Consider the following 288358-nt stretch of genomic DNA (forward strand, 5'->3'; position numbering starts at 1 on the left):
TATTTCTTAACATTGGACGTGATCGTCTCTTACTAGGTTGCTAGCTACCGCTGCAACCCGGAAATATAACTGTACTAGCCTACACTATAGTTAAGTGGCCTATAAAATTTAGTAGAGGCAAGAGGTCGTTGTTTATTATAAAAACTTAAAGAATCAGGCAGCTAACTAAGTCCAATATAAGCAATTGTTTGTTTTTCTAATGATCATCTTTTAATTTGAAGTTTCTTACTAGGTTGCTAGCTACCACTTAAACCCGGATTGTGTAATAGGTTGCTAACTACCGCTGCAACCTAGATATTCTTATTTCTTCTACTATGGGCTAAGGTTCGTTCTTTCATGTAAAACTAGCAAAACATTTTTTAAGTCTGATGAAGATTTAACTAATGTGTCAAAAGTAAGGTTGCAAGTCGACGATTTTGTTTTGGCCTTATTATAATTGGTATGGTGAAATAATAATATGCATATGGCTCTTAAATCATACTTCTTAATGGTCCCATATGGTTTAGTGCCTAGGATAGTTAACTTTCACTTAACAGGCCAGGGTTCGATTCCCGGTGTGGGAAAATTTTTAACTCTATAATCTTCGAACATTTGAACCTTTTATAATTTATAATGATGTATAATATAAATACTGTAATCTTAACTATAGTGAAGTTGCCTATGCAAGTTAGTATAGGGAAGAGTTCGATCTTTATTATAATTTTTTAAGAACTATGGGTTTTTATATTTCTTAACATTGGACGTGATCGTCTCTTACTAGGTTGCTAGCTACTGCTGCAACCCGGATACCGCTGGTATACGATTATGTTTGAAAGACTGCAGTGTGAAAAGACATCAAAATGCAGTTTTTGGTGGAAAAATTTATTCTCTTTTAGAAATAATTTATTTTAGTTACTATAGATTTTTAACCCAATTAATTTCCTTTAAAATGAGCTATTGAACAACCCTCTACGATGTTCCAGTGCCAAGCTATCTCTGGATACAAAAAAAGAAAAAAAAAGAAAAAAAGGAAAAATATCCCGTTTAGGCAGAATGTTGTAGTAGCTGCCACTTTTCTTGATTTTCAAGCCAATATATTTCCCTTGCTGTTCAAGCCAAGGGACAGAAATTTTACTATGCAGGGGTTTCGGACAAGGCGGTTCTAATGGTGTACTTTTTGTTTTGATCTGACTCTTTTTTTAAGAACTATGGGTTTTTATATTTCTTAACATTGGACGTGATCGTCTCTTACTAGGTTGCTAGCTACCGCTGCAACCCCGATTAATTTTTTTTAAATGGGCCATTGCACAACTCTCTACGATGTTCCAGTGCCAAGCTATCTGTGGAATTACTAACCAATACTATGATTAAGTGGCGTATAAAATTTGTAATAGGCAAGAGGTCGTTCTTTATTATATGCTGCAACCCGGATTCACATATATAGTTATGAAAGGCAGTCTGGCGGAGAGGTCCCAAGGCGCTGGTGTTAGCCACCGGTCTCTTCGGGGGCGTGGGTTCAAATCTTACCGCTGGTATACGATTATGAGATATGTACAAAAATCAAACATCTTTGAAGAGACTACAGCAGCAAATGACATTGAAAATGTCGTTTCTAGTCGAAAAATTTATTCTCTTTTACAAATACTTTATTTTAGTCACTTAACATATTTAACCCAATTAATTTCCTTTAAAATGAGCTATTGAACAACTCTCTACGATGTTCCAGTGCCAAGCTATCTGTGGCAAAAAAAGAAAAAAAGAATAAAAAAATATGCCGTTTGTGGAGAATAACGTGGTTAAAGTCAATTTTCTTGATTTTCAAGCCAATATATTTCCCTTGCTGTTCAAGCCAAATGACAGAAAGTTTTCTATATAGGGGTTTTAGACAAGGGGTTGTTTTGATCTGACTCCTTTCTTAGGAGCTATGGGTTTTTATATTTCTTAACATTGGACGTGATCGTCTCTTACTAGGTTGCTAGCTACCGCTGCAAACCAGATTAGGAGTTATAGTTTTTTGTATTTCTTAACATTGGAAGTGATTGTCTCTTACTAGGTTGCTAGCTACTACTGCAACCCGGATTATTTTCCAGTTAATATTGGCTAGATGTCGTTCTTTACTATAATTTAATTACAAAAAGTTTTTAACCCCATTAATTTCCTTTAAAATATGCCATTGAACAACTCTCTACGATGTTCAAGTGCCAAGCTATCTGTGGAATTACTAATCTATACTATATTAATTGGCGTATAAAATTTTTTATGAGCAAGAGGTTGTTCTTTATTATAACTTTCTACTTGATTACAAACAGGAAAAAGCCTACGGCTTTTTCTTCTTTGAAATAGTAAGAGACTAGCCTCAAACAATCAAGTAGCTAACTAAATCAAATGTATGTATTGGGTTTTTATTCCAATGACCGTCTTTTATTGGAAAATTTTAATATATTGACCTTAAATATAATAACTGTACTAACCTATACTATAGTTAAGTGGCCTATAAAATTTAGTATAGGCAAGAGGTCGTTCTTTATTATAACCCTTTAATGTAACCTCCTTTTACACTACCTGAAAGTTGCAACTCTATTTTTCGGGCTGTTCCCGAGATATTACAGATATTATATTTTGTAAACTTCGATGCACCCAGTGTCTTCGGATATAGTTTTATCTTCTATCTTAAGTCACAGTTTGATGTCTACTGCATCCTCCCCCAACACTCCCTGAGACTTACAGTCTGATCACCAAAGTCATACCCAGGATATTATTTATCTCGCTACTTAATCCTTGAATAGATTTTAGGTGCCATAGATGTTTTTTTGTGCAAAAACATTTAGGGGGAATGAAGAAACATCAGTGTAATACCCCCTCCTTGCTCTACTTGGGGCCTTAGCACCCCCTGAAAGTTCCTACTCGATGCACCTTAGCATTTTAGTCATATTAAAAATACGCTATTTTGGTAGTCTGGCTCTTAACTGTGATTTATGATGAATCATATCGATCCTTTATGTAACTTTAAATATAACTGTACTAGCCTATACTATAGTTAAGTGGCCTATAAAATTTAGCATAGACAAGAGGTCGTTCTTTACTATAACTAGATCTAGAGATTTCCTTTAAAATGAGTCATTGAACAACTCTCTACGATGTTCCAGTGCCAAGCTATCTCTGGAAACAAAAGAAAGAAAAAAATATCCCGTTTGTGCAGAATAACGTGGTTAAAGTCAATTTTCTTTATTTTCAAGCCAATATATTTTCTTTGTTATTCAAGCCAAAGGGTGGTAAGTTTCCTTTATAGGGGTTTTGGACAAGGCGGTTCTAATGGTGTACTTTTTGTTTTGATCTGACTATTTTTCTAGGAGTTAGGGGTTTTTATATTTCTTAACATTGGACGTGATCGTCTCTTACTAGGTTGCTAGCTACCGGTGCAACCCCGATTATAAGACAATAATATGGCTTACGGGTTACAAACCAAAAAAAGTTTGGTTCCAGAATACAATAATAACTTTGAACTGAGATGAAAAAAAATTTTCTTCCAGGAGACAAAAAGTAAAACTAATTATAAAATTTCATGTATTTTTGTTGTTTAAATTAAGAACTTACTATTACTGATTAGGCATCATAAATATTTTTGCAGTTTACATAATAATTTTAGCGATTAAGCCAAAAAAGAAAATTTTGGTTCCAGGAGTTTCGGTTACTATTCAGACAAGTAGCTATTATTACTATAGAGTTCATAATCATGAACTGTTTGATTGCTTCAAAATTCAAATATCTTTGACAAGACTTCAGTATGAAAATACATCAATAATGCAGTTTTTTTTGACAAAATTGATTCTACTTAAAAAAGTATTTTATTTTTAATTAAAAAAGTGACTAGATGTTGCAATTTCCTTTAAAATGAGCTATTATACAGCTCTCTATGATTTTCCAGTGCCCAGCTAGCTGAGCAGGAAAAAAAAAGCGGAAAGAAAAAACATCCCGTTTGTGGAGAATAACATGGTAAAAGTCAATTTTCTTGATTTTCAAGCCAATATATTTTCTTTGTTATTCAAGCCAAAGGGCGGTAAGTTTCCTTTTTAGGGGTTTCAGACAGGGCGGTTCTAATGGTGTACTTTTGTTTTGATCTGACTCTTTTTTTAGGAGTTGGGGGGTTTTATATTTCTTAACATTGGAGGTGATCGTCTCTTACTAGGTTGCTAGCTACCGCTGCAACCCGGATTATGTTTGAAAGACTGCAGTGTGAAAAGACATCGAAAATGCAGTTTTTGGTGGAAAAATTTATTCTCTTTTAGAAATAATTTATTTTAGTTAAAAAAGGTTTTTAACCCAATTAATTTCCTTTAAAATGAGCTATTGAACAACCCTCTACAATGTTCCAGTGCCAAGCTATCTCTGGATACAAAAAAAAGAAAAGAGAAAAAAATATCCCGTTTGGGGAGAATAACGTGGTTAAAGTCAATTTTCTTGATTTTCAAGCCAATATATTTCCCTTGCTGTTCAAGCCAAGGGACAGAAAGTTTCCTATACAGGGGTTTCGGACAAGGCGGTTCTAATGGTGTACTTTTTGTTTTGATCTGACTCCTTTTTTAGGAACTATGGGTTTTTATATTTCTTAAGATTGGACGTGATCGTCTCTTACTAGGTTGCTAGCTACCGCTGCAACCCGGATTAAAGGTAGAACTCTTTCTAATTGATTACAAACAGGAAAAAGCCTACGGCTTTTTCTTCTTTGAAATAGTAAGAGACTAGCCTCAAACAATCAAGTAGCTAACTAAATCAAATGTATGTTTTGGGTTTTTATTCCAATGACCGTCTTTTAGTGGAAAATTTTAATATATTGACCTTAAATATAATAACTGTACTAGCCTATACTATAGTTAAGTGGCCTAAAAAATTTAGTATAGGCAAGAGGTCGTTCTTTATTATAACCACCATATATCAGTTAGTAAGGGAGAGAGATCGTTCTTTACTGTAACTAATTCTTCTCCGAAATGGTAAGAGACGAACCTCAAACAATCAAGCAGCTAACTAAGTCGAATGTATGCAATGGTTTATCATTCTAATGATCGTCTTTTAATGTAACTATAAACTTCGAATATTTGAACCTTTTATAATTTATAATGATGTATAATATAAATACTGTAATCTTAACTATAGTGAAGTTGCGTATGCAAGTTAGTATAGGGAAGAGTTCGATCTTTATTATAATTTGGACTTGAGTTCGTTTTTTCACTATAAATACAAACAGGAAAAAGCCTACGGCTTTTTCTTCTTTTAAATAGTAAGAGACGAAACTCAAACAATCAAGTAGCTAACTAAGTCCAATGTATGGAATGGTTTGTTATTTCAGTGATCGTCTTTTAATGTAATTCTTTACTGCAAAACTAGCAAAACAATTTTTAAGTCTGATGAAGATTTAACTGATGTGTCAAAAGTAAGGTTGCAATTCGACGATTTTGTATTGGCCTTATTATAATTGGTATGGTGAAATAATAATATGCATATGGTTCTTAAATCATACTTGATTATGGTCCCATTTGGTCTAGTGGCTAGGATAGTTAACTTTCACTTAGGAGAACCGGGTTCGATTCCCGGTGTGGGAAAGTTTTTAACTCTATAATCTTCGAACATTCGAACCTTTTATAATTTATAATGATGTATAATATAAATACTGTAATCTTCACTATAGTGAAGTTGCCTATGCAAGTTAGTATAGGGAAGAGTTCGATCTTTATTATAAGTTTTTGGTGGAAAAATTTATTCTCTTTTAGAAATAATTTATTTTAGTTACTATAGATTTTTAACCCAATTAATTTCCTTTAAAATGAGCTATTGAACAACCCTCTACGATGTTCCAGTGCCAAGCTATCTGTGGATACAAAAAAAGAAAAAAAAAGAAAAAAAGAAAAAAATATCCCGTTTAGGCAGAATGTTGTAGTAGCTGCCACTTTTCTTGATTTTCAAGCCAATATATTTCCCTTGCTGTTCAAGCCAAGGGACAGAAATTTTACTATGCAGGGGTTTCGGACAAGGCGGTTCTAATGGTGTACTTTTTGTTTTGATCTGACTCTTTTTTTAAGAACTATGGGTTTTTATATTTCTTAACATTGGACGTGATCGTCTCTTACTAGGTTGCTAGCTACCTCTACAACCCGGATACTTTATTATGAAATAAATTACAAACAGGAAAAAGCCTACGGCTTTTTCTTCTTTGGAATAGTAAGAGACGATCCTCAAATAATCAGGCAGCTAACTAGGATTATAATTTGTTCTTTAACATAAACTTCATTAATCAGATATTTTAATATATCCTATATGGTCTAGAGGTTGGGATAGCTCTCACCCAGTAGGCTTGAGTTCAATTTCTGTTTGGGAAATTTTTATTTATGATGATTTCTTAAGGAACATAATTAAAATTTCTTAATGTAATAAAAACAATTTGTTTTAATTACAAAAGGTTTTTAACCCCATTAATTTCCTTTAAAATGAGCCATTGAACAACTCTTTACGATGTTCCAGTGCCATGCTATCTGTTGAAGTACTAACCTATACTATAATTAAGTGGCGTATAAAATTTAGTATAGGCAAGAGGTCGTTCTTTATTATAACAACGCGGATATCATAAAACATTTAATTAGCTTTTTACACATATCTCATATGGTCTAGTGGTTTAGGATAGTTGGCTTTCAACCAATTGGCTTGGGTTCGAATCCCGGTGTGGGAATTATTTTTAAAACAAAATCAGGTGAAATTAATTAGCTAATTTGACAAGACATAGGTAACTAAGGGCAAGAGTTCGTTCTTTACTATAAAACAGGCTCGGGTTCGATTCCCGGTGGGTGTGGGAAAATTTTTAACTCTATAATCTTCGAATATTTGAACCTTTTATAATTTATAATGATGTATAATATAAATACTGTAATCTTAACTATATTAACTATAGTGAAGTTGCTTATGCAAGTTAGTATAGGGAAGAGTTCGATCTTTATTATAATTTCAAGCCAATATATTTCCCTTGCTGTTCAAGCCAAGGGACAGAAATTTTACTATGCAGGGGTTTCGGACAAGGCGGTTCTAATGGTGTACTTTTTGTTTTGATCTGACTCTTTTTTTAAGAACTATGGGTTTTTATATTTCTTAACATTGGACGTGATCGTCTCTTACTAGGTTGCTAGCTACCGCTGCAACCCGGACTCTATTCACGTCATAACTCTAATATAAAACTATGATGACGTTCATTATTTATCTAGTAGGGTTTCAGACAAGGTATTTCTAATGATGTACTTTTGTTTTGATCTGACTCTATTTTTAGGAGTTTTGGGTTTTTATATTTCTTAGCATTGGACTGATCGTCTATTACTAGGTTGCTAGCTACTGCTGCAACCCAAATTCACATATATATTTATTTATGAGAGGCAGCCTGGCCGAGTGGTCCAAGGCACTGGTGTTAGCCACCAGTCTCTTCAGAGGCGTGGGTTCAATTCTTACCGCTGGTATACGATTATGTTTGAAAGACTGCAGTGTGAAAAGACATCAAAATGCAGTTTTTGGTGGAAAAATTTATTCTCTTTTAGAAATAATTTATTTTAGTTACTATAGATTTTTAACCCAATTAATTTCCTTTAAAATGAGCTATTGAACAACCCTCCACGATGTTCCAGTGCCAAGCTATCTCTGGATACAAAAAAAAAAAAAAAGAAAAAAAAAAAAAAAATATCCCGTTTAGGCAGAATGTTGTAGTAGCTGCCACTTTTCTTGATTTTCAAGCCAATATATTTCCCTTGCTGTTCAAGCCAAGGGACAGAAATTTTACTATGCAGGGGTTTCGGACAAGGCGGTTCTAATGGTGTACTTTTTGTTTTGATCTGACTCTTTTTTTAAGAACTATGGGTTTTTATATTTCTTAACATTGGACGTGATCGTCTCTTACTAGGTTGCTAGCTACCGCTGCAACCCGGATCACTTATTAGGTCACATATTGTTATCTTTTAATGTATTATTACAAACAGGAAAAAGCCTACGGCTTTTTCTTCTTTGGAATAGTAAGAGACGAACCTCAAAGAATCAGGCAGCTAACTAAGTCCAATATAAGCAATGGTTTGTTCTTCTAATGATCATCTTTTAATTTGGCGTTTCTTACTAGGTTGCTAGCTACCACTGCAACCTAGATATTCTTATTTCTGCTACTATGGGCTAAGGCTCGTTCTTTACTGTATTAACATTGGATGTGATCGTCTCTTACTAGGTTGCTAGCTACCGCTGCAACCCGGACTAGCATAACATTTTTTAAGTCTGATGAAGATTTAGCTAATGTGTCAAAAGTAAGGTTGTAACTCGACGATTTTGTTTTGGCCATATTATAATTGGTATGGTGAAATAATAATATGCATATGGTTCTTAAATCATACTTCTTTATGGTCGCAAATGGTCTAGTGGCTAGGATAGTTAACTTTCACTTAACAGGAACGGGTTCGATTCCCGGTGTGGGAAAATTTTTAACTCTATTATCTCCGAACATTCGAACCTTTTATAATTTATAATGATGTATAATATAAATACTGTAATCTTAACTATAGTGAAGTTGTCTATGCAAGTTAGTATAGGGAAGATTTCGATCTTTATTATAAATTTCCTATACATGGGTTTCGGACAAGGCGGTTCTAATGGTGTACTTTTTGTTTTGATCTGACTCCTTTTTTAGGAACTATGAGTTTTTATATTTCTTAACAAGGACGTGATCGTCTCTTACTAGGTTGCTAGCTACCGCTGCAACCCACACTAGGTTGCTAGCTACCGCTGCAACCCGGATAACTGAAAAACAACATTTATGATGAGCTATATTTGCCCTTTATGTAACTACAACTGGAACCACCAAATATCAGTTAGTATGGGAGAGAGATCGTTCTTTACTGTAATCATTGTGATAACTATCCTTGAACTTTTGTTTGGCTGTCTCAATTTTTGCATGTCTATAATCTTCATCATTGAGATAACACATCTTGCTGTTTTGTTTTGCTCTCTCAATTATTACTTCTCGATACGCCTGGTCAGTTGAATACCTTTGCTTTTTTCTTTTCAAGTTACTATCTCTGTTGTTTGTGTAGTACTATTTTTTTCAACTTGTGTATAGCTTGCTTGATTGAAACCATTATGTAATTATGAATGAGAACATTTACAGTTCTGACGCTTCTTATATAGTAATTATGACGTCACGGCGTAATGATTTTATTGACGTCATAGCGCAATGATATTATTTCATGACGTCTTCAGAAACAACAATATATTTTCGTGTTTTTCTATTCACGTCATAGCTCTAATATAAAACTATGACGACATTCAATATTTATCTAGTAGGGTTTCAGACAAGGTAATTCTAATGATGTACTTTTGTTTTGATTTGACTCTATTTTTAGGAGTTTCGTTATATTTCTTAGCATTGGACTGATCGTCTCTTACTAGAATGCTAGCTACTGCCGCAACCCAGATTCACATATATATTTATTTATGAGAGGCAACCTGACCGAGTGGTCCAAGGCACTGGTGTTAGCCACCAGTCTCTTCGGAGGCGTGGGTTCAAATCTTACCGCTGGTATGCGATTATGTTTGAAAGACTGCAGTGTGAAAAGACATCGAAAATGCAGTTTTTGGTGGAAAAATTTATTCTCTTTTAGAAATAATTTATTTTAGTTACAAAAGGTTTTTAACCCAATTAATTTCCTTGAAAATGAGCTATTGAACAACCCTCTACGATGTTCCAGTGCCAAGCTATCTCTGGATACAAAAGAAAAGAGAAAAAATATCCCGTTTGTGGAGAATAACGTGGTAAAAGTCAATTCGCTTGATTTTCAAGCCAATATATTTTCTTTGTTATTCAAGCCAAAGGGCGGTAAGTATCCTTTATAGAGGTTTCGGACAAGGCGGTTCTAATGGTGTACTTTTTGTTTTGATCTGACTCCTCTGTTAGGAACTATGGGTTTTTATATTTCTTAACATTGGACGTGATCGTCTCTTACTAGGTTGCTAGCTACCGCTGCAACCCGGAACATAGTTTTAAAATTCTTTTATATATGAATGTTTCTTGGTGTAGTGGTTAGCACTTAGGACTTTGAATCCTGCGATGTGAGTTCAAATCTCAGTAGAGCTTTTTTATAAATTATAGCTTACTTATACACCTATTTAGGTTCCTGTCGTGATTCCATCTTTTCAAAATTAAATTAGTTACTATGGCCTACAGTTCGTTCTTTACCTTATGATTTATTAAGGAATATAATTAAAATAAGAATGTATATAAGGAATCCTTTTATTACTTCAGTTACTGGGGGCTACAGTTCGTTCCTTAATGAAACCAACGTTCGTCTTTTATTGTAATTTTATTACTTCAGTTACTGTGGGCTACAGTTCGTTCCTTAATGTAAAAAACTAACTCAGTCCAATATATGCAATGGTGTGCTTTTCTAATGATCGTCCTTTAATATAAACTATGGACTAAAGTTCGTTCTTTAATGTAAAAATTCGATGATCGAGCCTTTATGTAACCCGGATTAAAAAATTATTATCACATCTTATATGTAACTTTTATTTTACAAGTCTTCGATAGTCTAATGGTAAGTATGCCCACTTGTTACCTGGAAGAAGGGGGTTCGATTCCCCGTCGGGGAGAACTTTTAATATGTTAAATTAAAAGCACTATCTTTTCAATTTAAAATTTAAAAAAGAAACTTGTTTATTTACATTCTAGCTAAAATAATGAAGATAATATGAATGAACCACAGTGTTCAGTTTCTTTGGACTTGAGTTCGTTTTTTAACTATAAATACAAACAGGAAAAAGCCTACGGCTTTTTCTTCTTTTAAATAGTAAGAGACGAAACTCAAACAATCAAGTAGCTAACTAAGTCCAATGTATGGAATGGTTTGTTATTTCAGTGATCGTTTTTTAATGTAAAAATATAAATACTGTAATCTTAACTATAGTGAAGTTGCGTATGCAAGTTAGTAAAGGGAAGAGTTTGATCTTTATTATACCTGGCCGAGTGATCTAAGGCACTGGTGTTAGCCACCAGTCTCTTCGGAGGCGTGGGTTCAAATCTTACCGCTGGTATACGATTATGTTTGAAAGACTGCAGTGTGAAAAGACATCAAAAATGCAGTTTTTGGTGGAAAAATTTATTCTCTTTTAGAAATAATTTATTTTAGTTACAAAAGGTTTTTAACCCAATTAATTTCCTTTAAAATGAGCTATTGAACAACCCTCTACGATGTTCCAGTGCCAAGCTATCTCTGGATACAAAAGAAAAAAAAAGAAAAAAATATCCCGTTTAGGCAGAATGTTGTAGTAGCTACCACTTTTCTTGATTTTCAAGCCAATATATTTCCATTGCTGTTCAAGCTAAGGGACAGAAAGTTTACTATACAGGGGTTTCGGACAAGGCGGTTCTAATGGTGTACTTTTGAATTTGATCTGACCCCTTTTTTAGGAACTATGGGTTTTTATATTTCTTAACATTGGACGTGATCGTCTCTTACTAGGTTGCTAGCTACCGCTGCAACCCGGATCCAGTGCAAAGCTATCTGTGGAAAAGAAAAAAATAAAAAAAAATATCCCGTTTAGGCAGAATGTTGTAGTAGCTGCCACTTTTCTTGTTTTTCAAGCCAATATATTTCCCTTAATATTCAAGCCAAGGGACTTTTACTATACAGGGGTTTCGGACAAGGCGGTTCTAATGGTGTACTTTTTGTTTTGATCTGACTCTTTTTTTAGGAGTTAGGGGTTTTTATATTTCTTAGCATTAGACGTGATCGTCTCTTACTAGGTTGCTAGCTACCGCTGCAACCCGGACTATCCCTGGATCCACCATATATACGTTACTATGGGCGAGAGATCGTTCGCCTGGTCGGTTGAATACCTTTGTTTTGCTCTCTCAATTATTACTTCTCGATACGCCTGGTCGGTTGAATACCTTTGTTTTGCTCTCTCAATTATTACTTCTCGATACGCCTGGTCGGTTGAATACCTTTGCTTTTTTCTTTTCAAGTTACTATCTCTGTTGTTTTTGTAGTACTGTTTTTTCAACTTGCGTATAGCTTGCTTTAATCTAACCATTATCTAATCCAGAATGAGAGAATTTACATCTTTGTCGTTCTTAAGTAGTAATTTTGACGTCACGGCGTAATGATTTTATTGACGTCATGGCGCAATGATATTATTTCATGACGTCGTCAGAAACAACAATATAATTTCGTGTTTTTCTATTCACGTCATAGCTCTAATATAAAACTATGATGACATTCATTATTTATCTAGTAGGGTTTCAGACAAGGTAATTCTAATGATGTACTTTTGTTTGGATCTGACTCTATTTTTAGGAGTTTTGTTATATTTCTTAGCATTGGACTGATCGTCTCTTACTAGGTTGCTAGCGACTGCTGCGACCCAAATTCACATATATATTTATTTATGAGAGGCAGCCTGGCCGGGTGGTCCAAGGCACTGGTGTTAGCCACCAGTCTCTTCGGAGGCGTGGGTTCAAATCTTACCACTGGTATACGATTATGTTTGAAAGACTGCAGTGTGAAAAGACATCGAAAATGCAGTTTTTGGTGGAAAAATTTATTCTCTTTTAGAAATAATTTATTTTAGTTACAAAAGGTTTTTAACCCAATTAATTTCCTTTAAAATGAGCTATTGAACAACCCTCTACAATGTTCCAGTGCCAAGCTATCTCTGGATACAAAAGAAAAAAAAAGAAAAAAAATATCCCGTTTAGGCAGAATGTTGTAGTAGCTGCCACTTTTCTTGATTTTCAAGCCAATATATTTCCCTTGCTGTTCAAGCCAAGGGACAGAAAGTTTACTATACAGGGGTTTCGGACAAGGCGGTTCTAATGGTGTACTTTTGAATTTGATCTGACTCCTTTTTTAGGAACTATGGGTTTTTATATTTCTTAACATTGGACGTGATCGTCTCTTACTAGGTTGCTAGCTACCGCTGCAACCCGGATCCAGTGCAAAGCTATCTGTGGAAAAAAAAAGAAAAAAAAATATCCTGTTTAGGCAGAATGTTGTAGTAGCTGCCACTTTTCTTGTTTTTCAAGCCAATATATTTCCCTTAATATTCAAGCCAAGGGACTTTTACTATACAGGGGTTTCGGACAAGGCGGTTCTAATGGTGTACTTTTTGTTTTGATCTGACTCTTTTTTTAGGAGTTAGGGGTTTTTATATTTCTTAGCATTGGACGTGATCGTCTCTTACTAGGCTGCTAGCTACCGCTGCAACCCGGACTATCCCTGGATCCACCATATATACGTTACTATGGGCGAGAGATCGTTCGCCTGGTCGGTTGAATACCTTTGTTTTGCTCTCTCAATTATTACTTCTCGATACGCCTGGTCGGTTGAATACCTTTGTTTTGCTCTCTCAATTATTACTTCTCGATACGCCTGGTCGGTTGAATACCTTTGCTTTTTTATTTTCAAGTTACTATCTCTGTTGTTTGTGTAGTACTGTTTTTTCAACTTGCGTATAGCTTGCTTTAATCTAACCATTATCTAATCCAGAATGAGAGTATTTACATCTTTGTCGTTCTTAAGTAGTAAAAATGAGCCATTGAACAACTCTCTACAATGTTCCATTGCCATGGTATCTGTTGAATTACTAACCTATACTATAATTAAGTGACGTATAAAATTTAGTATAGGTAAGAGGTCGTTCTTTCTTAAAATTCTTTACTCTAATAATAATTGACAAACACCATTTATGATAAGTTATATCGGTCCTTTATGTAATACTGCTGTAACCCTGATAACAAACAGGAAAATATTACAAACAGGAAAAAGCCTACGGCTTTTTCTTCTTTGAAATAGTAAGAGACGAACCTCAAACGATCAAGTAGCTAACTAAGTCCAATGCATGCAAGAACTTTTTATTCCAATGATCGTCTTTTAATGTAACATCTTACTAGGTTGCTAGCTATCGTTCTTTACTGTAATTTGTGTAGTACTGTTTTTTCAACTTGCGTATAGCTTGCTTGATTGAAACCATTATGTAATTATGAATGAGAACATTTACAGTTCTGACGCTTCTTATATAGTAATTATGACGTCACGGCGTAATGATTTTATTGACGTCATAGCGCAATGATATTATTTCATGACGTCTTCAGAAACAACAATATATTTTCGTGTTTTTCTATTCACGTCATAGCTCTAATATAAAACTATGACGACATTCAATATTTATCTAGTAGGGTGTCAGACAAGGTAATTCTAATGATGTACTTTTGTTTTGATTTGACTCTATTTATAGGAGTTTTGTTATATTTCTTAGCATTGGACTGATCGTCTCTTTCTAGATTGCTAGCTACTGCCGCAACCCAGATTCACATATATATTTATTTATGAGAGGCAACCTGACTGAGTGGTCCAAGGCACTGGTGTTAGCCACCAGTCTCTTCGGAGGCGTGGGTTCAAATCTTACCGCTGGTATACGATTATGTTTGAAAGACTGCAGTGTGAAAAGACATCGAAAATGCAGTTTTTGGTGGAAAAATTTATTCTCTTTTAGAAATAATTTATTTTAGTTACAAAAGGTTATTAACCCAATTAATTTCCTTTAAAATGAGCTATTGAACAACCCTCTACGATGTTCCAGTGCCAAGCTATCTCTGGATACAAAAGAAAAGAGAAAAAATATCCCGTTTGTGGAGAATAACGTGGTAAAAGTCAATTCGCTTGATTTTCAAGCCAATATATTTTCTTTGTTATTCAAGCCAAAGGGCGGTAAGTATCCTTTATAGAGGTTTCGGACAAGGCGGTTCTAATGGTGTACTTTTTGTTTTGATCTGACTCCTCTGTTAGGAACTATGGGTTTTTATATTTCTTAACATTGGACGTGATCGTCTCTTACTAGGTTGCTAGCTACCGCTGCAACCCGGATTAAAGGTAGAACTCTTTCTAATTGATTACAAACAGGAAAAGCCTACGGCTTTTTCTTCTTTGAAATAGTAAGAGACTAGCTTCAAACAATCAAGTAGCTAACTAAATCAAATGTATGTATTGGGTTTTTATTACAATGACCGTCTTTTAGTGGAAAATTTTAATATATTGACCTTAAATATAATAACTGTACTAGCCTATACTATAGTTAAGTGGCCTATAAAATTTAGTATAGGCAAGAGGTCGTTCTTTATTATAAAATTTTTGTCACTATACGTGATATACACATAGTTATCCGAGGCAGCTTGGCCGAGAGGTCTAAGGCATTGGTTTTAGCCACCCGTATCTTTCGAAGTGTGGATTCAAATCCCAACGCTGCCAGTATTTCATACAAAAGCAAACAAAGTACTCGTTTTAGTCTTAAATTTATAATCTTACTTTAGTTACTATGGGCTGAAGTTCGTTCTTTACTGTAAGGTTGCTAGCTACTGCTGCAACCCAAATTTACATATATATTTATTTATGAGAGGCAGCCTGGCCGAGTGGTCCAAGGCACTGGTGTTAGCCACCAGTCTCTTCAGAGGCGTGGGTTCAATTCTTACCGCTGGTATACGATTATGTTTGAAAGACTGCAGTGTGAAAAGACATCAAAAATGCAGTTTTTGGTGGAAAAATTTATTCTCTTTTAGAAATAATTTATTTTAGTTACTATAGATTTTTAACCCAATTAATTTCCTTGAAAATGCGCTATTGAACAACCCTTTACGATGTTCCAGTGCCAAGCTATCTGTGGAAAAGAAAAAAGAAAAAAAAAGAAAAAAAAAGAAAAAAATATCCCGTTTAGGCAGAATGTTGTAGTAGCTGCCACTTTTCTTGATTTTCAAGCCAATATATTTCCCTTGCTGTTCAAGCCAAGGGACAGAAATTTTACTATGCAGGGGTTTCGGACAAGGCGGTTCTAATGGTGTACTTTTTGTTTTGATCTGACTCTTTTTTTAAGAACTATGGGTTTTTATATTTCTTAACATTGGACGTGATCGTCTCTTACTAGGTTGCTAGCTACCGCTGCAACCCGGAATAATGCAACCCGGAAAGTGGCGTATAAAATTTAGTATAGGCAAGAGGTCGTTCTTTATTATAACAACCCGGAAAAACTCAAACAATCAAGTAGCTAACTAAGTCCAATGTATGGAATGGTTTGTTATTTCAGTGATCGTCTTTTAATGTAAAACCCGCAAACCTCGAATCATGAGGCACACTTTCATCCATTGTGCTGTAGTAAGGTATTCATTGATTTGATTTTTCCACAAAACTTTGTATATACGGATAAATAGATTTTGATAAACTAATTCTTATGGCTATACTAACTTGACTATTCAAGTTAGTATAGCCAAGAGTTATTTTATAATTATAATGACGTCATATACACCACATACCTCTTTTTCTTTTCTCTGTTGCATCAGTTACTATGAGATAGACTTCGTTCCTTACTGTAATTATGTAATTTCTTCTTTTAAATAGTAAGAGACGAAACTTAAACAATCAAGTAGCAAACTAAGTCTAACGTATGGAATGGTTTGTTATTTAAGGGATCGTCTTTTAATGTAAACTGTAATCTTCACTATAGTGAAGTTGCCTATGCAAGTTAGTATAGGGAAGAGTTCGATCTTTATTATAATTACTATGGGAGAAAGATCGTTCTTTAGTGTAACATTGGACTGATCGTCTATTACTAGGTTGCTAGCTACTGCTGCAACCCAAATTCACATATATATTTATTTATGAGAGGCAGCATGGCCGAGTGGTCCAAGGCACTGGTGTTAGCCACCAGTCTCTTCAGAGGCATGGGTTCAATTCTTACCGCTGGTATACGATTATGTTTGAAAGACTGCAGGGTGAAAAGACATCAAAATGCAGTTTTTGGTGGAAAAATTTATTCTCTTTTAGAAATAATTTATTTTAGTTACTATAGATTTTTAACCCAATTAATTTCCTTTAAAATGAGCTATTGAACAACCCTCTACGATGTTCCAGTGCCAAGCTATCTCTGGATACAAAAAAAGAAAAAAAAAGAAAAAAAGAAAAAAATATCCCGTTTAGGCAGAATGTTGTAGTAGCTGCCACTTTTCTTGATTTTCAAGCCAATATATTTCCCTTGCTGTTCAAGCCAAGGGACAGAAATTTTACTATGCAGGGGTTTCGGACAAGGCGGTTCTAATGGTGTACTTTTTGTTTTGATCTGACTCTTTTTTTAAGAACTATGGGTTTTTATATTTCTTAACATTGGACGTGATCGTCTCTTACTAGGTTGCTAGCTACCGCTGCAACCCGGATAAAATTATTATCATATCTTATATGTAACTTTCTCTATATAAGTCTTCGATAGTCTAATGGTAAGCACTGCGAACTTGTTACATGGGAGAACGGGGTTCGATTCCCCGTTGGGGAGAACTTTTAATGTGTTGAATTAAAATCACTATCCTTTAAATTTAAAATTTAAAAAAGAAACTTATTTATTTACATCCTAGCTAAAATAATGGAGATAATATGAATGAACCACAGGGTTCAGTTTCTTTGGGCTTGAATTCGTTTTTTAACTGTAAATACACCAGTAACTGTAAATACGGCTTTTTCTTCTTTTAAATAGTAAGAGACGAAACTCAAACAATCAAGTAGCTAAATCCAATGTATGGAATGGTTTGCTATTTCAGTGATCGTCTTTTAATGTAATCTTACTACACAGTTCGTTACCTTTTCAGTATCGATCCCTTATGTATGATCTCCTAATGATCGTCTTTTAATATAATTTTACCCTAAACAAGATTTTAATTTATGTCTAATATTAATCATTAAGGAAAATTCAAAATCTATATAATGATTTCTCTCTACAATGAGTTTGACAAGAATTGTATTTACTAAAAAATCCCTTTGCAAGAATAAGAGAATGAATAAAGATTAAGTTAGGGTATGGGGATCGGTCCTACGACTCCAGACAGAGCTAATTCTCTTACAACGCCATACCTAATTTAGTATAGCCAAGAGGTCGTTCTTTATTATAATTAGAAATAATTTATTTTAGTTACTATAGATTTTTAACCCAATTAATTTCCTTTAAAATGAGCTATTGAACAACCCTCTACGATGTTCCAGTGCCAAGCTATCTCTGGATACAAAAGAAAAAAAAAAGAAAAAAAGAAAAAAATATCCCGTTTAGGCAGAATGTTGTAGTAGCTACCACTTTTCTTGATTTTCAAGCCAATATATTTCCCTTGCTGTTCAAGCCAAGGGACATAAATTTTACTATGCAGGGGTTTCGGACAAGGCGGTTCTAATGGTGTACTTTTTGTTTTGATCTGACTCTTTTTTTAAGAACTATGGGTTTTTATATTTCTTAACATTGGACGTGATCGTCTCTTACTAGGTTGCTAGCTACCGCTGCAACCCGGATACTGTAAAAATAAAATATATATTAAAAAATGGAATTTTTTGGTCTGAAACCACATAGTCAATCCCACATGGGGTAGTTAGAACCTAACCAAAAATAAAACTAATTTTAACATTTTAAGGTATTTTTCTAGCTTGAATTGAAATATTCGAACTGTTGCTCGGATACCATGGATATTTTTGCAGTTTACACAAGCTGCAAAGAACGCACAGGCTGATCTTTGTAAATTGAGAAAAATTTAACGAATGTTTTACCGGGATTACGAAAAATATTCAAAATTAAAGATTAAAATTATCTCTGAAAGAATAGATTTTGTTGAAAAGTCAGCTAGAGATGCTTTCGCAAAACTTCATAGTAATATCCAAAAGAAATGTTGCATGTTTAGTGAAAAGCTTCCAAGGTATGGACCGGCAGCTGTGGAACAGTTTACAGATGTAATGGGAAATCTTATAAATCACTGTGAATATATGGAGGCATAATTGTCCTTTACTTAGTTTCAGCTTAAATTTGATGATCGAACCTTCATGTAATACTAACTACATCCAGCGACTATGACGTCATTGATCAATATTGTATATAAAAAATTAAGTTTTTCGTAAAAATTAATTAATAAAAAAAAAAAAATTAAGTGCAAAAGGCGCTAGATCTAGATATTTCCTTTAAAATGAGCTATTGAACAACTCTCTACGATGTTCCAGTGCCAAGCTATCTCTGGAAACAAAAGAAAAAAATATGCCATTGGTGGAGAATAACGTGGTTAAAGTTAATTTTCTTGATTTTCAAGCCAATATATTTCCCTTGTTCTTCAAGATAAATGACAGAAAGTTTCCTATGTAGGGGTTTCGGACAAGGCGGTTCTAATGGTGTACTTTTTGTTTTGATCTGACTGCCTTTTTAGGAGCTATGGGTTTTTTTATTTCTTAACATTGGACGTGATCGTCTCTTACTAGGTTGCTAGCTACGGCTGCAACCCGGATATAGTTAAGTGGCATTATCAAGAAAATAATCAAGCAATCAAGTAGCTACCTAAGTCCAATGTATGCAGTGGTATGTTATTCCAATGATCGTCTTTTAATGTAATCCCGTTTAGGCAGAATGTTGTAGTAGCTGCCACTTTTCTTGATTTTCAAGCCAATATATTTCCCTTGCTGTTCAAGCCAAGGGACAGAAATTTTACTATGCAGGGGTTTCGGACAAGGCGGTTCTAATGGTGTACTTTTTGTTTTGATCTGACTCTTTTTTTAAGAACTATGGGTTTTTATATTTCTTAACATTGGACGTGATCGTCTCTTACTAGGTTGCTAGCTACCGCTGCAACCCGGAACCATTGAACAGCTCTTTACGATGTTTCAGTGCCAAGCTATCTGTGGAATTACTAACCTATACTATAATAAAGTGGCGTATAAAATTAAGTTTAGGCAAGAGGTCGTTCTTTATTATAACTTTTAATGTAACCATTGAACAACTCGCTACGATGTGCCAGTGCCAAGCTATCAGTGGTATTACTAATATATACTATAATTAAGTGGTGCATAAAATTTAGTTTAGGCAAGAGGTCGTTCTTTATTATAACATCAGTTACTATGAGATAGACTTCGGTCCTTACTGTAAATTTTATATTTCTTAACATTGGACGTGATCGTCTCTTACTAGGTTGCTAGCTACCGCTGCAACCCGGATATTCAAACTATTGCTCGGATACCAAGGATATTTTTGCAGTTTACACAAGCTGCAAAGAACGCACAGGCTGATCTTTGTTAATTGAGAAAAATTTTACGAATGTTTTACCGGGATTACGAAAAATATTCAAAATTAAAGATTAAAATTATCTCTTAAAGAATAGATTTTGTTTAAAAGTCAGCTAGAGATGCTTTCGCAAAACTTCATAGTAATATCCAAAAGAAATGTTGCGTGTTTAGTGAAAAGCTTCCAAGGTATGGACCGGCAACTGTGGAACAGTTTACAGATGTAATGGGAAATCTTATACATCACTGTGAATATATGGAGGCATAATTGTCCTTTACTTAGTTTCAGCTTAAACTTGATGATCGAGCCTTTATGTAATACTAACTACATCCAGAGAATATGACGTCATTGATCAATATTGTATATAAAAAATTAAGTTTTTCGTAAGAAATAATTAATAAAAAAAATTAAGTGCAAAAGGCGCTAGATCTAGAGATTTCCTTTAAAATGAGCTATTGAAAAACTATCTACGATGTTCCGGTGCCAAGCTATCTCTGGAAACAAAAGAAAAAAAAATATATCCCGTTTGTGGAGAATAACGGGGTTAAAGTCAATTTTCTTGATTTTCAAGCCAATATATTTTCTTTGTTATTCAAGCCAAAGGGCAGTAAGTTTCCTTTATAGGGGTTTCGGATAAGGCAGTTCTAATGGTGTACTTTTTGTTTTGATCTAACTCCTTTTTTAGGAGCTATGGGTTTTATATTTCTTAACATTGGACGTGATCGTCTCTTACTAGGTTGCTAGCTACCGCTGCAACCCGGAAACAGAAAGTTTCCTATACAGGGGTTTCGGACGGTTCTAATGGTGCACTTTTTGTTCTGATCTGACTCCTCTTTTAGGAACTATTGGTTTTTATATTTCTTAACATTGGACATGATCGTCTCTTCCTAGGTTGCTAGCAACCGCTGCAACCCGGATTGCTAGCTACCGCTGCAACCCGGATACTGATGGAAATTACATAACCCCTATTTATGTTACAGTTAACATGGGCTAGGTGTCTTTGGTTATTGTAAAATTACTGCTCAGATATCATAAATATTTTTGCAGTTTACATAATAACTTTAGCGATTCTAAACTGAAAAATAAGATATATAAAAAAAATTGAATTTTTCGGTCTGGAAATACATATTAAATTTCACGTCGGGTAGTTATTATGTACTAACTACATCCAACGACTATGACGTCATTGATCAATATTGTACATAAAAAATTAAGTTTTCCGTAAAAAATTGATTCGATTTAAAAAAAAAATTAAGTAAAAATGGCACTAGATCTAGAGATTTCCTTTAAAATGAGCCATTGAACAATACTATACGATGTTCCAGTGCCAAGCTATCGGTGGAAAAGAATCTTTAATATTAATTATAATCTTTTTCTTTACTGTAATATTATACAAGGAAGAGGTCGTTCTTTATTATAGCAACTCGGATTGACAACCCAGATTATGTAAACCCTGATTACAAACAGAAAAAAGCCTACGGCTTTTTCTTCTTTGGAGTAGTAAGAGACGACTCTCAAAGAATAAGGGAGCTAACTAAGTCCAATGTATGCAATAGTTTGTTCTTCTAATGATCGTCTTTTAATATAATATTTTTACAAAATAATTAAATAAAATTATTTAATTTAAAATTTTCAGGAATTAATATAGTTTCATTTGACAAAAAAAAACATATTTTACAAGGAATCAGGCAGCTAACAAAGTCCAATATATGCAATAGTTTGCTCTCTGAATTATCGTCCTTTAATGTAAGTAAATCACCCCTGGTAAAATATAAACTGTTTGACAACCCATATTATGTAAACCCTGATTACAAACAGTAGTAAGAGACGACTCTCAAAGAATCAGGCAGCTAACTAAGTCCAAGTTATGTAATGGTTTGTCTTTCTAATGATCATCTTTTAATATAATTCTTTATTATAAAATATTCGAGGTGTTTTTTATTATAAAATATTCATAGTTATGCGAGGCAGCGTGGACGAGTGGTTTAAGGCGCTGGTGTTAGCCACCCGTCACTTCGGAGGCATGGGTTCGAATCCCATCGCTGACAGTATTTTAGACCAAAGAAAACAAATTACTTGTTTGAGTCATAAATTTTAATCTTATTTTATTTACTATGGGCTAAAGTTCGTTCTTTACTGTGAACATCTCTAAGCCATGATACTGATGGAAATTACATAGTCCCTATTTATGTTTCAGTTAACATGGGCTAGGTGTCGTTCTTTATTGTAATTTACGTCACGTCGCTCATTAAGTCATATATGGTTATTAGTACACAATAGGTTTTAGATATTACGTCATGTCACTTATTACGTCATATATGGTTATTAGTAGATAATTGGTAAATAATAGAGTTCGTTCTTTATTATAATAAAAAATTAAGTTTTCCGTAAAAAATAATTAATTTTAAAAAAAATTAAGTAGAAATGGCACTAGATCTAGAGATTTCCTTTAAAATGAGCCATTGAACAACTCTCTACAATGTTCCAGGGCCAAGCTATCTGTGGAAAAGAAGAAGAAGAAGAAGAAAGAAAAAATATCCTGGTTGTCGGATATTTTTCTTGACCGAGTGGTCCAAGATGATGGTGTTAGTCACCAGTATCTTTGGATGTGTGGGTTTAAATCCTACCACTGGTATATGATTATGATGTCATTGATCAATCTTTAATATGACATATGCAATTTTTTCGTTCAAAATCGATTCTATTTCAAAAATAAATTGTCTCACTTATAAAAATTTTCTAACATCATTAATCACCTTCAACATGAGCCATTGAACAACTCTCTACGATGTTCCAGTCCCAAGCTATCTGTGGAAAAGAAGAAGAAAGAAAAAAATATCCCGTTCTTGAAGAATAATGTTGTAAAAGTCAATTTTCTTGATTTTCAAGCCAATATATTTTCTTTGTTATTCAAGCCAAAGGGCGGTAAGTTTCCCTTATAGGAATTTCGGACAAGGCGATTCTAATGGTGTACTTTTTGGTTTGATCTGACTCTTTTTTTTAGGAGTAATGGATTTTTATATTTCTTAACATTGGACGTGATCGTCTCTTACTAGGTTGCTAGCTACCGCTGCAACCCGGATTTCACTCCAATATATTTTCTTTGTTATTCAAGCCAAAGGGCAATAAGTTTCCTTTATAAGGGTTTCGGTCAAGGCGGTTCTAATGGTGTACTTTTTGTTTTGATCTGACTCTTTTTTTAGGAGTTAGGGGTTTTTATATTTCTAAACATTGGACGTGATCGTCTCTTACTAGGTTGCTAGCTACCGCTGCAACCCGGAATGCTAGCTACCGCTGCAACCTGGATATGAAAAGACAATGGATAAAAGTATCATGTGTATCATATTGTTAATTTTAAAACTTTAATCAATGACGTCATAGTACAAGTGGCAAGCGCGATCGGCTTTTAACCAAAAGGTTGGTGGTTCAAAGCCACACGGGATCATTATTATATCATTAACGAGTATAGGCTTATTTAGTATAGGAAAGAGTTCGTTCTTTATTATAAAAATAAAATAAAAATTTAATTTTTTTCAATTTTTATGTCAAGTTACTAATTATGTCATGTGTGGTTATTAGTACACAATCGGTGTTAGATATTATGTCATGTCACTTATTACGTCATATATGGTTATTAGTAAACAATCGGTAGAGAATTCGTTCCTTATTATAAAATTAAATGTAACTAGGTTTCAGCCATCTCTACAGCCATGATACTGATGGAAATTACTTAATCCCTATTTTTGTTTCAGTTAACATGGGCTAGGTGTCGTTCTTTATTGTAATGACTCTTTTTTTAAGAACTATGGGTTTTTATATTTCTTAACATTGGACGTGATCGTCTCTTACTAGGTTGCTAGCTACCGCTGCAACCCGGATGCGGCATAATTTTAGGTGAGGAATTTTTAAATTATTAAATGAATTACGGGTTGTTTGATCCCAATTAATTTTAAAATTCGGGAAGTAATCCATCACCTCTTTGTAAAAATTTTCAAAAAAAAAGTTTTATTTTATTACATTTATAATGATTTTGTAAATTATTCACAAATTTACATGAATCAAAAGACCTTCCTTAACGTGGTAGCTTTTTACTGGAATTTTAAGGAATTCTTTTTTGAACTTGCGAAATGAATCAACTGTAAGTTTGTCTTTCATTAGTCTTTTGATGCAGCTAAAGTGTCCCCTTTTATGCTCTCTTGGATTATTTATCCAATCAAGTTTATTTATCTCGAACAATACAATTGCAGAAAATTCCTCTTCGTACATCTCTTCTAACTTTTGTTTGAGGATGTACAGGAGTTTCTGCTTTTTAAATTTTTGCACTTTCATTGAATTCTCAGGTAGAGTACTAGGAGGCAGAAACTTCTGTGTTAAATTTTCTTCTGCATCTGTACAAAGCATCTTCAGAATGTCATTAGTCAGAATGTGCTGATTTACTTCTTTTTTCTCTTGGTTTTCCTCATTATTAGAATTGGATGAACTCTTACTGCCAGAATGAGAAATGGTGTCTTCTTTCCTCTCATTTGAAGCCTTTTTTACTGGAATAGTGTCGCCCCTTTACTGAAATCCTTACTGTATTACAAACAGGAAAAAGCCAATGGCTTTTTCTTAATTGGAATAGTAAGAGACGACCTGGCTAAAACCTACGATTATGATCAATCTTTAATCTTATTTTAGTTGTAAATACCTTGGAAGCTTTTCATTAAACTGACAACATTTCTTTTGGATATTACTATGAAGCTTTGCGAAAGCATTTCTAGCCGACTTTTCAACAGCATCCGCTCTTTCAAAGAGAATTTTAATCTGTAATTATGAATACTTTTCGTGATCCTGGTAAAACATGCGTAAAATGTTTCTCAATTTACGAAGATCAGCCTGCATTTTTGCCATCTTCTTGTATTTCTGAATGTAATTTTTCCCTTTGTCCTTATGCGTTCTTCGGTACAACCTCGCAGAGAATTTCATTTTTTCATTATAGCTTTTGTCACCCCAGTATCTACCCATTATTCTGGTAGCAACTTTTTTCTTATATATTTTTTGGTAATCTTCATCATTGTGATAACACTCCTTGATCTTTTGTCTAGCCTGCTCAATTGTTGCTTCTTTATAAAGTTTATCATTGTGATAACGCTCCTTGATCTTTTGTCTAGCCTGCTCAATTCTTGCTTCTCTGTAATCTTTATCATTATCATACCGTTCCTTGATCTTTTGTCTAGCCTGCTTAATTCTTGCTTCTCTGTAATATTCATCATTACCATACCGTTCCTTGATCTTTTGTTTGGCTGTCTCAATTTTTGCATGTCTATAATCTTCATCATTGTGATAACACATCTTGCTGTTTTGTTTTGCTCTCTCAATTATTACTTCTCTGTTTTTTCAACTTGCGTATAGCTTGCTTTGATCTAACCATTATCTAATCAAGGATGAGACCATTTACAGTTTTGAGTTTCTTATATAGTAATTATGACGTCACGGCGTAATGATTTTATTTCATGACGTCATGGCGCAATGGTATTATTTCATGACGTCTTCAGAAACAACAATATAATTTCGTGTTTTTCTATTCACGTCATAGCTCTAATATAAAACTATGATGACATTCATTATTTATCTAGTAGGGTTTCAGACAAGGTAGTTCTAATGATGTACTTTTGTTTTGATCTGACTCTATTTTTAGGAGTTCTGGGTTTTTATATTTCTTAGCATTGGACTGATCGTCTCTTACTAGGTTGCTCGCTACTGCTGCAACCCAAATTCACATATATATTTATTTATGAGAGGCAGCCAGACCGAGTGGTCCAAGGCACTGGTGTTAGCCACCAGTCTCTTCGGAGGCGGGGGTTCAAATCTTACCGCTGGTATCCGAGTATGTTTGAAAGACTGCTGTGTGAAAAGACATCAAAAATGCAGTTTTTGGTGGAAAAATTTATTCTCTTTTAGAAATAATTTATTTTAGTTACTATAGATTTTTAACCCAATTAATTTCCTTTAAAATGAGCTATTGAACAACCCTCTACGATGTTCCAGTGCCAAGCTATCTCTGGATACAAAAGATAAAAAGAAAAAAAAAATATCCCGTTTAGGCAGAATGTTGTAGTAGCTGCCACTTTTCTTGATTTTCAAGCCAATATATTTCCCTTGCTGTTCAAGCCAAGGGACAGAAAGTTTCCTATACAGGGGTTTCGGACAAGGCGGTTCTAATGGTGTAGTTTTTGTTTTGATCTGGCTCCTTTGTTAGGAACTATGGGTTTTTATATTTCTTAACATTGGACGTGATCGTCTCTTACTAGGTTGCTAGCTACCGCTGCAACCCGGATAATGACAGATGCAATGTCTCAGGAACGGAATGGGGTATAAAGTTGAAAGTTTCAGGGAATGTTAATAGGGATGTAAAATATAATCAAAAAATATTTTGTGTATACAGACTGTCAAAAAGGCATATGTGTAATACCCCAAGAACATTGTAACTTTTAGGGCATGTTGTTAGGATATTAAACGGAATAAAAAAATAACACCATGTACATATCAGGTTGTCAAAAAGGCGTTTCTTCAGTATCTCAAGAATACTAAGGGTATTAAATTGAAACTTTCAGGGCATGTTGAGTTATAATGATAATTTGAGCTTATTATTATTATTAAATTTATTATTTTATAACTAGATTTATTTAGTCTAAGGAAAAGTATAAGTCCTTAGTTGGATCCTCAGAAATCATAATCTTGTTTTAGACAATGGTGTGGCATTATTCATTGTTTTGTATAAGAGGCAATGTAAAATTCTTTTTTTCTGGGATGGGGGGGGGGGCAGTTATGGTGTATATTTTCCAAAAGTCATTGCATAGTAAAAAGTGCAGGGGTTTAACATGTCAAAATGCATATAGCTAAGCCACAGTTTCATCTGTAGACAAAAAGTTACATAGCTAACCTTTCTTCATAAAACTTTCCGATTACTTTTACACCCCACCGGTCTGTAGTAATTTCTATAGTAACTAACTGTGGGGTAGTGGCACTCCAACCATTCCTGCTGAGAGCTAGTTACACTGATTAAATAATTCCGGTGGGGAATATACTGCTGCTTAGGACTTACGAAGGGAATTTGGGGAGGGGGGTGTGCTCCCGATGAAATACCTGACTTCTCGAGAACAAACAAGGATGCCACCAAATAAACTTACGAGCTTAGCGAGAAGACTCCAGGGTCGCCAAAGTCTAAAGGGTCGACAACGCCCCGACGAAAAATGATTAAAAGCGGTATCTTTCAAAATCCTACTTGCCAGCAATTTGATACTTCAAAAAATAACATCTTTCACAGCTCATGTAGTCTTCAGCATCCCCTCCTAAAAAACCAAGAAGAGGCAAAACAAATCTTGTGTACTTCGTGAGCGGTAACAGCTCTAGGCCTAAATTATTTTAGGCCATTGAAAAAATGAAAGCATTCGGACCACCTTTCATCCGAATGCCACGACTAATACTTACACTTCTTCACCACAAAATGGCTGGATGAAGGCTCTCAAAAATGAGACTCTTAAGACTGGAAGTAAAACCCTTTGATTATAGAACTTATAATTCAGAAGGCCTACTAACTTATTAACCTAAAATTAACCTTTGAAACCTAACAACCTTATAGTACAATAACATCAATTCACAGTCATGTTTTTCAACGATTTTTCATCCTATTTCATTTTAGTCAGCAACTTCTCACACCCAAATATGCCTCTTAAATCCTTCAGTGCTTCGCTCTCACACCTCAAATAAAACACATTTTCGTTCACACACCCACGCACCTGCTGTGAATACAGACCTTTTTTCCTAACACACTGAATTACTCCTTATATCTCTTCTCATCTTTACTTCTTTTTTTTCATACTGTAGGCAACTTATTAAATAATCAAGCTTAATCTACTGATTAAAACCTAAAAGCACCTAAACATATATTGAATACTACTAAAGTTTAAACCTACACAAAGGGATGGGATTTCCATTCCTGAGAACGTTCCGAAGCCCCCCCCCCCTCTTTCACGAAGATATTGAGAAAAATGCCTCCAAATGAGCAAAGGTCTAAAAATCATTTTTTGGATTTTACAACTTTATGCTAAAGAAGCTACTAATCCTAGTAAAGACCCCCCGCTCTTTTGACTCCCAAGAGTATCCCACCAAGCAGATTCTGAGCTATATTTTCGACAACTCCTTAAATTAGGTATTCTGAGCCACTAAACAACAATGGGACAATAACCACATAGTTCAAATTTGAAATTTATTTACGAATTCCATATAAATGACTTGTATACGGCCGTATTGACCAATTAAAATCTGCAGTACCAAACAAGGAAACAACATTGGTAAAAAAAAGAAAGAAAAAACTATATACAAGTTATACACAACACTACAAAGCCCGTATAAAATAATGCTTTGCATTTAAAAATATAGAATCAATTTCAATAAACTAAAAAAGAACGAAAAACAAAAGAAAATGTATAGTCTTTCCGTGGACTATTCTGTTTTTCTAACAGAGAATAGCCATTAAAGCAATTCAACCCATAAAATCTGGGTCACTGTCACGATCACTTCCTTCACTATCACTCACATATTTCTTCTTCTTTTTCTTCTTCTTATGTTTTCGTTCACTTCGTTCTGAATATTCACTTTTTTCTTTTTTATCATTTCTATCATGTCTTTTTGATTTATGATGTCTGTCTCTTTCTCGGCTTCGATCCGACTCACGTCTTGTCTCTTTCTCACTTTCAATACGAGTTGATTTTGAGCCGAGTGATATTGTGATCTTCGGTATTTTTGTTATGCATGAGCTGTCGTTTAAAGATACCTGCAATCAAAGTTCAGTTATATATAGGTTAGCCCAGGGCTGCCAATTAATCTCGTTTTGTCTCGTGATTTTTAGCCTTTTATTTGTTATTATTCTCATAATCGTGAACAACGGGAAAATTCAAATTCAAATTAAAAAAAAAAAAAAAATCAAACAGGCGCTTGATTCAGAATAAGATTACATAGCCAGGATTTTTGCTCAGCGGGGGATATATATATATATATATATATATATATATATATATATATATATATATATATATATATATATATATATATATATATATATATATATATATATATATATATATATATATATATATATATATATATATATATATATATATATATATATATATATATATATATATATATATATATATATATATATATATATATATATATATATATATATATATATATATATATATATATATATATATAATATATATATATATCAAATGAAACTCAGAGAGGAGAGAAAGTAATAAAATGAAAAATAAAATCCAAAAGGGTGAAAAAACGAGAATTTTTTAAACCAGTGGCGAATCATGAAGATGACAAAATATAAGCAGATGTTTTGACAAGGACCTCCACCAAATCGTCCTCAGTGCTAAACAAAAAAGAAAGAAAAAAAAAATCTAAACTTTCGAAGTTTACTTTACAAAGACAGAACAGACACTGAATAAAAAACAGGCAGGAATCAATGAAAATTAATTTACAAAGATGATTGAGCAAGGATCTTTTTCCTTGCAATCGTTTGAGCTGGTCTACAATTTCGGTTTTCATTAGATATGCAAATAGGTTCTTTTAAGTTATACCGGGTAAAAATATTGATTGGGTCCTTCAAGATTAAACTATTGTAAATTGGGCCTAATGAAATATCTCCAGTATGTCTATTTATTGCTAAATTTTGAACCAAAATATAGCATAATTCAAAAATATAATAATAAGTAAATAGTAAAAATAATAAAGCATGCCTTACTACAAATCAAAACTCTTTCACTGACAGACTTTTTTCCGTTATATCAAAGAACACTTTTCCCAGTCACTTTTAACTTTTAAAACTGGCACTAGAACTTCCAATTTCCAATTGCAGGACCACATTCCTATATATCTACAACTATCCCTTCTTAACAAAGCCGTCAGAAAAAAAAAAACGAACACATAGAGACAACATCGTTCTTTACTCACTGCCCCCTACTGAAGACACTTGATTGTGATATAAACAACGTCCATATGTACCTTAAGCACAACAAATTCTACAATATCAACATCCCCTTATTTTCTCAAGAAAAAGGAGAAACAAACGCTAAAAGGTCCATCAGTCGAACTAGTCAAGACATGTCGTTTACAAAAGGTTCAATAACAAACAGGACATCCATTAGTTGGGAAAAGCATTGTCAGGGAAAAAGCATGTTTTTCCTGATAAGAAGTATCAAACAGTTCATGGTAACGAACTGTAAGTAAGGAATGACCCTGCTCGATAGTAACCGAAACTCTAAAAAAAGAAATTTTGATACCAATAGATGCATCAAAAGAATCAAATTTTTATGCTGATTTCAAATATATAAGTTTCATCAAGTTCAGTCTTACCTATCAGAAGTTACTAACCTGAGAAAAATTGCCTTATCTTCGAAAAAAGGGCGAAAGACACCCTAAAAGTCATAGAATCCTAATGAAAATCACAACACCAGAGACAGCGTATTAGAAAGCCCTGCAGTAGAGGTTTCAATCTTGGATGGTTCAATCCAAGAAAGATCATGGATGTGTGTTTTTTTTTTGTTTTTTTTTCAGGGGTGATCGTAACGACCCAGTGGTCCTAGAATATCGCGGGGGGGCTCAGTCAAACGGAAATTAAAAGTTCTAGTGCCCTTTTTAGGTGAACCAAAACAATGGAGGGCAACTAGGCCCCTCCCACTCTCATTTTTTCCCCAAGGTCACCCGATAAAAATTTTGAGATAGCCATTTTGTTCAGCATGGTCGAAAATTATAATAACTATGTCTTTGAGGATGACTGAATCCCCCCAAGTCCCCGGGGGAAGGGCTGTAAGTTATGAACTTTGCCCAATGTTTATATATAGTATTGGTTATTGGGAAGTATACAGACGTTTTCAGGGGAGAATTTTTCTTGTAGTGGGGGGGGGGGGTGGATCAGGAGTTACGTTGGAGGATCTATCCATGGAAGAAGGGACATTGCTATGAAGGGGGCGCCGGATTTCCCAGCATTATTTAAAAAAAACGGTCAGAAATTAAATAAGAAAAAACAAGTTTTCAACTGAAAACTTTTCAAACATCAAAATTTAAAACGAACAGAAACTATTATGTATATGATCGGGTTCATCTCCTAGTCAATACCTCGCTCTTTACGCTAATTTTTTTTTTTTAGTAGCTTCATAAGAGCTATTTGTTCTAATTAACTGTCTTTGTGATTAAGGGGTTATTTTTAAAGAATTGGAAAAAAAATTGAAATTTAGCGTAAGAAAGAGGTATTGACTAAGGGGCGAACCCCCCTAATATACGTAATAAAAATATACGAATATAGAAGTTCGTTGCGTAAGTTAATTCGTAAGTTACGTATATTTATTGTTAATAAAAACGTTCATAAATAAAATTAAACAACTTTTGAGAAAGCCATTTAACCAAAAAAAAGTAAAATTAATATGCAAATTTTGTTTTAATTATTCATGTACGGTGAGGCAAAATCAAAACATGCATTAATTTAAAAACGTTCAGAAATTAAATTTAAAAAAACAAGTTGTTTTTTTTTACTGAAAGTAAGGAGCAACGTTAAAACTTAAAACGAACAGAATTTATTCCGTATATGAAACGGGCTGTCCACTCCTCCACGCCTCGTTCTTTAGGCTAAAGTTTGACTCTTTCTCACAACTCTATTTTTTAAAACAATAAAAAAAACTAAACCACATATGGAGGTGTTTTGATTGCCAATTATAGTCCCTATTTTTCCTTGTTTTTCATTCAAAGTCTTTCAATCAAAGTCATTTGTTTTCATTCAAATCAAAGTTTCAATCAAAGTTTTTCATTCAAAGTCATTCAAGGTCTAGGGGGGGGGGCTGCCCCCCCCCCTAGACCTTCAAATTTATATTAGATATGGCTGAAAAAGAAGATGGTTGGAAAAGCAGTTGATAAAAGGTCCTCCATCACACTATCCGTATTCCGTATATGAAACGGGCTGTCCACTCCTCCACGCCTCGTTCTTTAGGCTAAAGTTTGACTCTTTCTCACAACTCTATTTTTTAAAACAATAAAAAAAAACTAAACCACATATGGAGGTGTTTTGATTGCCGATTATAGTCCCTATTTTTCCTTGTTTTTTAAAGACATATATGTTTGTGCAAGTTTTCACCAAACAAATTAAAAAAATAGTATCCATTTTCACTGTCCTTTTTACTTCACGTTTGTACTTTTGTCCTTTGTACCTCAAGAAATAAATCTAGAGAAAACAACGGGTCTAGGGGGAGTAAGAGGGAAAAGAAAATGAAACAATCACCCGAATATTTCGCCTGCATAAAACTAGGCGTCTTCAGCGTTAAGAGGGGAAAAAAACTTTAAATCCCGAAGGAATAAATATAAAACGAACAGATCAATATATATGCACTTGCTACTTTAGGTTGGAATTCCTATGATTTCAGCTGGATTTCAAGCAGCATCAGGGTCTTTTATTAATTAGTGATGGTCCTTTAGACCCGTCTCGTTGAGTGGGGGTATAATGTACAAGGACGAAGATTGAAGTCTGTTAGGCTAAAGGTGATAAAGGCACTTACACATGAATTTATTTTGAGGGGGAGCATAAAAAAAAAGAATTAGATTAAAAATGTAATAAATTACATTACAAATTACAAATGTAATAAATTACTGAATTTCTGGACAATCCTTATTAAAATTATAAAACTTTTTTTTATTCTTTGGCTCTAGGTTTTGAAAACACAATTCCTATTATCTCAGCTGGATTTTAGGCCATATCAGGAATATCAAGATTGGGGAGGATCCTTCCGACCCATTAAGACTTCCCTTCAAAACTTTACACAAATAAAATTTGCTTTATACCAAGGACATCTCTTCTGTCCTCTGGAGTCATTTTAGGCATATTAGTTCCTCAAAATCGCGATTTTCAACATTTTCCTTTTGGTTCTTCAAAAATAATGAATTTTTAGGGCAGCATTACATTTTCAGAATTGTTGCCATTTTTACCAGGGAAAATAAATAAGAAAAACTAATTCATCAAATGTTACAGCTTCAAAGAAAAGCTAAAATTTCTTAAACAGTTTGGTCCCAAATGATTTTATCTCCTTTTTTGCTGGTATTTAACCATGTTCCCTTTTTTCAATTTAACTTCCGCCAGAAGCTAACTCCTTTAACTGTATTTGCGGATCTTTTTCATTAAAAACTGAAGTCCCAATTTTTTCTTATATTGTAAGGCATAATTGGCTGTGCAAGTTTTTACGTAATTAATTCAAAAGATCAGATCCAATATAACTTTCCTTTATATTTTGAACTAACTCCACGCGTTACTTTTATAACATTTTAAAAAAGGAAAAAGCAATAAAATGTCAAAGTATGAAGTTTGCAAATGGCTCAACAACAAACAGAGCATCCATTAGTAGGAAAAAACATTGCCATAGAGATGATACGTTTCCCTGACAAGAAGTTTCTGCGTCATACAATACGAAACGACAAATTGATTGGAACTATAATTCAAAGTCTAATACCTGTGAATTAACCGAACTTGCTTTAAAGATATATATATATATATATATATATATATATATATATATATATATATATATATATATATATATATATATATATATATATATACATAAATATATATATATAAATATATAAAAATATTTCTGACATAAGCTTCAGAATCAGCATGATCGGCCTGCGAAAATACGCCACAACAATAACAAAAAAAAAATAGAATTAAAGCACACTTAATAACACGGAAGTATGGAACCAATCATAATGAAAAAGGCCCGCTTATCACACGAATTTGGCAATTATTTTGGCAACCATTTAACCTTGTTAAAAGCACAATATATAAGAATTTGTTGCCACATAATAAAACTAAAATTACGGCAATACTTACCATTATAATTTAACCTTACTCAAACACAATATTTACTATCAAAGTTACCACAGGTTGAAATTAGAATTACCACAATATTTGCCATTATAGTTTTCAGCTCAAACCAGCAGCCTCAAACTGTAATAGCTCGAAACTTCCCTTTATATTTAAAAGAATTTTAATTTGATACGGTCTAGATGATCAAAATCCCAGAGACTATTTGCAGTGGAGGAGGGGGAAGCTTATGAAGGCTGGTTTTAGCAAAGAATTGATAATCTCAGACGTTAGCCAGGCATTTGGAGAGGAGGAGGAGTCTCATATTTTGTAAGGGTGCCATTTCAAGAACAGAACAAAAAACAAACGATTTATATGAAACCTTGTCAAGAGAATTATCAAATTCAAAATATTTTGATGGATTAAGGCTCAAATATCCTCGTGCCCTCCCCCCCCCCCCTCTATATTTCCTTCAAAACGATCTTTCAGATAAACATAAAATTAATGAAGCTGTGAATACAGGTTGTTTCAGGTACCATTTTATTTTATGTAATCATAGGCAGCGGTAAGAAAAGAACGATGTTGGCACAATGTATTTTTGGTTTGTTTTAGACCAGGGCACTTTGTATCAAGGAGTTGTCATAGAAACTTCGCCCTTTTTAATAGCCGCAAGTTACTGGAAGGTAACTAACACCCCTTCCACGCCCACCATTTCCCCAGACACAACCAATCAAAATTTTGAGACAGCCATTTTGTTTAACGTAATTGAAAGATCAGGAAATTTTGTCTTTGAGGAGGACACTTCCCCCAAATCCCTCAGGGCAAGGGTTGTAAGTTGTGCCCTGGGGGCATATATGGTTTTCACAAAAAGCGTTGCCGTAGACACTTCAAAAAGTGCTCATTCGATTGTAAATTGACAGGGCTAGTGCTCTTTTTAATATTTGAAAGTGATTTAAGGGCAACTAACCCCCCTCTCACGCTCACCGTTTCTCTAAACACGTCCAATCAAAATTTTGAGATATCTATTTTGTTGAATATAGTTGAAAGTTCTGGAAATTAGGTATTTGAGGATGATAGCCCCCTCAGAACCCTCAGGGCAAGGGTTGTAAGTTATGCTCTGGGGATATATAAGGTTTTTATAGAAAGCGTCGTCGTAGAAACTTCAAAAAGGGCTCATTTGATTGAAAATTATAAAGGCTAGTGCCCTTTCTAATAGTCAAAAGTGATTGGAGAGAAACTGACCCCCCTCTCACACCCACCGTTTCTCCAAACACATCCAATTAAAATTGAGATAGCCATTTGGTTGAAAGTAGTTGAAAGTTCTGGAAATTATGTTTTTGAGGATGATAAACCCCCCACACCCCTTAAGGCAAGAGTTATAAGTTATGCCCTTGGGGCATATAAGGTTTTATAGAAATGGTTGTCGTAGAAACTTCAAAAGGGGCTCATTCGAATAGAAATTGAAAGGGTTTATTTTTCGCCCCGAAACGTTCAAATCATTTCTTTTTTCTTTTTTTTAGTTCTTAGACCCCGCTAGGACTCGAAAGGTCAATTTCTAGTGTCCTTTTTGATAGCAAAGTGATAGAGGGCAACTAAACCCCCTGTCACGCCCACCATTTCCCCAAACACATTCAATCAAAAATTTGAGATACACATTTTGTTCAACGTAGTTGAAAGGTCCAGAAATTATGTCTTTGAAGATGACAAACCCCCTACAATCCCCAGGGCAAAGGTTGTAAGTTATGCCCTGGGGGCATATAAAGTTTTTTATAGAAGGCGTTGTCGTAGAAACTTCAAGAAGGGTCCATTCACTTGGGAATTGAGAGGGCTAGTGACCTTATTAATAGTCAAAAGTGATCGGAGGGCGAATGTCTCCTCCCATGCCCATCATTTCCTCAAACACTTCCGATCAACCAGCCATATTGTTGAACGTAGTTGAAGGGTCCGGAAACTATGTCTTTAAGTATGACAACCTCCCCCCCCCCCCTACAGCCGTCAGGGCAAGGGTTGTAAGTTATGCCCTGGGGGCATAAAAGGTTTTTTATAGAAAGCGTTGTCGTAAAAACTTCAAAAGGGCTCGTTCAATTGGAAATTGAGAGGGTTTTTGCCTTTTTTAATAGTCGAAAGTAATCGGAGGGAGAATCCCCCCCCCATAGCCCTCAGGACAAGGGCTGTAAGCTTCGTCCTGGCCTGTAAGGTTTTTATTGAAATTTTTGTCGTTTAAGCTTGAAAAATGGCTCATTTGATTGGACAGTTAAAGGAATAATGCCTTTTTTATTAGTCGAAAGTGATCAGAGGGCAAATGCCCCCCCCACGCACATCATTTCCCCAAACACTTCCAATCAAAATTTTGAGATAGCCATTTTGTTCAACGTATTTGAAAGGTATGGAAATTATGCCTTTGAGGATAACAAACCCCCCAGCCCTCAGGGCAAGGGTTGTAAGTTATGCCCTGGGGGCATATAAGGTTTTTATAGAAAGTGTGGTCATACAAACTTCGGAGGGGGGTCATTGGATGGGTAAACAGACGCTCTAGTGCTCTTTTCAAGAGTCAAAATGATCGTAGGGCAGCTACCCCCTCCCCCCACACACACAAGTCGTATTGTCCCGAAATACATCTAACAGAAATTTTGAGATAGCCATTTTATTCAAAATAGTCTAAACATAATACATCAAGGCTTTAGGGGTTGAAACAAACCCCAGAGATTTCGGGGCAAGGGTTGTAAGTTATGCACAATGAGTATTTAAGGTTTTTGTGGAAGGGATGGCTGTTTAACTTTAAAAGAGGCTCAGTCTTTTTCTCTGAAAAAGACTATGTCAACATAAAACGAACAGAAATTAATTAAAAAAAACTTTTTCCACAAAATAAAGCCAGAATATAATATGTACTTTACTGAAAAAAAATTATTTTAAGTGATTTAATTTTTATAACTTTAAGAAAACAAAATTGATGAATATTTTAAGTAATGAATATCACCACGTGTGTATCAAGCTGAAAATGGCCATTTTTTTCAGTAAATTCATATGAATTTTTTCATTCGTATTCTATTCTTTCTTTTTAAGAACATGGGGGTTTTGAACCCTACTCAAATTAATATCTGTTCGTTTTGAGTTTGAGTCTGTTTTATTTTATTTCAATTTCTGTTTGTTTTTGGTTTTGTTCATTTATTGATACTGATTTGTGGTAGTCGTATGCTTGGTAGATTGCTTGATTCTATTTTTGTTCATTTTTGGTTTAATGGAGTTCTTTAGTTTTTTCTGAAAAATTTATTTTGTGGAAAAAGTTTTCTTAATTAATCCTAATTTAACAACAGATGGAGATCGGGATCAGAGGCTAACGACACTTTAGATTTTAAAATTGCATTTCGTCAAAAGTATTAATTTTCACAAACTAATGAAATACAAAAGAAACATTTTTTTCTCTCTGCTGCAACTGACACTCCCAAACAGGCTAAATTAATCCACAAATGAAAGAATCCCATTATTCTATGTTGACCAAACAAAATCTATTTATTCTATACAAGTGAAAGGAAAAAATAAATCCACAGGAGAACTTCCTAAATAAAGAAAAAGCCGTAATCAGCAAATACAAAAGCAATCCCCAAGATGAAGGGCAATATTCCTAAAAACATTTCAAAGTAGTGACCCTTCTGTCAATTACACTCCTGTCTCACTGCGGGAAATGATCAAGATTAATTGAACAGAAACTCAATGACTTTGTTTGAACTTATGATTTGACATTTCACGTCTCCGACAAAACCTTAAGTGATCAAAAATTGTCATTTAACAATTATAACCAAAAACGAGCAGAAACTACTATGAGTGATTAAATAAAACTCATGACGGACATACACGGACATAATAATGTGAGGTTCCTACCCCACTCAAGAATCCTCAGATGGGAGAGAAGCATGTAGAACCCCCCAAACCCCACTCTTAGAGCCACGTTATTATAACTGGATATAAGAAATATTTCATTCGCTGTTTTCTATAGAAGAAACAGTAAAAAAATTTACATTTTCCATGACAACTTTTTCTAATACGGCTGGAAATTATTGTAACACTCTTTAGAATTTAAAGGCGGAGTTCAAATCAGGCAATAATCCTAAAAAAAAAAGTTATTTGATAAATTGAATACGAAGTGCCAAGAAATTCGAGAAAATTTAATATTTTGGAGGGGGACGGGCGTCGAGCCTCCAAAGTCTTTGATTCTAATTGTCGATTTTCGTCAAGGAGTATTTACTTGATGGGTTTAAAAAAATATAATAAAATAAAAAAAACACATATCAAAAATTTGTTTATGTTAACTTTGGTTACTTTTTTTCATGAGTCGAATAAAAATTTCAGGTCAAGGGGTTCAAAACCGGTAGAACTCCCCCCCCCCCCATACCTCCAATAGATATGGCTTTGTATTCATATACTAAAATTTCAACATCAAAACTAAGGTTTCTAAACAATTTCTTATTCTGATCACTATTATACCCCAAAATGTACCCCCCCCTGATGTCATGAATATTGGAAGGAGCGTAAATAGACTTATTTCAAGAGGGGGGGGGAGAGACAAAGAGCAAACAGAGCCAAAATACAAGTACAGTTTAAGAAATCCGGAAGGGAAATAGTAAATATCGAAATATTTCACTGCAGATGGGGGTAGGGGATGGGAGGCCTCCTTCTTGTGTGTAATCCTCATTATTAGGGCATGCTAGAGAAAAATCTATTAATTTGTAGTTTTTACTAAATCTTTAATTTTTTCTTGATTCTTATCCCCTTCATATGCATCGGTAATCCACTGAAAACAAAGACTACAGCCAAAAAAAAAGAACACAAAACATGATTTTCCAAAGAAAACATTTTTAACCAAAAACAGTGTAAAAAAAAACAATAACAGAACAACTCTTACACACAATCAAAACGTTAGCGAATATATAACCCCCAGTTACTAAATATACTTTAAAAGTTCGACTTACTTTAGCTTTCATTGGCGTTTCTCCTGCTTTCACTGGCGTGGCAGCTGTGCTTTGATCAGCCTGCTCGGCAGGTTCTGCTTTCAATGGTGTGGCTGGATCCGTTTTCATAGGTGTAATTGGTGTCACAGGAGGAGGGGCCCCGCGTTCCTTTTTCACTGGAGTTTGAGCAAAAGACGGATCTTCATCATCATCAATGTCATCAGGGTCTATTCGAAGCATAAGTTGCTTGAACTTCAAAGAAATTAGTTTTTCAAAATTTACAGTATAATTATATTATTAAAACAGTTAGACTTATTCTTTGTTTGCAAATACTCCTCTCCCAATCAAAAAAAAAAAAAATTTTTAAACAAGAAAAACGGGTTTTAATTTTCTATAAAGCAGTGAAATACAAAACAATTAATTATACACAGATACTCCGAATGTTTCGGCCCCACGTCCGGGAGCCTTTCTCAACGGAAAAAAAAAATATAAAATAAAACAAAAAAAAAATTTCTTTTAAAAAAAACAACTTACATCAGAATAAAACATACTAAACACATAAAGAGAAAGAAAAAAACAAAAAAAAAATATAAATAAATAAGAAACAAAACTCACATTAAATAAACACTTCCATGCACTGAATGTCAATAATGATTCAACTCTCCCAATCAGTTTTTAAAAATTCAGGCCCCACGCCCTGTAATGTAATATCTATATATTTATACATTTAATGTAAATATAATGTAATAATATATCTCTGACTCTAAAATTGAAATTAGTTATAAAAATGCAGGCAAAAATAACATTTCCACCTGCCCCTCCCCAAAAAAGAAACATTCATTCAACTCTATATTATCTTAAAAATAAAATAAAAAATACCCCCCCCCCTCCCCGATAAAAATCATTTTTTTGTTTTGTTGAAGTTAAAATTACCATGGGATTAGAGACTTCCAACAACGTAAAACTTTTCCTCGAATTTATTTCATTATTGGAAATCCTTCCTGATCCCCCGATCCCCTTTTTAAGAGCTCTTAAAAGAGTTCATGATACAATAAGTTTTCTCATCTTGTAAGTTTATTGAAACAAAAGTTGCCAAGGAATACAAAATGAAGGATAAGTGTCACTACGGTAACATGTTTCTGCCTTTGAAGATTACAAGGGAACACCACGCTTCAAAAAACATCTTATTTCAAGCAAGGGGAATATGGTACAACAGAGGGTGCTTAGTCACTGATAAATTCATTTGGCAAGATAGAGAAAGTGCGCTCACTATCCTACACTTCTATGCTCAAAAGCGCGCTTTCTCTCCATTGGTAAGGCCGCCTATTTAAGAAAACTTAGAGGGGAGGGCAAGATTTTTTTTTATTAAAAAAAACGGGAATTTTTTAATATCTAGGGGCGGGGCCATTTTCTATTTATTAATTTTTTTAATCTAGCGGGCCAATTGTCTCTGACCAAAAAGAGATATTACTATCTTATACTTCCATGTTAAAAATTAATCTTTATTCATTGGTTTATTTGTGTGTCGTATTTTCGCAAGCCTATCACATAGCTCCATTTTACTGGAGATCAAAATAGCCCCGCCTATTCATAACGCTTCAGTATAAATATATTGAGCGACAAATTTACACAGACAAGGAAACACAATTACTAAAAAGTGCCCTTTGATAACCATTGGTTCTTTTTTGTGATCGAGTTTTTTTTTTGCTTCTGTATATGAAGTGTAAGAAAAATCAATGAAGAATACAGACAAATTATAAGTTTTGGCTTTTATCGAAAGGTATGACTGTAATGCGGGTTGGGCATTAGTCTTTGAGATAAGAAAAATAATTTAAAATACAAAAGGAAGACAGTGTTGCCATGTCAGTAAATCAAACTTCCAATCAAAAAATTAAATTCGAAGAAAGTAACTAGTATTTAAGGAATAGATTTATAAACAAAAGGAGTTACAAAAAATAAACCTAACATCCTGGAGGTTCTAGAAGTTAACGCTTGCTCCAAGTCCATGACCACACAAAAATAAATGAATTAAGTTTTACATAGATATAAAACGAAACATAAATAAACATAATAAGACTCGTAAAAAAAAGAAAAACAAAGATAAAAAAGGAAAAAAATAAAAATAAATCATTTGTTTACAGCCCAACGGCTTCAATTCACTTGGTTTATTTTTCGACAGACACCATAACGCTAATAATAAATTATAGATTTTTAAACACCACCATTACTGCTACTAACAACTTACCGCAACACTAAGCAGCCTGAGGCCAAAACATCTGCGCATGCTCCTCCTCCCCTCCCCAGAAATGTTTGCCCGGCTCGTAAAAAATAACAAAAATACATATAAACAAAAAAAAATTATTTACACTGAAAACAAGGAGTAAAGCATCGCAGAAAATTTGATTTTATTCCAAAGCCTTTTTTTTCTTCTTAAGAAAAAAGTGGTACTGGTACGTTATATGGTCACTTTTATATATTTTACAAGGAAACCAGTCACGAAATACCTGCCAGACGTGTTAATTGCAAGATACCGCTATAGAGAAATGCAAAGCAAAGCGTGGTTTTCATTGCGTTTACGATATTTAAACTTGTTTTTTGGGGTTTCGGGGGGGGGAGGTACCTAGGTTACGTATATAATATATGCTATGCTTTAATTTATTTTTCGACAGACATCATAACGCTAATAATAAACTGTACCCTCTAGATTTTTGTTTCCCACTCCCCCTTTATATCTTGAAATTATCGTTTTTGGTATTTTCATTAAAAAAATTGAAAAAGACATCAAAATTGTCCTCCAACCTGCAGTTTTTTAAAATGCACTTGTCCTCCCCCCTAAACCTTTTCTATATCTTCAAACCTCAAAATGAATAATAGAAGAATAACCATGACATAGTTGTCACATCCCAAACATTTTTTAAGCAATAAATCTGCCCTGAAGAAAAAAAAAACTCAATCAGTTATTTATGCTCTAAAAGTTTCAGTTCATTCAGTTTACCCTTCTGACAGAAAACCTGACGCAATACTGAATTGTAGATAACCAAATATTGACATTTCACTTTACTGACAGCTTTCCCTTAGAACAGTGCAACTGAATATTTCCCCGTTCAAGGAAAAGATTCATTAAATTGCATTGATTTGAAAATCAATGGCTCTCATCTAAGAATATTGGACTTAGAGAGCCCTATCAAGGGCTATTACATACAGCTAATTTGTACTTGCTGTAAATATTTGAATTGAAGAGAGAATGACAATTAGAAGGGAGTAGTTAAGATGGTCAAGAACATACATGCACACAGGTCTGTCCCTGCGACTTTCCTGTGTTTCCCCCCTACTAGACATTTTTCTAGGGGGGGGGGGAGGAGGTGACCTTATAAGAGCCCATGTTACTATAACCGGATTTATTTAGGTTTATTGTTGTATACTTCGGATCAAATGAAAGAGAACTCCTAAACCCTCTATTCACCTATGGTCAAGAATCTTCTTTTAGATTCAAGTAATTAGGGGGAAAAATTGAAAAAAAAATTGTTACCACAACAGAAAAAAGACGAAGGAGGGCTTGTATATGACCTATAATCCTGCATAGTCACAAGCTATTATCCTGTAATTCATGTATGTATCAGTGTTTACATACAAAAAAAGGGGGGAAAACGAGAAAAAAAAATAAGAAAAAGACAAAATCAAACAAAAATAATTTTCAGCTAGCAAAAAAAAAAGCAGATATTTCGACAAAGAAGTCCACAAAGTCGTCTCCAATACTTAAAAAAAAGGTACGTAAAATATACTATAAAAGAAAAATATATATATTATATATATATATATATATATATATATATATATATATATATATATATATATATATATATATATATATATATATATATATATATATATATATATATATATATATATATATGATCGGTTTTGTCTTTTCTTTAATGTTTGTTTCGTTCTTCTTTTTCAGTCGAAAGAGCTTGAGGAAGATCGAAGGTCTGCGATGGTCCGACTTCGTCAGCCATGAGAAGCTGTTGCAGTTCACTAAACAGTCTTGGTTTCCCACCGAAGCGGCCGAGCGCAGCTTACGATGGTTTGGACACCTGCTTCGAATGCTGCCACATCTACCCACAGAGGAGATCTACCACTTCAACCCTGCCAAAGCTGACTGGAAGCGGCGCAACAACCGACCAAAGAAGCGATGGTCTTACAACCTGTCTGAGTTCCTGGCGATGGCAAATTTCAGACTGCACGAAAAACACGCTTGCCATAGACTGAAATGGATGGAAGCGGCAGACGTTACTCTCTACACCGAGCACTGTCCAACACGAAATATAAGTCAATTAAGTTCGTTTTTTCGTGCGTCATATATAGCTAGTGTGGTCTCAGAAAGTATCTATTTGTATCAGATTTTGTTTTTTTCTAGTTGTTTTGAACAGCAATACTCGCTCCAGTTATATGACACTTAAACAAAACTTTCCTTTATTCAGACACCGGCTTCGTTCTATGCTGTCCACCTGTTATACATATAAAAAAAAAGAAGAAAAAAGTTATCTATCACATAGACCTCGTATGGAAACCAAGCACGGAAAAGGGAAGAATAAAAATTAGATAAGTCACCTACCTCAAGGTACTCTTCAATGAGGGCCCTCTTTTCAATGGGATCCAATTCGGATCCCGGTCGCTCTCTGGTAAGGGCTTGAAGTGTAATTTTAGGATTGAATAGAGACACAGATTTTCGTGTCACGGCCCTTTCATAAACTTTTCCAGGCTCTGACGGTAGATACTGATTCAATTTCCTAAACAATGGGAACTTAGATTAAGACAAATCCACATATAGAGAAAACAGATGAAAAGGAGAATTAGGAGAAAGAAAATAGTGCAAGTGGACACCACGAGGCAAACACGTACAAAGGAATTTATTTCCAGGGGAAGGGGGATTTGGAAAGGCTCAAATTCAAAAAGAGAGCTAGACATAGGCGAATCAAGCAAGACTAAGGGAAAACTAAGGAGAGGAGAACACAAAAAATCGTTGAATTTGCCCCTCCTCCTTGTAATCACCTGCATTGAGGCACGTTTCCTAACATTTTTGGAGGGGCAGGGTCTCTGATCCTTAAAGAACATTGGGTTTCAGACAAATATTTAAATTTGTAATTATTTTAATATATTCTCCTCCTTTTTATGGGGAAGGAACATCTTAGTACTAACCTTGGCAGGGTTCATATCGGGGTATACACCCTGTGTACAGGGCGTATACATTTTTTTGGTATTTTTTTAAATGTCCTTTTCGCTATTTTCATTTAAAAAATAAAAAACAAAATTGCCCCCCCCCCCCTAGACTTCATGCTTTTTTAAGTGTTTTATATGAATAAATCAAAAACGCCCCTTTCCTAGATTCTGAAAGTTATTTCAGAAACGTCTAGATTACTCATAAGAAATTTGATGTTCCATCTACTGAGTTTTATCAGTATTTTATAAAATATAAAATTTAAATGATACAAACTCATTATCGTGAAGGTCATCATCTCGTGCAACAATCCCAACATACAACATATTTGCCAATTAATTTCTGCCAATTAATTATGCCAATTAATTTCTTTTCTTAATTTTAGAAATGAATTTCATGTTGAAAACAAAGAAAAAAATACTCAACAGTTTGAGCCCAATCCTGAGGGAACTTTTTTAAAAGGGGAGTATATTCCGTTGAATAAGTTTTTATTAGTAATTTACAAGCTTTATGATACTATCTTAATAATTAAAGCTCATTATTGAGAAGACAACACTCTTTGCTATCCATAGAAATTCCCTTCCGGGATGACGGTCTCAACATACAAAATATCTCATATTACTACTTGTGCGAATTATTTTTTTTTTTTTTTTTTTTTAGTTAGAACCTCGTTTCTTCTTGGTAAATATTAAAAATGCCAGAGTTAGAGTCAAGCCCCTAAGGGAAAATTTTTAAAGGGGAATATATTATATCGACAGGGTTTTATCAATATTTTATGAGATTTGAGATATTCATAGTACAATCTCATTTTGAAGGAGCCGCTTTGGGATAACGATTCCAACAAATACAGTATCTTCTATTTCCTTTTATATGCTTGTCTAAGCTCTAACATGACAAAAAATCATTCAATTTCCTAAACAATAGGATCAAACTTTCAAAAAATGTCTATCGCTCTCGACAAACAAAAGAACCGACAGGGAAATATGCTGTAAAAGAAAATAGAAAAAAAACGGTGTCTGTTCCTTTTAGATAAAGTTTTAATTAGTAATCATTCGAACTCTCGTAATCAAAGGCGTACCCAAGATTTTTCTTCGGGGGAGGTTTTTTTTTAGGGGAAGGGGGTACAAAAAAAAGTTTGCGTAAAAATTTTTTTTTTACGTATTTCTGTTTACTTTTTTTTGAGTCGGGCACAATTTCGGAATGGGGTTTCTAACCCTGTAGCTCCTTTCCCCTTGGATACGGAGTTGCTGGTATTAAACCTTAACTTTAAATTTACAACCATTGTCAAATTCACTATCCTTTGACAATTGTTACCAATCACATCCCTACCGACTAGTACGGCTTGGTTTGTGGGTTTTACAACCTTCTGAAAAACAAACTTTAAATTCACAACCATTGTTAAATTCACGATCCTTTGACAAGTCTTACCAATCAAACATCTTACCAACTAGTAGGACTTGGTTTGGGAGTTTTACAACTTGGCTGTATTTACGCGTAAACATATACAGATTTCCTATAAATGGGTTTTCTCTCAATTTTACGGAGATTATTACATAATTTATATTACATAATTATTACACATTTACATAATTATTACATAATTGATAAAATTATGTTACGAAATAGTAAAATAATTTTACAGGAGTTATATATAATAATAATTTTACGGAAGTTATTATACGAATTCATTTAAGTTTTTATTTTCTTAAATTCATACCAGATAGATATTGTATAAAATCGAATACATAGTTAGTTTTTTTTTGTTTTTTTTTCAGTATACAGGGTTTATTTAATCACTTGTTCTATATACGTAGTTTCAGCTCAGTTTATTTGTACTCTTTCTTTGTTGAGTTTTATATTTTTGATACATTTTCGATTGTTTTTAAACAAATCCTTCAAGTTTCTACCATATTATCATATTACCATTATCTTTTAATTAAATACGGGTCCTTGCATATTCGAATCACTTTTTTAAATAGAAAATCTTGTTTCGTGATAATTTTTTGAGTTAATCATACTCTGAGTCTATTTTAAAATTTATTCTAAAATCTTCGAACAGATTAAAAAATTTAAACTGATAAGTTAGGATCACTTACGTAATTAAACATTATAGAGAAATATTCATTCGGCCATACATGTTTTCTAATTGGATTTTGGTCCTTTTGTGCCACTAGTTCCTCATATCGGTTTTATTTTCGTTTTTAAATATGATTTAAATTTATTATTTGGATTAATTAACTAATTAGAGTTACGTAATTTAGTTACTTGAATTCAATTTGTTAATTTTGATTGGAATTGAATTCGCATTATGAATGGGATCATTCCCAGTGGAATCGTTTCATTTAATTAATTAGAAGTAGCTAAATAATTAAGCTAAGTGATTGGAACTTTAAACGAGTTTTTTAATTTTTCAAAGCCTTCAGCTACTACATATACAACACTGCAAACAGTTTCCTTTAGTCACATGCATAGTTATGGCATTTTTTGTTACAAACCTTATCATGGGCACCCATGAGCTGAATCCCAGGGCGGGGGGGGGCTTACCTGGTCTAATTGGCACTTTTAATTCTATATAATAGAAATCTCAGCCAGGAGGGGTAGTTTTGGGTTATTACATATATTATATTACACATAATTGTCATAAATCGCAAGCATATACGTAGACATGTTTCATAACCATCCCAAAGGACTTCTTGATAGCGTGATCCCCTACCCCTTAATAGTTACGTATGTCACTAGTATCGTGCCGAAATGCTGTAAGTTAAAAAGAGGGGGACCCAGGCTCGGGGCCTGAGTCCTTCGAGATTATAAATTCTTCCGAATTTCTGTGCACGTTTTAATTAAATAATAAATCAACTGTTTTTTCCTTCCCCTCCCCCCCCCCACACAAAAAAAATCTGCACACGTGCCTAAGTCACCCCATTATTCCTAGATTAAGCTGACATAAATAATTATTGTTTCTATTGAGTTCACTTTTACATATTGGAAAATTGATTCAGCATTTATCCAGAAACCGATTGTTTACCCTATATTTTGGTAAACTAGGTTTTTGCAAAAGGAAGGTAGAATATAATAGGGAATAGCCCAGGTTTTAAATGATAGTGCTTTCGAATACAGGTGACCTAATTGTCAGGGGATACTAATGCAATCCCTGAGTAAATAAAAAATTACTTTTCTTTCCCAGATGGACCTTGTTAGTGATTATTCTATGTCCGAAAAGGATCTTGACCTAACTAAGGAAGATGGACATTGCCAGGTGAATATCGAGGGAGACTTCAAGATGGTGCAACATACAAAAATTATTACCATGATTGTCGTGGTAATCAAATACACATTAAGCAAAAATTAAAGGAAAATGGGGAAAAGAGAATTTGAGTTTTCCCCCTTGTATCCCTGGCCATGGAGCCTTTCGAGGGGGATTAGGAGTGTTGTGATTGAATTGTATGTATTGATTGGATTATTCAATGTAGGCCTATTTTAATGTTTTTCTATTCATTTAGTGTTTGATTTAAAGGGTATGTATTCCTCCTCTATTACAGGCCTAGGAGCCTTTGGGGGATTAGCACAATGTATTTTCTTGTATGATTAATTGATTATGAATAAATCTTATCTTATCTATCTAGATAAAAATAAAATTATGACAATTTTATGAGGCCAGGTCTCTTAAAACTTACGGCCTAACATTTCCAATAGCCAATCATTAACATGGGTTTTATTCCTAGAGTCGTGTCTGGTGAAATTCCTGATGATAGGGACAATCGGCCTATGGACATCCATCCGATGAAAATCTCAAAAGTGTCAAGCAACATCCCTTTCAAAAATTCTATTTGATATACGATAAGTTACATCATAATTGCATTCGAGTTGAGCAAAACCTTAAACTCTTTCGAGCATCATCGCTTTCAGAAATTCTGTTCTATATACGATAAGATACTTACGAGTTGCACTCGAGTTAAATGCAACTTGAATGAATAGAAAGCTTAAATGAGATAAATGAAAAGCTCAATGAAAACTTTAAGTTTCGAGTAGCATCCATCTCAAAAATTCCGTTCGGAATACGATAAGATACTTACGAATTCCGCTCGAGTAAAAGGCAACCTGAATAAAAAGAAAGCTAAAATAAAATAAATGAGAGGCTTCATGAAAACCTTAGTCTTTCGATAATCACCACTTCCGAAAACTACCTTCGATATGAGATAAGATACTTACGCATCAGTGACACTGAACGACTCCTTCAAAAACTGTTTCAAACATAATAGAAGCAGACATCCACGAGATGAATTAATACAATCCAATAATGGGGTTGGGTCAGGAGGTATCAACTCTATGAGACTATCTACATCGTCCCCTTCATCATCATCTTCATCAAGAGGGTCAATTATATCTGGACGGTGAGAACTAGGAAGTAAGCTCTGTAAAAAAGAGAGCTAATTTATTACAAAATATTATAAATTTATTATTATCATTTCATTAATATATATATATATATATATATATATATATATATATATATATATATATATATATATATATATATATATATATATATATTACAATTATACACTATTTTATTATAATTACAGTTATTATAAGCAATCCATTTTTATTATAATTATAATTTATTGTTATTATAATTAATATATACTTATTGTTATTATAGCCTATTAACTTGGTACCAAAGATCCTAACTACGTGAAAAATATAGGCCTAATATCGAAGGAGAACTCCTTACAAAAAACTACTTTTTTCTATGGAGTGGAATAGAAAATCCACCCTTTTGACGTGTTCACAAATTAAAATCCAAATAGCACAAAAGAAAGATTTATAAATTACGAGCCTGGTCCAAATTCTTCTTATACATGGGGACGGGGCCCAAAAGTAGGTATAAAGCAGTATCATATTAGCGAATATGCAACTTAACTGTGGATCCAAATCTCATTTTATAGGGAATAATTTTAAGAAAATAGTTTGCGAAGTAGCAGTAGATGTCTTAATGGGTAGAGTTACAATTCCAGCAATATTAGCGGAAACGCGTTACGCTGTTACAGGAAAACTGTTCTGGAGATAGCAACTACTGTTCGAGATTTTTCTGCTATAACCGCGACAAGCGATAGGCGGGACGCGTCGTCACCATAGGTTTTCTACTCAAGATACTATCACTATTTAATTTCAGAGGGAGTTCTCACTTTCAAAAATCATGTACATCAGGCGCCACACGCCACGGCTGGCAGAAATGACACAGTGTACCATGCATGGCAGAAATTTGCCACTCGTGGTGAAACAAATAGTGTCCTAGACGTGTACCAGGTACTGCAGTAGCTAATCCCTCGTCATATTCCCATGTATCCTCTAATAGCCAGTAATTCATTCTTAGTGATGAAAAAGCAATCGTTTGAAATTCCAGAGCTAAATACTTGGTTAATTCTTCGTGGTCAAATTTATCATAGCAAGAAACGCCTTTATTCCAAATGAATTGACACCCTCCCACCCTGATTACAAAGTTTTCAGTTCACCGATCAATTCATCGTATTTTCTTCGCATGATTCAATCTTTTCAAATTTGAGGATTGAAGATATTCTAGGTGTGCCCAATGTTTCGAGACATAGAAACATCGATTTTATTTACAACACATCGTAACGATACAACTTCCTATAAGGACTGTTAAAAGAGAATTGAAATTTCCTTGCCATACACAAGATACATAAGTACATACTGTGTACATTACAGTATTTTGAGTATATTACAACAAAAATTAGCATTTGGATATCAGGATATACCTCTGGTTTTCGCTATAATTGCTTAAATTGTTTCATATAATTCAGGTATTTTCTGAGTTTATTTCAGATTTGCGTTCTCACCTCCAGAAATACTCTCACACGCATGTCTCTGGTTCCAGAATGCCTTACGATGATCAGAAATCAGGGAAAATAAATTAGCTCCAATTTCGACATGTGAAAAATCTCCCAAAATACATATTCCTCTGGAGATTCAGGGGACTATAAATCACATTAAAAACATAAATAACATTATAAAATAAGAAACCATAATAAATAATATTGAAAAGGAGCCCGAGCTCGGCCTGTAAAGTTTGGAGTCGACGTTACACTTGAAAAATTTAAGCAAACTCGATTCTCCAATGAACCTAAGAATGAGTGTCGAAAGGTAAAGTCTAAACAAAACGCCTCAGAGCAATTGCAGTTTGAAGTTTATAGGTTACATAAAAAGAAAGATATACATTATATTGAATTTTGAAAGAGGGACATATCAAACAGGAGATGTCTAGGAGTCTCTTAAACTCCGCCAATCAATACGGGAGGGCAAATAGTAATAAAATGTACCATAGTATTTACATATAATTACCCTTGTTTTAGTATTGGCTTAGGATGTTTTTTAAATTTTTGCAAAAATTTATGACGGGTGGTAAAAAAAAACTGGGGAGCGATAACTATTTTGAATACCCAAAAATTTAAAAATTGTGTTACTCTAGTTGGCCGAACACTTTTCTCTTTTCTATATACACCTCACTAAATTAAAAACTTTTTTTTAATATATTATACCTCCTTTTCCAAAAATGTAAAAATACTTGATACCTTGTACTTCAGAGTCGCATTATTTCAATTAAGCTTAATGATTAAAGTTCGTTCCGAAAAAAATTTGTGGGAATTTCGGAAAATAGTCCGAAACCCCGCAAAATGATGTCAGATCGGAATAAAAACCGCACCATTGGGATCACCATATCCTAAAATCCCATTTAGGAGAATGGTATTCCTCCATTTTAAACAACAAGGAAAATCACTTTTTTTGCACTGACTTCTTACTTTTGACACAAATTAAACATTAATTTAATTAAATAAATAAGAATTAATTAATTAAAGTTAGTTAGTTAATTAAATTATTTAAATACTAATTCAAATACTAAGATTGAGAACTGACTTCAAACTTTCGACACCATTTTCTTCTGAGGTTCTTGAAGATATCGTGATTTCTTAACGATTTGTCTATTTTGTAGACAAATCATTATGGACCATATTCACCCCTTCCTAAATAACTAAGAAGAGAAGATCAGGTTCTTAATGTGGAAACAACTTGGGCCTACAACAAAAGATCATGCTCTTTCCTGTATAGTGGTGGGAGGGCGGCCATCTTATATACATATATATATATATATATATATATATATATATATATATATATATATATATATATATATATATATAAAAGGAACATAACCAAGGAACTTTCTGTAACTCTACTTTCCATAAAGTGTGAAATGTCCACAGCTGAATAGAATACTGGAGGAAGAAATTTCAAAAACTATGTCGTGTCTTACCTCTCGAAACGACTGTAACAGATTAGAGCCATTGACGGAGACAATGATGTCAATGTGATGAATAACGAACAATGGCTCATCAGCAACGACGTAGGGGAAATAAGCAAAATTGTCGGCCAAGTACAATAGTTGCTCAAGAGGAACTCGCTGAAATTATAGAGGAGAAAAAAACATAAGATAAGTGAAAATAACAAAATAAAACGAACAGATACAAAGTGACATTAGCAAAGACGTTGATATATACACTTTTATATGACGTTTCAATAAAACATGATATTTTTGTAAAATATAAGCCATCGTATTTAGCTACCCATTGTGTTTTTTACAGATTTTTTACAGCTTAAATTCAGGAACAAAAGTGTTTCAGTCAAAAGCTTATAAGTCCTATTTCTGCCATGAATTAAAACTATGACGTTGTTATGGAATCTCTTTCTCTGTCTGTATTATAAATGACGTATACTCTTTTATGAAGATTGAAGAACGGTTTATCCCCAGCATAAAATTCGAGTTCATCTGTATTATATATAGGTATGTCTATTTATACTTTCATATATACTCATTTACAAGCCATGAAGTCTTTGTGGGGATCAGAACATGGAACATTCACCCACACGTAAAATTTAGTAGCCAAAAAGGAAGTACTTAATAGGTACCTAAAAATGTCAATCAGATGTCCTAAGGGGTAACAAAAAGGACCAGATAGGAAAGACAGTTTTAGGCCAGGGGCTGGTTCATCTCCAATCGCTTTTGACTTATAAAAAAGGACTAGAACTCTCAATTCCGATCCAATGAGCATCCTCCGAAGCTTCTACGACCACGAGGAGGATATTGGGCATAAGAAAGGGACAGCCCCTTCCCATACAGAATGAATTCTGCTAATTTTGGGGAATAATGTTACTCTTTACTTTTATAACAACAGCGTAGACCAGAAATATTCCCAGAAATAAAAAATATCAGTTCCTAACTCCTCCCCCCACCTCTTCCTTAGAAAACAGCGAAAAGGGCGTGGGAGGGGGTGGTTGTCCTCGAATTACTTTTGAATCTTAAAAAGAGCACTGAAACTTTCGATTTCCAATTGAATTAACCCTCTCCAAAGTTCATACGGCCACCCTTACCATAAAAACCTTATATTTTAACAATGGGAAACTTCTACAGCTTACATCCCTTACATATGAAGTACATCTGGGAAAAAACAAATAAATAAATAATACAATGAACCCTTATGGCTCTTTACTATAGGCAACGCTATAGCATTGCCTCTGACTTAAACAGAAGAGTAGAATTTTCAATTTTTCTTCAAATGATTATCTGAAATTATCTAGGGGAATATGGGGGTGGGAATTATCAGGAGGGAGATTTTCCGGGGGGAAACCTAGACCCCTACCATCGAACCCCACTGCACTTCACACTTGGCTTTCCACCATTACTGCATACACACATATCAATGGGTTATCTCTAGCGTTAACGATACTGTGAATTATATTTAGTATATTAATTTTGAAACACATTTAATCCTTAAAGTGTGAATATAATTCCCACTTTTTTTTCTCCCGATAGAATTACCGTAAAAAATATTGTTCGTGTTATGTCCAGAATCGTATACATTTCCCAAACTGGTAAGCGCAACAGCTGCTTAAGGACAACTTTCTGAAATTATGGAAAGGACGATAAAGGATAAACAACAAAATAAAACGAAGAGATACAATACAAAATAAGAATGGTTTCACACTACTTATACCAAAGACGTCATCTTCACCAGAGCTTGGGGGAACAGAGCCACCTCCCAAACGCTCGAAGGGGGAGGGGGCATTTTTACCATATATAATCCTTGAGCGATCTATAAAGCTTCTATAATTGTTCACTTGTAGCGCACCGAAGGCAGATTAGACTCAATAATAAAGCCCCAGCGCCCTCCAAAAATGAAAACTTTGCGTCCGTGCTATGTCACTATTTTAAAAATCAAATTTATTTATGACCTAAGATATTATTCCTTGAAAAAGGAAAGAAAAGTAAAGTTTTCTAGTTTATTCAATCCTCCAAACTTTCCTGGAAATATTTACAAAAGTTCAAAACAGTGTCAACCGTGTGAAATAGTCAGGAGATAAATGGATAAAACTAAGCTCTTATTTCAGACTCCAAATTAAACGAAAAAAAAAGAAAGAAAACCGATAAAACACAAGTTAAGAATATTAGCAAAAGTTATAAATATAAGTAAATATTATTATATAACTTAAACCTAACTATAAATATAACTGTAAATATTATTAGATAAATATTAAATATAGATATATCTGAAAAACTGGTTATCAATATTAGCTTGATCTTTTTAACTCGTTTTCCTAAACTTACCGACTTTTTTCATTTATGCATTTATAGCTTACATCAATTTTATATCTATGTTATGTAATTCCCAATCTATTTTGCACCTCTCGTTTTCACTTTTATTCATAGATTCTCGAGAAAAGAATCATTTTCTACTTTTTAGTCCGTTTTGAAGCCGAGTTTCAAAGAAAAACAATTTTCATTTATTATTTTTATATATTAGTCATGGCGCCATGCTTAACTATCTCGCTTATTTCAAGACGGGGGTTGCGACGGAACGGGGTTATTATGAAACATACCAAAAGATAAGCCTAAAAAACGCTGATACCGAAAATAAAAACGGCACTTTAAAACAAGGGAGTGGAGTCTATTAAATTTGAATTTGAACTTCAGATTTCCCGGAAAGTGTCATCTAGCAAACAAAAGACGTAAGCACAGGTTTCAGACGTCATTTTCCGTCGTCCTTTAGAAGAAAAAAGCAAGATTGATGTTGTTTTTAATTTGGTTAATTTAGTGGAGGTTGCATAGCATGTGATGTTATTTGGTAGTAAGGCCTTTTTTTATGTCATCACTTGGTATCATTGTGTAATTTCTCTATTAACCAAAAAGTCCTGAGTGAAAGAACATTCCTCCGAAGCCAATATTAGAGTTCTCTATGTTTAAGGCCCATAGCATGTAAGTTTGCTTTGGCTCTTTTGATCAATGTCCAAACCATTTTGATTGGCAAACCAATAGTTGTATTTTTGGCACTTGCTTGCCAGGCATCAGAACTGACACAAAGTTGGTCAAAAATCTCAGTGAAAAAGATTTTCCTATGCATTGCATGGATTGCATCCAGTCAGGCCATAATAAGATAGATATTCATAAACAGATCATGTGATTCATAATTTAATCCTGTATCAGAATACAACAATCATTCCACATAATTCAGAAAATTCTGGAATCTTCATTCGTATCCCCAAAAAGCCTGATCTAGAGGATGTACCGAGTCCCACCAGTGACATATCTTCTAAATTTGGTACAGGTGCAGTTAGGTCCCCCTGATAAAAACATTTTTTTTTTTTTTAAGTATATTATTCAGTCAATTGGGCAATAATCATTCTGTTAATAATCAGATACTGTCTAATAAAAATAGAATACAAACAAACAACTTCTTACTATACATTCTGGTTCTATCAGTAGGGCTTCTGCATCCTATACCACAAGAGGAACTAATAATCTCCAACTATATCCTAAATTCCTTAAAGGAATTTCCAGAGGAAATGATTGTTATATTTAGATATAGTATTGAATTCTGAATTAAACCGTATGTTTATTTCTTAGCTATCTCATCAGGGTCCTTTATTCCAAATTAACCAAATTGCGAGCAGACATATCATTGACAAATACAATTGTGGGTGATTTGGTGGTAGTGCCCAGTGATGCAAATGTAAGCTAAGCTTTTTTAGCTAAGCTTTGATATTTGATAGTTTGTAAGATATACTATGTGGAATATAGCTACACAGGTAGTAATTGTTTACAGTTATACAAAGGACTGTATTGTTTTGTCTAGATTCTGCTAGATGGCTTCTTTTATTTATTTTTTCCATGGAGTTTAGAGTTTCCAGTCTAAATAGTTTCCCATTCTCTTGGCCAACATCCATCTTCCAACTAAATTGCTATATGTGATGATATTCCACAAATTAAGCATGTAATCCTGCAAGGGTTTTCTTGTACCCTAATGAAATTCCATTCCCACAGTGCCAGCTCTGGGAAGATTGAGTGGACAGTCTTTAGGGACAATGAACTCCTACTGCCAACTAATGGGTGGTGGTGGTGGGAGCAGCAGTATCCCGGGGGTGGGAAGGGGTGTGTTACCCCTAACTTTTTTACCGTTTAGTAAATTTTTCGTCAGGTTGCTATATATTTGTAATTTATTTTCGTCTATTTCCAAATTTGGTGATTTAGCATGTTGATTTGGTTCCTGTTAATAGCCAAATTTAGTAGATCTTGTAGTCCCATCAAATTTGGTTGTGATTTAACATGTTTATTTGGCTAATCATTTTGTAATATCAGGCTAATTGAAGCTCTCGTAATCACAAAAAATGTATGAAAAAGAAGACCCAAAGGGAAAAAGATACTTCGTAATGCTAAACTAAAAAAATCTGCTGCTTCGTGGCATACCATGCCACCCCTAATATTTTGGTTTGCTTGCGGGACAAAGTCATTTCGATCAATTAAATTACAAATAGACTCCCACCGTCTCTAGTGAATTCAATTGCATTTTTGCACTGTTTGACCGGTTGTCATACTGCGAGCTTCATTTTCTCGAAAGAAAAAATACTATCCTTAGAGCAGCTGTGCCGTGGTTACCTCGAATGTTTGGTCTTGTTTAATAGATTTTGGAATAAATCAACCAAATAACTAAATTTCAGGACGATGTTATTAAATTATGTTGCGAGATTTTGATCATTTCATACAGAAAATGAGGGGGACCCTCGTGTTTGAATGACCTCCAGGCTCACTTTCTCCATCATCGAAAAGAGTTGATGAATCTGTATTCAACCAACGATTCCCCTGCTCTCTTATATGAAAAGGTGCATTTACCAGCGGTAAATCATGCTGCAGGCCCTTATACCTCGCCCTTCGTACCTTTCTCCGCTTGATTTTGGATGGGAGATGAAGGACAGATGCATAGTACCTATTAAATCAACCCTTCCTGCTTGGCAGGAAGCCTATCCACTATTCAGAAAACTTCGCCATAATACAAGTGTAATCTTGTGGACAAAAATGTCCATGTGCAGATAGTGGTTGCGATATTTTGTGCTCTTGTTGTGGAAAGTGCTGCGAGGCCGAGGCTGATTCAGACGAGGAATAATTGTGCGTGACTTGAAATGGAAGCATACTAGGAAGAAAATCGTAATGAATCTGGGAATGTGAGCATTAAATAAATAGTGTTAATTCTGACTTTTTTTAGTTTCTTGCTGCTCTTTTTTCCAACTAATCGTGTTAGTTTGTTATAAAGACATTCTATGGCCTCTAGGCATTTCTATCACGTATTTGAGCGGATATATATATATATATATATATATATATATATATATATATATATATATATATATATATATATATATATATATATATATATATATATATATATATATATATATATATATATATATATATATATATATATATATATATATATATATATATATATATATATATATATATATATATATATATATATATATATATATATATATATATATATATATATATATATATATATATATATATATATATATATATATATATATATATATATATATATATATATATATATATATATATATATATATATATATATATATATATATATATATATATATATATATATATATATATATATATATATATATATATATATATATATATATATATATGTATATATTAAATTTTTTTCTTTAAATGAGAACCATTGTAGCAGCAGAAACAGCAAAACAGACCCACACGCAGGAATTTTTTGAGGAACAAGAGAGAGTATAAATTAGAAAAAAAATTGGTAAATTCTATAAATCTGTAGCTTGGACCTGAATATCCAAGGATTTTTGGGCGAAAATCCTTAATTATTTTGACAAAGAACTTTTTCACCGCATTCCTCTTAGTCATAGCACTGAATTGTGTCCTCAATAAAAAAAAAGAGGGTCAATGTCAAATGAAAACGAAAGCTGGACAAGCCTTTCAATAAGAAACAGCTGTTCCCCCTTAATAGGACTAGATTTGCCTTCTTGTCCGTTCATTTCTTTTAGGACTTATCTTTCATTTGGACAAAATATTCCTTGTAGCTATTAAGAGGGAGGACACGGAAATCGTGTTGATTGATTCAACCTTACCCAACTTCCCTATTCTCCATAAAGAGACCTTTCTTGTTACCTTTTCAAAATCTTTAAAAAATTGCATATAGTACAGAAAGAGAGCAGCAATTTTTCCACATTCTACCGATGGTATCTATCTGGGCCTAAATGTTAAAAATTAAAAAATAACTTTGCTCAAAAGTGACTTAGACGTTAATATATATAAAAATGCTACTAATCACAGTTGAGGCCCAGAGAGGGGGGGGGGGTGACTACGGAAAGATGGAAATCCAGATTGGGTCTCAAAAAGAAGCTTCGAAAATAATCTTCGGGTCTAATGACAAATGCTAAGGGTATAATTGTGTCTCTCTTTTTAAGAAATAATGACGATGACTGAAATCTTCAAGTTAGAGATTACTAAGGTTCTTAGAGGAACAGTAGGGGTTGGGGGGGGGGGGACTATTGAGAATTAGAAAACTCGCCGTCTGATATATCCTAGCCAATTTTTTCCGTATCTGAAGAACAAATGTACACTTTTCTCGTCTTCAGTAGCCAAGGGTTGCCCTTCTAAACTAGCTACCAAAACAAAATATTTTTACTTAACTCACTATTTAATTGACTTTATATTCATTTTTATTTCACTTGCAAAGGGACTAGAAACTTCTGTTCCTGGGTTATCGACTATGCTGGAATCGACCGTGTGATATCAATCAAGATTATTCCCTTTTTTAGGTGTTACGTGATATGTTGACCTTACTATTATTAGTCGAAATATTCGCTTTAGGAAAATTGGCCGGTTGAGTTCATCCTTTAAAGTTGGAGCATTATAGAAAGACATCTAATTTTTACAGCTATTACCTTCCAACCAGATTTTGTTTTTACCTATTATTAATTAATTTTACCCTTTTTTATCAAATAACAAATCTGTTTATCAATTCTACTGCTTTTTTTTATCAAATCAAGAAAACCATTAATGGTCTATGCTAGTCATACAGGATCTAGAAAAAACTAAAACCACTTCCATGCTTTAATATCCCCAAGAATTATGGCAATATTGTCAAAAGCAAAGCTATATACAAGACTCTTTGAGGTAAACCCTCAAACATATATTCTCAGATAGTTATTCAATACGTTTACATCTGTCTTCCAATAATCGGGAACCTACGCAGGAAATTATTTTTCCAATCATAAAAAATGATTGTTTCAACAAGACAAGATTGTTTCAATTGTCAGAAGTTAAGAAAAATCTAGGGACTCAAGGGGCGGCCGAACCCTAAGGCTCCCATCCCCCTATGTACATCCCTGCCGAGAATATACAAAAAAAATATATTAGACCTAGATAGATGCTTTACCTAGAAAAAGTAGGCATTTGATTTTATATAGTTATTTTAGATAGGTATCTAAATAAGAAACCCAACTGTACTTTTTTTTGTCAGCGCATAAACCCTTATTGATTTTAAACACACAAAATAGAATAAAAGGTAGGAAAATAAAAGTTAGATTTTGTACAGAACCGAAGTAAACATCGAAAAATAAGAATTGCATGACTGACTGTCATTTAGCTTGAGTTTTTAGAAAATGGGGAATAAGAAGAAGGAAATTAAGCTGTCTCGTCTCAAAGGATATATTACTGGTAAGTTGAAATGGATGGAGAAGACAGAAATTTAAATGTAAGGTAATTGATTGATTGATTTTAATTGATTGGGTTGAGGAAAAAATATAGCAAACGAGACAATGGTTTTTTTTCTAAGATTATAGTGAATTTGCTAATCTATCTGTGGCCAAACGAAAAGCAATTTGTCCCCGAATGGGAAGGGACGAGGTCATAAGGAACAATTTAAAGGTAATTGGAACTTTATGGCATGGTAATGAGTGAAACTTTGAATAGATTTGGGCGGAGGAGGAACGTGCACAGCTGTTTTCTCAGGCGGCTTCGTGCGGCAGTAGGTTATTATTATTATTAGTAGCAGTAGTAGTAGTAGTGTATAAAGAATGGTAAACCAATAATTTGATTTTTTTTTTAAAGGTGTTTTAAGTAGTACAGCATGGTAGTAAATATTTAAAAAGTAAAAATGAGATGACGTTGTCTACTTACTGCGTGCAATATGGTGTAAAGACGTTGGATGAATTTTGGGTCTGAGTGAGAGAAATTTGAGGAAGTGTATATAAGGTAAACAGATTATTATGGAACAAAAAAGCGTTTTTTTTTTTTGTTTTTTTTTTTTTAACTGTTTTCCCTCGATGGAAGGAATTCCTTACGTCAGAAGAAAACCCTACAAAACGGCCAGGCAGATAATGTATTCTACTATTTGGTATTAGAATGCCCCAATATTATATCTGCTCAAATTTAATATTTTTGTGATATGGTAACTACATTAATACAGTTATTTGTTTTGGAAGGTAAAGAATATACTTCAACTGAGATGACATTAAAGTATCCCATCGGAGAAACAAAATTTTCAACCGCTATTTGAAAGAGAAACAAAGGGAATAGTAGTCCAAGTGAATGAATGTATTGTTGCTGAGTGTTAACAGTGAATTGTTGGCTTTATTGATGTGCAAGATGGTATAAAGAGGGTGTATTGTGCTTGTGTGATTGTGCAAAGATGGTGTGTTTGCCCAAGTAAATAGTGAATGAATGCATTATTGCTGAGTGTTAACAGTGAATTGTTGGCTTTATTGATGTGCAAGATGGTATAAAGAGGGTGTATTGTGCTTGTGTGATTGTGCAAAGATGGTGTGTTTGCCCAAGTAAATAGTGAATGAATGCATTATTGCTGAGTCTCAATAGTGAATTGTTGAGTGTATTGTTGTGCAAGAGGGTATGAGGACGGGTTTTATTATTTGGGCGAATTTGAATAACGACGAGTAATTCAACAGACGAGTAAAATTTGAGGAAGGGAATATTATAGAAGAATTATTGAGCGTAAAAAGCGTTTGTTGGTTTGATTGTAATTTTCTTTCCTCGATGGAAGGAGTCCCTTACGTCAGAAGAGCACCCTACAAAACAGCTAGGCAGATTCTGTATTTGGACATTTGGTAGGGTATATACCCAAAATATCTGCAAGTATTAACTGCTTAAATTTAAGATTTTTTGGATAGGGTAACTACATTAATGTATCTATTTGTTTTGGAGCATAAAGACGTTACTGCCAAAGAGAGCACACTAAAAAAACAAAAAATAAATAAATAAATAGACAAAAAATATACATTCGGAAAAGCGAAATTTTCAACCCTGATTTGAAAAAGAAGTAAACCAAACATTCGTCCAAGTGAATAATTTTTTTCACCGGGTGAAGTAAAATATGGCTGTCGAATGAAAAAACGGATTCCTTCCCAACGCTTTTCAGGCCTAAGATTTAGTATCCTAATCGATTTATCCGAATTAAATACTCAAAAGTACACCCTATTTTTTTAATTTTTTATATACCCTAGTACCATTAAACTGTAATTGATCAAAACTTGCTATACAATCGAACTTCTATTTCTTTCTTTTTTTAAAGTTCAAAACTCTCTGGAATTAGAAATGATAATTTCGAGTTACCCTCCCCCCATTAGTGCCCCTGTTAACATGAAACAGTAATCGGTCAAAATTTGCTATTTGGCACAAAATGTGCTTTGGTCGTAGATTGAAATTCACTTACCGAATTTTCTTCAAACTGCTTCAGTAGAGATTGCGCAATAGCTCTTCGCTGAGTTTTTGTCTGCCTTACTATCGAATACAGGTACCCACACAATGCCGATGGGAGCTCACCCTCCTTGGGTCTATACCCACGAGTAATCTTGCTTAAGTCAGCTTTCAGGCCTTTTGGAGGTGGGACTTGCAATGGAGTATGTTTTTGAATCACTTTCTGCAGTTCGTAGGACAGTCTAATACCCTGAAAATTAATGATTTAAATTGAAATCTCTGTGTATTTACCTTTGGGTGGAGGGAGGCGTCAGATATTTTTCTTATATGTTTTTCTTATTTTACCTTATGATCAAGCGAAATAAAAATATTAAAAAAAAAGTAAAATCTTTTAAAAAGACAGTGAAAAATAACTTTCTCTTTACCAATCAAACAGTTCGTGGTAACGAACTGTAAGTAAGGAGCAACCCGGCTCAATGGTAACCGAAACTCTAGAAAACGGTATTTTGGTACAAATAGATACATCAAAAGAATAAAATTTTAGTGCTGATTTCAAATATATAAGTTGAATCAAGTTTAGTCTTACCTATCAAAAGTAACGTGCATGAGAAAATGTGGATGATTTACGAAAAAGGGGGGAAAGACCCCCTAAAAGTTATAGATCTTTAATTAAAATCACACTCTCATAATTCGTGTATCCTAGAACCAGGCTGTAGTTTTTTAACGCTCCCCTATAAAAAAATTCTTATTCTGTCCGTTTTTTCCGGTATAAAGATAACGGGTGCGTGTTTATTTTTTTGTTTGTTTTTTTGTTTTTTTTTTTTTTTTTTTTTTTTTCAGCGGTGATCGTATTGACCCAGTGGTCCTAGAATATCGTGGGAGGGCTCATTGGAATGGAAATTAAAAGCTCTAGTACCCTTTTTAAGTGACCAAAAAAATGGAGGGCAACTAGGCCCCCTCCCATGCTCATTTTTTTCCCAAAGTCACCTGATCAAAATTTTGAGATAGCCATTTCGTTCAGCATGGTCGAAAATATTATAAATATGTCTTTTAGGATGACTTAATCCTCCGAAGTTCCCGGAAGGAGGGCTGAAAGTTATGAACGTTACCCAATGTTAACATATAGTATTGGTTTTACAATATAGTATTGGGAAGTATACAGACGTTTTCAGGGGAGATTTTTCCTGGTAGTGGGGGGGGGCGTCAGGGGTTATGTGGGAGGATCTTTCCATGAAGGAGGTTTTCATGGGGGAAGGGAAATTGCTATGAAGGGGACGCCGGACTTCCCAGCATTATTTAAAAAAAGGTCAGAAATAATATATAAAAAAACAAGTTTTTCAATTGCAATAGCAGAAACATCAAAACTTTAAACGAACCGAAAATATAACATATATGATTGGGTTCACCCCCTAGTCAATACATCACTCTTTAATCCAGGGATTTTTTAGTACTTTCATAAGAGCTATTTATTCCAATTAACGGCCTTTGTGATTAGGCGGTCATTTTTAAAGAATTGGAATAAAATTCGAACTTTAGCTTAAAGAGCAAGGTATTAACTAGGGGGTGAACCCCCTAATATACGTATCAAAACTATATGAATATAGAAGTTCGATACGTAAGTTAATTCGTAAGTTACGTATATTTATTACTAATAAAAACGGCTGTCCCCTCCTCAACGCCTCGCTCTTTACGCTAAAGTTTGACTTTCTCACAGTTCTATTTTTGTTAAACAATAAAAAACTTTAGCGTAAAGAGCGAGGCGCTGAGGAGGGGACAGCCCCTTTCATATACGGAGTAATTTTTGTTCGTTTTAAGTTTTAATGTCGCTCCTTACTTTCAGTTAAAAAAACTTGTTTTTTTATTTAATAATAATAAAAGCCCACATATCTTGGCTTCACATCCGAAAGCCTTCGGATGTGATAGATAGTTAAAACTTGGCCAAAACAAACTTACAAAAAAACGTGAAAGAAAAAAAATAGAAAAGCAAGAACACTGTACAAAACAAAATGAAAAAGGAAAGAAAATTCATATTTGATAACGGAAAAACGAAAACAAAATAAATATTCGGACTTCTATTATTATAGGTACATTTGTTCATTATTATTGTGTTTTTTTTACCATCTTATAAAAAAGAAAATCATTTTTCAATGTTTTCATTTCGTTTCAATTGTAAACGGAAAGGCGGTGTGGCCCTAGAAATTATTTTCTATATTTATATTCGGGAGGGGGGGGGTTGACGAAAGTCACAAAGAACAACTTATACGGTAACTCCAAATCTCACAGAAAGCATTTTGGTCTTATGAAATTAACATGACAATTATGACAATAACATTTAATGCTGGATTTAGATATATATCCACTATACGTTTAGTCAATAACAAAATTACGATTTTACAGAACTTTTGGGCGAAAATTTTCTCTGAACGGAGAATATGTCTTTAATAATTACCATATTCAATGATACAATATATATATATATATAAGTGTGTGTGTGCGTGTGTGTTCCTAAATGAATCTAAGTTGTTTTTATGTTGGCTTTCAATTTAACTGCAAATGGACTTGATGCTTGTGTACTGAAGTTTTGATGCTAACAGCGACTGGGTAATTTTCTTGACGATGATCCCTTTCTTGGGGTGATATGCTACAGGATACTGTTTTTATATTAGCTTTCATATTTAAAGGCAAATCGGCTTGACACTTCTGTTCCTGGAATCTCAGGTACGTCGAAATCAACTGCGTAATTTTTTCAAGATGATTCCTTTTTCAGGCGTGTTACAGCAGAAAATAACGTTATTATATTCGCTTTCAATTTAAATACAAGGGCTTGAAACATCTGTTCCTTGGTTCTCATGCATGTTGACATCGAATTTTTTTAATTTTTATCAAGATGATTAATTTTTCAGGCGTGTTACATTGAGAATAACGTTTCTATATTCGCTTTCAATTTAAATACAAAGGGACTTGACATATCTGTTCCTGGATTCTCAGGCATGCTGAAATCGACTGTATAGTTTTATCAACATTTCTTTTTTTGGGTACACGATACTGTTTTATTCACTTTCAACTTAAGGCAATGAGACTTGAAAAAAAATTTTTATGGATTTTCAAGCACGCTGGAATCGACAGCGTAATTTCCATCTAGGTCATTTCCCATACTGGTGCTATAGTATTAGATTCTGTTATTATATTCGCTTTCAACTTAAATGTTAAGAAGCTTAAAACTTCTATTTCCAGATTCTCCGGCATACTGAAATCAACCCTGTAATTTTTATCAAGATGGCTCCCCTTTTTGAAGGTCATGTTCAATTTCAATTTAAAGAAAATTGGACTTGAAGCTTATGTTCCTGGATTGTCTGGGATACTGAAATCAACTATGTATTCGTCATCAAGGTTATTCCCTTTTCTGAAGAAATAATACGGGATACGGGATACCGCTTCATATTCAATTTCAATTTAAAGAAAATTGGACTTGAAACTTATGTTCCTGGATTGTCTGGGATACTGAAATCAACTATGTATTCGTCATCAAGGTTATTCCCTTTTCTGAAGAAATATAGCACAAGATTCTGTTTTTTAATTCGCTTTCAATTTAAATTAAAAGAACTTTTTTAAAACTTTTCTTTGTTTAAACTTTTCTTTATCAAATATGAGATAGATAAAAAATCATCACAAATATACTTGAGATATACTAGTTTATCCCATTTTCTCATAAATGGTTCTTCAATCATCTGCCTAACAGAAAAAAAAAGTAAAAAAAAATGACTGAACATTTCAAACTAATGCTTTTATCTGAGTTTTTAAAATTAGCTTTTTTGGGTTTGCTGGGTAATGCTAAATGAACGATTGTTCTTCTCTAGTTATTTATCGTACTCTTCTTTTACAAAAGGTGTTTAGACACACTAAACTTGCTATTTTACAAGGATTAGTGGCATGAACCATGAAGATGATGTGTCACTAATCTTGGCAGTAATAAATTTGAAACGATTCAAGGTCTTCTGAATGGAGTTTCAAGATGGCCTTCTGCTTCTTATTTATAATGGGAATTTCTTCCATCTGTCAACTGACTGACAAAAGAATATTTTTAACCAAAATTCTTCCCCTGAAAGTTTACGAAGACAATTATTTATTTACATTCGGTGCAGTAACTTCTCAGACATCCTGAATATAATAATCAAACCCTTAATTTGTTTTAAACTGAATATGAGAAAACATCCCAATTTGTCGCTAGATTCGTAAATAAAATAAGTTGGCTTAAACCACTTAAGATCTAATTCCGTGGTCGATTCACAGGGGAGGGGAGTGCACGTGATCCCTCAGATGGTCAAAAACTGCACCAATTAGAGAGTCGAGGGCATACCAATGGAGGAGCTCAAGTTTCGTTGGTACCCCCGACATAAATTCTGTATCTGCCCTGTCTACTTCGTACTGACAAACGCCCAATTACTCTACTTCAAAATAAGAAAAAATACACAATGAATATTCCAGAAACCAATCCAAACAGATGACCCTAATCCAATCAGTATAAATAACAAGAGAACAGCGAAGGGGAAGATTCTAGAATAAATAAAAAGCTCTCTTACTTGCAAAGCTTTCATGTGTACGAAGCCCTGGTACTTCTTGTCAATATCTTGGAGTTGTTTGTCTGCAGCGTGGGCCAGGACCTGCTCCTTCTCAGTTCCCAGGCATATCAGGTACGGTACAATCTAGGGAATAAATACTCGTATTATCTAGGGAACAAAATCTAGGGAATAAATATTGAATATTAGGCCATAGACAATAGGGTAAGATTTATTCATAATATTTTAAACATACAATAAACACATGGCACTAATCCCAACAGAGGCTCCTTAGCCTGTAAAGGAGGGGAGAAAACGGATGAAATGCATTTAAATATGATTTATAGTGGGAAGAAGATAATACTAATTAGTTTTATATAAGGCAGAAGACAGGGGAACTCTATAGTGCTGAGGGAGGTCACCATGAAGAGAAAAAAGTGAAAACAGTAAAACAAGAATTTAAAAAATACAGAATGAATCATACAGTTCGTGGTAACAAACTGTGAGTAAGGAACGACTCGGGTCAATAGTAACCGAAACTCTAAAAAACAGAATTTTGATAGCAATCAATAAATTAAACGAATTGACTTTTTATACTGATTCCATACATATGATGTTACTCAGCATAATGTTACTCAGTTACTGAGAACAATGTTACCCACCAGAAACTACGAGCCTGAGAAACCATGCCTGATTTTTAAAAAAGAGGGGAAACACCCCCAAAAAGGTAAGCGACCTTAATACAAACCACACCATTAAGTTCAGCATATCAGAGAACCCTACTGTAGAGGTTTTAAGTAACTAATAATAGGCCGTAGACAAGATTTGTTCATAATATATCAAACATACAAGAAACACAAGGCACTAATCCACGCAAAAGGCTCCTTGGCCTCTAAAAGAGGGAGAAGACACAGGAGTCAACTGAACACTATAAACACTAACTAAGACAGACAAAAATAGGAACAAACTCTAGGAACAAAAATAGGAACAAAATTTTCAAAAATTTTTTTGAACAAGCTAAATGAGTGACGACTTCGAGCTGTTTCGGGCATCCTATTTCATACAATATGAATCGCCTTCACAGGATTGAAGTCTGAACTTACGGATGTAGAAAAACAAACTTGAATGTGATTTACGTGATGAAAGTGATAATAATTAGTTTGATTAGAGATAAAAGACGGTGAAATTCTAAAGGGATGAGAGAATAAAATGGCTAAAAAAGGGGGCTAGAGGGTACCATGAAGCGAATAAAAAATAAACAAATGAATTTGAAAAAATATAAAGTGAATCAATATCAAGTAACAGGATAACTCCGAGACGATTAAATTTCTGAATGAGGCTTCTAGCTTTACTATACGCCTTAGAAATGGTTTTTAAAAAAGACTAGAGAAGTATACATCCATGTTATTGGACAGTAAGACACATAAAATCGGATCAAGCACGAATGCATGGTAAACTTGTAAACGCGTCATACAAAGAATTTGAATGATCAAATAGTGAATAAATTAGGTCTCTTGCTACCTTCCGAAAATAAAACAACACCCAAACCGAGTTTGAAAAGGAACAAAGCAAAATAACATATTCATTCAGGAATGTACGGATCAGGTCCAGAATATGGATTTCATCAGCGGCTTTTGAGAACTCCCTGCACGCGGGCTACTAATTTCTATTAACAAGGCTTACTTCCCCCCGCCTCCCTCGCTCTCTTTCTTCCTCTCTTGGACTACTTTTGGACAGACTAGTTCATGAGCGACTCTAAGCCTCCCTCACCCTCTCTTTCTGCCTTTATTTTTCTCTCTATCTCTTTCCCCCTCTGAATATATCTCTCTTTAGTTAATTTGTTCTGTTTTTCTTTTTTATTTTTGGTTTTATTTCGGATTTCAACAAATATTTTTTCCATTTAGATACTCGTTTTACATTTTATTCATAATACTGACAAAATAAGATTTAATGTTCAGTTTCTGAAGACCAAAAGTTTTCAGTAAAACTATTTCCCAATTCCCCCATGCTAGAACAATTTTTTTTTTTTGCAATGGACAATATTGTAACATATTGAACATAGTATACATTACTTACACGACGGATAAGAGATAAATCTAAAATAGGTGGACACATCTTTCTTTTATCATCTAAGATAAATTTTCTGTTTCTTGTCAGACTGAGGCTTAGAATAATATTTACAAACGGAAACTTAGAACTAATGCAAGGGAATTTCCCAACGGAGCAAAAAATCCTCAGAAACATTCCATCGCTCTTGGCGAAAGTTATTTCTTTTTATAAAGCGGATCTTTTACCTGAATGAACAGTAACATATCGAGTAGGGTGAGAGGGATCGACCAGTACATTGCTAAACTCCATATAAATGTGTTCTTTTGAATACATATTGCAATTATTACAATTAGACCCTGTTTCATTTGACATAATAAAAAAAAATTTGGATCCCCCTCCAAAATGAAATCTTGGTTACGATTCAGATCTTGCGCAAATTGAAAAAAAAAGAGATTCAAAGTCACCTCAACAGAGATCACCCCATAAAAAAATCTTTCTCACGATATACTTTTTATACATCCGAACCACTGTAAATAGATATAAGACGGTATGATAATTCACAATCTCAACCATTATACAAACCCGGACCGAAATGCAAGTACTCCAGAGAACATTTAAACAACTATAAACATAAGCAACATTCGATTTTTTGACGGGTAGACAATTTAGATTTCTCTTGAACGAGAAACTTGGCTTCACCTTTGTAACACCAACTTTTAAAGAATCTAATTTTAAATTAATTTATTCCGACACATATATAAAATCGGTAATTAGTAGTGCAATTTTATTATTAGATGTTTTTAGAAATTACAAGTAGGTTGCAAAGTCTCGAGTTGTTTTTTTTTTTTCAATTTTTCAATTAAATTCAAATTATTAAATACTACAATAAATAAATAAATACACTTAAGCGCTAGAGGTCCCAAGAAGCATAGCTTGTAGAGGACCTCCTATCAATCACAAAATCCATTAAAAAAAAATCAGGGAAGGAAAAAAAATACAACTATATCTAAAAAATATAAACACAATGCGAGAAAAATCAACAAAAAACAAACAACTGCTACAAAATAACCTTTGACTTAATTTTATCCGAACTGAAAATGTCCTGTAATTTATTAAATCTCCAAACCATTAATAATATTATTAAACAGCGGGGTTCGAATCTCATTCAACATAATGAGAGAGGAGAAAAGAAAAAAAAATATATAAAGTAAAGCGGAATAAATAGATAAAGCAAAATGAATAAAGAAATAAAGAAAAAAAACGAAATTACTTCAAGCCTTAGAGAATATTTTTCATCAAAGGGAAGAAGAGTTTTTGATAAGAGAAAGTTCACTGGGAATAGAGTTCCAAAGAGCAATTGCTCTATAAATTGGTGACCTCTGAGCTGCTGAGGATACCCTTTTAGACAGTCGAAATTGGTGAACAGAGATACTAAGCAAAGTGTGGAACTTACGTGTTGTTGCTAGATCAAAGTAGGATAAGACATTTGGAGTAAGTGATAAATTGAAGGCTCGATGAGCTAGTTTTAGGTTCTGCTTCTTGATAACCACATCTAAGGCATCTAGACCTGTATCACTGTAAAGATCAGCTGTAGGATAGAAGCGGGGTAGGCGAAAAGTTGCCTTCACCGCTCTATTCTGTGCTGTTCGGAGTCGCCGAAGGGAAGAATAATTAGTATTGCCCCATACAGTGCAACAATAAGAAAGATAAGGAAGGACAAATGCATAGTAAAGAGAAAGCATTACATCGGGAGGAAGAAATTGATTGGCACGATGAAGCATACACTTGACGAGAAATTATAGAATGTGTATAGGAAATATGAGTTTTGAAAGAAAGAAAACAATCAACATGCACACCAAGAAGTCTAACACAAGAGCACTGGGGAAGTATATCAGTACCGTAAAAAACGAAGATTGTTGGGGAAGGTTCAGACATGTGGTATGGGGTTCGAAAATGAATAATGCTACTCTTAGAGCTATTCAACAGCATCCCGTTCTGCTCACACCAATCACGCACATGGTTAAACAGAAGCTGAGCCTTAGCAGCAACAGAAAGTAGATCATTGGAAACCACGAAAAAATTACTATTGTCTGCAAACACAACAGTGTGGGTGTCAAGGTTAGGAGATGGAGGAAGGTCATTAATATAAATAAGAAAGAGGAGTGGTCCCAAAACTGAGCCTTGAGGTACCCCTTTGGAAACTGAAGCTAGATCAGAACATTTCCCATCATAACACACAAACTGAGATCTATTAGACAGGTAAGATTTAAACCAATCAAAGGCAATTCCCCGAACTCCAAGTAGAGACAGCTTTCCCAGGAAGACAAAATGATCTACCATGTTGAAAGCCTTATAAAAATCAAGAAATAGTCCTAGAACGCAACGACCCTTGTCTTGTTTCAAAGGCATTTTGAGAAAGTTTCTGCCAAAATACGTGTTCCAGGGTACGTGTCCGCTGATGGCAGATCAAATGAGAGGAGCTGTTTGTACGCGCCGTATATATATATATATATATATATATATATATATATATATATATATATATATATATATATATATATATATATATATATATATATATATATATATATATATATATATATATATATATATATATATATATATATATATATATATATATATATATATATATATATATATATATATATATATATATATATATATATATATATATATATATATATAATAGTCCAAGAAATAGTCCTAGAACGCAACGACCCTTGTCTTGTTTCAAAGGCATTTTGAGAAAGTTTCTGCCAAAATACGTGTTCCAGGGTACGTGTCCGCTGATGGCAGATCAAATGAGAGGAGCTGTTTGTACGCACCGATATATATATATATATATATATATATATATATATATATATATATATATATATATTATATATATATATATATATATATATATATATATATATATATATATATATATATATATATATATATATATATATATATATATATATATATTACAAAAATATATATATATATATATACATATATATTCCAAAAATTATATGAAAAATAATTTTTTTTAAAGAAAAGTAAGGCCATATTAGTAAAGTTTAAGAAATAGCTTAGAAAATGTGCCGTAAAAGGTCTAAGATCGTACAGACTCAGCGGTAAGAAATGCCATTTTATTTATTTTCTGGTAAACAAACTGGAAGAATATTTTATAACAGGAACTTTTCTAGCGTAAAGCCCCGTAAAAATTTGGATCTGCCACTAAAATGACTGATGTCCTTCAATTTTCTGAAAACTCACGAAAAACAATTTTCTTCAATTTTCTGAAGAATTTCACGAAAAACACTTCTTAACAGACGTTTGGTATTTTCTCGGATAGGGCTAATCCACCAGTTGTTAGAAGAAAAACAAAGATCCTATTTAAATTTCGAATGACATTTTTACGGCCCAAAAAAGAGCATAAATGAGGAAAAATTAAATGAAATTAATATTAATAGGAAAATAAAATTAAATGGAAATTAAAGGGAAGGTTTTTCCTTACCAATAAAAAAAAAACAATAAGAAAAAGTTTTGACGCTTCATGGCGCAATATTACTGTCTAAAACCACAGACTATTGTGAAACCTAATAGATGATTTGTGCTAAAACTGTTAGGTTGCCCCTTTGTGGTAAAACTTTTGCGGCAAATTTCAAATAGTCCCGCCACTTCGTGAATCCATCTCCACTATGAAATTCCTGCTATTTCCCTGTATATGTATATAATCAACCCCCCTTTTTAGAAATCCTACATAAGCAAACCACTTCGCCGGCTCACCACGTTTCTTTCTGCTTTTGCAATTACGAATAATACAGTCACAAAATTATTCAGTGACTGACAAATTTACACTGACCCGCTGATGACAGAGTAAATGGGATGAGCTGTTTGTACGCTCTTAGGATGTAGTGCCAACGGTGTTCGAATTGCAACACAGTGTAACATATTATATTTAGTAAGTTATCTTGAAAAAACAGTCCAATGGGACTTTTTAAATTAGACATAACCAAATGACTTGGACCCTCCTCGAAAATAGATTCCTGTCTACAGCTCTGTTCTTCTGGAGATAAACAAAATTAATTAAAACACATTATAATAGATTATAATGAGTAAATTCTGCGTTTTTTTTAACAAAGTTGTTCTAATGGAGGTAAAGAGCGATTTGAATCTTAAAACGAACATCAGATATTGTTTCGCAACATATGCAGCACGTGTCTATAAAAATGGTCCACACTATTAGACCTAACACTAATGTCAAAATACTCATTTTGTTACATAACGGTTTACTGAGTCACAAAACAATAAATGAATTTGTGAGGTAGAACATCAAGTGCTTTAAGAGTTTTTTTCTATGGTGGAATAGTAAGGTATCCCAGGGTGTTTTCATATAATTAAAATCGCAGAATTTGCTACGACTAGCATATTTTAATTTTGTAGACAAATCCAAAATGAAAGTGTCCATGTGAGAGCCATATAAACTAGCCTGTTATTTATCCAGGCTATTTAAAGACTTTTCTGTAGCAAAAAAAAAACACCCTGTATTTTTTGGCATGGGTTTTACGTTTCAGTAAAGCGCTAGTTCTTTTTCAAATTCTACAAATATAAGGAATATCGGTACTTAAGTATTAAACGTACTCTTTTATATAACGCAAAGAAAACAGTCACGAAAACCCGCTAAAGACGGAGTAATTCAAGAGACCGCTATAGTCATGCAATACGTTTACGATATGCGTTTTCATTGCGTTTACGATATTTAAACTGTGTTTTTAGGGTTTAGGGGGGGGGAGGGACCTAGGTTAGGTTAGGTTACATATTTAATATATGGCATGCTTTACCTCCCACCCCACCCCCTAATGTGCAAATATATAGCCCAAATTTGTTTCTAAACTATTATATATTCATCCTTTTTTATTTTAATTCATTAGCATTAACCAAACTTGACTTCTTTAGCAGTATACAAAAGAGTATGTTTAATAATCACGTACCGGAATATCATTAGTAGATAATTTAAGTAGCTTTATAGATATATGGTGCAGAGATAGCGATTGAACAATAATAAATATTAAGATAAGAAATAATATACATAGATATAAAACAAAGATAATTTTTGTTTGTAGCAAGTTTCAATTTCCTTCTTTAGTTCCATTAGAAAAATACTTTTTACCAAAACTGATCTAGAATCCCCTACGGGACCGCGGTACCCAGTTTAGAAACCGCTATTCTAACTGATCATAAATTTGTGTGTCCTGAGATCTCTCCACTGAGAGACTCCCTCTCCGAAAATAAACGAAATACGTTGTCAATTTCCTAAGAAACTGTTTTTTCTAAGAACTGAAGGTCAGTCTATCTGGTAACGGGTAATAAAATAGAATTCTGGGTTGATAATGTACAACTCAAACAGGAAGTTGCGAGACTATCTATAGGCCTACATTATCCTGTTGGATAATCTATTGATTATTTATTATCACTAATACGTCGAATCAGATAGAAAAAAATATATATAATTCAAAGGTCTTTTCAAATATCACTGCCGTTGCAATTGTTCTTTTTCTTTCTTTCCTCCTTTTTTTAAGTGCAAATGGCGAGTTTACATATTCAATGCTCTTTCCAAACATAACTATCATGGTTGTAGCAATTGATGTTCATATATTTATTTCACATTAACAAAATTTACATACAAAAATCAATATGATTCACCCAAAACCAAACGGTTTTGGTTTTGGGTTGCTATTACAAAATTGCTATTACAATTTTATCTTTTCCAGTGCAAAAGTCAAAATCATATATCCGATTCTCTCTTTTTCCCTCAAGCTGTTTGCCGAGGCTATAAAGTTTGATTAACAAAAATTACAACACAAAAGTCAGGAAATACTAAATAAAGTCAAAGTGACCAAAACTGTTCTGGGATACCCTACGGAATTAAGGTACCAAGTTTAGAAACCACTGTTCTAATTGATCATTGAAATTTTCATGCCCCGAAAACACTCCATTAAGAGATTCCCTCTCCAAATATAAACCAAAATACATTGTTAAATTCCTACGACACTGTTCTTAGAAAAGAAAGTCGCTCTATATGCTATCGGCTATTCAAATAAAATTTCAGGTAAATAAACAAAAACTGAAACACAAAGTTGCCAGATTATCTATACATTACCTCGTCTATATAGATCATATTCTATATTAAAAATTGTGAAGGAAAATTCAAATGTACAATTTCTAAATTTTGTGCACCAGATGTGAAAGTGGAAGGAAAATGGAATGAAAATGGAAATGGAACGCATCAAATAGATAAAAATAGAAGAATAGAAATTAAAGCTTGGGATGGAAAGTTAATACGAACAATCGTATTTAAAATTAAAGAGTTTGATTAAATTTACTCACTGCTTGATTAATTAAATCCGTCTTAAATTTTTAATAGAGAAGCAGTGTGGTCTAAGAAATTATCTAAAACCGTATTTTAATAGCCGTAACATGATATATTTCTTTCTTCTTTGAAAAACTGCATAGTTGCGCAGAAACACCTATATATCACTGAACAAATACACCCCCCAAAAAAATAGCAAAATAAAAATGAAGCAAAACAAAAGAAAATAAAATACAAACAAGAAATGGCGAAGAAAATAAAAAACCTATAAGCTTAACACCAGTAAAACAACATTGCACCGCTGGGCAAACTTATTATATTTGTAATACGAGTCATAACGTGAGTAATATGAGTCGCTGATAGACTCGGTGCAAAACCAAGTTAAGTCCTCATTCAGTGCAAAAGCGAGCCATGCCTTGACACGGTGCAAAGACTAGCTAAGTCCTGATACGATGCAAAAACGACCTAATTGCAGATCTAGCACGAAAACGAAGTCCTAATTCAGAGCAAACATGACCTAGATCCTGAATGTGCACTATTAAGCTCATATGACCACAATATGAGCAAAAATCACCTATTTTAAGGCCACAAGAACTCAATTGTTTAAAAAAAATCCAATTCTTTGGGTTTTTGCAACACTGCAAACACTGGCAAGCTCGTTTAGTCCAAGCTGGTGACTGACGTTCTCGGCATCAAAAAGATGCTTATATAATGTGAAGAACTGAGAACAGATCCGTCGCGAGTTCTAAATTCGCCCAAACTCTGTCTACATACATGTTGTGCCTCTTCCGAACCCATGATTGTGCCATCATTGATTGGTCTACGTTGCTTTCTTCGGAAGTAAAGCTGTCACTGATAATGAATTACGATAAGTTAAAAACCTCGTTGGTGGAAAGCCCGGTGAAGTCTTGCCACACACTATCTTGCATTGAAATATATATGATATAATATAGCTTCTATAATATACAATATATCTAGTATAGGAAAAGTTGGATTTCAAACTATTAGCCTCCTTCTTCTGCTTTTTTAACATCCTTCATCCTGCCTCAATGAAAAAAAGAAAAAAAGAAAAGGCTAAATCCTGACTCGATACAAATTCTAAAAGCGAGCTAAGTCTCGAGTCCTGTAAAAGCAAATCGAATACAAGCTGCATAGCCTGATTCAACTGACTTATATAATAAATCATATAATACGAGGTTTAGAGAAAATCCCAAAATTAAATAAATAAGGTCCTATTCTTATCCACTTAATATTTTGCTGGTTCTACGCTTTTACTACGTAATTACAGAAAAAATTAAAATAAATTACCTAAAAAAAACTATAAATCTCATAAATCCTTTAAAAAATCTTAGAACTTAAAATTTTAAAAATCGCCTGATTTCTAAATTCCTTGTCCGTCTTTTGAAAAACGAGAATATCTATCTCCCCTCGACATTGATAATTTAAAAATTATTAGCAAATTTCTAAGAGACTGTCTCCATATTTCAAAAGACTACAGTAAAAATTCAAGCTTATATACTTAGAATGGTCAACTTTAAAAATCATCCCCGATTATTCTAAGCAAAAAGATATATAACAATTCTCTAAATCATCAATTATATATATTTAATTATATTTAATACCAAATATGTAATAAAATTATATATATTTTATAGAGCTATTTCTATATAATTAATTTTTACATAAATATAATTTAAACTAATTTATAAATTGTAAATTAAAATATATCATACAATATATATATATTTAATATTTAAATTCTCTATAATAATTCTATCAACAAAAAACCCAAATTTTTCGATCTAATATATTACTCTGTGATAAAGCAGAAATTATAGAATAAGTATGCTTATTAATGACCCCCATGCGATGAAAAATAGTGGAGTAAAAAAAGGAAAGAAATGGAATTCACTACAAAAAAATAAATAACTATACGGATATCAAAGAGTATAAAGCAACGGGATTAGGCAGTAATTAGGGCCCAGCCTTAAGCTTCATAAGAAGTAATTTCATATTGATGATGGTGCAGAATAAGCACAATACCAGTAGTACTAAACCGAGCGATTATTTGTATATTTCGGTAAGAACGTGGCAAACAAAGAAGAAACTACCGGAAATAATAAACGCGGATTAACTCAGATCATTTTCACGAAGTAAAGAGTAACGACCAGACACAAAGACTATACAATGATCACAAAAAGGCAAATAAACATTTCTCGAGGCCGGCCTATTATAACCACTACGATTAGCAACTATCTTAGTATGACCCAGTTTTAATTTATCTTTAATGTCTGATACAGTTTCCATCTCAGAGCTGAAACTAAATCGTATGCCGAAATCCCAAGCCATCTGAGACTCGTAACACGGGGAACGCCAAAAGGAATACAACTTAAGAAACACGTACCTAACGCTTCATTAAACTACAAATGGTCCCATTTAGCGATGTTTAGCGATTATAAACCAATTTTATCGAAAGAGGAACGTAACATACTGAAACCCTCTGCTAAACCAACTTTAGACCGACTAAGGTGTTTGTCAATAAATAGTGTTTGAATACCATGTGTATCTTGCCCCTCTTTTTGGAGACGTAGAGTCCGTTTGCAAGGGTCAGTGCCTTGCATTTGTTGTATGCCTTTTTATGAATATTTTATCATAGTACAGCAACGTTTCTTATCTTTTCAGTGTCGTGACCCTCCTCCCCCCCCCATTACTCCTAGAGAGGTCCAGATGAAAGTCAGTAATCTTTCTGTCAGTAGAGCTTATTCACCTCATTTGCGCTGCATGCTTTTTTCCTTTCTTTTTTTGATTGTACTATCGAAAGTAAACTATTAATTAATCAATAAAGCACATCTTTAGTACAAAAAACATTAAATATGTTAAGACGGATTAAAGTAACCATATCCGATTCACACGTTTCGTAACTCGCATATTTATGAATAATTTCACGTTTCGTTATAATTCCGCATAAATTAAGTTAGCTGAATGAGGGGTAGCGTTTCTTATTTGTATTTTTATAGTTACCACCATGTTCTGCAAGAATTTAGGCTAGGTACATTTGTGTAACAAAAATAATTGGTAAACGCTACTACTACTAGCCTTTACTCCCTCTTATGAAGAGTATACTTCCTTTACATCTTTTCTTATGCCCTCTTTTTACCCCGTTTGATGACATTCTGCTTTTCGTTTGACTCCAGCTGGACTGCCAAAAAGGAATTATTTCCAGCAGGGGCAGCACCAATTTGAGAAAGGAGATGTTTTGAAAATAATACATTTATTGATATTGCATTTAAAAAAATTGGAAAAATGCCCCTTTACCTTCCCCTGCTACAATTAAAAAAAAAAAACACTTTTCTGTATCTTCCCTAAAAAAGATCGAAAAATACCTGCTCCTCCCCTGCATTTTGGCGAATTGGCACCCCACAACGCTTTCAGAGCCAACGTTTCAGAGTCATAAGTAACCACTATCATAACAGGGGCTTATGGATATGGGGATATGGGGCTTAGACCCCTAACTAATCGCTCCGAACAGGGCCACCCCAACCTCAGGGATGCGGCTGGAGCCCAGCCCAAGGTTTCTTAATCAGAGCTCAGGCCTAGGGACGGCTGGGCTTGCGACCCTTTACCTGAAAATAATTGCAATGAAAGGAAATATTACTCAAGCCTCGAATCTTATTGGTTTTAATTTATTAAGACCTCGGCACGCCCCCGGACATCGTTTGAACCTTGCTGACCAAGGTGGGTTGAGAAAAGCCACCTGGAATGTTTTAACCATGAATAAGCCGGGATCCAAAGACCTTCTAAGGCTGGAGATGTTAAGATTTGGGATTGACATACTAGGAATGACAGAAACACATTTGACGGGATCAGGCAATGAAGAAATCGCCAGTACAGGTCACAGGATGAATTGGTCAGATCAAACCTCCAGTAGAAGCAGCGGTGTAGGCCTGCTCCTAAACAAGAAGCCAAAGAAATGCCTCATATCCCACAACCCAATATCAGATAGACTATTCACTGCCCGTTTCAACCAGAAGCATGGGAAGATGTCGATTATTGTGTGGTACCCACCAACGAATGTCTCCCCAGAGGACGAAAAAGACAAGTTCTACTCAGCTCTGACATCTGCTCCATCCCGGATTTCCCCTCATGATGTTTTGGCCGTGATGGGCGATTTCAATGCAACTTTATCTAATCTCGGCGGAGGTTTTAAGTCTGTAATTGGACCGATTACCCCTGACTCTTGAATGAAAATGGGACTTGACTACTTCAGTTGCGGGCTGTGCAACAATTGGTCATTGCCAACACCCTGTTTCACAGGAAAGACATCTATAAGCCAAAATGATATAGCACTGACGGGCGAATGCAGGAGATGATTGACTATATCATAGTCAACCAAAGATGGCGCACATCTCTTACGAACTGTAGAAAATATCGTGGCGCTGAGATAGGAAATACAGACCATCGGTTAGTTGCCACGAACTTCTGCCTGCGTCCTAAAGCCCAGCCTTCAAAACGGCGCCAGCCAAAGTTAGACACCCAGAAACTAAAAATTGAGGAATTCCACCAAAAGTACCCAGTTGAAATTCAGAATAGGTTTGAATGCTACCATCGGTCGTATCATGCATTCAAAGAAGCCCTGGCTATCGCAAGAAGCACTGCAAATCATTGAACAGTGCCAGAAAGCGCGGTTGGCCGGAGATATGCCCTCCTACAGACGGCTAAACGGGATTAGAACAATATTATTCACGTAAACAACAATTTGTTGATAAAAAAGCTGAAGAGCTAGAAGATGGGGCACGAAAAGGTAACGTCATGTCGCTTTTCAAGCATGTCGGAGACCTTAGCGATGGGAAACACCAAAGATAGGCACAGTTAAATCCTTCTCTGGCGAAATGCTAGAAGATGCAAACGCGCAACTTGATCTACGGAGGGAGCGCTTCGCAAAGCTTTTAAACGCCGAAAGAATCAACGCTGACCCCAACCTAACTGCATCCACTCAGCAAACAAAATATAAAAATCTACCAGAACCTGATCCTCCCTCGGTAAAAGAGATATAAAATGCCCTGCGGAGAATGAAGAAAAACAAGGAACCAGGAGCCTGCGGGATCACGGTCGAGCTGCTAAAGTTCGGAAGACTGGCAATACTACTTTGGCTGCATATGCTGTTCTCCCTCGTCTGGTCAACTGAATTGATGCCTGAACAATGGAAGGAAGGAATAATCCTTCCTCTATGGAAGCGGAAAGGTAGCCGTAAAGATTGCTCGAATTACAGAGGAATCACCCTCCTGTCAGTACCTGGCAAAATATTCACCGGGACGTTGCTTGATAAGAGTATCCAGTTCATTCGTAAGTGCCGCCGGATTCAGCAAGCAGGTTTCATGCCCAACAGATACACGACCGAGCAGATGTACACTATTCGACAGGTCATCGAGAATGCCCGTGAGTTCCAGCGTACAGCATATATTACTTTTGTTGACTTTAAAGCAGCGTTCGAATCGATCGACAGTGAGTCTTTTTGGCTGATACTAAAACGAACGGGTTTCCCTGATTAATATTGCCGCCTGTTCAAGGCGCTCTACACTGGTACAAAAAGCTTTGTCCAGGTTAATGGTCGCCGAAGCCGAAGCCAGGTTAATGGTCGCCAAAAAGCTCTGTCCAGGTTAAGGTCGCCAATTCGAAATAGATACTGGTATAAGGCAAGGCTATGTTGCTGCTCCTGAACTTTTCAACGCAGTGGTTGATTATGTCATGGATCGAACCACGAATCGGTTCAAATTCGGACTGAAATATGGCGATAGAGTTCTAGCCGATTGCGACTTTGCAGATGATATTGCCCTGATATGCAGTTTTGCAGCTGAATTCGAGGCAGCTCTCAATACACTGTCACTTGAAGCCCTGAAAGTGGGACTAAATATTAGTTGGCAGAAAACAAAAATAATGATCATCGACCAGGCAGGAAATTCCGCCAACTCACCATCATTCAACGTATCAGGGCACACTATCGAAGTTGTCAACTCTTTTACTTACCTTGGATCTACCGTCTCGATAACGGCTCAATTAAAATGGAAGTCCAGTCGCGCATCGCAAAAGCCGCGTTTATTATGGCTCGATTATGTCGTTCCTTGTGGTCAAAGTCCAACATTAGCCGAAAAACAAAAATGCGGATCTACAACACGACCGAATCGCAAGTCCTTCTCTACGGTGTTGAAACTTGGCCGGCAGCTGCTTCTGTTCGTGATGCCATATATGCGGCCCAAACAAACTTACTAAGACGAATCGAAGGGATCAAGAGGTGTAATTTTGTCTCGAGCAACCGACTGTTGACATTAACAGATAAGACCCCCCCTTTTCTTCAGCTCATCTTAAGAATCCTACGGTGGTTTGGCTACTTAATTCGCATGCCAGAAAAAGCACTCGCCAGCACACTTTTCAATTTTGATCCCCCTCAACATGGCTGGAAACACCCCCGTGGAAGACCCCGGTTCAGACAGAGGAACAGCCTTACCCAGTACCTTTCCATGGTCGGTACTGATCTCCAAGAAGCAGTCACGCTTGCACATGACCGTTCGGAATGGAGGCGAAGAGTCACATCTCTTTCTATAAAGGACCACCAGCAGGAGCTTAAGTCAAGTAAGTCAAGTCAATCTTAGTTCCTAATCTTAGTTTTAAGAATTATCTCTCCATTCTTCTAAATTTTCTTCGCCAGCTTATAAAAAAAAAAAAAAACTTTGCCTCTGCTATTCCAGTTCTTACATATTCGCTGTATCCATCATCCATACTAGCAAAAGTTTTGGTAAATTAATTACAATAAGCAATTCAGCTCGACAAAACAGTAGCTTATGCAATAAAAACTTGAATAAACTAAACAGATTTGACGAAGGATGTTCAATCATCTTTTACAGTAAAAAGGTATCTTTATTAATTTGTCTCTTTTGTTCTGAAGCACACACTGCTTTTGATTTTGTTGCGAATATAATCGGCTCAGCGGCGACAACTTGTGAAAATTTAGGGGGTGGGGATTTGTCATTTTTTCCTATTTTTCAATAAAAAAAAAATACGAATCTTCAAAACAGAAGTATCCGAAATTTTATGAAATACGGAGCCTAATACTGACATATCGATGAAAAATACCCTACGGGCACTGGTCCAAATATTCCCTCCCCAGGAAAAATTAGATCTAACAGTACATTTGAGACAATCACCCAACCCCCAAAATTCTCCTATGTAATGAACTTGTGTGCGCCTATGGAAATGTGTTATTTCAACCAATCCTTTTTTTTTATAAAAGAAGAAAAGAAACAAAATGCTTCTCGCAGTTGGAAACAGTTTGGAAGAATGGGAAGATGAATCGGCCAGCTAATATTACAAAATTGGAAGCCAGGACAATGACAGTGGTCAAGTATGGTTCTGAAACACTGGCTTTCCAAAAGACGGAAAAAAGATTTATTAGATGTTTTCCAAGGTTGTAAGAACTCGTTAGACTGGCCTTATAAAAAAAAACGAAGGGTTTTTCGTCCTCAAATGAGGTCAGAAGTTTTCATTCAAAAAGATTTAGAGGAAATTGGACCTTCATAGGAGGGGATAAAGAGTGAAACTTTGAATAGATTGGAGTGGAGGAGGAGTGTCTACAGTTATGTTGCCTTCAGGCGGGTTGGTGCTGTAGTGAGTTTATAGTAGTAGATTTTTTAGACTTAATATAATTGTGCTTGTTGTTATTCTTCTTTTTTTATTGCCAGATAAAAAGTAATTAGGTTAAATGCCATTTACCAGATACAAGTTCCTTGAAATTTTAAAGAAAGTAGTTCAGCTATGTGAATGATACTTTCAAAATCATCCTAAAATATTTTGAAAACCCTAAAAATGTTATTCATGTAGCTGAATGATTTTCTTTAGAATGTAAAAAGTTTATTCCTATTGTAAACAAACATTCCTAATAACCAAATTTATTCTAAATTTGGAACTAAATTTAACTAATGTCATTAAAGCAGAATTTACCTTACATTTAATAGACCTTGCTGTAATTAGTTTTCGTATTTTATTCAGTTGAAAAGGCCTCTGATTGGTTGAAAATTATTACAGGGCATTGCTGTTAACCAATCAGCTTTTCCATTGGCAAACCTACGGAAATTAATCACAGTAAGATCTATTTTGCGTAGGGTTAATCAACTATCAAGTTTCTCAGAAACTGTAAAGAAGTTGAACACTCAACATGAAAAAAAAAAATATAATTCACCTGAACAGGATAAAACGACCCATGAAAAAAAAAACAACTGTCAGCGTCATCAAATTCACGAAAATTAAGGGGGGAATCAAAAATGTAATTTTAACATTCCAGGGGAGGGGGGTAATTTTGCCGTTTTGAAAATGCAAACATAAATATGTCGATGAAAATACCAAAAAAGGTATTTTCAAAATCTGAGGGGGGGGGGGCAATGGTCTCCCTTTCCAATTGACACCACTGCAAGATGTCTATCTTGAAATGCTTTAAAGGCAAATTAAATTGTCAACTAATGGGTTACAGATAATCGCAAGAAAGATGTTTCAAAATTGGTTAATTTTTATTATTTATTTTATTATTTTGTTACTTTGATTTTTGTCTTTTACTATTATTTGACTATTCTTCAAACAATCCCCATACAGTTTAAAACTACCTAAAATGTTCGTCTTCTTCTGATCTGTTTTCTTCTTTTTTTACATCGAACTTAATCTTTATTCACATTTTTATTTACTCTTTTCCCTGTTTGTTTCCCCTGTTTACCTATATAATTGGCTACTTTTTCCAACTTTCTGTTCTGAAGACAAGCGTGTGACGTTATACCCCTGGTACCTGAAGTCATTTTTCCACGCAAGTTCTCATTATACAGTCAATAGGTTTCCAATATTCACAAAAAGGTATATGCTGCGTTTTTTTAATTTATTTGTTTTTTATATAATTTATTATTATATGTGCCTCTCAAAACGTTCCCTTTTTCTTTCTTTTTTCTTTTTGATAAAGTAGAATATTCTAATTGAAATGTTTATTTTTTGGTATTTTCCTAAAAAAATTGTAACTCCCATAGTCCATCCCCCACTCAATATTCCAGCTACAAAATATGAAGGTGACTTACTTGAACAGGATGAACTAATCCTTGTTGAAGAACAAGCTGTACAACTTTGAACGCCCCAAATCGAATGGTCGGATGAATATGTATAAAGCAATTCAAAACGGATTTCAGGTACAATTGAATTACGGAGGAAGCCATACCAGACGATACGTCACACATCTCTTTCAGATCATCTTGCTTATTTGATGATGAATTCCCTGAAAAAAGATGGCCATAAAATTAATCAACAAAAAGACCCGCATATAATCCAATAATTCAATGAGACCCTCCCCAGAACATAAACTCTCTCTCTCTCTCTCTCTCTCTCTCTCTCTCTCTCTCTCTCTCTCTCTCTCTCTCTCTCTCTCTCTCTCTCTCTCTCTCTCTCTCTCTCTCTCTCTCTCTCTCTCTCTCTCTCTCTCTCTCTCTCTCTCTCTCTCTCTCTCTCTCTCTCTCTCTCTCTCTCTCTCTCTCTCTCTCTCTCTCTCTCTCTCTCTCTCTCTCTCTCTCTCTCTCTCTCTCTCTCTCTCTCTCTCTCTCTCTCTCTCTCTCTCTCTCTCTCTCTCTCTCTCTCTCTCTCTCTCTCTCTCTCTCTCTCTCTCTCTCTCTCTCTCTCTCTCTCTCTCTCTCTTTTTTTTTTTTTGCTACGTTTATAGGCAAGATTTGCCATCAATGACTGTCTTCTACAAGCACATACACGTTTTCTGTTTGAGTTACTCATACTAATAACTAGTTCGGTTGCATTCGTATAAAGCCATTCAAAACAGAATTGAGCCACAATTCAATATAGTAACCCGGGGGAGGCTTCCTAAAAAGAAATTCCGAGTACCACGTGTTTCGTTGTTAGGCCACATTTCGCACAGAGCCAGCAACTCCTGGTACAATTTCATCAATTTTGACACAAGTCACCTCGTATGCAATCCTGTTATCTCCAACATCCCCCCCCTATTCAACACCTTACATTTAGGTCGAGGATCATATATAGAATTAAAAACACGGTTAGGAACTAATACCCATATTGTATCTTTAAAATGCCCATTCTTTTCTTTAAAGATGAGCTCAAGTTAAAATGTCACAAGATCAAAATCCGAAATTCATTAGTACTTGTCACTAATGAAATGTCAAATTGATTTGTACTTGTGCTTCATTAGTACAAAAAAAACATGTCAGTGAGTTATGCGACTCCTCGAACACTACCCCTATTCAACACAGCTACCTTTAAGCCAAGACTCAGATCTACAAATACAAGCAGGTTAGAAATATGATGCCCGTTTTGCACCGTTACTTGACTGTTCTGTAGAAGAGGTCTCAAGTTGAAATATTTTAGAAGAAGAATGCATGTTGATGGGAATGCATGGAAAAGTCGTTCAGAGACGCATCTAGGGACATTCCCGTCCCCAATAAAAACACGTATTTACTGTCTACTGCATTTTTTGAAATTTCCGCATAAATTGATCATTCGCCTAATTTTTTAAACGGATGCATCCGACATAAATTTGTGGGTGATATCGTCTCAAGACGACATTTGGGGGCGTATATGGAAACACTCCTCACAATATTCCACATTAATTAGTCATACTGTATGACTAATTAATGTGGAATCTTGTGAGGAGTGTTTCCATATACGCCCCCAAATGTCGTCTTGAGACGATATCACCCACAAATTTATGTCGGATGCATCCGTTTAAAAAATTAGGCGAATGATCAATTTATGCGGAAATTTCAAAAAATGCAGTAGACAGTAGTGTTGGGCGATATTTTGATTAGACGATATATCGATATTTTTAATTTCGATATTCAATAATCGATATATCTATTTCGACATTTCTGATAAGTTTTTTGCTCAGATTAACTTTAGGGTTTGGCGAAATTCAATAACGAAATTTGCAATTAAAGAGTATTTTGCACCTTTTTTTCCAAATTTTGAATAAAATAAAGACTTCCATTAGATGAATGAACACTACAAAAACCCTGATTTGGAATTACTCGGGTGCAGGATAAAGAAAAATAAGCTACTGGCTATTTTCGGCTATTCATATCAGCGACATGTCAATATTTTCCCCTGAGAATTGGTTCAGCTTTTCTGTGATTAAATAAAACAAATCATTTTTTTCAACTGAAAACAAGGAGCAACATTAAAACTTAAAAGAGCATAAATTTTCCCGTATATAAACCCCTCCTCAATGCCTCGCTCTTCATACCAAAGTTTCTTTTGTATTTCAAAAATCTCCTGACTCTATTAAACGGCTATTGTGTTTCAGGAGTTGTTTTTAAATAATTGGGACAAAAAGTTAAAATTAGCCTAAAGAGTGAGGTAATGAGGAGGGGAATCTACCCTCATATACGGAATAATTTCTGCTTGTTTTAATGCTGCTCATTACTCTTAGTTGAAAAAATAGTTTGTTTTTTTTATTTAATTTCTTATCGTTTTTCAAATAACACCGGAGAAGTCACCTTTATAGATACCTTTTCTCTCCATGGATAATCTCCTTCCAAGAAAATTCCTCCTTGGAAAGTTTCTCCCGTGTTAGATACTCCTTCCCCCCAGGCAATTCTATTCTTGCTATAAAAAAAAAATTCCCATAAAAAACCTTTTACGGACAATCCCGAAAGGGAAATTATTTTTAGCCTATTTTCGTTTGAAAAAAAAAAGACTTGAGTTGTTTTCCTTTCAATTTTTAATCGTTTTTCAAATCATGCCGAAATCTACCCCTTCTCGAATGTCTCAACGGAAGGTTTCTCCCGCGAGAAGTTCCCCTATGGAGAACATCCCCTGCGGAAAATCACCCCCCTCCCACCACCGCAATATCTACCTGACAACATCAACTCCTTAGAAAATTTTACCTGGGTTGTTTCTCGGGAATATCTTCAAATGTTGAATAGACAAAAGAAAGCAGGTAAAATAAAATGAATTCTGTATAAGAATTCCGATACATTCCCTTGAGTATAGTTTCCCTTTGAAAGTTCTTCCCTGGAAACTCCCCCCCCCCCACGGTAAATTATCCCGTTGGAAAATCCTCCTCTCCCCCCGCAGAGAATTTTCTCCACAGAAAAATCCCCCTCCCCCAAAAATGTCTTTTTACTTCCAATAATAAACACTATACGTAAACACAGGACAAATTTCAAAACTTACAACTCGTTCCCCAGGGACACGCAGGGTCGTGTCCTCCCCAGAGGCATGATTACTTTGCCTTTTAAATATGCTGATCAAAATCGCTATCTAAAATTTTAAATCGGATGACTTTGGGAAAAAGGAGCGTGGGAGGGAGGGGGGAATCTAGTTACCCTCCGATCGTTTTGGTCACAAAGTGGGGATCTAGAACTTTTATTTCCATTCGAGAAATCCCTTTCCCGATCTTATACGACCATTGGTTCGATACAGTCACCCTTATAAAAAAAAAAAAAAAAAAAAAAACTAAAAAACACGAATCCGTGATCTTTCTTCTGGCAAAAATTGCAAAATTTCAAATTTTTGAAGACGAAAGTTAGAAACCCTTACAGTATGATTTTCTGATATGCCGAATCTGATGGTGCGACTTTTATTAATTTATACAATGCTGCGATTTTATACACATTTTCATACAAACTTTCTCAGGCTCCTAGCTTTTGATGGGTACATGAAACTTGATGAATTTTATATATCTGGAGTCGGTATAAAAAGTCAATTCATTTGCTGTATCTACTGTTATCAAAATTCTGTGTTTTAAAGCTTCGGTTATTACTGGGCTGAATTACTCCTTACTTGCAGTTTGTTACCTCGAACTATTTAATTAACAGATCAGGCTTGGAATCCAATTTCAGAAAGGGCATTGGTGGCGGGCATAGGCATTAATTTTACGACAAGTTCGTATAGGTATTTCTGAGACCCATATAATAAGACTTCCACGACTTGAATGGATTCGTTTTCTTGGAACTAAAGACTCCCTACTGAAAATCTGGAAAGCCGTGGCAGATGCAGCTACTGACGAAGCTTGCCTTGCATTGACTCCTGAAACTCCGTCATGTGATCCCCCAAAAATGGCTTGATTCTGTAATGGTTGAATCACAGGAACTTGATTCGGCACCTGCATCTGTTGACACAGATTCCAATAAGGCCCAATCCATGTATCTTGATATTTTACTCTCAACTTGGAGATAATAATTTCTAGAAAAGCAGATTGAGGTATGTGACAATCGTGACAGATGTCATCTAAGCAAGGCCTATAAGCTTAGAAGATATTTTATCTAGCCAAGCCTTTCGCAGGTTCTCAGCAAGATTTGAGAGTCCACCCTCACTAAACATAGTTTGAAAACAGGCTATGCCAACTAATGGATACAGTTGAACATGCTGTGTATCAGCATATACGTATAAGTTAGGGGATTGAATATTGTTCTTCCTCCTGGCCATTTGCGAAATAGTTGTCTATGTTCCATTTTTCTTGTTGGACGTTCACCGAAAGCCAAAATGCCAAAATAGCCAAAATAAGCCAAAATAATACCGTTTTCAATATCGATATTTTACTTTCGATATCCGATATCGATATTTGGTCCAACATATCGATATCTAATATAGCCCAACACTACTCGTACTTGCGTCACTCTATTAACAATAAGTAAATGATTAAAAAGTACTTGGTTCCTTACTTTTAGAATTGCATTTACCTAAACTATACGTACTAGAATTGTTATTTTTAAATTAGGCACTACTATCTCCCCCCCCCTCACCCCTATACAACAATGTCCTTCAAAGTTTACAGCTATTTTCTATTGTTATGTAAAACCCACTTTACATCTTTTCCTTCCCAACATGGTCGCCACTCATTGAAATTTCCTTATAACTAAATCTATCATGATGGCAGCGGTAGCTAAAGAAGGAACAAAGGCCCATAGTAATCAAAAATTAAAAAAAAAGCGTTTAAATAAAAACTGATATACTATAGAAGCGAAGATAACAGGGAAACAGGATAAGAGAACGCACTCACAAATTTTGGAAACGATCTTTGCAAAGCTTTCTCCAGCAAAGAAATATATTTTAAAAAATAAAAGAGAAGAAAGAGAAAAAAGAAGAAAAAAGAAGAGAAGAAGAGAAAAGGAAATCAAAAAGAAAATGTTCCTCATTTCTGTTATTTGCTTTATTCACTATTTACTGACGCACACACATAAAAAAAAAAAAAAACTATCTTCCGTTACAATTCTAAAATGACGGAATTTTAAGGGTCTTCTACTAGTTTTTCGTAAATAAAAAAACATCTTCTCTTGGAGATTACAAATCGACACCATTTTATGGGTATGCCTGCGGGTATTCTATGGGTATTCTGTGAATATTATTACCCTGCGTTATTCTTATTATCTCACCCATGATGGTTATTACTAAGTCGAGTTAGTGTTGCCTTAGAATATATTTATTTAACAAACACACACAAACAGACAAAAAAAATAATAATGAGACTATTCATTAATATAGAGTATTAATATAGACTATTCTGTGGGTAATCTATCATATGGGTATGGGTATTCTATGGTTATACTCAGAATATATAGAATATTCTAATATTATATAGAATATTCTATGGGTATTCTATTACATGGGTATGAGTATTCTATGGGTATTCTACGAATATTCTTTCCATATGATATTCTTGATATGCCTAGCTTAATATATCAATCACGATTATTAGTATTATGTATAGTAAGTCTTGCCTTAGAACGTATTCATGAAGTGGCACGCAGAAAGAGACACAAAAATGATCTTAGCTAGGAAATTCTAAAATCTTAAGATTCTTTGGGTATTCTATGAGCGTTCTATGGGTATTCTTTCTATATGAAATTCTTAAGTTACCTCTGAGGGGTAGCTTAGTACAAGGCGAATGAATATTTATCTCCAATCCCAAGAAAAGTATTAGATACTGATCCACATAAGGGGGGGGGGTAAGATAACCCCAACATGACTTACGCCAGTCCGTTATTTTAACTATGTCTTTTTATTCCTATCTTTTCTTTAATTGTTTCAAGAGTTAAATGGATTTTTTGTCATGACTTCAATACATTAGGCTAGTTATTTCCTAAAGACGGGGGTGTGTGCATTCCGGGGATTACACAAAGGATGGGTGATTTTTAGAAAAGATTTATGCAAGATTATGGCGCATATTCAACCATATGGTGCACACTGAACTCGCTCATTTCAGAAAAAAAAAACATGCAACATATTTAAGGTGATGTGGTAGCTTGGTACCTCACCCTATTTTGGTGAGGTGATTGTGGTACCTAACCTGAATATCTCTGTATCAGGCCCAAATTGAAAGAAATTAAATGGTTTTTCTAAGATATCCGGTGTCGGCTTTTAGTTTTCTCTCGCTTATTTATATCTTTTATCTAAGTTCTACAAGTTATACCAATGCCACCAACATAATTGTAAATAGTTTGGCCACACAAACTAAAAACGTTTATAATGGAAGATATGGTACATTAAAGACTGGCCCTGGGCAATGGGATTGAGGAGACACTGTGCATAAGATGAAAAGAGAAACAAATTTGTAAAAGAGACGGAAACCCTCTGATGAAGAATATTATATTTTCTCCAGTTTTATCTTTATATTTTATTTTACGTTTTCTTAAACATTCTACCTATTTTATATTCAATATTTATATTATGTTTTATATTTTATATATCTTATATTTTCTACCAATCTTAAAAACGTTCTATTTTTGCACATAACCAGGGTTGACAGACCTGACAATAGACCACAGATAAAACATGAAAATTGGCGCTGAAACGTCAATGGCCAGCTCGCCCTGAATTTTCACTAGCGTCAAGAAATGCAACGAATTTTTCTTAACATAACGCTCCAGAAAAATCATTTTTACCATTAGTTTACATATGCTTCGATTTGCCGAAAGGCAAAATTCGCCAAAACACAGTTATTTTCCCGAAAAAAGCAAGAAAATAAATGCAAAATCGCAGAAGTCATGTCAAAAATCCCGGTTACCTTTACCTTATATTAAAAAAATTGGTTCAATCCAGTTGCTGCCGTTGCACTTCTATTCTTACTACGAAGAAGTAAAAGAATGATAATTTATAGATTATAGCATATAAATAGATGGTAGAATAGCATATAGATTATGGATTATAGAGTATATAGATTTTCGATTATAGTATAAAAACAATTGAACCATCAGTTATTCATTTGACTCCTGTGCGTGTTTTCTCGCATGTCCAGGGGCGGATACAGAATTAATGGTTGTTTTTTTTGGGGGGGGGGATAAAAATTTGGCTACCGCATCGGTATTTTTCACCCCCTCCAACTCTGCAATTAGTTCAACTTTCAACTTTCGGGGGGGGGGGGCACGTGTCCCTGAAACCACCCCCTGGATAAGCTCCTGCGCATATGTTGAAAAATTATAACGCAAACGGATTTGCGATTTTCTTAAAAAAGACTGGCGAAAAACTTCCAAGTCAACAAAACCACTGCGGTTGCAAAACGCGGTAAGTGGGGTTACAACAACAACAACAAAAAAGCGCAAAGGGGCTAATAATGAAAGCCAATTTTTGTCAATGGTTCATTAACATGGGTCCTCTTAGATCTAAAGCTGATGATTATACGCTTTTATAAAATATTTTAAGGGCCCAAAAAAAAGGTCCATAGGCCCATTTATTGCAAATTTCCAGATTTTTGATTACTTACATTCTTGGTCTTGCCGAATTAGTTTAGCTTCTTCTTCTTCTAAATAATTTTGAATATTATGCAATGCCTGAAAGTAATAGAAAACATCATACAAAACGAAAGGAATATACATGAAAAGTTTTTTTCAACACAGCAGACTAAGGACCATTGAGATAGCATCGATATTAGTCTCACCGAAGTACTAGTTAGGATGTTACATATATATTCTTTTTACGAGGCTGAATTTTCTCTAACTTGAACACAAATATGTTGAAGAGCTTGACCAATTTTTGCATGCTTTCCCTGATTCTGATTACATAGTATCTGTAATGTCTGTTGCTGATGCTATTATGCGCCTTAAACCAAAGCAGTCACCAGGCATAGATGGAATTCACGGTCTACATATCAAATGTAGTGGTCCTGCGCTTTTAGACTTTATTACTGCAAAGGATTTTTGCTCAAGGTTTGGTTCCGTCAACATTCTGTGTGGGAAATCTTTATCCTATTCCGAAAAAAGGAAAAACCTCCAGTCAATGTACATCTTTCAGACCCATAACTATACCAGCCCGCTTATGCAAACCTTATGAACTATTGCTTATAAAAGAGCTAGAAGAAAAATGTGACACTCCTTCTCATTCATTTTGATTTCAACATGATTTGTGCGGTCGCCCTTGTGATTCTTGCTAATGTAGTGATTCATACTTCTCTCGCACACACTTCTTTTGCACCGATTAGTCACGATGTTCCCCGCACTTTTAACTCCCTGACCCAACCCCTTGTTGTCCTAAGGACTGCCAAAAGAGGAGTAAGTCCGGCTACTATCAGACCTCAAAGGGATATGTATACCAAGCTAAAAGTCCGACTTAAAATCGCCCTTGAGAAAGATGAAATGGCAAAGCCACAGGATAGAACTGTGCCAGTTAAGAAAGGGGCAAGGCAAGGTGCCATTGCCTCACCTTGTTATTTCGCTAACTACGTCCTCGAGGCTCAAGATCAGGGTCAGATGTCCTGCGTTCTTTCTGGTCATAATATCTCCTTAGTCACTTATGCTGATGACATTTTTAACCTTAGCTGAACTCTAGACAAAATTCCTGAAACATATCAAAAACTGCAAACCGAGTGTTTAAAATCTGGCCTTGAATTTAACGCTGAAAAAACTGACGTAATCCTTTATATCTGGAAAGGCTCACTTTCTGATAAAATTGTTTTTGGAAATTCAAAAATCCGCCCGTCCGACCCAATCGTCCATCTTAGCATTACCATTGGAAATATAATTTCTCACACTCGTCATCTTTTAACAGAACACATCAAATGCCGCATATCAGCTTCATACGCTTCCATAGTCTCTGCTAAGCTTCGTTTTAATCGCAGTTATCTGTCGACCTTATACAACACTGTTGCTCTCCCCTATAACCTCTGTATTGCACCCTTCTGGAAGGTTCTTACACACACTGATAAACTGAAAATCCGTTCAACCTTCTTCCGTTTCACGAAATCTTTACTGAGATATCCAATTTGGACACGCAATTCAAAGCTCATCAATAGACTTCACTTAGCAGACCCTACTATAGCTGTTGTTAAGTTCATAGAAAAACATAACCAAAAGATTTCAAATCACGCTTGGAAACAACTCCTTTTACACTATCCACATCTATATACATTGTCATAGCTCATTTTCTTCATTTTCTTCATTCTTGTTACAAGTGCCTGTCTTCTTCATTGTTTATCTGTTCTTTAATTGTCTCTAATCCTAGAAAGTTTAGTGCCCTTCTGTTGTGCTCCGTCATTTTTTTGGTTAAAACATGATTGGAACCAACCCCTTCTACACAACTTACATTGTAATAGTTGCATAGTGATCTTTTGCTTTTTCTTTCTTTCTTTTTTTATAGTGCTCTGTCATTTTTTTTTTGTAATAAGACAGGTTTTCAATAAATAATAATATTAATAATAGCACTAAAAAAAAATTGTCAATCACATCTAGACTACAACAGAGAAAAGTATACATACATGTTCTATATTTTAAAACTACAGTGGATCTAAATCTACAGCATTCTGTGACATAGACAGAAATTTCAAACCATTTTTTAGTGTGTATATCAATGCATTGTGTGTGTGTGAGAGATAGTGAGAAAGCGAGAGGGAGAAAGAAAGTGAGAAAAAAAAGAGAAAGAGACTTCTAAGAATACCCACCAATCTCGATGAATAAAACCAATTTTATTAAGGTCGGTCATTGATTAGGAAACAAAATAATATCATTTCCCAATAAAAACTTTTCTTATCGATAAACCAAATTTTTAAACTGAACTTAATAATAAATGTCATAGGAAACCTTGTTTTTACTCCCGTATAGCTTCTGTCTCTCTCAAATTTCCAATTGAACAAGCCACTTAAAGTTGAACTATTTCTAAGAAAGAACATTTCTTTGAAAAAATGAAATCTTCTTGGGAAGAAAATTTCTCGTTTTAAGAGTTCTTTGTTATGGTCAAAATTATATTCAGAATGGGAAAAGATTCAACGTTTGTCGTTCCACTTATCTGTATTATAAAAATTCAGGAAAGAAAACGAAAACAAAAGTCCAAAGAAAACATACATAATAATCCAAAGAATACGGACCACTTATAAGAGTAAAGACTAGTGCTAGTGCAGGGAAAAAGAAACTATTAACACTATCTAGCGTTTGGCCATACTTGGCATTTTTTCAAACTTTGTAATCGTTTTTCTATTAGAAACTGAGATCACACACTTATTACCACACTAATTTTAACAACTGCAAAAATTAAATTAATTATTCTTATTATTCCACTTAAAAAAAAAAATGTCGCCAAACGCTAGATGGCGTCGACTTTTTTTGTCGACACTAGCACCAGTTTCCAATCTTGTATGTTACCCATACTTTTTGAAATAGTCTCAATAAGAAAAAAAAGAAAAAAAGGGAAAACCGCCTTTTATCAGGATTTTCAATCATCTGAGGTTTTTAAATATTTTTGGGCATACAAATTCTTGGTACTACGAGATGCTATTCAATAGTTAAGATTTTGAATGTCAACTTATCTTAATTTTAGATATCCTAGAAAAAAAAATCCAAAGGAAACTTATAAAATAGTCCACAAACGCAACTAATCAAAACATGATGAATACAGGAAAACACTATTGATCAGGATTCTCATTCATTTTTTGGCGGGCATACTAATTTTTAGTAAATGGAGGCAATATTTTATCCTGGTTATATTTATGGGGCGCAGGCCCCACCGTGGGGCATGGAAATATTTTGGTGGCTCATGCGCAGGACGTGAACCCTTCGGCTGACTATACTTTAGACTCTTAATTTCGAAAAAAGAACATTTTTCACATGAATGACGTCACATTCAAATGCATTTAAAGAGCAAAAAACATGCATGACAGTATTGCAATTACCTTAGGTTATTTTTCCAATTATGTTACACGTTTTACAAAATGTGCTGGATTCAGACAAAATTCTTTATTAGGCACCACCTTTTAAGCTTCCTTCAAATGTATACACGTAAAATTCTGAATAATAAAATTTAAATTTTACCAGGGGGGTTTTAGAAATGCCTAGGTGGGATATGGCTCGAAATTGGTTGGGAACCACTGCTCTAGTCGAATAGTACAGGCAGATTTCTACTCGTTTAAAATTTGAACCTCGCCTTAGTAGATCATGAATTAGAAACTAACACAAATATTTATCTTTAAGATGGAAATACGATAAGCCCTTTGCCTTGTCGAAAAATATTATAGTATGACAAAATTTTGCAATACTGCTATAATTCTTAGATATATTAACTACACGAGTAACATTAAATGGAACAAGACCCTAAATGGAATCTCTTAAGTAAGTTCCAGTTCAAATTGTTATTTTTTCATTAAGAAACAAGTAAATAAAATCAGCACTTGATCGCTGGAAAGAAACCTATGAGAGCTAGCGGGATCGCAAAAGTCCACAAACAATATCTAACCTATTAAACAAAATATTTAATTAGATCTATTATAAAAAATGAAAATAATTAAATTAAAAATAATAATACGTAAATAAAAATATAAAGGAAAAAATTATATTAACAAATCCAGTCTCCATTGGTCATCAGCATAAAACTCCCCCGTTACCCGTCCTGTCCTTCTAACCCCACGTATACACAGTTAATATACTATGAATGACTGAATTAACTGAAAAATATGTTCTACTTGGTCGTTGTCCTTGTTTTTTTTTTTTTTTTTTTGCTTGTTTTTACAACTTGGATTCACTTGAGGATTAATCTCGATTTGAAAACTTGAAAATAAAAAAATGGATTGAAGATTTTCAAATAACTTCAGAATATAATAATAAATATAATTTGATAGCATTTATAAGTAAAGAAAGGCAACGGCTTATTCTGATCTAACCAGATTAGTAGGATTTGATTTCTGCTAGAAAAGCAAGAAAGGGAAATTTGCGACTTTGCTCGATAATTTTCAAATCCCTGAGTCCTTCAAACACATGTTTATTTCAGAGGGGGGGGGGGCTAAAATCCACAAAAACACAAACAAACTATAAAAAAGGAAAATAGGGGAAAAACTCTAGTTTTAATAATTAACTATAAGTAGTTATTAATTATAATTATTAATAACAACAATTATTAATCTACTTATTTATTCATTAATTAATAATTATTATCATTGCCGATAATTAACTCCGATTTCATCGGAGTAACTCTCGACCATTATTTCTTAACAGCAACCTAGGAAAAAGAAAATAAAGTAAAAAACAGGAACAAGGAAATTTTTTTTTATGATCCCAAGTGATTTTAGATTTCTAACCAGATCCTGACGCTATATTTATAGCGAGAATTGACTGTAGATTTTGGAACTACTTCTCTAGATTAAAAAATACTTTCTTTTGTATTTCAATAATAAAAAAATCACCACCACCCCCCTCATGCATTTTGAAAAATATAAGTTTTTAGTTCCCATTAAAAAAAAATCGAAAGAAATCCCTGCCCCCCCCCAAAAAAAAAGAGCAGAATCTTGCCCATACCATATTGAGTGATATGATTTGTGTTCGCTTCGAGTTTGAACCTCACCTTTGCAGGAACTGGAAGAAACTTCACTCCTTTCTTATTCAATTTTCAAATAGGATAAGTTCTTCAAGTTTTCAAGCTAATCAAGTTTTTGGAACAACTTTCAAATATAATTATAAATAGAAGTTAATCAAATATGTGAACATAAAAAAAAGCGGCAAGACTTTTAAGTGGCTCTAAGTGATCAAACTTAATGTCCTGGTACTCCCCTAACTTTCTAAATAAAAAAAAATTTAAGCTACCTCAACTTTTTTTTTATATTTCATCACCATAGAAGATGCCTTTAACGAAAAAGGAACAACTATGAATTATACTAATGAATGAGACAGAATGTAGTCGCTTGGCCGCAGTGTATCTTAACAGAAAACATGAAGCGAACATTGTAACAAAATGACGCAACACAGTAGAAGTTACTTGTAAGTTCTGCAACACTGAAAACGGTTCAAGGCGTGAGGCCGCCGGTGAAGATTTAATATTTATGAGCCTTATAGCCCTTACGCAGAGTCACAGAAAAAGTATACGACATTTATTATCTACCAATCATAATTTGCTTCGCAATTATAAGCATCCCCGATTGGTCCAAAGCGATAATGGCTAAGAATTGACATCTAGTTAAGCATAAGCGTGAACGAGCTTATATCAAGTTTGAGGGGTGTATCTGCAAGCTAATAAACAACCTCTATACAAGTAGTATAGGCTAGATCAGTTTGATCTAACCTGACTTACATAGACTGATATAACCCTGTAAATATGGTTTAGCCAAAGTCGGTGAGGATGCAAACCTCTCTGCCATAGAGTACCAGAGAGATTACTTCAAATAAGTCTTGTGATCCAGAAACTTTTTGATCCTTCGACGGACAAACCAATCAAGTTCTATAAGGCGGATCTGTTTGAAAGTTAAAATGGAGGGATTAGAACTCCCTTTCTAAAATTCATTTCACAAATAAAATGACCGCCTTACATATACACGTCACAAAAGCGGAACCAATTAAATTAAGGAACTTTTTTACTGCCCTACTGCAGGAAACTGATCTTTCTGATCATGTTTTAGAACTATCATTTTGTTTCTTGATGAAGCTAATTTTTAACGTGGATTGAGAGGTCAGTCGGTAAAATAGATATTTTTTAAGTACCGATAACCTTAATATACCAAGAACATCAGAACAAAAGTGTTTTTTGCCCTTTTGGATCCGTCTTAGTCAAAGTGTTTCTTGCCTTTTGGATCCATGTTAGGTCTATTTATATCTGAAAATCATGATTTCTAATATTTTTCCTTTAGTTGTGTCAAAATTAATAAGCGTTAAGAACAGTACCACAGTTCCGTCAGTGTTGTCATGTGCAGCTGTGAAAACAAATAAACACAACTAATCGGTCAAATTTGACTATGTTGCACGTCTGTAAAAATTCAAGCATTAGCAAACAATTTATTCCCGAAGACACCTACCTCTTCAAAGGAAAGCCAGAACTTCTTAAGTTTTCTGGTGATATATATTTTTAGGGTATTTTTTCTGATGTTTTACCGATATTTCGTTACTTTAGATTTGGCAGCCGATACTACCGAGATGAGCACATATGCATATGGAGGTCTTTCATTGAAAATCGAATGCCCCATTTTTTTCAAGCTCTAAAAGATCAGATTCAACCAATTCAACCAATTCAAACCAATTAAAACATAAAATAAAATATCAGAAGAAACTTTAGATTACGAATAAATAATAGAATATCAGTAATTTATAATTAATAAAAAAAATTAAATAATGATTTTTAAAATTAAGTATGAACAGGCTTTTTTTTGTTTTTTTGTTTTTTTTTAAGAATCTAATATGTAAAGATTTGGTGGTCTAAATAGAAGGGGTGCCAATCCAAAAAAAGTAAGAGGAGTAAGGACTTTTTGTTGTTAAAGGCTAGAATTGGGGCTGTTGAGACGGAAATATGTTAAAAATGATTCTTACTTCATAATACGCAGAATAATTTTTGTTAGCACACTTTAACTGCGATTACACTATATTTCACCCCCCCTCCCCTTTAATGTAGAAATATATAGCATAAATCATATATGTCCCATGTGTTTTCCGTTTCTTGATGTCGTCAGCATTGATTCAATTTACGGGTAAACGGGTTGAAACGAGTGACGTATGGCAAATGCATGGGAAATATCTAATTTTAGCTATATATGTGTACATTAAGGGGTGAAGAGGCGGGGAAAAACATAGTGGAGTCACTTTCGAAATTTGTGAACTACAATTTTTCTGCATAATATGAACTAAGAATTGTTTTCTTTGTTTCTTTCTCAACAGCCCACTTCTAGGCTTATGCCTTTTCTTCAATGAAAAAAATTCAAAATCTAGCGGTGGGGGGGGGGCAATTCGACTTTTTCTTTCAATCGCATGTCAAAAAGGTACCTGTCAAAAGCTGGGGACCCTCTGCCCGCCCCCCGATTGGCGCCCTGCTAAATTGATGAAGTTAAATAAAAGCGTTTAAAATATTTTCGTATTGTCAATATTATGCCAGCTTCAAGTTATATGGTGTTACCTAACATTTTTATTTCAGTTTCAATTTGAACAAAGCTGAAAGTCAGGTCTAAAAATTTGTGAGTACGAGCAATGTTGGCCTGCCTTAAAAGGGATGTAAGTGTGAGTCGGTACTTTCTCAAAGTATCCAAAATTTAAAGAACTTTATGCAGTATACCATTACTTAACAGCAGCAGTCAGAATTCGACAGTAAAATATTTGCGAGTCAGAATTAGCACCCCATAAATTTAAATACTGGGGATAAGGGGCTTAGGGCATATTAAAAACAATTATTCCTAACAATTTATTGTTAGCTTGCGAAAAACATAAGCGTTAACTAAAAAAAAAAATGTTATGAGCAATTCGCAGATGGCTAGTAGCCAAGCGATTTCTTTTCTGTCTGTTTTTTCAGATTTAGAACGGCGATTTAAAGTTCAAAACAAGCACAAAGGTTCAATTCAAAGCAGTAGTATCCACAGATATCTCTTAGAGGATGAAATTTGCAGATTTCATTACTATTTTTCCAATTGTTTGAATTTCAAACTCAAGATCCGTTACCAATTGTCAGTAACAATTTCCTGTCTACACGAGGAGACGCAATCGTTACTAAAATAATAACTCCTGTTATAATGGAGGAAAACAGAACTTTGATGTACCAACACAGTCCCAGAAGATAGAAATGGGCAGAAGAGATAAAGAAGGAATGAGGAGAAGGGGTAGCTTAAATAGATATTCAAGTTTATTCTTTTGGAAAGGGAAAATATCTTGTTGTTCCTGATGTGCTTATCTCCCACAATGAAGATTTTTTTCACGTTTTGAAACATTTTTGGATTTATTTAGCCTCGAATGTAGACATAACCCATATGATCACCCCAGAAGAGACAAGAGAAGGTGAAAAAAAAAAATAATGAAATCAACTGGAAGTACCTAATCTCTTAAAAACCAGGACGTCTCTAATGAAGAAATGTCCAATGTGTCTTTGTCAAAGTGAAATATATAACTGACAACAGAAGTTATTAGGATTCTCGTTCTGAAACGAAAAAGAATCATTCGACCAAATGAAAAAGAGTTCTGTTCTTTTGGGTGTTGGCCGACGCCAGGAAAGGAGAAAAATCATATCTTTCATGACTATTAATACATATATTGATCCATCCCGACGCATGTTGCACTTAAATTAAAAATAAAACAATTATTACACAGAAGACAGGGGGAAAGAGACCTTCAAAAAGAGGTTCTAGTGACCCCCCCACCAAAAAAAAAAAATCCAAAATCAAAACGGGAAATTATCTTCGAGCTAGCTTAATATTGCTTATAGGGCAGAAATCAGATAGAAAAAAAAGAAAACGTTCCATACTCTTTTGGGGCCCTCCTGCGCCACGAAGGGGGCAAAAATGAGTTTTTAAAATCTAGGGGGGGGCAATGAAGATACCCAAAACAGGCTATTTTTAAATGAATACATTAAAAAATATATTTTCAAAATCTAGGGGGGGGAACACCCCCTCCCAATGGACATCATTGTATCTAAAGCTAGGTTCTAAAACTTCCACAAGAGTGACCGGTTTTCACGTTGCATATTTTAAAAAAAAAATGCTGGAATTGGTAAAAAAAAAAATACATTTGCTCCTATTCCGGATCAGAGTTGAAAAATGCATTCTTGTTATTTTGGGCTAAAATAAAAGCCACCTGTGTATGCACTGACAGAAATTTATTTACAGTATTTTCCAGGCATTTGAAGCTTTCAAGATTCTATTCTTTCTTTCTAATTCTATTCTTAAGGAATTTCACTTTGAACTAGACAAAACCGCCGATTGTCGAACAGCGACGTGGCTTGGTCGCTTTCACGACACAAAATTTATCAGAAGGCAATGGTCCTATTAAAAGCTCATAATCAGTCGCTATGCATTCTCAAAATTTTGGAATTGGGAAGGTAGTCCAAGAGTCAATCAGCCTTATTCCTCATTGGAGAAGTTAAATTTGATATACAGATGGCATAAAACAATAAATGAAACTGTCGGTGATAATCTAAGTAAAGAGCGACTCGGGTCATTAGTGACCGAGACTCTACCAAGGAATTGTGATAACATTACTTTCAACAGGATCTGTTTTACCAATAGAAAAAATTAGCCTCCAAACACAGGAGCATGGTGAAAAGATTGAACTTGAATTAAGAAACTTCTTACTTGATAATTAGCAAACTTTTGTTTTACTTTCTAAACCAAATACACCTTTGTTGATGAACCTTTCTTCTCAAAGCATTCTTACACAAAAGTTAAACTTTAGCACAAAGAGTGGAAGCTTGAGATAGGGAAACCCCCATATACAGCCAAATTATCCTCTATTTGATTATAATACGAACAGATATCAAATAAAATTGGGCTTTTTTTAATGAAGATAAAGAGCGGCATTAAAACTTAAAACAAACAAAAACTATCTTTACTATGAGGGAGGGGGGGGGGGGGGTGCCACTACCACTTCAGCCACTCATTTTTAATAAAATCTCATTAATGGAAAATATTCGCTTGTAAATATAGAACCATTGGGAAAATGTTAAAATTCCATAAAAAAAAATTCTTACTTTCTTAACAAACTTATATTTTACTGTGTAAACCCGTAAGTTCCAACGTGGGTTGCAGGCCCCACCAGTGGGATGCGGCAATATTTCGCCGGGTCATGGACTGGACGTGCACCATTTGCTGACTATACTTTAGAGCCTTAACTAAGAAAGGAAAAAAAACATTTTTCATCTCACTGACGTGAAACTCGTATGCATTTAAATAGAAAATACATACATGATAGCATGCAATAACGTCTTGCTTTGTATAATAGATATTTTATACAATATTTTACATTGGCGCAAAATATATCTAGAAAAGAGCACACCAAATTAATGGCCTTTTAGGTTCCTTCAGGTCAATACACGCAAAACTTTTAATAACAAAAGTAAGAATCACGAAGGGGCATCAGGATTTTAAAAATAACTTGGTGGGGCATGGCCCAGAAATCGGTTGGGAACTACTGCTGTAAACCAAATACACCAAGAGCAGCCTTTGTTCTCGAAGCACTGTTATGCAGAAGCTAAAAGTTATCAGAAAGAGTGTGAGTTCGAAAAGAGAAGTTCTCCTGCCCCCCCCCCCCCACAAACAGTTACTACTACTACTACTAACAACTCACCGCAGCACCAAGCCGCCTGAGGCCAACACAGTTACGCACACTCCTCCTCCCCCCAATCTACTCAAAGCCTCCCTTTTTACACCCGCCCAAGAACTTCCCATTTCCTTTAAATATTTCTTTATGACGTCCTCCCACTCCTGATAGGGACAACCTGCTGTCCGTTTAGCTTTAAACGGTTGGCCAAAAATAACAACCTTAGGAAATCTGTCATTCTTTATCCTTAAAATGTGCCTTGGCCATCTCAATCTTTCTTTCATTATAGACATAGAGGGCGGTCTTGAACCACATTTTTCGTATAGCCTATTGTTTTAAATACGAACAGTTAGGTTACCTTGTATTTGATTTTAACATGAAAAGGTTTCAAATATAACAAAAATTCAAATGAAGTAGTTGAAATAAACCGAATTTTTTCAGACAAAACAGAAGCAATAAACAGTTTTTTCTTTTTAATGAAGATAAAGAGCAACATTAAACTTTAAACAAACAAAAATTATCTCATAAATGAGGCGCAACCACTCATCTCTAAGCTAAGTCTCTTTTTTTAATGCTCCAAGAATGAATACCTTTACACACGAGAAATGTGATAGAGCATGTTAAAAAAAATTACACTTTTTGTATTTGGATTGTATTTATTTGCATCTGCTTTGAATAATTCAATTTTCCGGGCAAATAATTATAAGGCTGTGGATAAACAAACAGTTGAAGCAGCCAACTTGCTCTGTTCTTGTCTTTTAAAATACTTTCAGGCAGTATTGATCCAGCTTTTATATGAAAACGGAGGTTGAAGCGGTGGTAGCCCTCATCATTCATAGGATAATTTCTATTCTTTAAGTGATAATGCGAGAACCAACATCCGAACTGAAGACCTTTTTCCTCCTTCTCATAATCCTGAACGTAAACCTCTCCCAAGAGAGGCAAAAAATCCCATCCCATTCTAGAGCCTGTAAAAACTAAAACAAAAAGATATTTAGATAGCTTTATACCAACCTTCATTAAAATCCTTAACTTCTCCAATACCTCTTAATGAATCCTTTTTTTAAGTCTTTTGACACTCTTGTTTTTTTTTTTTTTTTTTTTTTTTTTTTTTTTTTATGATTTATTTTATTGTATGCCGTTTCATGACTAAATTTTTACCTTTAATGGAGGACCTGTTTGATATGACATTATTCTAGTTACTTTAATATTTTTCTTAATTGTTTAATTTCTATTTGTCTGTGTTTTGTCGGTTTATATTTCTTAATATTTTGTTGTCCCTGAACCTAATTTCATTGAAGTGCTTGTGATGGTTGTTGTTTTCTTTATTTTCTTGACACGAACTTATATTCGGAGATATATCGCTTGTGAAAAGTTTTAAAAATAAAGCATTATTCTATTCTATTCGTTGCGAGTTTTAATGTATCTTTAATTTCATTTGGGAAAAAAGTCATGTTGGATTAATCAACAAAATGATATGTATTTGCAAAGAGTATAAGACGAGAGTCAAAAAAGACATTCATTGGCAAAACATGGGATTCTTCAAATATGCATTTTATGCTTCGTAATGCGTAAATAACCAATGTTAGGAAAATTTAGCATATTATTTTGTTTCATTATTATTATTATTATTATAAATGACAAGTAAAACGAGTGGCTGAAACTGCAACCCGGGTATTAGCTGAAAAATACACGAATTGTGTTCTATCATTTTTATTGAAAAAAAGCTAACAATTAAGAAAAGCTTCATAACAACATTCAAAGGATATAGATGACCATAAGTTGAACTATGTGAGAAAAAAAAAAATGAGACTGTTATGAATAGTTATTATTCTCGTAAAGGAGATCGGCTTCGCAAAAAGTTGTAATCCAGTTATCCTACAGCCGATATGAGTTTCAGGAGTGGTTCTACGGCCCAAATTAAAGCCCGGGAAGATTTTCACCCAACTACATGATTTCTTCCAAACGCACAAGGATTGAAAGATTTTAAGATGACACGACTGTACAAACCTTTATGGACTGCCAGAAACAGAAAAGAAAAAGTTTCACATAGCGTATTTGTTTTAAGTCGTATCCTTTGGAAGGATTTTCACACAAAGTTGGAACTTTTCCCTTCTTTTTTCAAAGTCGAGATAAATAACGCAGAGACTAGTCTTAACAGAATTTGGCCTCGTATGGTAGTAAAGGGCCGAGGTAGGTTAACAAGACACCTTTCCAATTAATGCGGATTGTAGGTGACTTCTCAAAACTTCTTTAATATAGCATATAAACTTTCTGAGCTTAAAAACTGCCACGGGCTTGTAGGGACATAAAGGGGAAGGCAAAATTTTCAAAGCCTTTCTTAAGCATCAATGTCAAAGTAAAGAATGGTAAACAGATATGATTTTTTGAGAAATATGGGGGTACAGCCCAATTCTTGTTTGGCCGCATATTAAAACCCTTTAACTCTGCCTTTAAATTTCATTTTTTTAAAGAAGGCAAAAATGTGTAGTTTTATACATTGTATATCGAAGGTTATTTATGGTGTACTACTGTTCTTCGTTCAGCTAATGCTATTGTTCAAGTTGAAACAGATAATGCACAGACACGTCTTAACGGAATCGGACCTTTTAAAATGGTAAAGGGCCGAGGAATAAAACATGAGAGGAGAATCAAAGAAATAAATACAAGTTTGACTAAACTGTACAGAGAAGCCGCTCTTCCCTGCTTTAACATAAATAGTTACCTTTCATTTAAGAATAAGAGGTACCAAAGTAGAATGAAGGAAATACAATTAAATCCAACTAAATTGTGAATTTGTCAACAAGAAGCTATTGAAGAAGATAAAGAGGAAAAAAGAGAAGGAAGGGAAAAAAAGAAGAAAAAAAGAAAAGGAAAAGAAAGAGAGAAAAAAAAGTTTTTGTAAGAAATTTTAATTAGAAATTGAATTGTTGTTATTTAAAAAAGGAATAAAAGAATGATAAAGAAATAAGTATTGAAAGTAGGATAAAGATAAAGTTTTAAAGGGATTTGAGAAGTTTTAAAAGTAGGATAAAGATAAAGTTTAAAGAGAATTGAGCAGCCAAAGGGGAAAGGTAAGATGAGTAATAAAGTTAAAGGAAATGAAGTAAAGGGATAATGAGACATTCTACCTATTAGTATTTTTTTGTAAAGGTAGAGTTTTTCATTTCTTTCTCTTTTTTTTGGGGGGGGGGGGATGGGGTTAAAAGTAAATTATATATCGGGGGAAATAGAGGTTGATGAAAAAGGATTTGAAAAGTGTAATTTAAGGTCACGATGGAAGGGGTGCCCTAAGGGGGAAGGGCAGCCTGAGATATCGGATGAACCTAAAAGGTATATGAAATTTGAAATGTAGTATACCTCTATTTTTATAACCTGATATATTTTGGAATGCTCAATTTTATATAAATTTAATATATGGATTCTTTTGAAGAAGTTTTTTTTTTAAGAAAAGAGTAGGTGACATTAAATAAATTATGAGATATTGTTAAAGAAAATTTGAAAGTCACCGAGAGAAGAGGAGGTGGGAATTATATATAAAAAAAAAAAAAAAAAAAAAAGAAGCTATTCAGTTTCTCAATCCAGTTTTTTTTTTCTAAATTCAGTCTGCCAGTTTAATTCAGTCTTCAATTTCTCAGTTTAACTAAATTTCAATTTCCAAGAGGCAAACTAATTTGCCAGAAGAAATAATGCAAATTCCTACTCTGTTGTAAAAAGAATTACTTACTTGCTTTTCAGAGTATGAGACGCTAGCGGAAAACCTACAAAAAACAAATAAATCCGACTGAATTATAAAAAGAAGACACCCTTCTCTACTGAAACTAAGACTCACCTGTCTTTTAAGAATAAGAGGTGCCAACGGAGAATCAAGAAAATACAAATAAATTCGACTAAACTGCGATGTCATCATCACATCCGCATGCCGAAGACAAACTGTCCCAAAAGCCTGAAGTGTATAAAGCTGAACATCAGCATCCTCCAGCGACAGAAAAAACATTAGCTTTTCTATTACTTCATCTTTGATCTCCGGCTGCAATAACAGATGTTTATTCAAAGTAGTTATTCGCTATGTCAAGCTTCGACGGAAGAAGTTGTGAAAATTTATGGTAAACTCTTAAAAATGAATTTATTTGGTTTGAAAACATAAGGTACCACCAGTGGCGTCAATTAGGGGGAGGGGCAGATTTTACTATGTCATATTTTGAAGAATATCTTTTTTGGGGGTATTTTCTTTGAAAATTAACTTTTTGGGGTAATTTCATTGGACAATTTAAAAGAGACAAATTTGCTCCTCCCCCAGATACTGAAAATGCACCCCCTTCCCAAGAAAAAGTCTGAAGTTAATGCCATTGGGTACATCACATTCACAACCTGTAACAGGGGCCTATACAGGAGGAGTGATACCGGGTTCGACCACCCCATCCCCCCAAAAAAAAATCCGACTTGTAGAAATACAAGTAAGAAATCCTTAGACCCCTTGGATAAGACATCCAAACGTATGACAGAAAACCAAAAGACGACATCAGTTTCCCAGAAATCTTAGAAAGACCATTTAACTTCTCCAATTTTGAGCCGGATACAGATAGGCCTATTCAATTTTAATGAAAATTATGTCATCAAGTTGATTGTTTTTTCGGTTAAACAGAGCAAAATTTTTCTTTTTACGGCTGAAGAAAGGCAGTAACTAAAAATGTTTTAGAATCCCTGCAAGGAAACCGTTAAAATTCAGCTCAAAGGAATTATCATTTGAGCAAATTAGCCGGTTTTGGAACTTCTTGTGGTGTCACCCTCTTTGACTGACTAGCTCACCGACAAAAAAGACGTTTAAGTTTCACTGTCTTTTCAGTCAAATTACAAATCCTAATCAACTCTCGATAATGGCAAGTCCCTGGAAAATTCACTAATGGGCTCTTCGTCTTCGTTACGGTCGGCCGACGCGGAAGCTCGACAAATGACCAATAAGGTACGGTATCACCTTAACTAATTTAAACAATCAGATTCTCTTTTCACTATCCTTAAAGGTAATTTAACACTTCAGCTGAGAAATTAAGGATGGAGGCGAATAAATCTGCGGCCAACTTTCCAAGAAAAATAATTGAATTATCTTTGATCTATATTTTCCAAGCTCTCTTTATCTTAGTAAACTAATCTTCAAGGTACTATTTGCCATACGACAGCTAATTAGATTGAAGGTCTTCGAATAGGGGAACCTTTCCACAAATCCCGTATTCAAATTTTATTATGAAAATTATATTTGCAAAAGGAGTGAATATTATGTATATACTTCATGAGTACAAAGAATATGCTTGAATATTTTTTGCTGATTAAATTAATGAAAGGTCTTTAGAAATGAAAATGTTGGTCTTTCATTGCTAATACTTCCTCTAATTTATAAGTGAATTCCCAGCTTGTACTTAGCCACTGAGCCATATTATATTTTGGAACAGTATTCACCGTCCATTCTCAGCGCTGAAAAAAGAAAGGGGAGGGGGAAGGAAAAAAGAGGAATTGGGATACCAACATAAAAAATGGCAAAAAAGGGGGTAAAACTAAACAAACCCGAAAAGAAGACTTTCAAATTGGAAAAACGTACTCTTAATAGTTTACATTCAATACCCTTACTTGTAAATAACATACTTCAGGCGCACGTAAAAACGGAAAATGAAGGAAGCAATAAAATACAAGAAATACAATAAAATAAACGAAACAAAGTCGATGTTAAATTTATGTTTCGGTTTGCGCAGCGCAGGTACCGATCTCTTGATTTTCTGCCTCCGGCCGAGAGTGCAATACATAATTGGGGACAAATCATTCAACGTTTCTCGTGCATTTTCCCCTGATTACTCCGGGTACCCATCTAGAGCTGGGTCGACTGTGGCTAAGTTTACTGAGTCAAACCACGAACACCCTTTCAAAACCAAATAACCAGTGACACCGGGACTCGAACTCGGTGCAGCAGCCCAGTGCAGGCACTATTTTCCAAATCTCTATTTTGCTATATCATTATGGTTTCAAGTCTAAAGCACCAACCACTCGGCTAGAACTGCCGAATATAAATAGGAGGATATAAAATGTAAAACGGAATATAATAAGTATGAAAAGGGAAAATGAGGGAAAAGAATAGTAAATAAAAATTAAATAGTGAAAGTATGCTTACAGTAAGATCTCCTCTGATTTCCGGTTTAGTCAAGTCAAAGTGTTGGACAATGAGTCCAATAATAAACAAGGCACGGCGAAAGGAAGGTTTTTGGCTGATAAGCGATTGATCATCAATCCGAGACTCGTAGAAAGCTTTGAAATCATTCAGTTTGGCTGTTGAAAAAGAAAATCTAAAGTAAATATCCGATTATTCGGTATTTTTTATTTAGACGGTTCGCTAACCACCTCGATTAAAAAAACCTATTCAAAAAATTTTAATTTCTGTTTCTGCACTCTGGCGCGCAATCCCGAAGCAGGGGTGAAACTTGCTTGCTAAAAATTGTGGTTGGTTGTCCTCAGAGGGGCTAATTAAGGAGGGGGAACGAAACTTGAAAATTTATCACCATCAATATTGGCGAAATCAGTATTAATGTTTTTATACTTCCTTGGAAGTATATCCACGGGGAGGGGGATATTTGCATGGCATAGTTACATCAGTGTTTTGATGAAATGAAAACCCAGATTGGAAATTTTTCTTTAGAATATAGATCGATATGCTGAATAAAGGATTTACTGCAGGATTCCGGAAAATCTATGAAGTGCTTTGCGAAAATTGATGCTGAAGTTCTTTTGCAATAGATTTCTAGTGATCTAGTGAACTCAATCATTTTTGGGCGTATTTCTGCACAGATATTTGTAGGGTTCACACCCAGCATAAACCCCAAAAAGCACAACTAGGATACTTGTTTTTAATCTAAACAAAGTTTGGTTGAGTCTGATGACTACTTCTGTGACTAGTTCTAATGACGAGTATTTAAAAACCATCAAAACTTTCTATCAACAATAGAAGTTGTGTTGTGATATGCAAAAGGCACAACCAGAATATTGGGTATTACTTCCCGTGAAGTTTCATCGAGACCAACCGTTCTTTTAGCCGTTCTGACGACAAGAATTTGTCCACCTTTCCCCCTCTAGAAAAGATCTTATTAGGAAAATGCGATGACAGCAGTGTTGGTCCACAAAATCTATTACAGCAGGATAAGCAAAGCGTTTTCAAGCTAAAAACTCCGTAATTAATAAATACGGTGAAGTTTTTGGCCAACTTCTGGCCTAGGCCTTTCTTATATATTAAAGCCTATATTTTACGCTTCTAGAAATCAAATTTGACTAGGTCAATCATCAGTTGCAAGACAACTAATGCGAAAACAATAGCCAATTAAGCAAAATTTCTTCTAAAATAATGAAGATAGAAATTTTTGATCAAAAAGAAAAAAAAAGTGGTAGCAGTAGTGTTGCTCAACAACATTTATTAGGACGTGATAAGCACAGCATTTTTCATAACAAAAGTGGCCTTATTCAATAAACACGTGAAATTTTCGGGAAGCTCTCGACCTAGACCTTACTTCTAGATTAACGCCGTTTTTTTACGGTTCCTTAGTTAAGTTTGAGATTTTGACCAAACTGAATATTTCCAATACAATACTTGAGGAATAATTTGTCTAGCCCTTAATATAAGTATTTTAGGTCATAAATTAGGCCGTTTTTTTCACATATTAATCATATGTTAAAAACCTGGTGAAATAGAAATAGAAAGTCACTAGAAAGCCAACATTTTGGTTCTTGCACATTTTGCTTTTGCCATTTTTTTCTGAAAATTAACATACCAACATTTTCTTATGTGAAAACACGATCTGGATAGGCCATAACTTTAGGGAAATTTGTTTCCCCATCCCAGTAATCATGCCACTACAATTCTATTCTTATACTACTATACTACTGTCACTACTATACTACTACTACTCTTAAACGTTCCAGTCTCGGTTAATTTTGGCATTGTGTTTAATCATCGGAAGTTCAAGAGCGCTTTTTAAGAGAAAAAAAAGCGTTAAGAGGGCAACCAGCTCTTTCTCTGCCCTTGGAGGTAATTCGAGGTAATTGGAGGTATGGTGGAGCCAATTCGCGTTAACCGTGAAGCCAAATAATAGAAAGAAGTGATTTTCAAGAATCGTAAATAGAACACTGTTCAGATAATTTTTCCTGGTTTATTTTTCATAACATTAGGGAAATTTGTTTCCCCATTCCAGTAATCATGTCACTACTATTCTTAAACGTTCCAGTCTCGGTTAATTTTTGCATTGTGTTTAATCTCGTATTTGAATCAAATTCGTCTGCAGCGTTTGCCTAATTAACAAACCGCCTTGCAGCTTAACTGAACTTTGCAGATTTAAAGGACAGGTCAACTGAACTATGAGAGTGATCTTAGCAAGATATTCAACAAAAGATTTTTGGATTTTAAGTAAAGAAAGTTTATTTTTCCTTTATATAGTTTTGGCACAAAAAATTCATGAGCTAACAAGGCCAAAACTTAGTAACTAAATGTAACTAAGTCTAGCAAAATTATATGAAAAGGTTTTTTCTTGTGTGACTCAGGACAAGGGGATCGCATTTTCTCGGGGGGAGGGGGGGGGTCAACATAGGAGGTAAATTCACCAGACACACTTTCGTGTGTAAACTTGCTTCACTATGCGAAGCTTGGTCCCCTGGGATTATAGATATAGGTCAAACAGACGATAAGACAACACTTAAACCAACAAAAGAATTTTAAGCCATGCAAAAAAAAACTTTTTTTTTGCAATGAACAGGGGCTAGTCTCAACCACAGTTTATATAATTATCCAGTATGATCTTTCCCTATCTCACCCATTATAAAAACCCGGACCAAGGTGCGAGTGCTCCAGAGAACGTTTTTGCAGATAGAAACATAGGCGGCATCAGATCTTTTCACGGGTAGACAAGTCAGACTGTGATCTAATCGGAAACAAGTGGAAACCCGCTTTACGAATAATGCACTTTGTTAGAAACAATCGGAAACAGACTAACCCGCTAATGCAGAAAGAAGTGGGAGGAGCTTTTTGTTCGCACCGAGAACGAAGACCAGAAATGATCTGCGATAAGCTTACTGGATAATTATATGAACTGTGGTCTCAACCGAGATATTCGAATTTTTCTTCCTTTTTGAAGTGACTGTAACCTACTTCTTTTTTTGCTCCGTTTTCCGACGTATTCTTGTTTAGTAATTTCATTATTACAAAACGTAAAGGAAATCGATGAATAAAAAGTACTCACCATAGCACCTTCGGAACAAGTCCTGGATAAGCTTGTAATTTTTCGTCATTCGATTTGTGACCGAGTCGAGGCACTTCATGCATGGAGTCGCCATGTCTGGTCCATGGAGACAAATGATTTTAATACAATCGGACTCCAACTGAGACAAAAAACTTTCACTTGGATGCTCCATCAGTGGAATTATTAGTGCTAGAGTTTTGGCAACGGCGCCAACCACAAGTTGATCACCTTGGGTCTAAAGAAAATACCATATCACGAATTTGAAAAAGAAAAAATATGATCTTACAATAATGAATCTGAACAAGCACAAAAGTTCGTGGAAGATCAGGCTTGTCACCACTGCTTATACAAAACATCTCTATTACTACAACTAGAGGTATAACTTGTGGTTTTTGAAGGATGTTTTATATTTTCATAAAATGGCGCTACTTGATAAATCCCCCCCTCCCCGGAACAGATCTCTGCATACATGCCAGTAATTGTTGAAATGAATCAATTATCTCCCAAACAGCAATCACTAGAATTTTTTCGTCATCTCTGAGGCACTGAAAAATATTAGGAAACATATAGGGTAGACTGTGGATGGGGGGATGAATAAGTTTCTCGAAATTCAGAGGGAGGAAGTTTTTGCTTCTTTTCGTTGAAAATAGCAAAAAAAAAAACTTTCTATAACTAGGGTGATCCTCAATTGGCGCTACTGCCCTGAGGTGCAAAAAAATGGTAAAACAAATGTTGAGCTTTTTTTTATTTTTCCTTGACTATAACATCAGTTAACTAAAAACATTACCACTAGACGGACGCCCGCAGGCAATCCAAATTCGGAGCCATAATTTTGCTTGATTTTTAATTTTCTTTAGCTCAGGGTTAATGTTCCACATAGGTTTATGAGTACGGCAACGAATGGAACGCTAGATGTCGATAGATCGGCTGAGCAGATACAATGGTCAAGGCTAGAGCAAGAACCAGTATTATAAATATATGTGTATAGCAGATCTATTCATAATCCGAAAGCCGGGGGTAGGGCCATTTAAGAGGGTTTCGGATCGGGGAGACGTCGAATTTACACCACAATTCAAATTACCAATTAATAACCAATCGTATCCATCCGCACAGATCCCAGCGATTAGATTTTTTAGCTTGAAACAGGCAGTATAAGAAAGCATATTATTCTCGTTATGCGGCAGGTAAACGTTAATTAAAACAATATTGCCACATCTGATCGCGAGATAATGATCATCAGAACCCTAACACTTAGGGGAAAATAGCAGAGTTGACGCTTGATGATACACACCAGACCTCCTGAAGGTCGACCACGTGTACACCGTGCATTCGTGGTAAATACGATATGATCTGGACTTCTACGGAAAAAATTAAGACTGGCACCTGTCAATAAATGTTCTTGAAGTAAGACTACATCAAAAGAGCTCAACAGACTGTCATTGCATATATCTTTGTCCTTGGTTCCATTAATATTAAAAGAGCATATACTAGTAGATTTTTGATTCATTTCCGATCAGATTTTGCAACAATTAAGCTTAGGACATTTAAGGCTATAAGATACATGATCGCCAGCACAATTCGCACATTTGGGGGGCAGGTTGCAAGGCGAGTCTTTAGTTGATTCGTGAGGACCCGAACATCTCGTACATTTCAGAATAGGCCTCTGGCAGGTAGCTACAAAGTGGTCAGGAGACCGGCACTTGTGGCAGCAATGAGGAATAGCTTGGAACTCAACAACACGTAGAAATTCATAATTAATTTTCAATCCAATTCTAAGCGAATATTTAAGTGCTGCGTTGTCCCGAAAAGTGAGCTTAACCGTCTTAGCATTGCCAACTCTAGTGGCATCAGTGACTCCATCACAATCCAATATATTCGATAAATCATAATCATGCTCAATTCCTCTAAGGAGACCATAGAACTTTTTTTCAATCAATTTGCCTTCGAATTATTAAGAACAGACGAAACGGATTTGCAGAAGTCTTTTGCAGCCAAATCTTCAATTTTCACAACTAGTTTATCATCCACAGATCGTAAGTTGACAACAAATTCATGTCCATAATTTCATCGATCAATTCTTTACGTTTAGCTGGATTATTCACATTTGGAGGCATGTTTTGAGATAATAACGGTGGCGAAACCATCAGGGGCGTCACTAGCAGGAGCAATTTGTGGGAAATTAAGCTCATAAGGTGTTAACTTTCCATTTATAACTTCCAAGATTTTGTTGAATTTTATTTACCTTAGTAGCTAAACGGGAATAAGCTATTGCTGGCATAACAGGAACTTCAGTAGGTATGCAAATTATGTAAGCAGGAGCGTGTAATCAATCAGAATAACATTTTCGGAAAAGCTCAATAATATCCTTGAGATGGTTAACTAAAGCTTTTTGGCCTGTACGTTTCGGGCAAGACTCAGGCGGAGAAACAGAGGCATAGAGAGATTTTTTAGCAGCAAAAACACAGGAAATGTCCAAAAAGTCAGCAGCATGTTTTATAACTATTTCATCCTCAATGCCTGCTTCAACGTTTACTTGAATAAAGTTCAAAACAGGTGAATACATATATTGCTTCTCATCAGACGAGAACTCTCTCGATATATCAGACACAATTCCAGATATGAACTGGTTAATCTTTTAATAGCGTGACATCACACATATATAAACGAGTCAATCCGTTAATTAGTTTAAATCAGGTAGTGAGGATGTGCTAGGCATTTCACTGGGAATCCTAATCCTTTGACAAATAATGGGAAATGTAAAGTAGCCTTACCTTACCTTACCTTACTGGGATGAGAATTTACTGAAAAGTTTACTGGTTAATCAAATATCCAAATTAATATAAATACCTTCACTTTAGACTCTGAATCAATATTAATTATTAATGAACTCAGGTTTTTACGGGAATATTAACTAATCAACTGTATTCTTTATAAGGAGCATACTACATTCATAATTAATTTATATTCTCATGCAGAGCAACATTACCCAACTTATCGACTCAAATCCAAAATTTCAAAAAAAAAATAAAAAGACTGATTTAAAAAAAGTTACCTGGCATCTTATACTCAGGTACGGTTGGAGCGTAATCCCATGTTTCACAACCAAAGAAGGACGGATCTTAGCAAACATATAAAGTGTCCTCAAACAGGCCACTAATCGAACACTAGAACCTCTGGACTGGCTCTCATCAGCATTTTGATTATCTCTACAACCTTCCAATCGCAGGACATGGTCCACAAGGCAGTCAACTATTTGAGTACTGGCAGTTAACAAGGACTTGGGTGGCTCTGTTGCCACTTTGGTTGAGTCTTCTTTGTCCTCCTTTGGTTTGAAGAGCTAAAACAGATTTGATAGGATGACGAATAAGTACCAGGGGACCGAGTATTATTAGCAGCACTAGGGGACAGAGCAATAGCAGTAGTTATGGTAGTAGTAGTAGTACTAGTAGTATTAATAGTAGCACCAGAGGACAGAGCTTTGCTCGGTGAATAGAAAAGACCTTCTTTTTTTAGTCCCTTTCACAAAATAACTTTTATTTTATTCGGCAAACCTTTTTGCACATTTATTCAGACAAATTATTATATACTATCGACAATAAAATTAAATTGTAATGTACTTGTAAAGTATTTAGCACATACTTTTGTTTTATTTTAGCACTGGTATCTAGCACTCATCTTCAGGATGATGCCAGGGTGCCAGTTTGCCTGACATATCCCGCCAAGAATCAAACAAAATGATTTCACCCAAAAAAAGTCCTGCGAATAATTTTTGAAGAAGCTAAGGCTCCATAATCTTATCTTCTTAAAAAAAAGTCAGATTGGAAACACTTGAGCACATGAATTTCGCTTTGTCTCGGTCTGGCGTCCAATAGGGTTTCCAAAATGGACCCCCCCCCCCCCAACCATAGTCCGGGCACCTTTGATTGTTTCTGAACTCATTCTTATCTTGTTCCCCATTCACATCTTTACCTCCAGATACATGTATCCCTTCATTACGGAAAAAAATTTGCAAAATATCCCATTAGTTTGTTTTATTTTTTTTTATTTTGTCTTGGTGTTGCCCAAGTTTTTTATTTTGTTCGCTTGTTTTGTAACTCCCTCCCTTTTTTTTGTATATTTGCCCCTTTAATTGATATATTATATATTTTTTTTTAGCTTTATCTTCTTTTTTTTATCTTTTTAACTGACATTGCTTTTTTTATGACTCCTAAGTTCAAATTTGGCCCTTCAAGGCTTGTGATAGTAATTTTTCTGAATAAACGTCTTATCTTACAGAAAAATTTATTAAAACTATTCAAAGTATTTGTGAAGGTATTCATATGAATAATGTTTTTTTCCAAAAATAAGAGTCAAAACGACCTTCACCCAAGTCGTGACCTAGATTATTTGGTAAATTTTTCTATTAACTGACTATTGAAATAGTTAAGAAACAGACATACCTTTAGAAACCGAATTTCATATATATAGCCTGAATTATACACATTCACTGAATTTTACATACGTCACTATTTTCTCCAAAATGATTTAACAGTTTAACAAAACAATGGGGAAATTCATTACATACATCAAACAGTTCGTGGTAACGAACTGTTTGTAAAAAGCGACCCAGCTCAATAATAACCGAAACTCTAAAAAACAGAATTTTGATATTAGTAGATACATCAAAAGAATCGGATTTTTATGCTGATTTCAAATATATAAGTTTTATCAAATCTTGTCTAACCCATCAAAAGTTACGATCCTGAAAAAATTTGCCTTATTTTCGAAAAAAGAAGGAAACACCCCTAAAAGTGATAGAATCTTAATGAAAATCAAACCATCATATTCAGCGTAACAGAAATCACTACTGTAGATGTTTCAAGCTCCTATCTGCAAAAATGTAGATTTTTTTTGCCAGAAGAAAGATCACGGATGCGTGTTTTTTTGTGTTTTTTTTTAGGGGTGATCGTATCGATCCAGTAGTCCTAGAATATCGCGAGAGGGCTCATTCGAACGGAAATTAAAAGTTCTAGTGCCCTTTTTAAGTGACGAAAAAAAATGGAGGGCAACTTGGCCCCCTCCCACGCTCATTTTTTTCCAAAGTCGCACAATCAAAAGTTTGAGATAGACATTTTGTTCAGAATAGTCGAAAATTCAATTAAGGGTTGCAAGTTATGAACTTTGCCCATTGTTTACATATAGTATTGGTTACCGGGAAGTATACTCACGCTTACAGGAGAGATTTTTCTGGTGGAGGGCAGAGGGTCGGAGGAGGGGATTACAGGGGAAGATATTTCCCATAGAACATTTTTCCTTGGGGGAAGGGACATATCTATGAAGGGGGCGCCGGATTTCCCAGCATTATTTAAAAAACGATTAGAAATTAAATAAAAAAAGCAAGTTTTTTCAACTGAAAGTAAGGAGCAACATTAAAACTTAAAACAAATAGAAATTATTACTTAAATGAGGAGATTCGCCCCATCGTCAGTAACTCGTTCTTTACGCTAAAGTTTTTTTTGTAATTTCAAAAAAGCTATCTATTCTAATTAAACGGCCTTTGTGATTCAGGGATTTGTGATTTGAACAAAATTCGAACTTTAGCGTTAAGAGCGAGGTATTGGGCGAACCCCCTAATATACGTAATAATTTCTCTTTTAAGCTCCTTACTTTCAGTTGAAAAAACTTGTTGTTTTTTTTTTTTGTTTTTTTTTAATGAAATCCAGGCTACACATTTGACCATTAATGAAATTAAAATAAACGTTAATAAAAAAAAATTCACCAAAACAGTAATAAAATTCAAAATATGTAAAATTGCATTCAGAATGAAATAGGCTTTCAAAAACTTCCAAGAAACACTTTAAAATTGGAACCCTGAGCCTACAAAGAAATATGGTTAGCATATGTTACCAAGCGCCTTGCCTGAGCCTGTCTTCAAACTAAATGTATCATCACACATGGGTATGGGCAAAATACCTTATACGTTCATGGAGATAAAGGGAATAGACAAGAAAACAAAATATTGAAAAATGCCTCAATAATTATAAAAAAGAAATACGTGAAAACTTGAAACGATTTGATACTTAAAGGGTCACCCTATCTCGTCTATTTTGACTTAGATAGGAACAGGGCAATAATTAGAAAGGGAAGAGTTAAAGAGAGATGGTTGGAACATTTTGAGAATGCACTGAACCATGATAGAGTTAAAGGAAAAGATATAGAGAGGAATGAACAAGTTTGTGACACTTTAGAAGTGAAGGAAGATTTATTTTATAGAGAAGAATTAGTGATAGTTCTAAGAGATCCTAAAACAATAAGGCCCCGGGTGCTGATAGTGTGGTAAATGAGCTTTTTAGATTATCGGGGTTATGAGGCTAGAAAGAAGTTACACAAGAATATGAATATGATTTTTTTTTTTTTTCAGGGGAATTACCTAGCGATTTTAGGAAAACTCTAATTAAATCCTCTATAAGAAAAGAAATAAGAGTGAGTATGGAAATTACAGACATTAGCTTGGTTCCTATAGCCATAGGAAGCAAATTACTTAACATGATGATACTTTTTAGATTTGTAGATGTCGTAAATAAAGTTTTAAGGGAAGAATAACACGGTTTTAGGAAGGGTAGAGGATGTGTCAACAAAATTTTTACTCTTAGATTATTAATTGAGATGTGCCTGAGTCCTAAGACAAGGAGTCCTCAGTTTTATAGATTATGAACAAAAGTTTGATTCAGCAAAGGTCTTACCCTTGTACAATACATCAGACAAATACATTAAAGTGATTAGTGAGAATAACACTTGCTATTCACACAGTGTTGTTCTCTTTGTAAGAGAATAACACTGATGCGGTTAAGGTAGGAAATGAAGTTAGAACATGGTTTTTTTTATTATATCAGGAGTTAAGCAGGGTTGTATCCCCATTTATATTGATAATTTTGATGGAAGAAGTACAGGAAAGGCAATGAGAAAAACGGTATCCAATGGAGAAGAACAACTTCCCTGGACTTATATTATGCTGATGATTTAAGCATCATAAATGAAAGTGTGAGCAAAATGAATGAAAATTTAGAGGTTTTGCGAATTCAGGGTCCAACAATAGGTTTGAAAACTAATGTTAAGAACGAGTCGCTAAGACTAGGAAACAAGTGAAGACGAAAGGGTGATGCAGGGTAACGAGAAGATTGACCAAGTGGACGGCTTCACTGACCTAGGTAAATTCAGTGTATGTAGTGAAGATAGGGTATTTTTTCCCAATTGAAAAAAAAATTGTAATAAATAAGCTTACAAACCAAGACTAGAACATTGGAAGCTACAGTGATGACAGTGGTCAAGGTCTGAAGCGTGGGTGCTTCGCAAAACGGAGAAGGATCTGCTAGATGTTTTTCAGAGGAATTGCCTATGGATTATTTCGGGTACCCGACTGATTAACTGTATCTCAAACTGTACGCTGCAGGGAAAGCACGGTTAAACCCTGCTTTCTAGGACTTACAATGAGAGAAAGATTGAGATGGCTAGGACACGTTCTGCAGATGAAGGATCACAGATTGCTAAAGATTTTCCTTTTCGGCTAGCCGTCTAAGGTTAAACAGAAAGCAGGTCGTCCGCGGCTGAAATGGGAGGATGTCGTAAAGAAAGATTTAAGGAAAATGGGTACTTCCCGGGAGGGTGTAAAGAGGGAAGCTTTGAATAGATTGGGATGGATGAGGAGCGTGCGTGTCGGATCTGTGTCGGCCTCGCGCAAGTAGTGCTGCAGTAATTGTTAGTAGTAGTAGTAATAAAACTTGCATCATTAGAAACGATGAATCATTAGAAAGTTCTTTTTAATCTTCAGGAAAGGGCAATCCCTAAAGGTATTCTAGCATAACTGCATTGAAAACATTCAAAGTCATCTCAAAGGAAGTGCCATTAAATAATTTGACACCTTAGGGAGCTCACTGTTCTGCTACCCGCCTTGAATGAAAACCTTGCGACACAGGGTACATATTGTTTATGTCGTATATACATTGAATATACAGCACTAAAGAATTAGCAAGAGACAACATGTCTCCTTTATTTTAAACTAGCCTCTCGTTAGCTTTTCCATCAGCTGGCACATTTAAGCCCCTGTCAATTTTTACCAAAATTACTTTGGTTCTTTCTTGTGCTACTGGGTAGATTTACCCAAGGCTCCTTTGTCTTGAGACGTCCAACAAAGCCTTAAGAGAAAAATTATTTTAAGGTATTGAACACCTTAATAAATGCTAATGAATAATTATCCATTGCTAAAATTAGATCAATTAAAAATAAAGAGTAATGAAAAATTTAAAAAGAAATAGCAACAAATTTACAAATGCTTACAGAATCTAAAAGGCTTTCAAAAAATTCTGTGCCAACATCCTGAGACGCGGCAACGACATCTGTGATGTTTGAAACTTTTCTTTGGAGGCTTTCTATATCTAAACTGGGCTTCTCTTTAACAGGAGTGAACCACAGATTGTGGAATGTTTCCATAACTAGCTTCTTCACAGCAACTGCAAATAAAACGAAATAATAATTCAATGCATAATAACCTGAAGTTAAGCAACATACCCCCCCCCCATTCAAAGGGGATAATCCAGGATTTTTATTCAGGGGGAGGAGGGCATATTTTTTTTAATGTGCAACAAAAGTTTGTGCATACGCATTATCGTTACGTTTTTATAAGTCAAACAAAAATGTCGAGGGGGGGTTAAACCCGGTAGCCCCCCTCCCCTTCCCCGGGATATGGCTTTGATACCAGCTACAGGCTGACAAAATCATGATTTTGGTTTTAAATAAACATATATTGAGCTCTAGTCCGAAAAATTCAAGATGTATATACCACTGCACAGTGCACAGAATACAGATTTTAAAAATTTGACATTGCCTTAGAAATAATGTTTTCGTCTAATAATAAATGGCCCTAATTATTTTAATTAATAATATCGTTAATGAACCGACTATGAGCATCCCCCAGAAAGCAGCAACACTTCGAAACTGTCCGTCATGAGTCAAACCAAAAATCTCGATCATCCCTTAATTCTACGGATATCTACCCTAGTTCTAGCCTAGGATGGATGGATTATAGACAATATCTAACAACAAGTGAAAATGACATCATTTTTTCAAAGTCATTCTCGTTTTGCATGGGTAGCATTGATGTGTCCTCTGTTTTTTCTTTTCTTTTTTTTTCTCGCCGCTACCAGAATTCTGGAAAATCATAGAGAGCTGTTAAACGACTCGTTTGAAAGGAATTGCAATATCTTATAAAATGAGTAATAATTTTATATATGGCATATATTTGGATAGGTTTTTTTTTTTAATGGCGCATTTTTATTTCCTGGCAATTTACTGTCATTATAAGGTGTAAAAAAAAGATCTATAACTGGTAAAATTAAGGAAGTTGTAAGTTTAATAAATATCGGATCTCTGTTCCTTAAACAAAATTATTACAGAGCTTGAAAAGGTGCGAAGCTTCGCTAAACGCTAGATGGAGTTGAATTTCTAGTTCCCGGCACTAGTACTGGGAACTGGCACTAGGGCCAGTTCCCGCTCTTATGAGTTACCCCTACTCTTTGGCTGCTAAGTAAATTAAGAAGCATATAACAACTTAATTTGATTGTCCATAGTGTAATGATTTCTCGCTATGAATATGCAAAAGGTTGGCCGAATAAAATAAATTGAATTAAAGTTGTTTTGCAAAAGACGTTTAAACAACTATCTTCCTTTTCACTGAGCGTGAACCCTGGTACTGCGCTTTAAATAAATTAATTTGAAAACACCCTGGGCATAAAAAATATATAATAGATAAACATGTATTAATATAATAAATAAATATACATATATATACGTATATATATATATATATATATATATATATATATATATATATATATATATATATATATATATATATATATATTATATTTATAAAATGTAATTGTGCAAAGTACTTACTCTCTTCATCATTTACCCTTCGAATCATCTTAACACACATCTCTGGTATTTTTGGAAAGTCGGGAGTTTCTATACAAATATCCTTCAGTATTTTTATCACCCGTTTTCGAACGCTCACGCCACAATCCTAAAATTAAAAACCAACAGCTATAGCAAATCAAAAACAGGAAAAGAAATCAACCAGTATAGTAGCTTGTAATTTTACAAGAGCTAACTTTCAATGCAAGGTTAAGACAGTAGACATAGTGGCGGCTCTGGCCTCTCTTACGCCAGGACAAAACGTTACTTAGCCGCCCCCCTCCCCCTGTCTCCCATAAAATTTTAGGCCGAGTTTTAACAATATTTTTATTTATTAACGAAATTATTTTCAATTTATTAATTAATTGATAATTTATCTTTTATTTTTCAATTTATTATTTAAATTAATTATTGATATAATTATTATTAATTTTGTTAATTCAATTATTTTAATTATTATTAAATTGTTTATTTTTATTTTATCAGCTAATTAATTATTTTATTAATTAGTTTCATTCATTAATTACGTCCTCTACCTTACTTTAATAAAAATAAATTTGAAAAGTTACAAAATGATTGCAACCGTTAGATTATTTACTTGAAATTTTGCACCCCTAAAATTTCTGTTCCTAGGGCAAGCACCCCCTCTGTTCATCCCTTAAAACCGCCTCTGAGCAGACAAGAGTCGAAGTAGTCATCAACACACCGCACTACAGTGACAAATAAACAGCACATTTGTTAGACAAAGAAGGTTTTATAAGGAATTCGAGATGCGACAGAAAATTGATATACAAAATTTCAACTATTCCAGCATTTATTATTACAATTTATTGCCTATTATTACAGGATTTAAGGAAAGAATTATTTTTTGATAATGTGGGGACAAGTGAGTGGTTGGTTTCAGTAATGGGATCAAAAAATTATGGGACAATAAGAATGATAGCAAAATATATAAAATTGGGTATGTCACATAAAGATAGATTTTTGTTAATGGGGTGTGTTGAGTGTTGAAATTATTGTTGTGTCTGTGTAAGTTGATTTCTTGTTTGTTATTTTTTGTAGTCATGGCCCTTGATAGATGTAACATACATCTATCTATGTATGTTAGTTTAATGGTATTATGTGCTGTATTAGGTTTTTGTTTTGTTTTGTAATTCTGCGTTGTTATTGTTATGTAGGCTACTATACTTTGCTATGAGTGTTATTATTATGTGCTATTATTTTGTGTGATTTTCCTTTTTTTTTGCCATGGCCCAAAGCGGCTTTTATTGCAATAAATATCTATCTATATATATATATATATATATCTATATTTTTTATCATTACATACGTCGACGGACTCTTCGAGTTTATATCCCTTCTCTTTTGCCAAGGTAAATGAATGTGGGTAATAAAAAAAGCGATGTTTTCGGAATATGCAATGTCCAGCGAATTAGCATACGACTTCACATATATCCACACCTCCGCCAAATCTAGGCGCTACAACAACAAACAAGAATTGCAGTACATACAATAAAATCTTTGGGAATTACAACGAATTTTTTAGAAGATTTTACAAATCGAGATTTTCAAATTATGATTTTTTCTTTCTTTTTGGCTCCGCCTCCTTCCTGGCATTTTCTTAGAGTAAAAGAGGACAGAGTTACAATCAAACATCCATGTACAGACAGACAGCAAAATTGATAATAAAAAAAACTTGGCCAATTCCTTTTTGCCAGGGATGTGAATAGTTGGTTCAAATATTTCGTACAGCAACTAAACAGTTAAGTTCTACTTACTGAGGCTAGATCTAGACGTTTTCGCTTTAGCTGATAGTGAACGAAAAATAAAACTATACAGTGTGTCTTAGAAGTCACGTACCACTGGAATTGATAAGACAAAACAAAAAACCTGCTAGCTTAAACAAAATACTGATAACCATACTAAGCTAGAGCAGTTAATATTTTATAATCGAAATTTAGTACTATGTATTTTGAAATTCCTAATTACAAGTCTGATCAATAATGTAAACAGGGCTCACGAAGATGCGGAATTTATAATACATATTTTATCAGATCTTGATATTTTGAAATTCTAGTAAATAATATGTCTTTAAAGCTACTGATTCAAGGTGTGTTACCTTATAGGATCTGGACTGAAACTTGTTCTTTAAGCATGCACTGTGCTAGGCTCTTGTACATCATAGTTTTTATTTTATTTTTAGCAAAAAGTTGAATAAAATTAGTAAATTTTGGGTGATAAATGAGGTTATGGTAAAAAATAAGAAATAAATAAAACCTGGAATATATGGAAATTAAAACTTTTATCGAAAATATGGAAATTAAAACTTTGACAACCCAAAAATTTCGAAAATTTTAGGAATTATCTTATGAACGAAACTTATCCCTCCTTGGGTCAAATTCCAAATGACCCCATTTATCAATACAATGACAGCATGAAAACGGAAAGTTGGTATATCAATATAAACAATAAACAGTTTCAGGATGTAAAACATACTATTAAAAACTTAATCAATATGCTTAAGTTATTGCTATAGATATTATATTATCTGTATGTAATTATTCTTATAAAAAATTAATAATTAAATAATATGTGTGAATATTCTAATAGTAATTTTTATTTTAAAATAATTACTATTCTTGGTACTACTCCCATCCTTTTACGCTTTACTCCCTTTTACTCCCTCACAATTCATGTTTTTATCCTTTTACTCCCTCACAATTGCTTCCGACCATTCTACTGCGTGCAAATACACACACTTCCTCCCCAATCTTGCACTCTATCGTATCAGCCAAAAATCGGATTTCGAATTTATCCACTTTAAATATAGCAAAAAAACAAGTTTAGGCTCATGTAGACATATTCAGCTTTTTCACAATACTTTTACAAAAAAAATACTCATTAGTGAAAAAGAATTGTCAACAGTAAAATGTTATTTCATGAAAAATTAAAAATTATGTACTTATTTGATGATCTATTAAATACTTTTCCAGAGCTCTTTAACTTTTGTTGTTTTTTAATTTTTGTTACACGTATCTTTTCATCTTCACTCCGTACTTGAGCTAAAAAAAGCCCTTGGCCTTTGGTTTTCGGCCTATGTAAAAACCTTCGGCCTTTTCTCGTCTGGGACTTAGTAATTGGCAAACCAATTTTTTGAAGTTATTGCAAATTAAACTAAAATAATCTACTATTTTTTTAATTATTTTTTGAATAATTTTTTGAAGGGTGATTTTCTTTGTTTTTAAAGACATGGATGGGAATCAAGAGTTTTGTGGATTGGTTCCAAGTTCAGAAGGAGTTATAAAAGTCGAAATTATTTTGAGATTTATCTAATTTTTTGAAGTTATTGCAAATTAAACTAAAATTATCTACTCAAATTAACTATAATAGAGCATTTTAGCATGGTGTCATTGCGCCGTCCATGTAGTCATATAGATAACGACACACAAAAAGCGCGTTTTTTTTTGTCAAAGATTATTTAGTGTTATCAAGATGAATGTATTAAAGGTTTGAAGATATGAGCAGTAATTTTAAAATGAGCTTTTACGCACTTCTGTACAACCTTGGGGTAGCCTGGTAGACTTGACGAAAAATATTTTTAAGGAGGTATATCACTGCTGCCTATCGAAGGAAAGGGTGATTTTCTTTGTTTTTAAAGACATGGATGGGAATCAAGGGTTTTGTGGATTGGTTCCAAGTTCAGAAGGAGTTATAAAAGTCGAAATTATTTTGAGATTTATCCAATTTTTCGAATAATGAGGAATTCTTAATCAAATCACCTTTAAGAGCTACTAATTCTGGGAATAAGGCTTAATTACATAATAAATGGAATTTGAACTAAATTACTATAAAAGTTCTTAGCTAAATTACCAGAATTCGTTGACTGATGGTTTCATAATAAGCATCAATGAGATCAGGTCTTGAGACGACAAACTTCCCAAGGAGGTCGACAGCCGCTTCTCGGACTTGAGTCGAGGTGTCCGAAATAGATTTTTTCACGCCCAACTGCATATCTTCCAAGGCAAGGACACCAGCATCGCATTCAACAATCTGGGATAAACACTTCATTGCCTTGGTTCGAATGGCAATCGCATTCTCGAACAAGGCTTGTACTATCTTAAAAGAAAACAAATAAATTACGATAAAAATAACAGGATGTACTTTTTGACATAAAAAATGGGGACGGGGGTCACACCCACCACTGGTTAATAGGCAAACCTTCAAAAAATAAATGGAACTAAAAAAAATACATCTATCGTAATTTCAATCCCTATTCCCTGCAAAAAAATACCCTGACCCCCCCCCCCCAAGATTTAGAGTTGTGTGCAACATTGAAGAACAGATAACAATGCCACATGAGCCGTTAAAGAGTTCATAGTGTTGTATTGTTGTGACGTTTAAAAAGTCTAGGTACAAAAGAAAGTAAACTTTTTAGAACTAGTTAACAAAAAAAAGAATTAGTCAACACACTGAACAAAAAGAATATAACCACTTTTAGTAAATTCTAAATTTTAAAATTAAATTTAGAACATTCCAACAATACCTTATTCTCACAAGTGTGATAAATGTGCTAATTTATTAAAAACAAATCGACGAAAGACCACACCTCGTCACTCAAATTTCTGGTAAAAATCACATTCCGCGGGCTTTCTGGTGGCCCTAGCTTCACTCGGGCGGATCAGGTCATATATCACAAATGAATCATTTTCTAGGGAATTAAAAAAAAATTCTTACTTCTTTGTTTACAAAAAAAAAGGAATCAGCCCATTGTTCTTACGAGTCTAACAACAGTATGAGAGCAAAACTATTCTGTTTCGTGAGAAATCAAAATTTTGAGATTCAATTCAGAATTTCGATCCATCAATTCTTCTTGTACTTTCGGATGATCAATGTGGGAACTCTGTTGCTCAGCAACAGAGAATTCTATACTATCCAAATCGACTTGTCAGTTCTTTTCCTGAAAGTGAAACTATTCTGCAAGCGAAACTATCCTATCACACTTAATTGCTTTCACAACTATTAACGCTCGAAGGCAAATTTAGGGAAATATAAAGTTTACTAACTGGAGTATAGTGTTCCAAATCGCACTTCTACTCGGAATGTAATTCGAAGTGAGCACAAAGTTTGCCCACTAGGCCAAAAATTTGACCAATAGCCCCCCAATTGGCCGGTTTCGAAATTCCATTGGTCTTGACGTTATTCACTCTCCAATATGGTTGACATTCCCGGTTACAGTGCATATCATAAGAGCAATGAGGGTGGAAAAAAGTATCTTTAAAACCAAATACTTGGCCACTAAAAATGCCATTGTTTACTCTAAATTTGTATTATTATTAAGTGAAATAAATTAAATAAGTACAGCGGGTCATTTCGGGCACCTCTAAGAGTTTATACCACAAAGGTCTCTTTGAAGATAAATACTTGCCCACTATTAAAGCCACTTGGGCACTATCAAGTTGGAACTAATTTACGAGTTCAGTTAAATGGGTCAAACGCCCGTTTAGGTGACTCAAAGTTCATAGAGAAACATTTCTTTGCGGCTAAATACTTAGCCACTATAAAAGCCACTTGGCCACAATCAATTTGCAACTATTATAAGCAATATATTGAATAGCTCAAACTATCCTGTTTCGGTAAATCTCAAAGCTCATAGAAAAGAATAACTTTTAAGCTAATCACTTTGCCACTATAAAAACCAATTGGCCACTATCAATTTGTAACTATTACAAGTTTACAAAATAAATTAAATAGGTTAAACTCACCCGTTTCAGGTACCTCTCAAAGCTCATTGAGAAAGGTCTCTTTGAAGCTAAATACTTGGCCACTATAAATGCACTATCACTGTCCAATATCGTCCGACACTTTTTCGGCAAAATAATCTTAGTCAATAGGAATCTCCTCCGGTGATTCACCAGAAGGGTCACCTCTGGCCCCGCTTGGTCTATTGCACTCTGCCCACCCACATTTTGAGTCCGACTCTCAGATCGTGAGTTTTTTTCTCCCTCACTTTCATCACTTTCACTATCCTCTTCATCACTTGAACCTGAAAAACGACAGTTATGATAGTATGTTTACTAAAAGACGATTATCATGCTTTGAAAATAGCAGAAAATCACACAGCAGAAACATATTCTAGGAGATAATATTTACAATGACCGATTATAGCAGATAATTACCAATTGCAGATGGTTACCGATAATTACCGACTCAAAAAAGACGATCATCATGTTCTGCGAGTAACAAAAATTGAATAGCAGAAACATATTCAAGCAGAGAATATTACAACTACCAATTATTCCGGATAATTACCTATTGACATTGGAAGCACAGGGGTGATTCCAAGATAGAGTTGGGAACACGCATAGCCAGCTCAGCATTCAAGAAACTTATACCAGTTTGGAGGTCAACCAGATACTCCAGCTGAGATTACGTGTGTTTCGTAGTTTATCGATTCTAACATACCCAGTTGAGTGCCTAAAACGTACAGTTTATCACGAAAAATCCCTCTTTGTGTACGAAAGCAACTTTCAGCGAAGGATATTAAATGGCCGAACAGAATAACCAAAATGAAAATTCGTCCAACAAGTTAAACAGACGTATCTATTGTGACCAGACTTCGAAGACAGAGGTACTTCATGTAATACCCATGCCAAAATCAAAAGGAACCAACACGCTTATTCCACGGTAACCAGAGGGTACAAGACGGAGGGTCACCAAAGGGTCAGAGATGTGGTTAGATAATGAAGATGGCGGTACGCAAATCATACAATTTGCATTCCAGCAACAGACTGCCCAAGATAATTCTCCAGTGGCAACCGCTTTGGAGGACATACAAACGAAAGAGGATCATAAATGTGGTTAGACATGATCAACGAACATGGCGATACGTAGGTGATCTATTCCACATGCCAAGTGGCAACCCCTTGGCACAAAAGGACACGGAAAGCCAAAAACACGCGTCGAAGGACACACGAACGAGAAAGGTCCACAAATGTAATTAGACGTGATCAACGAAAATGGCGGTAAGTAAATTATGTAATTCATATACTAGCACCTAACCGTCCAAAACACTTCCCCAGTGGCAGCTGGGATGACACTGAAGGCCGATTGAAACTTTTCACTGCCGCACCGAATGCCTCTTAAAGAACAGGCGGGGGTAAGTTACGTTGAGGATCGATAAAATCACAAATAAATTTCATCAGGCAAAGTCGAAAGGATTATAAAAAAGTGTAAATCAAAAACAGCAAATTATATAGTGGAAAAAATTATTTGACAGAATAAATGGGAAACAGCAGGTTTCACAAGATTTTGAAAACAGAATAATGCTCTGACTGTTTCTTCAAATGACAATTTAGTAAGCAAAGTTTTGACTCAGGGCGTACCTTTGCCTGACTATAAGAGTACATCAATAGCCAAAACTCAACCAAATACCCCAAAATCAACCCTATATTAACCCAACAAAATAGCCAATGGCACACCAGGTCGTAATGAGTAAGCACCATTCCATCTGGAAAACTAATATAACACCACAACCAACAGAATATTCCATTCAAAAAGACATGAGTAAAATCAGTAAAATATGAACAGATTGTTAAAAAAACAAATAAAATAAATAGATGTTTGTCTTTTATAAAGCAGGGCTCAACAAAAGAATATAAAATTTTACATTGGTTGGGTTATAATAAGGTTACAGTATATCGTTGCAGTTACATATATGCCCCTGCCCTACCCAAATTGACGCCACTGTATTCCAGCAATCTCTTCTTTTTTGTTTTTCTTTATATGTTTTAATTTTGTTAAATGGACATTCGAAATTTACACTCCAAAATAATTTCCTTTCCTTTATGTTGAAATTAGTAACGAATACTTGGCTGGAAAATCGTCAATGATTAAAAATAGATAGTCTCAGAATTTGTCATATAACAACAATGTCCAACTTTTAGCTTTTGAATTAAATTTATTGAAATTTTTCTGGTTTGATGTTATACTCCAACAATTAAGTCATATATAAAATGCGGATAAAATCTAAATTAGGTAACTTGTTTTATAGATTAATTTTAAAAAAAAACTTTTTCTACAAAATAAGTTTTTTAAAGAAAAGTAAAGAACTCCATTTAACCAAAAATTAGCAAAAATAAAATCAAATAATCTACCAAGCGAGAAACTACCACAAATCAGCATCGACAAATAAATGAAATCCAAAACGAACAGAAATTAAAACAAATAACCGAGTCAAACTCAAAACAAGCAGAAATTAACATGAGTTGGGCTCAAATCCCCTATGCCTTCCCAAGGCCATAACATAATTTGCACTTTACAAAAAAAAATGTTTTTACTCTTATAACTTTAATAAATCAAAATATATTAACATTTTAATAACTAAATATCAGTATATGTATATTAAACTAACAATGCACATTCATTTGTATTTTTTTCAGTAAAGTGCAAATTATGTTCTGGCCTTGGGAAGGCATAGAAATTTTGATTGGATGTTTTTGGGGGAATGATGGGCGTGGGAGGGGGCTAGTTCCGCTCCAATCACTTTTGACTATTAAAAAGGGCACTAGAACTCAATTTCCAATCGAATGAGCCCCTTTTGAAGTTCCTACGACAACCCCTTCCATATGAAGTGCTCTGCTCTAGAGGATAAAAATAATAATTAGTACATTGTACCAACATTGTTCTTATATTACATCAGGGCAACATCAGGGCATAACTTAAAATTCTTGCCCCGAGGATTGTGGGGGAGTGTCCTCCTTAAAACATATTTTCTATCTGGAAATCAACTACGCTGAACAAAATGGCTATCTCAAAATTTGTCTTGGATTTTTTTGGAGTAATGATGGGCGTGGGGGGCTAGTTGCCCTCCAATCACTTTCGACTAACAAAAGGGAGTTTCCTCCTCAAAAACATTTTTTCTATATGGAAATCAACTACGCTGAACAAAATGATTATCTCAAAATTTTGATTAGATGTGTTTGGGGGAATGATGGGCGTGGGGGGGGGGGGAGGCTTGTTGCCCCCAAGTCACTTACGACTATTAAAAAGGGTACTAGCCCTTCAAATTTCCAAACGAATGAGCCTGTTTTGAAGTTTCCACGACAACGCCTTCTATATAAACCTTATATGCCCCCCGGGCATAACTTAAAATCCTTGCCCTAAGCGTTGTGGGGGAGTGTCCTCCTCAAAACATATTTTCTATCTGGAAATCAACCACGCTGAACAAAAGGGCTATCTCAAAATTTTGATTAGATGTGTTCTGGGGAATGATGGGCGTGAGGGGGGGGGGGCTAGTTGCCCTCCAATCACTTTCGACTATTAAAAAGGGCACTAGAATTCTCAATTTCCAATCGAATGAGCCCCTTTTGAAGTTTCTACGACAACCACTTCCATATGAAGTGCCCAGCTCTAAAGGAAAAAATAACAAAATAGTACAATGTGCCAACATCGTTCTTATAAGCCCTCAGGGCATAATTTAATACCCTTGCCCCGAGCGTTGTGGGGGAGTGTCCTCCTCAAAAAAATATTTCCTAATTGGAAATCCCTCCAATCACTTTCGACTATTAAAAAGGGCACTAGCCACCACAATTTCCAATCGAATGAGCCCTTTTCGAAGTTTCTACGACAACTCCTTCGATACGAAGTGCCTGTCGGAGAAAAAAAAACACATTGTGGCCACATCGTTCTTTACTTAGGCAGCGCTAGCACGCTGCCAATGATAAGTATATAAGTAAGTTGAATGTTTTTTTGTGAAAACCAATGACACTTAAGGCCGCGTAGTCATTCAACCGTGAACTAATTGCATCTGACAATTTTCCCTACATTTATATCAGTGGTGGTAATTCAAAAGGTATTACGTGAGATTTTGGGGCAAACTGGGATTTTAGACTCATCTGATTTAAAGAGATATACTTTATAAATCGGTTCAGTTTCTTTCCCCACATCTCATTTAGTTTCAAAAATAAGCAGAAGTTTGTGTGGGTTTTTTTTCAACACGTGTTATATCTCTTTTGATCAAACGCAGAAATAGTTCGAATTTGGAGCTTTTGATACAAAAATTGCTTTTCTCTTATCTCGCCATCCTCGTAACCCACCCAATTTATTCAGTTATAAATAGGTTCTTTACCCTTTGCACGAACGTGACATAATCAACGGGTCTAAGAGTGAGTTTAAGAACAATATTATATGCGTAAAATAGCCGTTGCAATGACAAAAAAACGCAGACGGTCTGTGTAGCGCAGGTATTGATCTCCTGATTTTCTGCCTTCGGCCAGGAGTACAATGCGTAGCTGGGGGAAAATCATCCATCGCTTCCCATGTTTTCCCCCAGATATATCCAGGTATGCAATTAGAGCTGGGTCGACTCTGGCTGAGTTTAGAGAGCCGGACCATTGACACCCGTTCCAAACCAAATAACCAGCGAGAGCAGGACTGGAACCCCCGTCCTCAGGATTTCAAGACATCAGCCATCTTTCCTCAACAAATGTTGCAAGGGGGTGGTGATTTCGGACTTCTATCACCCCTCACTCTCTCCCAAAATATCTCCTGTGATTTTTCCAATGATTTCCACACAATTTGTCTATTTTTGGCACCTGTTAAAGTTTATGTCCTCTCCCTTCCCGAAAAGTAAATTTTCCGTTTCCTTTAGCCCCTATAGCACAAATGCCCGGTAACGATCACTAAACTTACACTTCTAAGAACACGATAGTTTACAAGAAATAAAAAAATGTTGTTGATTATAATTTTGTTGAGATATATTATTCATGGACAGAATTATTGTTCCTGTAAGGAGTTACTTAGGTTGAATTCTGGGTAAGTTGAATTGTCAGGGTTGAGTTGCACTTGGATATAGTAAGAAGAAAACCGACGATATCGATTCACCAATAAGGATATGTAAAACCTCACGTCTCAAACATTTGTTGATTGTCTGGCCCTCACGGGCCAGACGATCAAAAAAATAACAACTACGTAAATTGAAGCAAGTAATTAAGTAGATAAAATAAAAGCAAAATAAATAAAAATATCAATAATAGTGGAGCCAAAAATACCTTTTCTCTTTTTCTTCTTCCGCCGTTTTTCCTTCTTCTCCTTCTTAGGCGTTTGCTGTAAATCACTCGGCTGAGGCTTTAACTGACCATTCATTATAATCGAACACGTAACTTCTAGTGCTGCGTCCTTATACCACTGAGCTAAGTAAAATTGTCTAGCGTTTAATAGAGCCGGGTCGTCCTTACAACCAACAGCAAGGTAATCAAGAAGAAGACATTCGAGGATCTCAGTTCTACGCTCCTCCTTTTCAAGCTCAGTTGTTCCCTCCTTAAAGTAGAGATTTCTTTTTACTTTTTGAAATGCTTCCCATGTTCTCTGGCAATATCATCATACAAACACCAGCCAAGGCAGTAGCGTTGATTTAACAGAAAGTGTTGATTATCTTTATTACTAATTCTCCTTCATTCATTTAGAAGCATCTCCAGGATGGAAATTTGGTAAACGCTGTTTTTACGAGTGTCATCCCCCCCCCCCAGTAAAAATATTTTTATAAAATGCCAATGTTTTTACTTATTCTTTTCTCAGGGTGGAGGGGATAAAGCAATATTCTATCTTCTACCCCGTGGGGATCTAATACAGCCGGATCTTTTCGTCCTGCAGTAAGGTAATCAAGAGTGGAGCACCCGGGAATCTTAGTTTTACGCGTTAAAGGAAATTGGAATTTATGAGAAGGTGCAAAGAAGGAAGCTTTGAAGAGGTATGGATGGAGCAGCGTGTACAGCTGCATCGGCTGCTCGGGTGGCTTGGTACTGCAGTGACTGGTTAGAAAAAGTAGCAGGGGCATAAATAAATAAAACAAATGAATAGAATTCATCTGATTTATTATAGAAATGACAAACAAATATAAATAAACAATGCAAAATATAAATAAATTAAAATCCTCATAAGTTAAAGTCAATAAACGAAAGCATAAAGGATAGTGGACCCAGGTAGACCTAAAGGAAAAGCAGGACTTCCTCGAAAACTGTGCCAAGAGTCCATAAAGGAAATTTAAAAGAGGTATGATCTTCGAGGTAAGGAGTAAAACTCCTTACCATAATAATTAGTTAGAGGAAGTTGTACTGACCTCAGATGGCTTGGGGCTCCGCTGAGTTGTTAGTAGTACAACAAATAAAAGTTCGATTCGCTGAGGCCCTTACACAGTTTACATTAACTTTACGTAGTTGGGTTTAATCAAAGCAAAAATAAAAAGTAAATATATGATAATAATCCTTTACCATTTTTTTTTCCTTTTTTAGCAAAGGGTCTATATTTCAAATCAAGAATGTGTAACATTCTATTTCATAATTAGAATTTTCACTCAACATAAGGATTTAAATTCTTTTCGTATTTCTTTTAACGCTCACATACGGTAAATTTCTCTGGTCCAAGTTGGAATCAACCTTTCACCTTTCAGTCATTATAGCCCAAGAAAGAGGGATCCATACTAAATTTATCAGTCAACTGAAACTTCAAACACAATTCGAAAGCTAAATTCTTCAATAAAATTAAAAGCTCAACTTAAAAAAAGAACACCACAGGACAACAAAGAGAACTCCTGTATTTTACGCATACCTTTAAATACTTCAAGACGTCATTCTCCGACTCTTCCCAGTCAGTGATGGCGTCTTTGATTATGTCATCAATGAGATCATTCTTCTTATGAGATGTGACAGCGTCTTTTCGTAGTTTGGCAGCAACAACACCCAAATAATCCAAAGAGGCAACACGCAGACTCATTTCAACAGTTTTTGTCACGAAATTGTTGACCTAAAAAATAGGCACTCTAAACTACCAAATTGTAATTGAAACAAAAATATATTAGAAGTTTTTTTAGAAAATATTTACTATCAAATTATATATAGATACACTGATATTGTATCCATATTTTTTTTTTTGTTTTACATATTTTACAGGTAAACCCATTAACTCCCTTCTGAGGCACCATTTGTCAAACGGCGAGGCAATACAAAATACAATATTGGACTTGAGCGTCTGTCAGGCTAGCAGACATACAGTCGGCCATAAGATAGGCACGTAAAACTGCTACTCGTTTAATTACCTAAAATAAAATTACCACGACAGACATTATAACTTTTTCACCCCTAAAACTTTTATTAATTTTACCTTATGACAGTGAAGGTTTTAGGGGGAGGGGACAGAGGGGGTATTAACCCCGGCATAAATGTCAAATAAATAAACTAATGGTTATAATCATTTTGCAATTTAAAAATATTTTTACAAAGCGCGCAGTTAATATATGAAACTAAATAATAAATTATTAATTAATTAAGAAACTTAAAAATAAATTCAAACATTAAATAAATTGAATTATCATTAAATTAACATAATGATAATTGAAAAATAAATCATCAATTAATTAAGAAAATAAAAATAAATAAAAAATTATTAGACAATTAAGTTAATCAAATTATTTGATTTTTTTTGGTTTGATGGATTGATGATGGGAGGTACCAAATGATTTTTTATTTGATTTCTTTTGTCGTTTCTTGTTTTGTTTTTGGTGTTTAGATATCGTTATCTTTCTCAAGTTGATTTATATATAGGCCTAGTGGGGCAATTATTTAACTAAAAAAGCTTTGCTTCAGGTTGTAATGTTTATTGTTAATGAATAAACGCTTTCTTTCTTCAAAAATAATAATAATAATCATAATTAAATTAAGATAATAATTATTAAGAAATAAATTATCAATTCATTAATAAATTGAAGATAATTTTGTTAATAAATGACAATTTTGTTAAAATTTGGTTTGAAAATTTAATGGGGTGCTAATCAAGATTTGGCCATGGCGCAAGATAGGCCAGAATCATCACTGTCATATGTGCTCGACTTAAACTAAAAGATGTTCAACATATCTATACAGTTAAGATTTATTGTCCAAGAGACTAATAACATATCGGCTATTCTTCATTAATACTCCTTAATGAAGCTGTGGAGTGTTCATGTGAGTCAACGTGGAGTGGGCTCCATAATACGTCTGAAATATCATTACAGAAATTCAATAAAACGTTTTACCTCTTATTGTTCCTGTTGGATTAATTGGATACGCTCATGCATAATCTCTATGACCTTTTGGCAGCTGAGACCGACCTCCGAAGATCGACCAAGCAGAGATCAATCCATTTTTGCCACCAAAAGGTTGCGTTTTACCGCGTTCTTTTATCGAAGATATTTTTTTAATCAGGCAGCTTTTCGCAGTTTCTTTGTTTCAGTGCTTAGTTTTCTTATTATTGGTTTCTTAGTCTGCCTCTTAGTTTAGTTTTCTTCTTAGTTTAATTTTCCTCTTAGTTAATTTTCTTCTTATTCATTTTTCTTCCTTCTTCTTATTTTAGTTTTCTTCTTAATGTAATTTTGTTCTTATTCGTTTCTTTGTTTAGCCTTTTGTTTCACTGTCATTTTACTGAAACAATCAAACAATTCTCAAAATTCTTCGAATTTATTCTTACTATGTTTATCAAGCTACTAGTTTCACATATAAATATTTCAATAATGTACTTTCCTCTTCTTTTGAAAAATGTGTTTTCCATCGATAGTGATCTCCATAGTCATGATACATGAGGAGCATCGAATCCAACATCCACCATGACTGCAGCAGTAGCTGCAACCTAGTGAAGATCAAATCTACCATGGCGAAAAATCATGTGCTATAAAAAAAAACTTTCAAGTGAGAAAAAGTTGTCATTTGCAGCTGATTTAGGAATAATAACAACGATTTCGATTAATAGCAATAGTAAAATTTTGTTGCGAACATGTATTTATCGGAATTCCGAGAAAAAAGCCTGAAATCCCTCAAAAATAACGTCGGATCGAAACAAATAGTACGCCATCAGAAATAGAAACGCCATGGCGAAATACTGCACAGAAAACTTGGTCGCTTCTTCGCATTGGTGGTACTAATGTTTCATTTTTATTTTTACCCTTTTTTTCACCGCTAGCGAGGCATTGTAGCATCATGTTTTGTAAAGGTCTTCTTTTTTCACCGCTAGCAGGACATCAGAACGTCAAAGGGAGATATTTAAAAACTCATTTGAAAGGAAATTACTATAAATGCATCTTTTTGTAAGTTCCAAAACATACGACAAAAACAAAAATAATTCATATAGAAGATGAGGTCATGTTGGGTATAATGTAATAATGGAGTTAGAAATATGACTAGAGCTTCTTTTGTAATTGGAGATTTGCCCCTGTGTATGGGATACAACTCCAGTTGAAATAAAAAATTCAATTCATCTGGCATCCTTCAAGACTACAGATTATTTTAAAAAGTTAAAGGAAACCGTCTTTAGAAAATATCCCATTAACTTCTCATAATTTCTTTGATTGACAAGCAGTGTGGTCTTAGTCATTATTGACTTGAATTTCTTAGGAACTGACTTGTACTTACTAGGAGTTGACCAAGAAGACTCAATAAAAGTTCGGAAGAGGGCCATTCCGGTTTGTTAACAGTAACAAGCAAATCTTGAACAAAATTTTCAAAGAGAGGTCGATAGTCGATTTCCTCGCTTTTTGAGGCACATTTCCCCAGGAACGCAGACAGGAAATTGGCAGCTGTTGCTATCGCCATTTCACACTTCTTGCATATATACGATTCTTTGTCAACCTAGAAATTAGTCGAAATTAGATATTTTGTCCCAATGAGAAGAGGAAAACGCATTCCCTTTAGAGGAAAACACGTGAAACAATAATGGAGGAAACACAAGAACACTTGACTTGGGTTTAAAAGGGGAATCCATACGTGCAACTGCATCACAGCGTCACCCTACAGGATTAGGAAGATTTAAAATTTTAAACTTGAACTCAAGGTCTTTTATTTGGAGCCAACCATAAATTCTCTGAAAGCCAACAAGTTCTTTCCATTTTCTAAAAGCCAACAAATTCTATTAATTTTCTAAACGTCAACAAATGCTTTTCTTTTTCTAATTAAAAATAGAATACTATGCCTGTTATGTAAATTAGTTAAAAATAACATTTATGATTTTTCTGGATAATTCTACATGGCATTGGTTACCCTGAAGAATATATAAAAATGAGAACAAGCGTAACTATAACTTAAAAATTTTGGGATTTCAATTGAAGGTCTGTTTGTTAAAAACCAACCAGAAATTTTCTGAAAATATATATATATTTTTTTTCCTAACTGTTTGGAATTAATTGAGTGTCTTACCATAACTTGTAGAGTTTGAGTAAGAGATCTGAATAAATGAAGTGTTTCCAAACAATTTGTCCCTGAAGAGCAAAGTTGTGGGGCAAATCTGAGGCCCTGACGCCCCACAAAACTCAGAACTTGCTAATTTTAAACAGAAATATTCACTAAACGTGAAATCAAAAAAGAAGTAACACACAATGCTTGTCACATAATTCCTGTTGTTTTTCGAATTTGGATCAGTCATACTTCGATACTTCGATACTTGCTAATGTACCAACTTCGAGACGTTCACGTTGGTGACGTCTATGATTTTTCAGGGTAATGCTAGGGCATCGGTTCTTTTTCTCATAGATGAACTTGAGTTGCATTTCCTATGAAATAAAGCGTTTCAAAAACAATTTGTCCCTGAAGAGTAAAGTTGTCGAGGAAATCTAGGCCCTGATGTCCCAAAAAATTCAGAGCTCGTTAATTTGGAATTTGAAAACAAGTTTCACAAAACGTGAAGTTGAAAAAATAAAAATAAAGTTCGAATTGTTTTTCGGGTTTATGCTAGATAAAAAGATACTTTCTAATGTGCCTACTGCCCCATCCCCCTCTATTTTTGCACAGCAAATCCACTTCCCCACTGTTCCAGATCAGGTTCAATCTTTAAATTTCAGACCAAAAATATTTTTGGCGAAAACTTACTTCGAAGCTCAAAAGGTATTAGCTGTAAAAATTCCTCGCATTCAGTCATTAAGTCTCAGGACTAAGATAAAGTCGAACGCACGCTTTTTAGCGGTTTAGCAAGCTTTCACAATCCTTCAGACAACCTTCTTACTACGTTTTTTCTTGCTTTGAACTTCCTCCCCTTCCTTCCTTATTCACTTTTAACGAACGAGCTCTACAAAAATAAAGTTAAAATATTATTCTTGATTTGCCTCAAGGCTCGCTTTCCGATTCTTTATTCCTCTCACTATCTCCTTTTAGCTGTTTTAGCTCTTTCTATTCTGCCACCCTGCTTTGAGCATCTCTTCTTGCTTACTTCTTACTTTCTTTTAACTTCCACCCTTTCCTTGTTTCTTTATTCTTTTTACTATCCCTTTTAGGAAAAATTAAGCAAGAAAACGGAAAAACAGTGTGGTCTAAGAAATTATTTATCCCTTTTAGCTGTTACCATTATTCCGCCTCACTTTCAACAACCCTTTTTATTAGGTTCACTTTCTTTTAACTTCCTCCCTTTCCTTTTTGGTTCTCTTTCTAGGAAAATCTTTCAGTTGATTTGGCCACGAACTCAATTTCGTCTTCTTTTTTCTTCTCACTATCCCCATTTAGTTGTTTCTATTTTGCCCCCACATATCAGAAAACCCTTCTCATAACTTTTTTTTCGCTTAGCTTCCTCGTTTTCCTCGTTTGTTTTATTGTCAAGGCAGAGCATTATAAAAAGAAACATTAATTTTGATTTGCCTCTAGGCTCACCTTTCTTTTTTTCTTTTTTTCTCATTATCCCCTTTTAGCTATTTCTAATTTGTCACTTCACTTTCAACAACCTTTTGCACGAGGTTCAGGCTTTCTTTTAGCTTCTTCTCTTTCCTTGTTTGCTTTAATTTCAAGGTAGAGCATTATAAAAAGAAACATTGATTTTGATTTGCTTCTAGGCTCACTTTTCTCTTTTTCGTTTTTCTCATTATCCCCTGTTAGCTATTTCTAATATGTCGCTTCACTTTCAACAGCCTTTTGTATGAGGTTCAGGCTTTCTTTTAGCCTCCTCGCTTTCTTTCTTAATTTTATTTTCAATGAAGTTGTAGCTATTAAAAAAAAAAAATAATAATAAAAACTTAAAATATTACTTTTGATTTTCCTCTAGGCTCACTTTCCTCGTCCTTTTTCTTCTCACTATCCCCTTTCGGTGCTAACCAATCTGGAAGGACAACTACACACTGGATCAACTGCAATACCAACGCTGTCAACATTTGAACGTTTTCGTCTGCAGAAACACGAAAAGTTCGTAAACTTCGTTTGGACGACGGAAGACGAGCGATCGAGGCTAAGATATCGTCAAGAACTAAACGTCGATGCATTTCATACCGCGAAAATAACTGAAATGACAATGCATAAGAAAAAACATAAATCTATGTACAGTAAGACCTTCAAGTTCTAAAACTTCCTGGGTGAAGGCTAAACAAGTATAAACGGGAGGTTTATTTGTAACTTAATTTAACCTTTATGAAATTGAAAGTAGATACGGATACAATTTAAATAATTTCTAAATATCATTTTGACATTAGTTTGCTTTTTACATGTTATTTTGTAATTTTATTTTCCAATTTTCCACTTGATATTTAGTTTTGACATGTAATCGATGAACTGGTTATTTTTTAACATTAGTTCGGGATGTAACATGTAATGACATGTAAAGCACTAGCGATGACTTACATCAAATTAATGTGTCTCTTTTTTCTTTTTTTTTAAATATACTAAACTTGACCTCAGTATAGGGCAATAGTAAAGTTCAATTAGTCCTTAAAAAAAACGTTATTTACAAATCTATAACCAACTGTATTTCCATGACCTGAAATGAATTCGCACAAAAAATGGAGATTTATTTATCTATTGTTGAAAACGTTATTGCAGAAAAGTTAATGGAATTAGAGCACAAAAACTAAAAATAAAAGCACTGAATCTCTTTAATGAAGAAATAGCTATGGGCAGCTTTTGTTTCACAATTTTGTATCACATTTTTATACTTGTTATGAACTCCGAAATCCTATTTTAATCCCTATTTACATTTGAACGTCCTATTTTAAGTTTTATTTTGCTGTAGACTGAATTCCCAAGAAGCGCGGACGATATATTTTCGTCAGTTAGAAAATCTATTTTCACGAACTAACAAAAAATTGTTAGCAACAACTGGAGCGGCAGAAACTGGCCCTAGGAGGGGTTTTAAGCTATTTGCGCTATTTATTGTCTGTCTTATCATTCTACTCCTCGTAACTTACCTCTACTTCTTGTAATGATTATAAAGTCAAATATCGTCATCAGGGTAAATGCTAAACATAAAAGCAAAACAAGAAAAATGCCTGAAAATTAATATATAATTTTGAGTTAGACTGAATAACGCTAAAGTTGGCTAAGTTGGACTAAATTTCGACTGAATAGAATGAACTAAACAATAATTGCTTAATATTCATCCTTTGCCACAGAGGAAGCTAGGCTTTGTCTTTTAGAATGAATTAAGTTTCATAAATAATTTCAAATTTCTTTTGCTTTTATATTTTGAATCTGGATATATGTTATTGCCCACTATTATGTGTAGATTCTGAAAAGATTTCCAAAGAATACAAAATGTTCCTAGCGGACATTTTGAATGCTTTACACATACCATCATACACTATTTCCATTATGTACGGCTTTTGAGGAGATTTCTGAAAAACCTTGAACTGCCCGTAGCTAGTGCCACAAAATGGCGACACTGTGATTGCTGCGATGGCTTAGCTGAACAGATCATACCCCAATCTATAATATTTTAGAAAAATAATAGTTTTTTTATTATTATTATTTTATTATATATTTTATTTTTCAGGAGGGTTCAGCCACAGTATCCTCTGTGATGGAAACCAGAAAATCAGAATTTTATTGATTTTGGCCATCTTTATTTTCCTCTACAAAGAAACTAATTTCACAGAGGATGTTTCAGTTGCCTGAGTATTCTAAAATAATGATTTTTATTTGAGCTCTTAAGAAGTCAATCTGAATAAGTCTATTTGTTATGTTTTTTTTTAGATTTTAGCTTTAAAGTACTTTATCACTTTTAACTTTATGAATAGCAAATATTATTCTTTCGAAATAAGGTCAACACAAAAAAGCCAAGAATAACTGTTTTACCATTCAGTTGCGTCAATTCACAAAAACTAGGCAGATGGAAAGGGACAAAATGTCTATCAAAATCTAGAAGGCCCACTTTTCTTGTTACTTTAAACTTTATTTTAATGAAAATACAAAAAAGGCATTTTTCAATGAAAAATACCAAAAAAGGGATTGTCAAAAGCTAGGCAGGATGGGGGGATTCCAAAAGATCCCACAATTGAGCACATAAGCAACACGAAAAGACTACAATTTTTTAAGTGATTGATGAAATAAAGTCAAATCTAGAAATAAATATATGGCCTCTGAACGGCTAAAATTGAAAACGTCTATATACATGTTTCCCATTTAAGAATAATCTAGCTTCTGTGAGCTATTTACCGAGAACAGAATTTTCTTTTTTTTTTTTTTTCTTCAGATAATGGAAAGCACAATAAAAATATAAAAAGGTTTATGATTTGCAAAATCTTATAAATCCATCAATATCGCTGAAGCAAATAAAAAAAAGGGTCATAGGTAAACACAAATCCAATGTATAGGGGGAAGAGGTATGTATTAAAAGGATTTACAAGGAAAGGCTATAAATATATCCGAATACGTATTTTCATAACTGAATTTTTTTCTATAGTAAGAATGACTATTGGAAAACCCTGTTCCTAACAATGCGGACAAAGAGTAAAGCTTAGAATAGATTGGGGCTAAGGAGGAATGCGTAGATGTGTTGGCCACAGACAGCTTGGGGCTTTTAGTGGTGGTATATTTCTAATAGTTCTAGATGATCATTCATAATGATATTGGGAGGCATCATCATCCTAATTTCTCCTCCCTTTATAAAAATAAATATTAACAATAATTTAACGCAAAAAAAAAAAAAAAAAACAGGCGCAAGCCTCTTAAAAATCTCTAAGAAATGAGAAACTAGAAAACATTCCAAGTCCATGAAAATTGTCAAGTTCTTTCTTAACTGAATTAACATAAGTTATCAATTATAGAAGAGGACAGACTATTCCTCTTGCTGATGACCCGGTTGGAGAAGGCCCATCTTCTGGTGCCCTTGAAGAAGCGTCTACCTTGCAGTTTAAAATGATGGCTATGTAGACTTAATGTACTGAACAGTAGAATGTCGATGGATACATTTTTATCATAAAAGGTTCCTTTGCAGATCTTGTAAGTTTCAATCATGTCGCCACGACAAAATTATTAAATCAAGGTCAGTAATTGAAGCTTCTGAGGCCGTTCTTCACAATGGAGGTGAGAAAGTTAAGCAGAATTTTGGCATTCTACGATATACGCGTTCAACCGAGTCAGCGTCCTTATAACAGCAAGGCTGATGGCACAATGTCCATACTCCAGGATTGGTCTTAACGATGCCTTGTAGAGTCTACATAGTATTTCCTCGTCGAGAAACTTGAATGATCTACGGGGGATTCTAACTAGAGTTAAAACCTTCTTAATGATTACCATACTGCTGCTCAAGAAACTCAGCTTGGCATCAACAATTAAGCCCAAGTCACACTCTTAAAAGCTAGGCGTAAGTTTCTCCAAAGAGTTTTTAAGTTACGTTTACTCTTGCAGGGCCTATTTGAATGTGGCATTAATTTTCATCAACCAAGTTGCCATCCACTCTCAACTTTCTCCAGGTCCTTCTGTAGATTACTCTAATTTTCCGGTATGGAAATAACCCAAAATAGCTTTCTGTTATCCCCTCCCCCAAAGTTCCAAGGGGTTAGCACGCAGTTATGTGTCTACATTTGTCAGTGTTTTGTCCGCACATTCTTTGTCCCCCCCCCCACCCAAAATCCTAGCTTCGCCCCTGCCCCCACGCTTTACTCTTAAAACTATAAACAGCTTATGTCACAATTTTGTTTCAATATGGAAAACATATTCCACCAAGAAAAATATAGAAAACAGGAAAAAAGTTACCCGAAGTAGATCTACTATATAATTAGAGAAAAAAGTATCATAGAAAAAAAATGAGCATTAAACGGTAAAATGATAGTACATACCGTGGTTACTAATCTCAGCGCCGCGAGTTGAAGCTCAGAGACATTTTCAACAAAGAAGGGTGCCACTCCCATCACAGATAATTGTAATACTGCTGTATCAGTAAGTGTTTGAATATTTAAAAGTTCAGATAGCATCACAACAATGTCACAAGACTTATTATACAGCACTATAACAGACTTGTCCCGCACTTCACGAGCGTGCGCTCGCTTCTTCTTTGCACTCCCCAAGAAAGATTCTGAAAAAATAAAATATGCTTATCAGTAGCTATAGTAGTCACTAAAATATCAAGGTCATTGGAAATGATATCGCATTTTTTGAATAAGTCAAACGTAAATTTACTCAACACGCGTTACCTGCGATCTGAAAAGAAAGTTCAACCATTCAACCCAGAATTCACCCAACCCCGAACCCCCCCCCCCCCCTGCGAAAAAATCCTTCGTGGAAAATAACCTCCACCCCCGCAGGGCGAAAAATTCTCCGGCCCAGTGGAAAATTCTCCCTAGAAAAATTTTACCCACAGGTGAAATAACGATCGTATTTCCAAATTTAAAAACATTTGAAAAAATAAGTTAGCATTATTAACCTACTCGTCGGGCATTGTTGGACGATTAATATGCTGAAAATGTGAATAATTTGAACGGAAGCAATTGTCAAGAATTTGGGGCTAGGGGGTCTCACATTTCAGTCAGTGCGAAAAGCATTAAGAAGGCCTTTAGGGGGGGGGGAATTAAACCTAAACCCTTCGCAAGAGTGTACTCAACAACTTCTTAAAAATTCCTCGCAATCAGATGAATAGTGGTAGTAATGCATACAGGACACACATTAGGATAAACACATTCGAATATATATATATATATATATATATATATATATATATATATATATATATATATATATATATATATATATATATATATATATATATATATATATATATATATATATATATATATATATATATATATATATATATATATATATATATATATATATTATTAGAGAAAATTTGGAATTTAATTTTTCAAGAAACATAACTCCATATGCTGCTATGAGTTTCGCATCCTGAAAAGAGGGTTTGACTTTAGGATTGACTAGATTTTAGACATGGCTTTAGATTTGACACTTAAATTTGGCTTTGGTATTGGCAGGTAGAATTGTGAAATAGCAAATGATGTTGCAGAAAAGAGAGTCAGGATAATGGCAAGGAATACCAATGAAACGGCTTTAAGCTTTCTAGAACAGAAAGGGTTTTGTATCAAAACTCACGAATCAAAGATTAGGAGGAAAGTAGGAAGAATAACTGTAATCGCATATTTGAAAGTTGTCGAAAATGGCTCACAAACTTAACAAATATATGTTACGAAAGTACAAACAAGTGAGTGAGTTGAGGAAAACAAATTAAAAACTGAAACGCCTCTCAATTGAAGGAATTCAATTTAATTATTAAATGTACTATCAAGCGTTAAAAGCGTGACTAAAACAAACTCTAAGGGAAAATTAAAATACGTTTTTTCCGAAACAATCACATCTCGTAAAAAAAATACTTTACAAATTAAAGCCTAAAAGTTGCATACACGTTTTCTTTTTCTTTAAGCTTTTTTTATAAATAGAGGGAATTCTAAACTTTACAACAACAATTTTAATTATTGAATAAATAAAACGAATATAAATAAAAATAAATATAATAAATAAATAATATTAATAATAAACCATTTGAATAGAACCAATATAATAATCAATATGATACCTTTGGTTTTCCTCTCTTCGGCATAAACTGGGTCATAGGACGGAAAAATCGTATTGGTTATCTGCCATTTTGCAAAAGAGATTATCCTATCGATGCACTCTTCCTGATAAACTTTTTTAGACATCTTAGACGAGGTCATAATATACAAACAGGTCAAACTAGCATCAGCTGCTCGGTGAATTCGCTCAAACGCTAGATCGGCCCATAGCTGACGCTCATCTTCGTCCTCATCCTAAAACGAGACGCAAGACCGTTTATAAAATTTTGGGATGGAGAGGAGCGTGCGTAGCAGTTTTGGCCTCAGGAGGTTTGGTGCTGCAGTGAGTTATTATCGTAAGATCCTAATAAAAGACGGTAGTACTTCTATCTTTTTATAAAAGAAGGTAATACTGGGTTCCAACAAAAGTAGAAATTCGGTTCGGCAGCAGGATTTTACGTCGGCCGATAAGAAAGAAACATTTTTTGCGGACAGCAATCTAAGGCAGTAGCAGTTTTGTATCTTGAATATTCATATTAACCCTTATACTATGAACAGGATTGCCAAAACCTTTGCCGGACCAAAGTGTCAAAATTAGCAAATATTAGTGTCCCTCCAAAAAAACTTGAGGCTCTAAAAATACTGCTGATAAGACATTATCTCAATCTATACGAACAATTATAACATTTTGTGCAAAAAATATGTGATCTTAATTCCATAACTAGATAGAGCACGTGCGTAGAAGAGGCACAAAGTTCCTAATCCCTCCTCAAAATAAATAAAATTAAAAAATTTCCTCATTTTTGAAGCGCCATTTAATACGGCAATGTTTGTTATTTTGTCAGTAGTGTTGGTTCTGGCCTCTCTTGCACCCGGGGCAAAATCTTGATTAGTGCCCCCCCCCTTGTCTCCCAAAAATTTTCAGGCCAAGTTTCAACAAAATTTTCGTTTACAGTATTAACCAAAAAAAATTGCATTAACAAATTAGTTGATTTATTTAAATCTAACTTTTCTTATTTTATATGGGAAAAGATATGGGGAAATGAAAATTTCGGATTCAGTTTGCTTATACCTGCTGCCAACTGCGCCCTCTACTTTATTTTAATAAAAATAAATTACAAAAATGACAAAATGAATATAAATGTTACATTATTTATTTGAAATGTTACGCCCCGGGGCAAGTCCCCCTCCCCTCAAACCGCCTTTGTTTTTCAGCCGCCACTACTACCCCTAACCAAAATAAATCCCTGCGTAGGGAAGTATATTCATTATACATGTAAACAACTTAGGACGTTAAGCAAAGTTTATTGATGTACTCTTATATGTAACTGAAATACATAAATCTAAACTGAATCATAACTGTATTATGTGTTATTATTATTGCAGTAATATTATAAATTATAATCACTATTTTCAATTTAATATACTATTTATCATATTATATTATGTTTTATATTACAGATTTATAATACATTATTTACTATGTTTTATATTATTTATTAATCACTTAGTTAATAATATTATTATTATAATAATAACACATTGTTCTTATACATTAGTAAATTATTAAAAAAGATAAATAAATAATTCATTTAGTTTACCTAAGCTACCTAAGGAACATTTATCCTTGTCTACCTGCCTAGTCGACCTAATAGAACACTTAAACAGTATACTTAATATAAAAAATTTGGGTGTTTAGTCTTAAGAGACTCAGGTAAAGTAAATAATTAATGAAGTCTTTTATTATTACGTTTTAAGTGGTCTACGTGATTTATTATTTCCCCATTTCATATTGTCCTTGTTTCCTAACTCAAACAAGCAGATTCCATTTTCACTGTCCTTGGTATTCCTTAATAAGACGCATATCACCCTGGAGATGTGCACCTTTTGAGCTTAGTGTAATGGTGAATCCTTTCCCTCACAGAAAGGTTGTAACTGAGTTTATTTTCCTTCCCGTTTTTTGTTGATTTCTGAATATGGCAACTACAAATCTTTAAGCAAAACTGCAGTACACTTTAGGATCATTTCAAATAATCTTTTTTTTGTAATTCATTTATTATTTTTATCAGAGCTACGAAAAAAAACTAACATTATTGTTTTTATAAACTAACTATAATTTATGAAATTTTTAGTCTTATTCATATTATTTTATATTAGTATTATTAAGGCTACAAAAAATAGAAAAAAGAAATCTTACTGGATCTGCAATTGGTGAAATTTTGCAACCATCTCGAATGTTCCTTTCCAGTATAGTCATGAGCTTGACTAGACGACCACTGGAAACAACATGTGTTGCATTCATGCTTTTCAACTTAGCAGCCTCTGAACACAAATCAGTCAATTGGGACTTGGACAGTAGAGCCTCAGCTGGAACTTGTGCATCATCTTCTGCCATTCAAAAATAAAATATCAAAAACAAATATAGAAATAAAAGAAAGGGAAACTATAAAATACAGGGAAACAATGGGAAAAAAGGAAATAGGGAAGCAATAAAAAGAAAGGATAAATAATTTCCTCGAAGAGAAGTAAAACCAAAGCATGTTTAAAGTACTAAGGACATCAAAATCAAAACATTTTTTGCCCCTTGGATCCTATTTATGAATGTAAATCGCGATTTTCTTAAGTTTTTCTTTTATGTATTTCAAAATTTTGAATATTTTAGGGCAGTGCCATGTTTTTGTCAGAATTGCCATACTGTGAACCGGGAACCGTGAAAATAAATAAGCGAAGCTAATTAGTTAAATTTGATAATGATTTTCATACATAGAAATTCAGACATGAACAATTTTCTAAAGACAACTATTCCTTCAAAGGGTATAGACAACTATACCTCCAAAGCTAAACGAAAGAAGAAAAAAACATCAAGGCCACAAAAATTAAAGAAGTAAAACAGATCAAAGCCATGAAAACAAAGCAGAAGTATCAAACAATTTAGCCACAAAAATAAGGCTGGAAAAAGTAAAAGTATATTGAAGTAAGGAAAACGAAAAAAAGTAATACATATCCAAGACACAAAAATAAAGCTGAAAAGTGTAAAAATAAAAAAGATTGTCTGTCTTCCGAACGTGAAATCTATGTCTTCCATATATTCAAAAAAAAAGTAAAAACAGATATCGAGGCCACTAAATAAGAGAATTGAAAAAAAGATCAAAGCCACAAAAATAAAGCTGAAAGAAGATAAACTAATAAAGGCACAAAAATAAAGCTGCCAAAAAAAAAAATCAAAGCTACAAGAATAAAAAAAAGTAAAAAATACCAAATCCACAGAAACAAAGGGAAAAAGAAGCAAAAAAATTAAGAAATACAACTATACCTTCTTTCATTGCTTTGAAATCTATGTCTTCCATAGATTCAAAAACAGCATCAAGGGCTCGGCTAAATTTTTGGAACGTTCCAGTTTCCATAAGCTCCTCACTAGTCAAAGCCTGCTCAGCCGATGCAGGTGCTTCTCGGGATTTGCGCATGCGCCTTCGAACGCTAAGAGATTCGTCTTCTGAATGGTCATCTTTTTCGTCTATAGACTTCTTATGTCTTTTTTGTGGACTTGATTCAACACTCTCTTCTCGTCTTCTTTTCCTCTCTTCTCGATCTAAAGAGAGGAACTATGTTAAATAATTGTGCAAATAATTGTCACTTATCGCTAAAAAGAGTAGGCTAATCTTCTTTTTAACATACATTGACATTATATGACAGAAGATGCAAAAGGAATCATGGGATCAAGGGAGAGGAGATTCCACTTATCTGTCACTCCTAAGATCAATCCAAAGCCCCCCCCCCCCAAGGGTATGGGTAACTTAAAAGAGTGGGTACTGGCCCTTATATAAAAAAAATAACACCATCTAGTGTTTATATATATATATATATATATATATATATATATATATATATATATATATATATATATATATATATATATATATATATATATATATATATATATATATATATATATATATATATATATATATATATATATATATATATATATATATATATATATATATATATACTGACGTTTAGTATAAATATACAGTTTTCGCAATCACCCATCGCGCAGTTTATTCGCTTCAATCCAAACTGAAAGCCAAAACTTAGCAGAAAAGCAAGCATTTCGCAAATTATAATTAGTTGACCAGCCGGGCTCTTCAGTTCCAACTTTTACTCGCCTAATAGGTACTGCCGATTTTTCTGCTCGGGCATCAGTAAGTTCACCACAATAAATATTAAGCCTAGCTCGAGAATCATGCATATTCTTTCTTGAACTCTGCATCAACAAATGAAACGGTATAGAAAATTTCGCGAGAACATCATTGTACGTCTTCTGGAAAAGGGATCATAAACTGCGGGGATCACGTGGAACGGGGACTGACGCTCCCCTTGTTTATTGGGTTTCATCCCGTGATGCTGCCAGATAGACTAGTACAGAATGATAAGCTGAACTTTGCCTTAAAGGCAAAATAAAAAAAAAATGCCAACACCGATATCATTAAAACTGGTTGCGATTTTTTCGCAGAAGGTATGGTAAACGAAGCGAAAAAAAATTATTTGGTCTATGACAAGGTATGCTACTCGGCAAACCGAGAGGCAGAAAGTTGCTGACACTTTTACGGACATTTGGAATGTTCTTGACTATTGTGATAAGAATTCAGCAGCCCTTCCAAAGTTCGTTATATATGAACCAGACGAAGTCCCTACAATTGTTGGTGAGGCAAGCGCTACGCTAACCCGAAAGGTAGACGATTTATGCCTAGCATTCAAGAACTTTATGTCTACGAATAAAGCGCGGAGCCTATGCTGTCCCTCGACGAGTAGAGTCCCGGGCCTTTTTAATCCAGTAGCTATCAATCCCCGGCCATCTTCTGCCGTTGATCTCAAAATACCAAAATCTCTCGATAACCCCAATGCTCGTAAGCAGTTTATGGACAGCGTTTGTCTCGACTCAGCGGAAATAAGTGAGCCAAGAAAGTTGAAACAGGACTAGGAGCTGTGCGTCAAATCTAAATCAAAATCTACTGAGAAAATTGTGGAGAAAATGAAAGCTAGTAAGCCTGAGGTTGCTGCCATGCTCAAAGAGAAACTGTTTATTGCCGTCCTGAAGCAGGTTCCACCTAACGTGACTCACACTGATGTAGAATCCCTTGTTCCAAGTGCATCAAGGGCAATAGAAATCGGTAACTTTGAGCGTTCAAATTGATCGATATAATTCATCTGTCAAGACCCACCCATGGTCCAATGTTTTACAGCAGTAGTCGGCATCTGTTTATGATTGTTTTGTATGTGTCAGATGAATTTGTTTGTGTCAGATGAATGTCTCATGCTTTATTTTGTTTTGTTTTTCTTTTTTGTGCTCCATCTGTTTTTCCACTGATGGGCATAAAATACATTCATTCATATATGTATATAAATATATTATATATTATATATTATATATATATATATATATATATATATATATATATATATATATATATATATATATATATATATATATATATATATATATATATATATATATATATATATATATATATATATATATATATATATATATATATATATATATATATATATATATATATATATATATATATATATATATATATATATATATATATATATATATATATATATATATATATATATATATATATATATATATATATATATATATATATATATATATATATATATATATATATATATATATATATATATATATATATATATATATATATATATATATATATATATATATATATATATATATATATATATATATATATATATATACAGAGTCCCGTGTTCATATGGGAAGTGTTTCATTGACAGGACCCGTCAAAAGCTGGGGGAACGACATCATGAACACAAGATTTCAATAGGTAAATCCTTGACTTCTGGAAATAAAAATAAAAATTACAATTTTGATTCTGCTTTGGCCCTCCAAGTTTTTGAAAATCCAGATCATTTAGTTCTTATTGAGGAGGCAACTTTAATATCCACATCTAATGGCTTACCACAATCTTTTAGAGTGGCAATTGAGATTAAAAAAGTATAAAAATAGAGACCTTGCTATAAATAGAGATGCTAGAGATATTTCCATAAGCCCAATTTACAATAACTTAATATAAAAACATCAAATAACATTTCACCTCAGTTTAAAGTAAAACCACCTGTCCGCATTTTTAATGAAAATCTAGTCTGTACACAAGCTAAAGGTATTTCTAAGCAAAGAATTTTTGCACAATCCAATTGGTAAATGATTTTTCATTTATCCTGCACTGTTTCACTTAGTGTGAATTCTGCTCTTGTGGGGTTTACTTCAAAAGGTTAGATTTTGTTTTGATTTATTTAGTTTTTTATTATTTTGTCTGAACACTGAAGACGACTTGGCGGAGGTCCTTGTCGAAATATCTGCTTATTTTCGTTTCATATTTTTCAACTGGCTGACACTACCCTCGGTTTTCTCGGACATATGATTTTATTTTATTTTTTATTATTTTTTCTTCTTTGCTTCATAAATCATTTATAGCCAGTGTGGTCTTAGGATGTATTCACGTCAAGCTATTCCATTTTTAACATCTTCACGGCACCCCCCATCTTTACTAATAGTACTACCAAGGTAAGTGAAGCTGTCTACTTGATCAATCTTTTCGTTACCCAACGTCACCTTTTCCTCTTCACTTATTCCTAGCTTTAGCGGCTTAGTCTTCTTAACATTAGTTTTCAAACCTATTCTATTACCTTAAACTCGCAAAACTTCTAAAAGCCATTCATTTTTCCCACACTTTCATCTAGGATGCTTAAATCATCAGCCTAACCTAAGTCCAGCAAAATTTTCCTTCCCCATTTGAGTCTGTGTTCTCCCATTGCATTTCCCGTGCTCCTTAAGAAAAAGTTCGTCAAATGATCCATATAAATGGGGATAGAACCCTGCTTAACTCCTCATTTGATACGAAACCAGCTAATAGCCTAATTTCCTACCTTTAATGTATGTTCACTTTGATGTATTTGTCTGGTATACCATAGGTATATCAGACAAATAGAGCTTTAGCAAAGACAAAGAGCTTTAGCGAAGGATAAGACATTCGCTAAAGCTCTTCTATCAGCTGAATCAGTTCAAAATCTATAAAACTGAGGACTAAAGGTGTTTGATGACTCAGGTACTTCTCAATTATTAACCAAAAAGTGAAAATTTGAACGACACGTCCTCTACACTTCCTAAAACCGCACTCTTCTTCTCTTAAAACCTTGTCCTCACCATTTTTAAATCTAAAAAGTATCACCATACTAAGTAATTTGCTACTTATAGAAACCAAGCTAATTCCTCTATACTCACTCTGATCACATTCCTTAAACAGGAGTTAGTTAGGGTTTTCCTAAAATCGCTAGGTACTTCAACTTTTTCAAAAACCCTGTTCATAATCTTCAATGACTTATTTCTAACCTCATAAACATATTTAAGAAACTCATTTACTAAACTATCAGCACCTGAGGCCTAATTGTTTTTTAATCTTTTAGTACTGTCACTAACTTTTTCATTTGCCCCTATATCTTTCCCTGCAACTCTATCCCAGTTGAGCAGATTCTCAAAATGTTCTGCCCATTTCTCTTCAACTCTTTCCTTGTCACTAATTGTGGCCCTTTTCCTATTTTCAACTGAGACAAGTCCAAATTGACTATTCCCTCTCAATTTATTGACATGCCAGTACAATATTTTACTATTATGCCATCTAGCTGCATCTTTCAGATCCTCGGCAATTTTATCCATGGTCTCTGGTTCACACCTCCTTAGTTTATGCTTAAATGCTTTCTCCACTTTCTTTACATTCCTTTTACTCTCATATGATCTATCAATCAGATAATTCTTATAAAAACTACTTCTCCTCTCTATTAAACATAAATGATTTTCTTCTTCTATTTAACAGCAGGGCTTTTCAGTAATACTATTTAGCCCTTTTCCTTTTGCTTCACTCTGTGGGCTACAGAGCTACTGGCTTGATTGCCTCATATTTATTAGATATTATTTTTTCATTAATATTCCTAGCTGCGTTCCCGACTTTCTTTCTTAAGACACCATCGGCAACTTCATAAATTATTTTCCTAAAATTATTCTATCCATCTTCTACATTATCAAATTTTAACTCTCCAATTTAATACTCAACTGTTTCTGGAAAGTTTCTCTCAAGTTCTCATCCTGGAGTCTACCAGCGTCATAGCTTCCCGGAAGGTAGTTACCCTTCCGAATTTTCAGTTTTAAATTAACACTAGACACTACTAGATGGTGACCTTTACTTCTAAAATCAATAATAGCACTCATATATATATCCTAGTATCTTACACACAATAACACAATCAATAATACACACAATAACACAATCAATAAGGTTAGCTCACTTACCATCAAATCAATACCATATTAACTTATGGGCCATTTTATGACCAAAAACCGCATTGCTTTTAGTTGATTGTTATACCAACAAAATTGCAGCAGTCTGTAGCCATTACTGTTTTCTTTTCATACACAAAATTTACTTAGGCTAATATACCATCTGTCACAATTTTTATTGGCCTCTGCATTAAAGTCTCCTAATGAAAACACTATATTTCTACATGGGACCCTGTCTATTTGTTCTTCTAACTGTTAGAAAATTCATCTGAGTCACTACTATCTCCATCAGCAGGTTCTACAGCGGTATATATTACTATGATTGATACCCTCCACTTTTTCGTCATAAAATGAGCAATTAGCGTTCTATTATTAATACCTTCCCAACCCAAACAAGACTTAAAACACCTTCCTTATTCATCATGAGCCCTACTAAAAATAAATTCTATATCACCTGATTTCATGTTTCCTGCCCCTGGGATTTGAGTCTCTCAAACTCATATTAAGTCCAGTTCAAAGCATCTGAATTTTTCAGTCAAAATGTCGATATGATAGTTATTTGCTAATGGCACAACATTCCAAGTTGCAATTTCATATTCTTTAAATCATTGAAATTATTTTTGCCTCAGGATATGTAACAGTCCTAGAAGCAGTTCAGGACAGGGATCAACACATCTTCTCCAATCTATGCCAAAGCGCTTAAGCCAGCTTAGAATTATACAGCAAGAGGTCTCTGGGACCTCCAGTTGAATGAAGGTTTTGTGCAATCCTGGGCCCATCTTATTCACACCATGGTTTTTCCACACTTGGTGATGCTATTTATCAACAAGAGTTGTAATACTGCATAAACAATCTCACGCCAATTATCTCCAACTCATTATATATTCATGCCTACAAGTATTATGCTACTAATTTCACAGTGATCCAAGCATAAATTTGTCTTACTCTACCCCCCCATTTTTCACCTCTTGAAAAAAATCTTCTACCCCAAAAAATTTAGACTCATCTAAATATATAATAGAATGTACATACTTTCTTAGTCTCTTTTTCCTTGTCTTTCTTAGCCTATTTTACTTGTGGCGGTATTAATTTAGAGTCATACGAGTACTAAAGTTAGGTTGATATTAGAAAGGCTCAAATATACTTTTTGGGTGTCTTGAGCTAAAATAGGCCTAAGAATATTTAAAGACAAGATAAGAAAAAAACATGAAGCTGATGGGGTACCTTTGTCTCTAGACTTGTCCTTTTCTCTTTCTCTCCTTTTTCTCTCTTCTTCTCGCCCCTTGTCTTTTGATTTGAAAAACTTGCTTTCACTTTTATCTCTTTCCAAGTCCTCCCTTCCTTTAATGGATGTTCTGTGGTATTTGGGACTGTCAAATTTGATCCCATATTTTAATGCTTTTTCTGGGTCCTTGGCTGCAAATTCCTTCAGACTTTTTTGCATCAGCTTTTCATCCTAAAATTAATGCTAATCAAAATCTGAAACATCAAAACATAAGTGTAAAGACACTTATATTGACAGTTTCAATATGTTACATTTCAAGGGGGTGTGGAATGATGCACTGGCATAGAAGCGTCTCTTTCCAAGATGTATCTCATGGACCTCTCTTCTCCCCCTTCCCATCCGAATATTTGTAGTAGATACTTCAACTATAAAGATTTACTGTTTTGGACTTTATACCACCTCAAGGCTGTATCCAGGAGGGGCGTGTTTGATCCTCCCCCCCCCCCAAAAAAAATTGTCCGAGTCATAAAAAAGTAATAAAAATACATTTAACAAATTTTTGATGCGTTTTTTTTATAGTTTTGGTACCCCTACCCCCCCCCCGTCCCCCCTAAAAAAATCCTGGATAAACCCTTGTGCCATACACCTGAACTTGTACCTAGATAATTTTGAAGACCATACTGCCTTTCTATGACAGTAAATGAAAGTTCGAATAGGGAAAAATCCTTTTATTAGACAGGGATAATTCACGAAATATACAGTATTTTTGTGAATTATCACTGTTTAATAAAAGGATTTTTTCCTATACGAACTTTTATTTATGGCCTTGTACCTGAATCGGCCGTACTCCTTAAAAATAATACCCCCCCCCCCAAAAAAAAAAAAAAAAATATATATATATATATATATATATATATATATATATATATATATATATATATATATATATATATATATATATATATATATATATATATATATATATATATATATATATATATATATATATATATATATATATATATTGTTGTTTGCACCTATAGAAAGAATACATAAACTACTTTCAAACAGTTTGTGGTAACGAACTGTAGGTGAGGATATGCTGGTACAATTTATTCTGAAAAAAGAAATATAAATAAGCACCAAAAAAGGTAAATAAGGTAGAGTCTGCAAAAAATGTTCCACGAGTATCTATTTGAGCTTAATTGCCAGTTTGAACCGCACTGATTTTTTGGTTTCAGTTATATATTTCAATGACTGAATGTATTTCTATTAATTTGAATCATACTGTTGTTTTGCACTGTTGCAATCATAAAATACACATTGGGTTGTTATGACTGGAAGTTTGTAGACCACAAGATTTTAATTACAACCTTAATTTAAATAGTGCAGTTACTAGGCACTATTACGTAAGGCTATTACAGCCATTAAATACAGATGATTTGGGCTGATACAACTGTACAACATTGTAACACCCCAAGATCATACGTCATGAAATCTCTTCGGATTGATTGGTGGAAATATGTAAGAGCTATGCAGTTCATGCAAGTAACGAAATGAACTCGTCAAAACTTTCTAGTTGTGAAACTAATTTACATCAAGTAAAAACATAACATATATTAACATGGATCAAAGTTATGAATTAGGAATATCTTTTTATTGTGACAGTGAGATTTGTAAAGGCCATTACCCTGACTTCAACAATTCATATGAGGGTAATGCAGCAAATTTAGAAATCGTGGAAAATGAAATAGAAGAGGACAATCTGGAAGAATGAGAAGAAAAATCTTGGATGAAATGGAGAGAAAATTACAAAGGGCATGCTCGTCAGGTTCTGCAGCAGAAGAGAGTGACCAGTATCACAAGAAACAATACAAACAAAGGACACCCTCTCCATTTCAAGGAAGATCAGGAGCACAAGGAAGGTCTCGCAAAAGGAGGTTTGATATGGCAGAAAAGGAAGACTAAAAGAAGAAACATAGAGAAGATGGATATCTCTACAGGGATAGCTCACAGTCTTCAAGAAATAGTAGAGAAGACAGCTATGAAAGAGCTAGGAAATACAGGGCTCCAAAATCCTTCTGGAGGAGCTCATAGGTTTTACAAGACTTTTCTGTTTTAGATGCTGATATGCTTATAAGAAACAATATTTTTTCAACTTCAAAGAAATCTACAATATTGCACTTTGGAAATTCTCGTTTTCTGAATATTAAAATTACTTATTTCCTTAAGCTAGTTTTAATTTTTTGTAGGTTGATTTTTGAGAATGTTTGTCATTTATAAAAATTTTCTTTTGGCCTAGCTTTGGATACACAGAGAAAAAGAACATTTTTCACAATCTTTTCTGGAACAGAAAATGTAATTTTAGCTTAAGATAAATTTATGTAGCCTATTCTTAGTCATATTCAAATTTTTTGCATATATGTATTCTTATCTTAAACTACCTAATAGCTCTTTTCAAAGCTAACAGACTCAGACTAATGCTTGGAACTTGCAGAAAATACTCTTCTTTTAAATTCAGATTAAATGAACCCTTTCCCAGTTTTTTAGGATTACCAGTTCAATACAATCATCCCTGAAGGGGAAAAAACAACAAACTAGTAGCAGCTATTTTTTTGCTCAACTAGTAGCATTTCTAATACAAACTTGATTAGATCATGTGGCTACCTAAAGTCTTACAATTCTTATAAAAACTATAAAAAATATAAATATTATTGAAATCAGGAATCATATTAGAATTGAGACATTCAGTTGAATTGAATCTGTCTCCTCTTGTATTCTAATTTATAATTTCCAATACAATTAGTTTATACTTGAAATCAATTACAGTTGTCCAAAAAAATAAAATTTATGAGGAAATTAGAAAGGTTAGTAAAAGAACAAAGAGGAGGTAAATGATTCATCTCCCGTAAAGTTTTATACCCCCCCCCTTCCAATTAAAAAAAAATTAAATGAGGAAATTAAAAAGGTTAATAAAAACAAAAAGGGGATAAACAAAAACTAATGTTTGTTTATAAGCTCCTGATAACAAGCTTTAAACAAACTTTTGTTGATCAGCTTTAAACCATACCATGGTTTGTTAGATCAGCTCCTTTGCAAATTTGCCGAATGGAATGTGACTAAGCACTGAGCTTTTCAAGTCTTATAGTAAAAAAAAAGGGCATTTATGAAAAAGGTTGATCTAACATCCTGGGATATGGGAAAGTTCTGAGAAGGGCCCCCCCCAAATATAAAAAGTTACAAGGAAATTAGAGAGATTAATAAAAGAACAAAGAGTGAGTAAGTGAAATCTGATGGTTTATCCTGCACCCCCTATTGGAGGATGGGGGGGGAACCATCCCAGCTGGTTACTGAGAAATCCAAATATGATAAAAACCATGGTATACACATCATTCTCTTGAATGAGAATTGAGACACTATAATAAGAATTGGAACTAAAAACAATTAATCAAGTGACCAAAACTGATAATAATTAATTTTCACTATTTTAAACATTAAATCCAGTTAAATTGTAGTTGAATTGTATTAACAATTGTGTTACAACACTAAATCCTTGGTTATGATCACTGGGTCTCTTATAGATTTCGTTGAAGAATAAAGTCAATATTTTTATTTATACTGTAAGATTTTAGCTCCCAACATGCAGCCAGAATCAAATAAGCTAGAACAGAATGATTTGGAAGACAGTTTAATAGGATAGAATCTCTCTCCATTTTACTGCCTATATCCATAGTTGTGTTTAATAGGCTTTAACTAGATACGTTTACAAAGTCTATTTCTAACTAAATTCTTTAAATGCTTTTGCCTCCTACATTACCAAAAACTCTCTTCCTTGTTATTTATACCATTTACCTAATCCAGCCCCTCTTTGTGTTATTATTAACTGGTTTAATTTCTTTATAAATTCTACTAGTTTTTTCATATGTGTCTAATGTTTCTGACATGTCAAATTATGAATCTGTCTTTTTTTCTTTTTTTTTATCAATATAACCATATTTCCGTTTTTTTGTTGTGTTTGTTTTGACTTTCTTGGAAATAAGTCTTATCTAAGTCAACACATACCAGGAGCATCCCTTCATGAAACTATAAAGAGGGGGGACAAATAGTGCTTCTTAAAATCTAGGGGGTAATTTAGTTGTTTTTTCGATTTTGTGTAATAAAAATGCCAAAAAAACACATTTTTCACTGAAAACACCAAAACAAGGTATTTTCAAACTCTAGATGGGCCACCCCCCCCCTACCAATAGATGTGTCTATAACAGATCCATCTTGGGGAGTGTAGAGGGGTGTATCTGAGACAAAGGCACAAACAAGATACTTTGAATTGCAATATTTAGTAATTTGAGGAAAGCAATCCCATTTGTTTTGAGGGGGGATCTAATTTGTCAATAAAAGAAAAAAAAGTTGTTTTCTGAAAAGTGTGAGGAAATTTGCCAGAATCTCCTCCTTGGTGATTGAATCTCAGATATTTGTCTCAAAACGTATGTGTTGTCTTTGGGAGGAAGGTTCTTTAGATTAACCAGATTCAAAGGGGGGGGGGTAACAAGTCTAGGTATATCCTAACAAAAGAAAATTTTGAAGCATTACAGTTTAACCTAGACAAACCTAATTATCTTGACTTTGTTTGTTTATGATTAGGCCTATAGTTTACTATATTGTATAAGTGTTAAACAATGATTAAGCATTGCATATTTACTTTTTTGGTGGAAATAAATAAATAAAGTAATATGAAGGATAACAAAATAATATGTAAAATAATATAAATAAAATTTATAGTATTATATATATATATATATATATATATATATATATATATATATATGTATATATATATTTATATAAACAATATAATAATAAATTAATATAAAAAGTTCAATAAAAGAGTGATACAGTAATTAAAGATAAATAAACAAAGTAAAAACTACTAATAAAACTAAAAAAATTACCTCAGGCGATAGTTTGCTGAGCTTGATCATTGGCTTCATCATTCCAATATCCTTAAAGCCTTTTGGCAGCTTAATCCCATTATCATTTTTTATACTCTTTACACTAGATTTTTCATTCTCTACAATTTTCACAACTTTATCACCATCAACAACTACTTTATCAGATTTCTCTATCAGGTTTTCTTCAACCAAAACAGAACCACTACTTACACCAACTACATTTTTTTCATGGTGTTTATCCTTTGTCCTTTGGAATTTTGTTTTTTGGTGTTATTCATGAGGCTCTTTATCAGGTGTTTTTGTGCCATTTAAAATTGGGATTTGCTCACAAGCACTGTTCACAACAGGTATTTTAACTTCTTCGACTTTGTTCTCCTTATTCACTACAACACTCAAAGATATTTTAGAATTACATTCAACAGAAGGAGGTTGGGGGAGCACCTGTTCAACAGGAGGTTCACTGTTGTTAAAGTCTGTGACTTTAACAACATTCACTGCTTCATTCACTGTTGTTAAAGTCTGTGACTGAGGTACATAACCATCCATTTTATTGACATTTACCTTCTGACAATTGGCATTTTGCATTTTCACATTGTTTTGTACCACCTGCACTGGTGAGCCAACACTACTTGTATTTACAATTGGAGGATATTTGTGTGAAATCTGCTCGTGCATCTGTACTGGGAGCGTTGGAGTCTGAGGTGAATGAATAGGAGTTTGTGAAATTGGACTTTGCTTTGAACTCCCAACACTCAAAGTAAAAGAGGCAGGAGTTAGCGGCGAAGGCCCTGGAGACTGCATTGGGGCATAAGAGCTCACTTGCTGCATTATCTGAAAGTTCAAGTTAAATAATTCAAAATAAAAATAAAGAAAAAGAAGGAACAAATAATTTCTAACAAAGAAACAAAACAAAAATTAGCTTCATTTGACGTGGCACTTCGATCTAGAATGATCTTCCTTGGGTAGTTATCCCTATAAGTTTTTCTGTTGACTCTTTCATAAGAAGGTTCAATAGTCACCTAAAACCTTGATAAAGGACTAGTGGTAAATGAGATATCTAATTATACCAAGCACCACGAATTTAGGAATTAAAAAATATATACTCTACATCGTAAAATCAAACAACACAAGAGATATTAACACTATTAAAAGAAAAGTTGTGCAAAATACTTTTACTGATATAAGAGCTGGATATAGTGTATTTCAAACTAAAATCAGCCGTATTTATTCAACAATAAAAATGAAGTTACAAGCTTTCAATGACAATACCAAAAAAAAAGGCAACTTTCAATTAAGATCTGTATGTCTAAAGGTGGTGATTTCGAATAAGCCCTTGTAGTCTAATAAAACATAAACATCCAAAGATATCATAACTGAATAAAGAAAATCGAGATTTTCAACAATTTCCAATCCACAAAAATGTAAAAAAAGGAATCCAGCATCGAAGAAAAAACTACAGTGTAGTAAATAGATGATTTATAGTCCAATTTCAGAATTATTTTAAGAGCTAGGTTACAGTACGCCATTGTTTGATAAATCAAAATTGTTTGAAAATTTGCAAATTGAAATGTAACTAAGCATTAAGCTTCCCGAGTCTTGTAGTGGGAAAAAAAGGACATTTACGAGGATGGCAGATACACCACCCTAGGCAGATACACCACTGTTCTATGGGAAGGTCATCCCCCACCCCCTCGGATTTTTTACTCCCCTCCCATATTTAAAAAAAACATTTTTTTGACTTTTCATTGGAAAAAAAACGAAAAATAGACAAATTGACCCCCTCCCCCAGATTTTGAAAAATAAATTTTCTCCCTTTTTCCCCAACATTTTGGCGCCAATGGCTGGAATTGGCGCCAATGACTGGAATACAAGGATAGTGGTTTATACAAGGACGAGTGTTCTACAAATGACCCTCTTTGCCCCAAAGTCAACCACATTTTCTCAAGCCACTAATGGGCTATGGGTCTTCATTATCTTCAAACAATGATCAGAATTCTTGTTACCAGCCTACTTTCTGCTAATGCTGAAGCGGTTACCTTTTCATAGATTTCTTGAATAGGATCTCGTATGCATATAGCAAGATGTCGTTGCAATCAGGTTTTGAGAATTTCCAGGATAAGCTAAGCCGGTTAAACAAAGTTTTTATTTAGACACTCTGAAGTAAAAAAATTATCTTAGAACGCTTGTAGTCTAAAAAAACCTAACCGGTATACTATCTATATTGTCATAATTGAATGAAAAATGAGACTTCTTACGATTTCCACTCAACGAATACATATAATATGCTAAAGTTTGTTGTTTACCTCTTTTGCAAGTTCGCCAAATTATGATGTAACTAAGCATCGAGGTTTCCGAGTATTATAGTCACAAAAAAAGGATAAGAACACTTATGGACAGTGGCGTTCTTCAACAACTATCTCCTAGATTGTAAGTCAAATTGTACAACTGAATTACAATTGGACTGATTTAGAAATTAGATCTTACTGGGTAGTGCGAAGGTGACTGATGACCAATTGTCAAAGGAGTGGGCGGCGAGACATGAGGAAGCTGATTTGTAATGTGAGATGGAAGAGCACCAGATATGGGCTGTGCATACATTGAGCGTGTCTGAGACTGCACCATCGGCTGGATACTATTCCTTGATGGTGTTCCTCTTTGCATCATCTGATAGGAGGGCTGTACCATTGGTGTTTGAATTTGAGCATTTCCACCACCTAGAAATATCAATTATAATTGATACTTATTTTAAAATAAATGTCTCCAAATAATTATTTACTTATTAAAAACCCATGATAACAAAAAAAAACTGAAACAAAGATCAGTCAATACCTTCATTGACAGAAGACGGGATGAAGGATTACCCACAATTTTGGAAAGGGCAACTTTGAGTTGCCCTTACACTGTTGTTTGGAGAGGGCCTTTTTTAATTCAGTGTTTGTTTTTTAGATTTGTTTTGTTTTAATTTGCCCTTGGAAGTTTCATTGGTATGTTTTTTTACTCTTTATTTACTTTTGTGCACTGAGGACGGTCAAGCAAAGGTCTCGACCGAAATATCTGCAAATTCATCCTTCCTTTATTCACTAGCTGGAATTATTCTCATTTTTTTTCTCCTTTGAAATTTTTTGTTTTCATTTTGTCCAGAATAGCTAGAGCGGTCTTAGAATTTATTTATCATTGTAGTACTAAGGTTAATAGGCTAGAGCTATCCCACCCAAGTGGATGGGTGGACTTGCAATCCTATGTCCTTGAGGATGAGGGTTCGATTACCGGCGCTGGCAATCTCGATTCCTGGTTTGGGACGAGCTGGTGTGACCCTGCAAGCCCAGCCATCAGGAATGTGAAGGCAGTGGGTTTTTAAGGCCTGAGCCTTGATATGAGTCCGCCCCGCCAATAATTACACAAAACAACGTCAATGGGCGATACAGAGACAGTAATTCACTTGACACAATTAATTCACTTTTCTAACAATTTGTGAAGAACCCAAACATATTTGTTTAATTACTTTTTTAATTGTTTGCTAGATGCTTAAGTACAAAGAGCTAAGGTTTTAGAAAGAGGGAGCGGTGTCTATCCTAGAATACTGGACGTATATACACATTTTCCATTTTTTTTTTTTTTTTGCTCAGTAAAGTTGAAGTTTATAAACAAAATTAATCCCCTAAAAAATCGAAGGTGAATTTACTGTACATAGCTTTTAAGGTCTTTTGATCACAAACTATTGTACTAAAATATCTTTCAATGCTACTATTGACTATTTTTATTAGAACACAGAGCTGAAAATGAAGCGTTCTTCCACTAAAGAAATAGCCAAAATTGGACGTAATTTCATATTCAAACAGAGCGTAATGAAACAGGAGTTTCGAGATTTGGACCAAAAAATCCAACAAAGACTTGAAAGCGTTGTATGATTTTCTGTATGAAATTTAAGCAATAGCCTAACAATAAGAAAATGAAAAAGTAACCTATTCCAAAGCTGAGTGAACCGTAAGAAGAGATTTCACCCTCATCCTTAGATGAGGGATAGCAATTTTAATTTTCAGGCTGGAGCTTAAACTCATCATTCAGAAATTGGGCAGATTCCTATATGCTAACAGCGAATGCTTATAGTTTTCTCAAAAGCTTTCAAAATTTCATTTAGGAGGGGGAGGGAGGGTCAGACAATGCTAACAACATTTAGACGACTTTGCCTTCTCCCGTTGAACTAAAACCAACTGGGTAAAAAACAAATTACCACAAAATTATTTGATCTAAAAGTCAACATAATAAGCAATTTATTGAAGGAACTATGGGTAAATTTTCAGATATTTGATGAATATGCAATTAGTTTTCCCCTTTTTATGTACCTATTTTAATGAAAAGGAAGAGATCCAGTGTATTTGACAACTCAAGATTAATTAGTAAGAAAAAAATCAGGACCTGAGCCCTATGAAAGGCAAAGATTTTGAATTCACCTTAAAATTACCCGATATAATCTATATATTTTGTATCTATATGCATGTAATTTGTATGTATATGAACTAAATTAGCCCTATGAAAGGACACTATCTTACATTTTACCTTCGAATTATCTGATATTATCTATCATGGACAGAGCAATAGTGCTGCCTAAGTAAAGTTAGATGTTGGCATTTATTTTTTTTTAGACCAGGGCACTTCGTATCAAAGCAGTTGTGAAGAAACTTCGTAAAGTGCTCATTCAATTGGAAATTGAAAGGGCCAGTGCCTTTTTTAATAGTCGAGTGATTGGAGGGCAACGAACCCACGACAACCCCCCCCCCCGACCCTCAGGGCAAGGGTTGTATACGACAATCCATAGTTTTCCAAAAATGGGTTGTCAGTGGAAACAACAACCATTCCATTTGATTTTGTTTATACTTTCCAAGACTGTCCAAGACACATATATATTAGTCTACACTATATGTAGACTAACATATAATAAGCAAAGATTGCACACAAAAATGAGAAATAGGAAGAATGAGATGATAATTAGGGGAATCCCCTTTTATCCCCCTGATAAAACAATAAATGTTATGCCCTGTAACCTTCTTTCATTTTTTCATCAGACTACAACTAACATATAATAAGCAAAGATTGCACATAAAAATGCGAAATATAAAGAATGAGACATGAGAATGAAGGATAAGAAGAATAAGCACAGAAGAATGAGAAATACATAATAACCTTGATTATGCCCAGCAAAAACAGTTGGAAAACTTTTTAGAAGAGATTTCAACAGTTCAGGTCTTCCAGGTTCGTGCACAGCTCCCTCAGTGCCATCTTTTAGTTGAATAGCATCGGAGGAGGTCAAAGCCAGAGCCTGAATCAGCTGTTGATTCACCAGTTCATCCCCAGGGCTTGATAATAGTTTCTGAGATTCTTCCCCAATCCGTTGATGAAAGAAAAGGGTCTACTCTCTAGAATGAGTTGTAACAGCTGTGGGAAGTGGAAATTGAGGCAATACTGGAAATACTAAGAGATTAATTACTAGAACCCAAATTTGCCATTAAGATACAGACAGCTGAAGAAGTTAAAGTTGTGGTGGACTTGAAAGTGAAGTTGGAAGCTGAGGCAGTACTGACAATACGATCAATTACTAGAAATTAAATTTACCAATAAGATCGAGAATGTTGTAGAAGTTGAACTTGAGGAATTAATGAAAAAACTTAAATGATTGATTACTAAAACCTATATTTGCCCGAAAGTTAAAAAAATTGAAAAAGTTGGAATTTTGGTGGTACTGGAAATATTAAAAGATTGATTACTAGAAATTAAAATTGCCAATGACATAAAGGGCTGAGGAAGTTGAAGCTGAGGCGCTATGGAAATATTAGATGATTAATTACTGGAACCTAAATTTGCCAATAAGACAGAGAAAGTTGAAGTTGACAGACACTAGAAAGTAAAATGAAAAATTGAAGCGGTGCTTAAATGCTAAATGATACATAGCTAGTTAAACAGGCAAAGATTAAACAATAATTAAACAGGCAAAAACTTATGTGTGTGACAAACCAATAAATTTTCGATAGCACAGATAATCTCAGGTAGTCCTTGACAGACATGTACTCTGGTTTTTCATGCAAGGAGAGACAGTTAGAGAAAAAAATAGGGGATTACATCAACAGACACAGAAAATTCAGGAAAGAATTTCAACAATCTTGCAATTTTTGGAAAACACACATTTAGGGGGGGGGTACATGCCTATGAATGCATTTAAGAGGGCAAATGAAAAAGAAATTCCCTTCATTCGTTGACAAAAAGTTTCAATGAAGAATCTTTACATCAGGTAATACCAACCCAAGGAAAAACATACATTTCAAGTCTTTCCAATTTATTGTCTCTCATTGGGCAGTGAAAGAAAACTGTTTTTCTCTTCAATAATATTCAGTGGATGCATATGCAGCAACGACAGAGGGTGCAGTTAGATCTGTTAAGCATTGATGTACACATAAATTATTTTTTTGGGAGAGTGGAGGGGATTAAAAACAAAGATGAAAATTAAGTTAAAAATCTGTATATTACAGAGGAAAATGTCAAAATCTTCAGATTTCGAAAATAAAAACACTGGCCAAAAGGCCCCTATTGTGTATATATGTGATGCCTAAAGTAACCAAAACAGGTTATGCTACACTGTATTATTAAATGCTAGTAGAATTGATAGTCAAATTAATAGCTACATTATAGGAGGGGCGTCAAATCCCTAATTAGAGGTATTAGGGGTGTCCACCAGTAAAATCTTGAACAGAATGTAAGAAAACTTCCACAGAAAAGAATTCCTTAATGACCTATAATAGTATTTTCGTAGACTTATTCTTAGAAACACTGTCATTCTCATAAAACAAATTGTTTCTATTTGTCTGCATGGATACCAGAAATAGATGCTTTCCATTCTATCTAGATGATGAATAGCACTAAACAAAACAACAAACATTCCGACATATGATAATGAGAACATTCTAATATCCAGAAATACAAAACAAAAGGATATAAAGAATAAAAACAAATTCTGTTGTTGTATTTTTTAATTTCCTGCTACTATATTCTTTGTTCTTTTATGTTTTTTTTCTGTATATATGTATGTATTATTTTATGTTGATGTTGTTTCATTATATTTATTATCTTTTTAATGGTTGACTTGTATATTTACAGTTTTCTATGACACAGAATACAAATTCCATAGCCATTGCTAAACAAAATCTTATTTTATATGCAGGTTTGTAAGAAAAGGACGCAGGGGGAACAAATTCTTGGGCCTCAAAGGGACCCAGTGCAATTTTTCTTTTCTTAAACTAAAATGTAAATTTCTAATTCATTGGTTTCTATGCATTTTCTTTCTACAGCCAAGTTTATGTAACCTCACATGAGAGCTCAATGCTTGCAGGGTTTAGACACCATCAAGGATGAGAGACTCTCAACCAATTGTGGAGCACTGAGGTGGTAATAAAAGGGACCTCCTGGGGGTTGAATCACAGAATAGGAATAAGCAGCATGAGGATTTGTGAATATGGACCCTGTTGAAGTAACCATGCCATTCACTGGTATATGCAATTGTAAAAACGTCTTTGGATAGATTTAAAATATTTTTACGGTGTCTGGGCAACTGACCCCTGTTGCACATGATTTGATCACTAAAACCCCTTTTCTGTATGTAATAATAAAATTACAGAAAGCTACTTACATTCTGATAAGCTTGATATACCAGCAAGAGTTGTGACTGGTACATTTCCAAGTTGTCCATTCATTTTTGGATCACCATTTCTTTTAGAATGACAGATCTCTGGAAGACACAGAAAGTTAACTCTCATACTTTGGAATAAACTTGGACCACTCATTGGAAAAAGACAATTTTCCTGAACATAAAAGTTCATTTTGTTGGTAAATATTAAAAACATAAATATTAAACATGTACAAATTTGAAAGCAAATGTTAAAAACATATTTATGTTAGAACATAGTCATATTTATGTTAATACTGAGTGCTCACAAAGGTTTGAAAAAACTGATTTGCTTGGCTAAATATGAATCTAATCTGCCCAGAAGTAAAGGAAGAAAGGATTACAATAGAAAGAAAATGACAAAGCAGAAATTGAAAAAAGGAACAGTGCATTTAAGCCACAATGTTGCCAGAGAAGGACTTCAGGTCAATCTTTGGGAGAATGAGTTTTGATAACACTCCTCCTCCATGTAGGTATTTCTTCAGTAACATTTTAGGAGTTCTTATCAGATACACAAATAACACTAGTTGGCTGTGGTTGTGACTGCTGACTGCAATTTAAGCAACTAAGTGGGATTCTGCATATATTTAGCTAATTCTGACAGACAAGCTTACCTTTCTTTTGTTTTGATTTATAGGTAAACACAGACCAATATTTGGAGGGGGTATCAAAACATATTTCCTAGTTGTGAAAGCTTCTCTGGGTATCAAATACAAGTCCCAACTTAAAAATATATTCACATTTCACCCATATCCAAAGTGTTGAGCCTGTATTTGCCAATTGGATCAAAGTTGCAATAGGATTTATGACTCATAAAACAGGATAATTCCATGATTGTTTGTTTTTTAAGTATTTTATCAGATATCATACCTCCACACAGAGAGAATTGTATATTATTTGTAAGTGTGGTCTAAAAATTGTTCTTTTTAGTGTTTTTAACCTCCACTCCCTTGAAAAATTCTTAATACTCCCTCACTCCCTTGGTTTCTATAGTACTAATTGATTCAAACAATAAAGAAGACAATATAACAAGCAATTTTTAAAGGCAGTGACTTACATTATATATTCTGGCTGTATCTCACAGCCATCCTCAGCAAAACAGGACAGTAGAATGAAGATAAAATTTAACTTTGTTAAAAAAGAAAATAAAAATAAAGCTAACAATAAAAGAGTCCTAACATCATTACTTGACAGTAGGATAAAAATAATTATATTTTTGTATCACAAATGTTGGGGAAGGGACATATATTTAACTTGTCATTAGCTTGACTATATTTAACTTGTCATTGACTGACAATTCTGAGATGGGAGATCAACTTATGAGTATCAAAAAATTAATTATTCATGAATTATGTGCAGTGGCGTATAACTGTGCATCAGCTATTATGGAGGATGGATGGTGGGTAGAGTATCATGTATCACATTCCTGAAAGAGGGCGTTTCTATGCCTAAATTGTCTAACTTTCATTTTGATACCTTTTGTCTAACATTTCTCATCTTTGGTCTAACATTTCTTTTGATACCTTTCATTTGACACAATTTTGATACATTTTGATAACTTTCATTTAGACTAAGTCTGAATAAGGTTGCTGCAGGGTGATATCACCTATGTTGTTACAGACAAACGTTTCTGACATTTATTTTAATGCTATTTACCTATACTGATTTAGTTTATAATATAATGATGTATAAATTCATTTTGTCAATTATGAAGAAGGGATGGTGGATCATTTTATAGGTAGGGGGTTAGATGCCTCAAAATGTAAATTTTATAGACCTAAGGCCTCATTCAGATAAATATAGAATGTATTTTGAGGAACTGTGTTCTAATCCCCCTTGATTCCCATGCAGGAGGAATTTTTGTGGGGGAGAATTCTCTGGGTTAAATTATCTATTGAGGGGAAGGGAGTTTTCCCAGCATTAACAGAAAACCAACCAAAATTAAAAATTAATTCATCTGAAAGTAAGGAGGAATATTAAATCTTAAGACAAACAGCAATCAATCCATATACAAGGGGGTTTTTACCTTCCTCTACCCCTCACTCATTATCCTAAAGTTTTTGAGTGCTTCAAAAAAGCTTCCTGTTCATGGATTGGGAAAAGCAGCATGTTGTTCTTAAATGATTGGGAAATAAGTTATACTTTAGCATAAAGAGCAATGGATAAAGGAAAGAACAACCCCCCCCCCCCTCCATACTAAGGGAATAATTTCTGTTTGTTTTGAGCTATAATGTTATTCTTTACTTTCAGTCAAAAAACTTGTTTTTTTATTTAATTTCAATTTGAGCCAGCTATGGTCATGAATACAGGGTTATTTTTTAGCCTGCTTTTGTATATTTTGTTTATTAATCACATTGAAAATAAAAGAGATGAAGTTCAAACCTAATTCTTAAGTAACTCAGATCACTTAACAAGCAGAACAACCTACAAAAATGTACCTATTGTCTGCTTTATAAAGTAACACATTTTGTGAAAGTTACTTCATCTACTTTGAATATTTATCTCTCTGTATGGAAAAGCATATCTCTCTCTTAAGAGGTGAGTTCTTTCTTATGTCTAAAGACACACCAGCCTTCAAAAGCCTTATTATTTCCTTAGAGATTATCCCTCTCCATAGGAGAGCCTCTTCCATAACACAAGAGGCTCCAGTAGTCTAACACTACTTAAACTGATCCAGTAATTACAACTTTATGTAATTATACTAAAATCCAGCAAATACAACTGGATCTGAATGAACTGACTTTTCTTTAAAATCAGAGACTGGACTTCTTTTTTTTAATTTTGGAAGGGAAATTAACTTGAAGATGATAAAACTGGAAAATGACTGATGTTGAAAGTGAAAAAAAAAATATTGGATTACAAGTGAAACAGACTGCTGTGGCAGTTAAATTCATGATTCTTGGTTTGTATAATTTTTACATCAGTAAAGTATAGCCTGAATAAAACTCATGTGCTTGCCCTACCAAAAGTCCTATAATATCTTTTACGTGTTTTTGTTCTGGTGTATTTGGATATTTAAATATGTATTTTAGTATGTTTATACATATAGGTCCTTAGAAGAAGTCTCTAAAACACCTGTGAGCTGTGACACATCTACTCAAAAAAAAACTATTCCTTGAATTGGCCTAGCTTAGGCAAAAACTCAGAAAATGTTCCAGTCCCCCCTATGCTCCCACAAGGGGACTCTTTCGAGTCAACTGCTAAGTGATAAGCAAACATTAAAGCTAATAGCAAAACCCAGAAAACTTTTAATGTAGCCTAGGGCTTTATCATGACCTATTAGAGGAGGGGGTAAAGGATTCAAGGGTGTAACCAGGATTTTTGTGTGTGTGTGTGTGGGGGGGGGGGGGTATAAAACTTTACAAACACAATAAACATTTGTTTATGTGCATTTTAGTTATGTTACAAGTTGGACAATTGTTGTTGTTGTTTTTTTAGGGGGGGGGGCTTCCAAACCATGCATTGTATTGTGGTTTAATGACTTGTTTCTTTTGATTCAATCTGATTTCCACTCTATGCTTTACCTTTAACCCAAGCCCATATTATACCCTGGGATTATACTCTTGTCTAGTTACTACCTTTATGCATGCTCTATTTATAAGGCTTTAATTTAGTTTATTTAAACCTTGACTTGGGCAATAGATCTATCCCTTAAAGCGGTAATTAACTATTTTAACAGCTGTAATTAACTATTTCAACAGCTGTCAAGGTAGACAAAAATAAAATCTACCCTATATAATAATGCATCCAAACCAATATAGTAGTGTTAATTAGAATCAAAAGCTTGACAAATAGTGATGTAAAAATAAGCATGACTAGCCTATCAATACTCAGCTAGGGTAAGACTTGGACAGTTTCAAATCTTTGACAAATATTCAGATAGGAACTGACATAATAAATGTATTTGACATGATACTACTCTATGATACTGCTGGGAACATTAATTATACTACTCCATATCACTTTTTCTCTTTCACAGAACACAATAGTGTCTGCAAGCACCAATACAACATATAGTCACCACATCCAAAGAAAAGACAGGGTCAAACTCTTAGTCCAGCTGTGCGTAAAAGAATTGGAATGCATTACCATCAGAAACAGTTCAAGATATATCAGTACAGTCTTACAAATGTCAATCAACTTTTACAAAGTTCTATACAAGGTCTTATTGTGATTTGATTCGAAATGAAATATGGTTTAGTGTTGTTGTTGTTTAGTGTTTTTTCTACTGTTGTCTCTAATGTTGTAATGTTTAGTGCAACAAGCTTTGACAAACTTACTGCAGTTGGTATTAATAAATAATTATCAGATCTTTCCTCAAATTTTGCAAGAGGCTACTAGTCTTACAAATTATATATATATATATATAATAATAATAATAATTCATTTTTGACCCACTAACAATTATAAAAAAGTGGAGTAACAAAAGAAAATAAAAAGTAAAGACATACAAAGCAAAACACATGCAAAACAATATCAATATAAAGAACTGTAAATGCAAATCAGAACAATCACACAAGAGGATGAATAGGATCCAACCGCTTGCAGGCCTCATCTTTTAACTTGGAGTCCAACTTATTATATGACGTCAATATATCAGTTGCATTAAACATTCAAATAATCTTACATTTTCTATACCAATGAGGCAAATACAAAAGATATTTACAATAATGGAAATACAAAACTCTAATATCCTGCATATCGCTAGTATTAAAAAATGGGTGCAAACCTGATAGAAAAAGAATGGAATGGAATGGCTAAAACAATTTTAGCATAACCTGCTTTAAGCTTATTCTTAATATCTGCAAGTGCACTAGCACAGATAGCTGAAATAGAAGAGCAGATACTAATCCCAAGCCAATGCAATGCAGGAGCCAGCTTAACTGAAAAAGAACTACAACTCAAATCACTACTTGGGTTTTTAGCATTGAAAACTAAATATTCACATTTTTCAGCATTAAGCATAAGGCCAATTTTTTCCAAAAGCTTAGAAACAAACTGGGTAGACTTAGCTAGGGTGAATTTTGAATGGCTAATAAGTAATAAATCATCTGCATAAGCAATATAAGATAGATTAGTTAGACCCATAAAACACAACAGAAAAATACAAGAAAGCACAGGGTATAAACAAGCATTAAAAAGGTATGGTGACAGAACCCCTCCCTGCCTAAGTCCAGACCAAATTGGAATATTACCAAAAAAGATCTCTCCTGGCCTAAGTCAAACATATGAATTTGCATACCAAAAACAAAGGACACATATAACAGATGAATTCACTTCAAGCTGGGTAAGAGAATACCATAGTTGACTGTGACAAACCAAGTCAAAAGCTTTTGAAATATCTAACGCATATAAATGAACTTCAGATCCATCTTTTTGTGCTTGAATTAAAAAAGAAGTAGGAATTCGATGTACATGTTGGCATCCTATATCTGGTTTAAACCCAAATTGATTGGACACATAATCAACTTTTGGAAGAATTTCAGGAAGCAGGACATATTCAAAAACTTTGCTCAGCAAACAGGCTACCATAATAGGTCTATATGATGTGCAATTAGTTGGATCTTTCCCAAGTTTAAGAATCGAAGTGACACTCCCGCACAAAAAAGAATCAGGCACCAAAGATGTACATAGACAAATTTGAAATAATAACTGCAAATGATAAATCAATTCTTCCAAATCAATATGAAGGTTAAAAACACTAATACCATTAATACCACATGATTTAGATTTTAAATTCTTAACACAACAAATCACAGAGTCAGCAAAAACAGTAGGCACATGGATATAGCTTTAGATAGCTAGTATTGGCTAACAACAATCTTGGAGAACTCTTTTCAACATAAAATTTAGATAAAAGCTACCCCCTAAACCCTACCCTATTTATGTTTAATGAATTTTACTTAAAATCACTAGTCTTAGATTGAATATACCCAAGATTCAGGATATATGTGATTTAGGCAGGATAAGATACCCAGTAACTGGACAGCAAATCACCACTTTGATAGTAAAACATCATAAAATCTCTATTGTACCACCTAAATAAGATTGTTTTTCTGTTGAGTTACCTAAATTTCCTAAATAAGTATATGATTAGCTTGAATATTTTAGCCATAAACAATGCTGAATTTATTAATTGTCAGTAGTAGAGCCTAATTTTGGTCACAAATTTAAAGCTTGAGTCTAACATTGGAAAATACTGGATAATCTTGGACAGAGGGTCTTAGAGCTAGAAAAATGTACCCAAATAATAGACAGACTCTGGCAAAAGTCAAAATTGATATCCACTGTCTTGCAAAAAGATTTCCCTATTGTTCTTTGTACTTTTGTTGTTTCTCTTGATTTCCAAGAACAATTTTGATCTATGCTTTTATTATGAAAGTAAAGAGTAGAATCAATCCCAAGAACAATCAAAAATAACTCCATATAGGAGGGCTGCCCCCTCCTCAGCCCCTCCCCCCGTTTTGCAGTTGTTGAAACTTAGGAGGATACTCATTCAAATTGAAACTGAGAGTTCTAGTACCTTTTTTTTTAAATAAAAACTGACTGGAGAGCAACCAGCCCCCATGCTATAACTGTTTTGATATATAGTATCTGATCAACATTTCAAGGTACCTATTTTGTTCACAATAGTCGAAAATATAAATAAATTTACATCCAAGGATGAGATAACCCCAGTAGCCCATATAATAAGGACCACAAATTATGTGAACTGTCAAGTCTTAATAGATTGATTTTATATTGGAAAAAGGGGAAGGCATTTTTGATATTGGAAGTCAAGTGGCATGGAACTTTCAGGGATTATCGGTCTAAAAGATTGTCAACATTTTTCTCTGAAAAGGGGTTACAGGCCCAGAAATGAGCCAAAAAACTTTTTCTCCTGATCAATGTGAAACTTACAGCTGTATGTCCTTGAGCCAAGGTGACTAGTGTACAAAAATTTTTTTCAAAGGATTGGTACCTTTGCTTCTGCTCAAAATGCAGCCCAAAAACTATTTTCACACCCACTTCAAATGGAAGGGGACTTATTAAATTGGAAACTGAATGTTTTTGTATCCTTTTTAAAGGCTGGAAGCTACTAGGGGATAATCAGCTTCCCTCTTGGTTCCTTTTCTGCTATCCAGCCCTCCTCTAACCCCTGTGACACTGAATCAAAATTTTGAGATACCTGTTTTGTTCCAAACTTTAATGTGTAACAAGTTTGCCTTTGGGATCAATGTCTCCCCCACAACTCCATTGTTAAACTTTAATTTTACTCTGAAATGAAAGCTCAACCCCAGAAACACAGAATAAAAGAATTAAATAAACCAAAAATGTGGAGGAATAGACCTTGCATCATCTAAGATAAGTGTGTGAGGCAGTATAAGTGTATTTAAATAAGGTAGGCTGTAGAGGCATCTCTTTCTTAAGTTTAAATGCTGAAAAACAAAGTTTTCCAAGACTATAGTTAGCCATCCTAACTAGCCTAGTAGATCCCAAATATTCTAAACCCATATACATTATGTCAAAGATTTGGAGCCAAAGATTAGGAAAGACACATTTTAATCATGATATTTGCTGAATATTAGGTACTGTCCAAGTTCTGGGGGTCTTACCCTACTTTGCTCTAACTTTAAGATTACATGTCCAAAAAAGGCTCAAGCTTCAAATTTGAGTCCAAGATTAGGCCCACTAATGGCATTGCTAGGGGCAAGGGAAATGGCAGCACTAAACTAAGGTTTTTTGTCAATGCTTTGATCTTCTGAAGGAGGAGGGGGAGGGGAACGCATTGTCCCTGGTTGCTACAGTAGAGAGAATATACAGTATTGACAAAGGCTATACTCTGTTAAAAAAAAGTGAAATACATTTAAAACCACGCATAATTCATAAGCTGGCTTTGTGCAAAAGCAATTCTGATGTACACATCAGGATAAACCTATGAATGCCTTGAAACCTATGAATTGTGACTCAGTATCAAATGTATTTCATGTTTGGAAAAAAGAAGACTACAGTTCTACAGTGCTGGTTGCTGAAAGCCCTAGCTATGCCTCTTGGCTATTGATTATCATTATATTTGCAATATTTTGCTGTGTCCAATAGCAACTAATTCAGCAGTAAAGCAACCCTTGGGTGGTATAATAGAGATCTTATAGTGATTTAACAGTTGAAGTGATGATTAGCTGTCCAACTACTGGGTAGTTGGACAGGTATACATATTAAATTTATATATTTCTATTAGTTTAGTGGTTGGCATTATCAGAACAAAACATTACAAAATTATGGAACAAGTTTTAAAAATTCTAGAATACTTACTTATATTTCACTTTAATTTACTCCCTCTTCCTTCCCTAATAGTCAAATACCCAGTATTTTGACAGGTAATTACTATTTCAACAGTTAAATCATTATAAAACCTTTATCATCCCACCTAAAAAGTGAATTGATTCACATTGTGTTTGTAAAAACATTCTAAATAAGTAGTTGATTAGCTTGAATATTTTAGTCATATACAACACTTACAATTTCAAATATACTGATAGACAACAGTAGAGCTTAATCTTGGAAACACATTTAAAACTTGAGCCTAATCTTGGAAATGCTGTCCTATCTTGGACATATGATCTTAAAGTTAGAACAACATATCCAAATAATAGACCAAGTCAATCATGGACATATTTAATAAAGGTGTGTTGTGAAAAAAAAAATAATTGTATTTAAATATGCTAGCTATAAGGGTAACCTTTGTTTAAATTTAAATATTGAAAAACCAGAAGTTCTCCAAGATTGCTTGCAGCTCTAGTGCTGCAAATGCAAGGAAATGCAACTGCAAGTGCTGCAAAAGAAAATCAATCAAAATGAACCTATTGGAATCATACTAAGTAATTACAAATCTGAATGACCAAGGACATCCAGTCAACCTAGGGCTGCTAGACCTTACAAGGCCTTTGACAAGGTACCCCATAGTCAACTGTGCTCCAAATTATCTCTGCTGGCATCAATTCATCCCTGATAGACTAGCTAATGAATTTCCTTACCAAATGCAAGCACAAAGTCTGTTTATTTGAGATGGGTGGCCAGCCAATCTACTCTAATGAGTCCATAGTAATGAGTGGGGTACCCAAGGGAACTATACTAGATCCAACCCTTTTCCTGATGTATATCAACAAAATTTTCAATCATGTGGATAATAATTTGCATTTGTTCACTGATAATGCCAAACTTCTTAGCATCACAAACCCACAGAAGATCCAACACAACCTAGAAAGGCTACAGGATTGGACTCAAGACTGGCTTCTCTGATTCAATACAACCAAATGCTGTATTTTGCACCTTGCACTCAGAAACCCAATGGGTACCTACTCAATTTTAAATCCTATCACTAAAATACTAGAGAATAGAGAAGAAGAAAGGGACCTTGGTGTCATTGTTGATAACAAGTTGAGGTTTCACACCCATGTTCAACAAGTTGTTTCCCAAGCAAAATCCATCCTTGGCCTGTTGAAAAGAACCATCAGTAGCCTAGAGGCAACAATATTCATCAAACTTTTGAAGGATCTTGTTAAGCCTCACTTTGATTTTGCAATGTACCTTGCTGGTCTCTCGTAAGGCTCATTAAAAATGTTCAGAGGTGAATAACAAAGTGCATGAAAAGCCTTTCATATGACAAACACCTCAAGCAACTCAAGCTACCTACTCTTGTCTACATACACATGCATAGTGACATGATACTGACTTACAAGTATAAAAAGGAAGATTCTACCATCTTCATTGGCAGCCATAATACCAGCCATCATCTCACAAGAGGACACTAAAAGAAGCTACCAAACTTACCAAAGTTACTGAAGCTACCAAAATTCAGGGGAGACAAACTACTCCATAAAAGTTTCCAGCAGTGTGTAATCAAAATACCATGCAATTTGAGGACCCTCCCTTATCATGGTGCAGCATTGAAAATTCTAACCCCTGTTTACTGAAGAAAAGGGGTGACACCATTACAGCTTTTAATCAGTTGCAAAACAAACTTAGTTCAAGCCTTTTTCCCATCAACCCCAATCAAAGAACTCAGGGAAACTCCCAAAAAATTACCCAGCTAACAACCAGCCACTGAGAACACTACCACTTCTTTTACAGTCATGTTGCTCCACCTTGGAACTCTTCAAGCAACCAAACCATCTAATCTCAAACCCTAGAGTTTCAAGCATGGCATAGACAGGGACTGGGAGCAGATGGGTGGTATCTATACTGGGACAGCTCAGAGAACTTAACTAAACTTTGAACTCACCACTGGCTAACATATGACAAGGAACTATCCTTTCACACCTGCATAATGGAATTTAAGGTAATCAGCCAATCCTAGCTAGTCTAGTTCTAACAAATATAGGGTAAGAGACCCAGTAGTCAGACAGCTAATTGCTACTTCAAGTTAAATCCTTGTAAAATCTCTATCATACCACCTAGAAAGTGGATTGTTTCCAAAATGTCTTAATAATTATGTGATTAGATTGAATGTCTTAGCCACACACACAACGCATAATCTAAATATACTGACAGACAACAGTCTATCACATCTTGGACACATGACCTTGAAGTTAGAACAAAATATCCAAGTCATACACTGAGGCAATTTTGGATATATTTAATTCAAGACAAGTGTTGTGAAACAGAACAATTACATTTAAACAAGTTAGGATGTAGGAGCAACTCTTGTATGAATTCAAATGTTGAAAAATCAGAAGTTTTCCATGACTGTCATTAGCCAATCTAAAACTAACTAAAGCTAATATTTGTCTGAGATTATCATTAGGCACTGTCCAAGCTTTTAAGTCTTATCTATATATTCTCAATGTATTTTTTTTATTTCTTATTAAATGTACTAGGAGAAGAGTCACAGATGAAAAATTAATGGACCATATATAACTTGGGCTATATGTTTGACCATTAGGGGCAGGGGGCAAAGTAAAGAAAAGTGCCTTTGGGAAGAATATAGGTTAAGTAAGCATTTTAGAAAGTATTAAGTTGTTTCCAGAATTATTTGTTTCCTTCAGAGGAGGCCAACCACAACACTAGCAGGCTACCTATATATTTGCCAATCCTAGTAGAGATTTTAGGACTATTGAAGTAGTGATTTACAGTTTGACTAACTTACTGGGTATCTTAGCCTATGTTTTATTAAAGTTCATATAGCCTAGCCTAATTTTGGAAAATCTAACCACAATAATAATAAGAAGCAGGTCAAAATTTGAACAATTTTGAGACAACATAATGTCATGGAACTAAAAAGGTCAATATATACAAGAATACATAACTGATATAGAGACAGGTGAACATGCTAGCCTACTCAATTCTTTTTAGTTTGCTCTTTCTAAATATATAACTTGAAAATCATTTCAAATAAAATTTTGGGTAAAACACATATTTAATCACACACACACACACAGATAAACTGCAAACCAGGAAGATAAATGGTTTAACATAGGAGCTATAATGGGTAAAATTCTAGTTTAGCTATCTTGGAAAAGGGTTAGGTTAGGAAAATGAAACTTTCAGTAATGAATCAAGGGCAAAAAACATACTCTGCTAAAAACATTAATACCTTTTTTGTGCTGATTCTGAATATAATAATCATTTCTATTGGAAATGAATTTCAGCCCCCCCTATATATGCCAATTCAGGGTAAGGTTAGGTATATATGGAGGGGGGCTGAAATTCATTTCCAATAGAAATGATTATTAGGCTATATTTGTAATCAGCATAAAAAAGGCATCAAATGGTGTATTCACTTTATTTCTAACTCAATAATATGATTTGGTAGAACTTTACCCTTCAAAATGGACATTACCCCTGCAAAATGTGTTAGCTAGGATTATTCTGCATATTATGCAGTAAGAATTGTTTTCTTAATATGTTTCCTTATGGTCAGCTGGACTCCTATGCTTAAAATACTGGTTGGCTAATTTCAAGATTTGTATAGGCTATATATAAATATAGACTGTCAAATTAGCCATCTGGTGGTATTGCCTTCAAAATAACCTACCTTCCTGGGACATACTTTAGTCTGTAGACCCAACCCTGAAAGTTTCACTTTCCTAACCAAGCCCCTTTCCAAGACAGCAAAATAGTTTAACTATAATTTTATCCTACAATGTATGAATGTATTGACATAATTAAGAAAAATATTATTAAGGCTAGGCCTACATATATGACCATCAGGAGGGAAGGGAGATCTAGGCTAGCCTATTTGGAACTGAATTGATTACTAGGCTATATTTGGAGAGAACAAACAATAAAGAATTGAGTAGTATCTTTACCTTGTCCCATAGCCATTTATGAGTCACATATAACCTTGCCACTATGCTAAAACAGGTTATTTTGTGGAACACCTGTTTCAGATAGCCTAGGCATTTAAGTTTCAAGCATGACCACAATAATAAAAAACAGAACAAGATAAATTTGAACTAACTCTAATATGTCATAGCCTAGATCTAAAATAAACAACTTTATTCAGAAAAAGTCTTTGGGACATCAAGCCTAGGTCAAATCATTAGGCCTACACAATAATATTATATTCAATTAATTGTATATTCTAGCCAGATACTAAAATTTTGACTGGTCAAATAGAATAACTAAACTTACAAAATACAGTTTTGTTCTGTTTTGGGGTCAAAAACTTTCCAAGCTTAAGGAGAAAATTCAAAATGATTGTTTACAAATCTATAGACATGGCGTCAAGTTGTTGAATATGATGAGAATAATCAGGAATTTTTATAATAGATGGCAAAGAAGTACCTAAGAAAGCATAAAAAATGCAGCGTCCACATACAGCCCTTTATTAGGCAAATTTTTTTTCAACATCGTCGCGTGTTTTCAATGGTTTCACACACTTTTTCTATTTTCTGATGCAAAAGTCTTCAAGCTGTAATAAAACACGCTAGAAAACACAGTTGTAAGCAATTGCACGTAAGAAAACAGGGATCAGCGCAGAAACTTATGTGACGGAGGGGTTAGGTTCATCAAACCCCAGAAAATCGGGCGAAACAAATAAAAAACATTCAGGGAATCAGAAAATTCTGAATCCTTCGTAAGGCTTCAGGTTTAAAAGGCCATAGGAATGAATACCTGTGCTACAACTACAACCACTACTACTAACAACTCACTGCAGCACTAAGCCACTTGATGCCAACACAGTTGGATACACTCCTTTTCTACTCCAATTTATTTAAAGCTTCCCTTTTTACACCCTCTAAAGATGCTTTAGTTTCCTTTAAATTCTTTCTCGCAGCCTCTTCTCACCCCATTCGGGGACAACCTGTTTTTTTGCCCTAGATGGGTGGAGGAAAAGGATGATTTTTTAAAATCCGTAGTCCTTCACATTTCATATTCATTTCCCATAATATTATTTCCTTTCACATTTTTTGCGATGATTTTCAGTTGCACTTGAACTTTGTTTTCGCCGTGTTGATATTAGCATTCACTGTGCTTTAGAGTTTAAGTTTGAGGAATGTGCATAATGGCTAAATTGAATGTTTGATAGGGTTATGAACCCCCTAATTGTAAATAACTATATAATGTTCCAACTAAAGTTGTTATTTTTATTCGCTACGATCTAAGGTCATTATCACAAGTTTAAACTTGGAAAACATATATTTTATCTTACTTAAAATCCTTCCTGGCTCTGTGGTTCTCATCCAAAATCTAGTGCATCAAAAAAAAAAAATCGTTTTGAGTAAAGGATATACCTCGCCTAATCTTAAACCGACAAGTTCAATGGCGCAGTCCGAATTTTTTCAGCTACTATAATTTCTGAGACACAATCTATTATTTACAAAGGTAAAAAAAAATAATGGTTTTCCACGGGTAAAACATAGTACCACTGTACTTTTGAGCAGGGTTGCCACTCAGTCGGTTTTTTTGGTGCCACTTTGGATGGCAAAATAGTGTCAATTTTGTATAAAAAGTGTCATTTTCCAAAAATTTGCCACTCGCGACGCTTCGCGTCGCTCACGCTCATATCTACAAGCTTTTTAAATTGAAAATATTACCCAATCCGCTTGGGATCACCCCACGTGGTTTCCTGCGTCTTTAAAGTCTCCATTATGAAATGTCGGATCTAACGCCATCTATCAACCATAAAAAAGAAATTAGTCTGTGCTAAACCACTAAGTAAAATTAGTCGGTGCTGATTTCCGGCTTTGCGCAGCACTTCCACTCTTGTCAACTTTCCAACCCCCCTCCTAAAAACCCGCTAAAACACCAATGGTGCTTACTGAATAAAACGGGATCTCGTCCCACAGAGTACTTTCTTCTCTCTTTTTTTCTGAGCAGTCTTTGTTCATAGAGTGAAAAAGGAACGGAAAAAGAAAAGAGGGAAAACCTTCAGTTTTTTTCTTTTGAGAAAACAGAAAAAAGGGACAGCAATACTCGTCTAGATTGAGAGTTTTTCATCCAGTTTTTCCATAAAATAGACTATCTGGATTATTACAGTGCATTCAGGTGCTTGAAACTTTTCTTTTCTCCGAAAATGCTGTAGAGAATGCCTCGAACATAGATCGTAACTATTGATGACCCTATGATAAACACAACTAATAGTGGTTCAGACACCAACTCTTTCAAATAATTCATTTGGCAAAAACTAGTGGAAAAACAATAAGACAGCTATATCCTCTAGACTGTTTATCACAACCTGAATAGAATAAGTTTCACGAGAATTCTCGCCACTCCCGGTAAATTTTTCTTTACGAAGTCTCCAGGGACTAGGGCATAGGAACAGTCAACTAGCATTTTAAGTATCAATATGAAAGCACCTTTATAATAAAAAATGAGTATTTAGAGTATCAGCGTGAAAGTACATTTACAATCAAAAATTAGTAGGAATGAAATAACTAAAATGAGGAAGTGCGTCCAAATTCAATTTATGTATTGATGTAACAAAAATTTAAGTAAGAAAAAAAAGTGAAATCAGATTGTGATTTTGCTAATGATTGCATACGATTTAAGATAATGGAAGTTTCGGTATCAATTTTGTTTTTAGTATAATGGTTATATATGAATATTCATTTGTCCATTGCCAAGAGTTCAAAGAAAAAATATGAAAAGTATGAACGGAAATGTTAGAGGGCATTTTTGCGTCACTGGCCCAGTCACTGAAGAGGTCACTAGATATTCTTGTGGGACAACAGTGAGCTCAGTGGATGAATTTGCGTTGCTGAGTCGTTGTGTGATGTCACCAGTGAGCTTTTTAGTCACTGGACTTCAAGAGCTCCAGTCACGGAAATCAATCAAAAGACGCGTAATGTTATGCAGTCACTGGCCCAATGACTGGTTAACATAGTTACAGCTATTAGCATAGTGGCGAAAAAAATACACTCTTAGCTTTTCTTGCTCTTTTCTTCTTTGAATTGTAGTCAACCCTCAACTAATAAAACATAACAATTGAATTAGGACCCACTCAAAAATTGCAAACTGCTTGACTGAATTATCGTCTATGAGCCTACAAACTATTGCAACAACACAAAATAGTTGAACTAAACAACTGAAAACAATTGAAGGCTTCTCCACCACATTGCAGTTAAGTGTCTGTCTGAGTCCTCTTTATTGCCAAGTATTTCGTACCGAAGATCACTGGGTGATCTTCGCTTATCAGTGACAAGAATGAGAATATAAAAATTTCTCACACACAGATAGAGACGAACACGTTTACGTTTTTCACCACACAGAAAGATTCTTGCATCCAATAATTGCCGCACGTGGAGTGCGGCTTTTTCTTAACTGAAAGAAAAAGTATATATTAAAACATTGACAGTTTTCCCTCCGGTTTTTTGTCTGAAAAAATTCTTGTTTTGTAAGATAGTGTTACTTAGCCAAAAAAGTGCCACTTTTGATAAAAAATGTCCTAATAGTGCTAGGTGTCCCAAAAAGTGGCATTTAAAAAAAGTGTCAAAAGTGACACTAAAGTGTCACCGGTGGCAACCCTGCTTTTGAGTGGCAAAGACGGGAAGAAAACTGACTTAGGAAAACCTGGTGCTAGGCATATTCCCTCCGGGGGGGAAATGGAAATATTTCTTGTTGCTTTTGAAGACACGAATCGTCAATACTTTCTATGCAACTGGAAAGCTGAGTAAATAGTTTCTTTACACTTTAAAATTGATTGACTATGTCAGAACTAACTGTTATCAAAATCTCTTTTTTTAAAGTTTTGGTTACTACTACCCCGTGGCACTCCTTACTACCATATCGTTACCGCAAGCTTCTTGATGGAGGGGGGTTATAGATTAATTTTTACTTCCCCCCTCACCAGACTATATCTGATGCAAAATTATACTCAGTGCTTAGAATTTTATAAAATATAACCTTAATCAAGATGGTTAAACGAAGTCTTAAGTGTCTACATTGACCTTTTATTTATATGAGCCACACAACTTTCAACCCGCAAGATCCTATCAACCTCCTAGGGCTCAGTTGGAAAAAAAACTCGAAAATCCTCCTTACCCTTTCAGAAAAACCTCATAGGAATCCTTTCTCATTTCAAGAATCCGAAAAATAACACACGTCGGATCTTACCTTAGGAGCAGAGACTCAAGTCCAGGACCGGATAAAGAGCAATTGGACGATTGGGCCCAATCGGGCCCTGCGTTTGAAAGGGCCCTGCACTGCCATCAAAATAATTTTTTCCCGAAATTGTGAAATATTCTTAACAATTAACATAAGCTCAAAAACGTAAATTAACGTAAGCTCAAAATAAACAAACTTGACAATCAAATGAAACAAGATAAAGAAAAGGAACTAAGAAATGTAAATGCGTGGGCGTAAATGAAGAACCTAGACCATCAAATCAAAAATGACAAGACCAATCCGAGCCCCTAAGGCAAAGGGAAAGGAAAAAAATGTCTGAAGTAATGATAAACAAAACGAAGAGCAAAGAAATAGCCGGTTAAAAGTGGCAGTGAGAATTGCAATGACCCGAAAAATAAAGTGAAGAACAACACAAATATGGGGCTACAAGAAATGCAACAGTGAGAATCCGAAGGAATCAAAAATGAAAAACACAAAACATGCGCTTAGAAGATGTACGGCAGCGAGAACAAAGAAATATGCAGTTAGAAGATAAGTGGCAGCGAGAATTACAAGCAACAGCAGGAATCAGAACGTATCAAAAATGAAAGTGATGAACATAGCATTGTTGGGCTAGTAGATATGCTAAAGCGTGGATCAGGATGCGTCAAAAATTACATTGAAGAACAAAGAATTATGATGTTAGAAGACAAGTGGCAGCGAGAATCAGAATTGATCAAAAATGAAAATGTAGAAGAAAGACATGTTACGTTAGAAGAACAACACCATTAAAATCTTTGACTTCAGCAAACTGTTGCAAAAACCAAGTAAAAACCTACAAAGATGCCGTAAGCTACGCAAGTTTTAATTACTAGTCATTGGGACTCTTCAAGGTTGTGTGTATTAACTGAGTTAAAATTAACCGCAGAAAAAGTAGCCAATAATAGTAATTTATTTGAGGGTTCCTACCTGCTTGGTCAAAGTGCATTGCTACCTCCATAATTTCCAAGGAATTGGTTTGCCCTATTATAGGACATCACTAGCTCTCTATTGAGTTCCACAAACAAATACGAAACTTAAACTCATGTTTTGCTTTAGTTTCATTCAACGTAAGTGGTGATCAAACCATCAGTAGTCGTTATGTTTTCAGCTTCAAAGAAGCTTGACAAACTCATCACAAATTAAATTTAGTGACAAATCCATCACAGACCCCAGAGGTGATTTTGAACCACATTCATATGGTCAAATTTTACTTTTTAGGTGCTGATGAAGACCTGGCACATATTTTAATTTGTGGGATCGCTCGTGACCCAATGGATCTTTTGAAAGAAACATTACAAGAATCAAACAACTATACTAAAGGTTTTATGAAAATTCGAGAAGGAGTTTTACTTAAAATTTAACTTAAAATGAATTTTAAAATTTTGTCAAAGTAAAAAATTTGAATTCAATCTAAAACAGTTAAATTTTTTTTTTACTCAAAATGAATTTGAATTTAATTAAAAATTTAACATATAGAGAGGGACCCACAAAACAATTCCAATCAGGTCCCACACGTAGTCGACCCAAGTCTGCTAGTCCACTGCCAAGAAGAAACAAAATACCAGGGCCATATAACCATAGCTATAATAGTCACAAAACTAGAGGCGCATAGGATTATGGCAGTCCAATTTCAAAGCCTCGTATAAGTATTTTTCAAGTTCTCGAGAAAATGATGAAATCGGGATTTTTTTTATGCTTGCAAAGATAAAAATCAATGAAGATTTAGTAGTTCGTCAGTAGGTTTTTCGGAGTCCGTTTACCCTGTCCTTGCTGCTCAATTTTCCGCCGGGAAAAAAACTATGCTTGGTGATTCCAGTCGGCACTATATTTTGGCTGTTGAAACAACTCAAAACATGGTCTTAGTTTTAATTCTGATTAAAGTTTTGTGATGCTAGGTTGTACCCCAGAAAAAGTTTGAAATGCGTCATTGGACTCACTGTGTAAGAGCAGTGGGATTGATCTCTGCTTGGTAATACGGAATCTAGAGTTCAATCTCAGCTGCCGCAAGGTCCGGAACATGCATTAGCATATCCAAATCATCAACCAAAAAAGTAAAAAATAAGAAGAGCTGACATTGGCGATACTGGGAGAGGTTCATCTTCAAGTCAAATTCCATTTTGTTTAGATACTAGGTTTTGGCAGAGGGCAGCCACGAGGAACTTATTCGACAAAATATTCCCTGTTTTCATTTCTATTTTGTGGGACTTCGGCTTTACATTAGACAAAACATACTTCTCCTTCTTACGATAGAAACAGTGACGTATTTTACTTTTTTAACTCTTTTTATTTCAGCTTCCAAGCAGAGATGTCATTCGTTTTCGCCGAATTTCTTTCGGAAAATTGAATACGAACAAATTTGGGGAACCGGCTTAGATACTTTGAAGAGTAGTATGAGCTTGTTTACGAGGTATATTAGGTATTAGCTTTTCAATATTGTATTGTATCCACAGACATTGAATACAGTCTGAAATTATGCGTATTTTTACTGTTTTGATAATATCATATCAAACAGTTTGAGGTACAGCAACTTTCCCCTAGGGGTGGGGGATTTCCAGGAAAAAGGTTTCGCAGAGGGGATATCCGCCATAATTTGGAAAATAATCAGAAATTAAAGTGTTTTTCAAATGAAAGTATGCTAGGGAGAATTTTTCAGGGAAAAGGGCCATCAAACAGTTCGTGGTAGAGCTTCCAGTGGGATGGGGGATTTCCAGCAAAATATTCCACAAAGGGGATATCCGACATGGTTTGAAGAACAATCGGAAATGAAAGCATGCTAAGGCGAATTTTTCAGGGAAAAGTGCTGTAAGTTACGAAATTTACCCATTGTTTACGTATAGTATTTGTTAATGAGTCCGCAAGAAATTTTCTTGATGGATCCTAAGCAAGGATGAAATTGTCCTGAGGAAAAATTTAGAAGAGGGGGAGGATATTTTACGTGGGACAAACTTTCCTTAGAAGAATTTTCTGTGGAAAGAGACAAATTTCCACAGAGGGAAGCTGAATTTCTCGGCAATGTTTAAAAAACGATCAGAAATTGAATAAAAAAAATAGTTTTTTCGATTGGAAGTAAGGAGCAACATTAAAACTTAAAACAAGCGGAAATTACTCCGTATATGAGGCGCGTTGCCCCCTCCTTAATACCTCGCTCTTTACATTAAAGTTCGACTTTTTGTCTTAATTCTTCAAGAACAACTCCTGAAACACAAGGGCCACTTAGTTAGAATAAGAAGCTTTTTCAAAAAATATAAAATACTATAGCGTGAAGAGCGAGGTATTGAGGAGGGAGCAAACTCCCTCATATACAGAATAATTTCTGCTCGTTTTAAGGGTACTTGTATGATATACCCCTGCAGCTCAAGAAGTGAGGTCAGGTTAATTCTAATAAACAAATATGATAAAAATATAATACTTTGGAAACAAATTTCTGCTATACATTTGCACATTAGGGGGAGGGGAGTAAAGTACAGTGGGTCTGCATGCAAAATGTGCTAGCTAAAATTATTCTGATAGTATGAAGTAAGAACTGTTTTCTGACTTCACACTGTACAAATACTTTACCCCTCCCCCCTCCCCATCTAATATACAAATATATAGCCCAAATTATATATTTATCATCTACTCTGTCAATTCTCTTTGTCTTTTGTTACGCTAAGTTGAAAGAAATCGGTTTACAGTGCGTCAATGAATGAACAACTTGAGCTGCAGAAGGTATATCATACAAGTACAGTTTTAAGTTATAATGCTGCTCCTTACTTTCGGTAAAAAAAAACTCGCTTTTTTATTTAGTTAGTACAAGGAATCTGGTCAGGTTTAAAGCGGTAATCCCCAAGGAGAAAATGGTTCAAGTGATTTTCGTCACCGACAGCAAATGAAAACCATTCTCTTTGACAGGGGATTTATAAGAGTATTTTTCAGTTGGAAAAAACCCGAAAATCCAAGTTTTCGATAAGTACTTAAGGATTTGTAAGTTTGTGATCAATGGCAAAATTGATTATAATAAGCTGTATTTAAGACAGGGTTACTACCTTTAATTTGCTAAAAATTAAATTTGCCAATACAGTCATATACGCGGCATTGCCGAGCATCTTGTAATACGACCTCAAATGCCTTCGATAAACCTTTATAATCGATGATCCCTAAACTTATAAATCCTCAAATCCTTTCCAAAATTTGGAAATCTTTTAACTTCCAAAACAGTTATTTAAAAATGCCAAAATATCACAAGAAAATGAAAAATCACAGTCAAAATTTTGATTAAGGACAATTTACTAAAATCCTGAATATTCTTCGGAGTAAATTCACTAAATAACAACATAAAAAGTCACTTGTGAATGAATTAAGAAGTATATCTATAGTTGCAAAAAATAATTCTGAATGAAAATTTGGACTGCAACTTTTTTTTTTGCAAAATTTGGTATTGTGAAAAAGCTTCCTTACCAAAATACTGATCACCCTACGACTGGCTTTGTCAAAACGGTCGGGTTCGTTCAATGTCTTTTATACGACCGAATTCATATCACCAGGCAATTAGAAAATTACGGCCTGTATACCAATAATCAACCATTTTACCACTAAGTTGTGTCTAAATTTCTATATCTTTCTATGAAACGGGTTTCCAGGAATAGCATTCTTCTGAAGAGCACTATAAATGGTGGAGCAACGTCTCACAAAGCTATTTTTCAAGTGCGAGGTGTCTCCTCTTATTGGTCCAAGCGTACTATATTTCTGCATATTTTCGCATTGGCTTGGCAAGGGGTAGTAGAAGTAGAGATAACAAGTCGGAGGGAGGGTAGTAGATGTACTTATGGAGGAAGTACAGTGGATGTACTAATACAGCAATGGACATTACACCAAATCTCTCACTGAGACACCTAAATAACCCAGTTCCTACTAAAACCGGCCTTTGAGACCTTATTTCAGGTGACTTTTTATGTATGTGCACCAAGGACCTGTCCTCGCTCGCTCAGGATCTGTTCCAATAAAATGATTCCTCTTTCGAATTTCTAAAACAACTGGTACGATTCAATTATTTCTGGAAAAAAAAACAACAACAAAAAAAACCCATCAGTTTGTTTGTACCATGTTCATGCCTGTTTACCTCACGGTAGAACGCTCTGCTAGATCTCACTAAATGCTGTCTGAGAAATTTATTACCTTTAGAAGAAATACTGACGTAGTTACACGCGTCATTTGTATTTTTCTGCCCCATAGTTTTCCAGGTCAATTTTATCCGCATCACCATAGTTTATTATAGTTACTGGCCTTGCTACATTAGGGGCTGTCAGAGTCTATTATTTCATAGTTTTGGCTATTTCATGGTCTTTCTCGTTTTTAATCTAGTTAACGGTTTTGGTTTCTTTTCTTCTTATATTTCATTGCTGCACTTTGTTTTCTTCATTATGCGCTAAAATAAATTACTGTTATAACACAAAGGGTGCATCACAGCAAAGAGTTCACATAGGTGGGAATTTTCTTACACCTTTTTTCTGACGATTGAAACACAGACATGTAACATGTTCAAATTAACTCGTTTACTGCATCTTCTACTCATAACTTTGGCACGCTCATTGCGCCTTTTCTTCCATTTGGTTGAGAGACAAGCAAAACCGGTTGCTTAGGTCTGATTCTCTATTACCACTGACTGCCACCATTGTTGCTAACTGCATATCTTCTTAATTAACGCAATCCTTTTCTATGTTTTCTGTATCTATTCAGGTAATAAATCTATGACTGCAAGTAAGAAAATAAACATAACTGACGAAAACAGAAATATGTGATCAAGTAGTGAGAAAAAATATAAGAAAAAATCCCAGCTTTACATTTGACTCGAAGCCTATGTTAACTTTTTGACATAGACAAGCAGAAAAGTCAAATAATTTATGTTGAAGCTCAATTTTTTCATAATCATTTATTAAGAGTAAAGCCAACAAGGGGGTGAAGCCAAATTAGGGGTAAAACTATAGGTTGGTGGTAAAGCCAACGAGACAAAACTGTCATCCGTTACACATTGTCAATAAACAGAAACGCTATAACAGAAACGCTGGAGTCTATAAATTAATCAAACAGTTCGTGGTAACGAACTGTAAGTAAGGAGCGACCCAGCTCAATAGTAGCCGAAACTCTAAAAACGGAATTTTGATACCAATGGATACAACAAGATTATAGGCTTTTTATGCTGATTTCAAATATATAAATTTCATCAAGTTATTAAGTTTTGTCTTATCCATCAAAGGTTACGAGCCTGAGAAAATTTTCCTGATTTTCGAAAAAAGGGGGAAAACAGCCCTTAAAAGTAAAATAATCTCAATGAAAATCACACCACCAGATTCAGCTTATTAGAGAGCCCTAATGTACAGGTTTCAAGCTCCTACCTGCAAAAATGTGGAATTTCGTATTCTTTGCCAGAAGAAAGATCAGGGATGCGTGTTCATTTGTTTTTTTATTCTTTTTTTTCCAGGGGTCATCGTATCGAACCAGTGGGCCTAGAATATCAGGAGAGGGCTCATTCAAACAGAAATTAAGAGTTCTAGTGCCCTTTTTAAGTGACCAAAACAATTGAAGGGCAACTAGGCCCTCTCCCCGCCCTTTTCCCTCGAAAATAATCTGATCAAAATTTTGAGATAGCCATTTGATTCATTATAGTTGAAAGGCCCAATAACTATGCCTTTCGGTATAACATGACCCCCCGAAGCCCCAGGGGCAAGGTCTTTTAGTTAAAAAATTTGCCCATAGTATCTGTTACAGGGATGTAGACATACATTTTCGGGTGGGGGGAGGCAAATTTTCTGCTGTGGGTTTTTCCATGGAGAAATTTTTCCTGGGGAGGGAAGTTTCCAGGAAGTGAACTTGTCAGGGGAAGTTATACACTGGGAGAATTTGCCAGAATTCTTATACAAAATTATTTTTATATGTCTTGCTTTCTCTTTTCCGTCTCAGTTTTACGCGCAGAGTGGTTAAAAGTAATTGCCCGGGGTAAATTTTCACCGGGATTGAATTGTCTAGAGGATATTTCCGTGGGGAGGGGGTTACTCCGTGGAAGTGGGGAAAAAATTCCTGGTATTATTTAAAAAACGATCAAAAATTAAATAAAAAAAACACGTTTTTCAACTGAAAGTAAGGAGCAATATTAAAACTTAAAACGAACAGAAATTATTACGTATATAAAGGGGGTTGCCACCTCCTCAACACCTCGCTCTTAACGCTAAAGTTGGAATTTGTCCAACTCCTTAATAATGACTCCTGAAACCAAGGGCCGTTTAATTAGAACAAAAAGACGCTTTTTTAAAAGTACTAATAAACTTTAGCGTACAGAGCGAGGTGTTGAGGAGGGGGCAACCCCCTTTATATACGTAATAATTTCTGTTCATATTAAGTTTTAACGTTGATCCTTACTTTCACTTAAAAAAAAACTTTTTTTTATTTAATGTCTTTCATGGTCGTAAGGTTACTTTAAATGTGTTTCTACAAACATTTTTACATTGGTTGGCCAACCGAAGCCTTTTCACTTGCTTAAAATTTATTTTGAAAAGTTAGTCAACAATCGGTATCTCGATATCAATCGGTATCAGCCTCTTTTTCTTCTATAAAAAAAAGAATAGCAAATGCAGAGGCGCGTGAACAAAAAAAATTGGACATACCCAGGGGAGAAGGAATTTACCGAATTTACCCCCCCCCCCACACACAAACCGGTTGAGATATTTCTCTGACTCGTAAATTTCTCCTAAAAACTAAAAAAAAATGATAAAACTTATCTTAAAAATCTTTCCAGCTAAAAGAACTTTACAACCTAGCGATTAAGGTTGTAATCGCTAAGCACTGCAGTGAAATTTTGAATTTTTCGGATATTGATAAATTTTAAAATTTGTTTTGAAAAACTAAAAACTAAAAAAAAATCTAAATTAAAAAATCTGAAAATTAAAAGATCCAAAATTTCCGAATTAAGAAGCTTGATCGTTCAATAGCAAATTATAATTTAAAAATGCGTTTACAATGGTTCATTTCAATATCCAGAATAACTTAGGACTAACCAAGTTACAAACATCTTTCGTGCGACAAAATTGACCCGAAAATTACTAAAGAGATGAATTTTAATTACAGATCTCTGAGAACAAGAAGTTTGAATGACAGAATTTAAAATACTTCTTCTAAAAATGAATACACAACGTTCTTTATAATTTGCAGGGGAGGGCATCCGATTTCAGAAATCACGCACATGAGATGGTGCACACCAAGCGACGCTGAACTCTGCGGCATATCTGGCGTTCTGAGATGCAATCAGCTAGTGGAAAGTCGGAACTCGCTCAATAATTTTTAATTTAGCTCATTGACAGGATGGATGAACCCGCGATAAAATGGACGAAGTTTGACAAAAAACGCGAAAGCCTTAGTTTATAAGCAGAAACACAGCTGCTGAACCCAAGCTATAAGCGGATGTCAGCTGATGCTAGCTTATACGACTAATTTGACCATAGCCTTAAAAACAAGGAGACAGAGACAACCTGGTATATTAAAAAAAAAGATTATCTCCAATATTCACAATAGATGAACTTCCATTTCACTCTTTTTATATACTAACTAAACCGGCAGATTAACAAAAGACATTTACAGGTCCCAATTGAAATACAAAGCAAAAAAAAAAAAAAGAAAATCACAATTTAGCCTTTAAAGTTTCCTCGGCCTTGTTCTGAAATTCTTGGAGCTTCATAGCAAGTCCCATATTTCCCTGGATTTTCAGCTTTCCCTGGAAAAAGGCTTTTTGAGAGTTAAGTCGACCTGACATCAGTTCAAGCAAATCTGAATCGTCCATGGTAATCGTCACATCAGGCTTTGCTAGTAAAAATAAATAATATATAAAAAAAGAGATTTAGCAAGGGAAATTAAATGAAGTCAATTTTTCCCCATATTCTAGATACCCCAAGTGGCGGACAATGGTGAGTAGAATCCAACTTAAGTGCATCTTACAAATAATACCCCATCTAAATACCCCAACAACAGAAATTGATGATTAAATCCGCAACTTGGGTCCCTTTTACAAGTAAAACTCCAAGTAAAAATAACCCAAGAGGCGACCAATGGTGAGTAGATTTCCAGCTTGGGAGCATTTTAAAAACACATTTAAACCAATTAGCCAGGCAATACATCTACACGAATCGGTTAGGCAAAAAAAAAAACAGCCTACAAAAAAAGCCTACAAATGAGCCCCCCCCCCAATCAAGTACACTCCCAAGGCCATATACAGGAGGTTACCGAGTTTATCCCCCCTCCTCTCTGAAATTCTGTCCGACCCGTAAAATGTAGCAAAAATACATATGCGTTTAGTAAACATTTTGTACCCATACCCCCCAAAAAATATCCTGGATATGCCCTTGGATACCCTACTAGTTACTCTAATTATTGACTCTCCATAAAATTCAGTCTATTTACATCTTACAACTACCCACTGACTTTCTATTAATTAGTTCTAATTATTTAATTCTTTGAATTTCGCCGTCATGTCTAACACTATAAAGATTCTGATGTTTGACCAGCCAATTTTTATTTTCAAACTATAACTGGGCTATATACAGCACAAACAAAGATTAGTCCAGCTCCGAATATGAGCTAGCCACCTCCATTTCCTCACTGTCACCAGCTTTTAGTAAGTAGGTAGGGGAGAGGGCAGAAGCTTTGGGGAGGGGGGATAGAGAGAGAGAGAGAGAGAGACCTGAGCTTAAACTTGACCCTCTCTTTATAGGACTCCTGGTTTCCCATTTTTAAAACGTAGGAGCTGAAAAGCGTAAATCCTTTTATAAAACAGAAACCAGTGGTCGCCAAATTTTAAGCGACTGAGCCATTTCTTACAGCTCATAAGCCTTAGTGGGAGCTTCCCAACAAAGTAGTAAATCCTACATGCTTTTAATAAATTACACACTTATTTATTACCTTTAAACATATATTGCTCTCGATCGTAAACCAACATGAATGAAAATTAGATATTCGGCTTAGGGACAAAAGGTCAAATATTAAGCAAGTGCTTTTAAAGATAGGTAACTTTGAAAATCAGCCAGGTCGGTGTCCATCGCAGTGTTGTCTTCTTCAAAATTTTGCAAGATTCAAGATAAAAATTCATCAGCATCAGTTTCTAAAAGGAGATGTGACGAAATGTGCAAGAGTCGAAATGCGTTGAAAGCATTGATGGAATTATGTTTTTCAAGGCTGAAAGAGTTGCAAAATATTCTATGTTGTTATAAGGAGGCTGTGAAAATCCTTGCTTGCTCAAGTTGTAGGTAAAAAAAAAAAAAAATGCAGGGATCTAAAAAGTTTTAAGTTGTGAAACCTCGTGCAAATTCATTTATTCAACTCTTCTACAACTGCAGTTGGAGACATTCGCGCAGATGGAATGTATGACATTATCTCACCTTATGTTTTTAAAATCGTAAATAATAAATCCGCAGCTTTAACTAATTTATCAGCTTCGTAAGGTTTTTTTTTAGCAATAGTCTTTGAAGCGCGAAAACATGCCTCAGTTGCTACTTCGTTGCTGTCTTATTTTATAGTGAGTATTTAATTGGGAAGAAAATGATAAGTTTTTTTTATGGAGCCAGTGACGTTCACTAGTTCTATACCACTCTCTACGGCTATAAGGTCGAGAAAGCTCAGAGATAAAGGTTAAGATGGCTAGGACACGTTTTGTGGACGAAGGATGACACACTGCCAAAAATTGTCCTTTTCTGCCATCCATCTACCGTCAAACAAAAAGCAGGTGGTATTCCCAAACGGGGTGGGAAGATATTGTAAGAAAAGAAACTGGGACTCCTTGGGGATATGTATAGAAGGGATCTTTGAATAGGTTGGGGGAGGGAGGAGGAGCAACCGTAGCTATGGTGGTGCCAGGCGGCTTGATGCTGCAGTGACTTGTTAGCAGTAGTGATAGCGGCTTCCACTGGAACCAGTTTGTAATGACGCGTTGTACATATCCGAGGGAAGCTCTTGACTACTGCTCCTACTAGAACCTGCAAAAGGTTCAGTGATGCAGACCAAACTTTCGTTTTTTCACTTGTTTGCCAAAGACTGTCGCAGATGGGTGATTCATATCCGTAGGTGGTGGAGCGATCAACTTGCATATTGCACAAAAGTTTCTTCATTAGTTGTCTTCCTAGTTTTGACGATAAAATTATCCATGTCAGTTGACGCTTATTGGTCACATTCATATTTTTAATGATTATTTAAATAAGTAAATAAATAAAATCTAAAGACAAACTCAAAATATCGGAAATTCAAAAAACGAACACCACGAAAAATTAAGAAACAAAAATGTGAAAATATACACAAATACAAATAAAAACGAAACAAAGTAGAAATTTATGTAATAAGTATATTTTATAATCGCAATTTATAATAGCCTTATAAAAAAGTTTTAATTGACATTCCTTCTTGTTAGTCAAGGACCCACGATTAAGAAAGATTGCTAGAAAATAGTTGCCAGGCTTCAACGAGCTAAAGTAGGTTTGAATATGAAATCTAGGGCAGAAACAAGCGCTGAAAACGAATATCTGGTGGCACATTCAAAATTCCTTGCGCCAATGGCAAAAAAGGCGTATCTGCAGAAATCGAAAAAAAAAAAAAAAACAAAGATTGGGTATATTTTTAGTCTGGGGAGCTTTTTTGAGCATTTTTTTCTGATAGAAACTTCTCCGTATGGGCAATTTCAGATACAATTCCACTAATGAGAGCTTTTAAGATTAGAGGGGGATTATTATCTCTCCACTCTAGTTTTCACGTTTACCTTGTCTTAATTTGCAATTGCAAGTATTAAGAACTTACGAGTTCTCCAACTGATCGACATTACGTGAAAAGCCTATACTCTGTGAAATACTAATTATTTTTCAAGTTCTCTCCCCACCCCCCCCCTAATTACCCTGATGTGACCCAGATCTTTCTACGCTTGGACACCCTCTTTGTGCTACACGTATTCACCTAGCGCAAATTTTAAGGTAGCGCTACTTAGCAATGCGATCTCATTGCACGAACGCCAATGTCATCACTTCGTTGATTAATTAAAAAAAAAATTCCAAAAAATAAGTTTTTCAAAGAAAAGTAAAGGTCGTTTTAAACTTAAGCTCAGCAGATACAAATACCTGTTAAAATTCAAACTCAAAACGACCAAAAATTACTATAAAGGAACCCAAAACGAACAGAAATTAGATAAACGATCATAGCAAAAAAACATACAACAAGTAATAATACAAATGAATAAACAGATCTTAAAGCGAGTAATGCTTAGATTGAATATGAAAATCAAGCTTAAAACGAACAGAAATTAAGTAAACAATCAATGCAAACAAACATAAAATAGATATTAATGTAAACGAATAAATAAATCTTAAAACGAGTGAAACTTAAATTGAATATGCAAATCAAGCTTGACACGAACAATAATCACTACAAACAAGAGTTTGAGTATCACCTCCTTCTCTCACTGTAGAAGTCTAAAACCTACTGCGTCATTGGCGCTTTACTGAAAACCAATTTTATGACAAATATTTTCTTTGGTACTTAATATTGAAAATAAACGTTAAAATTAGAGTAAAATTTTGAAGTGATGAGCTTTCAGCAATTAATATTATTATGCATCAAATATTCAGTTTAATTTATTAGCTCTTTCTAAGGTTGTTCAAGGCGAATATAGTTTCACTACAAACAAGAGTTTGGATACTGCCCCTTCCTTAACTGGAAATAAAAACCAAGCTGCGTTATTAGCGCTTAACTGAAAACGAATTATATTACAAATATTTTCTTTTCCAGTTCTTACACAATTGAAAATATGAATTAAATTACAGTGAAATAAATTCTTGAACTGATGGATCTTTCAATAATTAATATCATTATACATCAACTATTCAATTTGATGTTGTTTATAGTATAAACAACATCAAATTGAATAGTTGATGTATAATGATATTAATTGTTGAAAGATCCATCAGTTGAAGAATTTATTTCACTGTAATTTAATTTATATTTTCAATTGTGTAAGAACTGGAAAAGAAAATATTTGTAATATAATTCGTTTTCAGTTAAGCGCTAATAACGCAGCTTGGTTTTTATTTGCAGTTAAGAAGGGCGTATCCAAACTCTTGTTTGTAGTGAAACTATATTCGTCTTGAACAACCTTAGAAAGAGCTAATAAATTAAACTGAATATTTGATGCATAATAATATTAATTGCTGAAAGCTCATCACTTCAAAATTTTACTCTAATTTTAACGTTTATTTTCAATATTAAGTACAAAAGAAAATATTTGTCATAAAATTGGTTTTCAGTAAAGCGCCAATGACGCAGTAGGCTTTTCCAGTTCTTACACAATTGAAAATAAAAATTAAATTACAGTGAAATAAATTCTTCAACTGATGGATCTTTCAACAATTAGTATCATTATACATCAACTATTCAATTTGATGTTGTTTTTACCAGGGCCGTAACCAGGATTTTTGTTCAGGGGGGTTTTACTAATTTTTGACTTTTTTTTTTGGGGGGGGGGGTTTACTAATTTTTGACTTTTTGGGGGGGGGGGGTTTACTAATTTTACTGATTTTTACCTAGGTTTTACTAATTTTCGACTTATTTTCGAGTCGGTCAAAAATTTCGGGGGGAGGGGTTCAAACCGGGTACTCACTGATTGTTTATTTAATTTCTGTTCGTTTTAAGTTTCATTTATATTTCATTAATAAAATATTTTTTTTGTTTTAAGCTTTATTTTTATATTCAATCTAAGCGTTACTCGCTTTAAGATCTATTTATTCATTTATATTATTGTTCGTTGTATGTTTTTTGGTATGATTGTTTATTTAATTTCTGTTCGTTTTGGGTTTCATTTATTCTTTAATAGTGATTTCTGGTCGTTTTAAGTTTGAATTTTAACAAATATTTGTATCTGCTGAGCTTAATTTTAAAACGGTCTTTACTTTTCCTTGAAAAACTTATTTTTTGGAAAGTTTTTTTTTAAGTAATTTTTGTTCGTTTTTTATTGCAAAATGTTTCAAGTTTTAAAAAATTCCTTATTTCAAAAACAAACTTAAAAAAAAAATAATCAAATGTTCATCAAAGTATTAAAACTGGTATCAAATTAACAATATCAAAGTAAAAAAAATGGGTTTGTGTCAACCTCGGAGTTTTTATTATCTTATGTTTGAACTATTTTTAACAAAACGGCTATATCAAAACTTTTATCGGATAGGTTTGGGGAAAAAGGGCGTGGGGGGGGGGGGGGTTTCTAATTGCCCTTCGATCTCTTTTGACTCTTTAAAAGTGAACTAGAACTTCCTATTTTCAATAAAATGATCCCTCTCTGAAGTTTAAATGAGCATCCCTTCTATAAGAACCATATAAATCCCCAGAGTATAACTTACAACGCCTGTCCCTGGGTCCTGGGGGGTTGTGTCGACCCCGGAGTTTTAATATATGATGGTTGAACTATTTTTAACAAAATAGCTATCTCAAATTTTTATCTGATGGGTTTATCCATCCGATAAACCCAAAGGCGTGGAGGGCGGGAGGGGCTAGTTGCCCTTCGATCTTTTTTTACTCTAACAAAATGAACTAGAACTTCTATTGGACGAAGTTCTATCGAGGCTAGGATTCAAATTCTGTGCACTTTAATTTATTCCAAGTGGCTTCTGTTTTGATGCCACTAACGGAAGGGAGTTGCAAAGGTGTTGTCACCTTCCTGTGCAGGCCCAATTTCTCTGTTCCTCCCCCTTTGAACATAACTCTAATGCAAGTAGAGGAAAGTTGGTTTCTGGTGTCACCACTTAGGTACGTTTTAATAATGTGCAGTTAGGAAGCTAGATCCGACTGTGATCATCATTTTTTCTTTTCTCTCTCAGTACATTATTCTGTTTCACATTTTAAGTTCAAACCTCTCATCTAGGTCGAAAAAAAAGAAAATATAGCTGATGACGTCATCGATTGTGCGAATTAGGTGATATCTCCTTTGGCGCACAAAATTTTCGTTGCGCCCGCCTATATTCGTTTCAGCAACCAATTCTGGTACTGATAGATTCCTCAAACCTTCTTTAGCTCGTTGAAGCCTGTGATGTTAGAATTTCGTTGGCTGGGTTCCTGACTATGTTATAAGAAAGCCTTTAACCATTACAGGTACCCGTTGTTTCGATTTTTCGAAAGCGCAATACATATGGTACCCATAGCGACCAAAATTTAAGTCATTATGCATACATAGGAAGCACTGCTGACGGGATTCGATTATGCTGCCAATTGTAATCCCATTTTGCGAAAGGGCAAATAAAGATAAAAAAGGGCTATTTTGTGCAGTGAGAAAAAAAAAACACAAGATATATAAAATGGCCCAATTTTTGAGAGAATGCACACAGACTGAGTGGCACATGCACGGGTAACTAGTTCTATTTTTTTCTTTTTTGAGAGTCATAGGAAACACTTTCCTACAAGCTACCAGTAGCAGGTGATCAAAAGTTTGGCGACAAGGCCGTATCCAGGGGACGAGGGCACTGGGTTTGAACCCTCCTCCCATCCCGAATTTTTCCGAATCAAGTCGTCAGAAACTTAATAAAAAGTGCATATAAACAAGTTTTTGATGTGCTTTAAGTTTTTTGTAAAACCCCCGAGCAAAAAACTGGATACGCCCTTGAACCATTGGCATAATTTCTGGATTTAATCCCGTCCTTATATATCAGCTTCTAGACTGTATCCAAACCAAATATATTAAACATAATAAAACTTACTTTTTCCGTTTATTGTGACTGACCCCTTTCCATTTTTAGCATCAACAATCCACATGGCCTCTTTACCATTTGGGCCATTTCGGACTTTGAAAGCATATATACCATTGATCTTCTTGACAAGGTTCGCCCCATCGGCCTCTAAGGCTTTTTTTATTTCTTCGAAAACATTCGCACAAATGAAGTCCTTAGTATCTGAGTCAGCAACAGTCATCTCGGCGGTTGAGCTTTAAAATGATAATTTATTACAGCAATGCCAGAGATATATGTACCCCCTGAGGGTTTACCCCTGGGATTTGGTAATTGATCTTAAGGTGCAGGTACTTTTAATTTGCTAAAACAATATAAAAAAAGATGATGATTTGGGTGGTAAAATCTGGAGGACATAGCTTATGTCTATGATGACCATAGGTCTAATTAGTTACTAATTAAATAATAGACCCAATTAATTTACTAACTACAGAGCCTGTCAGACGACATGCATAAAAACGAGTAAATGTTTTTTATTCAATGTATATATATATATATATATATATATATATATATATATATATATATATATATATATATATATATATATATATATATATATATATATATATATAATATATTTATATACATATATGAATGAATGTATTTTATACCCATCAATGGAAAAACAGATGGAGCACAAAAAAGAAAAACAATCATAAGCTTGTACCTCAAGGGGCAAATATCTTAAGCCAAGATGACAAGGGAATATATTTTCAGCTAGCTAAGCTATTTCCGAATCCCATCTACTTCCCGTACGGAAGCACCCAAGTCTGTGGACTCATGGGGCAAGTATCTTAAGCCAAGGTGACAAAAGAATATATTTTCAGATAGCTAAGCTATTTCCGAATCCCATCTACATCCCGTACGAAAGCTCCTAAGTCTGTGGACACGTAGCTGGAGTCAATGATCTTTCCCCACAAAAACTTTAAACTACTTGCTTTTTTTCGGTCAAGGCCGTAGAAAGCTTCAAAATCGAAAAGTCGAGGATTTCCCAAAGTATGAGACCTTGAAGCATTCTACCACCGACACCGTACAGGCTAGTGTTTTTTGGAAAAGTCGCCTTGGATCTAAGCGAAGTTCTAAGCGAATTTTAGCACTTCCGATTCTCCGGCGAGCTATTAAAGTTTTAAACAATAAAATTCCAAGGCCCAACTGTTTTCTGTCATGTTGCACTCTACCGCCGGTTTCCTCTGCAGCTTTGATGCCTCGCATCTAGGCCCTAAAGTATCCCTTAGCAACCTTAGCAGGGGTGTATCCAGGAGGAGAGAGGATACCGGGTTTGAATTCTCCCCCTAAATATTTCTCTGGATTGCAAATTGGTTGCAAAAATTCAGGTAAAAAGAATATTTCTCCTAAAAAACTATAAAATATCTTCTCGACTCATAAATTGATCTTAAAATGCGGGTAAAAATGTTTACCCCCTCTCCCTCAGAACAAAAAATTCTTTGGTACCCCCCCCCCCCCCCCCACACCGAAGAAATAATCCTGGATTAGGTCCTGATTTGAAGTATAACCCTCAACAAAAAAACGAGTTTTGCTGTTAAGACAGTTAATTCAAAAGGTTTTATTCAGAGAAACTGTTTTTGTAAAAATTGGAAATTAGTTGAAGGACAACAATAAAGGATTTCTTCTATAAAAGACCTTGCATGCATTTGTTTAAGCATGTTAACAGTTACAACAGAACATAATACAAACAGATCCTTAAAAAAGGTCGGGTAAGATACACCATCAAGGGTACCTACAGCTTCAGATTCAGGATTGTTTCAGCCCCACAAAATATAGAAGAATCTTGCCAATATTTTCCATTTGTATAACTGAAATCCATTATCTATTCTACCCTGACCTTTTTTTATGAAAAAGATTATTATAAAAAGTATTGCCAAAAACTACGGCAGATTGAAAACTTCATCTGAATATTCTCAAGAATTCTAAGTACTCCTAAAATCAACAGGTAATGAAACCAGGTACGTAAGGAGGAAGAAGGAAGGGGGTTAACCCCCTCCTTCTTTCTTTCCATTTTCTGTCCTTCTTGTCGCAGTTCCTCACAAAACAGCATACGTTACGCTTTTGTTTCATTTTTATGGATGTTGTCTAACAATATCAACGAAATTCATAAAACTTTATGCAAAAATCTATACATTAATTGGCATGAGTTGTTCTCTTAAGCTGCTAAGCCCCGGACCCTTCAGTTTCTTAATGATTATACTGATCTTTTACAAATTGTTAAAAATCCTCCTAATTATAAACTGACACATTGTCACTGATCACTGTAACTCGAAATAGTTTTATTTATAATTAATAACAGCGATCAGAGCCGTTCCTACGGAGCGCAACCGAGTCAGCTGCCCCGGCCACCACACCTGAGGAAGAGAGTCGCGGCTGGGGGATTGCCTACTTTGACCAAAATTTTCACTCTGCTTCGGCTTTTTTTGCTTATATTTGAGTTAGGCGGGGGGGGGTGTTGTTATGAATTTTTCCCTGGGCACCACCAGCCCTTGGAACGGCTCTGACAGCAAGGGTTCAGCCTGTGATTTCAATGACAAAGAAACTTAATTTCATTATCTTTTTGAATGTAAACTTCATGAAAACGAAAGGATTGAGATGTAGACCAAATTACAAGACTTTTCGGTGATATATTTAATTAAGGTTATTTTGAGGTTATGTTTAATCTTAGATTTCAGTGGTACATGTGATTAAGATTATTTTTAATATTAAGGTGTGTGCATATATTTAATATTAAAGTTATTTGGTATATTAAAGAAGCTCAGCATGCAGTTTTAGTATATTGGAACAAAACAAAAACAAAACTGGATTTTGTATGAAGTTTATTCTTCTCTGTCTCTCTTCCAGCTTTTTTATCATTCCTTTTTAGTCGATTTTGGCTGTCTCGTCGTTTTTCAATTGTGTCTTCTTTTTGAGTGCTGAACTTAGTGGTAAAATTTGTAAATTCATTTTCAGTATTAATGATACCAAATATTTGAAGCTTTTCATCAGCTGTTCAGCAAGACTTTTCCTCCCTCCCCTCCTCTTCTAGATTTTGAAAATACTGTTTTTTATACATTTTAATTGAAGAAGGTCTCTTTTTGATATTCTCACGAAAAAAAAAAAAAAAAAAAAAAAAAAAAAAAAAAAAAAACACACAATAGAGGTATAAAAAAGAAACAGCACACAAAATTGCAGGAATGAAAAAAATTAATTTCTCTAATGTTTTTTTCTAACTCTTTTTTCTTCTCTTAGCTTTTTTCCTTTTCTGCCCTTTTTTTTAGAGTATTAATTAAAAAAAACTTTCCGAAAAATAAGTTTTTCAAAGAAAAGTAAAGGCCATTTTAAACTTAACCTCAGGAGATACAAATACCTGTTAAAATTCAAACTAAAAACGACCAGAAATTACTATTGAGGAATAAATAAAACACAAAATGAATAGAAATTAAGTAAACAATCATAGCACAAAACATACAACAAGCAGTAATATAAATGAATGAATATATCTTAAAGTGAGTAATGCTTTGATTGAATATGAAAATCTCGCTTAAAACGAAAAGAAATATTTTGACATTAAAGTATAAATGAAACTTAAAACGAACAGAAATTAAATAAAAAATCAATGCGAACAAACATACAATATATATTAATGTAAATGAATGAATAAATCTTAAAACGAGTGAAACTTAAATTGAATATGCAAATGAAGTTTGAATCGAATAAAAATAACTACAAACAAGAGTTTGGGTATCGTCTCACTGCAGAAGCCTAAAACCTACTGCGTCATTGGCGCTTTACTGAAAACAATTCTTTGAAATATTTTCACTTTTGTAACTTTAAGAAATCAAAAATTATTTAAGATTTTAGGGAATAAATATCAGCATATGTATATTCAATTGACAATGCACATTTTTTTTTTCAGTAAACACATTTGATTTCTTTTTCAGCAAAGTACAAATTATATTCTGGCTTTTAGAAAGCATAGGGGTTTTAAAGCCTACTCACATTAATTTATGCTCGTTTTGAGATTGAATCTGCTATTGATTTTAATTTTTGTTTGTTTTGGGTCTCATTTATTTATTGATACTGATTTAAGGTAGTTGTATGCTTGGTAGATTATATGATAGTCCAGACGCCAGGTTTTGAAAATGTGAACCATACCACGACGGAATGGGGCAGCTACGAGAATTAGCCTACCCTCCACCCCCTAAATTGACCAACCGGATTCAAAAATACCAATGGCACTTGCTTGCGAGTGGTGAAACACTCCGAAACTTGACATTTTATTATATTACGTTTTCAGTAAAGCGCCAATGACGCAGTAGGTTTTAGGCTTCTGCAGTGAGACGATACCCAAACTCTCGTTTGTAGTTATTTTTATTCGATTCAAATTTGATTTGCATATTCAATTTAAGTTTCACTTGTTTTAAGATTTATTTATTCATTTACATTAATATATATTGTATATTTTGTTCGCATTGATTTTTTATTTAATTTCTGTTTGTTCTCAGTGTCATTTATACTTTAATAGCAAAATACTTGTTTTCGTTTTAATCTAAATTTTCATATTCAATCTAAGCAATACTTGCTTCAAGATCTAATTATTCAATTATATTATTACTCGTTGCATACATTTCCTAAAGAATGTTCTTACAATGTACGGTCGTTTTGGGTGTTATTGATTATTTCATAGAAATTTCTTGTCGTTTAGAGCTGGAGTTTTAAAAGTCATTTGTATCGCCTGAGCTGAAGTTTAGACTTGCCTTTAATTTTCATCTAAAAACCCATTATTCGCAAATTTTTTTTTTAATTCTATTTTGTCAATATTCTATTTCAAAAAGTTTCAAATTTTTTTTGGCATGGGGGGGGGGGGTGCTTACTGTCCGATTATTTTTTACTTAAAAAAACGGATCTAGAACTTTAAATTTAAATCGAATGAGGCTTTTTTAAAAGTCTCTACGATTATTTCTTTGATAAAAACCTTATGTATGAACAATATACAGCTTACATAACTTGTGGACAGCGATTGACAACAATGAATTTATTGAAAAAATAGCTCCAATAAGGGGGTTTAGACCATTTCACTAGCTGACACAAAGCGATCACGGCTATTTGGAATTGACCTTAATAGGAATTTGTGTGCCAAAGCAATTTTGCATCTATCATAGAGTATGTATTTTAACCTAATAATTCGATAATTATAATAGATTTCCTATGTTTTCTTCCCATACAAAACCCTCTCCCATAAGTTGTAAACCCCCATTAATAAGTTATGCCCCAGGGCATAACCTACAACGCCTACCCCTGGGCCCTGGTGGGCTGTGTCGACACCGGAGTTTTTGTTATCAGAACTTTGAACTATTTTAACAAAATGTCTATCTCAAAATTTTTATCTGATGCATTTAGGGCGTGGAGGAGGGAGAGGGGCTATTTGCCCTTCAATCTCTTTTGACTCTTAAAAAGTGAACAAGAACTTTCAATTTCCAATCAAACGAGCCCTCTCTAAAGTTTATACGAGCATCCTGCCATAAGAAATAATATGAAGGATTCGGAGAATCCTTAAATTACAACCCTTGCCCTGAGGGCTTTGGGGGAGTTGAAATCCTCAAAGACCTAATTTCCAGAACTTAAAACTACGTTTAATAAAATGGCTGTCTTAAAATTTTCATTGGATGTGTTTGAGAAAAAGGTGGGCGTGAGAGGGGGGTTAGTTGCCCTCAAATCACTTTCGACTATTACAAAGGGCACTAGCCCTCGGAATTCCCAATCGAATCAGCCTATTTTGAAGTTTCTACGACAACCCCTTCTACAAAAACCATATATGCCCCCAGGGCATAACTTAAAACCCTTGCCCTGAGGGTTGGGGGGGACTGTCCTCCTCAAAAACATATTTCATATCTGGAAATCAACTACGCTTAATCAATTAACTACCTCAAAATTTTCAGTGGATATGTTTTGATAAATGATGGGCGTGGGGGGGGGCTAGTTGCCCTCCAATCACTTTGGACTGTTAAAAAGGCACGAGCCGTTTGAATATCAAATTGACTGAGCCTTTTTGAAGTTTCTACGACAACGCCTTCTATAAAAACCTTATATGCCCCCAGCGCATAACTTAAAACTCTTGCCGAGGGTTGTGGGGGAGTGTCCTCCTCAAAAACATATTTTCTATCTGGAAATCAGCTACACTGAACAAAATAGCTATCTCAAAAGTTTGATTCGATGCATTTGGGGAAATGATGGTATGCCCCCAGGGCATATCTTAAAACCCTAGCCCCGAAGGTTCTGGGGGAGTGTCCTCCTCAAAAAAATATTTTCTATCTGGAAAGCAGCTACCCGCACCAACCTCGCTATCACCCCCGTGTCATTGGATGTGTTTGGGGACCTGCGGGACGTAGGGGGGGGGGCTTTCTAGCATTTAATTAATGTTAACTATTGAAAAGGTATCTATCCCTTTAATTTAAAATTAAATTTTGGTGTTTTTAAGATTTTGAGACAATGCCTTTTACAAAAACCATAAATGCTCCGAGGGTATAATTTAAAACCCTTGCCCTAAGGGTTGTGGGGGAGTGTCTTCCTCAAAAATAGATTTTCTATCTGGAAATCAACTACGCTGAACAAAAATGGCTATCTAAAAATTTTCATTGGATGTGTCTAGGGGAATGATGGGCGTAGAGAGGGGGGGGGGGGCTAGTTGACCTCCAATCACTTTTGACTATTAAAAAGGGCACTAACCCTTTTAATTTCCAATCTAATGAACCTTTTTTGAATTTTCTACGACAACGCCCTCTATAAAACCTTATTTGCCCCCAGAGCGTATCTTAAAACCCTTGCCCTGCCGCTTCTGGGGGCATGTCCTCCTCAAAAACAAATGTTCTATCGGGAAAGCATCTCCACTGAACAAACTGGATATCTAAAAATTTGGAGTGGTTGTCGGTGGGGAACTAATGGGCTTGAGGGGGGGGGCGAGGGGTACTCCAATCACGTTCGACCATTAAAAAGGGCACTAGCCCTATAATTTCCACTCCAATGAGCATGTATTGAAGTTTCTATGACAACACCTTACAAAAACATTATATGTCCCCAGGGCATAACTTAAAACCCTTGCCCCGTGGGTTTTGGGAGAGTGTCCTCCTCAAAAATATATTTTCTATTTGTATATCAACTACGCTGAACAAAATGGCTATCTTAAAATTCTGATTGGATGTGTTTGTGGAAATGATGGGCGTGGGAGGGTGGGGGGGGGGAGGGGGCCTGTTACACTCCAATCACTTTCAACTATTAAAAAGGGCACCAGCCCTTTAATTTCCAGTCGAATTAGCATGTTTTGAAGTTTCTACGACAACGCCTTCTATAAAAACCTTATATGCCCCAGTGCATATCTTAAAACACTTGCCCTGAGGGTTGTGGGGGAGTGTCCTCCTCAAAAATATATTTTATATCCGGGAATCAACTACGCTGAACAAAATGGCTATCTCAAAATTTTGATTGGATGTGTTTGGGGGAATGATGGGCGTGGGGGGGCTAGTTGCCCTCCAATCATTTTGGACTATTAACAGGGCAATAGCCCTTTAATTTACAATCGAATGAGCCTGTTTTGAAGTTTCTACGACAACGCCTTCTATAAAAACCTTATATGGCACCAGGGCATAACTAATAACCCTTGCCCTGAGGGTTGTGGGGGAGTGTCCACCTCAAAAATATATTTTCTATCTGGAAATCAACTACGCTGAACAAAATGGCTATCCAAAAAATTTGTTTGGATGTGTTTGGGGAAATGATGGGCGTGGGGGGAGGGGGGCTAGTTACACTCAAATCACTTTCGACTATTAAAAAGGGCACTAGCAATATAATTTCCAATAGAATTAGCCTGTTTTGAAGTTTCTACGACAACGCCTTCTATAAAAACCTTATATGCCCCCAGGGCATAACTTAAAACCCTTGTCCTGAGGGTTGTGGAGGGGGGTATCCTCCTCAAAAATATATTTTTATCTGGAAATCAACTACGCGGAACAAAATGGCTATCTCAAAATTGTGATTAGATGTGTTTGGGGAAATGATGGGGGGGGGGGGAGGGGGGCTAATTACACTCCAATCACTTTCGAGTATTAAAAAGGGCACTAGCTCTTTAATTTCCAATTGAATGAGCCTGTTTTGAAGCTTCTACGACAACACCTTCTGTAAAAACCTTATATGCCCCCAGGGCATAAATTAAAACCCTTGCCCTGAGGGTTGTGGGGGAGTATCATCCTCAAAAATATATTTTCTATCTGGAAATCAACTACGCTGAACAACATGGCTATATCAAAATTTTGCTTGGATGTGTTTGGGGGAATGATGGGCGTGGGGGGGGGCTAGTTGCCCTTCAATCATTTTCGACTATTAAAAAGGGCACTAGAAATCTCGATTTTCAATCGAATGAGCCCCCTTTGAAGTTTCTACGACGACCCCTTCCATATGAAGTGCCTCTGGAAAAAAAAAATAATAAATAATAAAACATTGGCGCCGTATGGCATTTACTATAGGCAACGCTACAGCTTTGCCTCTGATTTTGCCTCTTTTTTACTTCTTTTTACTATTTTGCAATTTCTTATATATTTTTCCTAGACTTCTGTTATTTTTTTCTCTATTTTGTAGACAAGATAGTGAAATACTCTGTACGGGTTAAATATATACTACTGCTACTATATATATATATATATATATATATATATATATATATATATATATATATATATATATATATATATATATATATATATATATATATATATATACAAGACGCCAAATTAAGAGTAACATGCCTTTTGATTGAGGGTCAAACATTTTATTATGACCAAGTCACAGGCCGGGTGGAAATGTTGGCTGCTAAGTCTAGTAGTGTGCCCAGATCGCAGACTCAACAAGTTAACCCCCAAGCCCCGGGAATTCAAAACTCAGAACTGTAAATTTCGGAAACAGCACTAACAAGAACGCGGCTTGGCCTGATCAAAAGCACAAAATGGTAACTCGTAGGAAAGTAAAGAGGAGATTAAAAACCATCATTAGTCCCGAAGATGCCCATAAAACCGGAAAGCGATGCGTCCGTAAAAACAGCACGGCTGAGAGCTGCAGTGAAACTGCACCAGCCGACAAGTCGAATGGCTTGAATTTACCCCTAAAAGAAGGGGCTGGTGACTCTTCTGAGAATATGAGTGACGAGAACGAGGATTAGGACCAGTGTGGCCATATACCTTTTTCTGTTATCGCAAACTTAGGATTGGGTGCTGGAACATTCAAGGTTTTAATGAGAAAAAAATATCATTAGCATGATTCAGTGAACTCGATATATTTTTTGTGGTTGAGTCTTGGCATAATTGTGAGAATGATCTGCAGTGCCCCCCTTTGCATAGTTATTCCTCTTATGCAGCGAATAGAAAAGTCTCTCAGAATAATTGGTATCATGGTGGTGTGGTTATGTATTTTAGCCAAACGTCATTTTCTTCTGCAGTGAGACTCGCGACCCAATCAGAGAATATAGTGTGGGGTAGATTTAAGTGTGAGAGTACTTTTTTAATTGTAGGTTCTGTACATCTAGCACCACAAAATAGTTCTTATTCATCTGAAGACACGTGGACTATACTACATGAAGAAACGCGATTGATTCAACAGATGTTTCCGGGGGACCGCCTGGTTGTAGTAGGGGATTTTAATGCCTATACTTCGAATGTATTAGAGATAACTCCTGAATTTTTTTCAGATGATAATGAGGAGGTCCTCCTGAGGTCTTTGAGATGCCACTGAGCAGTGACGATCAGTCTAGAAGAATGAATATTTGGGGGAGAAATTTATTGGCATACTGCGAGAAGAATGGTTTAGCAATTTGTAATGGAAAATTTGGTAAGGACAGAGGTAGAGGTGAGTACACATGCTTTTCCGGGCCAAATCCCAGTGCTATAGATTACGCGTTGGTGGGTGTGGAGTTCGCGGCCTGTGTTGTTGATTTTGAGGTTCTCCGCGTGCTGGGTTCGGATCATTTTCCTATAAAACTTTTTCTCCAACTTTCCAGGATGTTTAATGTTTCTTCTCTCCCACATTCTAGTCCTACATCCCGAGCTCAAGCTATAATGCGGTTACGACAAGATTGGACTAATGAAGAAACAAAAACTCTGAAAGATAGGTTTTGCTCAGAAGGGATTTTGGGTAAGTTAGAGGGTTTATGTGAACTCTCTTCGGACCCTGAAATAATTACTGGCTGCCTGTCAAAACTCCTCCATGAAGAGGCTGATCGGGCCCTGAAATGAATGCCGCCAAAAATGGGTCCTTTTGATAATTATTGCAAACTTAGTAGCCTAAGTTGTGCCTATTTAGATTATTAAATAAGGTAAAAAATGCCAATGGCCAAGAGCAACGACCAAAAGCCCTATCAACATTTAGATTAGCTAGAAAGGGACACAAGGCTTTAGTAAGAAGGAAGAAAGCATTATATGAAATTAAAGAGCAAGAGAACTGTTTTCAAGCTTATAGATCGGCCACTATGAAGGAATTCTGGAAGTATTTACGTGGGTCACGTGACCAATCAAAAATGACCCCAGAAGTTCACTCTTGGCCGACTTTTTTTGAAGACCTGGATAATCTTAGAAACTCAGCTGGCCAGGCACCCATCTACCCGTATATGTATACTGAGCCGATAGATGCAGTGGTCAATGAATTCCCCCTCCCAGAGCATTCTTGCCAGCTAATCCAGGAAATATCAGAGAGTGAGCTGAAACAATCCATCAAGAGCCACTGTGGAGGATCTTCGCCGGGTATTGATGGAATTCCGTCAACAATGTATAAGAAATTAATCGGTCCCCTGTTGCCAGTTCTATTAACTTTGTATAATGCGGTCCTGGTTTCATGTAGTTGGCCAACAACATGGAATATGTCGGTTATAATGCCGTTATTTAAAAAGAGTGACCGGATGAAGCATGGTAACTATCGCCCTATTAGTCTAGTACCAAAAAATAGTAAATTTTTGGAAAAGGTTCTAGATGGTAGATTAGGGCTGTGGCTAGAAAAGGAAAATATTGTCAGTGAGACCCAAGGAGAATTCCGGAAGGATTATTCAACTACAGATCGTGTATTTATACTCCAGTCTCTTATTGGAAAATATCGCAGGGGAAATGGTAGGCTTTTTGTCGCGTTTTAAAACTTTGAAAAGGCATTTGATAGTATTGATAGACCTATTTTATTCCGTTACCTTGTAAAGATAGGCCTACGCAGACCTTTTATTATGTTCTTAATTAACATGGATGAGATAACTTTATCTGTGGTTTTTATTGTAAAAATAGATGTATATGGGCCATTGAAAACCTTTAAAGGAGCTCACCAAGGATGCATGTTGTCACCGAAACTTTTTAGCCTGTATATCAATGATTTTGCAGAGTTCCATGAAATGATATGGGCCCCAGTTTTGTCACTAGCGAATACCCTATTTTCTTTTTTGCTGTTCGTTGACGACAAAGCTTTAGTGGCCAAATCAGCCGAGGAACTCCAAACTCTTCTGAATTTAACTGAATCTTACCTAGAATCGAAGAAGTTGAAGCTGAACACATCTAAGACAGAGATTGTCATCTTCCAAAGTAGGAAGCCCAATGGACCTCAGGATTATTCCTTTACTTATAAAGATGAGGCAATAAAAGTGACCCTAAAGTATAAACATCTGGGATTCATGGTCGCAGCAAATGGTAATTGGACCAAGCACATTAAATTGATGATTTCACTTGGTGAGGCAGCTGCTTGTGCTCTACTTCGACAAAAACATATCATGGGAATCAAAAATATGAAGATGCAAAGTACCTTTTTATGACAAAGTCCTACCTGTTGCCCATTATGGATGTGAGCTGTGGGGGACTACTACGGTAAAACAACTGGAATCTCTGCAGTTTATGTATTTTAAAAGATTTATAGGCCTCCAAAATAACTTTAATAGTTTGGTCCTAAAGGGTGATTTGGGTTTGCAGGATCTACGTCATATGGGGACTATACAAATGATTAACTTTTGGTTACAGGTTACGCGCTTGCCTGATAACCAACTGGCGAAAGCAGCCTACACAGAGATGTTGAGTTTTACCAAAAAGGCAGCATGGTCAAAACAAGTTAAAGCACTGTTGGATAATGCTGGTTTATTATGGGCATGGAATGAGGGGCAGGGCCCTCTAGGTAAACCTGAGAGTTTCCTCGGTAAGTTTACATCGCGCCTTCAGGACCAAGAGATTTAGGTTTGGCTAACAGGTCTGGAAAAGTCTAGTAGCCTGAATTTTTATAGATAGATTAAAGATGTGTATGGGGAGGAGTTTTATTTGAAGCTGAACCTACCGTGGAGAAACCTTAAGTATTGGTTGCAGACGCGGGCAAATTGCCTACCACTGATCAAAGGATACTGGGAGTCTTATGATGAGGATGGCTCGGGATGTAGGAGTGCCTGCCCCCTCTGTGGGGAGTTTGGGGATTGGATGAACCATTTTCTGAGTAGATGCTATAGTTTCGCGAATTTTAGGGATAAATTTTTTCATGGGATGTACCGCTGCTACCGGGTCTTTTGGGGACTACTTCGAGGGAACTAAGTATTGCGTTAGGTTGTTTTATAGAGAATAGTCTGATGGCGCGGAAAGAAACTGTAGTTTAAATTTGTTGAGTGTTATTGTTCTTTCCTTATTGTTTTTTTGTTTTCGTGTATATGGCTACTGGTTTTTAAATACACGCATGTATATATATATATATATATATATATATATATATATATATATATATATATATATATATATATATATATATATATATATATATATATATATATATATATATATATATATATATATATATATATATATATACACATATATATATATATATATATATATATATATATATATATATATATATATATATATATATATATATATATATATATATATATATATATATGTATACACATATATATATATATGTATACACATATTTATATTAACCTGAAAGAAGTTCGCCAACTGAAGAGAGAAGTTCAAGAACTGAGCTTTGACCATTTCGAATCTTAAGGCAAGATCCCTTACCTTTTTTCAGTGATTTTACTTTAAGAAGATGCAGCTGAGTCCAGTCATTTCACAATAGGATATAAGTAGACAACTCATCCATGATGAGCTCAAAGCTCAAACCACTTTACGCCACCGTATTTTCTAACACATAATTTTATTTTTTTTATTCCCAAGAAACCCCTAAAAAGTTTCTGCTATCCTTTCTAAGCACAGTAATTCCAATTTAACCTGGCAATTACACTATTAAAGGAAATATGAGAGAGAGAGAGAGATAGAGAGAGAGAGAGAGAGAGAGAGAGAGAGAGAGAGAGAGAGAGAGAGAGAGAGAGAGAGAGAGAGAGAGAGAGAGAGAGAGAGAGAGAGAGAGAGAGAGAGAGAGAGAGAGAGAGAGAGAGAGAGAGAGAGCAAAGAGAGAGAGAGAGCAAAGAGAGAGAGCAAAGAGAGAGAGCAAAGAGAGAGAGAGAGAGAGAGAGAGAGAGAGAGAGAGAGAGAGAGAGAGAGAGAGAGAGAGAGAGAGAGAGAGAGAGAGAGAGAGAGAGAGAGAGAGAGAGAGAGAGAGAGAGAGAGAGAGAGAGAGAGAGAGAGAGAGAGAGAGAGAGAGAGAGAGAGAGAGAGAGAGAGAGAGAGAGCAGAGAGAGAGAGAGAGAGAGAGAGAGAGAGAGAGAGAGAGAGAGAGAGAGAGAGAGAGAGAGAGAGAGAGAGAGAGAGAGAGAGAGAGAGAGAGAGAGAGAGAGAGAGAGAGAGAGAGAGAGAGAGAGAGAGAGAGAGAAAGCGAGAAGGAAAGTGCGACAGAGTGAAACAGAGGACATAAAAAGTGCTTACTTAGATTTATTCCCTGGAAAACCCAATTTATAGAGCGCAACGACTGCGGCACCTCCAAGACCAATATTATGCTGTAGCGCTACTTTTGCACCGGGTACTTGGCGTCTATCAGCCTCTCCTCTTAGCTGCCAAACAAGTTCAGCACACTGGGCAAGCCCTGCAATTAATACATGATTTAAAGGCACCTTTCCATTAAAAGTTGTTTAGAGAAAAAGCTTAAGCACTTTAGTTTTTTTTTTAAAGCTAGTGGCATTGTCCGCCAGATACTGAAAAATATCTTTGGTATTTTCGTTTTAAAAATTCGAAAAAATTCCTCCTCCCCTAGATTTGGAAAATACCCTTTTTTTTATCTTCACTGAAAACGTTAGAATTATCCTTCTAGCTAAAAGTGCAAAAACATCGGCTTTAGCACTTGAGCAAGAACATGACACTAACGGATTGTTTATGAATTTATTTAATGTTTGTTATAAAAGATTAATTAAAATTATCAACAAAAAGTATACTTCCATAATTCTAGGCTCAAGAGAAAGACAAAAGGACACTTGATACATACCTCAAGAGACTAAAACTGCATAAAGGATGTATCAAGTAGCAAGATTTGAAATAAAAAATAGTGTTTTTCTGAGGTCGAGATAATGCATTACAACTTTGCCCCCTCGCTCTGGAAACTTCCAACGTCTGGCCTTGTGGTAGTTGCTCTCCATTTACTTATTCGGCGTACCATTAAACTAGATCACTATTTTTTTTTGCTTAGTTTAGGACTTCTAGTGGTTTTCAGCCTTTTTTATAGTCTTTGCAAGTATTGTTAGGTTCAAAATAAGTCGCAGTCCAGAGCTCCGTTTTGTAGGTCTCTAGTTTTGGAGTTCTAGAACTCCAGATGAAGACACAAAGGCAGCTGATACATCCCTCAAAAGACTAAAACTGCATAAAAGCTATATGAAGAATCAAGATTCGAAATGAAACAGCGTTTTTCTAAAGTAAAGACTTTTCCCGTTATACCTTTGTCTCCTAGCTCAGAAAACTTTCAGCGTCTAGCCTTGTGGTAGTTGCTATTTACTCAATCGGCGTACCAATAAACTATATGACAAGTTTTTACTTATCAAACAGTTCGTGGTAACGAACTGTAAGTAAGGAGCGACCCGGCTCAATAGTAACCGACACTCTAAAAACGGAGTTTTGATACCAAAAGACAAGGCCGTACCCTGAGGGGGGGTTAGGGGGGTTTGAACCCCACCCTAGATGTTTGTCTGACTCGTAAAAACGTAACAAAAATGAATATAAACAAGTTTTGTATGCGTTTTTTGAGTTTTTTTTTATTAAACCCTCCCTCAGAAATATTTGAGTAAAACCCCCTCCGAAAAAAAACCTGGGTACGGCCTTGCCAATATATACATCAAAATAATCGTATTTTAATGCTGATTTCATATATATAAGTTTCACCAAGTTTAATTTTACCCATCAAAAGTTACGCGCCTTAGAAAAGTTGCCTTATTTTCGAAAAAAGGGAGAAACAACCCCTAAGCGCCATAGAACTTTAATGAAAATCAGACCATCAGATTCAGCGTATCAGAGAACCCTACTATAGAAGTTTCAAGCTCATGTCTGCAAAAATGTGGAATTTTATATTTTTTGCCAGAAGAAAGGTCACAGATACATTTTTTTTTTTTTTCGTTTTTCTTTTGTTTTTTTTTCTTAGGTTTTTTTCCAGGGTGATCGTATCAAACCAGTGGTCCTAGAATATCGCGGGAGGGCTCGTTCGAACGGAAATTAGAAGTTCTAATGCCCTTTTTAAGTGACCCAAAAAATAAAGGGCAACTAGGTCCCCTCCCAAGCTCATTTTTTCCCAGTCACCCGATCAAAATTTTGAGATATCCATTTTGTTCACCATGGTCAAAAATACAATAACTATGTCTTTAAGGATGACTTAATCCCCCACAGTCCCCTGGGGAAGGTCTGCAAGTTATGAACTTTGCCAATGTTTAAATATAGTATCGGTTATTGGGAAGTATACAGAAGTTTTCAGGGGGATTTTTTTCTGGAAGGGGAGGGGTCGGGGGCTACGTGGGAGGATCTTTCCATGGAGGAATTTTTCATGGGGGATGGGACATTGCTATGAAGGGGGTGCCAGATTTCCCACCATTATTTAAAAAAAACGATAAGAAATTAAATAATACAAAAAACAATTTTAAAACTAAAAGTAAGGAGCAACATGAAAATTAAATAAAAACAGAAAATATTACGTATATGATTGGGTTTGCCCCCTAGTCATTACCTCGCTCTTTACGCTAGTTTTTTTTTGTACTTTCATCAGAGCTATTTATTCTAATTAATGGCCTTTGTGATTAAGGCGTCATTCTTAAAGAATTGGAACAAAATTTGAACTTTAGCGTAAAGAGCGAGGTATTGACTCCCTAATATACTAATAAAAATTTTCGAATATAGAAGTTCGTTACGTGAAAGTTTTAATGTCGCTCCTTACTTTCAGCAAAAAAAAACCTGTTTTATTTTATTTAATTGCTAGTTCAAGACTTAAAGTGGTTCCCAAACAAATTTTTTCTCGTCCTTGCATGTACTTTTTAGGTTCCAAAATGAGCCGTATATGTCGAATTTAAGTCATATTTAAATGTACCCTCCTTCACATCACCAGGCACAACACAGGCGTGCCAGTCGACATTCGTCCTTCAGCAAGTTTATGCATCTTTTATGGCTACGCTTGATGGGGCCAACACATGGTTTTGATAGGATAGCCCCCTCAGAAATCCAGTTCTAAACAGATGTACTGCATCAAATAAAACTAATTTTCATCATTCTTCAGAGAAAGTTCATCCTTCAGCATCTGGGCAAGATGCTTGGATATGTGTTTATCTTGTTGCCTCGACAAACAGTGGCGCAAAAAGAGATAGCTCCTCAAAAAAAGGTGGGTGAACGAGATTGTTGAAGAATCCCCGACTGCTCATCCAACCTTGTATTTTATGGTAGCACTTAGCCTTCGAAGACACTACATACTGCACTGCGATCCCAATTCTGGATTCTCTACAGCAGTATCAAGTGAATTTCAGAAACCCCAGGATAATGTGGGCAAACATTTTTTTGATAACCTGAGATCTGAGAAACCGGTCCTTATCCTCAGAAACTGAGAGGTATTATATAATGGTTGTATATGGTTTTAAACTGATTGGCCGTCGAAACCCGAAATATGGAAGTTTTAACCACTTTAGTTTCAGTCATTTCAAGATCAGTCCTCTTGACCAATCGAAGGAGAGAGGACAGAGGAGGGTGATATTGGTAAAGATTCCTTTTCTAACCAAACACAATATAAGAAAAACCTTGCTTCATTAAATTCAGAAATTTTTTATTTATCGAATTTTCAAAGCTGCTTCCAGTATATCAGTATGACTTTTTAGTCTCGCCTGAGGCTTAAGAGGATTCGATACCTCAAATATCATTTTGCGAGCCTAAAAGTCGGATGACTGCCTCGAAGGCAAAGGGTTCATTAGCGAACATTCCCACTTATCATTGAAACCTATTGAGAATTTGTGACTTGATAATGAAATTTGATTGAAAAGACAATAGGATTGTGTCGGCAAAGTAGTTTTCAATCAAAGCGAGTTGTACCACAGAAAATTCGAAGAGCTGTCGAATTGATCAAATAACATTTCTTTTGGGGTGAATTTTGGCATTTTCCTAGCAGGTATACTAGAACGTTTTTAGGGACAACCTTTCCTGAATTTAAAAAAGAAATTCTGCTCCGTATGATAAAAAAAACAAAGTTTACACTTCCTAATGAAATTAGTGTCTCTAAAACTTCGTGATAAGTGTCTCTAAATCTTCGGCAAAAAAAAAGAGAAGTCATAAGGTTTTTCGGTACTTAGCCTATGCATTATATATAACACAGCGCTATACACGAAAGAAGTCAAGTTTTGTTTATGCTAGTGAAATAAAATAAAATAGGATGATATATAATAGTCTATAAGCAAATGTGGGCTATATATTTGCATATTAGGGGTGGGGGTAGGGGTAAAGCATAGCATATATTAAATACGTAACATAACCTAACCTAGGTACCTTCCCCCCCTAAAGCCCCAAAAAACAACAATTTAAATATTGTAAACGCAATAAGCAATCACACTTTGCAATCCATTTGTCTTGCAAATATCCGTTTGACGGGTTTCCATTTGTATTTCCTTGTACAGTCTATAGCGCTGTGTTTAGACCCCGGCGCCAAGCCGATAAGGAAAGGCCGGTGGCGGCCAAAATAGCAGTGACGGCGTGCCGCCAGCGTGCCGCTGATGATTTTTTCGCGCCGTCGCCTGTGAGATGTCGGCGGCGCGCTGCCGGCGCGATCAATGTTGTTTACCATTTAAATATATTATTATTTAAATATATTTATCATTATTATTTGAATAAAATACCTCCCTACCCCCCCCCTCTGGATACCACCTTGATAGTATACCGCCTCTACTTTAAATTAAAAAAAAAACTTTTTGGCATCCCTGCTTTAAAAAGACAAAAAAACGAGGTATTATCATTTAAATATGATAACTGCCTACTCCCCCCCTCTGGATATCACCTTGATAGGATACCGTCTCTGCTTTAAATTAAATAAATAACTTTTTGGCATCCCTGCTTTCAATAAAAACAAGTTCGAGGTATTATCATTTAAATATGATAACTCCCTACGCCCCCCCCCCCCCTCTGGATACTACCTTCATAGGATACCGTCTCTGCTTTAAATTAAAAAAAATATATATCAAAATACCTTTCCAGGGCACAGTTTCCGTGCTGGATCCTTTATCGAAAGTTTCATTCACACAGGCCTAAACTAACTATTTTTCAAGACGATGGAAAGCAGTGGAAGCAATTCACAAAAATGTAGGATAGGGGGATTTTTTTTACCGTTTTTTTTTTTAGTGTAGATAAAAAAGATAGAGTATTTCTCGAAATCTATGATAGTATTTTTGTCGTTTTCCATTTTTTTAGTACAAAGAAGGCGTTTTTAAAATCTACGACAGGGAGGCGGTATTGCTCCCCCTCCAATTAGTACCTCAAGTGAAAAACTAAACTACTTTCTGAAACAGAAAAAATCTAGAATTTACCTCAAGACTACTAAATAAAAAAAGAACTTACTTGTTTAAAGATGTCACGTACGACAAAAGCCAAATAGTCAATAAACAAACTAAAATTTCGATCTTTTTTTTGTCAGAGTCGCTGATAAGACAAATCCTGTCTGAATGTAACAGAGTAAAATAAAAAAACAACTCAAATGGCAATGATCCAAAGATAATCCAAATTAAAAGATGGCAGAGGAAGCAAAAAAAAAAAAAAACTTGCCAAACCAGATTTAAATGCTGAAGGAAATGTTGTTGAACCGTATTAATTTTTTTATTGATACACTGACATGCGACGTAAACAATTAGCCACCAATGAAAACTTACTTGGCCTGGATTTGACCAATCAAGCCGAAGGTGTTCCCCAAATTCCTAGAAACGAACTGTCCAAGCTATGCTGACAATGGAAGTCCAAATTAATGGTTGCCCCTAGCAGTTAAGAACGAACCCTAGCCCACATTAATCGAGAATCTAAAAACGCGTTTCGAAAAAAACTGTCTAGTGAGGAAGAATCACTAGTTGAAATTGATTCAAAAATTTTATTATTTTGATTGATCTTAAAGGTAAAAGTTTATTGTGAAAACACCTTGCCAGTAGTAACACAAAGCATAAAAAAACGGATTTCAATAACAAAGATAACTTCGTAAACCACACTAGCCTGCCATAAAAAAGAACAGGGTGCTATGCTATAAGGCCAACAAAAATATGAGACGAGTAGACAAAAAAACTATTGTCTAGTTTTTTCAGCTGAAAAAACTTGTTTTTTTTTATTTAATTTCTGATCGTTTTCAAGTCAAGCCAGGAAATCCTCTTCTCTTCCCCCGTGTAAAATTTTCCCTGAAAAATTCCGCTGGAAACTTTCCTCTCCACGAAAAATTCTTCCCTTAGGAAATCCCCCCCCCCAAAAAAATCCGCATATTTCTAGTTTTTAAATGCACAACCCGTTCCCCAGGCACTAAGGAGGGTCATATCATCCCCAAAGGCATATTTATATGACCTTTTAACTATACTGAGTTAAATGGCCATCTAAAAATTTCGATTGGATGTCTTTAGGAGAAAAACAGCTTGGGAGAGGGGCTGGTTTACCTCCTGTCTTTTCGGTTACTAGAAATTTTGATTTCTGTTCAAATGAGCCCTCTGCCAATTTTCTAGAACCATTGGTTCAACACCATCTACCCAGGGAAAAATGAAAAACGAAAAAACAAACAAATTAACACGCATCGGTGATCTTTCTTCCGGCAAAATACAAAATACCACATTTTTTCAGAAAGGAGCATGATACCTCTACACTAGGGTTCTCTGATATGCTAGTAGAGTTGATCTATTGAATTCTACGACTTTATGTTCCTTCCGGTTTTTCTGGTAGGTAATTCTATTCTACAGGGGCATTACACCCTTTCAAAGAGATTTACGCAATTTCTAGTTCAAGGTATATACATGTTTTTTTTTTACCATCTTTTGAATTCTACGACTTTTTGTTCCTTCCGGTTTTTCCGGTAGGTAATTCTATTCTACAGGAGCATTACACCCTTTCAAAGAGATTTACGCAATTTCAAAGTTCAATGTCTTTTTTTAGTGATAAACCAAAACCAGCACGTCTTGTTTTGCTGTTATGCAATTATTTTTTTGTATATATTCAGGTTTCAAATTAGATTCTTCATCAATTTTGAATAGTTTATTCAACTTAACACTACTGACATTTTTTGTAAACATTTACATAGAAAATGGATAATTCTAAGCAATTTCTGGTGAGTAAAAATTTTCTCATTATTATAATAAAAAGAAATTGTCTTGTCATTAAGTTAAAGAAGAAATTCTTTCCTTACACTGTGTGGTTACCTCTTTTAAAAAGTTTTGACTACTTAAGACAGACACTAGAACTAAGGGTACTTATACACTTAGACGCCTATTGTTTAGGAGCTGAAACCTCTACATAGTTCTCTTATAGGCTGAAATTTACGGTGCGATTTTTATCAAGATCGGTGGGCCTTTTTAGAGTTTCGGTTACTATTAAGCTGATTTGTTCCTTACTTATACTTCGTTACCATGTACTGCTGGAAAATGTATTTCAGTGATATTTTAGATCATAGTAGCCTAATGGTGCTTTTAGTCTTTAGAAGAAGAATCAAAACAATTTAGAATCTATGCTACCGCTTACCTTAGTTTAAGAGCTGAAAATCATTCTAAAAAAATCTAAATTTGTAACAGTGAGTATTTTATTTTGATAATAAAGGAAAATATAAATATTTATTTAATTGAAAAAAAAAAAAATTTCCAGCTCCCCCTATTTTAACACCAGTTTTTTAATGCAAAAAATAGGCACATATTGCACCCTGTTTAAATCAGAATAATCTATAGATTATTAATCTTTATGACCCAAGGACCAAAATGGTCCCATTCCCCCTGCCAGCTTTTTAGCAGAAAGATAAGCATCTTGCAACTTTTTTGAAGCAAAAGGCATAGCTTTCGATCGGTAATTTGAGGTTAGAATAAAATGTTGATTCTTTTAATGTATTAATTGTTACAAAAGCTTCCTTTTTAGAGTTTCGGTTTCTATTAACCTGATTTGTTCCTTACTTATAGTTCGTTACCATGTACTGCTGGAAAATGCATTTCAGTGATATTTTAGATCATAGTAGCCTAATGGTGCTTTTAGTCTTTAGAAGAAGAATCAAAACAATTTAGAATCTATGCTGCTGCTTACCTTAGTTTAAGAGCTGAAAATCATTCTAAAAAAAATCTAAATTTGTAACAATGAGTATTTTATTTTGATAATAAAGGAAAATATAAATATTTGTTTAATTGAAAAAAAAAAAATTTCAGCTCCCCCTATTTTAACACCAGTATTTTAATGCAAAAAATAGGCACATATTGCACCCTGTTTAAATCAGAATAATCCATAGATTCTTAATCTTTATGACCCAAGGACCAAAGTGGTCCCATTCCCCCTGCCAGCTTTTTAGCAGAAAGATAAGCATCTTGCAACTTTTTCGAAGCAGAAAAAAAAGACTCAAGTAAGGTTTTGTAAAATTTCATGGCAAACCCAGTTTTTGTCGAATTAAGATTCAGTTGCTCAAAAAAGTAATTTAAAACCCCTTATTTCGAAATCAATATGTTTTTTACACTACTTTAGATGCAAAACATAAACTTACTTATTTTCCAAACCAAAAATTCATTTTTGTTACATGCTAAATTTTGCCTTTTTTTCAAGGAAGCAGATACGTGCAATAACCCCCCTTCTGAAAAGAAAGCAAGATATAGTGAACCTGCATTAATGTAAGCTGCAAGACTATCTATTATCAAATATGCTGGTAGAATTACACATGACCTGGACCAACCAATAGCCGCGAATCTTTTAATGGCAGGGTCCTCTGACCCCAGTGTTAGCTGCACGCAAGATGGAAGGAAGTTGAAAAGGGACTGGGCTGCTTCATATAATGCCTCACCATCATCACATCAAGATAGGAGCGTCACTCATCTTCAAGCCATGTCAGGGACTTCTGACGTAAAGCCAGAACTTGTAAGTGTATATATTTTTTCTATCCCTATTTTCAAAAATAAGGAAAAGTTTCTCAGGCACATAGCTTTTGATGAGTAAAACTTAAAATTTTTTTCTAAAATATTTAATTTTATTTAAATAACAATATTAGCGTTCTATAAAGGAACGCTTATCCCGCATTTCTATAAAAAAAAAAACTTACACTTCAACTTCTTACCAATATAAATTCTAGTGCAATAATTCAAATATTTCATTTAAACAGAAAATAACTATTTGAAAAACAAAAAACTTAACTAGTCACTGTTTCACAAATTGGTCTCAAGCTGTCATACATTTTGTGCTAAACCGTCATGCACACATGCGGGATGATATCAAATTACTTCATCTGCTTTGAATTTTAATTAGGGGTTTCCTTATAGCTGAATGTCTTTTTTGTGGTAAGAAAGTCCCTTTAAAACTCACCGATTATACGTTTGACAATGATATGAAGAAAACATTAGTTTAAACCAAATCAGGCAATTATTTTCGTTTGAAAAAGATTCATTTGAGAAAAGAATTTGAGACTGTTCTATTTGAACAGTGTTGTGAAGTCCGATACCCCCAACTCGAAAGAGCATCGATCCTCCTACCTCAAAGGAAGCTCCCGGGTCCCCCGGGTCCGCCCAGGGGGGGGAGGGGGGAGGGCTCTAAAAAGGACCATCCAACATTTTAATTGCACTTTAATTGTTGATATGGATGGAGAAAAAGTTCTTCTCTCTAACAATCATTTATTTAGCCCAGGTCAACTACATCCTCAAACAAATCCGTTGGCAAAAGACAGAGGAAAATTCGAATTATTGACAAAGTAACACCACCAACTGCTGACATATGGGGTTCGTGTCCATTAACTGAAGCTGAGGAGCAGGTATGCATAGAGCATACCGCGTGAGTTGAATAATGGTCATGTTTTATTGAGAGTTAGATTGACGAGGGTCAAACACTCGAAATGGACCCATATTTTTATGATTTATTTAAAAAAATTTTTGTAATAAAACTATTAGTTTTTCGTATCATTCTCTTTTTCTAACTTACCCTCTAATAATAAGACTACATTTTCCTGACTAAAAAAAATCCCACAATAAAAACAATATATATTTTTTAAAATGTTAAGTTGACATTATGAAAGAAATAAGGCAATCTAACTTTTTTTCTTCTTCTTTTAATTGTTCAGGTGATGATGGTGAGGCAATGACTATGAGAAATTGAAAAAGTTTATTAACTATAAAAAAATGATTATTTTACATAAAAAATAAAAACTTTTTTTTTCTACATGTTAAAAATATAACACCACCAGCGACACTATTGAGTGAGGAATCAATTGTATTCACAGTAACAATTCTGTTACCACCAGCAGAGTTCAAGAGTGTACCAGCACCGGTTCTAGAGAAGTTGGAGTGGCATAGAAGGCTGCTTAACGATTTTTTTGGGGAAATGGCCTGCCTGGAGGACATAACTAGCGATATTGACATGCTCGAGGACCCAGAGTGGGCAGATAATTTTATGCGTGAACATTTAAGTGATGTTACAAGTAAATCTGAACCGGGTCCTCATAACCAAATTCCATCAGAGGACAGTACAGACTGGCTCAACCAATTGTTACCAAACACCTTGGAGCATGTGCTAGGGAACCTTCTGCCACATCCCCCAATGGGATTGAACAGACTGAGAATGGTACTATTAATAATTCTCTGTCACCCTCCTCCCCCATTCCACGTAATGGTATATATAATAGTAGTAGTACAACATCAGCTTATTTTTCCAGAGATATTTTTAGTAATAACTTTACAATTAGTAAATTGAGTCATGAAAAAACAGGGACAGGACATGAAAATACTGCAATGTCCCCGGAATTGCCTGATTTTTATCTGTTAGAATCTGCTCTAAGCCATTTGCAAACATACAGGGTAGATTTTAGCTCCAATGAGGAAAACGCGAGCATTATTTTAAATGACCCTGTGAAAGTTCTCCATAGCTATATCGACAAAATTCGAGCACTTATTGAGATTCAGATCCAGAATTGGGGAGGTCGAGGGGGAATTAAAGCATCGGTGAATCAAAAAGTTTATTTACAAAACGGGAAATACAGAGACGTTTTTTATTTTCTTTTTTCGACAGGCAACCAGACTTTCTACCCAGATCTAAATGATTTTCAAGACAACTTTTTCAACTGGGTGCATAAAGTAATATCAACTTTGGATACATCTAATAAGAGGGGGAGTGGGGCCAACATTTTATAAATTGAACACATTGATCTGAATCTCAGTAGATTTAAAAAAAACTTTTTTTTAAGGAGAGCGGTTAATCTAAAAATAAAATGGCAACCTGATTTGTCGGCTACCAAAGGAGTTCAGGGTTTCAGATTTGACACTGAACTGCATTGCTTTGAATATGCGTTTTTAGCAGCAGCCTATAAGATATGACATAATGAATCATCAATGAAAAATCTTGACGAACTTGCAAGTAACGGTGGTAAAAATTATTCTAAAGTAATTTTTGAGTATTTGGAGGGAAAGTATCGGGTGTCCTTTAAAGAAATAAGCATATTCGAGAAAGCAAATTAAATTCTGGGGGCGGGGGTGGTTGTTCTCCAGTATGACACTGAATTTGTAGATGGGGGAAAAAACCGAACAAAAAAGGAGTTTTGTACTCAGTGAGGATACCGATGGAGGAAAATGTTATAAATTGGGTATGTATTATTTACAAACCTCCCAAAGATGTAAGTTCCTATGGTCATTTTTTTCGTAACGGCAATAAGTCGACCCTTATGTCAAGGCAAGATGTACGGAGAACGTTTCCATTGCCCCATGTGCTTTTCCCCATTTAGATCTGAGCGAACATTTTCAGATCACATGAAGCATTGCAAAATTCATGGAAATCGAAGATTAGAAATGCCGGCAGAAGGCAAAGACACTTTACAGTTTAAAAATTTTCACAATTCTCTTCTACAATCTGATAAAGTGTCTTTAGATTGTGAAACAAGACTGGTTGAGGTATCGGACCCATCAAGGCCAAATATAGTCAAGGAACAGAAACTAGTTGCGTGTTCCTATGCGCACGCCCGTCGGGACGCCAACAATAAAATGTAATTGGAAGAGTTTTTTTGACTCTGGACGAGGAGGGCAGTATGGAACATTTATTGGTTTATTTAATAAAAACGGTAAACAAGGCAATTTCACGATTACGTCATACCAATTATCCAATGACATTGTTCGATAAAGAGTAACTGGCACTGGAAAAGAGGACAATTTGCTGGGTGTGTAGGGGGCCCCTTGCCCCAAAAGACGCGGTGCAGGGCCACAATCACCTTATTGACCCCAATTCAACGGGAAAAAGTAACTTTCGTGGGTGGGCTCACAATTCGTGTAATTTAAAAATTAAACAGCAACTTTTTCTACCGGTTTTTATACATAACTCTAACTACGATCTAAAGTATGTGCTACCTGCATTGGCACATCTTCAAAGAAATGGAACAGTGGATGATGCATGGGTGATAGACAGCTTTACGTACAAAATCATACCTAAATCATCGGAAAAATTGCTTGTTTTGGAATTTATGTGGAAATTTGTTGAAGCCGGCGTTGAGTACACGAATAAAATTCGCTTTTTAGATTCCTACAGTTTTTCCCCAAATCATTGAGCAAATTAATTCAAGTGCAGAAAAACGATGACGGCTGCAATGCTTTCCCCTTCTCAAGCAACAATTTCCAAATGATTTATATGATTTGTTAACGGTCAAGGGCATCTATCCTTATGATCATTATTGTTCCATTTCGAGAGTCGCCGAGGAGACTGTTCCTAGTATTGAATCGTTTTACGACAGTCTTCACGATCTGGGTTGCATTCCCAAGGAATACAGTTTTGCAAAAAAAGTTTGGTCAGAGGAAATGTGTAAAAATGGGTTTGACTACTGCAAGCTGTATTTGTCGAGTGACGTGTTAACCCTGTTAGACATTATGTGTAGAAATACGAATAAAATGTATGGAGACTTTAATCTTGATTTGGGGTATTATTTTTCTCCGCCTCATCTAGTCATGGACCTCATCCTGAAAATTAGTGGGGAAAAAATTGGGCTAATTACTAACATTGATCAGCATCTGTTCATCGAGAGGTCAATGAGGGGGGGTTTTGTTTTTCACGGAGACCGTATCTTGGAAACTGATCCAACGGGGGAGAAGACGGGGACAAAATCGAATGCAGTTTTCCTCGATATGAATTCTCTCTACCCCTCGGCCATGTCCCATTAGGCACTATCTTGCGGCGACTATAACTGGCTCAATGACCCTCAAGGTCCCCATTTCCCCAACTTTAACAGTGCTGAGGAGAATGGGCCTGAGGGATGGTTCTTTGAAATTGATGGAGAGAGACCAGTCTAGCTTCAAGACTCAGTAAAGGATTTTGTTTTCCCATGAATCAATAAATTTGTGACAAATAAATCTTTGAGCCCTCTCAATAGTCGTATAGTCTAGGTGGACGGATTGCATTGAACACCTTCAAAACAAAAACTTATTTATGACCTTCTGCCGAAAAAAAACATAGTTGTACATCATGTAGCTTTACAATGGATGTGTAACAATGCTTTCAACGTCACAAAGGTTCACCGAGCACTTGAGTTTAGTCAAAAACCCTATTTAAAAACATTTGTTGACACTTTTGTCAGCAAACGTTCTGAAGCACAGACGAAAGCCGAAAAAGAAATTTATAAACTCATTTTGAATTCGGCTTTCGGCTAAATGTGTGAGAGTGTTCGCAATAGGAATCGTTATGACGTTGTGACCGATCCAGAACAATGTGATCGAATTATTGCCGATCCCAACTACACCTCCTTTACAATCATTGGCCCGGACATGGTACTTTTGAATAGGAAAAAAAGACGCATTGTCTTGAATAAAAATATTGCAGCAGGCAGTGCTATCTTGAAGATCTCAAAAAAGCTCATGTTGGAATTCTACTACAATGTGGCTAGGGTATAGTGGCCGGAAAAGGGGCAAGTAGAGGTCTGCTACGGTGACACGGATTCTCTACTGCTCAAAGTAAAAACACCAAATCTAATTGATGATTTGACGCCCGGTTAAATTATCAGTTCACGGATGGACTACCCCATTTGGAGTGGTGGTATTTCCCACTACATATATAACCGTCGGGTGCCAAACCAGATTTTTTTTTTATAATAGGAACCAGGGCGGGACTTGATTTCTCGTGTTATGTTTATATGTTCGAAGGTTTACTTTATACAGACATACGAAGAGGAAATCAAAAAACGATGCAAAGAAGTAACCACACGCTATGTGGACAAAATTATCGACCCGGACATTTATAGGAATTGTATTGTTGAAAATGCAATTCCACGAGCCAAATTGTTGGCAATTCGTTCATTGAACTAGAGGAACTTTACTGTAAATTTAGAAGAAATAGCCATGAGTACCATTTCCGACAAGGTCTATGTTTTTCAAGATGGTGTTACTACCCTCCCCCTTGGAAAGTATTTGACTTCAGACCGCACCGAATGTATTGGCCACAGGGAAAGTCTCGGCTTAAATAAAGTTCTGTCAATTATTTCCTAAAAACCGTTTGGGGGGGGGCCTCGCGGCGGGGGGGGGGGGGCCTCGCGGCCCGGGGGGGGGCGGCGCCGCCAGCGCGGGGGGCGCACCGTCACCAAAGTTATCTTTTTTTTGGGCTTAGAGCAGATTTTTTTTTTCAAGTGCTCTCTCTCTAATTTAATGTTTTTTTCTCTATAAACAAAACAAGAAAGTGTTTTTTCTCTCTGTGTGTGTACCTATGTAAATGTTGTTGTATTTTTTTATTATAAATAAATTTAAAAAATTTTATTTTTTTTTCAAGTGCTCTCTCTAATTTAATGTTGTATTTTTTTTTATCTATAAATAAACAAAAAGAAAGTGTTTTTTCTCTGTGTGTACCCCATGTAAATGTTGTATTTTTATTATTAATAAATTTTAAAAAAGTGTATTTTTTTAAGTATTGTTACTTTTTTATGTGCATATAATAAAAGAAAAAAATATGATTCTTTATTCGTCTTTGTCTTTGTCTTCTTGAAGAACAGAGTAGTAGTAGTAGGGGAATTATTTAGTCATTAGACAATTAGGGTCTATAGTTAGTTGTCCAAGTGAACTGTTGAAAAGAATATGCATGAATTTAAAAGACTGCTCAGATTATGTCTGTCTGGGCCCTTAATGTCGGGAAAAACAACGCTCTTAACTAAAATAACTAAACTCTGTGGTAAAATTTTTCCGGGAAAGCCAAAAAAAATCTACTAGTGCTATATTATTGGGCAGGAGTCATACAATAAAATAAAAGCACTTGATACCGCCATGTGATCAGTGCAGATACAGTTCATACAGGGACTTGATGTTTTCAGCATTATTGAACCAAACTCTTGGCTAGTTAGCGATGAAATGAATTAACCAGTTAAGCGGTGGCTGAAGGACATGACGCCATTGTTCACTTTTCAGGTTTATCATTGCCATTTTACTGTTCCTCTTATGCTGCACAATCTCTTTTATTAGAGGAACGACGTATAAGCAATTGCATTGAACTCTACCTACTATATCACCTACAGAGTTGTTCGTGATTCTAGGTCCCTAATAACCCTCAATAAACAAATCTATCCAGGTGCCCCTAAATTTCTGCTCTCAGCATACAATCAGGCAACTAAAGAACCCCACAGTTATATTCTAATGGATCTTAATCAAAATACACCCGAGGATCTGAGTTTAGTCACATATATTTTCAACAGTGAAATTACAGTATATCTCACGGTGAACACTAAAAAGATCTATTAGTCGCTATCATGACACTGAAGAAACCACATGAAAATAGGTACTTTTTTTCAGCTCTAAGCACTTCAAAACCTACGCTTAGAAAAGCAATGCTCAAACATGGTATTTACAACGATTTCATTAATCTAATATATGACATTTGTTTAAATTTGACCGAGGGAATGTTCAACTACTAGAAGTAGTTAAGCAACAGGCAAAGCAACGTCGTTCCATTGTACGTACATTGGCCTCTAAAAAGAAAGGAAAGAATTTTAAAAGGAAACGACTTCTTCAGGCAGGCGGTAGCTTTTTCACACTTTTACTGCCAATAATTGCAGGACTTGTAGACAGTTTTCTCTAGTGAGAATGGCAAAACCCTATAAATTGACTCCAATAGAACTCGCTCTCTCACCCGTCGAACACTTTGAGGACAATCTGAGTAAAGTCCTTGACAATGAAACTATTGATCATGATAAAAAGCTGATTTTACTTCAAGATACACTTCGCAGAGTGGGCAAACACTATCGATCGAAGCCCACTGCTGCTGATGCTGCTGATCCAAAAGGAAAGTCATCTCCTCAAGAATCTCCTGCTGCTGCTGTTGGAACACAATTAAAGGAGGAGGAATAGTATTAATTATTACTTAAATCTGTAAATATTAGGACCCACTAATTTGGTGAAAAAATAACGCGACTCCTAATCTATCTCCTCGAAAATGGTCAAATTCAAACTGAAAGAAATATTGAAAGGATTATAATTCAAGGCAAGAGCTATAATCTACTTGGTTTACTGTAAGACATGGTAAAAAATCTTAAATGACTATTATCATTTGACACTCATCTATACAACTTTCTAAATACATTAAACTTCCCCAAAAGTCTTATTGGCAATAGACAAATTCTAAAAAAATTGAATGAACCTGCATCATCATCAACAACATTAAAATATGATGAACTTGAAGAAGAAGATTTTAAATCAATTTTGGAAAATACTAGCACACCACTGATGGCTAGACAAAAGCGAAGACGTATCAGGTCAACGTCCCAACCAGCAGCCAGTGTACAAAAGGGTAGCGGACGTTATACAACGTGTTTACGTTCAAAATGGATGAAATTCTGAAAGGTGTGTATGAAAATGTTGGCGAGGCGTGGAGTTTAAGTTCCCTCACAACTCTTTCCAAAGTCAAAAGAGTTCACCCTAAAAGTGTAAAAGACTATCTACAAAATGAGCCAAGTTACACTCTGCATAGAAATCATAGACGTCGTACCAATCAATATCGAAAAAATAAAGCCTTTTACCCATTGGATATAATACAAGCAGATCTCCTGACTCTAGATGAGCTTCAAAGACGTCACAATACACCGTACAAGTACATTCTACGTGCAATCAGTGTTTTTAGTCGCTATGCATATGCAATTCCATTGCGATCAAAGAGAGGTGTTGAAGTTGCTCAGGCCATTGAAAGTATTCTCGAAAAGGATTCATATAAAAAAATTCAATCGGATCGCGGTAGTGAATTTGTTAATCCTCATGTTGCTAAAGTACTAGAGAAATTTAGTAAGCGATTTTATCAGCGGAACAGTCCTAGGACAGTCGTGTTGGCCGAAAGATAGATATGTACTTTTCAAATAATACGGTCCAGATATGGCGTATTGTAAATTTCACAAGCTACTAGTAATTGTCTAGATAAATCCATGGAGAGGTTCAATCAACGGCCTTATCGCTCGTTGTCCAACTCTTAACAACTACAAGTTCCTCATACGGATCAAGTTGAAACTGAATCCTTTATTAAACATTTTTCAACTGAGTCGAAGGACAAGAAGAAGAAAAATAAATTCAATGTTGGTGATAATGTTCGAATTAATAGAACAACTAATGTTTTTGAAAAGGGGAATTACTTGTGTTCCACAGAACTTTTTAAAGTAGCAAAAATCCTAGACCCTAAACCCATAACTTATCGCCTGCGTGATACCAAAGATTGAAGAGATTCTCGGTGGCTTTTATGACTTTGAACTGCAAAAAGTTAAAAATGCTAGTGAAATCTATCAGATTGAAAAGATATTAAAGACACGTACTCGCAGGAGTAAGAAACAGTTACTTGTTCGGTGGCTAGGATACAACTCTGAATTTAATTCTCGGATCGCTGTTGAAGTTATTGACAATGCCCAATGATTTCTATGTATCTTTTATGTCCAACGTTTTCGATTCTCTCTACAATGACTTGAATACGACACGTGATTTTTGGACAAAACTCTCCCCTGCCGTCAAATTTGACGGTGCATGTGAAGTGGCTCTTGTCACTTTTATTATCAAAAATAACAATGACCTACGGAGAAAGGATCGCAAATATGAAATAAAAAATTAGACCCTATGATTGACTGCCACCAGCAGGTGATCAAAAACAAATTCAAAAAATCAATTGGATGGATTATGCATATGCTGAATTATCTTACGAGGAGCTCACCTGCATGAATGGTTTATGTCGTACTATCAATAAAAGAATTTCTGCTCGTAAAAAAGGAGATTTTCATTTCAACTATTCAAAGGAGGAGGGCAAGATCTACATTATTTCACCCATTGCCAATGAAAAGGTTATTCTCAATGATAACCTCAAGGACGTTCTTTGCTTTAAGCTCAATATAATCAATGGTAGAAGTGCTGGAAACACTAATTTCATTTTTGCTGACTACCCACCTGGCTTTTCCACGGACACTTGTATATTTCTCTACGCTTCATTTGTGGAAACATCTCGGGTTGGTAATTCAAATGTTCCCCTCCTACGAGTTCTTGAACGAAAAACCAATCAAGAACATGTTCATCACTACAATATAAAGCATCTTCAGTATATTCCCGTAAACACTTCCTATTTGGAACTCTGTCAGTTAAACACTAAGAACTGAATTAGGTAATTCTCTAGCAATTTCAAAAGGCTTAGCAGTGATTACATATCATTTCTTACCCATTGTCAACGACAGTACAATCACCTAAAAAATGAACAATAGAAGAATGTCATTTGTCTGTTCCGATATTGATTGTTATGTTGGTGCTTTGAGTCCACGTCAAATAGGCAATGGATTGGAGTACTACAAGGGGCGTACTACCATGTCTGGTTATAGTCTTGGTAGCTGGTTTGCTAGGCTATTTCGTTCTGCACTACCCTTTCCAGAAAATATCTTGTACCTGCTGCATCAAATTTTGCTGCCTCCACACAACAGTACTGGGGGTCGGGCAAGAATTTCAAGGAGAGTGTTAAGGAAAATATTAGATCTTCAGCAAGAGCCTTTGGTGAACAATTAAAATCTAGACAAAATGGTGAGGGATTGAAAAGGATGAGTTCGCGTCATTCACTCATCAGTCTCCAACCAGGAAGGAAGCAAAGTACATTAACAAGGACTTTGAGAAATAAAACAACGAGGGCCAATAAGCAGCAGAAGAAGAAAAAGAAAAAGATTGTTAGATCAAAGAAGGATTTCTGCTCTTAAGATGACTTTTCTCCCCCACAAGGAATAATATCCATCAATCAGGTCCTCATTGAATCTATTCAATGCTGAAAATGTTGATGTCAGTGTCAAGTATGGCTACTATGAACAATTTCACCCCCAACAACCCCTCTCGGATAATATAGACTTTCAAATATTTTCCAATGAAGACTATTTCATTGATTTGTCGTCAACATTTATTGATTTAAATGTTGTGGTGAAGAAAAAGTCATATAACACAACTCCAAATGCCGGCGATGGTCTTTCCTATGAAAACTGTATTTTACACAACCTATTCAAGCAAATTAATGTGTTTATTAATGGAACATTAGTGAGCACTAGCAATAATTTATCAAACTATGCTAGCTACATACAATTTATGATGATGATGCCAAAGGCGTACAAGGAGATGAGAGGGCGATCATTGGGCTATGAATATCGAGCAGATGTTGATACTGACAGTGAGTTGACTCCCTCAGTGTCCCAGGAGTATCATCTAGTTGGAAAATTAAATCATGAGATATTCAATATATCCCAATGGCTACCCCCCAATGTCAAGATTGACATAAAGTTGCAGATGGCCCCATCGAATTTCATTTTGAGTAAAACACTTTCTGCTGCACCCGATGCAAATGTTATTATCACATCGGCAATTCTCCACGTTCGAAAACAACAAGTTATGAGCTCTGTTGCATTGGCAGTGGAAAAGCTAAGAGCCAATGACAACAACATTAAACTTCTTGTCCCCCTTACAATCACCAATCAACGTCTTATTACCATCGACTATCTTATCTACACTAAGTCATCGTTTGTCTATGGGCCTATACCATCATCACTGGCAGTGGACTTCGTGAGGAGCTTCTGCTCCATCTGATCCTGTCCTGGATCCCCCCAGGACTAAGATTGTTTCGTTGTCTCTAATCTCGTGCGCAACGCGTACATTTTTTTGTTGTAAGCTTTATAGTTTGACAAAAAATCTTATTGAACTCTTTACTATTTGACTATGCAATCACTAGATGATGACTCTCAACTATTTGAAAATGGAATAACCAATTCAATGTTTTCAAAAAATCATGGGGCTATTGTTTTGGACTTTTCAGGCACGCAAGATATGACCATAGTACGAACTGGGAATGTACGTTTAGAGTGTACATTTGCCGATGCTCTGACTAAGAGTATCACGCTAATATCACTGAGTCAATTTGAAACCTATTGGGAAATCCCACCCGACGGCAGGATTATAATAGATCATGCACTATGAACACAAATCAAATAATCAATACATTGAGTATGGATCTTGACATGTTCCAGTACAAGTCCAACAGCATACCTTCGGACTTCATTGAAAAAATTTCAAGTGTTAGCAATACCCTAATCAGTGTTAATAGCAGTCCATCGACTTTCACGACCGTTCACTGGCTATGCATCTTTCAAACAGCGAAGAATATTGAATTTTTTGATCCTCTTGGCCTATCGTATAAATTCTACGCTCCATACATCACCAATTTTATTGAAAGCAGTGTGTAAATTATTATTCAAAATCAACAGAGAGTACAGGATTTAACGACTGAGACCTTTGGCTTTCATGAACTGCTCTTTTTTATGTTCCAATGTCGTGGCTACACCTACGAACAGTTTCTCAACGTCTAGATTGACTTACCTCGATTGAACGACTTTCTTGTGGATAAAATACTTACAAGTGAATTTAATATTGATTTTAGTGCCCTAAGAATAAAATGTTCTAAAGATGTATGTGAAATTGTTTATTAATAAAAAAAAAATATATATACATGATAAAACGACTTTTCTACTCTTTAGATTTCATCCACTACTAGATATTTTTCGACAACAACTAGTGCAGGTAGATTATCTGAATTCACAGTGTACTGATCCTGATGTAGTGCAATGTCAGGGTCACATTTTCTACAGTAGAGTGTGACTTCACTCTTGTCATATATCTTTGTATAGTCAATGATACTATTCGCATTCATTCTATAGAATTCACGTTTTTCAATTTGCGCATTTGAAGCAGTTTCACAAACAGTGGCCTCAAGTGTCGAATCACATTCCGTCACAGCCAAATAAAAATCAGTGGGCTTATAGTCAAAAGACCCAGCGTTTTCACAACAATGACGTAGAAACCATATTCTCTTGTTGTTCCAACAGTTGTATCGTTGACGTGGTTCCTCCTCCCAGAAAAATCTAAAACCATGAAGATACCAATCTCGTATCAATAAACTAAAATCACGGTTAGGATTCTTTCCAATCATACCGGGATATGAACTGTCCCACTGCTTGCATTTATCATAATGACAATTGGAGCAGTGGTGGCCTCTAGGATGAGAGTCACACACCTCTTCAAAACAGGAATTATAACCTTTAATTTGTACAGTATATCCTCTATGCAATTTATACGGGTTACATAATCCACAATTCTCATCATATTCCTCAATCATTGTGCAATTCTCACATGATGACCAGCTGCCCTGTGTGTACATACATAACGGACATGTATGGAGCATTTTGTCATGTGTTGACACTCTCACTACCACAATGAAACTGAGCTAGCAACAAAAAAAAATTGTCTGAGAGAAAGAGAGAGGAGTAAATCATCCTTGAACACCATCTTTCTTATGAAAAAAAGTCCTAAATTTCTAAACTAATGTTTAAAAGTATATCCACAATATCGTTTTGTCGTGTCGTGATCAATATATCTAAAAATAGTGTTAATGCATATGGACAACGTTGTAGAAGCTTCATAAAATAGTCTAATGATTGAGAATCAGTTTTCATTATATCGACAAGCATTCCCCGAGAAAATATCTTCCTTTGAATAGACAACTCTATAAAATCATAATCTAGAATCAAACGTTTGTCCATAAGAACTATATTCCTCATGTTTCGATCTTTCTCAAATATATCCATTTTTTTTTTTTTAGTTCTAACTCTCACACGACCAACTTCAGACTAATCATAATCTCTTTTTTGTACTCTAAAAAATATACACTATTCTCCTATAGAAAAAAAATAACATTGATTTAGAAACGGGTTTATTGAACATAATTACAATAATAATAATATTCACTTATGCATTTTGTTCTCATCAATATATTTCGATAGGACATCTAATGCTGACCAAAGTTTATTTATAAGAATAATATTTACTTTTCCAGCAAAACACAGCTGCTCCTCCTGCTTAAATTTGCTTAATGATATCACGTATCTAGCATACATAGTGTCCCATTCAAGACATAGTCTCCAACCAGCCGCTATTTCCACAGCCACATTAGGTACTCGTATATCATTGCTGCTGCTGCTGTCGGTTCCATCATTAATCTACAATAATGTAAATGCTCTGCTCATTTTTTTTTCTCCACTAATGTCCTTGCAAATAAACTATTCTATTTGAATTCAATTCTCTTACTAATATGAATTGTAAAAAAAAACTATTCCTTTTATTCAAATCCTAATCACCAATCAAGTTATACTCGTTCCTCTTTGAAAGAGTGTAATGTCCTGTAGAATAGGACTACCAGAAAAACTGGAAGGAACATAAAGTCGTAGAATTCAAAAGATGGTAAAAAAAAACATGTATATACCTTGAACTAGAAATTGCGTAAATCTCTTTGAAAGGGTGTAATGCCCTGTTTACCTACCAGAAAAACCGGAAGGAACATAAAGTCGTAGAATTCAATAGATCAACTCTACTTATGCTAAATCCGATGATGTGATTTTCATTAGGATATCTTGCCTTTTTGGGGATGTATCTACTGCTTTCGAAAATCAGGAAAAATTTCTCAGGCTCATTACTTCTGATGGGTAGCATTAAACTTAATGCATTTTATATATTTGGAATAAGCATAAAAAGCCAATTCTTTCTTTTATCTATTGTTACCCAAATTCTATTTTTTTAGAGTTTCGATTACTATTGGACCGAGTTACTCCTTACTTTGATAAGAGAAAGTTAGAAGGAAACACATTCACATCTTCTGAAAGAAACAAACCGCATAAAAACAAATAACACAGAAAGCTAACAGCAAAAACAACCAAAATTGGAAGAATAAAAAACCTAAAAACCCAATGTTTCGGAAAACTATCAAAAATAACAAACACATAAAATAAAAAAATAGCAGAATTAGAAACCCAAAAATCCTAATTTCGAAAGTGGGCCACTCACCAATATCGACAATTAGCAAAAGGCAATGCTACTCGCACAATACTACATCTGTGACTGAATGGGTTAAAATTTTTTCATTCGCTAGTTAAGTGAGCCCAATTTAACTGTGAAGCAATGTAAGTGAACCAACAAAACTCAGATTTTGTTTAACTTTAATTAGTGCTCCTGTTGTACAACCTCTTTTTGGTGTGTGGGGGGGGGAGGTTAAGGGCAAGTGTCCTCTTGTGATTGTGAAAGCAACAATAAGGATTGATAAACTGTCAGCTTCTCGTCTTACAAAACCAACATAGGAGTCAGTTATTTTTAAATCTTCCGTATCTCTGCTCAGAGCCAAACTTAAATTTTGATGTCTATCAAAGGCAGCACAATAGCGCTACCTAAGTAAAGAGCCATGTTGGCACAATGGACCAGGGCACTTTGTATCTAGAGTTGTCGTAGAAACTCCAAAAAGGGCTCATTCGATTCCCGATTGAAAGGCCTAGTGCCCTTTTTAATAGTCGAAAGTGATTGGAGGGCAACCAACCCCCTCCCCCGCCCGCCATTTCCCCAAACACATCCAATCAAAATTCCGAGATATGCATTTTGTTCAGAGTAATTAAAAGGTTCAGAAATTATGTCTTTGAAGATGACAACCCCCCCACAGCCCTCAGGGCAAGAGTTGTAAGGTATTTATAGAAAAGGTGGTCGCATAAACTTAAGAGGGGCTAATTAGATTGGTAATCAGAAGTTCTAGTGGTCTTTCTAAGATTCAAAGTGGTCGGAGGGCGGATACCCCCCCCCCCTCAAACCTCATATTTTCCCAAAATGCATCAAATAATTTGAGATAGCCATTTGTTGTCGTAGAAACTTCAAAAAAGGCTCAGTCGATTGGAAATTGAAAGGGCTAGTGCCCTTTTAATAGCCAAAATTGATTAGAGGGCAAAAAGCCCCCCACGCCTGTAAATTCCCAAAACACATCTAACCAAAATTTTCAGATAGCAATTTTGTTCAGCGTAGTTGAAAGGTCTGTAAATTATATCTTTATCTGACAACCCCCACCCTCAGCGCCAGGGTTTTAAGTTGCGCCCCAAGGGCATATATAGTTTTTATGGAAAGGGTGGTCGTATAAACCCCGGAATGGGCTCATTTGAGTGGAAATCAGATGTTCTAGTGCCCTTTTTAAGAGTCAAATTGATCGGGGCAGCCACCCTATCCCCACCCGCGTCGTATTTTCTACAAATGCAGCCAATAGGAATTTCGAGATAACCATTTGTTCGAAAATAGTCCAAAGATCAAATAATAAGGCCATCGGGGTCGACAGAATCCCCCAGAGTCTGGGGGTAAGGGTTGTAAGGTATGCCTTAGGGGCATATAAGGTTTTTATAGAAGGGGTGGTCCTGTGAACTTTAGAAGAGGCTCATTTGATTGTAAATTTTACAGCTCTAGAGCCCTTTTCAGAATCAAACATGATGAAGAGCAACTAGCCCCCCCACCTACCTGACATCCTTTTTTCCCGAAACGCATTCAATTGAAGTTGTGAGATATTGATTTTGTTACCAATAGTCCAAAAATGATATAACAATGTCTTTAAGGTGAACACAATCCCCCAGAGCGCACGGGCAAGGGTTGTAAGTTATTTCCCGGGGCATTTAAGGTTTCTGTGAAACGGTTAGTCGTATAAACTTTGGATCGGACGGAGCTCATTTGATTGAAAGTCGGAATATTTCGAGTCCTTTTTAAGAGTCAAAAATGAATGGAGGGCAATCAGCCCCTCCCCCAAGCCTATCATTCCCCAAAACATATCAAATCGAAATTTTAAGAGAGTTATTTTGTTCAGCATTAATGAAAGGTCCAGTAATTATGTCTTTCCGGATGTCAACCTCCCTACAGTCCTCAGGACAAAGGCTTAAAGTTCGGCAATTTCTTCATATTAAGGGGAAATTTGAACCAAATCAAAAGACGCTATATCTCAAGAACTGATTGAGGGGGGCTGCCCTTTCATCAATCCTTGTTCTTTACTCTAGTCTTAAATTAAAAAATAAATATATATCTCACTCAATTTCAACGGCCCTTGTGTTTAAGCAGTCTTTCTTGAAGAATTGTGACAAAAAGCCAGGCTTTAGGAGTAAAGAGCGAGGGTTGAGGAAGGAGCAGACCCTCTTATACATGGAACAATTTCTGCTTGTGTTAAGTTTTAATGTTGCTCCTTACTTTTAGTTCATTGTTTAAATTAATTTCTAATTGTTTTTCAAATCATGCCAGAAAATCCCCTTCCCTTCCGTTTAAAATTTCCCATGGACAATTCCCCCGTAGGCTTTCCTCTACACGAAAAATTCTCCCCGTCAACCCCCCCCCCTGCACTGCAGAGAATAATCCACCAAAAATTTTTCTTTATTCCCCAATAACAGATACTATATGTGAACAATGGGCAAATTGCGTAACTTGCAGCCTTTTCCCCAGGGATTATGGGCGCCATGTCAACCCCAAAGGCATAGTTATTGAGCCTTTCAACTATGCTGAATCAAATGACTATGTTAAATTTTTCATCGGATGAGTTCGAGGAAAAAAAGGGACGTGGGAGAGGAGCAATTTGCCATTACATTTTTTCGGTCACTTAAAAAAGGCACTAAAACTTTCAATTTTCGCTCAAATGAGCCCCCCTCCCGATGTTTTAGGATCACACATTCGATACAATCAGCCCTGGGGAAAACAAAACAAAAAAAAAACAACAACAAACAAACACTCATCCATGATCCTTTTTTCGGGCAAAAGTACAAATTTCCCCATTTTTGTATATAAAAGCTTGAAACCTCTACAATAGTCTCTGATATGCTGAATCTGATGGTGTTATTCTCATTAAGATCGCTTGAATTTATGGGAGTGTTCCCCCCTTTTCAAAAATCCGGCAAATTTTCGGGACTCGGGAGAATCTTTCCGTGGAGGATGTTTCTTTGGGGTAAAGGACATTTCTATGAAGGGGGCGCCGGATTTCCCAGTATTATTTAAAAACGATCAGAAATTAAATAAAAAAAACAAGTTTTTTCAACTGAAAGTAAGAAGCAACATTAGAACTTAAAACGAACAGAAATTATTACGTATATTAGGGGGTTCTCCTCCAAGTCAATACCTCGCGCTTAAATCTACAGTTTTTCTTTGTGCTTTCAAAAGAGCTATCTATCCTAATTAAACGGCCTTTGTGATTCAGGGATTTGTGAATTAAAAACATTTTTCACTTTTAAAGCAAAGAGCGTGGTATTGACTAGGGCGAGAACCCTCACATATACGTAATAACACATACGTAAAAAAAAAAACAAAAAAAAACAAGCGATAGTGCTGAGTAGTAATCGAAACTTTTAAAAACGGAATTTTGATGTCAATTAATGTATCAAAAAATGGGCTTATAATGCTGATTCTAAATATATAAATTTTATTAAGTTTAGTATTACTCATCAAAGGCTACGAGCCTCAGAAAATTTACCTGATTTTTTAAAGAGGGGGAAAAAATCCCCTACAAGTGAAAGAATTTTAATGAAAATCACACCGTCAGATTCAGCGTATAAGAAAACCCAACTACATAGGTTTCAAGCTCATATCTGCAAAAATCTGCAGCTTTGTATTTTTTGCCAGAAGAAAAATATTCGAACATAGAAGTTCGTTACGTAAGTTAATTTGTAAATCACGTCAGAACCAAATTTAGAGACAGGCATTTAGCAAAAGAAAAGTAAAATTTTTATGCAAATTTTGTTTGCTTATTCAATGACGGTCAGCCAAAATAAAAGCTGCAGTAACTAAAAAACGATCAGAAATTAAATAAAAAAAACAAGTTTTTTCAACAGAAAGTAAGAAGCGACATTAAAACTTAAAACGAACAGAAATTATTCCGTATATGAAAGGGGCTGTCCTCTCCTCAACGCCTCGCTCTTTAAGCTAAAGTTTGACTCTGTCTCACAACTTTATTTTTTAAAACAATAAAAAACTTTAGTGTAAAGAGCGAGGCGTTGAGGAGGGGACAGCCCCTTTCATATACGTAATAATTTTTGTTCGTTTTAAGTTTTAATGGCGCTCCTTACTTTCAGTTTAAAAAACTTGTTTTTTTTATTTAATCGGCATAAAATGGCAACTCTTTTGATGTATCAATCGTTATCAAAATTCTGTTTTTTAGACTTTAAGCTACTATTGGACCGAGTAGCTCCTTGCTTATAGTTCAAATCAAACTAGCGTGGTCGAATAAAATTTGACTAGGCTTGTTTCTGCCTACACCGACAGAAGCTGATATTTCTAGATGTGCTTTCAGTGAGCCATGGAATGGGTGTCCCATCTATTGGTATTTTGCTTCATGAGATGATTAAGCTCATGTACCATGCACAAGTAAAGGATCCAGTTTTCTTCAGGATAGGAACCCGTGGAGGAATTGGCATTGATGGTGGAAACATTGTGAAAACTAGTGAAGCTTTGAATGGCTATGGTGAGCCTAATTCTGACCTTCCTGTGCTTGGCAAGAAAATGAGTCGCCCAGCAAAACTTGACTCCAACTTAGTCGCGGACTTAAAGAATCTTACAAGACCTGAAGATCCATGGGACACAACCATAGGGAAGACCATGTGCGCTGATGACTTTTACGAAGGCCAAGGAAGACTGGATGGGGCTTTCTGTGAATATTGTGAGACTGATATAATTGCATATTTGACTAAACTTCCTCAAAATGGTGTTCGAAATATTGAAATGGAGGCAGTTATTTTTGGAGCACTAACTCACCAAGCTGGTATTCGAGCGGCCATCGTTTGTGTAACCTTGCTTAACAGATTAAATGGTGACGAAATAAATTCTACAAAAGAAGAACGAGAAGAATGGCAAACCAGACCTCAAAAATTAGTATCTAGATATATTAAAAATCATCTTAATTCATCCTTCTAGATAAGGTAAACTATTATTGTCCATAACCACGAATGTTGGATTCTGAGAGGGAATAAAATGTTTGATTGTTTTGCCTTTTAGTGGGCAAAAGTCCTTGGTGTACTTTTAAGACTATTGAGATATTTTAACCCATTCTTAGATTATAATACAAATTATTTACCTGGGTGGGAAACCAGAAGCTTCGTGTTGCCTTAAGAAACCCACCCTTTCCAATATATTTATCCAAAAGAAAGGAAACTTTAAACTGCATCGAAGTATCATTTTTTTGTTTCGATCTGATACAATTTATAGGGTTTCCGGACTAATTTTTGGTTACTCTGGGCCGTGTTGGTCTTTATTCTTTTGTAAACAAAAGTAATTTTATTAAACTTTTTTTTATTTATCTTGTCAAAAGATAAATGTGTTGCATCATCATGCATATGATGATTTTTGTTTGTTAATGTCGTGTTCATTCTTTCCATTACAATTGTGAAAACTTTAGCGTAAAGAGTGGGGGTTGAGGAAGGAACAGTTTCCTTCATCACGGAATGATTTCTGTTTGTTTCATGTTGTAATGTTGCTCCATATTTTCGGTTGAAAGAAAAGCTTGTTATCCTTTATCTATGTTTTGACTCTTTTTACAAATGATCAAAAATGTGCAAAACGAACGTGGAAAAATAACTTCTAAAAATTAAGAATTTTCACTCCTGACAATTTTTTTTAACCGTCTGTCTTGGATTTATAGTGCCAAAATTTATTTTCCTGATATGTTTGGTAAAAGAGTAAAATATGTTTTCATAGTCTATGAAAATTAAAGTTTCACTTGATGCAGTGTAGCGCAGACAAATATGGCACCATGCCCCAGAGAACCATCTTTTCAAACGATGCTATTATTATATTATTTTGTCAGAAGATAAGGGTGTTGCATAGTCATGCACATGAGGATTCATTTTAATATTTCAGTCACTATAGGCTGGAGTTCGTTCTTGGGTATAAATTGCGTTATTCAATGGCTCTTTAACAAAAACTTCAAATGACTAGCTTTTATCGTCTTATTACGACAATAAGAATTATTAGCCACTTCGAAAACCTACTCTGATCGAGAGGGTTACTGACAACTTACCAACTCTCATCAAACTACCCTCATCTCGTCAACTATCATGAAAGAACACTGAGCCGTATGACCCCTAGACTTTTCCGGAGCCTGACTCATCATCGTCATCATCATTTTCATTGCTGCTGTCGTCATTTCTGTCATTGGGAATTATTATTGTCGTCCCTTTGCTGAAAACTGAAATCCTTACTGTATTAAAAACAGGAAAAAACCTATGATTATGACATCATTAATCAATCTTTAACATGAATCTTTAATATGCAGTTTTTCGTAAGAAATTTGATTCTACTTTAAAAATAATTTGTTTTAATTACAAAAGGTTTTTAAACCCATTAATTTCCTTTAAAATGATCCATTAGGCAACTCTTTACGATGATCCAGTGCCAAGCTATCTGTGGAAGAAAAAAAGATGCAGTTTAGGCAGAATTCTGTAGTAGCTGCCACTTTTCTTGATTTTCAAGCCAATATTTTCCCCTTGCTGTTCAAGCCAAGGGACAGAAAGTTTACTATACACGGGGTTTCGGACAAGGCGGTTCTAATAATGTACTTTTTATTTTGATCTGAGCTTTTTTTAGGAGTTACGAGTTTTTATATTTCTTAACATTGGACGAGATCGTCTCTTACTAGGTTGCTAGCTACCGCTGCAACCCGGAGAGAAAATGGAAGGTAGTTTTAGGCACTTTCTTCACTCACTGTATAAAAACCAACAAACAGAAAAATCTCAATGAAAAAAAAAAAAACAACACACGAGACTGCGGCCAGTGGAGAGAAAAAAAAGACAAATGCAAAACAACGCGGATATTTCGCCTGTATCACAAACAAGGCGTCTTCAGCACGAAAGACAGAAGAAGAACAAGATAAAAAAAAAACAAGTTAAAACAAAAAAAAAACAATAAAACCGCCACCAAACTAAAAAATATACAATTAGCGCAAACTTATCCACGTAGGGAAAAGATGCTAATATGGAGTTACTTCAGTGAGAACACCAGAGCAACTGCGGAAAAATATAAAAATGAAAAGTACTTTAACTGTTCGGTTACGAAATAATCCTTTTGTTGGCTATTATTGAAAAAGTTCATTTTGGTCTAGCAGGTAAAACAGTCCCCTGGTGATTATTTATAATCTTAATTCCCTTATTGACTGTTGATTCTCTCCTTAGAAGATTATCATAAATTGGGTCAATACTTAAACTACACGTATTGACCTACACGTCCCTATTTATTGAAAGGTTAGCAAACATATGTTTTTTAATTTCAATGGCTTCTCTCGCCCACTGTGTATACTCTTTATCATTTGAAATAGCTAAGGCCTCATCATATTTTACAAAGTGATCAGGTTGAAACCAACTATGTTCTGCTAAAGCTGAAACAAAAGTTTCTGGAGGCTTGCTTAATTGTAGGGATTTTTCTATTGAATTTTGGACTTCAATAAACCTTTCAACAAATTGTTGGTGAGTCCTACCAATATAGAACTTCCCACAAGAACACGGAATTTTATACAGCCCACTTACTAAATTTCCCCGGGTTAAATCCTTACCAGTACTAAAGAAACTACCCATTGGCCTCGACGATTGGAAACATGTATCAATACGAAATTTACACAAAATCCGTGAAACTTTCTCACCCAAACCAGGTACATATGGCAATGAAATGAAACTTTTTGAATCATCTAAATCTAAAGACTGAGAAACCCCAATAACCCTACTATCATGATCAATAAGTCTATTTTAATTTGTCAATGAACTTAATTGGGTAATTATTACAAAACAAAATATCCCTCAAGTATAACAATTCCGAATCTAGATATTCCTGGAAACAATTTTTAAAGGCTCTATCGACTAGTGAAATTAAAACCCCCCGTTTCACCGATATAGGGTGACAAGAATGAAAATTCAAATACCTATCATTGTGCGTTGGATTTCTGCAAATCGAGAAAAGTAAATGGAGATCCCTTTTAACTAATAAATATCCAGAAAAGGTAATTTATTATTTTCCTCAAACTCAACTGTAAATTTAATATTAAAATACAGTTGTTTGCGCCAATTGTATATTTTTTTTTGTTTGGTGGTGGTTTAATTGCTTTTTTAGTTTTAACTTGTTTTTTTTTTATATTGTTCTTCTTCTGTCTTTCGTGCTGAAGACGTCTGGTTTGTGATACAGGCGAAATATCCGCGTTGTTTTGCATTTATCTCTCTTTTTTTTCTCTCCACTGGCCGCAGTCTCGTTTGTTGTTTCTTTTTTCATTGAGATTTTTCTCTTTGTTGGTTTTTGTCATGGCTGGCCAGTTCGGCTTAAGATCTTTCACTCACCGTATAGCAAACATGGGCTGTTAGAAAATAGTGATTCGATCCCACTTCACCAGAGTTAGAATGAGGCGGTTTTAGAGGGCGGAGGGGTAGAGGGAGCGCTTACCCCGGCGCAGAAATTTTAGGGGCGCAAAATTTCAAATAAAGAATCTAACGCTTATAACCATTTCATAATTTTTAAAGTTCTATTTTTATTAAGACAAAGTAGAGGACGCAATTAGTAAATAAAAATAATTACTAAAGTATTAATTAGTTGATAAAATAAAATAAATTAAACAATAGAAAATAGTTGAATAATGATAATCCAATAGTAATAATTAAATTAAAATATTTAATAATAGTCAAATAATTTAAATTACAAATCAAAAATAATCAAAATATAAATTATTAATTAATTAATCAATTGAAAAATTTTGTGAATAAACACAAATTTGGCTAAAATTTGATCTGAAAATTTTTTGGGAGAGAGGGAGGAGCCTAGACTAATCAAGAACTTGCCCCAGGCGCAAGAGAGGCCTAGTTAGGATGCTGCCACTGGTTAGGATACTCGAAGTCACAATAATATAAGTGGTTAACTATGGCTTCAAAACGTGCGCACTTTTAAGAGTTAAGGAAAGATACGCTAGACCTTTTTCAGGAGAACAGAAGATAAGTCTTCGAACTAAAATTAGGATACTGGAATCCACTTTAATACAATAGTTAACTTATGGCTTCAAAACGTGCGCGCTCCTAGCTGAAAAGGATATGCTTGATATTTTCCAGAGGAATGGAAGATAGTTCTAGGCACTCGTTTCACTGGCCGTATTTCCAACATGAGCTGTCAGAAAACTATGATTCGATCCCATTTTCTTAGGGATACAATGAAAATTAAATTAAGATAGCATGTTTTAAAATGAAGGACTTTGGGTTACAAAATTTTTGACCATCTATCCCAACTATATCCCTACTGTTGCTTCATATCATTGCGATCTATCAGGGAGACCAGCTAATTTGTCCAACTATTATTTGATTTGCTATTGCATGGTGAACATTGTTAAGATGCGAGTTTTTATCGAATGTGTTTTTGTTTTATTTTTATTTCTTTTGTTTATACGTTTTGTTTAACACACTTCAGTTTTTTTCCGGTGATAAAGGCTTCCGAGCGTGATGCCGAAATTTTCGGAGCTTTATTATTAGTGAAGAAAGACATTTTCTGTTTTTCCACTGACTTGTTTGAAATATTATACCAATTTTTTTCTATATTTTCATTTCGTTTTATTTGTAAATGGAAAGGCGGTGTGGTCTAAGAGATTATTTATCTAAGATATTGAAATTTTAGAGGAGGGCGTTTAAGAAGGGCCAAGCGAAAAGCTGGATTCCCTGGAATGGGGTGCAAAGAAGTAATAAGAAATGATTTAAAAGCTATTGGAATTTAAGAGGAAGTAGTGGAGCTTTCAATAGACTGGGATGGAGCGGTAGCCTGCGCAGCTGTGTTGGTATTTTGCAGCTTTTTCCTCCACTGAGTTGTTGGTAATAATAGAGGTAGGTAGATAATGCTCTTTAAAGAACCAGCTGGCAATGCACATTACAATTCTAAAACGATTTCATTAACGTAGTATTACTTCCATCAAAAAAGATATTCAATGGTGTAAAGTGATTCTTGTCAAAAACAACAACATGTGATAGGAAAAATGTGGCTAAAAAATTATATAAACAGTAAACGACTGAAACGAAATCACTTAGAGAAAGAACCAAACCTCCTTCTTTTTCCTCGTAGCTTCTTCTTTTATTCTGTTTTCTTCTACTTTTAATAGGTAGAAGAACAGGAAGGACTTTTTCTGAATGCACTAATCTCCTTCTGCTTCTAACAAGCTTTTTTTTATTCATTTCCATTTTGTCTCCTTCCAAATCATCTTTAAAACTTAAACAGGTCGCTAATATACTCTGATAGTTTTAAAGCTAATAAATGTAGATTCATCAATGCAATAAATGAATGCGAGTCAATTTAAATAATAATTCAAATCTCTAGTTTGAATGCCGAATACTTCTAGAAAGCAGTTTCTAAAAAACCTGACATAAATAAAATTTCGTTCAACAAAATTAATTTCCTTTCATTTCCTTACTGCAGTTTCATTTTCCCATTTTCATTAATTTCCTTGAACATCATTTCAAGGAGGCCAACCTTGGAACTTTAAACTTACTCCCTCAATTTCAGCGAATGACATAATTTATTCTTTAAAAACATGCTAAAATTGCTAACCTAAGAATGAAGGAAATATGATTTCTTTAGCAACTACAAGGGAAAGAATATACAATCTGGCTACCTCTAAGAAGGTAAGAATTAACTTTGATAAATGAGAATGGAAAATTAAAGCAATATCAGGGCTGTAGCTGGGTAGTAGAGGAGGGGGAATAAGGCAAAATGATGACTTTTAAAGAACCAGGACAGTATTATATCTGTGTGCCACAAAACAAAAATCAACACATTTATTTCTGACCACTAGGATCAGTAGATTAGAATAGGAGGAAGGGGGATACAAACATCAATCCCACAGGTTGTTATACCCATGGCCTAGAAGGGACCTATGTATTTTTGAGCTTCACAGTTAAAACGAAATGACAATATTGAAAAATATATGAATTTTTACTAAGACATCAAAAAGAAAGTTCAAAAATTATAGAAATCCGATTATTTCTGCTTCACATCGGGAAGCCATTGTCAACAGGAAAAGAAAAAAAAAGAAAACAATACAGAAAACCAGTTTAAGTAAACATATAAAAAAGATGAGATCGCTCCTTACTTACAGTTCGTTACCACGAATTGTTTGAGGCGCGGACAATGTAGTCCATGAAATTACTTATATTTGAAATCCCTTACGTTCTCTTTACTAGAAACAAATTAAGAGGGGAATTATTTTTCTAAAAAGTATGAAGTAAAACTTACCTGTGGCACCCAAAGGGTGTCCTTTAGAAATCAGGCCACCACTGGGATTAATAACATACTTCCCACCGTATGTATTATTGCCCGAGTCAATAAGCTCTCCGGCTTTTCCCACGGGACACAACCCAAGGGCTTCATAAGTGATTAGTTCATTGGCAGAAAAACAATCGTGAAGTTCAACGACTTCTACATCACTGGGCTTATACCCTGTTTCGGCAAAAAGTCGATCGGCCGCAAGTTTCGTCATGTCATACCCAACCTGGAAAAACGAATGAGGCATTTCAACAAAAGCAAGATATTTGAGGTAAATGTTTTGAGGACAAAGAGCAGTATGTAAGGCGGAAGATAGTGGGTGCGAGGAGCTGTTGATGCTGTGGGTAGTAACTTCTGAGGGTTCAATTAATATTTATTCGACGCGTGGTAAGAGGTTTTCGTAACCGAATTTAAAGACCAATTTAGGAGTCAGAGAAATATTTCAGAGGGGTTATATGTCAAACCAATTATGGTAAGATTGTCAGAAACCGTGGCCGTTGAACTGGGTATGGACTCACGAAACTACAGTCGACGTTTTGTGATCATGCTATATTTTTTTGTGTCTGGACTTTACTCTTGTTCCTAGGACTATAATGTAATGATTCTAGGACTGATTCCAGGACTGTTTTAGAATTTTAGTTTTAATGATCGTGTCTTTTTTTCTTATGTTTTGATTAGGACGGCCATTGGGTATAGAGCCAAAATATTCATTTAAGAATAGAATATTTCACTGTCTTAGACTAATTCCTCCTTGTTTGTATAATGGAAAGACAGAGTGGATGTTGTTTATTTTATATAGTTGTTGTTTTTGTTGCAGTCTTTGTTAATCATTGTTTAATTTGCCATTTTTGCAGTATGTTTTTCTTTTACTTCCTCTTAATCTTACTCCATTATCTTCAATTTTGTGATTTTGTTATGAATTTATAAGAGAATATTTTGTTTTTGTAGGTCAAAAGTAAGGTTTTCATAAGATTTAGCCTGGAGACTAAGCCCCAGTCTCACAAAGCTTCAATAATAGATGAAAGCTAAGTCTATTATTGTTATGACTTTACTAAAAAAAACCTTATTTGTGACGTTACCATATATACACTAATTTGAGATACTAGAACTAACCATTTCATGTTGTCCCCTAATTTTTCAAATTCCAATACGTTATTTTTTGGGTCTGTTTAATTACCATATTTTTGTATTATAATGATATAATCTGGATGCTCTGTTTGACATTGATGCTGATATGTCCTTTAATATATTAATTGATATTGCTAAACATATTTTTTATCCATTTATTTATTTATCATTAGTTATTACACACATCTATTTATTACACAAGATAAAGCCAGACAAAGACAATAATGACGAGAAAAAAAATGAAAAAAGAAAAATAACGAAAAGATATATTTTCTTTAACTACTAATACTACTATTAACAACCCACTGCAGCACCAGAACATCTAAGACCGACACAGGTGCACACGCTACTCCTCCATCCCCATCTGCTCAAGGATCCCTCTTTACACCCTCCCAGGAAGTTCCAATGTCCTTTAAATCCTTTCTTATGACTTATTCCCATTCTATTCAGCGGCAACCTACTTATTGTTTAGCCCTAGATGGTTGGCCCAAAGTCATTTTTGCATGCGGATCAATAGTTTTTACATACGAGGCCCCTTTTTTAATTAAGATCCCTTTGAACATAAGTACACAACCAAAGATTAATTCCAAAAAGTAAATCTATTTTCAGAAAGTGCATACCTTACTCTATTTTTCAACGTAGTTACCAAGTTTTTGAAACACTTATCATACCTCTCAACTAATTTTAAAGTAAAGTCTTTATACTTTACTGTTTACACAAAGTCTTTATACTGTATACACTGCTGTTTTTACGCCAAGGTTATCTTTTTAACGGTTGCCACTGAGGTGGCAAACGGTTGAACTGGAGACGAAATATGGGTTTCGCATAGCCTATACACCCAAATCGAGGTAACAGAAGATGGAATGGAAACAAACACACTCCCCTGAAAACTTGAAAGCCAAACATGCTCTCCCCCAGCGCAAAATCATGGTGTCGATGTTTGGGAATAGGCATGGTGTTTTTTTGGTCGACTTTATGCAACGGAGGAACTGCTGTCAATCCAGAAGCATGTTGCCTAACCCTCAGAAAGCTCCGCAGAAAAAAAGAACTTGGCACGCTGACAAAGGAAATTGTCCTTCTTCATGACGATGCAAGACCCCACACTGCTGTTCAGACCCGTAATTTGTTGGACAGTTTTGGCAGGGAAGTTTTCGATCACCCACAACCCACAATGCAGTCCTGATCTTGCGCCCAGTGATTACCATCCCTTTCTCCACCTCAATCAACACCTCAGTGGCAAACGTTAGAATGATAATGCCGACGTAAAAACGGAAGTGATTTCCTGGTTAGCGAAACAGGCGGCAAGTTTTTATACAGAGGTTACTTTAAAATTAATTGAGAGGTATGATGAGTGTTTCAACAACTTGGCAACTATGCTGTTAAATAGAGTAAAGTATGTAATTTCTGAAAATAAATTTACTATTTTGAAATATTAATTCGTTGTGTACTTATAATTAAACGGATCTTAATTAAAAAACACATCTTGTGCATTTATTATTATAAATACCACAATTATTGTTATATAGCACACCCCTTTTCTTTAATATAATTTAAGATACTAAAACTAACCATGTCAACTAATCCCAATTAATATTGTCTCCTAATTTTCTACCTTTTGATTTTTTTTATGTTTTATTTATTCTATATTTTGTCTGTTATGCTACATAATTTCGATGTGCTATTTGATATTTATATTGATACTGTCAGGCCAGTTGATATATATTACATGATATTATTAAATGTACCAAACATGTAATTTTAATAGTTAATTTTTCTACATTCTGATGCGTTACTTTTTTTAGTGATACTTTGGCTCACATTAGTATTGTATTATTGTGTAACTATCGTATATAGCACAACCACCTTAAATACAACTACCGTGTCTAACATCACACACGTAATTCTGATATATAAATCTTTCTAAACTTTAATATGTTTTTTTTAGTATTATTCTGTTTAAAATCAGCATTGTATTATCTTACCGTTTTTGTATCTGGCACAATAGCTTTTAGACATAATAACACTACTACTAAAAACAACTCACTCCAACACCGAGCCGCCTTAGGGCAACACAGTATCTTAAATCCTTGCTAACGACCTCCTCCCACCTAATTCGGGGACAAACCTCTTTTTGTTTGACCCTAGATGGTTGGCCGAAAAGGACGATCTTTGGCAATCTGTCATCTTTCATCCACAGAACGTGTCCTAGCCATCTCAACCTTTCTATCACTATAGCCTTAGAAAGTGGGATAGAACCATATTTTTCTTACAACTACTATTTGAAATGCGGTCAGTCAAACGCGTACTCAAGATAATCAGTAGACAAGTGCTGTAGGAAACATCTAATAAATCCTCCTCCCTCTTTGGGGGCCTCCCATATTCTTGAGCTATACTTAACCAGTGTCAACACTATAACTTCCAATATTCTAATCTTGGTTAGATATTATCCTCAAATCCTTAAAAAACTTTTTTCCAACTGTTTAAAAACCCCCTGGGCCTTGGCCATTCTACTTTTAACATCTTTACTGTATCTATCATCTTCAATAATAACACTACCTAGGTAACTAAAGCTAATAATTATTAATAATTATTATCAGTATTACAAAAAGTTTTGTTTTTATACAGCCAAACCTTTTTTTCTTTAACATACTATGTCACTAAAGCTAACCATGTCAACTCATCCCATTTAATTTTTTTCACTGATTCTTCTATATTTTAACTTAATTTTTGTACATTATTTTTTATATTATACGATATAATTTGGATGTGTTATTTAATATATATGTTGATATGTTGTTTGATATATATTATTTGATATTATTAAACATATCAAACACGTAATTTTGATATGTTAATCCCTATATATTTTGAAATCAACTTTTTTTTAGTGTTATTTCGTTGAACATAAATATTGTACTCGTATTATTGTTACGTTTTGTATCTGGCACAATCGTTTTTAAATACAATTATTATTATAATAACTGCTATTATAATTAAAACAGTATTGTTATTACATAACCTATCCCATTTCTGTAATATATTTTATGATACAAAACTAACCATGTCAACTAATCTCATTTCATTCTGTTCCCTTATTCTTTTTATTTTGATATGTTATTTTTTTTTAGGTTCAGATACGTTATATTCTATAATTTACATATTCTATTTGATATTAACATGTCATTTGGTATATACTATTGACAGCATGAAACATATCAAACATGTAATTTCAATATGTTGATTTTTTCTGTATTTTGATATGTAACTATTTAAAGTGTTAGTGTTTACTATTAAAGTGTTATTTATCGTACCGTTTTGTGCACGGCACAATTCTTTTTCAGTACAATTACTATTGTTATAACTGCTAATTACAATAACTACTATTATTAAATAGCCTAATCTTTTTCTTTAATATATTAAAACTAACCATGTCAACTAATAACATTTCATGTTGTCTCTTAATTTTTCACATTTTGATTGATTATTGTTTTGGTATGTTATTTCACCATCATATTGATATTTTGATGCTGATATGTCATTTTATATACATTAATTAAAAAAAAAACTTCCAGAAAAAGAAGTTTTTCAGAAAAAAATAAAGGCCATTTTAAACTTAAGATCAGCATATATAAATGCTTGTTAAAATTCAAACTCAGTACAACCAGAAATTACTATTAAAGAATAAATAAAATCCAAATCAAACAGAAATTAAATAAACAATCATAGCAAAAAAACATATAATAGGTAGTAATATAAACGAATAAATAAATATTAAAACGAGTAATGCTTAAATTTAAATATGCAAATCAAGTTAAAAAAAAACATTTGCTATTGAAGTATAAATGAAACCCAAAACGAACAGAAATTAAATAAACAATCAATTCAATCAAACATACAATAGGTACTAAAGTAAATGAATACATAAATCTTAAAACGAGTGAAACTTAAATTGAATGTGCAAATCAAGGTTGAAACTAACAAAAATCCCTACAAACAAGAGTTTGGGTATCGTCTCCTTCTCTCACTGTAAAAGTCTGAAACCTACTGCCTCATGGCGCTTTACTGAATTAAAATTAACCAGACCGATCCTTATTTAATTTTTTTCTTAGTATATTAACGAATTTATTGTCATGTCTTATATGTAACTAATATTTCATAAGTCTCTGATTGCACAATAGTAAGCATACCTCTTAGTGAAGCGGGAGATCGGGGTTCGATTCCCCGTCAGTGATAACTTTTGATATATTGAATTTAAAGCAATATATTTAAATTAATTCGTTACATATAAATTTCCAATCGATCCCTTTTTGAACCTCTTTGAGACGAAATTGTCGTATCATTCCAATTTACTTTAGCACACCGTGCTTTTTTGGCATCGTGGCCAGTTTTTGTAAATTTCACTTTGGCAATACGAACCCTCTTCCACTTCTCTGTCTCAAACATTGAGCTCTTCCCACAACTGGCTTCATGCAGCTGCACTTTTCATTCCATTCAAAATTCATTCCATTTTACTTTAGCACACCGTGCTTTTTTGACATCGTGGTAGATGTTTGTAGAAATCGCGTTGGCAATACGAATCCTGCTTCACTTCTCTCTCCTTCTCTGTCTCAAACATTGAACTCTCCCCACAACTGGCTTCATGCAGTTGTGTTGTCTTCAGAAACATTCTCTGGTTGAAAAAGCTGGGCGGTCCGTTGTAGAAGGGATTACATCCTAGTGACAGATAGAATTCATTTTTACTTTTTATCTGTTTCCCCATTGGTCCTGCTAGCACAACGCTCATGTCAGTATTCTTTTCGGAACACTTAAGGCACTTACTCCGCAGCCATATTTTAGAGATTTTATCTAGTTTAGTCCCGAGAAGATCAATAACTTCATCTGTTAATTGACCATTAGAAGGATTAATAAACGAAATTTTTATTCTTTGGAGTTCTAAGTGGATATGTACGGTTATTAAAACGAAGGCCAGAGCCTGATCTCTGTGATAGTTTTTCAAAAACCTTTTCAGTGAGTGTACTTTATAACAACCTTCGGCCTTATGCAAATGTATTGCTTCCTTTAAAAATACTAGTTCATGGAAGTCAACCCCGTTCATAAACTGGATGCTGCTCCCCGGTCTCAAAGCCGCGCTGAAACTAAAAGCAAAGTGTTTCCTCTTGAAACTGCTATCTTCGAATAATAAGAATTTTTCGTTCTTCCTAGGATCCAACGTCACGTAACTACACAGTAAGGCACAATTGAGAAGAGTAAGGGCATTTTCAGAGTAGATCCTTATTTCATTAGTTGTATTTGGGACCCTTCCTGTATAAAATAAAGAGTCGTCGGAAATGACGTTCTTGGGCTTGTACAAAGCAATTTCTAAATTGTGTAGGCCATTTTTAGGGTTCTGATCGTATGCAACTTTATCAGACATAACCAATGCAAATTTGATAAATCGGCCATTTTCAAATTTTGTATTAACAAAGACATCTGTTTTTATATATTCAAAACCTAGAGTTCTAGTGATTCTTACTGCGCTTATGTTACCACTGAAGAATAGATCTAAACTCATGTATATTGGAAAATCGTTTCCCTTTACATTTCCAAATAAAAGACTATTGCTTGGGCGTCCTGTTATATTCCCTTGAACATGAAAAAATATCGTGGCTACTGTGCCATTTTTAACCTTTTCCTTAGACCATTCTTTGAATTCATACAAACTAATGTCTTTTAGGTCTAAAGCGAAACATTTTGTATGGTAATTTGTTGGATAAAAATGAGAATTTTTGTCATTTTTGAATATTTCTCCAACTACTGGATTATCAAAACAAAATTTTTGTGAATTGACAATCCTGAGCCTTAACTGTAAAATCATGATTATTATTATTATAGTTGTGCCTAATCTTGTCATAATTTTTCAATGTTTAAAATATAATCCATGAAATCAAGTGTCGATAGTAAGAACCCAAAAAAAACGAAACTAATTTAAAAATTTTCAGGTATTTTACTAGTTTGAATTAAAAAATTAGTATTATTGGTTGGACACCATAAATATTTTTGCAGTTTACATAATAACTTTAGCGATTCTCAACTGAAAACTAAAATAAAAAAAAAATGAATTTTTTTCTTTGGAAATATAGGACAACGCTACAGAGATATGTACTTTACGGGTTAAGCCAAAAAAAAACTTTCGGTTCAGGAGACAAAAAACAAAGCTATTTTCAAAATTCTCAGGTATTTTCCTAGTTTGAATTAAAAAAAATAGAGTTATTGGTTAGACACCAAAAATATTTTTGCAGTTTACATAATAATTTTAGCGATTCTGAACTTAAAACTAAAATAAAAAGAAATTGAATTTTTGTTTTCTTTGAAAATATAGCACAATGCTATAGAGATACGTACTTTACGTGTTAAGCCACAAAAAAGTTTGGTTCAAGAAGACAATTATAACTTTAAACTGAGAGATGAAATATAATTATTATATTTAAATTTACAGGAATTACTCTAGTTTTAATTGACAAATCAAACTTTTGTTAAAACCCCTATAAGAATTACTGCATTTTATATTCCAATATCTACATGCTTTCTAATAATGTTAAAAATAACACCTGCTACTACAGGTGTTATAGAACAAGGCATTTTTTCGTAAAAAATCGACTCTTGTAATTGTATTTCTTATATTATAAATGTATTTCTTATATTATTATCTTGTCGAAAGATAAGCGTGTATGAATATTGCATTCTTGTAGTGCGTCATATATAGTTATAACCTATACGATTAAAACGTCGTTCATCAAGCTTGTACACACACAAAAAAAAAGTTTTTTTTTGTGAAAATTGATTCTATTTTAAGAGCTATTATATTTTTAATTACAAAAGGCACTAGATATATTAATTTCCTTTAAAATGAGCCATTATACATCTCTATGATTTTCCAGTGCCCAGCTAGCCGAGGAGAAAGAAAAAACGTAAAGAAAAAAAAGATGCCGTAGTCTATATGCAGAATATCATGGTTTCAGCCACTTTTCTTGATTTTCAAGCCAATATAATTTCCTTGTTGTTCGAACCACGAGACAGTAAAATTTCTACATAGGGGTTTCACACAAGGCGGGTCTAATAGTGTATTTATTGTTTTTATCTGACTCTTTTTGAAGTATTATGGGTTATTTTAGTTTTTACTATGGGGCGTGATCGCTTCTTACTAGGTTGCTAGCTATCACTGCAATCCGGATCCTTTATGTAATAAATTACGGCTCTTAAGGCTCCTAATATTAGCAGCCCAGATTATGGACTATTTCATTTTTTACTATTGGGTGATCGTCTTTTACTAGGTTGCTAGCTACCGCTGAAACCCGGATTATATAATAGTTTTAGTGTATTAACGAATTTATTATCATGTCTTATATGTAACTTATTTTTATAAGTCTCCGAAGGTACAATAGGAAACACTCCTGCTTGTTACGCGGGTGACCGAGGTTCGATTCCCTGTTGGAAGGAATTATTAATATATTGACTTTAAATACAACTGTACAAGCCAGTACAGGCAATTATAGTTAAGTTGCCTATACAAGTTAGTATAGGCAAGAGTTCATTATTTATTATAATATTAGTATCAAAATTCCGTTCTTAGAGTTTCGGTTACTATTGAGACGAGTCGGTATTGCTATACAGTTCGTTACCACGAACTGTTTGATTAAACCAAAAAAAATGCAAAGGAAAAGAGACTGTTATTTAATAGTAATAACTATCTGTGGAAACAAAAAGAAGAAAAAAAGATGCCGTTTATGCAGAATATTTTAGTAGCTGCCACTTTTCTTGATTTTCAAGCAAATATATTTCCCTTGATATTCAAGCCACGAGACGGTAAGCTTCCTATATAGGGATATTGGACAAGGCGGTTCTAATGGTGTACTTTTTGTTTTGATCTGACCCTATTTTTACGACTTATGGGTTATTATATTTCTTAGCATTGAACATGATCGTCTTTTACTAGTTTGCTAGCTATCGGTGCAACCCGTATTTTGATCTGATTCTAGTTTTAGAAGGTTTGGGCTATTTTTTTTACTATGGGGCATGATCGTCTCTTGCTAGATTGGTAGCTACTGCTGCAACCCAGATTCACCCTTGAATATAGTTTTAGACAATTTGTCAATGCCCTTTGCTTTAGCTAATTGTATTGGTCGGAATCCCATATTACTATAGTTTGGAGTTCTTTCTTTACTATAAGTTTTGATCTGACTATTTTTAGGAGTTATGGGTTATTATATTTCTTAAAATTGGGCGTGATCGTCTCTTACTAGGTTGCTAGCTACAGCTGCAACTGGATCTGATCTGTTATTGGTCTGATCTGATCTGTTATCGATCTGATCTGATCTGTTCTCGGTCTGATCTAATCTGTTCGTTGTTTAATATGAAATTACAAACAGGAAAAGCCTATGGCTTTTTCTTAATTGGACTAGCAAGAGACAACCTGGCTACAACCTACGATTATGATGTCATTGGTCAATCTTTAACTTGAAATATGCAGTATTTTGTAAAAAAAATTGATTCCACTTTAAAAATAATTTGTTTTAATTACAAAAGCTTTTTAGCCCCATTAATTTCCTCTAAAATGAGCCATTGAACAACTCTCTACGATGTTCCAGTGCAAAGTTATCTGTGGAAAAGAAAAAAAAGAAAAAAAAGAGATGCCGCTTAGGCAGAATGCTGTAGTAGCTGCCACTTTTCCGGATTTTCAAGCGAATATATTTACTTTGCTGTTCAAGCCAAGGGACAGAAAGTTTCCTATTTAGGGGTTCAGACAAGGCGGTTCAAACCGTGTACTTTTTGTTTTGATCTGACACAATTTTTAGGAGTTATGGGTTATTACATTTGTTACAAAACTTCCATTAATGATTACTACATGTGATGATGTCGATCCTATGTAATTACTATTCGTTCTTTACTTTCATTTTCGTATTTGTGAAACTATAACAATAAATAATTGTCTTATACAAATAAACATTATTCAACTAACGCATCAAGTACCAAAAACCCAACCAAAAATAAAATTAATTTAAAAATTTTCAGGTATTTTTCTAGTTTGAATTAAAAGATTAAAATTATTGCTCAGATATCATAAATATTTTTGCAGTTTACATAATATCTTTAGCGATTCTGAACTAAAAACTAAAATAAAAAAATGATTTTTTGATGCATGGAAATACACATTAAATCTCGAGTCGGGTAATTAGAACTTAACAAAAAATAAAACTAATTTTAAAATTTTAATGTGTTTTCTAGTTTGAATTGAAAGATTTAAATTATCGCTCGGATACCACAAATTTTTTTGCAGTTTACATAATAACTTTAGTGACCCTGAACTGAGAACAAACCACATTTTTTGTTTTCCCCCTTTTTCAAAAATAAGACAAATTTTCTCAGGCTCGTAACTTTTGATAGCTAAGACGATACTTGTTGAAACTTGCATATTTAAAATCATCATAAAAACATAATTTCTTATGTAATTGCTTAAAAAGTCAAATATCTTTGGAAAAACTGCAGTATGAAAAGACATCAAAACTACATTTTTTTGTAAAAAGTGATTCTATTTTTCAATTTTGTTGTTTTTTGATTAAAAACGGCACTAGAACTTTTAATTTCCGTTCGAATGAGCCGTCTCGCGACATTCTAGGTCCACTGGGTCGATACGATCACTCCTGGTAAAAAAAAACAACAACAAATAAGCACGCATCCGTGATCTTTCTTCTGGCAAAACAAAATACCTAATTCCACATTTTTGCAGACAGGAGCTTGAAACCTCTACAGTGGGGTTCTCTGATACGCTGAATCTGATGGTGGGATTTTCATTAAGATTCTGTTACTTTTAGAGTGTGTTTCCCTCTTTCTTTTAAATAGGGCAAATTTTCATAGGCTTGTAACTTTTGAAGGGTAGGATTAAACTTGACAAAACTTATAAATTTAAAATCAGCATTAAAATCTAATTCTTTTGATGCATTTATGTGTATCAAATTTCCGTTTCTTAGAGTTTCGGTTACTATTGAGACGAGTCAATCTTACTATACAGTTCGTTGCCACGAAGTGTTTGAAACAAATTGTATTACAAACACTTTTTTTGTACTTAATATTGAAAATAAACATTAAAATTACAGTAAAATTTTGAACTGATGAACTTTCAGGAATTAATATCATTATACATCAAATATTCAGTTTAATTAATTAGTTCTTTCTAAAATTGTTCAAGACACCTAAAATTGTCCTCTTCTTTAACTGTAAACACCTAAATCCTACTGCGTCAGTGGCGCTTCACCGAAAACGAATTATATTACAAATATTTTCTTTTCCAGTTCTTACAGCATTGAAAATGAAAACAAAATTTCAGTCAGATAAAATCTTGAGCTGATGGATCTTAACAATTAATATCATTATATTTCAAATACTCAATTTGATTTTGTTTATACTTTCCAAGACTGTTCAAGACACATATAGTTTTCAGAAAAGCGCCATAACGAAGTAGGTTTTAGACTTAGACAGTGAGAGAAGGAGGCAACACCAAACTCTTATTTTTAGTGATTTTTGTTCGTTTCAAGTTGATTTGCATATTCAATTCAAGTTTAACTCGTTTCAAGATTTATTTGTTCATTTACATTAATATCTATTGTATGATTGTTTTCATTGATTCTTTATTTAATTTCTGTTAGTTTTGGGTTTCATTTATTCTTCAATAGCGAAATATTTTTTTTTCCGTTTAAAGCTTGATTTGCATGTTCAATTTTAGCGTTACTCGCTTCAAGATTTATTTATTCATTTATATTAGTAAATGTTGTATGTTTTTGCTATGAGTGTTTATTTTATTTCCGTTCGTTTTGGGTTTCATTTATTCTTTAACAGTAATTTCTGGTCGTTTTGAGTTTGAATTTTAAAAGGCGTTTCTATCTGCTGATCTTAATTTTAAAATGGCCTTTACTTTTCTTTGAAAAAAATCTTTTTCGGAATTTTTTAAAAATTAATTTTTATTCGTTTTTTATTGCAAAAAGTTTCAAGTTTTTAAAAAATTCCTTATTTCAAAATCAAACTTTTTTTCTTCAAAATCAAGTCTTCATTAAAGTATCAAAACTAGTATCAAAGTAACAACACCAAAGAAAAAATGAGTTTGTGTCAACCTTGGAGTTTTTATTATCTGATGTTTGAACTATTTTTAACAAAATGGCTATCTCAAAATTTTTATCGGATGGGTTTAGGGAAAGCGGGGCATGGGGGGCGGGGGGCTAATTGCCCTTCAATTTTTTCTGACTCTTTAAAAGTGAACTATAACTTTCTATTTTCATTCAAGTGAGCCCTCTCTGAAGTTTATACGAGCATCCCTTCAATAAGAACCATTTATACATCCAGGGCATAACTTACAACGCCTGTCCCCGGGCCCTGGGGGGTTGTGTCAACCCCAGAGTTTTAATATCTAATGTTTGAAACTATTTTTTAATAAATAGGCCCCTCAAAACTTTTATCGGATGAGTTTGAGGAAGAAACAGGCGTGGAGGAGGGAGGGGTTCGTTGACCTCTGATCTCTTTTGACTCTGATAAAGTGAACTAGAACTTTTAATTTCAAGTCAAATGATCCCTCTCTGAATTTCATACGAGCATCCCTCTTATAAAAACCATATAGGGCCCAGGGCATAACTTACAACGCCTGCCCCCCGAGTCCTGAGGGTTGTGTCGACACCGTAGTTTTTGTTATCTGACCTTTCAACTATTTTTAAAAAATGTCAATCTCAGAATTTGTATTGGATGGGTTTGTGGAAAAAAAGAAGTGGAGGCGTGGGGCTAGTTGCCCTCCGATCTCTTTTGGCTCTTAAAAATTGAACTACAACTTTCAATTTCCATTTAAATGAGCCCTCTCTGAAGTTTATACGAACATCCCTTCCATAAGAACCATATATGTCACCAGGGCATAACTTGCAGCGCCTGCACCGGGCCCTGGGGGGTTGAGTCGACACCAATGTTTTTGTTATCTGACCATTGAACTATTTTTAACAAAATGGCAATATCAAAATTTTTATAGATGCATTTGGGGGAAGAGGCGTGTGGGGGGAAGGGGGTAGTTGCCCTCTGATCTCTTTTGACTCTTAAAAACTCTTAAAAACTGAACATGACTTCCATAACAGCTATATATGACCGCCGGGCATAACTTACACCGCCTACCCCGGGCCCTGAAGGATTACCTCGGAGTTTTCGTTATATGATCTTTGAACCATTTTGAAAAAATGGCTCTCTCAAAGTTCTTATCGGATGGGTTTGAGGAAAACAGGGTGTGGAGGGGGGGGGGGCTAGGAGCCCTCCGATCCCATTTTACTCTTAAAAAGTAAACGAGAACTTTCAATTTTCAATCAAATGAGCCCTCTACGAAGTTTATACGAGCATCCCTTCCATAAAAACAATATATGCCCCCAGAACATTACTTTCCAACGCCTGCACCTGGGGGAGGGGGGGGTCGACACAGTAGTTTTTTATATCTGACCTTTGAACTATTTTTAACGAAATGGCTATCTCAAATTTTTTATCGGATGGGTTTGGGGACAAAAAGGGTGTTTGTGAGTGGGGGGGGGGAGGCTAGTTGCCCTCGGATATCTTTTGACTCTTCAAAATTGAACTAGAACTTTCAATTTCTAATCAAATGAGCCCTCTCTGAAGTTTATACGAGCATCCCTTTCATAAGAACCATATACGCCCCCAGGACAACACTTACAAGGCCAACCCAGCACTGGATTGGCGTTGGGAGCATTACTTACCAACGCCTGCCCCCAGGCCCTGGGGAGTTGTATCGACAGCGGAGTTTTTGTTATCTAATTATAAAAAAATGGCTATCACAAAATTTGTAGCGGATAGATTTGGGGAAAAATGGCGTGGGAAGGGGGACTAGTTAACCTTCAATCTCTCGACTCTTAAAAAGTTAACTAGAACTTTCAATTTCCAATCAAATGAATCCTCTATGAAGTTTATACGACCATCCCTTCCATAAGAATTATATATGCCCTTATGGCATAACTTAGAACGCCTTCCCCCGGGCCCTGGGGGGTTGTATTGACAACAACGTTTTTCTTATCCGACCTTTGAACTGTTTTCAACAAAAGGTTTATCGCAAAATTTCTATCATATGGGTTTGGAAAAAGAAGGCGTGGGGGGGGGGAGGGGGCTAGTTGCCCTCGGATATCTTTTGACTATTAAAAGGTGAACTAGAACTTTCAATTTCCAATCAAATGAGTCCTCTCTGAAGTTTTTACGAGCATCCCTTCCATAAGAATCATATATTCCCCAGGGCAGAACTTACAACTCCTATCCCCCGGACCCTGGGGGGCTGTGTCGACCCCGGAGTTTTCGTTATATGGTCTTCGAACTATTTAAAAAAAATGGGTATCTCAAAGTTCATTTCCGATGGGTTCGAGGAAAAAAGGGCATGGAGAGGGGGGCTAGAAGCCCTCCGATCTCTTTTGACTCTTAAAAAGTGAACTAGACCTTTCAATTTCCAATCAAATGAGCCCTCTTTGAAGTTTATACGAGCATCCCTTCCATAAGAGCCATATATGCCCCGAGGTTACCCTCCGATCTCATTTGACTTGTAAACAGTGAAGTAGATCTTTCGATTTCTAATAAAATGAGCCCTGTCTCAAATTTATACGAGTATCTCTTTCCCAGGAACCCTATATGCCCCCACGGCATAACTTATAATGCCAGTCGCACGGCCCTGGGGGCTTGTGTTGACACCGGGGTTTTTGTTATGTGATGATTGAACTATTTTCAACAAAATAGCTATCACAAAATTTTTATAATGTGTTTGGGAAAAAAGGGCGTGGGGGGGGGGGCTGATTACCCTTTGAATACTTTTGACTCTTAAAAAGGGCTCTAGAACTCTCAATTTGCAATTGAATGAGCTCCCTTTGAAGTTTATACGACAACCCCTTCCTCTGGTAAAAAAAAAAAAATAATAAATAAATTATAAAACATTGGAGCCATATGGCCTTTACTATAGGCATGGCCTCTGATTATTTGATACTACTAATCATATTAAACATTTCATTTTGGAACGTTAATTTTCTGTGTTTTTATGTTATTATTTTTAGTGTTATTTTGTCTCACATTAGTATTGTATTATTACAACATTTTTAACGCACCATAGTTTTTAAATACAACTATAATTATCATTATTGACTTTTTTCTTCAACTTACTTTAAAATACTTAAAACTAACCAGTGGCGTCATTTCATTCTGAACTAAGGGGGTCTAAGCAACCTCTGTGGTCCCCCTAAATTGGTCAGTTCTCAGTTTTTGAAGAGCAATATTTCTTCACAGTAATTAGCACAGGCCTCTCCCTAAATCGACTAATAAGAGTAGGAAGCAATTTAAAAGCGTTTAATGAATACAGATAGAACTTAAGTTAGAAATTAATTTACAGTTTTATTGTAACACTGAGAACAAGGTCCCATTTTTCTAAAGATATTTTCTAACTATGTATTTTATATAGTTTGATTTTGTATAATAATTTTATATATTTAAATATATTTTCTAACCATAGTATTGAAATCCATCAATTTCCTAAGAGCCTTTTCACTAAATATCAACATCAGATCTCTCATAACTCTCATTACCGATCTATTCTGGTATGCCCTTCTTGTAGTAATGGAAACAGCCAAAACAAGGTTGAGTCTATGAGGATGGCAGTTAATGTAAATTGTATGCGGTGCAATTGATATAACACGCACTTGCCCACCTGAAAATTGGCCGCTCGTGACACTGCCCTGGTATTTTCAAAGAAAAATTTAAAAAACAACAAATTTCAACCTCCCTCTGGATGTTCAACAGTAAATTCCTTTCCCCAATCGGAAATTTCCTTGAACTGACACCAATTGATAGGTTTGAGGTTTTCTTTCTCTGCTAAGGTTGTTCTTGTATAGCTCTTATTTGTTAAGTTTTTCTTGTTTTCTTACCTTTTTTATAAGTTGGTTCAAGCTAAGCCCCCCCCCTTGTTAATAAAACCATCCGTTTGTGAAGTCAAAATATTGGGTCTTTGATTCTTGGTACAATTTCTTTTTAACTGTCTTATTAACAAATCTTTTCCTTTTGCATATTCTCGTTTTGTTATGATCTTTGGTGTGTGAGATTAAGTATCATTCTTCAAGATCTTTATCGATTCTTTGAATTGTCCTTTCATATAATATATTTTTCTTGTCTTTCTTATCTATCCTGAAATCTAATAAAAAGTACTGGTCAGAAATTCCCACTTTGATTCTTTCAAAATTCAAGAAACTAAATTTCAAGACAATTCGAGAAACAAAATTCATGAAATAACGATTTGAATGCCAAATTTAACATGTTGCCTGGAGGCAAAGAATAAAAAGCGTAAGAAACTTTCAAAATCCTATACGGTCTGGCTTCTATTAACAATTAAATAAAAAAAATAGGTTTTTTTAAAACTGAAAGTAAGGAGAAACATTAAAACTTAAAACGAACCAAAATTATTCCGTATATGAAATGAGTGTCCCCTCCTCCACGCCCTGCTAAAACTTTTATTGTTTTAAAAAGTAGAGCTGTGACAAAAAGTCAAACTTTAGCGCAAAGAGCGGGGCGTTGAGGAGGGGTCAGCCCCTTTCATATACGGAATAATTTAGCGTAAGAGCGAGCTATTGAGGAGAGGCAATCCCCCTTAAATACGTAATAGCTTCTGTTCATTTTAAGTTTTAATTTTGCTTCTTACTTTCAGCTGAAAAAACTGGTTTTTTTATATTTAATTTCTGATTGTTTTTTAAATAATACTGGGAAATCCAGCGCTCCCTTCATGAAAATTCTCTTCCTCCATGAAAAATTTCTCCGTGGAAAGATCCTCCCACGTAACCTCCTACCCCCACCCCCACCCCACCAGAAAAAAAAACCTGAAAACGTCTGTACATTTCCCAATTACCAATACTGTATGTAAACAATGGGCAAAGCTCATAACTTGCAGTGTTTTCCCTGGGGACTGTGGGGGATTAAGTCGTCCTCAAAGACATAGTTATTAAATTTTTCTACTATGCTGAAATAAACGGTATCTCAAAATTTTGGTCCGGTGAATTTGGGAAAAAATAAGCGTGGGAGGGGGCCTAGTTGTCCTCCAAATTATTTGGTCACTTATAGAGGGCACTTGAACTTTTAATTTCCGTTCAAACGAGCCCTCTCGCGACATTCTAAGACCACTGGGTCAATACCATCCCCGTGAGGGAAAAAACAACAAAAAAACAAATAAACACGCATCCGTGATCTTTCTTCTAGCAAAAAAAAAAAAAAGAAAGAAAATTGCACATTTTTGAAGATAGGAACTTGAAAACCCACAGTAGAGTTATCTGATACGCTGAATATGATGGTGTGATTTCATTAAGATTCTATTGCTTTTACGGGTTGTTTCCTCCTTTTTTTTCAAAAATAAGGCAAACTTTCTCAGGCTCTTAAATTTTGATTGTTAAAACTAAACTTGATGAAACCTATATATTTAAAATTAGCATAAAAATACAATTCATTTGACGAATCTATTGATATCAAAATTCCTTTTTTTAGAGTTTCGGTTATTACTCAGCCGGGTCACGCCTTACTTTTAGTTCGTTACCACGAACTGTTTGATAATACGTCTATAGCTACTAGGAACGCAAAAAGTCCGCCGCTGTGCAAAATAGTGTTTTATTTACCAAGTTCAGAAACAGAGCCGACCTGAGTCATACATGACCAAGAAAAGAGTCAGAACAGATTCACAAATAGTCCCAAAGAAATATAGAGTACATAATACGTATATATGGAGGGGGTCACTGCTCCAGAATCACGTAATCGACATGTATAATTTTATTACTGATCCCGGGACCAATTACATATTGTAATGAAAGCTGCTCACCCTGGCCCTAACAACAAGGCAATCAAAATGTCGTGATACACAAAAAAAGAATAATAAAAAATGTGCTTGGGAATGAAGCCCACAATATACTGTTCTGAAGTACAGCTATATTAGAAAGAACACTGTTTTACGTAATTTTTTTTTGCAATTCTCAAATGAAATCGACAGAAATTGTGACAACTGATTTGGGGCCCCTCCTAAAATCAGGGTGGGGCTATAGCCCCAGCCCGGCCCCCCCCCGAACTATCGCTCCTGAAACTAACCATTTGAATTAAACCCATTTTGTGTTGTCCTTTATTTTTTCTATATGTTGATATGTTATATGATATAATTTAAATATGCTGTTTAATATTTCATAAAAGTAACCTGATATTACTAAACATATAGTTTTGATATTTTCATTTTCTAAACTTTGATGTTTTTTTTACTTATTTGTGTAATATTAGTATTGTCTTACCTTAGTGTTTTAGTGCATGGCACAATAGTTTTTAAACACGATTACTATTATTATAAAGGTTACTCGTTTCCTTTTTATACTTAAAGATAATAAAACTAACCATTTTCAGGTTACTTTTTTCTTCAAACGTAGAGGCAGTGTCTGTTGCCATTTGCATTCCAAGAATTTCTACTGCTTGACCTTGAAGCCGATGCTTTTTCACAAATTCTTCAGAAACTACAATAGCAGCGGCAGCGCCATCTGAAGTGGGGCAACATTGAAGCTTTGTTAATGGTCCACAGACCAGGGGAGAATTTTTTATTTGATCCAATGTATATTCGTCTCGGAACTGGGAATATCTGGAGTAAAAAAGAATAAAACTCCGAGAGAGAGAAAGGAAACAGAAACAACTAAAAAAAACTGATAAGCACATTCGTAGTTACGTACATTTCTATATAATTGTCAATTCTTTTTAATTTATTTAATTTTTGAATAGTTGCTTTTTCTGGACAAAACAACACATTGCTGAAGAAAAGGCTTTTCTGTAATATCATCAATAGATTTTTGCATGTCAACTTTTTGTCAATCTTCTTGATATTTAAAAATTAAATAATTTATGATTTTTCTTATATTTGCTTGCAACCTTCGTATTAGGAAGATCTCTTGGTAAAACTGACTACCTCGAAAAATAGTTTCCTTTTCTCTGTAGCATCACTAATAGCTTAGTCGTCTGTCAACTTCGATACCCAACGAAGGATACTTTAACTTAATCATATTTTAAAAAGGTGCTATTATACAGCAGAAAATTAGAATAGCTCCTTCAGCGACAAGGAGGACGGAAAAACTTAAAATACTAGGAAAATTAGAAGATTTAGATACAATTTGCCCCTACATCAATTTTTATGGATATTTCGGAAAATTTTAATGGATATTCTGATTATTTTTTTTTATGATTCCCCATTCCTTGGCAAAAGCACACAATTCTAGAAATAAGAGGTTTTTCTGCAATATTATAATTAATTTCGTTAAGCGTTAACCAACAATGGTTTCCATGCTCAATTTTTGATAATTTTAAAGTTTTAACGATTTTCTCCATGTTACTGAAATTCTTCGTATTAGGTATATTTCTTGGTAAAACAAAATACCTCAAAAACAGTATTTTTGTTATCTTTAGCGTCAATAATAGTTTAATTGTCTGTCAACCTTGACACTCAACTAGAGATACTTTTAAATTAGTTATATTAAAAAGAACGCTAACAAGCATAAAATTAGAAAAGTCACTTTTAGCTATTAGGAAGAAATAAAAACTGGAAGCACTACATAAGTTAGAAAATTAAATGCATATAATTTCCTGCCAATATTACAAATCAAGAAAATAAAATTGAGGTAATGCTGTAAGACCACTACTTTTGAGAAGGAAAAACTAGTAGAACAAAATAGTGGTAATAATAAATTGACCATTCGACGCTTTTTCCAAACCTAATGGTCACTAATGTAACAATTGCAACCCATCCCCCTCTATAAGGGGGCCAGATAAAGCCCTGAATTATCTTCATCCGTTGTTTTTGCAACAATCACTGTGTCTCTGTAAAACAGGCATTTTATTCTTTACCTTCTCTATAGCATTATGACATTATGAAACATGAAAGCAACAGGCCATTATGGTTGCCCCCTTAGGATAACCTAGTAAAGAACGAACCCTAGCCCATAGTAACCGAAACTTAAAAATGTGTATAGGAAAATAACTGTGACATGAGGAAGAACTGCCATTCAAACCTGATCCGGGAATGCTAACTATTATTTCAATTAATCTTAATGATAAAAATTCCTAGCGAAAACAAATTTATGGAATTTCAAAAAATAGCCCCAGGCGTCACAAAAATGATTAAAGCTGCACCATTGGAATCACCATAGCCGAAAACCCAACTTATTAGAATTACAGTCCCCCATATTGACTAACAAGGAAAAGCCCTTTCGCATGGGAAGTAGTTATGCGTCTACTTTTTTTTAACTCTTGCTTCCATTTTCCCTGTCACCGCTAGTGGGGCGCTGAAATATCATAGAGAGATATTTAAAGGCTCATTTGAAAGGAAATTGCTATATCTACGTGCTTTTTATATGTTATATTATTTTAAAATGATTGAAAAACGTGGATTAAGACGGAAAAAAAACATGAAAATCTGAATACTAGAAACTCTGCATATTACAAAGTTAGAATCTTATTATCACAGTCTTTTGTTGTGGGTTGTACATAGCTTAGGACTAATTCTGGCCCCAGTATAAGGGGGAGGGGTGCCAATTGTCAGAGTGGCTTCTATTATATTTGGAAACAGTGTTGAAATGGAATTCAATGGTACTACTCTTTTGTTAATATACTGTTTCCTTCTCACAAGTAGTTGGTGGCACTACGTCTTTTTACCCTTCCCCTATATTTCAGAAAAAAAATTGTTTAATTGAAAATACCTTCTTTTTTGGTGTTTTCATTGAAGAAAAATTGAAAAACAAAAAATAAAGTGCCCCCCCCTTAGAATTTGAAGAAAAAGCTTACCCCTTCCCTCAAAACACTTTCGTGAATATATCCCACAAAATTTAGTAATCATACGAGAGATAAGCAACTAAAAAGAGAAAATAAAAGTGGACATATAAGTCATGGCAAAATAAAGAGAAGACTAATCACAAATAGTTATCTATTAATAAATAAAAAAAATATAGAAGATGGTAGCATTATGATACAGTATTCCAGTATCTAACAGTGGATAATGGTAGAAGTTCTGATGAAGTAGATAATATAGTTCATAGTACAAATACAGTGCATATCAAGTTAAATTATTATTTTTGAAAATTTACTCCCCTTCTTCTTGCCGGTATGCTATGCGAACCAGATTTCCTTCTGGAGACACCAACTTAGTGGCTTAATTTTGTCAAAATCCTTGGGGTGGGGGGCAAAGTTGCAGCCAATTTCCTCAAATCAAGTGAAAATGACAATGAAGACTGAAAAAATGAGCCATATAGTACCATAAAGGTAGATACATACTAAAAAAAACCGGGCCATTTCTGTGGATGCTTGGATTATGCAGGCTTATCTTAGTTTTGACAAGATTTTTGAAGAAACTGAATTTCAAGAGGGGGAGGGCAAATTAGGGTCTGGGAGCAGCTACCCCCTTAACCCATAGCAAATTACGCCCCTGCAACAACTCCCAAGCACTCTTACATATTCAGAAATTAATCTATCTTTTTGGATGATGCTAGAATTGCAAATGAAATTTCTTGGAAGTAAAGTACAATTTTTAAATTTCTCTGTATCAGATCAAAGCATAATAGTAATGTAGGGCATATGAAATAATTATTGAGCTCTTATTTTATGTGCACTGTTGCAGGGATAAATAATTGCTTCAATTTTTCTAACCTGTGTGGAACGATCTCTCTTAAGAGGAAGAGTTTTTCCCCACTTCAGCCAAAAAAATGGCGGCTGGTTGTTGTTAGATCTTCAAACAGTGACGCTAATTCACGAAAATGCAAAGGGGGAGGGGGATATATTTTTCAAAATATAATCGGGAATGCTATTTTGTTATTTCTTCAATTCTTTCACTAAAAATACAAAATATTATAGGTATTCTGCAAAGCAGATTACGCTCCGAAGCGCGTTTGGACATGCACTAATTGTTGTACTCCTTTCCTATAAACTGAGAACAACATCCTTGTTCAAATCCTAAATTATCATTAACAGCACCACTAACATAAATGAAAAGTACTCTAAATAGCCGTCGTAAACAGAATCATTAACATAGATAGCCCGAAAATAATTAAAATAACCTAACGATCATTAACAGCTTCATTAACATACAAGCTAAATGACCCTCAAAAATCTATCTTTGTGGAAGTTCAGACTGGACTAGACCACACGAATGTGAAAATCTATCTGTGTAAAATTGGAAATAAAATTTCTTAAAGTAAAATTTTTACCTTCTCTGTATCAAATGTATTGAATATGAAAAATGGGTTATTCCAATTTTTTAATAAATATTGTTACTTACGGATTATTTACTGAATGTTTATGATTTTTATAGGCGATTTTCGCCATGTGTTCTGGTGTTGTTCCATATTTTTTATTATGCTCTGCACCAGCTGCACCGAACATTTGAGCAGTAATAGGGGCTGCTTCTATCCCAACTGTATCAGCCAAAACCTCGACATGCTTATCCATTGGGTTAGTTCTGTCATTGAACTATAAAAAAATAACTATAAATATAAACTAACTATATACTAACTATATACAAACTAACTAACAAAAAATAACTATAAATAACTATAAATATAAGTATATATCAAATAGGCTTGGAGGTGTTGTTTCTTTTCAGATTTGGTTTTGTTGCCTTATTTGTAACCATGACCCATGTGGCTCTAGTGTCGAATAAAGTTTTGGTTACTATGGGTCGTGGTTTGTTGTTTACTTGGTTGAAGCTATCGCTGCAACTTTAATATATCAAATCATGTACCAGTGCTACAATTTATGATTCTGAACCTAGACCTAAGTTTCCTCTTAGGCATACTACTGCTAAAAACTCACTTCAGAATTAAGCGGCTTAGGGCAACACAGGTGCACACACTTTTCTTCCATCCCAATCTATTAAAATTATTCTCCTGCATCTTCTTTACTTTGTTTTGTTAGTAGCCTCTAGTGGGGCACTGAAATATCATCAAGAGGTGTTTGAGGGCTCATTTCAAAGGAAATTAGTGCTATATTTAGTGCTTTTTATAATTAAGAAGAAACTAATAGAATGAATTATAATTTTCGACAAAAACTGGACCTGCACATACATAACACACATATCTTTTGACAAGAGTAGTAGCAATATACGATGTTATACTTGACTGATCCCGTTGCCTGATTCCCTAAAATGTCGCCATGCCTTATAGTAAAGAATGAACTCTAGCCAATAACCAAACTTTTTTGGTTTGATAAGAAAATCAAAAAAGACTATGTGCATGATGTGCCATTCAGCGACGACCGCCATTACATTAGGTCCAAAATGGATGCCCCAAAAGTACGATTTTCGACAATGTATTGTTCATTAGGTCCCAAACGGATGGCCCAAAAGTATGACTTTTGGCAAAGTACGACCGGCACCTGTCATACTTTATCAGTAAAACATGGCAGCCTGCTATCATTACGATATTATCATTTACCTACTATACTAACTATGTATATTGGATGAAAATTATCCTTTAATTAGCATTTTGAATTATTATTATCTGGAAGCTGAGATCCAATGTAAATAAATAACAAGAATGTTTAAGCTCAGAGAAAGCTTATCACTAGAATCTAGAAAAAGATTAATGTCAACAAAAGAAGAACTTTGAGCAGTGCAAATTAGAAATTCTTGGTTTATCAAAATAGTAAAATAATGTAAACATATATTGTCTACTTTGGTGACTATAAATATACCAAGCAACAGAAGGCGTCGGACGAAAGGTTTTTAACGACTGCTGCTCTACAGCCACTTTTGCAACTGAACAGTATTTAAATTGTACCTGCTTGTTCTTTCATGAGGATTGGAAACTTACTGACTGTATAATGAAAATACCCGCTTGGCAGAGTGGCTTCAATTACCCGTTGTACAACCTCACACGATTACAGACATTAGACAATTATGTAGGCAGATAAAATAACTTTCAGCGAATCTTCTTCAGCATTTACTATGTTAACATGACAATGGCGGTATTTGATTATTTAGTTAGGTTGAACATTAAGATGCAAGTTAGTCGTCTGCAGCCAAAAGAATCAATAGAGGACTTTGAGCACGAGGAGTTCGAGCGCACAGTAGATGAATCGCAGTTCAACAATATAAAACAACGAATGAATATTGTTTTTGCCACCGTTTCGCTTCTTTTTTTCTAAATTAAGCATAAAAAACTTTTTCCACAAAATAAGTTTTTTAAAGAAAAGTAAAGAACACTATTAAACCAAAAATGAGCAAAAATAATATCAAATAATCTACCAAGCGTGAAACTACCACAAATCAGCATCGATAAATAAATGAATCCAAAAACGAACAGATACTACAACAAATAACCGAGTCAAACTGAAAACAAGTAGAAATTGACATGAGCAGGGCTCAAAACCCCTACGCCTTCCCATGGCCAGAACATAATTTGCACTTTACTGAAAAAAATATACATATTTTTACTTTTATAACTTTAATGAATCAAATAATATTAACATTTTGGTTAATAAATATCAGTATATGAATGTTAAACTGACAATGCACATTCATTTGTATTTTTTTTTCAGTAAAGTGCAAATTATGTTCTGGCAAATTATATATATATATATATATATATATATATATATATATATATATATATATATATATATATATATATATATATATATATATATATATATATATATATATATATATATATATATATATATATATATATATATATATATATATATATATATATATACAGGGTGTTCCAAAATGGTTGACCCCATTCTAAATGCCCATGTTTCGGAAACTACTCGATGGATCTTAATGAAACGAAATACACTTTATGTTGAAGGTCATATGTTTTATTGGTTAAATTTACAAAGAAAAGTACAAATATTTGTTGGTTCTATGACAGATTTTTATAAATGTTCAATATGAGCGCCACCTGTGACTCTGCAAACGTCGAGTCGGTATTCAAGCTCTTGCCAAACTCGCTTTAGCATGTCTTTGGTAACAGTCTCCAGTGCAGCTTTAATTCTCTGTTTCAGTTCTTCAATGTTAGCTGGAAGAGGAGGTACAAAGACTAGTCCTTTCACATAACCCCAGAGGAAAAAATCACACGGCGAAAGGTCGGGTGATCGTGGTGGCCATTTCAGAAGCAAATCGTCTTCTTCACTACCTCGACCGATCCATCTCTCTGGCAGAACCTCGTTGAGGTAGGCTCGTACAGTGAGCTTCCAGATATATATATATATATATATATATATATATATATATATATATATATATATATATATATATATATATATATATATATATATATATATATATATATATAAGGCCCAGAAAAACAAAAATTTGCAGTTGCAGTTACTATAAATGAGGACTCTTTGGAACCAACAGCTGAGCAAACGTGTCAAAAATAAAAATGAAGAGCAAAGACACAGGCGGTTAGAACATATGCAAAAACGACAATTAGAGCGGGTTAAACAAGTGAGGGAGTCAAAAATAAAAAAGAGCAGCGAGTCAATGAAAATCAACGGTGACAGCTAGAATCAAAACGTATCATAATTAAAAATGATAGCAGTGATGATTGGGTTTGGAATTTTGACATGGATAAGGTCATCAATGCCTACCATACCTTGTTTAAAAAAAACAGAAGTTCGGCGATATGTATTTCATAATGACGAAAGATAAGCAGAGGTGTAATGAAGCAAACAAATTGATAATGATAGCAATGATGATTGAGTTTTGGATTTTGACATGGATAAGGTCATCAATAACTACCATACCCTTGAAAATCGAAAATATGGACTGTGTAAATCGTTGGAAGAAAAAGAAGTTTTGTCCCACCACCTGATCAACTAAAACAAACAAAGGTTCGGCGGGATGTCTTTCATAATGACAAAAGAACCAGTTTTGTCTCACCACCTGAACAATTAAATGAAACAAAAGTTCGGCGATGTGTCTTTCATACTGACAAAAGACAAGCCAAGGCAAAAGAAGATGTTTTTGTCCCACAACCTGAACAATTAAAAGAAACAAAGTTGGTCGTCGATGATCTCCATTGCATGTAAAATCAAAAACCTGGACAAGATAAACTGTTGGAAGAAAAAGTTTTTGTCCCACCACCTGAACAATTGAAAGAAACAAAGGTTCGGCAATATGTTTTTCATAATGACAAAAGACAAGCCGAGGCAAAAGTTAAAGATCCAATAAAAAAAACTTAATTACACAAAGCCACCACTTCTAATTTAAGGTCCATTTGGACGTCATGACATCAAGAAAAGGCTCAAATTGTCAACGTTTACAAGACAAGCGACAGTGAGAATCTGCTGCGTGCCAGGGCCAAGCGGCTCAGACGTACTTTTGGGGGAATTCCCACAAATTCCTTCAATGCACGTCCAATGTGCATAAACCCACACAAGGGGTATATACAACCAGGATAAAAAGCGAGCAGCATTTTGTTTAATTACAATAATTAACAGAAAAATAAAATAGAAATACCAGAAATAAATCAAATAAAGGAACAGCTTAAAATTTAGACTTTTCCACAGGCTACAAGAATGATTGCCATTTACATAACCTGCAGAGCAGAGCTATAGCATACAAAAAATTAGCTATTTTTTGCCTGGATTCTCCTTATTTTTTGCCTGGATTCTCCTTATTTTTTGCCTGGATTCTCCTTTGATATTATAAATTTGCAAACGGAGAGGGGGGGGGGGGGCTCTTGCTTGATTTCAAAGCCTTCCTGAAAAAAAATATACTTTTAAAATTCAAACATGTTTACATAATTTATACGAAAACACACATTTTGAAGAAAAAACTGCATTTAAAAATAAAGACCTTTTTTAGAACCTTGCAAAATCAGAGGCAACGCTGCAGCGTTGCCTATAGTAAAGGCTCCAATGTTTTATTATTATTTATTTTTTTCCCAGAGGCACATCATTCGAAAGGGGCCGTCGTAAAAACTTCAAAGGAGACACATTCGATTTGAAATCGACAGTTATAGTGCTCTTTTTGATAATCGAAAATGATTGGAGGGTAACTAGCCCCACACCCCCCCTCCCAAGCCCATCATTCCTCCAAACACATCCAATCAAAATTTTGAGATAGCCATTTTGTTCAGCGTAGTTGATTTCCCAACAGAAAATATATTTTTGAGGAGGACACTCCCGCCCAGCCCTCGGGGCAAGGGTTTTAAGTTATGCCCTGGGGGCATATAAGGTTTTTATAGAAGGCGTTGTCGTAGAAACTTCAAAACAGGTTCATTCGATTGGATATTAAAGGGTTAATGCCCTTTTAATAGTCGAAAGTGATTGGAGTGTAACTAGCCCCCCCCACACCCATCATTTCCCCAAACACATCCAATTAAAATTTTGAGATAGCCATTTTGTTCAGCGTAGTTGATTTCTAGATAGAAAATATATTTATGAGGAGGACACTCCCCTTCAGGGCAAGGGTTTTAAGTTATGCCCTGGGGGCATATAAGGTTTCTTATAGAAGGCGTTGTCGTAGAAACTTCAAAAAAAGCTCATTTGATTGGAAATTCAAAAAACTAGAGCCCTTATAATAGTCGAAAGTGATTGGAGGGCAACTAGCCCCCCCCCCCACACGCATTATTCCACCAAACACATCCAATCGAAATTTTGAGATAGCCATTTTGTTCAACGTTGTTGATTTCCAGATAGAAAATATGTTTTTGAGGAGGACACTCCCCCACAACCTTCAGGGCAAGAGTTTTAAGATATGACCTGGGGGCATATAAGGTTTTTATAGAAGGCGTTGTCGTAGAAACTTCAAAAAAGGTCATTCAATTGGAAATTCAAAGGGATAGTGCCCTTTTTAATAGTCAAAAGTTATTGGAGGGCAACTAGCCCCCCCACGCACATGATTCCTCCAAACACATGCAATCAAAATTTTGAGATAGCTATTTCGTTCAGCATAGTTGATTTCCAGATAGAAAATATATTTTTGAGTATGGCAATCCCCCACAACCCTCAGGGCAAGGGTTTTAAGTTATGCCCTGGGGGCAAATAAGGTTTTTATAGAAGGCGGTGTCGTAGAAACTTCAAAAAAGACTCATTCGATTGGAAATTCAAAGGCTAGTGCCTTATTAGGTTCATTCGATTGGAAATTCAAAGGGATAGTGCCCTTTTTAATAGTCAAAAGTGATTGGAGGGCAACTAGCCCCCCCTCCCTACGCCCATCATTCCCCTAGACACATCCAATCAAAATTTTTAGATAGCCATTTTTGTTCAGCGTAGTTGATTTTCAGATTGAAAATATATTTTTGAGGAGGACACTCCCCCACAACCCTCAGGGCAAAGGTTTTAAATTATACCCTGGGGGCATTTAGGGTTTTTATAAAAGGTGTTGTCGTAGAAACTTCAAAACAGGCTCATTCGATTGGAAATTAAATGGCTAGTGCCCTTTTTAATAGTCGAAAGTGATTGGAGGGCAGCTAGCCCCCCCCCTACGCCCATCATTTCCCCAAACACATCTATTCAAACTTTTGAGGTAGCCATTTTGTTCAGTGTAGCTGATTTCCAGATAGAAAATATGTTTTTGAGTAGGACACTCCCCCAGAACCTTCGGGGCTAGGGTTTTAAGATATGCCCTGGGGGCATACCATCATTTCCCCAAATGCATCGAATCAAACTTTTGAGATAGCTATTTTGTTCAGTGTAGTTGATTTACAGATAGAAAATATGTTTTTGAGGAGGATACTCCCCCACAACCCTCAGGGCAAGGGTTTTAAGTTATACCCTGGGGGCATATAAGGTTTTTATAGAAGGCGTTGTCAAAGAAATTTCTAAAAAGACTCATTCAATTGGAAATTCAAAGGGTAGTGCCCTTATTAATAGTCAAAAGTGATTTGAGGGCAACTAACCCCCCTCTCACGCCCACCTTTTCCCCAAACACATCCAATCAAAATTTTGAGACAGACATTCTATTAAAAGTAGTTTAAGTTCTGGAAATTAGGTCTTTGAAGATGACAACTCCCCCACAGCCCTCAAGGCATGGGTTGTAATTTAAGGATTCTCCGAATCCTTCCCATTATTTATTATGGAAGGGATGCTCGTATAAACTTTAGAGAGCGCTCATTTGACTGAAAATTGAAAGTTCTTGTTACTTTTTTAAGAGTCAAAAGAGATTGGAGGGTAACTAGCCCCTCCCCCTCCTCCCCGACCTAAATGCATGAGATAAAAATTTTGAGATATACATTTTGTTAAAATAGTTCAAAGTTCTGATAACAAAAAAATCGGGTGTCGACACAGCCCACCAGGGCCCGGGGGTAGGCGTTGTAAGTTATGCCCTGGGGCATAACTTATAAAGGGGGGCTTTTAACTTATGGGAAAGGGTTTTGTATGGGAAGAACACATAGGAAATCTATCATAATTATCCAATTATAAGGTTATACATTCTCTGAGATAGATGTAAAATTGCTTTGACACACAAAATCCTATTAAGGTCAATTCCAAACAGTCGTGATCCCTTTGGGTCAGAAAGTGAAAAGGTCTAAACCCCCTTATTGGAGCTATTTTTTTTAATCCATTCATTGTTGTCAATCACTGTCCACAAGTTATGCAAAATGTCTAGGTTTTTATCAAATTTTATCAAATATAAGGTTTTTATCAAACAGGTAATCGTATAGACTTTGAAAAAAAAGCCTCATTCGATTTAAATTGAAACTTCTAGATTCGTTTTTTAAAGTCAATAATAATCGGACAGTAAGCACCCCCCCCCCCCATGCCATAAAAACTTGAAACTTTTTGCAATCGAAAACGAACAAAAATTAATTAAAAAAAACTTTAAAAAAAATATTTTCTTAGAAGTAATGCATAGGCTATTTCAAACTTAACAACTACATATACAAATCCCTTTTAAAATTAAAACAAAAAACGATCAGATATCTCAACTAAAGAATAAACAAAATCCAAAATTAACATAAATTAAATAAACAATCATAGCAAAAAACATAGAACAAGTAAAATTTAAATGAATAAATGGATCTTAAAGCGAGTAATGCTTAGATTGAATATGAAAATCAAGCTTAAAACGAAAACAAATATTTTGCTATTAAAGTATAAACAAAACTTAAAACGAACAGAAATTAAATAAACAATCAATGCGAGAAAACATACAATATATATTAATGTAAATGAATAAATAAATCTTAAAACAAGTGAAACTTAATTTGAATATGCAAATCAAGCTTGAATCGAATAAAAATAACTACAAACAAGAGTTTGGGTATCGCCTCAATGCAGAAGCCTAAAACCTACTGCGTCATTGGCGCTTTACTGAAAACGAATTATATTACAACTGTTTTCTTTTGTACTTAATATTGAAAATAAATATTAAAATTGCAGTAAAATTTTGAACTGATGAGCTTTTAGCAATTAATATCATTATGCATTAAAATATTTAGTTTAATTTATTAGTTCTTTTCAAGATTAGTCAAGACAAATATAGTTTCACTACAAACGAAATTTGGATACTGCCCCCTTCTTTAACTGTGAAAATATAAAACCTTCTGCGTCATTAGTGCTTCATTGAAACGAATTACTCGTATATTACAAATTTATTCTTTTCCAGCTCTTACAGCATTGAAAATTAAAATAAAAATTACAGTTAAAAAAAATCTTGAACTGATGGATCTTTCAACAATTAATATCATTATAGATCTAATATTCAATTTGATTTTGTTTATAATTTCCAAGACTGTTCAAGACTCATACAGTTTTGCCATTTTTTTAACTCTGCCATTTTTTCTAACTAATCGTGTTGGTTTGTTATGAAAACATTCTATGGCTTCTAGGCATTTCTATTTGAACGGAAAACTGCACCTCAAACTTTGTGGAACATGCATTTTCTTGCATGAAACACCAAAATATAATAAAATGTCAAGTTTCGGAGTGTTCCATCACTTGCAAGCAAGTGCCATTGGTATTTTTGAATCCGCATGGTCAATTTAGGGGCTGGAGGGTAGGTTAATTCTCGTAGCAGCCCCATTCCGTCGTGGTATGATTAACACTTTCAACACCTGGCGTCCGGACTAACATATAATCTACCAAGCATACAACTACCCCAATTCAGTATCAATAAATAAATGAAACCCAAAACGAACAAAAATTTAAATAAATATTAGAGTCAAACTCAAAACGAGCACAAATTAATATGAGTAGGGTTCAAAACCCCAATGCTTTCTAAAAGCCAGAACATAATTTGTACTTTACTGAAAAAAATATTCAAATGAGTTTACAAAATATTTGTTTTCGTTTTAAGCTTGATTTTCATATTCAATCAAAGCATTACTCGCTTTAAGATCTATTTATTAATTTATATTATTACTTGTATGTTTTTGCTATGATTGTTTATTTAATTTCTGTTCGTTTTGGGTTTCATTTATTCTTTAATAGTAATTTCTGGTCGTTTTGAGTTTGAATTTTAACAGGTATTTTTATCTCCTGAGCTTAAGTTTAAAATGGCCATTAATTTTCTTTGAAAAAATTATTTTTAAGAAAGTTTTTTTTTTTATTAATAATAGATAAATGACGTTTCTAAAGCAAGTTAAACAAATGACATGTCTTGAGAAACTCCTCAACAATATATACACTAGGGTACAACATTTCTTTCATATTTTGTTGTTCTAGTTAAAGTGGTTTCATCCCATCTCATTACTTCTAGTCGAATCTCTAAGAATCTTTGGTGGAGGCTTGGCGTTCCGGGGAAATGCAGTTGAAAAGCCATGCTTTAAAGAAATGTTAATTAGTTATTTAAAAAATAATGAGAAATTTAGTCATCATACAAAACAGAATTATCAGACACCCCCCCCCCCGTCCTTGTACGGCCCTTACTTAGGTATTTTTTTTTTTTTTTTTTTAGAAGAAAGGAAATCCTTTCCCAAGAAATAAATCCAAGCCATTATTTTGGCAGACTCAAAAAAATAATAGCAAGAAATACGGCATACCTTAGAAGTGAGGGATCCACGATCCATTTTTTCGAAACCCAGAGCAAGCACACAGTCACTCTGGCCTCCTTCTACTAATTGCTTAGCAAGGTATAAGGCTGAAGACCCAGTTGAACAGTTATTATTGACATTGTATATCGGAATACCAGTCATACCAAGGGGGTATAAAGCTCTTTGGCCACAAGTTGAATCGCCTATAAAACGAACATACAACAAAACAAGTTTTCACTACTCTTTTTTTAAAAACAGTATTATATACTTTAATAAAACGCCACTAATACTTCACATATGTTCTACATCACATTGGAGACAAATCCAACTTTATTACAACCCTACAGGGCTCCCCAGGGTACTAAATAAGGTTTCCCAGCCATTCTCAAGAATTTTAACAGCATTTTGATAGAAATTAATAAGAAATTAATTTGGCCACAAGTTGAATCACCTATAAAACAAACATAAAACAAAACATAAATCTTCACTACTCTTATAACCTGTTGGAACCCTGCAGGGCTCCCCAGGGTACTAAATAAGGTTTCCCAGCCATTCTCAAGACTTTTAACAACATTTTGATAGAAATTAATAATCTTTTCATATTCAAGGACGACTTGATTGTCAGACACCTTAGATAAACGCTATTTCCTTTTCAACATGATATGTACTCCATCAGAACCATACGCAGAGGAAGGGCCTCGGGGTACTTCCCAACCCAAAAATCCGACATTTTAACAAATTCCTGGCTACTTCTTATTTAAATCATCAAATAGAATTTATTGTTGTTACTGACCCCTCCATCCAAAAAACGTGTATATGCCTCTAATTCACGCTCACATTACTAAAAATTTACTAAACAGCGAAATCCCCCCCCCCAAAAAAAAATTATTATAAGGCTTGTTGAAGACGAAGGTAATTTTCAGCCAATGAAAGAGAAAAACGAAACAAAGGCCATATTTCGGTAAGGACCTCGGCAATCTGTCTTCAAAACTAACTTTCCGAGCAGTTTATTGAGTACACCGAAAGGATGTTTTCTTTTCTTAGAGGTTGGCTTCAACAATATAGTTTAAGATACAAAAAAAAAGGAGAAACCAAAAAGCAATGGGGAGAATACTTGAGAAAAACTTCTTTCTTTTTATTGGCCTAAAATTTCAAAGAGGATCCAATCAGGTTTTAAAAAGGCTGGGCTATTAGCTTTCCTTTCTGGCATCCACTTAAGAAGTAAAGTGATTGGCTTACGAAAATATGCAAAAGACGTACACCAATGAAATTTAAGCACACTTTCTGCACACTCCCATTGTTAAATGATAGTTATTGGTAATCAATTTTTCATACATAATCATAATGTGAGATGACTTCTAATTAGATTAACCTGTTCAACGACAGAGAGGTACTTAAAGGAGGGGAACGGCCCTTTTTAAATACGTCAAACCGCTGAAAACATTACAGGTGTCATGGATTGGTCAATTTTACCTGGAATAACTCATTTAAAAACAATGCCTATGGTAGTATTTCTCTGTTTCAAGGGTGGAGGGCTAAAAAATGATAGCGCAGAAGTGAACAAGTTTATTTCAAGAGCATACAATCGCTCTTCTATTCTACAAAGCTACAAGAGCAAAAAGTTGTTTTTTTTGTACAGACTGTTTTTACGGCTTCTGTATATGTATTTAAAAGCATATCAAGCAAAAACCCAAATTATCACATATTTTTTCGGTCTTCCCTCTCCTCTCTTTTTTTAACAACTGAAAAACAAAATAAGACTTTTTTTAAATGCTCAAGTCCATCTCGGGCTTTTATCTGGGCCAGCTGCTCAATTAAATGCTATCAAAGGATTGCAGCCAGTTGACCAAATATCAGAATCATCGCCTAATCTAACAGCTTCAAGCATTTGATCTGCTTCAGATTCTACCATCATCACTGAATCCATTGTTCCGGAACTATTAAGTCTAATTGGCTTTCCTGTAGTTGCTCCCATGCAGGATTTAAGATTAATTGTCCATCAATCATTCCAACACGGCTTGCAGCAACAATTTCCATAAACGGTACGCCAGAAATAGCTAAGGCCGCTGATGCACCAATTAGTATATTTTTGTACCTTTGCCAATTGTTACCCTGCCTTCAATAACTACATGTGATTTTAGCTCAACATCATTGCCAATAACCCCCCCCCCCATCTCCTATAACACAATTTTTGATTGGATTTTTCAGAACTTCGGTTGTTCCAGAAATTAATTGGGATATTACAGTGTCAAACTACAAATGTGAGCTTTCATATATTTAGATACTTTCCAAAATGTCATGGCGGGAGTTCAAACACAATAATTATTTTTTCAAAAATAATTTATAGAATAAAGAAATTGGTCATACCATAAACATATCCAACACATGCCTGCTGAACTGCCTGGTATGGTAACTGACAATCTTGCAAAGCCTTTGTTACTGCTTCATTCACCATATCAGGATAATCAATGTCAGCTCTTCTTCCCGGTTTCTCAAACTTAGGAAGAAACAAAGTTTAGATTCAAAATGACCTTCAGCAAAATGAATTATTTCTAGCAATTATTTGTTTAAATAAAATCCTTCCCAAGAGTGAAATAAAAAAATAATATTTTTAATATTCTACTTTAAATAATATTTAAAGTAGAATCCTGAATAAGGAAAATTCATTAATTATAAATAGTAATAAATGACGTCATCCCGGCTAATCTGTTTCTTAAAGATAAATACTGTCATCTTGGGCTCGCCATTTATTGGTTCGAAGGAATAAGAAGAGGTAATTTTTTTGATAGATTAAACGAAAACTTACCAAGTTTGAAGTTTGATTGTAATTCTACTCTAAAGAAGGAGCGCCAGCGTAGCTGAGAGTTCAACTGAGGGACAGACGCGTGCAATCGCCTCGATTGACCAAAGCAACACCAGTATTTTAAAGTCATTATAATATCCAGTGGTTAAGCTCAAGATGAAACGCTGAGAGTTCAACGGGAAAGGAAACTGGGAGGACAGTTGGACTCTCAGCTACGCTTGCGCTCCTTCTTTGGAGTAGAATTACAATCAAACTTCAAACTTGGTAAGTTTTTGTTTAATTTATCACTTCTACTCTAAAAGGAGCGCCTTAGCTCCGGCTTCGAGTTCAACTGAGATTTTAGAGTTCAGTATGAGCTATACCAATACTAATGATCAATAATATACCTATTCATAAAAAGAGGCTGTTGTACACAATTTCATTTATAGTAAGATATTTCAAAAATAGCAAAATACAGTGAGTAAATTCAAAATACAGATAGCTGCTGACCGCTTTCAATTGGTTTGTTATAGAACCTTGCAAGAGTTTTGGCATTTGGCCAGCCTACATATTTTACGATTTGATCTACATCAACTCCTCTTGCTTTAAGGTGGGACGTTGAGGCAGACCATGCGCCATGAGCACCATAAACACTGATATCTATACCTGCAAGAAATGAAACTTCTTTTATCCATCTAGAAATAGATGACTTGGACGCAGCAGTGTGAGGCTTACGATATGTAAGAAAAAGTGCGTCGTTTCTATTCGGATATGATGTTATTCTAATATACCTAGCTAGGTGCGTCACCGGACACAGGGATGACTCTTGAAAAGGCCGAAATTTAACTACTGATGTGTGGTTGCCCGGTTTCGATGTTTTTAACAACACATTGATTTGAAAATCAAAACTTCCATCGTCATTATGTATCATATTACTAAGTGATAAACTGGCCGAAAACTGAACTCTTTCACAAGCTGATAAAATCAATAAACCTGCTAATTTTTGTGTTAGCGTCTTTAATTGAAGATTTTCGATATCCCAAGCTGGCAGTCTAAAGAGATCGAATACACATTTTACATCCCAAATACTTGAAATCTTGGATAGAATAGGTCTTCTATTAAAGACACCTCTCATAAACTTCTTGGTGATGTGATTACTGCCTAACTGAAGGCTGGGTAAAATTGCCAATAAAGCACTCCTCGCAGTATTAATAGCACTGTATCCAACACCTGAGTGAAAAAGTTCCGTAAAAGTCTCCGGTAGTGTTGCCTCCAAGGCCTGGATTGTGTTTCTTCCACAAAAGTTGATCTGTTTTTCAACATAAACTTTCTACTGGCGCTTAGTCGAATCGCACCATCCATCCATGATAGTATCGACTGTGGAAGGAGAATATCCTTGGTGGTGAAGCCCTTGCCGGAAACGACACAAGTCGCTAGGCGTAACGTCTAGGACAATGGATGGTGCAAGGTTGGCTTCTGTGGGAGAGACAAAGTAAAAATATCATTTGGTAGAAATATTGGACTTCCTATTAAAAGCTTTAATAATAAGGGATGCCATACTTGTGTGGTCCAATTTGGAAAGATCAAAATACCAGTGGCCTGATCTGTTTCCACCTTCTGAAGGGTCCTCAGAAGTAAACTGGATGGGGGGAATACATAAAAGAAACCAGGCTTCCAATTCATTACAAATGCATTTACGAAAAAACATTCTGGATCTGGTTTCCAAGAAACAAATGGTTTAATCTGAAAATCTAATCTAGTCATAACAAATCAATATCTATCGATTGACATACCAAAAAGTTCAAAATAATAAATATTTCAGAATCCAATTTCCATTCCTTTTCATTATCAAATTTTCGTGATGCTTTATCCGCGATATTAGCAACCCCAGGCACATGTTCTGCAGATATCCACCCTTTGCCCTGCAATACTACCTGCCAGACCTTATTTGGGAAATAATTATAAAATTTAGATTTTGATCCTCCCATTTTATTTATATAAGCTACTGTGGTTATATTGTGAGAACGCAGCCGAACATGCGTGCCTTTAATATCCTGGGCAAAACATTTTAATCCCAGATAAACAGCCTTCGTTTCTAAGACATCGATGTCAAATTTCTTCTCTTCTGAGGACCATTCACCCGTGTCCGTTTTCATGGAATATTCATCCACGAGTACCCAACCTAGTTTCGATGTATCACTACAAAAATATTTGTCAATTGATCTAGGCTTAATTACTTTGGAAGCACGATTTATAATATCAAACCATCACTGTAGTTCCGAATTTACATCGGATGTTAAAATTATCCTTGCCGCAAAATTACCTTTCGCGTACTTTAATGCTTGAGTTTTCAACGATTTCGCTTTCCGGTAATATAAAGGCCCTAATTCTACTGCTTGAAATGTTGAAACAAGAACGCCAAATCTATAACTTTTTTAATTTTTCTTTCCAGCAGGAAAATACGCATTGATCGCGAATCTAACAAAAACCCAGAAATTATATTTGTCGGCTTGGAATCAGAACTAACTTTCCCAGGTGAACCACAAACCCCAGCTCTGACAGTAATTAACACAGTTTATAGAATTATCCAGTAAGTTTATCGCAGATCATTTCTGGTCTTCGTTCTCGGTGCAAAAAAAAGCTCCTCCCACTTAGTTGTTCACTTATGGATCAGTGTGTTTGCGTCTATCAATGAGAAATGGTTACAAAGTGCATTATTCGTAATAGCGGGAATCCACTTATTTCCGATTGTTTCGCGTCGGACTTGTCTACCCGTGAAAAGATCTAATGCCGCTTATGTTTTTACGTTCTTCGGAGCACTTGCACCTCGGTCCGGGTTTTTATAATGGGTGAGATAGGGAATGATCATACTGGATAATTATATAAACTGTGGTAATTATCAAGGAGATAACAGGTTTCATAAGTTTCGTAAGAACCCTTGGAGCAGATGATAAGCCGTTTGGCATTGAAGCGAACGCATAACAAACGTCAACTTCAAAACAAAGCCACATTTGATCATAAAAGTCAACAGGACATGAATAATAAAAATCGACTAGGACAATAGAGGCCATATAACAATTATTTGTCATTAAAAGATCCGCAGAATGAATACTTTCCATTTTAAAATTGTAATAGTTAATGTTTGTATTTTTATTTTTAAGATTAAGAATAAACCGAATAGACCCACCTTTCTTTGGGCCTGTAAAAACAGGAGAAATACAACGTATTTCCTTTATTCTGAAGTCGGATACTTTAACAATAACACCTATATGCAATAAAATATCAACTTCTTTTCTTATAGCCTGTATTTCTTCAAACGTAAAACTTTTGTTTTTTGTTTTCAAAGCTTTTGGTGGTGTTTTCTCAAATTCAATCTTATAGCCTGAGGCTACAATATTCAGAATATTCAAATCACTGGTTATAGACTGCCATTTTGAGATGTACTTACTAATTCTCCCAGCTTTAGAGTTATCAGCCAAATGTTGTGACTGCCTATTGAAATTAACAACAAATTCATAAAAATCAAGGGCGAAGTATGTTAAATAGTACATACCAGCTATTTGCGATTCCTTTTCTGGAATTTGGACCTCTATTGACGGTCCTGGCCCTCCCTTCTGCGATAATTTGGACGGGGGCCTCGTTCTGCCATCGACGATAACGGTAGGCCCCCCCCCCCCCTCGGACGTTTTTTGGTCTTCCAAAAGATTTTTTCAAATCCGCCACGGATTTAGCTTTAGACGTTGTTTTGGCAACATCTTTACCAAAAAGAAACTCCGTGACTCTGACTTCAGGAGCACATAAAGCTGATGCTACAGTGGGATCTGGGCTCACTTCAAATTTCATTGCATGACGTCTTTTTATGCTTAGATCACAATTGGTGACGCCAAGCATGTGAACTGCATCTTTTAGGTTTTTGACAACCTTTTCTTTGACATGCTAATTTTTAAGCTCAAGAATCGCATTTGGTGCCTCTAAAACACAAAATGTTGAGTGAGCAATTGTCCGCTGCAGTTGGAGTGCCTTAGCATCCCTCTGTTTAGCCTGTGATGAGAGAATAACCCAAATTTAACTATTCACCTTTGGAGGAACAATTTTATCGGTATTCGCAGGCCTAGGGTGGCGCTCAAATAACTCTTTTAGCTTTACTATTTCCAAAGGCTCAGAGAAAGCTCTATTTGCAACTTTGGCAAGTTTCTTATGGATCTTGGGACCCTCTTTAGTACCAAAACGTTCTTCAGAAATCTTTTTGAATAGAGCGTCATTTGACGTGTTTTCTTTTAATCTTTTACCTTTGTGCTTTTCCGGAGAAGCCTTCCGCTTTGTGTCATGGATTTTGTGGGGCTCCGAGAGCAAGATTTTTCGTTCCTAGAACTAATTTCAGGGCTCCGAGAGCCATATCGAGCACGAGTTTGAAACTTTGGGCTCCAAGAGCCATTTGTTTGATCGCTATCACTCTCACTTGAGAGTATTCTGTGACGCGAATGAGCTTTATGATGTCTTCCACGCCTCTCACGATCATAATTTTCATCGACTAAATTGTCCAACAATCCAATCACTATCTCACTATCACTCATTATTTAATTTGGTCCGAATCAAAGCGAATGCTAACGTCAACTGGTGTTGCTTTGGTCAATCGAGGCGATTGCACGCGTCTATCTCTCAGTTGAACTCGAAGGCGGAGCTAAGGCGCTCCTTTTGGAGTAGAACTTGAAATAAAAATTCTACCTTTCACTTTGAAATTCTATTCATTTTTCTTTCTGATGAAAAGAGGTAGGTAAAAGAGCATTAGGCAATTTAGGATATTATCGGGAAAAGAGCTAGAGCTAGTATAGAAATATATCTACTGTATATCAATAGAAATGAATTACATTTTTTTTTTTGCACAATGAGCAGAGCACCCTGAAGTTGAAGTAGCCTTAAACTTTGACTTAAAACTCCATCACTCGACCACTTCTTTCAAAAAAGTATTTTGGAAGGTTATTCCGTGTTGATAAGAAGAGGGTAAAGGGACAGTTTAGTTCCCCCTGAAGTGTAGAACCCAGGGCCTTGTGGTAAACGTGCTGATTAGTTCTCCCTGATAAAAACAACTTATTTCAGCAGATACAAAGAAGAAGCCCATTTGCGGTATTCTGTGGGACGCCAAGGTCCAATGCTAGTATCAGATCCCGCGAGTGGCAGTTTACGCTTGTCAAGTTCTGGCTGTACCAGCCACAAGTGCCCCAGCTAAACAGCTTTTTAGAACAACAGGACTGATAGTGACTGCAAAAAGATCAATGCTGGCTCCAAGCAAAGTGAACAAACTCACTTTTTTCCATGACAACAATAAACTTGTTCAGAGTGTCATCTCTGAATCAACCTTCATGTGACTGCTGATTTAAAGTTTTTGGTGTTGTTAAGTCATGGAATCTGACTTGTATACAGTGTTTTTTTAATCTTGTTATTTGTTTTTTTCGTTTCCTTATCGTATGTATTTGATGAACAGGAGATGTTTGAACTTCAAACTTTGAAAGTTATGTACACATTAGCCCAAATCATTAAGAAGAAGAAAATGACTAAACACGGGATTTTATAGGAACAATGCGATGTTAAACATAAACACAACATAGGTTTCCTTGGGTCTAGTGGCTAAAAATGAGAATTCTACTTGGTCTGACTGACGGTGAACATGAGCAATTTCCGCATGGCCCAACAAACTCCTGTTTTGTCATATTGTTCTTGTTTGTTTATAGCCAACCATTTAAAAATCCTTACTAAAATCAAGTTGAGGTTGAACATGCTTGATGACATGGAATTTTTATAAACAGTTTTCGGTGCGTCTGGCAGCGAGCCACCGCCAATACTAAATCAAACATTCGCCGCCGTCATGTCGGCGCGGCCGGCTTCGGGGACTACTCGGAACAATGGCCCAAATGTAGCAATCGTCTCCTTACTTCTACAGGACTTGGGTATAGAAGAGGACTATGCTTAAAAGGTGTTG

At 34.7% G+C, this 288358-nt stretch overlaps 4 protein-coding genes and 1 pseudogene across 4 annotated transcripts in view; 1 reads left to right on the forward strand and 4 right to left on the reverse strand.

The window, feature by feature from the left end:
- Positions 1 to 28345: 28345 nt before the first annotated feature.
- On the reverse strand, positions 28346 to 159509 carry LOC148954114 (nipped-B-like protein). The gene is made up of 27 exons (XM_089085924.1): positions 159249 to 159509; positions 154302 to 154533; positions 148005 to 148280; positions 146889 to 147079; positions 144715 to 144946; positions 142967 to 143202; positions 138947 to 139195; positions 136356 to 136571; positions 133525 to 133719; positions 131970 to 132237; positions 126684 to 126964; positions 124792 to 125037; positions 120904 to 121030; positions 119287 to 119459; positions 114026 to 114310; positions 110974 to 111208; positions 107868 to 108022; positions 105543 to 105740; positions 91006 to 91072; positions 83369 to 83562; positions 65858 to 65980; positions 61294 to 61527; positions 51492 to 51638; positions 48371 to 48573; positions 43559 to 43733; positions 38965 to 39195; positions 28346 to 28912 (listed from the first exon to the last, which is right to left on the reverse strand). Exons 1-27 carry the CDS (start codon positions 159288 to 159290, stop codon positions 28622 to 28624), a joined length of 5502 nt encoding a protein of 1833 aa, XP_088942050.1. The 5' UTR covers positions 159291 to 159509; the 3' UTR covers positions 28346 to 28621.
- Positions 159509 to 159978, reverse strand: LOC148954115 (uncharacterized). The gene has a single exon (XM_089085925.1). The coding sequence runs from the start codon at positions 159921 to 159923 to the stop codon at positions 159519 to 159521; it is 405 nt and encodes a 134-aa protein (XP_088942051.1). The 5' UTR covers positions 159924 to 159978; the 3' UTR covers positions 159509 to 159518.
- LOC148954116 (uncharacterized) lies at positions 159945 to 164702 on the reverse strand (the record flags this gene model as incomplete). The annotated part of the gene is made up of 3 exons (XM_089086158.1): positions 164430 to 164702; positions 161733 to 161962; positions 159945 to 160079 (listed from the first exon to the last, which is right to left on the reverse strand). Coding segments are annotated over exons 2-3 (336 nt in total), but the record flags the coding sequence as incomplete, so codon positions are not given.
- A 27314-nt stretch (positions 164703 to 192016) lies between these two features.
- LOC148954117 (sterol carrier protein 2-like) overlaps positions 192017 to 288358 on the reverse strand; it is a 112458-nt gene continuing 16116 nt past the window's right edge. The window contains exons 3-10 of the mRNA XM_089085927.1: positions 281967 to 282096; positions 279609 to 279802; positions 269951 to 270141; positions 266038 to 266275; positions 247438 to 247693; positions 213149 to 213305; positions 199263 to 199486; positions 192017 to 192357 (exon numbers count right to left, since the gene is read on the reverse strand). Of these exons, the coding sequence (XP_088942053.1) occupies positions 192176 to 192357; positions 199263 to 199486; positions 213149 to 213305; positions 247438 to 247693; positions 266038 to 266275; positions 269951 to 270141; positions 279609 to 279802; positions 281967 to 282096 (1572 nt within the window). The 3' untranslated portion in view covers positions 192017 to 192175. The remainder of the gene's footprint in view (positions 192358 to 199262; positions 199487 to 213148; positions 213306 to 247437; positions 247694 to 266037; positions 266276 to 269950; positions 270142 to 279608; positions 279803 to 281966; positions 282097 to 288358) is intronic.
- LOC148954118 (uridine phosphorylase 1 pseudogene) lies at positions 233304 to 241116 on the forward strand (annotated as a pseudogene).

This window comes from Artemia sp. Qi Xiang Cuo, chromosome 3 (genome assembly GCF_049724085.1).
Source record: "Artemia sp. Qi Xiang Cuo chromosome 3, ASM4972408v1, whole genome shotgun sequence".
Classification (NCBI taxonomy): Eukaryota; Metazoa; Arthropoda; class Branchiopoda; order Anostraca; family Artemiidae; genus Artemia; species Artemia sp. Qi Xiang Cuo.

Excerpts from the sequence above, each read along its gene's own strand:
- LOC148954114 (XM_089085924.1), bottom strand. The coding sequence starts at position 159,290 with ATGATGAAGCCAATGATCAAGCTCAGCAAACTATCGCCTGAG. Across the intron at positions 136,572-138,946 it reads AGCCTAGAGGAAAATCAAAA|GTTGACAAAGAATCGTATAT; the intron begins GTAATATTTTAA and ends ACTAATTTCTAG. Across the intron at positions 125,038-126,683 it reads TTGAGAGGTACCTGAAACGG|ATAGTACAAGCCTTGTTCGA; the intron begins GTGAGTTTAACC and ends TTTTCTTTTAAG.
- LOC148954115 (XM_089085925.1), bottom strand. The coding sequence starts at position 159,923 with ATGCACGAGCAGATTTCACACAAATATCCTCCAATTGTAAATACAAGT.